The 274,383-nt window shown below is 37.8% G+C and overlaps 1 protein-coding gene across 4 annotated transcripts; it reads right to left on the minus strand.

Annotated features, from left to right (window-relative positions):
- Positions 1-21,750: 21,750 nt before the first annotated feature.
- SLC45A4 (solute carrier family 45 member 4) lies at positions 21,751-148,148 on the minus strand. 4 transcript variants are annotated; one of them, XM_074202768.1, is made up of 9 exons: positions 148,130-148,148; positions 86,908-87,014; positions 82,343-82,976; positions 42,431-42,619; positions 38,583-38,762; positions 35,729-36,801; positions 32,002-32,101; positions 29,649-29,860; positions 21,751-25,754 (listed from the first exon to the last, which is right to left on the minus strand). In XM_074202768.1, exons 3-9 carry the CDS (start codon positions 82,584-82,586, stop codon positions 25,395-25,397), a joined length of 2,358 nt encoding a protein of 785 aa, XP_074058869.1. In that variant the 5' UTR covers positions 82,587-82,976; positions 86,908-87,014; positions 148,130-148,148; the 3' UTR covers positions 21,751-25,394. The 4 variants fall into 4 exon arrangements, with proteins under 4 accessions (XP_074058869.1, XP_074058867.1, XP_074058870.1 ...); XM_074202766.1 differs by lacking the exon at positions 148,130-148,148 and adding an exon at positions 147,196-147,295; XM_074202769.1 differs by lacking the exons at positions 86,908-87,014; positions 148,130-148,148 and adding an exon at positions 147,196-147,280.
- Positions 148,149-274,383: the final 126,235 nt, after the last annotated feature.

Genomic DNA, 274,383 nt, shown 5'->3' on the forward strand with positions numbered 1-274,383 from the left:
AAGAACTCACTATTTGACAAAAATTGTTGAGAAAATTGTAAAATAATATCACAAAAACTAGGCATTAGATCCACATCTCACACCCTCTACCAAAATAAGGTCAAAATGGGTACCGGATTTAGACAAAGAGTGATACCTTAGATAAATTAATAGACCAAAAAATATTTTATCAGATCTATGGAAAAGGGATAAATTTATGACCAAACAAGAATTAGAACATATTATAAACTGCAAAATGAATGATTTTTGACTATATTAAGTTTAAAAGGTTTTGTACTAATAAAATCAATGCTGCCAAAATTAGAAGAAAAGCCGAAAGCTGGAAACAATCTTCACAACCAGGAGTTCTGATAAAGGTCTCATTTCTAAAATACATAGAGAATTGCATCAAATTTATAAGGTCACAAGTCATTACCCAGCTGATAAATGGTCAAAAGATATGAACAGTTTTCAAATGAAGAAATTAAAGCTAAATATAAGCATAGGAAAAAATGTTCCAAATCACTATTGATTAGAGAAATGCAAATTAAAACAACAATGAGGTATCATCTCACACCCATTAGATTACCCCAGATGAGAAAAAGGGATGATCAATGTTGGAGAGGTTGTGGGAGGACTGTGACATTGCTGGTGGAGTTGTGAATGGATCTAATCTTTCTGGAGAGCAATATGGAAAAGAGCAATAAAGCTGTGCTTCCCCTTTGACCCAGCAATTCCAATTCTAAGACTATATCCAGAAGAAATTGTAAAAAATATTCATAGCAGCCTTTTTTGAGATGGCAAAGAATTGGAAATTGAGGGGATGCCCATCAATTGGGGAATTGGCTAAACAAGTTATGATACACGAATACTCTGGAATATTATTATTCTATAAAACACCATAAATGGTGGGACTCTAGAGAAGCATGGAATGACTTATGGGATCTGATACTGAGTGAAGGGAGTAGAGCTAAGAGAACAATTTACACATCAACATTATGAGATGAACAACCTTTATGGACACAACCCCTCTCAGCAGTCCAGAGAGCTAGGACAACTGTATTTGACAGATTATGAATTATACTATCTCCAGCCAGAGAAAGAAAAACAAAACAAAACAAAACAAAATACACAGAAAAAAAACCACCCCTACTAATCTGATATCAGTTCTAAATCATTGGAAAAATGAACACTTACTAAAATTATCTCTTATATATCTCTTTCCCTTAATCCTAATTCCTCATGCCAAAAAGTACTAATTTGTAAATTTGTTTAACAAAATATGTATGTAAAATGCTAACCTGACCATTCCCAACTGAGAGGAGGGGAATGAGAAGGGAGGGTGGAGGGAAACTTTGTAACTTGGAAATGTACAAATGGGTGAAAATAAACTAAAAAAAAAGAAAAAAATGAGTATGTCTTTAAACTGTATAATATTATTTTCTGTGGTGGTAAGAGCCCTGACTTTGAGTAGGAAGATCTGGTTTTAAGTCTTTAGCTCTATCTCAGTTGCCTCATCTGTAAAATGAGGATAATAACAGCTCTTCACAGGACTGTGATGGGGATCAAATGAGACAACATAGCTAAATTCTTTGTAACTTGTGAAAAAGAAAGACGGGGAGAGGAGTGGGGGAGGGGAGAGAGGGAGAGTGAGGAGAGGAAGAGGGAGAGAAAAAAGAGGAAGAGAAAGGAGAGGGAGAGAAAAGAGGGGCAAGAAAATTGCAGGAGAGAAGGAAGAAGAGTAAGAGAGAAGAGAGACAGAGAGAAGAGGGGGGAAAGTAAAAGAGAAGGGAGAGAAGGAAGAAGGAAAAGAGGAGTGAAAGAGGAGAGAGGAAGAGAAGATAGAGGGAGAGAAGATGTGGGAGAGAAAGGAGGAGGAAAATGAGGAGAGGGAGAGAAAAAAGAAGGGAGAGAAAAGAGGAGAAAAGAGGAGAGGGAGAAGAGAGCAGGGGAGAAGGGAAAGAGGAGAGACAGAGAAGAGGGAGAGAGAAGGAAGAAGGGAGAGGGAGAGAAAGGATAAGGGAGGAAAAGAAGGGAGATAAAGAAGAGAGAGGGAGAGAAGAGGAAATCAGGAGGAAGAGAGGAAGGAGAGAGGAGAGGAGGGCAGGGAGAATATATGTGTGTACGTGTATATGTAGGAGTGTGACACACATATGTGTGTGTCATTTATTATTGCTGATAATACTGCCAAAATGCATTTTTCTGCCAATAACCCAGCTGCCTACCATATCTGCTTGGTGTCTCCATTTCCTACATAAACTTTCCTGGTCCACCAGTTGATAATGCCTCCCCACTCAATCCCCTTGTATGGAATTTGTATTTTATGCATACATACATACCTAGAGAGAGAATGTAAGCTCCTTTGAGGGTTCCATTTTTATCTTTGAACTCACAGTGTGTCATAGAAATATAGTAAATAGTAAAACAGAGAAATTAGTAAATGATACTGATGGATAAATTGGGTAGCAGCAAAGCAATGTGGGATAATGGCTAAGCATATCTAGAGGATGAAAGAGAAGGAATTCTGTTGGTCTCTAGAAATCCAAAGGAGGAAGTGGTATTTGGTGAATTAATTTTTTTCCCAAATGACAATTAATTTGAATATATTCAAATTATACAAAATATATTCAAATTGGGAGACTACTAAGTTGAACACTGGACTGGGAGTCAAGGAAGACCTGAGTCCAAATCTATCTTCAAATGCTAACTATATGTCTTTGGATTCTTACCCTCCCAGCTTCAATTTCCTTGTATGTAAGATGAGCACCTATCTCACAGAATTGTGAGGAAGAAATGAGAGAATATAGAGAGAACTTTGTGAACCATGGAGAGCTATAAAAATTCCAGCTATTATTACTATAGCTGTTATTATAGAGTGGAAATGTGACATACTTTGCAATAACAAAGCACTTTTATGACATCATTTTATTTGTCTCTCACTAGCAACCCTTTTTGAATCAGATAGCATAAAGAGTATATGGACTTTGCACATGGAGAAACTGAGTTACAGATCAGAAACTATTTGCCCAAAGCCACATAACTAGAGATGGAACTGAAATTTAAACCTCGACCCCAAGTCCTGGCCTCTTTTCTTATGGCCAGGCTTAGGCTTGTCACTAATTTATTACCCTCAGGTTCCAAGCAACATCCTTACTTCCTGTGTTTGGTTACGATCTTTGGTGTCTTATTTCACAGTGATTATATTTGAAACAGATGACACAGGAAGATGAGAGGCTTTTAGGAAAGCCATCATTTATACAAAGAAGAAAACTCTCAAGACTTTTGTTTGAGGGACTGAATGTTTGAGTTGAAAGGACCAAAACTGGCTGGTTCTGTATTTATTTTAACAGGATCCTTTGTGTTGCTTTGTTTCAACAGGACTCCTTTTGTCCCTGTTGGTTTTTCTCTTTCTGCACTTTGAAATGATTACATTATGAATTGTGTTGTCATGGAAGTGATCGAGATGAGTTTGAATTTATTGGGGGGGGGAGGCACTTCAGGGTCACAGGCTTCAAAAACCTGGACTCAATCAGGGTGAATATGTTTATCCTAAAGTAGAGAAGAACATGTTTGAATAGCAGGAATCTAGTTTTAGCCCCACAATGGGTAGTGAAAGGAGAAAACTTGCATTTGTTGGGTGGCTTTGGTGAGAAGCTTATGCTCAATGTTATTTAACTGCTGCAGAAGTTGGAAGGATAATTGTACAGGAATGGCTTTATTACCAGTCCTAGAAAATGTGCCTGACTCGGCTTTTTTAGCTGACTTAAGGTATTTAGTTGGACGTGATCATATTGTAGCTAAACTTTCAGGAGTTATGTTTGCATGTAAATTATTCATGAAGTGCCTTCCAGATGACTGGAATAACAGCACCTTGGAACATTTTTTCAGAATATCCAGCTACACCTTTCGGACCTGTATGTTTCTTACAGATATTTAAAGAACTATATGAGGCAGGAAGTCAGTGGAATACAGTATGAACAATGAAGATCTTTCATACACTGCATTGTTTGCCCCTCTCATTCTTGATCCCTTTCTTCCCCCTGATCACCACAATCAATTAGCTGCTAAGATTGTTGGTTCTACCTTTATATCATCACTCCTATCACCTCCTCTCTAACTCTGTGGTCATTTCCCCTTGCCCAGGTAAGTCCAGTCTTGATTGAACTATAACTGTCTGCTAACCTCTCCTAATCTCTCCCCCTCCAATCTATCTATGACACACATCTCTCAAAATATATTGTCTAAGGTTCTTCTAGGAGAGCTAGCTATCCTTTCAGTCTTATTTTCTATTACTTCTCTCCATTTACTCTGTGATAAAGCCAACCTGGACCACTGATCTTCAGTGAATTCAACATTCCATCTCCTATCTCCATTTGGATAAACTCTCTTCCATTCCTGAAAGGTACATTTTCCTCTCTGCCTGACTGAATACTTGCCTTGCTTTAAGGCCCAGCACAGGTATCTCAGCTTATGGGATGTCTTTTTTTTTGGGGGGGGGGGATGTCTTTCCTAAACCCCTGGGTGTGTGAGAGCTTTCTTCCTCTTCAAATTACCTCCTGTTTAGCTTCCATTTATGTAGAATTTAAGCTGCTAGAGTTATGTGTCCCTGGGGCTTAGCACAATATCTGGATAAAAAGCAGGCTTCCATCAGATTGTTGGATTGATTCTCTCACAACATTTAAAGCTTGCTAACTTGAATTAGTCATTTATGAACTTTTATCTCACTCCTGTTAGATTTAATCTGTCTCCTTTATAGTAACAAGCACAAAGTTGGCATTCAAGAAATATTCAGAAATGTTTCAAGCTAGCTCTTTTTTTCTTTTCTTTTTCTTTTATTTTTGCAAGGCAAATGGGGTTAAGTGGCTTGCCCAAGGCCACACAGCTAGGTAATTATTAAGTGCCTGAGGTCAGATTTGAACCTAGGTATTCCTGACTCCAGGGCCAGTGCTCTATCCACTGTGCCACCTAGATGCCCCAAGCTAGCTCTTTTTTAAAAGGTTTCTTAATTAGTATGAACTTAATCATCAACAAATACAGAACATTTCACTATTTGGTATTCAAAGAATAAAAAAGAGGATTGTATATTAAGTTATCAACTCATATGACATTTAAAAATATGTATTCAATTTAATATAGTAGCAGTAAAGTTTCCCTCTTTGCATCCTAGTCTATTTCCCCCCTGAATAATTCTGCTTTATTAGTATTCTTTCCTTTCCTTTTTTTTAATGTAACGAATTGTTACCCAATAATTCAGCCCTCCAAACAAAAACAAATATGCTGCCAAGCAATGGAAGTCAACTGCTAGTGTTTGAGATTTTATATCCCATTCTGTAACTCTAGTACATCCCCTTTCTGCTGATAAGAGACTGGTATGCTTCACCATCAGTCTTCTGAAATGTTCAAGTAGTCACTGCCTTGATCAGAATTCTATAGTCTTGTAAATTTTGAACCAGGTCTTCAAGGGAAGGAACAAGGTTTGGTGGAAAGAACCTGTGTGTAGGCAGAGGGGCATTTCAGTGGGAAGAGGCAAACAGAGTCACACTCTCCTTACTTCGCACCAGGTTTTGTCCAGAGGGTTGGGTCATAGACAAAGATGGGGGCAACAGCAATCATTTGGCTAAGACTTGGAAAGGAGTTCTTCTTCCCAATGCCCCATTTTGTATGGATGGTACCACCATCTTCTTGGTCTCCCATGTTCTGACTTGTCCAAAGTCATATAGATAGCAAGTACCAAAATAAAGATTTAATCTGACATCTTTTAAGTGTCTTTTGTGGGGAAAACATTAAAATTGAAGAAAGAAAAAAGAACTGTGGTGGTGTTTTGAAGTATTTTGGATTTGTGAAAAAGGCCAGAGATTGAATTTGGAGACAGAGAAGATTGGGGATGATTAAAAGACTCAAATTGAAGATACAGGAGAACTGAAGCTGAAAAAGAAGAAAAGCACATGCCCTGGAACTATTAGCATAGCCTCTAACTTGTTCCAGCAGGTCAAATCCCACAGAGCTCAAGTAGCTACTTATCCCTAGTATCTAGAGATAACCCTCAGAGGTTGGAATTTGTATTTTCTATTTCTAAAGTTCATGAACCCCCACCACTGCAGTTGCTTTTGATTATCAATTGATGTCAATTGGCCAGATTTAATCTACTATTAAAAAGGGAAATTTATAATAGGGTGGTATGGTAAGAACAGGTGGTATTTAACTTTATCCCAAAAGTCTGTAACATATCTTTCCACAAGTATACATAAAATATAAGATGTGAACAGCAGGTTAGAGAACACATGTAGCAAAGTGCCCCGCTGGTTTTCAGGTCATCCATGAAGAAGAAGTATTCTTCTTCTAAATTCTAAATTCTTCTAAATTCTAAAAAAATGAAAGGAGGAATTCATTTTGAAAAAAAAAAGAAGTTGAAGAAAAATGGAAGAACAGCTTGGAGACTCTCCTTGGAAAGAAAAAGACAAGATTTGATGTAGGCTAGAAACAATAAGAATATTATTATTTATATGCAAAGATTTTTCATAACAAACTTTTCATCATGAAAGGCAGCAATAGAAGGGATGGAAACAGAACTAGCAAACAATCAAGTATCCATTAAGTGCCTACTATGTACTAAATACTATGCTAGATATCAAGGCAACAAAGACAAATGAAAAAATTTTCTGTCTTCAAGGGAACTTAAACTCTAATGAGGAAAACAAAGATGGAAAAAGTAATCAACTTGAACCAGTGGAAGCCACACAATTGTAAAAACATTGAGAAATTGATTTACAAGATTTCTAAGGGGGGGGATATTACAGGTATGGAAAAAATCTTGGACCTTATTAATAATGAAGTAAAGTGGCTGAGAGAGCAAAACTTTGTGAACCCTATTCCTACTTTTCCATGTATACAAACTTTATGGATTTCTTCTACACAAACTCATCAAGGACATTCTTGATCAGTTTATGAGTAGTCAACAAATAGACTTTCACAGTTGATAGTCTACAATAGACTATGTAGTCATCATCAAGTGATAAACTGAAACATTTAGATAACAAAAATATTCCACAGTTTTTATCATTCATTGGTTAAGAAAAAATGTCTGATTCAGTATTCTGAAGGACTATCTTACAACACCCATTCCTTATCCATGCATGGAAATCATTCAGGATTCCTTGAAAGATAGAGCAGAAATAATCTTGTTTCTAAATCCACTAATTGTAAATAGTAGGCAAGACATAAAACAAGGAATGTGGGTTCACCAAATGTGTTTGCTACCATGAAGAAGATTCAGTGCAGGTCCAAATTGAAGAGGAATTCCCTATGGATGGTAAAGCCCTCTAGAAATTTCTATTGGTAAATGAATTAAAGTCCTGTAAATTTTCTTTGTCCTAAGTAGGATCCATAATCACTGAGAAGAATTTGTTTAAGTTTCCAATTTTTTGGCACTACAAAAAGAAGAGCTTTTTTTTAGTTTCTCTTGACTCCTATATTTTTCCTTTCAAAGTTTCTATGATTCTGGTCTTTTCACCAGGAATGCTTACAAGTCCTCTTTCTCTTAAGGCCTCATTTTTTTTTTGCCCTCATCCAAGAAAATTATACTAGTTTTGCTGGGTGCTTGATTCTTGATTGCAAATTTTTATTCTTTTCCACCTGTAATATTATATCCCTCTTCCCCTTTATAGTGGTGACTAATAAATTATATGTGATCCCAAACATGGCTTCTCTGGACTTGAATCCCTTTTTCTGACTGCTTGCAGTATTTTTTTATGTGACCTGAAAGCTCTGGATTTAAATTATAATGTTCCTGGGAGGTTTTTTTTTGTTTGTTTGTTTCCAGGAGGTGATTGATATATTCTATTTCTATTTTGCCCTCTGGTACTAAGAGGTATATACAGTTTTTTGATTTCTTGAAACATAGTTCTGTTTTGTTTTATTTTGGTTATGGCATTCAGCCATTTCTCCTGATCAATTTTCCAGTTTAGTTGATTGGTTATAAGATGTCTTGCATTTTCTCATTTTTTTTCAGACATTTGACTTTAATATTTCTTGTCTCATAACTTTAAGGAAGTTTGATGTTTGGGCAAGTTTTTATATTTTTTGTGCTAAAACTGTGAATCTCCTTTCCAATTCTTTCTTTTATAGTTTTAATTTCTTTCCCCATCATTTCCTCTTGTACTCTAATTCTATTTATGAAAACATTTTAAATTCTTTTTAAAACTCTTTTTTCCTCTCTTCCAGGAATTCTAGTTGAACTTGTTCCCAAATTGTGTTTTTCTCTGAGGCTTTACTTTTAGATGTCTTGGAGCCATTATCTTCCATGTTTATGGCTTGAGTATCCTTGTCACCAAAACTGATTTTTAGGGTGGGGTTCTTTTTTTGGTTTGCTCATTCTTCCAGCTTTCTGACTTGAAGTCAAATTCTACATACTTCTGGAGCGAAAGCCTGGGCTGATCTTAGTGCTACTTCTCATGATATTGAGAGTATTCTGTTATTCCAGGAGCTCAGGAATGGCTTCGGCCAGGGAACTATGAGCTCTCAGTGCTCACAAAATAGCCTGGGAAATCTGCCACTCTCTGGTCTGAACTTTCCAAGTTTAGGGTTTAGGTTTGAGCAACAGAACCATGGACTTCTCTCTGATGAATTTTCAATAGACTGCTGATGGATTCAGTCACAAGTCAGTGGGAAAGCTTTGTTAGTTCACAATTCCCTTTAGACTAGAATTCTGCCTCAGGAGTTATTCTTGTGCTTGCTTCTCAATAACTTCCATCCCTTGTTCCTGGTTTTGTTCTCTGGCACCAGGTCATGTTGGTCTAACTTCATTTAGTTTTTTTCATAGATCAGTTAACCTGGTTGAGCAGGAGAATGTTGTAGATATAATTTATCTAGATTAAGTATTTGACAAAAGCTTTCATGCAATTCTTTTGGGAAAGATGGGGAGATTTGGGTTAGATAATAAAATAATTAAATGGATTTTGATTTGGTTGAATGAATATGTCCCTACATTTTTTAATGGATTTATATCAACTTGGAAAGAGGCCTTCAGAGGCATGCCCCCAGGTAACTGTACCTGACCAGATCTTCAGTGCACCTCTGTAGGGAACTTATTTCTCATAATATTCTATTCTTTTGTCTTTATAACTAGATGAAGGAAAAAAAAAAACTAGATGAAGGGTACTGGGGCTTCTCTTCTGAATCTCTATTTGTTCCTTTCCCTTATTGATAATGGGGGAGTAAGAGAAGGTATGGTTAAAGTCTTTGACTTTCACCTAGCATCCCCCATTGGACTAAGACTGGGAAACCTCTTTGTGGGAGAGCTGGGAGCATTTCTCCCTTTCTTTAGCATGCAGCTGACTGGTCAGGAGCTTTGACTATTTTAAGGGGGAAAAGTCTGGTCTCAGATACCCTGGGCAAGTCACTTAATCTCTGCCTGTGAAATGGGGATCATAACTCCTTCTGTAAACATCTCCAAGTTTACAGAATGATGGAAGTTCAGTTGGAAGAGATGCTCAAGTGGCCTTACCCCCCAAAATATCTCTACTATGATAGCCTCAAGTGGTCATCTGGTCTTTGCTGGAAGACCTCCTTTTCAAGTTCAGCTCTGCTATTTCTTGAATGAAGGGTCTAACTAATAGAGGGGGAGCTCAATCCCCACTTCCATGATCCCTAGGGTCTTCTGATGACAGACCAAGTTGGAGAGCTGATGCTCTGGCCCTTTGTCAGATTGGACAGCAGGGGGTGCTATGGCCCCACTCAAAACTCACTCCAGTACTCCAGATTGCCACCAACTCACCTTCAGAAAGGTCATTCACAGACCTAGATCTGAACTCTCTTCTAGTTTGGCTGACTCAAGCTGTTGCTTTTCTCTCCATACACTCAACACTTTCTTTCTGAAATACCCCAGAATATAGGTTTCAGCAATCAAAAATAATAGTTTTTTATGTACCCACAATTATATAGTACTTTATATGTTTATAAGACACTTGATATACAATATGGTCATTTGCGCTGTCTAAAACACCTTTATGGGAAGGGATATAAGACATAGGATTATTGTTAACCCAGTTTCACAGTTGAGGAAACCTGAAGCAAAGAGGGTTGAAGTGATTTTGTCTAAGCTAGGCAGCAGAGAGAAGACTGAAATTTTCCAGACTTCAAGTCTAATCCACATTCTATTCACTATACCCTACTTAGCACTGGAGTTCTAGAAAGAGCATTGGACAGGTTTAAGACCTGGATCCAAGTTCCAGTTATGCTATTTGAATGCATGAATGAGTGGATGAGTGAAAAAGCACTATCTCTAGTAAATACCTAAGATATGAATATAAAAGCAACTGCCTTCAAGGAACTTATCTTCTAATAAGGAGGGACAATAGCTAGAGGAAAGGTGGTCAAAGTGAGTTATTTTGGTGTGGAAAATTACTAGGGTTATAAGTGGAGCCCCGGGGGAGTAGATTGGCATATCTTTCCAATAAGTAACGGCAGCAAGGACTAGACTACAGTTCTAGGCAGAGAGACCAGTTGGAAGGCTATTGAAACAGTCCAAGTAAAAGGAGACCTGAGGTAGAAATGGGTTTGTCCAAGAGATCTTGGTGATGGAAAGAATCATAAGGTGAATGACAGAAATAGAGAATGAGCCTGAAGTCTGGGATAGCTGGAAGGGAAAATAATGAGTTCTGTTTCGGATATGATCAGTTTGAGATGCCTATAAGGATACCTAGTTTGAGAAAACCAAGAGATGGATAGATAAGTGAACAAAGAGCAACCCTGACTGGTGAACAATTGGTTGATTGGTTGCTCTTGAAAAGGACCCACATGATATCACCATGGAGGAGTCAAGTTACAGTGTGTTGGATTGTGGTTGATTAGACCAATAAGGTTGGGTACAAATAGTCCATCTGAACGTTTGGGGTGGATTCTCTAAATTCATCATTTTTAGCTTTTTAGCTACTTCAATTTTGCTTTGCTCAAGAGTGCACAGCATATTATTTGATGAAGGTATGCCATGCTGGGCAATCTTTTGCCAATCTCCCTTGAAAGCCTTTAATTCCACAAAGAGAATGTAACTAGTTGAAACTCAGATGTCTCCAGCCATTTGACAAAGGCATCCATCCATCCATCTCCACCCTGGCCACTTAACTTGAATGTTGGGCTGGGATTCATTATCTTTAGTTTCTCTTTACCCTTTATTCAGAAATAATCTATCTCAGTTTGGTGGGGTCCTGCCCAAGGAAGAAGAATATACCTGGAGGATTAAGTCATTCTCATCAGTTCTATCCTTCTGAGACTGACTGACCTAGAAGGACTGGTCTTTCAATGAGGAAATAAAAAAAGAAAAAAAAAACTGGACCCTGATATTAATAATTGATTATTAATACATTCTCTCACCTATGATGGACTGGGCCTCATAATTATCCTAAAGATGATATATAGTAAATGTCATCAGGAGGTAGCAATTATTGCAGGAAAGATCATTTCCATAGTTTGAATACTGATAAATATTTTGAGAATGACCTTGAGAGAAGGGGATCAAAGTCTTTTACTGAAATTTATAGGAAAGAAAAAAATACACAGAATTTTTAGCAAGCAAACTTAACCAATTCCAAATGGTTAGACTTCAGAGAAAACTGAATCAATAGCAAGCAAAAAAGGGTCAACAATAGGTTCTACTCACCTGCCAAGGCAGACTCAGAAACCTTATAAGAACAACTATAAAACACTTTTCACACAAATAAAATCAGATTTAAATAATTGGACAAATATCAATTGCTCATGGGTTGGCCGAGCTAATATGATAAAAATGACAATTCAATCTAAATTAAATTACTTATTTAGTGCCATATCTATCAAATTTCCAAAAAAAAAGTACTTTAATGAGCTAGGAAAAATAGTAGCTAAATTCATATGGAGGAACAAAAGATCAAGACTATTAATTAATGAAAAAACATACAAAAGAAGGCAACATAGCCATACTAGATCTAAAATCATATTTTAATCAATCATCAAAACTGTCTGGTACTGGATAAGAAATAGAGTAGTGAATCAGTGGAACAGATTAGGAGAGAGCAGGAAATGATCATAGTAGTCTACTGCTTGATAAACCCAAAGAATCCAGCTTCTGGGTTAAGAACTCAGTCTTCAATAAAAACTGCTTGGAAAACTGAAAGATAGTATGGCAGAAACTAGAGAATCAGGGGAAAGATGAAGAGAATTGTGAAGGTAGAAACTGGGTGGGGTTGACTACCACCTACTCTTGAGATGTAAATTGACTTGAAGTAGAGAATTTTGATTGTAACAGAAACAATTGGAATCTCAAAGGCTGCTTGGATGAAGGACCCCCTCCCCCCCATTCTTGAGTACCATTGATTCATTGTTTAATGTAAAATTTGTATCCTGATCTCCTTAGGCTTTACCCTTTACCTTATTCCTGGTCTAGTAAGAGAAAGGGAGTTCACCTTTTGCCCTCTAAAGAATTGGAAATCAAGGTGATGCCCATCAATTGGTGAATGGCTGAACTAATTGTGGTAGATGCATGTGATGGAACACTATTGTTCAATTAGAAATCATGAGGGATGGGATTTCAGAGAAGCCTGGAAAGACTCACATGAACTGGTGTGGATTGAAATGAGCAGACACAGAAGAACATTGTACACCCTAATAACAACATGGGATGATGATCAACCTTGAAGGACATACTCTATCAGTGCAATAATCAGGGACAATTTTAGGGGATTTGTGATAGAGAATGACATCTGTATCTAGAGAAGGAACTGTGGAGTTTAAATGAAGACCAAAGATTGTTATCTTCAATTTATAAAAGTTGTCTTATGTATTATGTAATTTTGTTATCTCTAATGTTTTCATTTTGGATTTGATTTTTCTCTTCCAGTGTTCAATTTAGATTGATCCTTATCATAGATGCAAATGTAAAGCCTATCAGATAGCCATCTATTGGGGGGGGGAAGGATGGGAGGGAAAAAAATTTGTAAAACTCAAAACCTTGCCAAAAAAAATTACTGGTAGAAACCAGCTTTGTATGTAATTGGAAAAACAAAATATTTTTATAATAAAAACAGAAGGAAAACAATATGTTCTACTTAATACAAAAGTTTCTTTTACTTAGAGGAGGATTCTCCCACAAAGAATGCACTTACATGTTTGGGATGCACCAAGTACTACTGATGCAGGGAGTTATGGACATAGATGTGATTGGAAATACATTTTGTAATCTTTTACACTGTTAAAATTCTGTCTATACCGTGGGGTACTTCCTTTTGAAATTCAAACTGACCTTGGTCATGCTGTCCTTGATGAATCAATCATCTTAAGACCACCCTGGTCAGAAACAAACCCTCCAATACCTGACTCCAGAAGGCAAATTCTCTAATGCAGGACCTGAACAACTCCCAAAATTGTCTGAGTGGGAATATGTAAAAGGAGAAATATCATTCTGTAGAAGGAAAAATTAGTCTAGTTTCAAATGTTTTTTGTGCTTAGCAGAGGGCTCCCTCAGCTGCATAGACCCTAATCAAATGAAAATTGACTCCTCTAGTTCAATGTAACTCCACTGATAAATATAAATTCGTCAAGATAAAAGCACCCTCAGCTCACCCTCCCCTTACCTGACCTCAGTCACGTAGAGGGGGGAGGGATTTTCCCCTTTGCCCAAATTCTGCCCAAGAAGTGGCCAAGACTATAAAAGTATATCCTAAAGTCTCCTTGTGGTGCAGACTCACACAAATCTCGGGTCAGCCAACTTTCCTGGCTGCCTTCCTTTCTCTCTTTTCCCTCAGACCCCTCACCTAAGCTTATACTTGCAAGCTGATCATTCATCCCTGTCCTCAAGTGGTTTACTGTCTCTCCAGAAGGAAAGTTTTCATCTGTAAACTTGGCAGGCTTTTATAAGAAATCCTGGGCTTATTTAACTCTGGGCTAAATGTGAATTCATTCACTTTCACCAAACTCTCAATCTTATATAGCAATACCAATCTCTCCCGTAATAGTCCTGATAGAAATAATATCAAAAATTTTAATAGTAATTAGGTTTGCTTCTAGAATTGTCCTTCACTGTTATCTTTGCTCTTTGTCTCTCCTGAATAAATTTTTGTCTAGAACACCCAATACTCCAGGTGAGGTCTGACAGGTGTATAAATGTCCCCCAAAATGAGGAAGGCATGCCACTCTGTAGCCCAAGATTCCATAAGGATTTATGACTTTGAATGTCTTTGGCCTTTCTTTGCATCCTCAGTACTTAATATAGTATCTGGTCCATGGTGGGCAACGGATAAATGTTTACTAATGGCACACAACTTACATATTTGAATGACAATTCCCAGATCTCCTTCAGACAAATTGCAACTTAACCATCCCTAGATTCAGTTTGTCAAGATATTTTGGGGGGGATATTGTCATCTGGTATTAACTATACCTGTTAACTTTGTGTTGTTTCAAATTTAATTAGGAGTCAACCATACCTATCCAAGTCATCAATTCAAATGCACAAATCCCTATAGCATTCCACTGAAGGTCTTTTTTATTATTCTGTACCAGTTAATACAAACATTTCTAAATAAAAAGGAATTTCAGAAAAGGGACCTGAATATGAAAGTACAAATCTCCACACTTTCTTCTGTCCTTATCTTTTAACATGCTAGGTCACTGTCAACTCTCCAACCAAGTTATTCTTTTGAATTTAACAGAACGGTTTTCTAGATGAACTTTATTTTTTTCCTAGCTCTGTAAAGTAAAGCTTTGGTAATTTGGCATGGTTCTGCAAAAGTAAATAAGGTTAGGCAGCATGGTTATTTTTATTATGTTGGCATGGTCCAGTCATAATGAAAATTTCTCTAATTAATTTGGATTAATCAATTAATTTGTAAATATTTATTTCCTTTATCAATTTGGGGGGACATGTAATTGGGAAAAATAATTCCTTTTCTTTTTCATCTTCATTTGATTTTGTTTTTATGCTAATTTTCTTTTTAAAAATCATATTTGTTGCTTACTTCATTAGTTATTTTTTTCTTGCTAATATTGTAGCCCCTGATTTGTTTCTTGGGTTCAGTTCTGCTCCGCCATGAATTGTGACTCAGACTCGGGAGTGCAGGTTTTGGAAAGAAAATAAAGATTTATTAAAGTAAGTTACAACATATTAAGAAAGTAATAGAAAAGTTAAAAGGGTTTAAAGAGAAGATCACATGGATTGCTGATAGAATTGGCCAGTTCAGCTGACCAGGGTTTAGCAGGAGGCTGGAAGGTAAAAGAGAGTGAGCCCCTTCCTCAATCTCTTTAATTTCTCTCCCAGAGTCCATGGGAGGGGGTGGTGACCTGGGAGTGACCCAAGTCCTACATTGGAGATTTTGCTTTTTGGGAAGGGGTCTCTTTTGGGTGGTCTTGGATATTTCCAGGGCCTGTGCTCCCTGATTGCCCCACCAGAAGACAATGCAATCCAAATCAAGTTGAAGGTCAGGCCCTCAGGTGTGTCCTGAACCTTTACAATGCAAACAAAATATTTACAAAGTTTGTCTCCAATAGATTTCATCACTCTCAAGTCCAGGTTTCTCTGCATCCATATCCTTAGATTTCAGTGTTTTAATCCTTGTATTTAGATAAGGTTTTTGGGATCATTTTTTTCTTCTCTAATTTTTTAAATTTGCATGCTACCTATTTTTCTCTGATACAAATAGTAGAGAGATGAATTTTACACTAAGGACTTCTTTGACCATATCTATTAAGTTTTGGCCTGTTGTCACACACATTCTTTGATGAAATTATTCCCTTCAATTCAACAATTTTTTAAAGGATTATTAGTCTCCAATTTTCCAAAAGAAATTTATTACCTGTAAGTTTTATTGCAATTATGGTCAGTAAAGTATGTCTAAAAGTTGATTCTTTTTTTTTTTAGGTTTTTTTTGCAAGGCAAACGGGGTTAAGTGGCTTGCCCAAGGCCAGACAGCTAGGTAATTATTAAGTGACTGAGACCGGATTTGAACCCAGGTACTCCTGACTCCAAGGCTGGTGCTTTATCCACTGCACCACCTAGCCACCCCCTTTTTTTTTTTTAAGTTGATTCTTTTCTTCCAGGAATTCTAATGGGTCTTGTGATGAAACTGAATTTTTATTTGAGGAATAGGTAGTTTTTGAGGAATTATAGGCTTTGTGTCTTAGGTATTTCTGCATCCATATTTATTGTCAGTATTGTCTTTACTCACATTTCTGGCCTTATTTCTTGAATTCGATCTTTGTATCATCTCCAGTCTTTGTGTACTTCTGCAAAGATGGTGTGGCTCTGTTTGCTCCTGATCCATCCCATCTTGGATCCTGGCAAGGCTTTTCCTGGGTGTTGAGTGTGCTGTTCTTCAGGGTTTTCAGAGCCCTAACCAATGGAAGGCCTAACTGCTATCTTTCAGTTGGAGTTTTGAAGGATCCCAACTCCAGTCCAGGGTTAAAGTGACACAGCTATGGAGAGCTCCTTCTAGGCTGATAACAGACCACAAATGGCAATTTCTTAAATTTGATCATAAAAACAATTTTCAAATTGTGTGGTATCTGTATTTCTAACTTTTTCAGAATCACAGCTAACATTATAGTGTCTTATGTGCCAGGACAGCTATGTAGCAAGGTGGGTAAAGCACTGGGCTTGGAGCCAGGAGGAACTGAGTTTAAATCTGCCCTAAAGACAGGTGACCCTGCATAAATCATTTAATTGTATTTGACTTAGCTTCCTCATCTGTAAAATGAACTCGAGAAGGAAATGGCAAACCACTCTAGAATCTTTGCCAAGAAAGCCCCAAATGGGGGGGCTCATGGGGTACCTCATTTGATCCTCACAAAAGCCCCGGGAGACAGGTGCTATTCCCATTTTAAAGCTGAGGAAACTCAGGCAAAGTTTTAGGAACATGCAAAAACTCGTAAATGTCTGAGACTGGATTAGGTCTTCCTGACTCTAGGCTTGGTGCTGTACTAGCCACCCAGCTGTCCATTTAAGAATTTTAGCAAATGCTTTACTCAAAAATGAACTGTTTTGAATACATCTGGAGGATGTTATTTGGTGTTTCTAGATTTGAAAAGTTCATCAATCTGTCAAAAAAGGAAATATAGGTAGCCTGTTATGTTTTATGATGGTGCTACCAATAACTACCTCCTTAGTCAGGAAGACGTGGGTCAGAATACTGTGCCTGACAAAAGCAGGATGACCAGGGACAAGTCACTTCACCTAAGAAAATGAAATACAGTACCTACCTGAAAAAGCGACTATGAATGAGAAATGAATTTTAGTAAAGCACTTTGCAAAACCTTAAATAGGGACAATTAGGTGGTTCAGTGAATAGAAGGCCAGGTCTGGAGTCAGGAAGACAGGAGTTCAAATTCCTTCTCAGACACCATATCACTAGTATGACTCCAGCTAAGTCACTTAAGTTGCCTATCCCAGTGTTATTTGTAAAATGGGGATAATAGTACTTATTTCCCAGGGTTGTTGTGAAGATCAGATAATAGCAAAGCCCTTAAGAGAGGGGCATAGGAGATGCTACGGAAATGTTAGTTATTTTGACAGCAGACAATGGGTTTTTGTAATTAGTAAAGGGGATATTTTGTTCTGTTTGGCCATAGGGATTCATGAAAATTATTACAGTATGGAGCATTTACTGAAGTACTGAAGGTGGTTCAGGGTCCTGTCCTCAGAACTTGAGGAAGCAGACCTAAGCTAAGACTTTTGCTCTCAGCATAAAGCAGGAAATGGATGAGTCTTGAGTTGGAACTTTTCATCTAGTGCAATGGGAATACCCTTTAAGTAGATATTTTGCTTGCTTGCAGAAAGGAGGGGGAAGTCTTCCGTGGTGTTGGTTCTACCACTCTTCACAGATAGCATCTACAAAATTTAGCTCGACAAAATGGTCTACTAACTCAAGCAGCTAAACTGACTTTGAGTCATTAGTGGCTACTATCTGATCAGTTCTAAATCTACATAATTGCCCATCTGTGTGACCCACATGCATCCATTTTCACAACTGTGAAACTGTCTAATCTTTTATTGAACTTCTGGTAAAATATAGCACTTGTATTTCATTTATTTGTTTGTTTTTGCAAGGCAATGGGGTTAAGTGGCTTGCCCAAGGCCGCATGGCTAGGTAATTATTAACTGTCTGAGGCTGGATTTGAACTCCTGAACTCCTGACTCCAAGGCCAGTTCTCTATCCACTGCGCCCACCTAGCCACCCCAAATTCCATTTGATCCTATATTTTCTAGTGGGTTTTTTTGGTTGTTGTTTTTGGGTTTCCTGCAAGGCAATGGGGGTAAGTGGCTTGCCCAAGGCCACACAACTAAGTAATTATTAAGTGTCTGAGGCCCGATTTGAACTCCTGACTCCAGGGCCAGTGCTCTATCCACTGGCCACCTAGCTGCCCCTGTATTTTATTTAAAAATGAAATTATAACACTTCTGTAAGTCACCTTATTGGCCACTTTTTCAAAGAAGTCCTTAGTAGTGTCCACGCATACTAGGTGATTATTTTTTCTTGTTTCCCTTTCTCAAACTTCACAATCTTTTTAAAGATGTTTTAGGACTTGCCAAGCTTTCTGTCCTATAGCTTTCAAGATCCATAAAGCACTTCTCTTTTCCTCCCTATTTTTTCAAAGGTTACCAAGCAACAATTCGGCACCTTTAGGTCAATTACTGAATCTGGTAATCCCAATCTGGCAACTAATTCCCCAAATATATCTCTTGCCATGTTTACTGATCCCCTCCTGAGATAAACTGGAAGCCTGTGTTTTGATCAAATGATGATATCTGTGAATTTAGGTCCTGGAAGACAGGATTAAATGTGACAGAATTAGGTCAAGAATTTTATGAATGATATCTAGTTTGGTAGATTTAAACTTGTATCACCTTTGGCAATCAAATTGTTTTTAAATGCTTCAAATGTATGGCATAGTATTATGAAATACACATTTTTAAAAAAAGTTTCCAGACAGTAAGTTAAGAAACCTAAATTTGATTCTAATCTCTCATTTTAGATAAGGAAGTCCATAAAGTGAAGATTTGGAACCTAAATCTTCTAAAAAAGGTACCTGAATCCAATACAAACAGTCTAATTTGACAACAAAATGCTAGCTGAGAACTGAGAGGAAATGATTCTGGTTTGGTTGGAAGGGGGTATATTTTAGTTAGGAAGGCCTTCTCAGGGTCTTTAGACCCTGTTGGGTACCAAGGCAGGGGATAGCAGAAGCAGGGCAGTAAAACATGGACTAGGTGCTAGGGAAGGGAGATTGGGTATCAGGCTAGAAGGGATGGGTCAGCACTTCCTGAAAAGGTATTTCCCAATTTTATTTATAATGTTACTTATGAAGGTGGAAAGGACACACACCCAACTCATAAACTTACTGAAATGTTTATTAACTGTAGAATAACGGACTGGGACATATGTGGAGTGTTTGTCTAAACCCCCCCCCCCAATTTATAAATGAAATTAGATTATACAAACAGAAAGTGCAGAACAGTAAAAACAGTCAGTCATGCAAACAAATCTTTTACCTTAAAAAATAAATCCCCCAAAAGCTCAACAGCATAGAAATAAATGCAACATTGTGCCATTGATGTACTCAAAAAAAAAATCCATCATCTGTAACATTACTTTGCTTTAATCCCTTTTTCCTCATAAAACTTAACAACATTATGTGTTTAACACACACATATAACATTGCTAAACTCAGCAAGAGCTAGTATAGTGCCCCAACTTAATAAGTTGATAAGAAGAGTTGTCATTACCACCAGTTCACAACGGAACTAAATATTTCTGTTATGAGATGCCTTTTATGCAGCTTTTCCATTGAAATGAGGCATTTAAACAAGCTCCCAAGAGAACACCCATTTCCATGTTACATAAGGAAGAATGATTCTATTTGAAAACATTAGTGAGACCAAAGACCCTTGAGAAGGGTGATGGGTCCTATGCCCCAGGGAAGACAAAATAAAACAAAAATCTGTCATCAGTTGGAGAAGCTTCCCAAATATCATTTGGGAAATTCGGCTGGCACAAAGAAAACAGAGATGACATTCTCTTGGCTAGTAGCTCTCTCTGGCCACGTGAATGAGTCTTGAACTTTGAGTGCCTGAATAAGCCAATACAGCACTAACAACCTTATTCATAAGCCATAAATGAAGAATTCAATCTAAGTTTTAAGGCCAAGGAGAAAAATAGCAAGGACGGCTTCTTACTAGCTGTTTCTCTGATACATTGGAAAAATCTGACTTTTGCACTAAGCAAACATCAGAAGTAAAGAAAATTTAGGTAACAAAATGTATTTTTTTAACATATGATTTTGGACTGTCTACATTTGGGAGTACCAGGGACAATTAGCACTGCTAGTGCCCTAACACTAATGGAGTAAGAAAAGACTGTTTTTGAGGAAAGCTTCCCAATAACATTCTACCTCACCCCTTGCTAAAATATTGTACTTCATCAGAAGGAAGTACTATTGTCCCAATGTAACATGGAAATCACATATACTCTGGCCAGCTCACTTTCAGGAGGAGAACCCCTTAGCAGATATAATTTACAAACTTACAGTTTGGTGGATCAAATACAGACAGAAAATAGAGAGGGTATCTTTCAAAACTTAGTAATTTGGTATTTTTTTTCACAAATTCACACACACACATACACAAAACACACACACACACACACACACACACACACACAAAATCAATCAATTTCCAGGGATCTGTCTCATGCAACATTTGGTGCTTGAAATTTTCACCTGTTTGGTTGGCTACCAAGAAACCTGTCATCAAGAGACTTTCAAAGTTAAAGATTCTGTGAATTTGAAATTCCCTTTGCTGCCCTTTAATCTCTATATTTTGCACATAAAGAGACTAGTCCCTACTCAGCCTGAGGAAAAAAAGATGGAAAACAGTAAGATCTTTTTTTCATACGTGAGTAAATATGTGGAGAGAACTATTTGAGAATACTTGGTCCTAACAAGAGCCAAACCTTTTATCCTTTAAAAAGAAGGATCTGCTATAAACAACCAACCATATCTTAAAGCAAAAGAAATAGGTATAGAGGGGAAATGTCCTAATTAAATTGTATGTCATTTTTCCAATTAACAAGGACAACTGGGGCAAACTAAAACGAATTTTTATAAGAATACCTTTTAACTGTGCTACAAACAGAAGTAACTAAGCCTGATGTCAGGAGTGATTCAAACCAAGATGAAAACCTCTCAAGGCTGATATCAAGTATTTGTTAGCTGAACTGGTCATAAAATTGCACCTAAAAAGGCAAACACAAAATACTGCTGCAGAGCAAATTCAGAAGACTTTTTTCCCCCATTTCAGCTAAAATACTCCAGTCCTTCAGGTGGTCAGACTTTGAAAATGACTCTTTGGAAAGAAGATGACAAATCAAGAGCTAGCAAGGTCCAAAGACTTCAAACTTATGACTCTAAGGGATATTTCAATCCCTTTTTTTCTTATCTCTTTCCATTACCAGATAAGAAGCTTTCTAGGACAAATTTTGTAAAAAAAAAAAAATTCTTATCTGGAGCTCATCTATATAAGATAGGGTGAAGAAAAGGTCTTAATCCCTAAAATCTAACAAATGCTAACCTAGTATGGAAACGAGTACTTCTGATGGCCAAGCAATTGAAAGAAATAGGTCAGAGAAATTTCCAATCTATTGGCTAAAATCATTTTTTTTTTCTGGACACCCTGCTAAACTACTCCTAAATGGGTGTGTTCTTCAGCCACCAGAGTCTCCAGCCCTGAGTATACCTAGTGAGTCAATCTTTATATGTCTTCATAAAACATTAGGCCAGATGCTGGCTAAACCAAGTATTTTACCCAGTGAACAGTACAGAGGGCTTATGTTAAGCTACTCGAACCTTTCAAAAAGTATAGGAACAGTCAAATCAGATTTGCTGATACGGAAATAATATCTCTTCTTCTAAGTTAATAGTATACAAAGATATTTTTAAAGGAAGGAAAAATCACCCCTATCATGAAACCACTAATGCTCAAATCTACTACAGTACATAGTTTATCTTAAGTGTAATTTTAGGATATATATGTATATATGAAAAAATGCTAATCTCCTTCTTTTCATCTCTTTTTAAGACACAAGGTGACAACATTTTATAAAATTTAACAGTACAATCTTTTAAGTGATTTGACTAAGGGGCTTGAGAATAGAAGGGGAACCAAGGAAATGTTGGTTAATGTGTCTGTCTCCTGGAAGCTAAGCTGCAGAGTTTGAACAGTTAATCATAATCTTTTTGAGCTCAAACTGCAAGGCATTTCCCCCCCTTGTTTTTGATGTAGAAACTAGTTAGCCTACATAGTACTAAATACTTTGGTTGCAAAACATCTGAAAAAGTTTTAGCTTAAAAGTTCTACCAAAGTGTGCAGCAATTTCCTTCTGCCCATGCTACCAAAAAAAAAAAAAAAAAAAAAGAAAAAACTGAACATACTGACAGTGCCGAAGTGCCAAAAGGCACATTTTGAAAACTTTTTCATGACTATTCTTCTGTAAAAAGATGTTACTCAAAATACAAATTACTTTTACAAGACTTTAAAATTTGAACATGCCAGTTTTAGGTCTTTGTTCTATTTAAAAGACCACAGTCTAGGTGAAGGCTTGAATGCCAAAGGACAAGACATGGATAAAAGGTGGCCACCATCCTCTAGGAAACAGCCTTATGGATACTATCTGTTGGCAAGAAACAAAATTGAAAGGTAGAATTTCTGGAACCAGTCTCCCTGTTTGTGAACTAATAATGTCCATCCTTGGTATTTCTTAAAGTTACCTGCCACATCAAGCTTCATATTTATAACCAGCAACATGACAATCTACAGGCATCGGGGCTCTGGAAGGCAAAAGATTCATCTAATTTATTAAAGAAACCTGAAGATGTGCTAAAAATAGAGACACACACTATTTGTGTTCTCAGTCTAATCTCCCTCCTCTAGTTTCTGAATTTTTCAAAGGGCAACATCTGCAAGTAGATCAACACGCCTTTAGCCACCTGACCATGGTCCTCCAAACCAAGATTCCAAAGTCTCCATACAGTATTTTCAAGTTGTAAAGTGATATTCAGTGAGTTGTGAATCACAACTTGCCTATGGCATCAAGTCTAGTGAGGAAACCCCCATAGTCTCCCTGTCTACAGCACCTGTTCCAGTGAAAGGAAGGTGATAGAAAAATCTGCTCCTTGAAGAGAAGCAAGGGGACTTCAAACAAATTCCATGGTTTTAAACAAAGTTGTAAATGCCTTCAGTAGTATTGTTGGTTTTTTGTCTGAACAAAAAAAAATTCACATAATATACAGTTCTAAATAAAAAAAAAAATTTAGATAACAGTCAAGCAACGTTTGAGACTTGGAAAAAAGTCCTGTGCAATTTGGTGTCCTTGTGAGCTAGGAAATTCCAGCAACTTAACAAAGCACATTTGTTTCTGGTGGGAGTCTAACTTAAACAGACATTGACTAAGAAAGTGATTAGGAACAAAACAAACAGAAGAAACAACTTCCCATCAGCAACTTGTACAGACACTGGCAAGAATGTAGAGTAGATCAGTACATTAAAACATATTTATTCTCTTATATACACTGAAAATTCAAGTAATTTATTTTAAAAACTTCTTAGTTTTATAGTGAAATATATATTTGCTTTTGAATGATCATATTGCAGCATGATTCACATGCATCTTAAAAGTACTTTATTTTAAAAACAACCACTTTGAGGCAGCAGTACCACAATTGTCTCAATTGATCAATTTAACCTGCAGTAGCTCCCCGGCTCTCTTCTTCCCTGAAATCCATATGCTTGCTCATAGTTGCCACTGCTAGCAAGAAATAGCAGGAGCTTCTTGGTTGACAGAGAAACTGTGGTTGGAGATTAGTTCCCAAATAGCAGCTGCATTTTCTACTTTACTACCCCCCCCATCTGAGTTTTGCTTGTTTATGAAAACTGGAAATACTAAAAGTTCTTGTAAATGTAGAAAACAGAGCAGTCTTTCCTTTTGTTCTGGAGGGGAAAAAACCAAATCCATCAGTTTGCCTAAGGAAGTCCCAATTCCAGGAATCCAAAGCTGAGAGGTTGGCAGAGACTGCAGACCTGCAGCAGGTGTGCCCACCCACCCACCTAGCAGCAGGCAAGGCACACATGCTCACTGATCTCCATTTCTTCTTCTTTTCCCCCATAAAGGCCTAAGGCCACCTTAGACATGGATTCTGTTATCACCAGACAATTCCATGCAAATCAGAGGTAGGCCTTCATGCTGATGGTGCTAGGCCTTCAACCCAGCTTGCATGATTTCCCCAACAAAAGGTTCAAGATGATAAAAAGTGCAATTAAAAAAATAAAAATCCCCACCCTCCCTTCCCCAGAGGGCTGTCACCCTGTGAAGCTGGCTTATAATAGGAGAACACCTTCTGCCCCTTCATGGTTGCTTCAGAGATGATCAGCATCAGGTGCCACAAAAACGACAAATCCCTCACAACAAACACAAGAGCGCATACATCCAGACATAGACACACAATGCAGTACATTCGCCAGTTCAAATAAAGGGTCTTCTCTTAATGTCATATCACAGCATGTTCCGATGATGAATTAAAAAACAAACTGTCCTTGTCAAGTGGGCATTTCCAACACAAGATCACTTCTGGGCTGTGCCTCCCACCTTTGGTATGTTTCCCTACCCTATCTCCCACCCTCAACCCCCATCCCCTGGGCCTAGATCAGTCAGTCTTGAGGAAAATGTCCAATGAATTTTTTTAAAAAAAGAAAACCAAACTTTTGTGTTGGTTTTTTCCTAAAAAGTAATTGCAAAGAATAATAGTTGCACCAAAAATAATACGATGAAATTTGACCAAATAACTATAGCTGTCAGACTGATAGTTGTCTGTGGAAAAAATTTCTGATAAAAGTGTCTATTCAAGTTAAACTAGCATTATCTGAGGGATTCAGATGACATCTCATAAAAGTTGTCAAAATAGCTTTCTGTTTGAAATAACAATCTAAAAAAGGCAAAATATCTCTTAATTTTTCTAAATTGCTTATTGTCTATACAGCAACATGTTAAAAACATGCAGAGCAGTATACCTGCAGATTCTGAGTAATAGTTAGAATCAAAAGATCTTATTCTGAATTTTAAAAAACAGGTATTCATAAATGATGTGAAGTTTTTGTTTTTTCTTTCTATTTTTTTAAAATGGAGAAAGCAATCAGTTTTAAAACTTTTGCCTACTGGTTCAAACTTAACCTATGTCTAATGAATTTTGAGTACATTTTTGCACAAAATCTTATTTATGCCATAATTCAGGCAATAGCAATTACAGAACATTCAGAAACTTCTCCCTCCCCACCCCTCTCCCTATAAGACCATCTCCACACTCAGCCCAGTTCCTGTTTGGAATGTGTATGAATCAGAAGGGCAGATTCAGATGACTGACTCGCTCTCTCCTGACACATGGGACCCCTCTTTCCGAATGAGCTTTAGAACAGTTGGTTTCTCCTCAGTGTTGCCGCTCCCAGTGGTCTGCTGAGCAGACAGTCCCTTGTGCTCTTCCTTGGATTCTTCACAGACATCAGGGTAAATCACCAGGAATGTTGCCGACAAAAAGCCCAAGAATGATCCCACAGATGCCACCATAGGAATCACGCGGACTGTCCCCACTGCATCCACCACTCCACCAAGGGCAGAGGCTACAAGGATTTGGGAAATATAAACCTGGCAGGAAAGGATTGCACAGTCAATGCCAAAGCCACGCCGTGAGTTTCCAGGGCTGTGTTGTACATACTGCAAGAAGAAAAAGATGGGGATAGATGAGATTTGGAAGGACTTTCATCCATCAAGCAAACATTTATCAAGTATCTCTAATTAGACAAAGTCCAGTGCTAGAAATAGAACAGATAGGACACTTACCCTGCTGTAATGAAGCTCACACAGAAATAGCCATGCTACTACCCTGCTGTAATGAAGCTCACACAGAAATAGCCATGCTACAATGAAGGAGGAAATCATGGAGGAGAAGAGCTGTGAGAAATATGAGGATTAAGAGATCCCTTTTTATCCTAAAGGATGATGAACATAGCAACAGGCATAAAATGAAAAGAAAATTCAGTCCAGATGGAACAAAGTAAAAGGGAATATCTCAGGGCATATGAATTCTCTCTTTAAAGGTGCTCAGCTGAAAGTTGAACAAATCTTTGCTGGGTCTAAGTTAGAATATACAGCTTTTGAGATTGGGGGTGGGATCAACTAGTAGGCCAGAACTTTGCTTACAAAGGAAAACAGTCTACAATAGATAAGGGATCAGGAATTTGTATTGTATTTGGTAGGCAAAGGCTATTTGAATAGCTAAAGTAATGAGTCCAGAGTAATGTCTTAGAACTATTATTCAGGTAGTTGTGAAATGGATAGTAAAGAGAAAGTAAAGACTAGCAGAGGTAGGGAGATCAGTGAGGACATTATTAAAATGCATCAAGAAACCCATGTACTGGAGAGGGAAAGCATCATAAAGAGCATTTGGATCAACACCAATGGAAGGAGAAACAGAAGTAATTTTATAACTAGAGTATTCTCTAGTATTAGTATGTTCTAGAGTACAGAAACTCTGGTACTATACAGAGTACAGGAACCATGTAAATAGACAAGAAACAGGTCAGGAATCTGGGAAAAAAGGCAAGATAACAGTAGTTTTGGAGATGACTTCAATTACACAGATATCTAAGGAAGTCTCTTCTCTGGAAAGCAGAGCATTTAATAACCTGACTTGTCTTGATGATAATTTAAAAGGTGGCGGAACCAAAAGGGAAATTTTATTTTTGGATCCAAATATCATTTATATAATAAAGAATTCATTGCCAGGGAGAAAAGTCCTCATGACTACTAGGTGTGTGTGTGTGTGTGTGTGTGTGTGTGTGTGTGTATATATATATATATATATATATATATATTTTTTTTTTTTTAGGTTTTTGCAAGGCAATGGGGTTAAGTGTCTTGCCCAAGGCCACACAGCTAGGTAATTATTAAGTGTCTGAGACTGGATTTGAACCCAGGTACTCCTGACTCCAGGGCTGGTGCTTTATCCACTGCACCACCTAGCCATCCCAGACTGCTAAGTATTTATAAAAGAAAGTCAGGCATCATTGGATGTGCCCTCTTAGGTTTTAGAACAACAGATTTCAAAGAATTGAAAGGTAGAATATAAAGTGGATAGGGGAAGTCAGCTAAGAGGGATGGAAAACTCTCTGGAATGAACTTTTGAACATATAGAATGAAATAATTCCAGGGAGGCTGAAAATTGAGATTTGCCTGATGTGAATGCACAGAAACCTCTCCATCAATAAATTGTATCTTTAAAATTTATGTACAGAAATTCAAGCAAAAGAGGATAACAGAGGATGAATACACAAACATGGCAGGGATGTCAGGGCACAAAAGAAAAGCAAGGAAAACAAAAAGGGCCATTTCAGCAATATTGGGAGAAGCAGGGAAACACAAGAGAAAAAGATCCTGAACTCTGGGCAACCTAGAAGACTAGTGAGGAGAAGCAGAAGGCATAACACCTTAATTCTTTTTTTGTTACTTCTTTTTTTAAAACTCGAAACAAGATCAATCACCTCTGGTTAGGAAAGAACAGAATAAAAATGGCTAAAGGAAAGTTGTTATCTAAGATTCAAAGGCATAGTAAGAAAATCCTTAGCACTCCTTCAAAAGGTCAAGCCAGCTGGCCCAGAAGAGAACTACATGTTCAGGTGCTGAAACCATAGTCAAATGATATATGAAAGATCTTGGAGAATGGAGAGAGGAATCACAGAATTAAAAGCAAATGTTTAGAAGAATAAATGTACATAGGGGATCTAGAATTTAATTTTCTAAGTACAAAATGGGAAAAACATGATTAAACATAAGTCTGTCTGAAAAGTGACTAGATAAATTATCCACAATAAGGATTTGTTTAGAGAAATGGTTAGACCAGATGGTCATTGAGACCTCTTCCAACTCTAAAACTGTTATTTTGATTAGGTATGGAGAATGAAAGAACAAAAGAATGATTTCTAGGTAATGAACCCAAGTGTCAGGAAAAATTATACTGTCAGTCACAGAATTAAGACCATTTAAGGGAGACTGGCAAGTTCTGGAATGATATATTGTTTGATTGATTGTTCATGATTGCTAGATAATATTTTAGTAAGCAATTTGATATCGAGGACTGGGACTATAAGGAAAATTTGAGGGTAGAGAGATATAGATTTGGCAGTCATTTGCATGAGATACCTGAAGCACTGGGAATTGATAAGATCACCAATGAAGAAGAAGAGGGCCAAAGACAGAACTTTAGGGAATACTCTTGTGGAAGGGATAGGGAGAGGATAAAAAGTCAATAAAAGATAAGGAAAGGAGACATGTGGGAGGAGAAGTGAGAGAGAGGTCAGACAAGAGATCATCAACAAAGACAGTTCTATTCTGATCGGGTCTAGTGGCAAATACTGAAGAGAGTTAAGCCCAGCAAAACCACTACTAGGTCTGAATCTCAGAGAGATTAAATAATAAGGAAAGGGACCTTTATTGTACAAAAATATTTGTAGCATTTCTTTCTGTAGTGGAAAGGAAGTGGAAATTAAAGGGATGCCCATTAATTGCAGAATGATTGAGAAAACTGTGGTAAATGATTGTGTTGGATGTTCAACAGAAATGATGAACAGGATGGTTTCAGAAAACTGGGAATGCATATGAACTGATGCAAAGTGAAAAACCAGAAGAACACTGTACACAGTTAACAGAAATGTTGTAAATGATGATCAACTAGGAAAGATCACTCTAATCAATTCCAAGGGACTCCTGATAATAAATGCTATCTACATCCAAAGAGAAAAATGATGAACTCTGAGAACAGACTGAAGTATGCATTTTTCACTTACTTTACCTTGCATTGTCTTCATTCTTTCTGGTAACAAGGTTAATATGGAAATGTTTTGCATGACTTCACATGTGTAATTGCTATCGTATTGCTTCACATGTGTGAAGCAATTGAGAGACAGGAGGAAGAGAATTTAAAATGGGTAATAAGAAGTGGAGAAAATGAACAGAGAATCTGAGATCTAGAGAAAGTATAAAGTGAGACTATTGTTTGAAAGTTTAGAAGTCTTACATGAAATTGGAAAAAAAGATGCTATTAATGAAAAAAAAAAGTTTAGAAGCCAAAGGAAAGTTTGGAAAGACAGAGTGATGACTTGAGGGAATGGCTGAGTCAAGGAAAGGTTTGTAAGTATGCTCGTTTCAGGATAAAGGATAAGGGAAACCTGAGCATGTTTATAGGATGTGAAGAAGAAGCTGGGAGAGGGGGAATACTGAAGATAAAATGAGAAAGAAAATGATTGATGGAACAAATACATAAAGGAACGGAAACAAGATAAGTGTACACAAGGGGCTAGTTCTGGTAGCTGGTTTAAGTCTTTGCTATGCTACAATTACTGACATATTCCTGAGCAAGGAAAAAAACTGAACTAAACGATCCTTTTTCATCCCCAACATTAGAATTCCAAACTTATTTTAGAACTAAGACCAATGGAAACAATCTGTTTTCAGTTCAAAAAATCCTGGTAGTTATGGAAATCTATCTAGAGCACATGGTTCAAAAATAAAGACACGTACTATTTAATAATCTTGAGTAGTCTTTGCACGCACCTCTTTAATCTCATGATATTGTCCTAAGAGTACATAGGGACAGTAGGATATGCTCATTGAGACGATGCCCATAGTGCTGATCATTATCATAGCGATGTAGATGTTGGAGAAAATGGCCATCACTGCAGTACCAATCGAAAAACCCAGGGTTCCTAGGATGTAAATCACCCTTATACTAAGTTCATAGTTGTCCAAATACTTCTGTAACAGGGCTGAAAAGAATACAAAAAGCTACATTCAAAATTCCAGTGAACAAGACTGAATACCACATTCAATTACTGACTCTTTTGGTCCCCCTATTCTCAAGGATTTTTCTAATATAGCTAAAAAAACACTGATGAAAAGTTTTACAATGAGGCTACCTTTTTAAAGACAATTAGTTTTATCAAATATATTTGATACTACACTGGGAAAACTCTCACTCTCAAAGCTCCGGACCTCTGTTATGATGATTCTCCTCATTCTCAAGACCAGGCCGATAGGGACACACTAAAAGACACATTTCTGTCCAAATGCCTACTTGACATGAACAATGCCATCTCCTATTATCAGCTCAAGCTCCCTAGCCTTAAAGTTGAACCCACATCTAGAGTCAGCATTCATTACTGACTAAAAACCATTTCAGTCAGTGGGGCACCATGCTCAATCAAGCTTTAAATCCTGAATCATCTTGGACCTGGAGTGTTGACCTTGGAGTCAGGTGGACAAGAGTTCAAATCCACCTTCAAGACATTTACTATGTGACTTTGGCAAGTCACTTAACCCTGACTATCTCACATCCAGGAGCATCTCCAGTTGTCCTGATTTATATCTAGCCACTGGACCCAGATGACTCTGGAGAAGAAAGTGAGACTGGTGATTTAGCATATCATATCCAATTCATGTGCTTGTCATGGCATCACCTCCTTGACGTTGTGGTCTTCGAGGATGAAGAACAAACATGATCATCATTATGTTGTGAGGTCTATCCTACCCAGCCCTTTCCTCCCCCTTCCCATTGCCATTATCTGAATAAAAAGTGTTAATGCCTAAGGATTACTGCAGCAGTCTAACTGGTTTCTCTACTTTTATATAACCCCCCCTCCATACAAATGACAATGGAATAATATTGTTGACATACCATCATCATGTTTCAGAATATAATGCAAACTTTTAATTTTAGCCAAGCCTATCTACAAGTTTTCAATTCTCATCTTTTCCTACTCCCCTATGACTGACTGCTTCTGGTATACCTGTTTAGATATACCAGACAATTCACTAGTCCCAAATGTCTTTTTGCCTCCTCTCTACCTACAGACATACTGCTCACTCCACACCACAGTAAGTTATACTCTGTGGGTCCTTAGGTACTTATCTAATTAGCTTTCCTTCAAGGTCCAACCCTGGACCTGCCTCCTCCTTGATGTTCTCTTATCACTCTAGCCATAATAGTTACATATTGTCCTGGGAAACAACTTCTTTCTTTTTTTTTTCCTTTAACTTTTCAGTTTATCTCCCCAAGTACCATATATAGTAAACTCCTTTTTTTTTTCTTAAAAGGTTTTTGCAAGGCAAATGGGGTTAAGTGGCTTGCCCAAGGCCACACAGCTAGGTAATTATTAAGTGTCTGAGACCGGATTTGAACCCAGGTACTCCTGACTCCAAGGCTGGTGCTTTATCCACTGTCACCTAGCCGCCCCCACAATAGCAAACTCCTTGAAGAGAGGGACTAAGTCATTCTTTGTCTTATCTGTAGCACCTAGGACAACCTAGGCACTCATCAAAATAATGCTACTTTTCTGGAATTCAGTACTTAAACCACCTTAGTTCCATTTCTATGGTCTTTCCTAAAGTGATGCAGATCACAAGATCTCAGAGTAAGTAAATCTTCGTGCATTTGAGGTTGAGTGCCTCCTTTCTTTTCCTTCACTTCCTAAAATTATTTGGTGCTCAACCTAGTAATAAAGGTTTGCCCAACTTTAGTCACACTAGTCCATGGATGACATGACATCACTATGCCCATATTCTTGGTAGATCTGTCAGAACTTGAAATTTGTTGGTCTAACCATCAAAAAGTCCACTGTCTTTGTACCATGATAAAGGGATTGGAGGAGGGATTTTAGTGGGAGACTCAGTTAAGTATTTGGTGGAATAACAAAGACTAAATATAAAATACCCAATATACAGTTTTAAGAAGACATAAATGCTTACCAACAAGATTGAATTCTATTTGCTATTATAGATGTTCATAGTATTCTTAGGGGAGTGTGTTCTGCTTCCTGTTTCCAATTACCTGAGTGTTAAGTCAGTTAAGTCAATAAATGTATTTTGCTACATTGTGTCACATATGATCCACTGCAACTGCCACACTTACCTGAGCAAATAGCAGCAGTAGTCGCATAGATGACTAGTCCCCAACAACCCATCTTCACACCTGCATTATATGCATGCCAAGCAGTAGAATTTGAAGGTGCCTATTACAAAGATTTGTAGTTTAATAATGTGGAACTCCAGTATTATTTTGCTTTAAAGTACAGTCTAAGTTTTAACATTACATTTCAACACTAACATTACATTTGAAAAGAAATAGTGATGGTGATAATCTAATCACTAGTTAGCAAGGATTTTATAGTTTTCAAAGTATTTTAATATGCCCTATCTCAAATCATTTGAAGAATTTTCTTATGAAGCAGGCAAAAATAGGATTATTCTTTTCATTATGCAGTTGAGAAAATGGGCCAGACAGGCTGAGTTTTTTGTCTAAAATGATAAGACAAATCAGTGGCTCTAAGATTCAAATGTCTACATTTTAATGCTATATTTGCTGCTCAAGCATTCCTTGAGCTCAGTATTTTTTTTTTATGAATCTTAATAGTTGGGGAAAAATTCTAGAGATCATGCAGTTCAACTCTCTTACTTCACCCTTGAAGAAACAGAAACTCAAATCATGTAGTTGCATACTCACATTATTTATCTCCTAGTTTAATTCTCCCTGATTTCTCTCCAAAAAAATAAAGTTCTTGGGCAGCTAGGTGGTGCAGTAGATAAAGCACCAGCCCTGGAGTCAGGAGTACCTGGGTTCAAATCCGACCTCAGACACTTAATAATTACCTAGTTGTGTGGCCTTGGGCAAACCATTAACCCCATTTGCCTTACAAAAACGTAAAAAACAAAACAAAACAAAAAACAAAAAAACCAAAGTCCTGAAATTTGCTAAATCCAGAATGAAAAAATCAACAATCAAAAAAAAATTTTTTTCTAATCTTTTAAAAACCAAAAAGGTACTGACACACTTCCTTACTGTTCAGAACACCACAATTTTGGTTAGCAAGAAAGGTTAGAATTTTTTCAAGACTGTAGGAAAAGATCTTGTCAGGTAACCCAGACCAGCAGCCCTGTTGTTAAAACATCAGAACTATCAATCTGGGATCTACAGGTACCATTTTAAAAGACCTTCCCCCTCTAGAAGTATTAAAAAGGCTGAATGGTATTAAAAACAAATATAGTCCCTAACATTTCAGAAGTCTTGTTTGTACTAAAAGTCTCTTTTGGGGCAGCTAGGTGGCGCAGTGGATAAAGCACCGGCCATGGAGTCAGGAGTACCTAATTACCTAGCTGTGTGGCCTTGGGCAAGCCACTTATCCCATTTGCCTTGCAGAAACCTAAAAAAAAAAGTCTCTTTGATTTTTAGTGAATTCCTGGTATTTCTTTGTAAAGTTTTGTAATTATCACTGATGTTTGCTTTGAAGTGAGTTATGAAGGAGAAACAACATGAAATATATGAGGGAAGTATGAGAAAGGGATCTGGAAGCACAGAGAATTTTTAAAGTATGTACTATTAAAAATAGATGTTTACCCTCCTTTTTAAAACTAAGTTGCTGATAATTCTGATAACTATAAAGATAACTGCTCCCTACCCTAGAAGTAACTAGATAGCACTGTGTCACAGTGTAGAATGTTGGGCCTGGAGTCAGTTCAAATTCAGCCTTAAACATATACTAACTAGAGCAACCTTGGGCAAGTCATTTAACTTCTCAGTATCTTAAACTGTGAAACGGAGATAATGGTAGTACATGTGTCTCAAGATATTCTGAGGATCCAATGAGATATATTTAAAGTGCTTTACAAATGAAGGCTCTTATTGTAAGCAGTAAAACTTTCTGTGTGAGACAAAACCTCTAGAGACTTTAGATTGATTAGAACAGGTCATCTCACTGTGATCTAAAAGTGTTTGTTGCACAATCCATCAATTAAAAAAAATGTAATTACTAGGCCAAAGTTGGAGAGTTAATATGGGAAAACCTCCCACCTATTAGACCATGGTGTCTGGTTACCTTCTTGAGTAATGAGAACTTATAAATTGGCTAGAAGATTGTTTTTTTGACCTGTACATGGGAATAAGCAGAAGTGAAAAATTTTTTTTAGTCTATAACTTTCCAACTAAGACCTAATACAGGTACCTTCTACATCTCTTCTTTTTTTAGAATTTTGCAAGGCAAATGGGGTTAAGTGGCTTGCCCAAGGCCACACAGCTAGGTAACTATTAAAAGTGTTTGAGGCCACATTTGAACCCAGGTACTCCTGACTCCAGGGCTGGTGCTCTATCCACTGTGCCACCTAGCCACCCCCACATCCCTTATTAAGAGTAAATCACTCTTGCATCCTATTAACTGATAGCACTCAATGTGCCTAGACCACTTCTTAAGAATCTCGTTCTTCTATCCTCTCCTCAAAGCTGAGAAGACACTAGTTTCCTACAAAATTTCTGGGAAGTCTACAAAAGTAAAACAAGCAGCTTATGCCCTACCATCAGGACCTTTTTAAACACACGAAGTGATTTTTTCTAATTCAGAATGTTGTTCTTATGAAATATATCCTTGTGATCATTTCTTAATGATGAATGGATGCTTTCCTCGTAGGAGAGCAGATAAAAGTTGTCTACCCATAGTGAAGGAAGCACTTAGTTGACAGAACAAATTGTAAACGAATTGTTTGACTTGGCAGATTCAATAGCATCATAGTGCTCAAAACACCTTTAGTCCAAATGGACAGTAAAAAAAAATACAGGGCTTAAAATAACTAATTAAGTTAAATATGCTGTCTCTAACAATATCGTTTTGTGCTGCCAGACTTTCATAAGCTGTCTTTGTTCAGCTTTCAAGCCACCTTTCCCAGATTGCTTCAAGGGTCCACCCTAATTAAATTAAAAGGAAAGCTATTATTGGACCCCAGGAAAAAGAGACCCTATCAAATTATCCTGATTATGCAAATTATTGTGCCCTGGTATATGTGAGGCTGGGCTGCTGAAAAATTCAAATGAAAAATTTTGTCTCAAATCTCTCTTCTCCTGCTTAATGCCAATTCTCAGGACTGTGAATGTAGGGGGAATGTATCTTTGAAGTACTGTCTGACTCTTTATCAAAGCTGGTTATATTTCTAATCCCTGACATAGTTCCTTTATATCTCTATAATTATGACATAACAACAACCTCAGCCTTCTGATGAGTCTTTCTAAAGTTTGTCAAACTGGACTTTGAATGACAGAGCCAGGTCCATACATGAATTTTTTCCCTTAGAAGACCTGTCAAACCTTATGTTCCTAATAGAATTCAAGAACCTAAGTCATTCATGGAGGAAAAGACTATGGTTCTTTTTAAATATGGGATGTTCCAAAAATCTTAGCATAATTCAAACTTACCCAAGTTATTTTGACATCCATTTATTAGAAGATGATTATAAATATTTGAAAAATGCTCTATTTCAATATAATCTGTTTCACTTTATAAAAATCTAATGAATTTTATTATAATCCATTTAAAAAACATCAATCTGAGAAACAATTCTTAGACTTCACAAGACTTTTGTTTTTAAATTTTTGTAAGTCTACGGGGTTAAGTGGCTAAGTGTCTGAGGCCAGATTTGAACTCAGGTACTCCTGACTCCAGGGCCAGTGCTCTATCCACTGCACCACCTAGCCACCCCAGACTTCACAAGACTTCTAAAGGGGATCAGCACACAAAAAAACTTAAGAACTGTTGTAGCAGGTTAATAATTTGAAAAGTATCTCAGACTCAAATACATAAATGATTCTGTTACCTCACCTTAGGGTCACCTTCAAAGATAACTTGGCCCATAAAATCTGTATAAAACACTGCTTCAGCAATGATTGAAAACCAGGTCACAAGGTGACACAGGCAAAGCCTTTTTAGCTCCTTGGGCATTTTCAACATGGACAGCCATAGTAGTTTGACTGTGGTCTCAGTTTCCCCTTCTTCACTCTCTGAGTCACCACTAGAGTTGGTTGTACCACTCTGGTTCCTTTGTCTGCACCGCTGACGATGTCTCTTCTGTATATCATAGATATCATTCATGCTGCGGGATGACTTAATCAGCACAATGGCATTAGCTCGTCGGAAACGGTAACGGTGTGATCCTACTTTGCCATAATATGAAAAGGTGCAAGATGCCTGGCGATAGAACATGTGCCTTCTCCTCCGAATGGAGCCTGAAGTGTTTGATGTCTTCAAGACTATTTTAGAGTTTCCATTGTTGAGATCTTTTGGTGGGGAGCCATTGCCATTTGGGACTTTGGCTTCATTCAAGTGATTATCAAGCAACATATCATCTTCTTTTTCTTTTTCCCTGAGGAGAGTGGACAAACGGCTCCGTTTGCATTTCATAAACTCCTGGCTGGTGCTTCGGGGAGTGTTAGGGATTGAAGTGTCCTGAAAAATGGAGGGTTCAATGTCATGAAGGAAAAGTAGCTCTGGCTCAATTTCCAAAGTTGCATCAGGCATGTGAAGTACAGAGTCACTTTTACTTCTTACAATATCCACATCGAGATAGTCCAGACTGAGCTCATGCTCAGACTGTACTTCATCAGCAAACATAGAAACTCCATATGGCTCTCCCTCATTAATTACATTCAAGCGGCTGAGGCGGGGGAGGCTGCTACTGAATTTGCCACTGGAGAGGGTGTCTGCTTCTTCAATTCGCTCTTGCTGAGGGCAATATTGCTCTTCTTCTATGCTAAAAAGGTGAAGAGCTACAGACACTGTGAAAATGACAGCTGCAAAGAAGAAGAGGACTTGATACTGGGTTTTAAACCAGTCACCCAAGAAGGTCTGTGTCCAATCCAATCCTCCCAGCACATAGCCAGTTGCTCCTCCAAGACCTGAGGAAAAAAAAAAAAGAATGACATCAAGGTTGAAATTTCTATGAGCTTGAGAGGAGAATTCATGTGCAGGTCTCTGAAAATGTAAGGAAAATTCATGGACCTGAGTGGGGAAAAACTAAGTAAGAATCCCAAACATATCTTAAATACAGCCAGCAGGTTTTTATTTTCAGTTATGGTAAAACTTACATAATATAGTAGAAAGAACACTGGCTAATGAATGAGGAAGACCAGATTTGTGTTCTTATCATTTACTAGATTTATGACCATGGACAAATCTAAACTTAAGCTACATTTAATAATGTAAACCAGGGATAATATCTGGACACCATCTAGACTCAAAGAATTGTGGTTAAGAAAATGCTATGTTAAACACAAAGTGCTATAGAAATGGGAGATAGAATCATGATATTATTCCAATGATGATTAGATTGAAGCAAAGTCCTCACAACACCTCAAAACAAATTTGAAAGACAAATTATCTCTGATGGTAGGGAAAATAAACTTTTAATTTAGGTAAATAAGAAATTTCAATTTTTAGCAAATACCTTATCTACCAAACATTAACAAAAATTATAGGCCAATTGTCATGTTTTTTCCAAATCAATTTAGGCCCTAAAGCTTTTTAAAATACAAGTGATACTTAGAACAATGTCTGAAATTAGTTAATGGGATATTTTCAAACTTATGCAATATGTATCTCAAGCACTAAACATTGTGGTGATTCTGCATCAGATCTCTAGCTTGGAGGTCTTTAAGTCACAGGTGAGAAGAGAAATAAAAAAATACCTTCCCTCCCTTCTGTAACCGAATTTTGTTTTGGAAATATACTTAAATATGACCACTATGTGAGATATTCATATGAGCTGCCATATCACCAAATGCATTTTAGGATCTTGTGAGACCCTTAACATTTATTGGAAGTGATTTTTTTATGAGTATTTCATTATGCAGAAGAAATAATTTATTAATTAGCTCATCATTTAACTTAAACTCTTGCTTTAATAAACTCAATTATATGATTTTAGAATTCCCAGGCTATTAAAGGTAGAAGGAACCTTAAAGATTCTCTTTTTCAACCCACTACACATATATTTAATTTAATTGCTTTGTAGTTGTCTGATGTACTCAACAACCTTTTTCACTACATCCTAAAAACCTCATCTATGAGTAGGGACTTAAGTAACAACTTTTAGTTCTGATATATAATTATTCATATTATAAGGAAGGAAAATGACACCGTAACCAGCTTCCACTTTTCACCACTTCACAATGACTGCTTTGTGTAAAGCACTCCATCTTGTTTGGACCTCACAGATTGTAAAATGATTCTAATAACATAGAATTAATATTGTGAGTCCCAGGTAAGTACATGTATTATAACCTGACTTTCATAGGTGAGCAAAAAGGTCCAGGGAGTCAAGTAATAGGACTAATAAGTGGCAGATTCTGATCTTCTGAATACAAGTCCAAGATGCTTTCAATTATCCTAGACTGTTAGCAGTGTCTACAGATGTCGCTTTCTTTCTTTCTTTCTTTTTTTTTAGGACTATGTCTCTTGAATAGTTCTTGCTGGCTTTTGATTATTCATAAAGGCTGTCACCTAGTCATTTCCTTCATTCTTCATCCAAAAAAAGAAGAAGCCCGGAAATTGATTCTCTCTTGATTGATATTCAGTCAGGAGTATAGAAGTTATCCTGCCTCTTGGTCCCTTGCCTAACTCTAACATAATCCCTTCTCTTACAAAATGTGGAATGACAAGGAAGAAAAGTGCTTTCTACCAGCTGAAAAGGCATGGATGTTAAGTGCCATGTCTTGTTCTTCACTGTCCACAACATCCAATAAATAGGCACGAATTGGCCCTTCTGTTGCATCTGCACTGAAATCCAAAACCACAACACCAAGCACTGTGAGGACGATCCCAATCGGATGCTTATTCGGGCCATCACCAAGGGCCAGACCTAGGCAGACAAAAATGTGAAAATGAATCAAAACAATCTTCAAGGCTTTTTATCTCAAGAAATATGGTACTTAAAAAGTTAATCTCTAGGAGGAAGAGAGCCAAGAAAACACTCACTGGGATTATATCATTAACAGAGAACAAGGGAATCTGCATTCTTTGGCACAGTTTCTCAGGAGAGTAGAGAGTAGCTGAGACTGGATTTTCTTCTGGTAGCAAGGCTATGCTTACCCCCAGTAAGTTCACTCCTCCCCTGCAAAAAAATGTTCACTGTCCCTCAAAAATATTATAAATTTTCTTTTATCAAAAGAAGTTCCAATTAGGCCAACCATCAAGAAATGAGTTTTGTAGTTGTGCAATAATATATCAAGTAGGGAAAGTTTAGCACCAGTTTTCAAGACAGAGAGAAATGTAATATATTTTACTCTTTGTTAAATTTCTGAAGTGGATCTGCTCTGGGGTATGAATGAATAGGACAAAAAAAGGGAGATGGTTGCATTTTGATGACTTTTGCTTTCCCCAGTATAAATTCATTGATTTTTTTTTTTTGCTGTTTTGCAAGGAAATGGGGTTAAGTGACTTGCCCAAGGTCACATAGCTAGGTAATTATTAAGTATCTATGGTCCTCCTGACTCCAGGGCCAGTATTTTATCCACTGTACCACCTCACTGCCCCCCCCCATATAAATTCAATGCCTTAATTCTAATTTTAATATGATTAATTCTAGTTAAGAAAAATTCTAAATTCCTATAACCAATACTGCTTTCATAGAGTCAGAGAATTTTAGCACTTTGGAGATCAACTAATTCAAAGCTCTCAATTTATAGATGAGGAAACCAAGGCTTAGACAGGTGAAATGAATAGTGAGAAAGCCAGGACTAGAACTTAAAACTTTCATTTATGAACTCGTTTATCAGACACACTGGAGGGAATGATATGTAAAAGTACATTATCCATTCTTTCCGAAAATCTTAAAAATAATCCCTTGATGAGTTGATGAAGAACTTGGAAGTTCAGAGATGATGATGGTTATGTGGTTAGTAACTGATAGACCCAGCAATGAAGCATCCGGAGAGCCCAAGCTCAGGACCTTTCTCACAGGGAAGCAGAGAGGAGAGAGGATAAAAACAGATTAATTAAAACATGTCTGAGCTCAGCACCAAATGAATTGAGCATGGTAAGGGAGGTTTCAGGGACATTTTGGTTATAATAAAGGGAAGTTTAAAGAAGAGTTTATAAAATTAAAAAGCTGCTCAGGGTCAGGTAGATGATGATTAAGATCTCAGGGTCAAAGAACTAGAGTTGGAAGGGGACTCAAGAAGCCTTCTAGGTCAACAGCTCCTTTCCTCTTCCAGAAAAGGGCTCAGAGTCCCAGAAGAAGTGCCTAGGCAATTATTTGAACTCAGAAAACCTTCATTTCAATTCAACAAGATTTTTTTTTGTGAAAGATTTTATTTTGAATTTCACAATTTTTCCTCAATTCAACAAATCTTTTTTTTTTTTTTATCAAATATCTACTTTGTGTAAGACATTGTACAAAGAATGAGAGATACAGACAGAAGGAAAATGACACCTGTCCTTAAGAAGCTGACAATCTTCTGGGGTTGGTGAGGGTCATGAAGGAGGCAATATTCATACAAGTAAGAAAATTCAATTATATATCAAATAATTTGGAGAATGTGGGGGAGCACTAAAAACTAGGGGAAAAAGAAGTGGCACTTGGGCTAATATGATTTGAGATTATGAAGCACAAAGATGGAGTTGGAAGCATTCTCTGAATGGGGGGACATACTGCCTTGTGTGAAAGGAGGGAAGGAAAAGTTCTCTGTTATCAATTGGGAATATGAAATTATTCCATTTAGATGGAACACAGAGAACGTGAAAGGTTGTTAAAATAAATTAAATCTAGAAAAATAGGATGGAAGTGTTTTTAAAGTATTAAGTGCAAATAGCTTCTGTTCTGTATCTTAGAACCAAAAGGATATCCTTGGAGTTTTCTGAAAGCAGAGGTATATCATCACCTATGTACTTCAGGAAGACCATGAGTACAGCTATGTGGAAGATGAGTTTAAATGGGGAGAACCTGAAGGCAAGGAGATCAATTGTAAGAGACTATATATATCAGAGGTGACAAAGGTCTGTCCTGAGGTGTCAGCCACATGAGCAAAGGAGACAAGACAGGAAAGGTACAGTTGATGGTTTGGTATCCCTTTTCAGGAGAAGTGATAAAACCAGAAATTGGAAAGATAAAGATGTCCTAGAAAAGAGAAGGTTTTTGGCAAAGCTAATTTCCATTTTCAACTAGTTGAGTTTGAGATGCCTGGGCAATGTTCAAGTATGGACACCCAGAAGCTACTTGGTGATACAGGACTAGTGCTAAGGAGATGGTTGAATTTGAGTTATCTCCTTTTATGACTGAATCATATGACCAAGAACAATTAGAAACAAAGAAGCATTTCTAGGACAGAGCCTGAGATGCAGCCAAGTAGCAGAAGGGAAAGATGGGATCAAATGGTTCAGAAAGGGCACAAAGGGAAAGGACTGACCAAGACCAGAGATAAAGACTGAGCTACTCCCCTCTCATTTTGTATCTGCTAAGAAAAACAATATTTGGGCTAGAAAGAATAGAATATAACAGCAAAGAAAGGCTGATAGTGTAAGAAAAATAAACTGACATTTTAGAATTTATGCAATCCATCCCAAAAAGTTGTTTTTAGCTTCTAGTTACTGTTATTGAATTCAATCTGCCAAATGAGGGCTACTTCTAAGTCAATTTCTAATTGTTTAAGAAAATGTTTACTGTCTATCCCTAAATAGAATTAATGCACTAGTTGAAGAAAATTTAAACCTCTGTATTTTAAGAGAATCTCACTGAGTATAAAGTGTTTAGGATCATGATAGTAAAAAGGTGTTATCTCAAACAAGATTTTTATTTAAAAAAAAACTCTTTGATAAGAATTCCCAAAGAAAGAATCATCTTCCCAGAAACTTTAGATGAAAAACAAATATTAAGCTGGGTTCTGGAATTTTTCAATACAAAGCATTAAGAAAAGGAGAAGGAAAAAAAAGATAATTTTGAAATAATGCTGGAAACAGGATGTGTTGTTAGATATGTGTTAAAAAGAAAATGGATCACAACAGGAAACATTTCCCTGTGAACAGGTTCCTACAGTTTTCCCATGTGAGGGCTGGCTGAATGTATTGCAAACCATGCAAATATTATGCTAGTAACCATTGTATTAATAATATCTAAGAAGTAGCTGTTGCACAGAAATCTGTAATACATTCAAAGGAGTTACCTGCTTTCTGAAAAGAAAATAAGTCACTGACAATGTAAGAACTTTCACACACACCCTGATTTAGCCTGAATCATTTTGTAATAAGAATACTACTAGCTCAAAGCTTTAGACTTTGCACTTTAAAAAGTCCTTCACATAATAACAAGAGGTTATATTTTTAAAACATTTTACAGATGAAGAAAATGAAGGCTGATGGTGACATGATTTGACCAAGGTCATACAAGGAAGTCAGTTCTAAAACCTAGAGTTCTAGTTCAAGAAAAAGTTCAAGTCTTTGAGACACACTATGATGAATGAGAAAAGTACTAAAGCCCAGTAACTTTATCATGAGTCCATCTTTTAACAAAGAGAAAATTTGTATAATATTTACCTAAGGCAGGACCATTGAGGAAAAGTGCAACTCCAAAGAGAACTCCAATGCAGAGAGCAAGAATGAAAGGCCGCCGGCGGCCCCAGCTAAGCGTACATCGGTCACTAGCAGAACCTATCAATGGAGTGAAGAGGAGGCCCAGGATGGGGCTAAGGAACCAAGTAAGGCTATAGTACTGTTCTGGAAGACCTGTAAGGAAACAAACACAAGGATACATAAGAAAATCTCAATACAACATGCTTTTACTTTCCACCCCAGAAGGCTTTGTATTGCTAAGATAATTCATCTAAAAGCAAAAATTAATAGGCATTATCTGTAATAAAGAATGCTAAATTCTATTAAAAAAAAGTCATAGGATCTCTGAGGTCATTTAGTCTAATCCCTCCACAATAAAATAAGTGGGACATAGTCATATGGTACTTTTTACAATTTACAAAAATCACTTCACTTGATTCTCAAAACAATATTGAGGTCTGTAGTATAGTATCATTCTATAATCAGCAATGGCAGCTCATGTGGAAACTGTGTAACTCTTGTCATGGATATTATGCTCCTGGAACATTCACATTGAGATCCAAGTTGAACTGGATGTGCCTTCTGAGACTGATTCTACCTCTGACTATGTACAATGTGGATTAGATGAGCCTGATGGTCTCTTCTTGCCCTTACCAGTTTAAGCTTTCTATAATGAACAAAGTTATTCAAGAGAGAAGTTCCAACCCTTCAAGTTCAGTGCTTTCTCCACTATACCCAAAATCCCTTTCATAAAACCCCACTTGCTTTCCATCCTTTAATGAACAAATGGAAAAAGCTTGTTTCATTAAGTGTTGTAAATGTAAAGCACAACAGAAAAAATAATCCCTACTCTTAAGAAACTCACATTCTAAGAGGGGAGATATAACACATAACAGATATTCTCAATCTGTGGTTATGTTCTCTTTGCTGGAATATTTTTAATACCAAGAACTTACTATTTCTCTAGGCAAATTATTTTATCTTACCAAAGATCTAATTATAAGGAATTACTTATTTTTCCTTACACAGAACGAAATCAAAATGTCTCTTGCAATAAATTCTATGTACTAGTTCTAGCTATCCCCACTAGTTATACATATTAAGTATTAGCTCTAATAGAGGTGAATGACTTATTACTATTATAACAATGTGGCAACTTGCTGTTTTAGAGAACAATCATGTATACACCAGTCTGTTTTTATCTTCTTATTAGGAAAAAAAAGATTCTAAGTTTGAATATAACGTTTATTTTTATTTTTATTATTTCTCAAAGTTTGATCTGTCCGAGATGTAACAGGTATTACATAGATGTTCTTTATGACTGTGAACACATACACAATTCTGAGAGAATGTGACTACTACAGTACTGATATCTCTCTTCTGAATGCAAATGAAAAAACAGAAATATTGACTGGAGATTTTACCTGGATAGTAAAGTTTTAAATGAAATAATCTACCTTGTGGGGTAAGTCAGTTCCTTAAGTTTGATTTGGATGTTGATAGTACCTGACTTGTATTAAGATGTCTCAACATGAAGGGGAACACCTATCATTAGAATATACAATCCCCTGAACGCTTTAGGGTAACCTAGGCAGTTCAGTCTCCTCAGACTAAAACACTTAGATCTCAATCTTGTTTTTGCTATAAATTCTTCATAGATTGGACTCTTAGAAGAGCTTTGGTAGTTTCTCCCAATATGGACTTACAGATAGTGTGTATAGAATGATGGGGCACATCTGGTCAACAGTGAACAGGAAAAAAAGCTTTGGGAGGTTTAGTGAATAACAAAGTAGGTGATGCTGTGGATGGAGCCCAGGGTCTAGAGTCAGGAAGAATTGAGTTTAAATCTGACCTAAGAAATATGCGAACTGTGTGACACTGGGCAAGTCATTTCACCAGTTTGTCTCTTGTTTCCTCACCTAGAAAACAGTAATAAAAACCACATCCACCTCCTAGGGTTGTTTTTGAGATTAAGATAATAAATATGAAGTGCTTAGACAGTGTCTGACACAAAGTACGCACTACATTATTATAATTATTATTATTATTATTAAAACATGGCAGCTAATGTAGCCTCAAGTTCTGTTACAAGTCAGGATCATTAACACAGGAAATGGTAGTCCCACCACTACTCCGTCCAGGTCAGACCTTGTCTGGAATATCAAGTTCCATATTTCCCAGAGCCACTTTAAGAGGGAAATGTAGAAATGTAGAAAATGTCCAGAAGAGGATAAATGGGATGGTAAAGGGATTGGAGGAATTTTATATTTAAATCATTATGCTTTAATAAATGTTTATCAAGTCCTTACTATGGCACAGGAAATAAAAAGTCCCTGACCTCATCTTTGTAGGAAGCAGAATACATATGAAAATCCAAAAAAAAAATAGAATTTGGGGGAATGGAGAAACAATTTGGATATGTTTTGTGTGGGAGAGGGCCTGAGCTCAGCTAAGAATGGAGTTAAGGATTCCAACAATGAAAGTGAGAAGGAAAAAGACCCTAGGCCTAGCTGACAGAATACAAGGGAGTATTTATTTACAATATGCTGTAGGGTTTGCAAATCACTGTATCATCACAACAAATCTTGCAAAGTAGGTGCTATAATTATTTCCATTTTACAGATAAGGAAACCAAGGCAGAGTAGTTCAGTTTGCCACAGGTTGCACAACTAGTTAATCTTCTGTCTTCCTGGTTCCTAGTCCAGTCCTGTAGCCACTATCTGTCAGCTGCTACAAGGTAGAGCAAAGCTAAAGAATTTTAAAAGTTAGCTAGGGAATTGGTTTTTGCTTTTTTTTTTTTTATCCTGGAGGCAATGTGAAATTACTGAAGTTTTTTGAGCTGAAGAATTAGTAAATTTTGATGCTACATGGAAAATGAATTAGAGAGATGATGCATAAGGAAAAGAACAAGAAATGTGTGTAACTTGAGAGAGAAGACCGGGGAAAGTCATGATTTGTTATTGTTGATGAGTTTTTTAAGTTGTGTCCAACTCTTTTTAAAATTCTACTTAGATTGTTCTTGACTGAGGTACTAGAGTGGTTCTTCTTCAGTCCATTTGACTGATGAAGAAACTGAAGCAAACAGTTAAGTGACTTGCCCAAGGTCATATAGCTAGTAAGTGCCACTGTGCTCCCTAGTTGCTCCAGAGCTGTCATATTAAAGAGGGCATTAGATATTCTGTTCAGTTTTAAGAAGTTACAAAGGGAACAAATTCCTTACAATACTGGAAAGTGAGAAGTAAAGTCTCTAAACTTCAAGTGAAGGCCAGATGATAATTTGTGGGTGATGCTGTTGGAAGAGGTTCTGCTGAGGCAATGAGTAAACTCATGGCATCTCAGGTCCTTTCCAACTCTAAGAACATCTATGAGAAAGTAATTATACCCCCCCCACATCACACAGAACATAGAAGCACAAGCGAACAAACTGTTGTGCTCTGTACTCTGTCCTTTTATTTGACTACAAAGAAAGTCCCAACAGCAGAAATTTTTATTCAAACAGCAAGAAAAATATTACTCTTGTAGAAGATAAGAAAATCATTTATAAAAGAAAAAAGAGAATTGTCTTTTGAGATGATAAGCTAATGTGGTAAAGTATTTACAACAAACACAAGTTTGTCCTTTCTGATTTCATCTTGGAATTTAGGATGCTAGGTTTCGACATAAGATAACTCTAATTCTTGGCCAGAATGTTACATTCAATAGTTGTGGAAAGTTTCATGTCACTGCTATTTAAAGCACCATTGGGTCAGAGTATACAGACTTGTGTCTTGAAATATGAGAAGAATGTTTTTTAGAGGTATGATATAAAAAGTGTAATCCATTTCTTCAGTGTAAGAAAAAATGACTTTGAAAATGACAGAATTGTAATTCTTTAACCAAATTAAAGTGTGTACATGAGTATTCAGGAGCAGGCAGGTGATAAAGCACTGGGCAGAGAATCAGGAAGACTCAACTTCCTAAGTTCAAATCTGGCCTTAGACACTTAACCGGCTCTGCAACACTGGGCAAGTCACTTAATCCTGTTTGCCTCAGTTTCTCATCTGTAAATGAGCAGGAGAAGGAAATGGCAAAGCAGTCTAGTATGTTTATCAGGAAAACCCTAAATGGGGTCATGGAGTCAGACAACAACTGATATGACTCAACAACATCAAATTTATCTAGATAATCTATCTACATCTCTATCTGCCTTTCTATCCTTCTCCAGCTATAATAGTAATATTGTTTCCCATCTACATTTTCCAAGTCACTTTTTAAAATCTAATCCACATGTTAATCTCACCACCAGAAGTATAATTATAGAATAAAAGTACCTGTAGTAATTTGGTCCTGTCCTTGGAACTAGCCTGGCATAGTGACGGGAGCACTGGTTTAGGACTTTAGAGGACCTAGATTCAAAGTTTGCCTCTTACACTATCAATGTGGCTTCCCTTTGGTAAGTTATTTTATCTCCCTAGGTCAAAATTTCCTCATTTATAAAACGGTATTTTGGTTGTTTTTTTAATAATCTTTAGATCCTTCATTTAAAAAAAAAGGAAACCAGCTCTGACAGCTTAAGTGACTTAGCAAAGCAAATAAAAAGCAGATCCATTCATCTCGAATAGTTTAACCCTTTCAATTCTATTTGGTAAGTTTAATTCTTGGTTTGGTTATCTCATTGTTCACAGCAATCAGAATCATTTTCTTTATATTGTTTCCCACACCCACATTTTCCAATTCATCAAGTTCTTTTGTCAAACAGCTCCAAAAACCTCAACAAAGCCTTTCAAATGAATAAAATGAGCTGTCTTACTAAATTCACTTTTTATTTACATAAGTTTGTGGAGCACTATATATATAAAACATACTACCTGATACTTGTATATGCCTTTGATAATATAAATGTGCTTGAAACTGTAGATGTAGAAAAGATATAAAGAGAGGCCATAGATTCAGATTTGACTGCTTGGTTCCATACAGTCCAATATCTAGCAGAGTTCAAGGAAAATGATTACTATGTTTCTGAATTAATAAAACAATATAACTTTAGGCTAGATTTGTCATTAGCTAAACTAGTATTTTGGGTTGATAGCCTATACTGTACCATTCCCACACCCTTAACTAAGGTTTAGGTAAAGATAATTGACAGAAGTTAGGATTCAACCCAAATTCAATGGACAAAGATCTAATGTATATACAGAGTAATGGCAATTTGGCATGGTGGTATAATTTCAAGGATAATGCATTAAAAATCAAGAGATCTAGGGGATAGTCTCAGCTCTACTAACAAGCTATGTGACCTAAAACAAGTCATTTCCTTTCTCTGAGTTGTAGTCCTGGACAGAGTTTGAGTTCCAACTTGGCTACTAACTATCCATATGACCTAGGAGCAAAATAACATCTTTGGGCCTTGCTTTCCTTGTCTGTTTTGGGTTTGTTTTTTTTTTTTTAGGTTTTTTTGCAAGGCAATGGGATTAAGTGGTTTGCCCAAGGCCCACATAGTTAGGTAATTATTAAGTGTCTGAGGCCAGATTTGAACTCAGGTACTACTGACTCCAGGACTGGCTTTATCCACTGCGTTACCTAGCCACCCCTTATTTTTGTTTTTAAGAGTGTTAAAGTTAGATGAATTGAAAAGGATCTTTCTAGCTATAAAAATTCTATGATTCTAGACTAATTTTTTTTTAGGTTTTTTGTAAGGCAAACGGGGTTAAGTGGCTTGCCCAAGGCCACACAGCTAGGAAATTATTAAGTGTCTGAGACAGCATTTGAACCCAGGTACTCCTGACTCCAAGGCCAATGCTTTATCGACTACGCCACCTAGCCACCCTGACTAATTGTTTTAAAGTATTATAATCATATAATTCAGTTACAAATGGTTTTTTCAGTTGAGACAAACTGTTTCCATCCAAAAGCTTCTCAACCCTTATTATCTAATGTTGTTAATATTAAATTAAAACATTAAAACATTGCTCCTCCAAAGTTAAGGTTAAAAAAAATTCAATTAGATATTTTATTTATTAAGTACCTAAGTAAGGCATTTTGCTAGATCATACCCTAGATGTAAGGCTCCCCTGGTTCCAGTTCCTCAATATACAAAATAAGGAGACCAAGCTATGGAGAGATTAAGGCACTTGGACAAAGTCAAACAGGTAACTAAGTGGGAACTAAGACCTGAACCCTCCTCTTCCAAATCTAAACCCAGTGATTTCTCTTGCTGCATGATGTTCATGCTGCACAGGGAATGAGAGGGCAAGGAGGGCCTACACATTGGAGGAGTTGGGGAAAAATGGTTTAGCTGGCCTCAAAGTGGGCATGCTGTCATCACACAGTTCTGTGTTATCGCAGGAGTTTAAATGCTTTCAAGGAAGAAAGCAAAGAAGGGTGGAAGGAAGAAAGGAAAATAGGGAGGAAGAAAGGAAAAAAGGAAAAAAGGAAGAAGAGAGGTAGGAAAGGAGGTTTAAAAAATAAGGCTAATCAGCGTCTAGGCTATTAGAGTTAAGAGTTAGAGTACAAACTCTGGCAGACCTTATCAAAATGGAAAAGCTTTTGTGAAGGCAGCCATGTGTTTGTTATCCTAGAACCTGCCCAGGTAAGTGCAGAGAAATTTAAGAAATGGTCATCAGGTGATGTTTATTGACTTATTTTGCTTTTTTAAGGCATTCTTTTCCCTCATTGGTTTTTTGTATTCTTTTTCCATTTGTCCTAGTCTGATTTTTAATGTTATTTTCTTTAGTATTTTTGTGTCCCCTTTACCAAGCTGAAGACTTGTGTTCATGCTTTTCCCCACATCACTATCATTTCTCTTCCCACTTCCTTATGTGATTTTCAAAATCATTTTTGAGCTCTCCCATAACCTGAGACCAATTCATTTGTTTCTTGGAGATTTTGAATTAGAAGCTTTGATCTTTCTTATCACCTATCTATGATGTGAGGTTTTTTTCTTTCTGTTGTTTGCTCATTTTCCCAGATTATGCCTTGATAGTAACTCTTTGTTAAGGAAAAGTACTCAGGGTAAAGTGCTCTGTTCCAAATTTTTGGAGTTTTTTGTAGCTGTTTTCTGAGATACTTCTATGTTCTTGCAAGTTTTATGTTTTTTCCAAGGTGATATGCTCTAAGGAGAGCTTTTTGCTATTCTCCTGGACAGTGTTCTAGTCTTAGGATGACCACAGGCACTTCATTCTGTCCTGGAACTATGAGGAGAGTCAAGTTCTTTTGTGCTGCTGCTCATTTTCTTCCTGAGACTGCCACCCAGATTTGAGTGTGACAAATTAACAGAGGCCTGCCTTAGTAATAGTAAAGAGACCCCCTATAACCTTCTTCTGACCCCCCCCCCCTACGATCTATGGGTCAAGAGTTTTGGAAGCAGTTACTGCTGCCTCTGATTCAGTGACTCCCAAGAACTGCTCTAGGTCTGCTCGGGTCTAGTCCAAAGCTGTTCTTGGCAATCTCCGAGTTGAGAGGTCTGGAAACCACCACTGCTGCCAATAATTTAGTCATTCCACTGCCCATTACTAAATTGCTGTGCTGGTCTGGGCCCATGTACTGCTATCCTCTCTCTCACTCTGATACAACAGACTTTTCCTACCTATCTTCCAAGTTGTTTTGGCCTAGAAAATTGTTTCATTCTGTCTTATGGGTTCTGCCACTCTAATTTTTGTTTAGAGTCAGTATTTAAAGATATTTGAAGAGGGTTGGGGGAGAGCTTGAGTGAATCTCTGGTTTTAATCTACCATCTTGGTTCTGCACATCTGACTTTACTTTTTATCATAAATCTCTCATTATATAGAAATGCTTCAACTTACGAAGTGTTGGTCTATTTCCTGGTATATTTTTTTTTGGCAAGGCAATAGGATTAAGTGACTTGTCTATGGTCACAAAGCTAAGTGTCTAAGGTCAGATTTGAACTCAGATACTCCTGACTCCAGGGTTGGTGCTTTATCTACTGTGCCACCTAGTTGCTCCCCTTTTCTTGGTGTATTCTAAGAACTTTAAGAACTGAAGGTGCAGGGGAAGATATTATTCAATGAATGAAACACTTCCTATCACCAAAAGCTTAATATCTAATGAAGAAGGGGCAGCTAGGTGGCACAGTAAAAAAAATTACCTATCTGTGTTGACCATGGGCAAGTCACTGCCTTACAAAAAGTTTGCCTTACAAAAACAAAAACAAAAAATCTAATGAAGGAGCCAAGACAAATAAGCAAAGGGGAAATAGCATTAGAAAAGGAGTAAAAGACAGACTTAGATTTAAATTCAGCCCAGTCAAAATTAATTAAAATCTGAGGGTTACTAAGTTATCTATTTATAAAATGAGGGAGGTTGGACTAGATCATTTCTCATCATTTTTTTTTTGCAAGGCAAATTGGGTTAAGTGGCTTGCCCAAGGCCACACACAGCTAGATAATTATTGAGTGTCTGAGGCCTGATTTGAACTCAGGTACTCCTGACTCCAGGGCAGGTTCTCTACCCACTGTGCCACCTAGCCGCCCCCACATCTTCTAATCTTAATAAAATGTATAACATGAATATATACTTAGGACAAAATGTTCAGATGAGAGAAAGATAAATTTTAGCTGAAAGGATCAAGCAAGATTCACGGAAGTGGTAGAATTTCAACCATCTTGATATGCTAACAAAAAGATGTGGAAGAAGAGGTTGTGAGAAAGTATTACATAATTAAATATCAGTAAGAGCACAAGTGTGGAGGAAGAAAATATGGTATCTATGTGGGAGATCAGTGATAGTACAGCACTGGAGTATACTTTACACAAAGGACAAGAGTTAATTGGGTTACAGATTCAAAGTCCTTGAATTAGCACTCAATCCAATGAGAAGTCAAGTGAAAGTTTTTGAGCAGTGATTCTAGTTATAAATTAAGACATCTTTGCTTATATTTATGCTTTACATAAGATGTCTATAATTTAGCATCTTATATAAGATAGGCTAAAGTAAAACAGTCTGAAATTGAACAGAGCAGAACAGAGATTATCTAAAATATGCCCAAATGCTGATTCAACAAATAAATTTCACAGAAGCAAACAAAATCTCTATTCCTTAAACAAAGTGAAACTTTTGTCCAGAATTTACAACTTCAGCTGCAGCAATATATTTCAAGAATGTTAACTAGGCTACTGGCCCCTACTACTGGCACAAAAATTCACATTCAAGAAAAATTGTTGGGAAAATTAAAAACCAGTCTGGCAGAAACTTGGCAGAGCAACATCTCACACCTTATTATTCCAAGATAAACTCAAAATGAATACATGATTTAGACATAGGTATGATATCATAAGCAAATTACTGAATCACAGAAGAAATTACCCATAAGATCTTTGAACAGGGAAAGAATTGACAGATTATATGAAAATGGAAAATTTTGATGACATAAAATTAAAATTTTTTTGGGAAGGGGAGATCTTTGGAACATATTTCCCTGATGAAGGAGAAGAAATGATTCAAAGATATATATATACACACAAACTTATGAGGCTAAGAATCCTTTCTTTATGGAATTTTTCAGAGGAAAAGTACAAACTATCAAAAGCTTAAAGAAAAAATGTCCTAACTCACTTATAGAAAAATGCAAATTAAAACAAATGGGGAACCACCTCACACCCATCAGACTAGGTTGTTGTTCATCCTTTAGTTTAGAAAAGGACTACATCAGTAATGCCATTACATGCAAGTGAATTAATTTAAGATTGATTAGCAAGACAGAAAAGAAAAATGGTTAGAGCAGATGTAGAAAAACTGGGATGACTGGTAAAGTCATAAACTGGTCCAGCTATTCTGGAAACCAATTGAGAAATATGCCCTTAAATGGTGGCATAGCCTTTGACCCAGCAGTACTGCTACTAGGTCTATACCCCAAAGACAGCAAAAAAGAGAGGAACATACATACAAATATATTTATGTAGTAGCAAAGAACTGAAAACCTAGAGGTGCCTATCAATTGGGGAACAGCTAAACACATTATGGTATCTGAATATGGTGGATTGTGTTATAGGAAATGATGAAGGAAACAATTTAAAAAATCTTCACTATTTGTATAAATTGATGCAAAGTGAAATAAGAAGGAATAAAAATTATATAATTACACAGATATACAATAAAAATCATATATAATCAACATTAAAGACAAATCACAATTTCAGAGGACTTGCTTTCAACCTTGCAGAAAGAAAGCTGATGAATTAGTAACGGGTTTTGTTTTTCTGTGGGGTGAGTGGGAGGAGGGAAAAGAACTTGGAACTAAAAATTAAAACCAAACAAATGAGGATGGGGACTCAGATCTTTGGCTTTTGTCTCCAGGGCCAACTTACACCCTAGCACATAGTAAGTGCTTCCTTCCTTCTTTCCCAGAGTTCCCATGCCCACTGCATACACAGAAAATAAGACAACTTTCCCTGTACTCTAGAGCACTACTAAATGTTTGAGGCAAAAAAGAAAATGTAATAGCAAGCACCAAAGTGCTTGTATCCTGACTGATCACTTAATTCAAACTCAGCTACTGAAGGGCTAATATAACCATGTCATGGTCTTACTTTACAAAGGTGATTAAAGGATATTAGTTAAATAAATTTAACCACTAGGAGCACATAAGATAAATGTTGTATTCTTGCATGAGGCAACCAAGACAATGAGAAATACATACACATCAACACTGACCAGAGAGGTTTAGCTTGGATAAGAGAAGATTAGGGAGCCCATGACAACAGTCTTTAAGTATACAAAGGGTTATAATATGGAAGAAGAGTTAGACTCCTTCTATTTGACCATGAGGGCAGATTTAGAAGCAATCTGTATAAGTTGGAAAACTATCTATGGACAAAAACTTAGTAAGACTTAAGAGTATTCCAAAAAGTGAAGTGGGGCTCCTCAAGAGGAGATGATTTCCTATCATTAAAGATCTTCATGTAGAAACTGGGTATCAATTAGAGTTCAATTGAGCAATATTTCTTAATCTAAGAAGTGCTGTATTTGAAAATGAAGATAAAATGAAACAATGGTCTGAGAGGGTCAATTTATTAATCAGGCCAGGAGTAATCAATTCAATGGGTCAATGGTCTCTCTCAGTAAACTAAAGAAACCAAGGTTGACAGGGTCTTTTAAACTTAGGGATGTCTTCCTTCTGCTTGGCTTAAATTGGACCATTTGAACCTCCACAGTCAAAAGTAAAGTTGGTTTGTGGTTGAATAAACTTGAATTTGAGTTAAATGGGTAGAAAACCATTGATTTAGATCAGGAGTGGGAAACATTTGACCATTGGCCTTTTCATTTGGTCTGGCACTGTCAAGGCAACTAAGTGACACAGTGCATAGAACTCTGGTCTTGGAGTCAAGAGGATGAGAATTTGAATCCAGCCTCAGACACTTGACACTAGTTGCCACATTTTTTAAGTTTTTGTAGGGCAAATGGGGTTAAGTGGCTTGCACACCAGCTAGGTAATTATTAAGTGACTGAAGCCGGATTTGAACTCAGGTACTCCTGACTCCAGGGCCTGTGCACTTGACACTAGTTGGTATGACCTTGGACAAGTCACTTAAGCCTGATTCCTTCTCATCCAGTCACCTCCAGTTCTCCTGATTCATATCTGATGACTGGACCCAGGTGACTCTGGAGAAGAAAGCTATCCTTTCACTCTAATCCAATTCATGTGCTTATATCCTCCCTGATGTCAAGGGCCTTCTTCAAGAATGAAAGACAAGCATCAATGCCAAGGCAACTGCAGATGGGACTAGAAATTCAATACATTGAGGAATGGTTTAGGGGTGAATTATAATATTAAATGTTTGTCCAAATATAGCAGGTTAATTTTTAAGTTGATAAAATTTCACTCGAGGGCCATAAAAAATTAAATAGCCCTAGGTAGAATAAAGGATTCCCTACTCCTGATTTACATGATAGGAGCTGGAAATAAAGACAAAACTGGAAAGAGTCCCTACCCTTAAGTAAATTTACTAGGGTAGTTCCAGAACCCAAAACTCTGAGCCTGCTATACTTTATTTTTTTTTTTTGCAAGGCAAATGGGGTTAAGTGGCTTGCCCAAGGCCACACAGCTAGGTAATTATCAGGTGTCTGAGACCCGATTTGAACCCAGGTCTCCTGACTCCAGGGCCAGTGCTTTATCCACTATGCCACCTAGCTGCCCCAAAGCTTGCTATACTTTAAAACAAAAACTTATGGGAATAGAGCAAGACAGAACTGAACTAGTCTCTCAACTATTCTTTAAAGAAATTTAGAATATATTCTCAGAAGTACACAGAGTGATTTGTCCAATAGCAGAGAAAAGTTATGGGAGCCAGTCTTTTCAGCAGGTGGCCTCATAACCAATGATACCACTTGCTAAAACTGATCCTTCCCCTCTCACAACTCATAGTCCATCTTTTTTTTATTTTAATTTTTATTTATTTAAGGCAATGGGAGTTTGAGTGATTTGCCCAAGGTCACACAGCTAGGCAATTATTAAGTGTCCGAGGCTGGATCTGAACTCAAGTCCTCCTGACTCCAAGGATCACCTAGCTGCCCCTATACCCCTTATCTAGTCCTTTGGTATCAAAGAGAACCACACTAACCATCCTAGTGATTGGTAGTATGAGTTGTACAATTATGGTTATCATAGTGAGAGGTATACTATGCTATTCTCACTTGCCTTTTCCAGAATCTTCTACCCCATGACCTGCTTTATGGGAAACAAGACTATTGGAGATGGTCTGGCTGCTGGATTCTGTATAAGTGAGGAACTATGGGGCTTCATCAATGTCAGGCAAGCATCAGCATGTGATATCTGGCAATCAAATGCAATTATCAGGTACATCTATTGTCTCTCAATGGACTGTCAGTTTGGTCTTTTTTCTTAGACCTTCCACCTTTAACTTGTGAACTACTAGAAGTAGTAGTAGTTATACTCATCAACATAATATGATTGGCAAAATCTTTATCACTAGGACAATGTCAGTTTGTATTCAAAGGGCCATACTGCTCTGCTGTTAGTACACTCCCTAGAGCACAATCTCTAGAACCCAGGAGGGGAGGCAGTGGCAGCTTATCCAGTGAGGCTCTCAGCCTGGGTATGACAATGGGAATCTCATTCAAGCAACATCACTAATTAGAGGATGAGGCATTTGGCTACCTTAAGAGAGCTCTGGGAACTTGGTCTGATTAGCATCTAGCCTGGGTCATTGCTTATCTGCCTCCAAAAACGGGAGCTATTAAGTTCAATTCTTTATGTTCTTCCCTTTTAATATTTTTTTTAAATTTAGAGCAATGGGGTTAAGTGACTTGCCCAAGGTCACACAGTTAGGCAATTATTAAAAATCTGAGGCAGGGTTTGAACTCAGGTACTCCTGATTCCAGGGCTGGTGCTCTATCCACTGCGCCATCTAGTTGCTCCATGTTCTTCCCTAGCTGTGTGATCTTGGACAAGTCACTTAACTCCATTGCCTTAAATAAAAAAGGAATTGTGGGAGAGAAATAAAATATTTTAAGTAAGTACCAAAACCACATTTCTAAATTAAAATGAATTTAATCAGTTCAACTTCACATTTTAGAGAGGGAAAAACTGTGATTGAAAAAAGTAAATGGTATTTTATTTAGGCTCACACTATGAATAAGAACACTTGAAACCAGATGCAATGAAATGTCTTTACATTTATATTACCACATACCTTCCATACAAAATTACTAGTCGCATTGCTTCAATAGTCTAGAGCAAGTCACAGCTTTTTTGAGCTCAATCTCTTCACCTAGATTCACAAAGTGGAGTTAATAATCATTCCATTACCTAACCTGTCTCACAGGCTTTTTGTGAATCAGGTACCTTTTAAAATATAAAGCAGTAATAAACTGTGTCAATGCTAATGTCAATATTTTAAGGATTTGTGATTTTATAGGAGTACTACTACCTTTCTACTGACTGATTTCTTTATGCCTTAATAATGTTTGTCCTTCAGTCTTGAAGACCATGATATCAGACAGGTGATGCCAAGACAAGCACATGATTTGGATTTGAGTGAGGGGGTGCTGCGCTAAGTCACCAACTTTACTTTTTCCTCGAGAGTCATCCTGAGTCCAGTGACCAGATATGAATCAGGATGACTGGAGATGGCCCTGGAAGTGGGGCAGTCAGTTTTAAGTTACTTGTTCAAGGTCATACAGCTAGTAAGGGTCAAGTGTCTGAATCCACATTCAAACTCAGGTCCTCCTGACTCTTAAGGTCAGTGCTCTATCCATGGAGTCAATTATCTGCCTGTCTTTAATTTTAGGGAGATTATAATGAGTTTTTAAGACTGAAAAAATTCAAACCTCAGTGGCCAAGATTATAGTTAAGTCTATTTCTTGAATTAATTAGGCTGGTCTTCAAAGTTATACATTCTTCAAGTCTATTATGCTTGGAAGGACCTGTTTATGCTCTTGGGGCAAAGCCTTCAAGAATACAAGGAAAGTCACTTTAGTACTAAAAATTCATCAGAAAAGTATTAGTGGAGGAAGTTCTCTCCTTCATTAAATCACTCACCCTTTGTAATTTTTAAAGTTTGCTATCATCCAGCATCAAAAAAATACAACCATAACCAATTATATGCTTATTTTCTCTTCAATCCAACAGTTTGTAAAAGTCTCAATGTAAAGAAAAGGAATTTAAGATTTAAAGAGTTACATAAAATGTCACAAGATGAGAGTTCACTGCTAGATTCAGCAGGATGTCTTTTTGACAATTCAACTTGAAGCACAGAGTTAACATTTCTGTAGAAGCATCCAAATTATTCTATAAAGGCTTACAACTGCAGAAATAGTGTGATATAATGACAGGAACAATCAATTTGGAATCAGAAGACATTGGTCAGTATCCTCACATTTGCCCCTTATTAACTTTATGATCTTAGAGAAATGATTTAATTGAGCTATGAGTCATAGGATCACAGTATATTAGAGTTAGACATCTAGATCAACATCAGCCACATTTTTCAGAAGAGGAAACAAAGGCACAGACAAGTCAGAGACCAATCTAATCAGTAAATGTCAGAAACAGGACATGAGCCCAGGTCATGATTCTGGTTCTAGCATTCTTTCCACCACACTAGATTTACTTGTCAGGTCAAGGTGTTGGATGGGATCTTAAGAGATTTTTTTATTTAGTTCAACTCATTTTAAAGAATAGCATCAACAAAAATAATAAAATGGAAGCCAGAGAAAGATGAGAACTTAGTTAATAGTGGGTCAGGAAGAGAAATTAAGTCTGATGTCATATTCACCATGTCACACAATAGTTGTGTGACAGGTACTTTGAAATACAAACTATATGAATTACAGATATGATTGTTGTTTAAAAAAGTCAAGGGTAGAGAAAAATTTTTCTTTGGTAAACAGAGTACAGGATTGAAGAGTTCACCTTTTTATAGTTGGCTTGTTTGGTTGGTCAGTTGATGCTGTCCTTTCTCATAGAGGACCAAAATAACATTGCTATGTTGGAATGAAGATGGTTCACTATGGTTGATCAGACCAATATGAGCTGAGAATGCTCCACGAGATAGGACACAATTAGTCCAAATGAACATTCCAAGTAGAGATTTCTCTAAATTTGCTCATCTCGCACTTTTTTGGAACTACTGCAATTTTGTTTACAGTACCCAATGAGAAAGGGTAGAGTGTATTAGGTGCAATTTACAAAAGGAGGAACTGAAGCTCAGATAAATTGACTTGCCCAAAGTTACATATAGTCAGAATGGACTGAAGACCAAGAACCAAGGAGAAAATGAATGCTGCCTTCAATACTACAAAGGCTATCTATCATTTGGAAGAAGGATCAGACATTTTTGCTTGGTCCCCCAAAAAACAGAACTAAGCATAATGGAGGTAAAATAGAAAGTTAAGATCTGAGGGGAAAAGCTTCCTAATAATTAGAATTATTCTAAAGTTGAAAGGGTTGCCTAGGCAACTCTTTCTGTTCTTTATGGGCAACTTAAGGGACTTGGAGATAGGTTTTATCAAAACTTAACTCTATTTAGCTCTAGTCATTTCAAAAGGAAAGTTTCAAATACCTTTCTGTTGAAATGACCAAGAGTTGAACAGAATAAGATCTTTAAGTACAGGACTCAAGTGATGCATAGAAAGGGTGGACGGAAAGGATTCAATGATGTTGAACTGCTTGTATTCCTGCATGAGAAGATGATAGTGACAATTCATATGAACCTTCTTATTTATTAGAGCAGTTAGAAGGAGCATATATAGCTAAGGTACAAGAGAGAGCTGAATATGAAGCTATAATGTATTATAAAGGTGAAGTCAAAAAAGGAATGAACTGAGAGAAAGGGAAAGGAGAAAGTAGAATGGACCAAGATATTTCATTTAAGAGTCAAGAAAAAGCTTTTGTAATGGAGTAGAAGGTGGGGAGATGAGGGGGAATGAGTGAACTTTCATTCTCAATAGAAGTGGCTCAGAAAATAGAATACACTCTCATTAGGGTATAGAACTGTGTCTTACCATAGAGGAAAAAGGAAAGGAAGGGGATGAAAGGGGACAGGGAGTGGTATAGGTAATAGAAGAGGGGGAAGTAAGTGGGTGAGGGTAGTTGGATAATTTTGAGGAGGGACAGGGTGAAAAGAGAGAGAATAGAATAATAGAAGTGGGGAGGAATAGGATGGAGGGTAATTCAGGGTAATAATTATAAGATGTTATTGTGAATAATAGCAATTGTGGGGGAAAATATTGAAGCAACTTCTCTGATGGATTTATGATAAAGAATGTGATCAATCCCAGAGACAGAGCTGATAGTATCTGAATACAGACTGTAGTACACTTTTTTCTTTTTCTCTCACTTTATTTTTCTTAAGGATCCTCTATCTTAGTGAGGGGAGGGAGGATTATGTTTACCTTTACAAGACTATTATAGTAACAATAAATTTTTAAAAAACCAAAAATTAATCCTATGCCCTGCTCCCAAAATGTGACTTCCACTTATATGGGAAAATATATTAACCTTTAGATCTGCCAAGGAACAATGCTCTGAGTTAGGTAATATTGACTTGTCCTATTGAAGACTGACTGGGGATATTATAGAAGGGAAGAAAACAGGCTTCAAGTAACACTTGCATGAGATTATTGCTAAGGTCCCTTGAAGAATGAATGGACTATTTAGCTAAAACTAGGAACAAGGAATAAGCTTTATATGATACTTAAGAATGAATATAAGCACTTTCATATCTCATTTGATCTCCACAAAAGGCTTGTGAGAGAAACCAAGAAGGTATCATTCTACATTTTGCAGACAAGAATAGTGAAGGACAAAAAAAAGATTAAGAGACTTGGTTTAAGACTAGGAATAGAACACAGGTTTTTTGACTCTTACTCTTCCTATATTTTATGGTACCACTTTTCCCCTAGAAGGAAAGGAAACCTTAGAAAAGCAAGTGGCACACATTGCCCCCTCCTCCAAGTATTCAGCAAGACAGGGTGCAAGTAACTAACATCCGGCCTCCATTAGAAAACAATCCACTAGAAAACAATCTTTCTTTTACTTGCAAGTCACTGCCACTGGGACTCTTGGGACATGGCATTTCCCAGCAAAGTTATAAACAAACAGGACACTGGCTTATAGTAAATAATTTTTGTTTTTTTTCCAGGCAAAAGTTGAACAACAATAGTGGGACCAGCCAGACTCACGGTTCACAGGAAATACTGACTGTGTCACCACCAGTCAGAGGGGCTGTATGAGGTCACAAACTACTGGAGAGAAAAGCTTAAGTCATGTGCCACAGTTTCTATTCACAACATCTTTTTTGATAACCTTGTACTTTTTTTTGGGGGGGGGGGGGGTTGGGAAAGTGCAGGAAAGTAGCCTACCATATTTAACAAAAGATCTGAAATAAGAATAGGAACTTACATTTTTATCTTTCAATAGACAAAGCCTTCCATATCAAGATATGTTTGTATACTCAAACCAAAAATCAAGTTCACAATAAAATTAAATACATGAGAAACTGTGTTTGGGGTGGGGAGGGAGAAATATTTAAGTGACTTATGTTGAAAAAATAATTTAGTACAAATTAGAAGAGTGCAATTTTAATCTAACTTCATGAGACTGAATTATAATAAGTGTCTTAAGTTAATGATAATTCAAGAAAAATCATTATGAATAACCTTTCAAATATTTAACTTGAAAAATATTTTGGTGTCCAAGACCATTAAAAAGATTGTTACCTTGAGTCTTAAGCTGACACTTATTATAAATCCCAAATCTTATAATAATAGAATCTTAAAGGTGAAAGGAGCCTCAAAGATATTCTAATAGAATTACCCCCATTTCTGTTTCAACACTTTCCAGTGCTGGAGAAATTATTCAACCTTCAGAGATAGGCCATTCCATTATTAAGAGCACCTGTAATAGGTGCATCATAAAATGTTTGTTAAGATGCTCCCTCATCTCTTTTTGCCTGGATTGCCTCATTCAATTAAAAAAAAAAAACCCACACACACACACACACCTCTCTCTTGCTGGAAAGTATGTTAAAAAAAATAGACTAGACTCCAAGATGTACAAAGTGCCCTGCATGTCAAGATGCCTTATTGATGTCATGGTCTTCTGACAAACAACAACAGGCGCACAGTTCCATTGCTGGCAAGTTACCCCTTCTCCTCTCCCATCTTTCTTTTACATTTCCATATATTTATGAGTATTTTGCCCAAAGACCTAGTAAGAATTCTTGGGGTGTACAGGCCTCAAATCACTCTGGCTTTCCTTAATTGGCCAACAATGGGTCCCAGGCTAAGTCCACTTGGCCACTGTTTGGGCCCTGATTGGTTCATAGTGAATTCAAACATCAATTGCTTCTGTTTAAACCATAAACTTAAGATGAATTTTTTTTTGGACTAAGCTCTTTGCTTCTTTCTCATCTGCCTTAATCACTGAGATACTGAGGGTCTTACCTCCTAACAATTTTTTTCCTTCTTTTTTTTTGAAGTAGTCATTGACCTCTTTGCCTCAACTTTCTCTTACTGTGACCTGGAAAAGATATAGCTTTAAAAAGCCCAAGTCTCCCATTGCATACAGGACCATTTCCCAGTTGTCCTGATCCATATATGGCCATTAATCTCAGATGGTTTCAGAGAAGAAAGTGAAGCTGGTGACTTTGCACTCATTCAAACTCAACACATTTGCACACCAGGGCATCACTTCCCTGGTGCCATGATTTTTTTTCAGATTAAAGGACAAACAACAAATAGTAACCCAGGGAATGGCTGAACAAAGTGTGGTATGTGAATGTAATGGAATACTATGTTATAAGATGCTACTGTGAATAAGCTATAGCCAGAATGTGATGGTTTTAGGTGCACAGCAGAAATATTTGTGTTTTATTCTAAGGCAAGAGAGTTCAGGGTTCATTACCTTGAGGTTTATGGTATCCAAAGGGGTCTGTGAATTTGGAAAAAAAAAAATTACATTTTTATTTTTGCTCACTTCAAAGATATATTCTGAGATGGAGTCCATAGGCTTCATCAGAATGCACCAGAGGGGTGCTTATTCAAGAAGTGTGATCAAGTAGGATTTATACCAAGGAAGCAAAAATGGTTCAACATTAGGAAAACAATCAATATAATCACATAAATTATGTTATATAAATTAATCATATAGGAAAAATATATCCAAGTTTACAGACCCAAAACCTAAAAACATCCAAAAACACATGATTATCTCAATAGAAGTAGAAAAAGGTTTTGACAAAGTTCAACACTCTTATTATGCTAAGACCCCCAACCAAAAAAGGTAGAGGGACCTTTTTTTAACATTATAAAAAGCATCTATCTAAAACAAAAAGCAAGCATCATAATTCACTAAAACTTTTTCCAATAAATGAGATAAAGCAAAGATGCCCACTCTCCCCATTATCATTTGATATAAGAATAAGAAAAAGGAATTAAAGAAATAAAATAAAGACAGGTAAAGACAAGCTACAACTATCCCTATTTACTGAATAATTCAATGGCTTACTTGGAAAACTCTAAACAATTTACAGAGATACTGAGGTGTCAAAGTTCAGAGTTGCGATTTTGAGGGAATTAAAGGAGAAAAGATTTTGCTGATCTTAAGTAACATTGCCTTTCTTAAGAGAGCTTGGGAATAAGTCAAATGAGTAACATCTAAGCTGAAGTGCTTCTTTTTCTAATGGCAAAGAGTTGGAAATCGAGGGGATGCTCAACAATTGGGGAATATTACTGGATGGAGTACTACTGATCTATAAGAAACCATGATGGTTTAGAGAAGCATGGAAAAAATTACATTAACTGATGCTGAATGAAGGGAGCAGGACTAAGAGAATATTGTACAAATTAACAACAACTCTGGAAATTGATCAGCTATGATGGTTGGCGTTCCTTTCAGTAGAAAGAACAACAGGAGACCTGTTGTGGACAATGCCATCCACATCCAAAGGGGGAAAAACCTCACATTATCTGAATGTATACTATATTCACTTTTTTAGAACTCTTATATTTTTTGTTCCTATCTCATAATTTCTTTCCTTCCCCTTAGGCCTAATTCCTCTTACACAAAATAACTAATATGTAAAAATGTTAAAAACAAATTACATGTACAACCTTTACCACACTGTTTGTTGCCGATGAGAAGGGGAGTGAAGGGAATGGAAGAAAAATATGGAATTTATAAATTTGCAAATAAATGAATGCTGAAAAACTACCATAGTGCATTTAATTGGAAAAATAAGATGAAATATAAATTTTAAAAAATATGCTGAAGAGCTTGCAGTACCCTTCAGTAGATACTTTAGTCATTCATTTGCTGAAGGTGGAAAAAGAATGCAGCTGCTGCTAGAGGAAGTGAGATCTGGAGATCAATAAATGGAGTAGAGACACAACAGTCTCAGAGTCTTAATAATAACAGCCTGAACAATTCAATCTGGTATCAGAAGTCCAATGACTGGGCAAACTGCCCAGCCCAGTTTGGTAGCTGTGGAGCCTGGTGGGTGAGGAACACCACTGCTATCATTGCTACCAGGGAGAATATCAGTTGCACTGCCAAATCTTATATAAGTTTGTCCTCACTTTTCTTCCCCATTCTTCTTGGACTTTGGATGTATTTGTGGAAAAGTGCCCCTGGCATTTGTATCACTATTTGCCTTTGTAAAAGAACTGTGCCTACTGGTTGACTATTAAGGGAGGACACAGTTTAGAAAAATAATTACACACTGTGTTACTCATAGGATGCAGAAATCATTATTAATAGCAATGATAAATGCTAAGAAAAAACTTACTATCAATTAAGGTTGTTCAAGAATGTAAGTACAGTGAATTTTTTTTTGTCTTTACTTCAACTTCTAAGAGGAAATTAAAAGACAGAGATAATGCATGGGAATAAATGCTTTGTTCAAGAGTAGAGCCAGGTTAATGACCTCTTTCAGTTCTCAGATTCTATGATTCTTAGGGATCTGATGCTAAACTATTTGGTTTACAGTAATTTACCTCTCTAAGAGTCAGAGATGCCCATATCTGGAAGTTATCACAAAGATCATCTGATTCAGGCCTTCCCACATTTTTGGAGATGAGAAAACTACTGAGGAAAATGATGTGTATAAGATTACACAACAAGTTAAAGGTAGATTTGGGATAAGAATGCTAGTTCCTCTATGCCCAAAGAGCTATAAAACTGTGCATATCCTTTGTTACAGCAATACTATTACTAGGTCTGATTCTCAAAGAGATCATAAAAAAAAGGGGAAAGGACTTGCATGTACAAAAATATTTACAGCTGCTCTTTTTGTGGTGGCAAAGAATTGGAAATTAAGGGGATGCCCATTAATTGAGGTATATGAATATAATGGAATACTATTGAGCTATAAGAAATGATGAGCAGGCAGATCTCAGGAAAAACCTGGAAAGACTCACAAGAGTAAAGTAAATAGTACCAGATCTAGCTTGTACACAGTAATAGTAACATTGTATGATGATCAACTATGACTTAGTTCTTCTCAACAATACAATTCCAAAAGACTGGTGATAGAAAATGCCATTCACATCTAGAGAAAGACCTACTAAGTGTCAATGTAGCATACTATCTTCATTTTTTTCATCTTTGTTTTTTCTTTTTCTTTTTTTAAAATTCTTTTTTTATTTAAGGCAATAGGAGTTAAATGACTTGCCCAATGTCACACAGTTAGGCAATTATTAAGTATCTGAGGCCAGATTTGAACTCAGGTCCTCCTGACTCTAGGACCAGTGAGCTATCCATGGCACCACCTAGCTGTCCCAGTTTTTCTTTTTTAAGGCTTTTCTTTTTTGTTCTTTCTTTCACAACATGATGAATGTGGAATTATGTTTAACATGATTTCACATGTATAACCTATATCAGACTGCTTGCTGTCTTGGGGAAGGAAAAAAATAGGAACTCAAAATCTTATAAAAATCAATGTTTAAAAATTATAAACTGAACTGGATGAAGCAAGACTCTGCCCTTCATTCCCTGTTATGATTGTATTTTCTATCCTTTACCTCCCCGCCTCCAAAATTAAGTCAGGATGACTCTAGACCCCCCATCTTGAAAACTGTAGAACCTTTTTAAAAGGCTCTAGTCTAGGTGACTGGATGGCTCCTGATGTAAATTGGGGGGGGGGGGGAGACTAGATGAGATTTAAATTTGACTTACCTGGTTGCATGGGATTTTTGATAAGTCAGTGAGGGATTCAGGGTCAGTTTTTAGACCAGACTTTACTACCACTCTAGTCAATATTATTTTTACTACCTATACATAATAGGGTTAAATTGAGGATCAAATGAATAATGTAATTAAAGCACTCCACAAGTTGCCAGTTTGTACATGAATGTTAGCAGCAGTTATGGTACAGCAATCCTAATAGAAGATATTCGTGCTTCAGGTCAAAGAATGTTTTAGGTCAAGCTTCAGGCTGAACAAAATTTCCTCTCGAGTCCTTTCTGAATGATATTTTATTCAGCTTTTCCTAAGTCCTTAAGGTCAAATGAAGAAACACTTCACACTTTTCATAAACACAGTCTTAGCATACATTTTTTTTAAGTTGATTGTCCATCCCCAGTGTTTTTCAGTGAATCCTGGAAAACACAGTAAGGAAACCTCAAGAGACTAGATGTCACCACTTTCTAAGAAGGACTTCACAACTTTGGGGCCTGAAAAATTCTAGTTAGTAATACTTCTTTTTCCATTACAAAGACAGACAACTATTTAAACTGTAATGATGAACAAAACCCAGCCATAAAAAAGCTGGAAATTAATTTGTTTCTGTTTTTAGCTGTATACTTGCAGTCAATTGATACATTTGTTTAAAACTGCCTAGATAGCAGAGACACTGTCACAGGTGAACAGAATCATCACCTGGATCTTGTTTGGGATACCTGATCTACTTGGTGGATTCAGTGATAATTTGAAATCAGGACAACATTTGTTCAAATCCTGCTACTGATACTAAATGACCATGGCCAAATCACTTAATCCTTAATTTGCTGTTACAGAGGATTTGGGAATATGTTGCTGTTGTCTCTTTATATTTTTTATTTTATTTTATTTATTTACTTAAAATTTTTGAAGTAATGCTCATTAGGGATATTGGTCTGCTTTTTTTCCCCCTCTATCTGGCATCAAACTCATATTTCTATGATTGAAGGAATAAGATAGATCTTTTGCTAATTTAATTTGTATAATATTAGAATTGTTCTTTGAATATTTGATGGCATTTGCTCATTATTTTCCTTTGTGAGTTCACTCTTAGCTTGTTCTACTTAATTTTATCAGATGAAGTTTTAAATTTTTTCTCTAATTCTGTTAATCTGGGTATTAAGTATTTTTGTAAATATTTGTTTTAAGGTTCATTGGCATAAAGCTAGGAAGTTTCTAATAATGTCCTTTATTTCTTCCCTTTTTGTTGAATTAAAATTTTTTCATTTTTGAAATTGGTAATTTGGGGAACATTGAGTAGAACATACAAACACTGTCAAAGCTCAGAGGTGAGTTTTTTCTGTTACTTTGTTTTAAGGAATTGCTCTCTAGGGAGAAGAATATATTTATTACAGCTACTATTATTAATTACTATAATATTATTATTATTAGTAGTAAATTAGCATGATTTTTTACACGCTAAGGAAACACCACCATTTCTCACTTTCCATCAGGGAATACCAGCACACTGATATCTTTGGGGAATTCTGGCATAAAACAAAGTGGAAACAAATGACAGCTTGTCATCCTCTTTACATTATACGTTTGTTTACTGAAATAACAAAAGTGCGGGAATTATAAAATGTAGTATTTTATCAAAGGTATAATGAATTTTAAGAAATGAATAAATAAATATTACAAACATAGTTCCATTGACTTTTTTTTACCTATGGATGGAATGAATATTACTAACAGGCGCTTAGTAAACACTGTAGTACAGATGAATGTTAAATGAATAAGGAATGTAAATTTTTGATTTTTCAAACTGGGTATCTAACTTAGAAAGAACTCTAATTACAAGTGCCTTTTTATCAACCAGTTCACTGAACTCTACATAAACTTAAGTATCAGTTCTGCTAATCTAGCATGAATTGGCTGAATCCCACCATTGATTCCACCCCAAATCCCCTCCCTCAATTTTAAGACAAGTGACTGAATCCCACCATTGATTCCACCCCAAATCCCCTCCCTCAAAATTTTAAGACAAGTGACTGAATCCCACCATTGATTCCACCCCAAATCCCCTCCCTCAATTTTAAGACAAATGACTACGATAGTCATCTTAATTCTTTGCCAAACTTCACTTCTGATTTAGACTTTCTCTAACTACTCCCTATGCTTACATCACAGATCTCTTCTCAGTCAGTTAGTCCAGGCAGTAAAGCATTTATTAATCACCTACTATGTCCCAGTCATTGAGGTTACCAAATAATCCCCTCCCCCCCACTCACAAGTCTCTGCTCCCAAAGAATTTACAGTCTAAAGTTATGATCCTTCCTCCCCCCTCCCCAATTAACTGTATGTCAGGGCATCACCTCCCCTGATATTTCCAGAACAAAGGACAAACATCAATTTCATCAACAATTATATACAGTTTAATTTGGAAATAATCAATAGTAGGAAAGCACCAACATTAAGGGGAATTAGGAAACCTAGATAAAGTGGGATTTTAGTGGACACTTGAAGGATACTAGGGAAGTCAGGAGTCAGATGAAGAGGAAAAAGTTTTAGACACGGGAGGCAGCCAATGAAAATGAATAGAGCCGGGAGATGGGAGTGTCTAATTTGAGTAATAGCAAGCACGCCATTGTCACTAGAAAGAGAAGCAGCAGGGGCTGTGGGATGAAGACTGGTGTAAAAGTATAGGAAAAGACTAGAAAATGTAAGAAAGGAGCAAAGTTGAGATTAAATTTTATTGTGACATGGCTAAACCTGCACTTGAAGAGGATAACATGATACAAGTTGATGAACTGGAGTGGTAAAGACTTGAAGCAGGTAGAACCACCAGGAGATATTAATCAAGGCTTGAGGTTGTGAGGACCTATACTAGAAAGGTGACAGTGTCAGAGGAAAGAAGGAAGTCTATTCAAGGATGTAATGAAGAAATCAATAGGACCAAGCAATAGATTGCATTTAGGAGTAGTCCTCTCCCAAAATAGTTCTTTGCTAATAAATGAGGAACACATTTTTCTAATATTTTAAAGAATTACAGAATGTTTTCTTCACAACTACCCTGTGAGGAATGAGAATTATTTTCACTTTAAAAATGAGGAACCAAATAAGTGAAGCCAATAGAAGCTACTTGTCTGATTCTGTAACAGACAAGTGAGATTCAAACTAAGTGCAAAACACAGCATTACACCATTATTCTATGGAGATTGAGAGAGAAAGATCACTTTTTTAATATTCTTTTTTTAAAAAAGATTTATGCCCAATAGCAATGAACTATCTTAGAGAGTAGACTTGGGTACATGCCCTGTTTCTGTCATTTTTAAGCCTTGATTAGTCACTTCCATTCTCACAAGGTGACAGGAACCAGCAAATAAAATAACAAATTAAGCACTTTTCATTTGGGTAACAGTAAAAAAGAATGTTGGAGGTGTCTGAAGATATAGATTCTAATGTTTGTTCTATTATAAAATTTTTGTGACTCTTGGGCAAAGGCATTTCTCCCTTTTAAGATTCAAGAGTTTAAAAAACACAATAAATTAAATTTAAAAAAAAAGATTCAAGAGTTTAACCCCTCCCCCACCTCTTTACAATAAAGATTGAGGAAGGTGCTCCCTAAGGTCTCTTCCTTTTATTATTATTCACCTATTATTCTAATTAGTTCCAGCTACTTACTGTAATCAAGTGACATCATGGGATTGTATGGTGAACAGTAATGTCTGCTTTGAATCCTACTTGACAGAAGATAGTTGCTGGGTGTGCTTTTTCAAATCAGTAATCAGAAATAGATTTTTACAGCCCTCAAATCAAAGTCTTGTACTAGAAAATGGTTCAACATTCTTAGGGATGAATGAAATACCAACATATAAGATGAGCTTAACATAACCACCTTATAAATTTGCCTGGGATGACAGAAACTTACTGTTTGGCTATAATCGGAATAATGGACTTTTAATATAGCAGAGTTTTTTTTTAAATAATATCTTAACTTTTAAAAGTGTTTATAATCTTCACAGTAAGTTGCAAATTAAATTTTTCGACAAAGAAGCTGTCCTCTCATTGCATAATGCAGCAATTTCTTAGGTTATTCATGAGTGACGAATACCTGGCATTAAAGACTGTGGAAAGAGTAATAGGCTAAAGACTTTCACTTGAACATTGTATGAATATATATATCTCTCAATCAGAGTTTTAAAATTGTATTTGGCCCTAAGGGCATTTCCAAACAATAATAATTCTTGTAAATGGGAAAGAGTGGAGAAGAGTATTTATTAATCATAAACAATAGCCAACAATAATTGGCATTTACAGTTTGCCTGATATTATATGGAATTTGTTCCTCAAAGGGACCCTTAGGCGAGCAGATAACAGCTGGAGTAAAACTATAGCCCAGTAAATTAAGGGAATAAAATGGAATAAAAGAGGCAGGATTCAAACCCATGTTAATTATTGACTCCAGATAAATTGATTTTAATTATCTAGGATTCCTTTTAATAAGATCTTATGACCTGAACTGAGTATAGTGTCCAAGATCCTAATCTCTCCCATACAGAAACTTATTTTGGGGGGGGGGGCTGTTTTACTTGTTTTGTGTTAAACAGATATGATTAGAATTATTAAATATAAATGTCTAGGATGGGGCCTAGAGTTATCCACAATTTTCATATTTGGGAGAGGTCTCCATCCCTATTCGAGGAACAATTATATTTATGGCATAGTGCTTAACAAAGGATCAAATAAAATAAATGCTTACCAAATACACTCCAAATCCTCATTTGCAAAATTATCTAGTCCTACCTTCAGGAAGCTAATCAATCAGTTAGGAGGTGCTGGACTTGAATTTAAATCTGGCCTCAGACACTTGCTACTTGTATGACCCTGCTTCCCTTAGTTCCCCTTATGTGTAAAATGACCTTGAGTAGGAAATGGCAAACCACTACAGTATCTTTCCCAAGAAAACCCCAAATTGTGTCATGGAGTGTTGGTCACAATAGAAAGACTCAACAACTCTTCAAAAAGCTACAGCAATAAGGAAGCTTTAAAAGACTAGCTAGGCCTTTATTAAAATTAAGATTGCCAAATCTTATTCTTACAATCAAGTTCACGTAATTTTAAAATAGCTGTGGAAAATTTTATTTTCTCATAGGTACAAAGGAGGAGAAATGGGTTCTACCCCTCAGAGTGTAGGAGTTGTATTACCTAACTCAACATTCAATGTTTTAAAGTCCTTACCAACTCTGATATTCTTAAGAGTATTAACCACATCAATGAATGTGTCATACTCTAGTGATTTTCATCATGGAAAGAACATCCTACTAAACTATGTTTGAGAAGACTAAGAACCAAATTCCAGGTTGCAATTATTATTTGATTTCACTTCTGTTTTACAAACTGGATGATTACTTCTCTGATCTTTGCATTGCTTATAATATGGGGAATAATACCTATCTATCTCACAGCCAGAAAAGCAAGCATTATACAAACTATATAGTGCCATAGAAATGTGTGCAAAGTGTATTGTTCCATATCCTGGTAGAGAATATAAAAAAAAATTCACTCTGTGTGTGTGTTTCTGTGTGCGTGCATACAAGTACTATTAATATGTGTGTGAAAATGACGTAATATTTTCTACTCATCTTTTTCATATTTTTTAGGGAAATCAAGATGGGACAATCTAATTCATCAGAAAAATATCCATTTCAAAACTATTTTCCCCCTTTTATATAATTTTCTTTCCCTGTTGACTCCCTCTTAACACTAACTTTCCCTCCTCCAACACAAACATGCACAATTTCCTGAGTCCAAAATGAGAACAATAAAATGGGGAAAAACTTCCCCCTTCCCAAGGGAAAAATATTATCTGGAAAAAATCCCAGAAGGATTTACAAATCTGAGAATGACTGTTCTAATCATGTTGGATATGACTCACAGAAACTGAGTTTACTTAATATGTTTCTATTCAAAGAGGACTATTCCTTAGTCAGTGTTCCAGAGCACTTTTCCCAAAAAACTTGTCAAGTTTTAAGTTTGTTCTGGTCCAAATGATTATGCATTTGAGATTATTTATTGAATGAATAAAACTATTACACATAAGTGGCAAGAACAAGAAGACACCATCTCTTCTAGGAATTCTACAAAGATTACAATCAACTTATATTAAACAAACATTGATTATCTATACTGAGGCCGGACTTTGGAGAGGTTTCAGAGATGAACAAATCTCAGTTCAAGCCCTTATAGAAACCGAAATCAACAAGGAAGACATATACAGGAAATATCCAAAACAAATGACCTGACTATAGTTTTCATACCAAAATAATTAACATTTCTTGTCTGCAAAACTACATTGAGATAGATTATTGATTATTGATGATGACGATATTTGTCCTTCATCTTCAAAGAGGACAACATCATCAGGCACATGAGTTGGATTGGGGGGGGGGGGAGCTGTACTAAGTCACCAGCCTTACTTTCTCTTCTAGAGCCATCTGGAGCCAGTGGTTGGATATGAATTAAAAAGACTGGAGATGGCCCTGGATGTGAAGCAATCAGGGTTCAGTGACTTACCTAAGGTTACACAGCTAGTTAAATGTCAAGTATCTGAGACAATATTTGAACTTTTGTCCTCCTGACTCCAAGGTCAGTGTTCTATCCACCTCGTCACCTACAACTGAACAGTTTTTGAAGGATATCTGGAGCTAAGACATTAACTGATTTGATCATGTTTAAGGCTTCTGGCTCAATATCTGTGACTAATAAAATACAAAGTCAGTTAAATTCATTTTAACTCTTTGTCAAAGATCACAGAAAAAATTAGAAAAGATTTAAAAGACTATAATTTAATTTGGCTCTGAATAATCGTCCCTCTCAGTAACATATAATGACAAACAATCATCTAATCTAGAAAATTACATTGAGAGGGAACCTTTTAAGTATGTACATTCCACTTTGGGACAGCTCTAATGAGAAAATGTTTTCATTTACCAAGCTTAAATTCATCTTTGTGCAACTTTTTGCTCCTATTTTTTCTGGGTGGGATACCAAGCAGAAGGATAGGTTTTCTGCCACATATTCATGTACCTGAAGACAACTATCACTAACCTGTGAATAGGGTCTCTTCTCTAAGCTAAACATTTCCAGGTTCTTTTTGGTTAGTGTTCATAGGAAATAATCTCCAATCTAATCAATCTAAAAGGATCCTGGCTGCCATTGTTTTTATTTTCTCAAGCAATTATATATTTATTCTTAGTTGTGAGGGTCTGAAATTTGATATTAAAGGGGGGGTTTCATGGAAAGAAAAACTTGGATATTATTGTTCTAGATCATGGGATATGCCATAATTAGGTGGCTTAATTTGAACCTCAAAACTGTGACTCATTTCTTATCTCCAAATGTCCCTTCCACTTCTTGATATTCCTGTGTCTGTTGCTGAAGCTCCATCCTACTCTCCTTGTCCAAAAGGCACCAATGTTCAATGCACCTATTTTTAACCCTGCCTCTTAATCCCTACATCTTATCACCAAATCCTATTCATTCTATCTCTGCAATCTCTCTCCCATTTTCCCCATTTTTGCATTTCCACTGTAGCCTTCCTTTTCCAGGTTCTCATTAATGTTTTCCCAGAATATTTTGAGTCTTACCTAACTCCTCTCTTTGACTAACTGCCCACTCTTTAAGAATACAATTCTTGGGGTGGTTAGGTGGCACAGTGGATAGAGCACTAGCCCTGGAGTCAGGAGTACCTGAGTTCAAATTCCGCCTCAGACACTTAATAATTACCTAGCTGTGTGGCCTTTGGGCAAGCCACTTAACCTCATTTGCCTTACCTTAAAAAAAAAAAAAAAAAGGAAGATTCTTCACAGCACTATGGAATTTATCTTCCTAAAGACTAACTGATTCTATCACTCCCTAGCTGAAAAAATATAAGGAGTAAGAGTCAAGTCATCTGCCATTCAAAGGTTGTAAAGTTTCATTTGTCTTTATTATGCTATTGTTATAATTAGTAGCATTATTTATCTTTTAATCGAAGAAAAGGCAAGATTAATCTTGTTGAATAATGCTGTAGGAAAGATTTCCCGTGGGATTAGACTGAAGGTCTATTGAATTTAAGGTTGACACTTTAAAAAATTTAGAATAGCTGGGTCATGTGACCAACAAGAAGTCTTTTCTTTGATCCTCACCCCTCAAAAGATAAAACAATTTCTGTTATCTCTATGGTCTAGGACACTAGGAACCCTAAAGAAGGTTTAAACAACAACAAATCCCATTAACTAACACCCAACAAGCCATCACTCAAGGCTATGCTATCAGCATTGAGGCTACATTTGCAAATCTAACCCAGAGGTTTGTAACAAAAAGACAACCTCAATCCTAGTCCCCAACTCTTTTTCCAGGACTAAAGAGATTCAGGCTCCAATCTGCCGAATTCTGCTGGTGCTTCAAGAGTCAGCGCCACAACAATCTAATGCTTCAAAAGTTCTCTGTAAGAGCGGTAGAACATAAGAAAAGTGGTAGGACACATGTCAAAACTCAGATCAGTAGTCCTCTCAAACAGTTCCAGTGTGGCAGCACACTGAACTGCAAGGCCAGGGAACTGAGATAATAAGAGTGAATGGGACCAGACACTTCAGCGTCTGGGGGACTGTGCTGGATTCCACCAACCCTGAGGGAAAAGAGCATAGCATCCAGTTCAGATCTATTTTTCCAAAGTCATGTGAGGAATAATTAGAACCAGGCTGCAGAACCATAAACTGGCAGAATAGAAAACTATGAATCTGTGATGGCAAATCTCATCAAAGAAGCAAGAGGGAGATCAATTACAACTACCAAAAGTAACTACACAGAAGTGGTGAAGGACAAATCTAAGAAGGAGAGTAAAAAGCCTTAGCACTGAAACAGATTCTCTATTTAGGCAGACAAGTTACAGAGAAACAAGCTATGGATGATGTCTCCCAAAATAAAAGTCAAAACTGGAACATCATTAATTTAAGACATGATACAAAAAAAAAGCCCAGAAATGATGAACCCAAAAAATGACATATTAACTGAAAGACTGCATAGATTATCCCTAAAAAAACCCAAAACAACAACAACAACAAAAACTTCATCTAGCCCAACAACTTTATTAAGAGGAAAGTAGTCACATGGAGCAGTGAATAAACCACCAGGTCTGGAGTCAGAAAGACCCAACTTGAAATCTGACCTCATGGACATCCCTGGATAGTACACTACCAAAGTAAGGGAACTATTCATGGCATTCAAAATTTCTCCACTTGCTGTAACTGATGAGTCTATGTATAGATGGTCCGGTGCTGGCTGGTAGAGAACCTATGTTTTCTTGATGTTAATGGTTAGGTCAAAATTAGCACAGGAAGAAAGACAAATGCACACCTTGCTGCATCTCAGCCTCAGAGTCTGCATTTGAGTGCACAATCATCTGCAAACAAAAAAGCACCAACTCTTCTTCCACTTTATTCTTAGTTTGTAGCCTTTTGAAGTTAAATAATTTATTCAGTGACTGATCTTGATGCTATTTTTCCCCCTCTCATTGAAGGAATCTGATAACATTGCTGAAAACTTCATGCTAAAAGACATGGGAGCAAATGACTTGTAAAGGAGCCTGTAGCTACTAAGTGATATGGGAGGTAGCCGTAATGTAGTTTTCTGTTACACTTTAAGTCATCAGATTTTGTTGTACATCATTACATATTCACACACAATGACACAACAGCTATTAGTTATAACTCCCAAGTGGTCAGAAAATACCTTTTTCTATTTCCACTGGGGTCAGTTGAGACAAGGTCCAAAACCCTGATCTGGATTTCAAAGATGAAGTCATTAAAAAAGTGAGGAGAGTTTATACACTAGAATAACTCACAGGGAACACAAAAGCAGTAGCATTTGTTGCTCAAAGAGCTACAATTTGATTTCCCATTCCTCAGTCTGTTTTTTTTCCATCTGTAGTTTTAGGATAATAGACCAGATAATCTCTAGTTTTCTTAAGTGCAGAGCCCTGTTTTAAAATGATACAAAACTAAAAAAAGCAAGTCATAATTAGAGAAGCAACAAAAAAATGGGAAATGAAAAAGCAAGATCATTTAAAATTTTTGGTGAAAAGCTTATAAGAGAACTGGAAAACTATAGTTTTCAGACCCAGTGTGACAATTTATAAAAGAAATTTCTATTAATATCTATTTTAAGAGATAAAGAGTCTACACACAAAACATGTGCATGGCAAGAACCCAAGAACATCCAGCCTTTCCTGATCCCTCTTAGTTTAAATCTGACCTTAGAAACCCTAGGCAATTTACTTATTGTCTAATTCTCTTCTATAAAATGAGAAAAATAAATATAACTTCCTGGAGTGGCTATGAGGATTTGAGAATGTGATAATATTTATATCTAGCACTTAAAATTTTTAAATAAATGGTAGGGAAGATGGGAGGAAGAAAAAAGGAGTGCTACAAATACATATTGTCAACTTAGTCTTCACTACAGCAAGGCAATCATTCTTTTTCTCTCTGATTTGCTACCCTGCTTTCCAGTTGTCATAGACTTCCTCTCTCAAGCCAACTAAAGTAATCCCTTCCCTCCTTTCCTATCAGCTGAGGATCTTGCTTCATAATTTATCTTAAAAAATTGAAGACATTCCCAGATAATGCCTCTCTCATATTCTAAAATCTTTCCCCACTATCTCTCCTTCACTCATCTAAGATGACCAGGGGTACGGTAGTTGGTCAACAAGCATTTATTACGTGTATGCAATTGTGCTAGGGATACTAAGAAAAGGCAAAACCACAATTCTTACTGCTGAAGGGCTTATGTTCTATTATGAAAGACAGAATAAGAGTGTGGTGTTGGAAGAAAAAGGATGTTTCACAAATTGAAGATTATATGGAGGTAGAATAGAGGCCAAGCTATAAAGGACTTTAATATCTAAATGAGGTTTTTTTATTTTATCTTGTAAGTAAAAAGGAGCTAGTAAGGTTTACATAGTTGGGATAAAGGGAGGATGGACAGGAGCAAGAGGCCTGAGGAAGGGATAGAAACCCATAGTCTACTGAAGTATGCATGAAGAAATAAGAATCTGCATCAGGAAAGTGAGTTGAAAGAAGGGGATGTATCTGAGAGATGTTTGGATAGAAACAAGATTTAAGAACAGATGGCCATCAGAGATGACTTTGAATGAGGATTCAAGAATGATACAGCCTAGGTGCCTGGAAGAATGATTAGTGTCCTTCATTTTAAAGAGGAAAACACAGAAGCAGCCAAGATGCCTGGGTGGTAAAGAAGCCAACAAAACTAGAAAATACACAAGACCAAATCCTGACAGAGAAACCAAAAAAAAAGTGAGAGAGAATCCTATGTCTAAGCCCAGGTTAGTATAGGGTCACACACTGAGAAATGTCTGCTATTAGCTGGTAGACTTCAGCCCTTAGGAAGTAGATGTATATCTGGCTCCAGGAGGTTCCAGGTCCAAGTTGGGATAGCATGGAATGTGTACACACTCAGAAAATACAAAATCCAATAGGCCTGGAAAACAGCACTTGTTACAAGAGGACTCAACCCAAATAGCAGCCCTGAGTGAAAAACAAGGCTGGTAAATGAAGGTCAGCTTACTGAAGTTGGAGCTGGATACACATTTTTCTGCAGTGGCTACAAGTGAAGGGGGTGCTGTGAAACTGGGGTAGGCTTTACAATCAAAACTAGTCAGTAAGCTTGAATGCCTGCCAAAAGGAGTGAAGGACAGACTCATAACAATGAGATTGCCCCTTGAAGGAAAATGCCATGCTTTCATCATAAGTGTCTATGCTCCCACCATAACGAACCCTAATGAAGACAAAGAAAAATTTTATGAAGACCTGGAGATCCTTATCATCAAAGTACCAAAAGAGGGCAAGCTTGTTATATTCTGGGTGACTTTAATGTTAGAGTAGGCTCAGATTACCTGGCAGGGGACTCTTGGGAGGAATGGAATTAGAAAGTGACAGCAATGGTCACTAAAGAAAAAGACTTGCATATCTCATGGCTTTCTCAGCATAAACACTGTCTTCCATTTACCTAAACATAAAATTTCCTGGATGCACCTTCATAAAAAACAATGACATCTAATAAACTGTGATTGCAAAGGAAAGAGACAATGTGAGTGACAAAGGCAATATGTGTGGTGCAGAGTACTGGACTGATCACAGACTCATCTTCTTTAAGCTAAATATTCACATTCAACTCAAGCAGTGGCCAAAAGGCAAAATGAATACCAGAAGAATTAAAGTCAAGAGATTAGAGGGTCTATCTGAACAGGAACAGTCTGTTGCTAATTTTGAGGGAAAATTGAGGTAGCATACAGTTGGCAACAGTGGAGCAGAAAGAGTCAGCAGCTTTCAAAGATCTGGTGCATTTGTTCATCTGGGCCAGAACACTTACAAACATCAGGACTGGTTTGATGAAAATGGAGAAATACAAAAGCTGCTAAATGAAAAATAAAATCTCCACAAGGTTTATCAGCAGTACTCTTGACTCAATAAGAAGGCAGATGAAATTCAGAGTTATGCGATAATAATCTAAAGTGCTTTTATGATGCCCTGAAGGCTATTTATAGGCCAAAGATCTATGGCTCATCTCAATTATTTAGTGCTAATGGATCTAAATTGATTAACCATAGGGACATGATCCTAGAAAGTTGGGCTGAACACTTCCATAGTTCTTATCAAGCAATACAGAAGCCAATGACCTCAAGTTGAAGTCATTCAGTCCCTACTTGAACTTCCAACTGAAGAAGCAACTTCCTATGCCATTAGGTTCCTTTCAAAGGGCCAAGCACCTGGTGCTGATTCTATTCCAGCTGAGATCTACAAGGATGGAAGGGATGTCTTATTGCTCATTCAAAAGTTGACTGACAGGATGGCTAGGTAGTCCAGTGGATAGAGCACTGGCCCTGGAGTCAAGAGGACCTGAGTTCAAACCTGGCCTCAGACACTTAATAATGACCTAGCTGTGTGGCCTTGGGCAAGCCACTTAACCCCATTGCCTTGCAAAAAACCTTAAAAAAAAAAAAGTTGACAAATTTTCTAGGTAATATGGCATGAAGAAATTATCCTCCAAGAATTCAAGGGTGTCTGCACTGTCCATCTCCATAAAGATAAAAGGAATAAGATCGTCCTGTGACAAATCACAGGTTTCTCTTTTAGTTATTGCTGGTAAGATTCTTACCAGAGTCCTTCTCAAAAAGGTTGATCCTTCACCTGGAAGATGGTCACCTCCCAGGGGTGGCTAGGTGGCGCAGTGGATAAAGCACTAGCCCTGGCGTCAGGAGTACCTGGGTTCAAATCCGGTCTCAGACACTTAATAATTACCTAGCTGTGTGACCTTGGGCAAGCCACTTAACCCCATTAGCCTTGCAAAAAAACCTAAAAAAAAGGAAAAAAAAAGATGGTAACCTCCCTGAGAGCCAGCATGGTTTCAAAAAGGGTCAAGAAACATCTGATTCAGTGTTTGCTATCCAACAACTCTAGGAAAAATGCCAGGAACAGAACAGAAGTCTAAACACATTATTTGAAGATCTAACCAAGGCCTTTGATACTGTCAGTTGTAAGGGTTTATAGAAAATTATGTCAAAATTTGGTTGCCCAGAAAAGCTCATCAGTATTGTACGTCTATCTCATGATGGCCTGCATGCCTGGGTTCTGGATAGTGGACCATGCTCTTGAGATTTCCTAGTCACCAATGGAGTGAAACAAGGATGTGGCCTTGCTCCCATGCTTTTAGCACGATGTTTTCAGCAATGTTATCAAACATATCCACTGAGGATGAATTCTGCCTCAAGATCAGCTACCTCACTGATGGCAAATTCCTCAACTTGAAAAGATTACAAGCCAAGACCAAAGTGGAGAGTTTTGGTGCATGATCTTCTGTTTGCAGATGATAGTGTACTCAGTGCAGCCTTTGAAGCTGAGATGCAACAAGGTATGGATCAATTCTCTGCTGCTTGTGCTCGTTTTAGTGTCCCAACACCAAGAAAACTCAGGTGTTCTATCAACCAGCACCCACACCATCCATAAGTGGAACCATCAATTACAGCAAATGGAGAAGTTTTGAGTACTGTGGGCAAGATCACTTACCTTGGTAGTGTCCTTTCCAGGGAGGTATACAATGACAATGAGGTTGACACTGGGAGGCTCCGAAAGAAAGTGTGAGATAAAGAGGTATTGGACTGACTAACCAACTGAAGGTCTACAGAGCTGTTGTGTTTACTTCATTGCTCTAGGTATGTGAAACCTGGACAGTCTACCAGTGCCATGTTAGGAAACTGAATTGCTTCCATTTAAACTGACTTAGGGAGATTCTGAAGATCACCTGGCAGGAGAAGATACTAGACACTGAGGTCCTTCCTCGAACTAAACTGCAGAGCATTCCAACATGGAGTACAATTATAATGGGCTGGGCACATTGTTAGAATGCCAAAAATATTCTTGACAAAAGGTATCCTTTATGGAGAACTCACTGGGTGAGCACTCACAAGGAGGTCAGAAGAAGCAATATGGAGATACCCTGAAGACCTGTCTTAGGAACTTTAGAATTGATTGTACAGCATGGAAGACACCAGCACAGGACTGCCCAGTAGGGTGTGAGGGTGCTATACTCTTTGAGGAAGACAGAATTGAAGCAGTTTAAAAGGAAATGTGACATCCGTAAGTTTACAGTACCCACCCCAGGTGTTCATATGGACTACTGTGCCCAACCTGTGGTGGAGCATTCTGAGCTCATAATGGTCTGATCAGCCACAGCCAGACACACACTGTAATTTGATAATGACAAGAATCAACCAATTGCTAGACCTACTTCCTTTACAATTTTTTCTATTAGTTTCTTTGATATCCTTTTTGTTTTCCGGATGGATTTTATTCTTTTTCTTTATAATTCAGTAAAATAATTTTTTTGGTAATTGGGATGGCATTGAATAAACAAATCAGTTTAGATAAAAGTCATTTTTATTATATTTGTCCTGATCATCCATGAACAATTATAATATTTCTCCAGTTATTTAAATCTGATTTTATTTTTATAAAGTTTTTAAAGTTTATATAGATTAATAATTAACTCTTCAGTTCATTCTTTTAATTCCAAATTTATCATTATCACCACAGAATGTAGAATTATAAAAGATGTAAGAAATTATTTAGTACATTACCTTTATTTTACAAATAAGAAAATTAAAGACTTGGGAATTAATGAGTGAAATTAGTCACTCACTATAGCAATTAGAATAAAGCCTCTGAGTTCAAGTAGTTTTAAAATAAGATGATGACTTGGTCAATCTCTCCTACCCATTTCAATTGCTACATCTGGTGACAAATATCTCTCCAAGTGAATAGTTAATGCAATATCCACACAAGTGAGTGTGTGTGAATGTGAGTGTGTGTGTGTGTGTGTGTGTGTGTGTGTGTGTGTGTACCCAAAACTTACATATTCATAAGAGATTTATTAGAGAATTTTTTTTTTATACATAACTGCAGTGTGGGACTGTGGTTCTCCAAATCTGCATCCAGATGGGGGCACTGTCTTCAAAAATGCATTCTCACAACAGATGAGCAATTGTGGTAAATGAATGTAATGGAATATTATTATAAAATACGAAATTATTTCAGAGAATCCTGGGTAGTAAGTACTGACACAAATTGTAGGAAGGAGAACCAAAAAAACAATTAATGCAAGAACTTAAAAAGTAAGAACCCTGATCAATGAAATAATCAATTGTGTCTCCAAAAGACCTATAAAAAGTGATGGACATAAGGTGAAGAGGTATGCATATTGACTGACATGCATTTTGGGACTTGGTCTCTGTGAATTTCATTTTGCTTGATTATGCTTATTTGTTGCAAATCCTATCCTTTCACCCCCCCAAAAAATTCTTTCCTAAGTTTTTAATTAAAGTTGTGAACAATAATAATGCCAAGAAAAAAAGGAGGACCATTTTAACAGTTAAATAAAAAGAAAGAGCAGAAGCTAAAAAGTATAAACAAGATGGTTCTGAAAATAACAAGTAGAATTATCTACATTTTTGAAAAAGCAAATGATATAAAATGAAGATCTATAATTTCATATGGAATCCTTTCTGTACTTCTTTTTGCATGTGTTTTAAGCTCAGAATTTAAAAAATGTAAAGTTATCTCAGCTTACATTTGTGAACAGGAAAAGTCCTATTTCTGACCAAAGGCTGGATATGTTCTGTACTTTTGGGAACTTCTGGGATAGTGACTGATGAGGAGCAAATTGTGAACTCTTACCCCTGCTTCAGTAATTAATTCTGCTTGAATTTAAACCCAGATTCTTGTACTCCAAATCTGGTATTTTTATGGGGAATATTTTGTTTGCTGTAATAGATAGGAATATCTCACTGAGCTTCAGTAAGTGTCCTTAAAAAGGTCCACTTAAAAATTCAGACATTCTATTGGAAGTACTGAGATCCTGGAATTGTAGGGCCTTTCTTCTTACAAAACTTAAAAGGATCAAAAGGTGATTTGCTATTTAAGAAATCAGTCCATAATATCAGTCTTAGGTACGGGCAAGGGGAAAATTAAAATGGTAAACCAAATTCTTTCTGGAACTTAAGTCATTGTCTGCTAAGTGAATTAAGTAAAGTTAAGTGAATTACTATTTTTCCAACAACTAATCTTTCTGAGTATTGCTACTCTTTTTATCTACTAACTAGCCACTTCAGTCCTCTTACTACATATCACTTTCTATATATGTAAGATATGTAAAGAAGTTTAAGCATAGGCCACCACTGAACTTTGCAAACATTCCAGCTCTACAGGAATGACCAAATGGGTCTGTATATGGGTAGGCAAGTGCTCTGAAAGCTAATTTATGCTGGGAAACTATAAAGGATAATTTTACTAGCTAGAGCACTCAACATTCATATTTCTAAATTCAACAATACTATACCAGGGTTTAGGAAACATTCTGATCACCTGCCAGTCAATCACATTTAAATAATCATCTTAGTATGAAATTCGATGACTATGGCCTATCACTTTCCAATGAGTACAGGGTATAAGGGAATGGTTAGAGTAGAATATTTATTTAGCACAGAAAAACTTAGGGGATACAATGTAAGGAACATGATTTTTGGCACTGTAGCCAATGACAAAGTCTTTCACTACTTATTAAATGAGCAGAATATCTTAACAAGATTTGTTACTCACCTAGTAAAATCATTATTTAAATTCCATTTGCATCATGTTTATAATTATACACAGGGAACAGAAAACACTTACCAATTTGCAATAATATCGGTGTGACCCAAGCTGTTTCCATGGCATAACAGAATTCCCTGCCAAACATGACTGCCCCATGCATCACCCACAGGCGAACTGGTATGCGGTCTATGGATCCTTCACTAACTGTTTCATCGCGATTCTCACTCTCCTTATGTTCAGATTTCTGAAGATCTGGAGCTGATGCAGCGAGCTCTTGGACTTGCATAGACTCCGAGTCGGCATTCTGAGGAGCCATTTTCATTACCACCAAAATATATATATCTTTATTCTATCTATATAAATAATACTATCATATATCTTTAATGATAAATTAAGGTGTCTTCTCTTTCAGCTTCTGTTGCATTCCTCATGCAGGTTAACACATTCCTCTTCATACAAATGGATATCTCACAACTTCTCACCTATGTCTGAGACATGCAGCAAAACAGAACGGTATTTGGTAGGGCTTTAAACATATGGCTTGCTGGTTTACTGTGAATTAGAGTTAAAAATCCATAATTGCCATTCAGTTAATACCAGTTTCATCATTATTATTGAAGAGGTGCTGAAATTATTTTTCTTGCTACAGAGAGGTGGAAAGGTATCACAAAAAGGCGGTCCACTGTTAATCCCCATCGAGTGACTGATTAATCTGCAAAAAAAAAGGGGACAAAAATAACCAGAACGAGATAGTCAGTGAGAAAAGCAATAGCTAGCATGACCTATGTGGATCTTCAATGGACTCTGCTCTCAGGAAACCTCTCTTTTCTCCAGTTCCTAACTGGATAAATGCCCATAGAATTGATCTTTGGTTACTTAAAAAACTAGCTGGTAAAAATCCTCTGGCCTCAAGAACTCATTCAAAATCTATACAGAAAAATCTCTATAGAGAAAGACAATTATAAGTAGTACAATTTTTTTAAACAAAGATAGTATACAGCACAATGGCAAAAAAAAATATACTGCTTTAGGTTCTGGATTCAAATCCTCCTCTGCTACTTTCTAACTATGTGACCTGGGTTAAGTCTTTGGACCTCAGATTCCTTATGTGCAATATATGAAGGTTGAGTTAGGTCCCTGGATTCCTTTATTCCCCCATCTTAAATTCTGAGGCTTTACACTGAGAATAACTGATAAAGAAAAACGGAAAACAAAAAAGGATGGAAGAAGAGAAATAACATGCTGAGGGACAAAGGTTTCTTCAATCTCTTCCCCCCCATTCAAGTATTATATTGTTCAACATATTCATCTAATTTAAGTAGAAATCAGATCCTTTCAATGTCTTAACAACATTGGGGGGTGGGGGGAATTTTCTTTAGGTCTTCCCTGGAAGTATGGAACAAATAAAGCAAATAAATGAATGGCCTCTGAAATGCAATTAAAGTTCTCTGCTAGGCCAACCTCAAAGCTGCATAGCTGTAATTCCTTCTAAAGCGAATATACAAAAATGTCTCCTTAATGGCCCATCATTCTATACTTTGCAGAATTAAGTTTCATTACATAAAAAGATCTTCTAATAAGACATTAAACCTTGACTAAGTGAATGTCAACTAACTGGAACCCCCCCCCCCAATTTTAACTCCTCAACACTGCATTTAAGAGGAAGAAGCAACTGTCTTTTGTAACAAGATGACAATATATTCTTGCTATTGCCAAGATATACTAGCTTCCCTCTCCTTCCCATGTCACTGTATTTGCAGCCAGAAGACTTTGGTGTTCATCTCAGCTGTGCTACCTACTACCTGTGTGTCCTTAAGTCACTTACCATTCTTTCTATAACTCCTTTCAGTTCTGAACTTATGAAACCCTTAAAGGTTGTGTGTGTGTGTGTGTGTGTGTGTGTGTGTGTGGCCTGAAGTTAATTCAAACAGAACCAAATATATACAATTATAACCATACAGTTATGAAAACAACAGTCTTTAGTAATGCTAAGGCTAGGGATCAAAGAAAAATTAAATATTTACTACTACAAGTTTAGGAAGAGAAAAGTGTCAAAAGTTGTTTTTTCCCAGTAAAACAAAAGAGAATTTTTTCTAGTTAACTAAAATCTACATTCACATCCTTTCCAGAATACAGTACTATTCATAGAAATGAAGGGACCTCAAGATGTCATATATACCTCTAACTTCACAGGGCTTCTATAAAGAACTCTGTAAACATTTAAACATGTAAACAATTTCTTTTTCCTCAGTTATAGCTTCATTCAGTTAGGATTAAGTATACCATTAAGTTACAGAGACCCCAAATTCCATGAGAAGCCAAAAAAGTATTCAGAAGTATAATTTTATTACTCTAATTTAAAAATCACACAAAAAAAGGACATTTTATATCAGCATGAATTTTAAATTATTTATTTGGTTCAACCATTTCCATGATATCCTTGGTCCTATTACATCTCCCAAATTTTATACAAATTTATCACTTTTTCTATACTTCAAAATATCTATATGTATTTTTTAAGCCAGGCACCAAGTGACTTAAGTGGATAGAGGGCTGGACCTGGAGTCAGGAAGATTTCTTCCTAAATTCAAATCTGGCCTCAGATGCTTACTAGTTGTGTAACCCTGAACAAGTCAGTTAATCCTAGTCTGCCTCAATTACTTAAGAATGAGCCAGAGAAAGAAATGGCAAACCACTCCAGTAGCTTTGCCAAGAAAATCCTAAATGGGATAGGAAAGAGTTGGACAGGACTGAAAAAACAAAATGAATAACAAATTTTTTAAGCCAGACTTCTACTTGCATATCATAAATAAAACTCATGTCTATAATTTTTTAATCATTCATATCTTAAAATAAAATTTATGAATGTATTTTAAGTCATATTACCAAGTGAATCCAACATTAATTTGAAATTCACAAGGACATCCACCATTTAAATAAAATAACCCATTTGTAATACTAAACAGATCAACTATGGTCTTGGCTGAACTATCAATCAATCAATCAATCAATCAATCACTAGTTCTGTTTCAAAAAGGAGCTATCTATCTTCTTTCCCATCTACTGAAAACAGCCACTAAGTCACTACTAGGTCCCTACTACAAGCTTCATTTCTCTAAAAGATGAAAGGTAGGCAGTATGACTCGATTATAAATTTATTTGAATGACATTGGTTATGAAATCAGCAGGAATTAATGTTTTGTGTTTATTTTTTAAAGTTTCCTAGCCCTTGCCTGCTATACTTGGAATCAGGTGACAGATTATGAAAAGTCCTTATAGAAATGCTTTATTATTAAGAACTAGTTTGAATGTTATATTTTCAACAAAATTTCTTAATGAAATTTCCCCCACATGTGACAATTTATAATGCTTTATCATATTATGAACATTTGCTAATTCTGATGGAGAGCTGAAAAAGATGTACTAGTTTATTAAGTTCTCTATAAGAGAAGATTATCTGCACAAAGACTATGTTGATTTGACAAGAAACCTGAGTGCCACTTCTACTCAAGGACAACCTTTTACAGTCAATTACAGTCAATTGAGCTATTAAAAAAAAATCACTAACCTGTTTTAAAGAACTAAGAATTTTTAAGTTGTAAAAAGATTCATATGGTAACAACCAATCCCCCATTTAAGGTCTCTTCTGTCAACATCCTTAACACTTCATATTGCTGATGTACTAACATGTCTAAGTTTCCATTTCATGTCTGAGAAGTTTTCCCTAATACATGTGGAATTCAGAGGAATCAGAAATTATTTAAAAACACTTCATCACTTATTTATAAACATACCTTGTGTTTTGACATTTTATTACACACATTAACTTTTTTTTTTTTTTTTTAGGTTTTTGCAAGGCAAATGGGGTTAAAGTGGCTTGCCCAAGGCCACACAGCTAGGCAATTATTAAGTGTCTGAGACCGGATTTGAACCCAGGTACTCCTGACTTCAGTGCCGGTGCCTTATCCACTACACCACCTAGCTGCCCCTCACATTAACTTTTAGATATGAATTCAGTATTGTTAATGTAAGCAAAAAGGAACTGCTAACATCAAAGGGTTCAGAATTTTGAATAAAATGTTTAAATATATATTTACATTTTCATTCTGGCCTTAATTTACTCCCTTTTAACATCATTTTTCAGATTTCAAAGACTGATGTTTTCTTCAAAAAAATTAAATAGAAATTTAACATGCTACTACATGATCATCAAATACATTTATAAAGGAATACATAAAAATCTCACACTTTATTTTACAGCATTTATAATTTTACTGATCTTAGTCCTTCTAAGGCAAATAAATTTCAGAGAGAAAAAGGGGACAGAGATCCAATAATATTGGACATTAAACAACGTGTCCTTTATTAAAGAGGAGAGTATTGGTTCCCTGATAGTATAGTTCAGCTTTGAGGGACTGAGTCCCACAGGAAGAGAACAGGACTACTCCTGGAAGAATGCCCAGCTGGATAAGCAGGGTTAATTTGTACTGTAGATAAAAGGGTAAGTAGAAGTTAACTGGAATAAGCCAGAGGCAGTATCCTCTCTACCAAGGTGACCTTCCTTTGGAAATTATACCCAGGTCCCCCCAGAAATATTAATAGTCAAGTACTTATGAAATGGGATGAATTTGGTTTTTGTTTACCTGTCATTCAAGCAGTCTGGGCATTAAAACAGTTGACTTCCCTTCCTCAAGAAGTACAAACGTGGAGGCACAGAAAATAGTTTTTACACAGGTAACTTCAGTGTCATCTATATTGGTGAAAATGACAAACCTTGTTAGCATCTTCAGGTTAAAAATTAATAAATACATATACTAATTTATCAAAAACTTTACCACTAGAACATAAGCAGCTTAGCATGGTTTCTAAGGAGTTTAGGTAAAACTTTCTCAAAAAAGCTTAGGTGACTTTCCTAAACCATGACTTAATTACTTTCAATCCAGTTAAGCATTTTGCTGCTTACTTTTATGATCCCTTAATAATTTAGTTTATAATATCTAAAATAATCCTAACTATTAATTTATATGGGGTACCCACCCTTATACAGAGTCTAAGACCACTTTGCAAGTTATTGCTTCAATGTAAAAATGATTCTCAATTTCATTTCTATAAAGCCCTAGGGTTTTATAAGTAAATTGGTTAGCACACTGCAATTATCTTGTATTGACTCTACACATATTTTCAATTACTTATTTGTGTCTATGTTGTTTTACTCCATAGAATAAATTTCTGTGGGCAGGACAGTTTCCTTGTTTGTCTTTGCATTCTCTCCACTTATACCAGTGCCTGGCATGTAGCAGACATTTAACAAACGTTTGACTCAAAAATGAATGTTTCATAATGATCTCAAAGAAGTTTAATAACCTAGAGAAAAGCAACTCTCATACATCAATATCAGTAGAAAGTCGAGTATGGGGAAGGCAGTCAATATAGAAACACTAATAATCTCCAATTTGGTGTGGGTCTTCATAAGCATTTCAATAGAAATAATGTTGAAAAATGGGAAAGATTTTTTTTTTGCAGTCCACTAATAAGCATTTACAATGTACATAGGTTCAGTATTAGGTGTTCAATTGCAGAGACAAAAGTCTCAGTCCTCCAAAAGTCTACAATTTAAGAGTGAGACAGCCAGAGAAGTTTAAGGGTACAGAGGAGAGATTAAATAACGGTTTGAAAGATTTGAGGAGGAAATTTTTATAGCATGGAAATCAGGAAAGCTTTATATTAAAAGTGGAGAAACTTGAGTTAAACAGCAGACCAGGTTCAATCAAGATATGGGAATGGAGTGGTGGGAGGGGAGGGTAACACATCTGAAGGAACCAATGCAGGTGGACTGGAGAAAAATTAAATAATTCAGTTTTATGCTTATAAAATCAAGGCTAGAAATATAAATACTGACTAACAGGCTAAAGAGTTATCTCACTCAGCAGGGGCAGGTGTTTTCACCTTGAAATTCCTTCCCTTCTACTTCTCCACCTTCTTTCTACATTCTGCTTTCTCAGGACTAGCAACATAGCTTTTCACCCTTTCATATAAAAACTGATGTTTTAATCTGATCCTCTGGATACCAAGGTGGAAAATATATGCAGGAAAAATGGAGCTGGGGTAAGGACACAGGATTTCAAGGCATACCTAACTGAAAATCCCTCGAGAACAACAAAACTAGTCAATGGAGGCACTTTTAAAAAAGGTTGAATTTCTCAAGATTTTTCTTTAAAAAAAAATCAAAGGAGATCTTCATAGACACTGACTCCACTACCATAAATTCTTACTTCCTTAAGTGGTCCATATTCCAAATTATCTACTACTTTCTCAATAGAAGTTGTTTTAAAAAAACACTTTTGAGGAGAAAAAAAAGTAACTAATCCAAGATGTTAAACAGGAATTAGGATAGTTAACTCCACAAAACTCCTCCAAATAGATCTAGAAAATGCACTAGACTGAATTCTGATGGGGAAATCCAAGAAAAAGTAACAGTAATTTTTCCAGCCCAAATTGGCATAAGGAGATAGACTTCTCTGTACAGACAAAAGGAAAAGAGCCAGACCAGCAGTGGCCATGAGAAGCCTACCAATACTTTGATAGAGAATATGCACTAGGAGAGCAACCAGGTGGTGCAGTGGATAGAGCACAGGCTCTAGAGTCAAATTTGGTCTCAGACATTTAATACTTACTTAGCTTTGTAACCTTGGGCAAATCACTTAACCTCATAGCCTTGCAATCCTGCCCCCCCAAAAAATACATACATACATATAAATATAAATACACACACACACCAAGGCAAGAGGCAAAAGAAGATCCCAGACCAGAGTGTCCTTATATCCCTTCTTCTAACCTCCAACCTTTTGACCTTCCCTTGTGAGTTTTTCATAAAATAGGTTCTTTAGTGGAATATCACAATAAGAACAGGTGCCATTTGGCAGCTTGAGCACTTTACTGTGCCAGGTCACTTATTCAGGGAGGACTTGGAATGGAACAAGCACAATAATGGTCCTAGGCTTCATAAAGAGAGGGGAACAAGTTTTGAAGTAAACAGAAACTATGTGGCTTGGACACCAGGAGCAGAGTATGTTCTCAGATCCAGCTTGTAGCCTACACTGAAGCATACAGGACAGGAATTCCAAACCAAAAAGGTAGCCTACATTTCTGCTGTTCCTAAGAGTCCCAAATGTCTGACACTGGCTGAGTTCAGCAACAGTAATCTACTGTTGCTCAGACCCAGGAGATGGCAAGACTTTGCCGTGAATCCTGAATACTTTGAATGAGTTAAAAGACTGATGTTCCTTAACCTAAGCTTTCCCTGAGATCCTAGAATAGCATAATACATACCCTAAGAAAGTAGTAACAGGACCAGGATAGAATCTCCTTCTAGAAATGCAAGAGTCCAGCACTAAACATCAAGTCTAAGGTCACATAGCAGAAGAATTATAAAAATCTCATCATATGAAAAAGGGTAAAAATCACTTGTACAAAAATATTCACAGCAGCCCTGTTTGTGGTGGCAAAGAATTGGAAATCAAGTAAACGTCCTTCAATTGGGGAATGGTTTAGCAAACTGTGGTATATGTATGTCATGGAACACTACTGTTCTATTAGAAATGAGGGACGGGAATTCAGGGAAGTCTGGAGGGATTTGCATGAACTGATGCCGAGTGAGATGAGCAGAACCAGAAAAACACTGTACACCCTAACAGCAACACAGGGGTGATGTTCAACCTTGATGGACTTGTTCATTCCATCAGTGCAACAACCAGGGACAATTTCAGGCTGTCTGCAATGGAGAATACCATCTGTATCCAGATAAAGAGCTGTGGAGTTTGAACAAACTCTCATCATAAAACAAAATCTCATAAAATCTCATCATAAAAAAATTGTAAGAGTGAAAGAAATACTTTTTAATTTGGTTTTTCCTAGGCAATGGGGTTAAATGATTTGCTTGAGGACATGTATCTAGTAATTATCAAGAATCTGAGACAGGATTTGAACTCCTTCTGACTACAGCATTGGTTCTCTATCCACTGCACCAAGAAGCTACTCCAAAAGAGAGACTTAAGGCATAAACTCAGGAAGTTTCTACAGCAAAATCTCAAAAAAAAACAAAACCCCACCCCAAAACAAAAAATTTAAAAACACGACACATAAAAAATCAAGTAGAATTCTTAGAAGTGATGGTTTGTTGTTTTAATAAAGAGTCACAAAATAAATCTTAATTAATGAAAGTACGAGAGGAAAAAATATAAAAATAAGTATAGAAGAAATAATTTTAAAGAAAATGGCTTGGCACAAGAGATCAGGGAGAAAGTGGCAAGAATTGAGAAATGAAAGCCACTTCACAGAAAAAGGAAAATAAGACACATAGAAAGTAAGGGACTTGCTCACAAATGTAATAACTAATTGTTAACACATGAACTGGAAAACAGATCTGAACTGGCAAGGTACACACTCTTGAGTTTCAGTCTCCTCTATAAAATAAAGGAGTTGGTTAAAGTTACTTATATCTCCAAATCCTACTATGACTTCGAATCCAGTCATTACACCACTGGATTTTTTGAAAAGGCAAATAAGGGACAGCCTATATTTCAGTTCAGCACCAGGTAAAAGCACTGTACTTTAAAAGAACTGAGTATATTTTACAAAATTATTATACAAGAAAGAAACCATAACTCTTGTAGCTAATTGCTGTAAAGGGAAATACTATAACAAATTAGGCCATTAGTGTCAACTGACTGTTTAACAGATAATATTGCCTACACACACACACACACACCCCAATTTCCAGTCAGCTAAATTAAATCTTTAATAATGCTGAAAACATGAAAGATCAAGTTTCTCCTCCACAACTGTACCATTATTTTTGAAATCAGTTTTTCATATAAATTTAAGATTTTTTTTTTTAGATTTTTCAAGGCAATGGGGTTAAGTGGCTTGCCCAAGGCCAGACAGCTAGGTAATTATTAAGTGCCCGAGGTCGGATTTGAACCCAGGACCTCCTGACTCCAAGGCCGGTGCTCTATCCACTGCACCACCTAGCCGCCCAATTTAAGATTTCTTGTAGCAAGTTTATACTGTAACCAATTCTTTGATGTTCTATTTGAGATCAGCAAACTTGGAAATAGTGATTTTCCCCAAGTAAGGAAAAAAAGCAATCTAATTTTGGAGCTTGTTCCGATGATTGTTTGAACAGTGACAATAATTTTGTTATGATTCTCAGATGTACTCAGACAAGTGAAACTACAATTGTTCAAATCAACAACTTCCTCTATTGTCCTGTTTCTAATTTCAGGATAACTAATGCCAAAACATGTGACTTCCTTCAATTTGTTATGTGGAAAAGCTTGTTGAAAATTTTTTATGATTATTTTAAGTTATCTCAATATGAGATCCATTTTTTCCCCAGACAGATTCCATAAATGATCTTAATTTCTCTGGGATCCACTCATCATTTTTTTTTTTACTTTCTCCACCATACCACAGTAAACTTCTTATCCCAGAAGTAGCTTCTTCTAGTCAGTTGGTTCCTCCCAAAAACCTCTATTTAAGCAGAGTCCCAGTCTTAACTGGGAGAAAGTGTGATGGATTCATCTTTCCACCCACCCAATTAACTCATTCTATATACCCTTTGAGATCAGGACATAACCAAGCACTCTACTCTCACTTTGGAAACCACTGACACTTGAGTGGAACTCTGAAAGAAACTAGATTAACAGATAAGGAAAAAGTACATGCAACAAGGAAGGTAGGAAACAAAGATGGAATAGTATATGTGGAAAACAAATAATAGAGTAGGCTAACTGAAATAGAGTGGCATGAAGGGGAGTAACATTAAATAAGCCTGAAAAAATTAGAGTCAGATTGTAGAGGTCTTTAAATTCCAGGCTAAGGACTTTATATTTTATCTTACAGACAAAAAGTTACTAAAGATTTTTTAATACGATCAAATCTATTTTATGAATATCACAAAAATTTGTCAATTAATACTGAGAATTTTTCTTCATCTGTAAAAATTGAAGATATCAAATATTGTATACTTAGAATGTTCAAGAATTTGGTTCCCCTAAAAGGTAGAAAAATGAACCTCTCTACACTTCTTCATAGAAGTGGAAAGAATGGAAGTATGGAGCACTACATATACTGTTGACTTTACCTTCATCTTTGAGATTAAAAACCTTAGAGCTTTAAACAGTAACCATTTGGCTGTCTAGTGAAGTCTTCCCAGAATAATGCTTGTTGCCTGTATTTATTATTGCAAAAGAGGCTAGTGAAATTTAATTAGAGATTAGAAAAGATGTAATGTTTTCCCAAAGTCCAAAAATCTCTGAAATCTATACACATGTCTCTAGAGATCCGAGGTTAAGGATCCCAAGTCTATAATAACCTGGTCATTGTGTGTGTGTGTGTGTGTTGGGGGGGGGGGAGATGCACTGTGGTCATTTTGTGTGTGTGTGTGTGTGTGTGTGTGTGTGTGTGTGTTGCGGGGGGGGATGCACTGTGGTGGAAAATACTACATAAGATATAGGAAAGATAAAACTAGTCAGGGTTATTGGTAGGATGTAAACAAAATCAAGGAAGGTCAATTTTTGTACTTTAAATGAGAAAAGGAGGTCATTCTAAGCCTGAGAACCAATGTGAATAAATGCACAAATTCAAGAAAGTTCAGGGTTTATCAAAGTTTTATAAAAGCGTTATAAAGCTTTTTTTTTCTTTGAGCTTATAAAAGCTACGGGAGGTCTTTCCCACATTTAGCTGCTTGGTTTCTTGGTCTCAAAGAAGACTAAAATCTCATCACTATGTTGAAGTCAAGATACAATATAATGTTTCCAACTATGGCTGATCAGACAAAAAGGAATTCAGAAGGCTCTAGCACAGGTAGACACACAAATAATTCCACTTTAACATTTGGAGTGAAATCTCTCTAGATTTACACATCTCACATATCTTTTGAGCTACTGTAGTTCTGCTTTGCTGAGAGTACAGTCTTTCTGTGGTGTGGGTATTCTATACTGGGCATATGCCAATGTCTCTCAAGTTCTTCAGAGAGATCATGAGTGTCCTTATAGCCCTTCTTCTAACCTCCAACCTTTTGACTTTCCCTTCCCTTGTGAGTTTTTCATAAAATAGGTTCTTGGGAAAACCTATGCTTGACATTCGAACAAGATGGCCAGTCCATCTGAGTTGAACTGTCTGACAGAGTTTGAAAACTGGGCTATTCAGTTCAAGAAAGGACCTCAGTGATTGATGTCTTCTCCCTCCAGGTGATCTTCAGAATCTTTCTAAAATTCAAACAGAAGCAATTCAGTTTCCTGGATGGTATTGGTATATTTTCCAGGTTTCACAGGCATACAGCAATATGGTCAGCACAAAGGCTCTTGTTGTGAAGGCAGGTTAATAGCTCTCCTCTCCCACACTTTTCTTTAGAGATGCCCAACAATGTTCTAGCTATGGCAATGCACATGTCAACCTTATCTTCTATTGTACATCCTTGGAAAGTATACTGCCAAGGTAAATAAATTTATCCATAGTATTTAAAACTTTTCCACTTGCTGTATAAACAATGGTTCTACACATGGCTGGTGAAGAACCTGTTTTCTTGGTGTTAAGTCAAAATTAGTACAAGCACCAGAGAATCTGTTACACATCTTGGTCTTAAGAGGCTGCACATTTAGTTATTTGTGATCAGAATCATAGGATTTATTTTTCTTAATCTAATATTTTATTTTTCCCCTGTTAAAAACAATGTTTATCATTTAACATTCATTTTTAATGAGTTCCAAATTGTATTCCTTTCTCCCTCCCCACCCCCCCATTGAGAAAGCAAGCAATTTGATAAAGGTTATATACATGTATAGTAAAGCAAAATTAAAGAAAATATAGAATAAAAAACCTCAAGAAAAATAAAGAAAAGTGTACTTCAATCTGTTAGAATCATAGGATTTCGGTTGAAAGTAAAATATATATTTATATATAATCCAATACATTCCATTTAACAGGTGAGGAAACCAAAGCAGCTCTTAAAATACAGAACCAGAATTCAATTTCCAGTCCTTTAACTCCTAATGCTGTGCTCGTCTCATCCTTCTGGTCCATCCTTTTTTTTTCAAACTTATGCTTTCTAAATCTTTAGGCTTTGAACACTCACCCGGCCAACATATTTCAAACAAATGTCCACAATAATAAAATATTTTAAAGGGTTCTCATAGAAAGCAAATAATATTCTTCTACTATTCTTTTTAAGTATTTGTAGAGGTATTATTATAGTCAAGCTGATTGCAAAGCATTTTTATTTTCCCCATTAATTCCTTTATAAAATCAGATATATACCCTCAGGACATATTGGAATCATGTATTCCCACAATAAATTAACTCTAATATAGTATTCCAGGAGCTAAGCTCTGGAAATACAAAATAAGAAAAAAGTCCCTGCCCTAGAGAAGCTCCCAGGGTAAACAACAATCAAAAACATGCCTCCTTGTCCTAGTGATTGGAATGCCAATGTTGAGTTCATCCATCACTGCTCCCTTACTTCAGTCCCTACACTATCCCACTTTAAAGCTGGTCAACCCATCTGCTCCGTTCTCTGGAATACCAGCTCCACAGGTAACCAGTGAGCTTTCATCTTAAACCTTTTCCTGTCTTGTCCAGTTTGGCTTTCTGTTCTCACTGAGATCTGGCTGCCCACCTTTTCCCTCATATTCCCAAGGTGCAGTAGTTAAAATGTTCCTTGCTCCACTACCATTCCTTAACTCTCCTACTACTACTGAATCCATTAATCACCCAAGCAGAATTCTGGCAGCTTCCTCTACCAGGAGGTAGAGACATACCTCTTCTCTACCCTAAACCCTGTCCTCATATCAGGGACATTCTATTATCTGATCATCATATACTAGCATTCCCTCAATCCTCATAACTTCTGGCTTCCTCACCCTTGCTGCAACCTCCAATCCCTCCACACTTATCCATAATGCTTTTCCAGGCTATCACCATGCCCAAACACTCTTCCTTTCTTCAACTAAACCCCCTTGGTAACCTAGGATCACAGCATCTATGCCAATACTTCACTCTCTCCAATACTCCCCCTGCCCCCATTCAATCATTCCCTTGTCAAACCCTGAACATTTTACCTTTGTAAAAAGATTTTGAATTACAGTATCCCCACCCCACATCCCTATTCCCTCCTCTTTTCAGGCACTGCAATCAGTCTGTGGCAGACCTCACACCTGACTACTGAAACAGTCTACTCTTGGTTGGTCTACCACAAGTCTCTCTCCAGTCCAGGTTATCTCCCCTTCAAGGGTCAAAATAATCTTCCTATAATGCAGATGGTTACATGTCAGTCCTGTACCCAAACTCACATGGGCTTTCAGACCTTCTGGATTAAATATAAAATTCTTTTAAAGCCCTTCATAACCTGTCCTTCCCCCCCCCATTCCTCCTTCCTCCATGGACTCTGAAATTCAATGATCCTGGCCTCCTTGCAACTACTTATTACTCATGACATCACCTGCTGATTCCAGGTATTTCCAATGGTATCCCCCCCAATCATAGACCACTCTCTCCCTCCTCCTCTCTGCACTTGGCTTCCTTCGAGTCCCAGCTAAAATGTCCCCTTCTACAAGAAGCCTTTCCCAATTTCCCTAAATGCTCGGACCTCCTCTCCAGTGCCTGCGTGCCCTTGATTCCATGAATATCTTCATTGAACAGAGCTGAATATATGAACAAACACCATTAGACAGTACATTTCTGGAGAGTAGACTGGCTTTTTTACCATTTGTTGTATCAACAAGTTTAGCACAGTGCCATAGAGTCCATTGCTTGTTGACTAAAACTTCTTTTGCAAAAGTTAATCCAACGCAAACAATTAAAAAGAACTAGGTTGCTATCCCCTAAACTGGGTGAACATTAAGTGGAAGCTTCAGTGATGACAGAGGACTCCTCCCCAGTTCCCTCTCTGAAGTAGGTAAAATGCAAATAGGTCTATCCTTGAGAAATGGAAGCCAGAACAATCATGTTACATATAAAAGGAACAAGCTAAGATTAGATGATTTCTAAAATCCCTTACAGTTTGAGATTCTCTTAAGATGTAAGTACATCTTCACTTCCTGAGCAGAAGCTACAAAGTAGCCTGTAAGATAAATAAGTAGGTCAACAGCAATAGGATAAAGAAACAGAAGGTCCTGACTTAATCAAAGAACTGGCTGAATAACCTTGGGACAATCTGCATACTAGTAATTAAAATAATGGAATTCAGAAGTCTAAGATACCCTAAAGGTGCATAAAGTTCTTTTCTGGAAGGTTGCTTAGAAAGGGCTATTTTTCAAAGCAATTAGACAGGAAGAAGGACAGAATCTTAAGATTTGAAAGGGACCTCAAAGGTTTGGATTTCTATTCTAAAGAGTACTTGAATGAAAAATTCCTTCTCGTATATACCTTCAAGCCAAAGGAAACCCATTTATCTTTCAGTGAAAACCATTTCACTTCTGAACAATTTTAATTATTCTATATTATTTTCTTATATGGAACTGAGATTTCTATCTATTCCTTCTTACCCCCCCAAGACCAAGTAGAATAAGAAAGAGTATTCACTTTGCTGTGACAGCCATTCAAAAGAGGCAGCTATATTATTCCCCCACCTAAGTATGTCTTCTTAAGGCTGAATTCCCCAAGGACATTCCACTGATGCTTAAATAGTGCATGGCCTTGAGTCTTTTACCCATTCTAGTATCCTTGTTCTGGACATTCTCCAGCTTGCCTTTACTTTTAAAATATGACAACCAGAGATGAGCATAATATAGATGATGTAGTCTGACAAAAACAGAATAGTCCAGAGCTATTACCTTCCTTATTGAGGGCATTTTTCTTTTCTTAATGCAGCCCAGTTCAAATTCAAATTTAAAAAGCATTTAAGTAAGCACTTATTATGAACAAATCACTACCCTAAACCCAGGGAATAAAAAGAAAAAAAAAACCGAGGAGATTTTTGACTGCCATTTCAGCTGGTTCAAAGGATCACCTTGATTTTCCTCAGTATCATCTGGTCTAAACAATTCTCAAGTTCAGAGCCTGATGAAGAAAGGAGGAAAGGTGGAGTCATAATTAAGGTATAAAAATATTACCCTGAAGTTACAAAGTAAAAAAAAAATTAGCTAACATTTATTCTTACTGAAAATATATTCAATCATGCTGAATCAACCACCCATCATTCATTAAGCAGTTAATAATAACACAATAACAGGGCAATAAAATGAAAGGTAAAAACTCCCTATCTTCAACAACCTCACATTCTATACATAGAACATCTAAGTAATCTAAGTACATTTAAGAAATGGGGTCATGGAGTGGGAGGCAAGAAAAGTATTATGATGTACAATGGAAGTGTCCTGATCAAGAGCCTGTAAAGACAGAAATGATTCCAAGCATCTAATTCAAGAACTAGAATGCACTCAAAAGGCACTATAACTAACCAAAATATTGTTCCTCATTTTCTTCTCACTATCTTTAAGTTCCTAGCAGGCAAATAATAAGTCTTCAGTGGGTCAGAAGTCCCAGACTTCTCTCATGAAAAGGCCCACATGAGGGCGTAGTGCTGTTAGTACCTCTGTCTCTGTGTGCAATCTTTCCTGCTTTTAGGAGGAAACTGCAAATACTATGATCTGATGAGCTTCAAAAGATCAGGATACAAGAGTTATCATAATCACAAGTGCAGTAGTCCATATCAAAAGCCAGAACGCCAACAGATATGCCCACCCCCATCTGGTCTAGAAAAAAGACAGACTCTTTCTTTTATCCATGTCACAACTGGAAGCAAACTTGGTAGGGTGACTGCAATGAAGCTGTTCAAGTCTGAGACTCTGGAGAATGAGGTGGCAAAAGCCAGTTCACACTTCACACTTCACCAGGTGTTCAGTTTTCAGTATGAGCAGTCACACCTCAGAAATGAGCAAACACTTCAAATCCGGGCTTGATTTATTGCTTTGTTGATTGTCTAGACCAATTGTGTCAAACTTAAATAGAAATGAGAGCCCTGCTGGCCACATAATAATTTAGAAATTCATATTACCTATTTTAGTAATTTTGTTCAACATTTTCCAATTTTGGGAGGTTTTTTTGCAAGGCAATGGGGGTTAAGTGACTTGTCCAAGGTCACATTAGAACTCAGGTCCTCTTGACTCCAGAGCCACTGCTCTATTCAATGCACCACCTAACTGCCCCTTCCATTTTACTCTAATTTGGGCCAGAATGCTAAAGTTTGACAATTGTCACTTTGACTTTAAAAAGTGATGGAGAAAATATCAAAGTGTGCAGATAAAACTGTAAAGGTATGTCCTGCATATATTCCTCCATCTCCAGCCTAGTGTTGAACACTTATCAGCACACCTCTGGAGAGTATGCTTCCACTGATGTTCCAGCTATATATATTTATTCAGAAGTAATGACAAAAATCATATCAACTGCTTAAATGACACTGATAAATAACAGTAGCCTTGGACAAGTAACATCAGACAAAAGACATTACAGTGCTTAGCACAGGGACTACCACAGGATCTTAAACACACTGTTCAACCATTTTCAGTCTTGACTGACTTTTTATAACTGTATTTGGAATTTCCTTGGCTCCTTCTCCAGTTCATTTTTCAGATTACTGAGGCAAACAGGTTTAGTGACTAGTCCAATGTCATACTGCTAGTTTTAGTGCTTGAGGCTAGATTTGACTTCAGGAAGGTGAGTCTTCCTGTCTCCAGACCTGGTGCTCTGTGCACTCTGGCGCCACCTAGCTGTGCCCATATGTCCTCAGGATTGCCCCAATCCACCCTGAAAAGGAGATGGGAGTTAGCCTAGCTAGTACAGTTTTACTACTATAAATACAAACTCTCCAAATTACAAACAGCCTTTTACTAGTCCTGATTCTCAACTTGAGTTCACTTCTATTATTCACATAATTGACTATCACCTGTTTTTTTTTTAATTGTTCTACCTGCCTCATCTCATCACATTTCACCCTGCAAAGACCTGCCTGGATCTCACACACAGACAGATACACATACACACCCTGTTCCCCCTCCATTCCAGTTGCTGTTGATTCCCAGATAAAATATTAAGTCTTCTATTTGGTATTTAAAGTGCTTAATAATTTGCTACCTTCCTACCTGTCCAGTCTTCTGATACTTTATACTCACTCACCTCCATGAATTTCATTGACTCAACTACATTGGCTGCTTGCAGTTCAAACATTATACTCCATCTCCTACCTCTGAATGTTTATATTAGCTATCCTCTATGCCTAGAATGTTCTCTACCGTCTTTGAATCCCTACCTTCAAGATTCAGCTCAAACCCCATTTTCTACAGGAGGCTTTTGCTAGTTATCCAATAGCTAGTGCCTTCCTAGATAAGATGATTTCCATTTATTTGCATATATCTTGACCTAGTTATTTACAAGTCCTATCCTGGAGTCCTTGAAGGTAGGGACTATTTTTATTCTTTCTTTACATCCCCAGGACCCAGTGCAGGGTCTGACACACAAGTGTTTTTTGACTGAATGGTTGCACAAAGTGGCTCCATCAACTTTAAGCTTTTCTTGAATCACATTAATAGAAAAGATTTATAACCTTTTACTAATTGTGGATAAGCTTACACAAGTTTGCCCTTACATCCAAATATCAAATCTTGTTATTTTTGCTTCACAACATCTCTTCAATCTTTTCATTCCTCTTCACTCCCAGTTTCTCAATCTGGGCCTTTCTCACTAGATTCCTCCCCTTTTGCCTCCCATCCCATTCACCTTTCCTATTTCACTAGCATCCTAACTAGGCACTTTCTTTAAAGCCACTCTTTCTCTAAACTATTCTGAATACCAGTCAGGTTCATCTTTCTATTTGTTTTTTCCACCACATCATGCTTCTGGCCAAGAGCTTTCAACAGACTTCAACTTAACCAAGTCAAATGAGGAAAATAACACTAGCACTCTTTGTGCCAACAAGGTTGTGATAAGAAAAGTATTACTGAGCATCATGAAAAGAGATGGGGAAGCTGAAATATAGATATTCAAATGACTTTTTCAAGGCCTTTATAGATTATTAGAACTAGAAGTGATCTTAGAGACTATGTACTCCAAGGTAACAAGATTTATTACTAAGAGGCACAGTTTAGTCTTCTGACTTATAAGCTAATGCCATGAAGCTCCATTATGCCATTGTTACTATACAACAAAATTTTGACCATTTTTCTTTAAAGATTTTTTAAACCTTTCCATTTAAAGTTCAATATGAAAAACTTCTCAGAAAAAAATACTTCCTTGAGGAAAGCACTCCATTTGTAAATAAATCAAGAACAATTATTGTTCATGTTTGTGTTACTGTATGCCAGGATACATTTAGGAAATAAACTGAAATTTCTTTTCATTTCATACCTTACAAATATAAGATGAATGCCTCTCTCAAAGGGCCTGTGGTTCTCCAAGGTGGAATTTGTAATCAGCTTATATGTTTTCTGTGGCTAGTATACTAACAGCAAAAGATCAACTTTAACTAGGAAGGACAAATTGTGAGAAAATATTATACGGAAACTATTACCATATCTTTATAAGAAATATTTAAATTAAAGAATTAGGCTCCCTAAAGACTGTTTACTATGGTTCAAATTACCACAAGTAGGGATCTGATTTAGTCAGGAACATTAAGATCATCTAGTCAACACCACCCTTCTCATTTTAGAATGAGGAACTTTAGGGTATCGCTGTGAGTCATCTGTAGTTAAGTGAAACAGAATTATAGAATCCTAGAAATGAAACAAGCCTCACAGATATAGTTTACTCCTCTCTTATTTTATGGAGGTGGACACTGATGTGGTTATAACTCAACTCGAGTCCATTCTGTCGGACCCTCTGATATGTAAACCTTTGTCTCTTTCCATCACTTACCCCTGCCTCTGAGTCTTCAAAATTTTTAAAAACTCTAACTTTGCATAGGTACACTCCCTCCTGTCTACAAGATGGATTATGTCTCAGTGGCAATACCTTGCTATATTCTTTCTTCCTTTTAATGATCAATCTTTTAAGTAAAAATCACTGAATTGTGTAAAGTCTTAGAACACAAAATATTAAGAGCATGGGACATACTCTGGCTAACAGTAGATGTCCTCATTTTACAGTCAAAGTCACAGCTCTAACATAATTAATGCTATTGCTGGTCCTACATTTTAGGAACAAGTTGAAAAAAGGAAGGAGACCATGACAATAAGAATATGCTAAATAAGCAATTCTTTGGTTTTAGGGAAACAGAGCTTACTAATACTCATAGTTCATCACCTCCTGATTGGTCTCCTGCCTCAAATCTCACCATTCCACTCCATCACCAGTGATCTTTAAATACAGATTTTACCACATTGCTGCTCTTCTATTCCAGTATCTCCAACTGCTTTATTAGGATCCCTATTGTCTTAGTATTGGAAATAAATTCAACTTAGCTTGTCCCCACCCATCTTTGCAGTGTTAACTGAATATAACTTCCTGAACTCTATAATCCAGCCAAACTGGCTTTACTGTTCCTTACACCTTTCAGTAGCACAGTCTATAAAATGATGGGCCTGAAGTCAGGAAGGGTTGAGTTCAAATATGGATTCAGCACTTACAAAGTACTATGATCCTGGGAAAGTCATTTAAACTATAAAATGGTGACAAAAATCGCACTTGCCTCCCAGGATCAAAGTGAAGACTCACTTCCAGAATTCAGCTCTGGCCTCAGAAGCTAGTTGTGTGACCTTAGGCAAGTCACTTAACCCTATCTGCCTCATTCCCTCATCTAGGATTCACATATGCAGGGATTAAATGATCTAACAATTGTGAAGGGCTTACTTAGCACAGTGCTTAAGTTTCTAGCAGATTCTTAAAAACTGTTTCTTCCCATAAAAGGTTACTAACTAAATAAACATTTAGGTGCCTATTATGTGCATGGTACAATGTTAATCACTGAGGATACAAAGGGAAAAACCTGGTTCTTAAAAGTTCACTGTCTAATGGGGAGAAGACAACTTGCAAAATTATATGCAAACAAAAGAATATATGCAAACAAGACATAGAGTAAATAGAAGATTGGTTGGTTGTTGTCTTTTCTTCCTGAAGAGGACCAAAATGACATTACTATATTAATGCCAAGTTGCAGAGTGTCCAACTGTGGCTGATCAGCTCAGAATGTTCCACCATAGGTCAGTCATAATTGGGCCATGTGAACATTTGGGGTGGATTCTCTAAATGTACTCAATTCCTCTTTCCTTCAAGTTGCTTCCATTCTGCCTTACTCTCTCTGATGCAGGCATGCCACTATTGGTTGTCCTGTGCCAGTGTCTCCCTTGTTACACAAACAATTACAAAGTTCTTCAGAGACACCTTGAGATTGTAGTTCTCTCACAACAGCAGTTTGTCTTTCAGGTCTACTGGATTTTGTTTTGTCAATGTGTGTGTGTATATATTCCATGTACCAGTAGTGAGTAGATTCACCTTTGCAGAAGTTTTTGTACATTTTTCTGTGTTTTCACCCAGGGTGGAATCCCCACCTACCCCAGGAACCACACCAGGGTTGGGTAAGCAGAAGATACTTAAGGCATCCCCTTCCTCATACCAAAAGCAGAGCAATGTGATTCCTGATTTGTTTTGGGTTTTTGCAAGATAATGGGGTTAAGTGACTTGCCCAAGGTCACACAGTAAGGTAATTATTAAGTGTCTGAGGCAGGATTTGAACTCCTAACTCAAAGGGCCAGTGATCTAGCCACTGTACCACCTAGCTGCCCCTATTTTGGGCTTTTTTTTTGAGCAATATGAATCTCCCCCCCGAGAATTTTGATTTATTTATTCTTTAATTACTATTTTGTTTTCCAATTACACAGGATAGTAGTTCCTACCCATCATTTTCTATAAGGTTTTAAATTTTACAATCTTTCCTCCACCCTCCCTTCCCTCCCCATCCCCCACAGAAGGCAGTCTGGTAATTTTAACACTGTTTCCAGAGCAATATGAATTTTAAAAGGCTAATCAGACATCCCAGGGGATGCTGAATACCACTGCTGCTTCCAATGAGTTGACCCTGTATCATGGACCGTCCATGTGCAGGGGTGGTGACTACAGTTACTACTGAATGTGAACACACTGAAACTGAGCCAGAAAACAGAATACCCAGTGCAAAGATCACCTACAAGAGTTTTCACCACAAAACTCTCCATCCCTTCTATTTTAGTTCTTTACAGTCATAGTAGGTGACCTCATTAGCTTCCAAATGTTCAATTATTTCAATGCAAATGATACCCAGACCAATATATCCAGCCCTAGTCAATCCTGAGCCACCTTCAAACTGCCTCTAGGACATTTCAAGCTGGATGTATCACAGATACCTCAAACTCTCAATGTTCCAAACAGAACTCATCCTTCCCCTCTCCAAATCTTCTCTTTCCTCCTAACTTCAAGGGCACTACCAAGCTCCCAGTCACCCATCCTTAACTCCTCACTCTCACCCACATATTCAATTCTAATTTCTACCTTCACAATCCTGCAGTTTACTGACTTAAGTCAGACATCATGGAGAAGGATAAGGGGACAAGTCACTTAACCCTAACTGCCTTGCATCCAGAGCCATCTCCAGTCATCCTGATTCATATTTAGCCACTGGATCCAGATGGCTCTGGAGGTGAAAGTGAGGCTGGTGACTTAGTACAGCATCCCCTCACTCAAATTCAATTCATGTGCTTGTCATGGCATCACCTCCCTGATTTCATAGTCTTCTTCAAGAATGAAAGACAAATATTATTGAATGAAGGACAAACATTATTATTAATTGATGGAATTGCATCTTAGCTATTTGAAAAACTAAAAGATGATGCTGTTAAAGTGATGCATATCAACAGTGTTGAAAAAATTCATTAAAAAATCAGTTTATATACCAATCCTAAAGAAGGGCAAAGTCAAGGAATGTTCAAATTATTGAACAATTGCATTCATTTCACACATCAACAAAGTTATGCTTAAGATTCTGCGATCTGGGGGCAGCAACACGGAAATTGAGAATTACCAGAAAAGCAGGTTGATTTTTGAAGAGGCAGAGGAACTAAAGATCAAATTGATAACATTCCAAGGATATGGAGAAAGTAAGGGAGTTTCAGGGAAAATATCTTATCCTGTTTCTTGGACTACTCTAAAGCTTTAGACTATGTGTACTATTCAAACTATAGCAAATTGGGGCGGCTAGGTGGTGTAGTGGATAAAGCACCCGCCTTGGAGTCAGGAGTACCTGGGTTCAAATCCAGTCTCAGGCACTTAATAATTACCTAGCTGTGTGGCCTTGGGCAAGCCACTTAACCCCATCTGCCTTGCAAAAACCTAAAAAAACAAAACTGTAGCAAATCCTCAAAGTGATAGGAGTACCAAATCATCTTACTTGCTCAGAGGAACCTTGTGTATGGGTCAAGAAGCAGAAGTTACAACAAACTATCAAACACTCGACTGATTTAAGATTGGACAAGGAATAGACAAAGCTATATATTGTCATCACTGATGATGTTTGTGCTTCATTCTTAAAGAAGACCATGACATCAGGGAGGTGATACCATGACAAACATTTGAATTGGATTTGGGTGAAGGGGTACTGTGTTAAGATCACCAGTCTTACTTTCTCCCCTAGAGTCATCTGGGTTCAGTGGCCAGATATGGATCAGGACTACAAGATGGTTCTAAGATATGAGATAATCAGGGTTAAGTGACTTTCCAAAGGTCACATAGCTTTTAAGTGTCAAGTGTCTAGGTCACATTTGAACTTAGGTCCTCCTGACTCCAGGGTTAGGGCTTTGTGCACTCACTGCACAACCTAGCTGGCCCTATTGTCAACATATGAAATGTCAAGCTGGATGAATCAAAAGCTATAAATAAGGTTGCCAGGGAGAAATATCAACAATCTCAGATATGCAAATGATATCACTCTGATGGCAAAAAGTGAAGAACTAAGAAGCCACAAAACTAGAAACCACTTCACAAAACCTTACCAGAATTAAGAAGTGACTTCAAGGGTTTCAATGGCTAAACAGTTAAATTAAAGGCTACTAAACAATGAGGCAACACTTCAATCAGTAGATTAAGTCAAACTAAAACTACTTTCTAAATCTTGACCCCCTACACACTGGCAATTTGATGTTATAGGGCAGGGGTGAGGAACCTTTTCTGCCAAGGAACATTACTCTCAGGTTATATTTGGTCAACATTTTATTAATTTACCCCTAAAAAGCTCCTAAATTTATTGAATTTAGAGTGGCCCTGTGGTTGTCATGGCAGCACCAGACCACCAGGGCTATACTGCCTCAAAAGAGGAACTAGTAGTTGTCAAGAATGTGCAAAAAAAAATTCTGATTCTTTATCTACTAAAGGTTCAATCTAACTCAGATGAACAAGGAGAAGTTTTACTGGGAATATAAAGGGAAAAAAAATGAAACTGTTCTTATCTCCAAAAGTTTACATTTCACTGGGACAGAACTGATTATAATCAAAGATTATCCAACAGATGGCACTATCAAATATAGTAAAAATAGCATTAAGAATTAAGAGTCAGTAGATATGAGAAGAATTCTGGTTCTGGCTTTGCTATAGACTAGCTAGGAGATCTTCCACTAGTCAGTCCACTCAGTTTCTAGGCCTTCATAAGAAAAATAACAGTATGATAGAAAGAATCTAGATTTTTTCAAGCAGGGAATCTAAATTAGAAATATACTGTTTGACCTTACTCATCTGTAAAACAAAGAGGAAGATTGAAGCCCATAGATCAACACATTCACTTAGCCTCTGAAAAAAATCACAACAACACTGAAAACACCAGAGAGGGCTGGTCAAAGATGGCAACCAAAGCTGGAAACGTTCTGACCGACCTACAATTGCTTCTTCTTTTCTTCTTTTTTGATTTTTGCAAGGCAATGGGGTTAAGTGACTTGACCAAGATCGAACAGCTGGGTAATCATTAAGTGTCTGAGGCTGGATTTGAACTCAGGTTCTCCTGACTCCAGGGTCAGTACTTTATCCACCTGTGCCATCTACCTGCCCCTACAATTGCTTCTTTAGTTGGAGATCAACTGGATTTTTGAGCTAGAGAAGGTCATCTAGACCAATCCTCTCATTTTAAAGACGAAGACATGGAAGCTGAGAGGTTGACCTGTCACAGAAAGGTAAGCAGTGTTCTGTAAAAGAAGGACTTAAAAGTCAATTGGAATCCTTCTGATGCTACCTTGTGCCACCTAAAAACAACCAACCTCAAAAATGTTTTGCCTCTTAGGTTCATTTAAGGCGGGATCAAATAGCCCCAATTTACCTTAACAATATCTGAAGTAACCACTGTGGTAACTGAATCACAAAGAAAGGTTTTGACCATGTTCCATTTATTCTGATAAACAGAGAGGATTATATAATACATATTTAAAATACTTTCTTGGTGATTTCCTACTTAGCATGAGAAAGACTTCTCTCACTTAACTATAACTGGCAGAGCATTTTATTTGACAGTATTTTTATGCAATTAGGTAATATTATGTATTATTATTTATGTTTGCATCTCACCTTCCCTAGCACCAAATACTGTAACTCAATTAGGACAGGGAGCTTTTAGTTTAGCACAATGTTCCAGAAATCATCTAGTTTATCTTGTACAACATACCTGAAAAAACATTGTCTTCAATGAATTCAGTTCAGTAAGTATTTATTAAGTGCCCACGCTCATCAGGTAGGGGTAGCAAAGGCATTCTGATAGGAGACGGATAAGAGTATGTAAAAGAATGAGATCTTTCTCTGTCTTGCTGTCACTGTCTCATTCTGTCTGTTTTTCTCTTTCTCTATTTATATATTCTAAAGAGGTAGGCTAAAGTAAAGTTTTGAAGTGCTAAAAAAAAACAAACAAGAATTTATATTTAATCTTATAGGTAAGAGAGCATGAATCCCTGAAGTTTAACTAGTGGAGGAGTAATATGTTTAAGGCCTGCTCTTTTGGTATTTGGAGAAGATGGAAAGTGAAACAGACAAAAACAGAAGGCTACTGAAATAGTCCAAGTGAGAAATGATAAGAATCTAAAATAGTAGTAGTGGCTGTGAGTAGAAAAAAGGAATGGACACAAGAGACATACATGTAGAGGAGATGAACAAGATTTGGCAACTAACTAGACACGGGTACAAGGGAGAAAGAACTATTTCAAACATAATTCCCAATTTGCCAACCTAGGATCAGAAATATGGTGTTACCTTCAAAAGTTAAAAGTAACTGGGAACTTGAGGGGATTTTGGAGAGAAAATAAGATATTTTTTATACCAAGTTGAAAGTTTAATATGCCTATAGAACATTCAGTTCCTAATGTCCAACCAAATAGCAGTTTAAGAGAGTAGGATTGTAAAATTTGATATGGTAGTCATTTGAATAGAAATAATAGCTGAACCCAAAGGAGCTGATAATTTCACCATGCAAGAAAAAGTATGCTCAAAGTATATTCACAATTAGAAAAATTTGAATAATGATGCAACAAAGGAGACTAAAGAGTAGTTGTCAAACAGAAGAACTAAGAGAGTAAAGTGACATGAAATCCTATGGTAAGTATTAAGTTTATCCTCTAGGAAGAGATAAAATGTGTAGGTAACAAATTAAAATACATAGGAGTTTAAAATGTTATAAAATCAGATGAGGAAGAGATTACTTTCAGAAAGAAGCTAAGAAGAAAGAAGTGTCACACAAAATTTCATAGGGGGAAGCACTTCAATTAAATATTCTGATATCCACAGAAAATTATTAAATAAATTTTATTCCTAAGTTAATTAGCTTAAGTCAAACAACATTTCTTTATGGTTGCCTACCATCATGTAGAAAAAACTGCCTTTGAAAAATTTGTAAAATTGATATTTTTTAAACTTAAATCAAGTTTTCCTTTAGAGTGATTATATGTATTTTGCTTGGAGATGAGCTGTTATGATTAAATAAAACCATTAATCCCTCCCTCAAAAATGTATGTATATGGATTTTTTAGTTTTTTTTTTTTTGCAAGGCAATGGGATTAAGTGGGTTGCCCAAGGCCACACAGCTAGGTAATTATTAAATGTCTGAGGCCGGATTTGAACTCATGTACTCCTGACTCCAGGGCCAGTAGTGCTCTTTCCACTGCGCCACCTAGCTGCCCCTCTGTATGGTTTTATAGCAGGGATGAATCATTTGAATTCCATGTGTGTATAATATGGCTTATATCTTTATCCCAGATTAAATCTATACTGACTTTCCAAATGGCAAGAAATAGCCTGTTTAAATGCCTATATAGATAAAACTTCATCTGATGCTAAGGTTAATTATTTATATCTAATGGATGAGTCATATTTGTGCTATTTACAAGACAGTCATGGCACCATTTAAGAACATAAAAATTTAAAGTTCAGCTGTAATAATTTTAGTATTCAATAGCATTATACAATCAGTTACCAATTTATCTATCTAAAGTCCACCTTCACTATTTCTAAATTCTCTCATTTATTGTCTTGAATCATTTGACTTTCATAATAATAATTTACTTTTAAAGTATCACCAGTATGGAGATTCCACAAGTTAGCCAGACTCTTGCAACATCTCATAACGTGTATGTAAGTATATATTTATTTATATATGTATGTGTATACATATATATGTATATATTTACACACAGTTAATACAATTCACATGATTATGGTCTTGCCACAGGGGGTAAGTTAAGATGCATTTAAAACAAGCTCTTATGTGCTAAGTACTGGTATATAAGAAAAGGTTAAAAAAAATACCTGCTCTCAGGAAACTCTGTCTAAATATAGATAAGAAAATATACAAATAAGATGTGTACAGGATAAATTGAAAATATTGTTAGAGAGGTCACTAGCATTAAGGTTAATCAGAAAGACTCTGTATAAAAAGTGGGGTTTCAGTTGAGACTTAAAAAGGTTGTTATGATCAATTTGCTTTTGTATTTTTACCACAGACATCCAACTGAATTTACCTTTTATCATACATTCAGAGATGGCACTGTCCCTAAATCCAAGTACATCTTACCTGAATCAATTACACATCATAACAAAATGAGCAAGAAAATAAGGCTCCAGGGCAATGCCATAAAAATATTACAACAGAAAAGTAGTCTTGCCTGGAAAATGAAGCCACAATGTCTGAAGTCAGAAGCAAATCATGTGCAATCCCAGATGATGTCAAGGCAAAAAGAGAAGCGACTCATGGTAAGACTCTTAGTTAGACTGTACAAGAGCTACTATGCTGAAAACACAGAATCTGGAAAACAATTCTTCACACCAAGGCCACTCAAACTTATATGCATCAGCTAAGTATGTATTATAACTACACAATTCATGTTATGCAAACTTTCCCTATCTATATAATGTCATGAAACACAATAGAAGTCAATGAATATTAACTTCAATATTCCGGTGATGATTCAGCTCAAATAGTAATGCTTTTTTTGTGGCTAAACTACTGGAGAAGGTCATCTATAAGTGCTTCCACTTTTCCCTCACCCTTAACTCTCTACAATCTAGCTTCCAACCTAACCATTCAACTGAAATCATTCTCCTAAATTACTAAAAGATTATCAAGTCCAATAGCCTTTTCTCAATCCTCAATTTCTGACACTTTTCATCATGCTCTTCTTCTCCTTGATACTCTCCTCTTTGAAACACTACTCTTCCTGATTCTTCTCCTACCTGTCTGACTGGTCCTTTGCTGGATCTTCATTCAGATCATACCCTTTACTCACACAGAGCTTTGTCCTGGCCTCTTCTCCATCTACAGTTGGTGTGTTCATCAGCTGCCATAGATTCAATCATGATCTCTATGTAAATGATTCTCAAATTTACTTATCTAGACCAAAACTTTCTGCTAGCTTACAATCTCTTTCTTTCTCTCTATTAAAGACATCCCAAACTGGATGTCCCACACAAGTCTTGTAAATTCAACACATCCAAACTCAATTTGTTGTCTTTCTCCCCAAATCTAAATTTTACGTTAATTTTACAAGTTTAGAAATAAACTCAGATTAAGTTAAAGGGCTTACTCAATGCCATATAGTCCTTTCCGAATCACAATACAATGAATTCAGGAAACTGAACTTTTTGCACAGGTTTTAGAACTCACTGGAGAAGGCAAACCACTAGCAAACTTGCCAAAAAGAAAAACCATAAATAATATGGTCCACAGGGTTTCAAAGAGTTAGACACAACTGAACAAGACTAGTGTTTAACCAAGAACTAAAATTTGAGATTGTACAGGCAATACATTTGTGAGTAAGGGCAGGAGGTGGGCGGCAGGAAGATGGAAAACAGAGCCTAGAAGAGAGCTCAGTTTTTTAATCCAACACACTGCTCCACTATCACAAAATGGGGTAAGGGTGGAGGGTCATTTATTTAATAGATATTCTCATAAGCCAGAGCACACAAAGTGCTGACTAGGTATTTATCCTAGTTCATCAGCACAAGGCAGCAGCAGATAGTGTTAGGAGAAGGGGAGAAAGCTTCAGTTGACCAAATGAAAGAACTGGAGTATTTAAATATACACTCAGCACTTAAACAAGGGCTAGAAATATGGACCTGCCCACAGCCACGTTTATGAAAACTTATATTTAAATAACATTTTTAACATTTACAAAACATTTTCTTCACAATAAATTTGTGAATTAGGAGAGGTAGTATTCCAAAAGAGAAAATCAAGGTTCAATGAAGTTGACTTACTGGCTCATAAATGAACTAAAGTTATAATTTAAACCAAAGGCTTTTGACTTGACTTTTTAACCACAATTTCAGAATTTATATAATCTAACCTAGACATGAACAGGAATCTATTCTACAGTATTTTTGACAGTGTCACTCACTGTAGACCTTCAGTGATGGAAATCTTCCCGTCTCAGGGGAGTATACATTCTATATTTGAATAGTTCTTATAATTATGAAGTTTTTCTTTTAAATCTGCATTTCTGCAAGTCCCACCCTATATGTTCCATAGCTCTACACGACCAAGTAAAATAACTCTTCTGAAACCAGCTACTGAATTCTTCATTAGTTTCATTCTCACATTTATAGCTATCACACAGCACATTTAGTCTTCTCTTCCCTACCTAGAAGCTTTTATTAGTAAGACATCATCCAGGCCTGGTCCAAATCTGGTGCTTCTAGAACTATGCCATGTTTCCTCAAGATAAAAATTATTCTGTAATGAGAGAGAGAGATGGAAAGAACCTTAGAGAACATTTAATATGTTTTTAAAGACAAGAAAACTAAGGTTCATAGAATGGACCTGCTAAAATTACTTGCTCATAGCTACCAAGTCACAGTCAAGATCCTGGGGTTCCAAATCTAGTCTTCTTTCTGCTCTATCAGTGAAAAGGGGTACTACATTACTTCATTTAAAAATAATTATACATTTTAATTTAGCTTCCCACTGTGAGCCATGTTAAACCTGTTTATGTTTAAGAGCCATAAGCTTCTACAAAGTTTTTGAGTGGCTGTTTTATTGTTTCTAGGACAAAATACAAAACTCCTCTGCTTGGCTTTAAGTTATTCACAATTTTAACTCCAATCTACTTTTCCAGACTGCAACCTCATTACTCAATGTAATGGAATATGTATTTATGTAGAACCAAGAATGTTCTGGTTGAGCACTTTAAATAAATATCATATCATTCAATACTCACAATAACCCTTCAAGGTAGATGCTATTATTTTTATCCCGACTTTATAAGGCCCACAGATGTGACTTGCCCAGGGTTACATAGCTATTGTTAGAAGACAATGAATTTGAAATCAAGTCTTCCTGAATTGACTCTTAGGTCAATGCTTTTCTGCTGAACTGAACTGCTTCTTTCTCATCCATGATACATTATAGCCAAATTGGTCTACTTGCTGCTCCTTACAGATGATTCCCTCTACTTAAACAATTTTTCTTTTAGAAATATGCAATCTTCCCAAGAGAACACTGTTTCTTTCTCACTTCTATCTCTCAGGATGCTTAGCTCTGTTCTGTTTGAGTCAAGTTAAGTGTCTCTTCTTTCTAGAAACTTTCCAAAATCTCCTGCTTCCTCCCCAAATGACTTTGCATTCTATATAATATATATAGACATACATGCACATATAACTTATTTTATATTTACTCATCTGTAAAGATGCTCTATCCCTAATGACATATGTTGTCTGTCACAAATGGTACCTAATAAATGCCTATTGATTAACTGCCAAGGCGAGTTTGAGGGGCCAAATAAGAATATTTTCTAGTACAGGATACCAATGAAGGTAGGTTTGAATTTTTTTCAGGAATGTTCTTTAACATCATGTTAATGTTCCATAAACTATGTTATTTTATCAAAGTGGCAGCTTATTCTGCAGGCAGCATTAAAGAGTCAAAAGACTTGGGTTCAAGTTGGGGATTTCTAAACATATGAAATTAGGTAAAGTTACAACTCTCAGCCTAACCAAACCTATAGAAAGGTTAGCCCTAGCTGACAATTTATACCTTTAAATATTTGATTTTCTAAAACTTTGTTTTAGTTTCTAGATTTTCCTGAAGCACTTTCCTCTCACAGAATGACAGTTCTATAGCCAAAGTTTGTGGAAGATTAGACTTTGCAGACAAGGTACATTGGTCAATGTTAGTTTGGTGACTTGATTAAAGAGGCAGTGAAAGTTACTAAGCAACAGTTTAAGAAATGACACATGAACCAAGATATATGAATTTTGAATGCTGCTCTATCAACAAAAACACTTGGAATCAGTAAAGAGAGCATAGGGGAGTGAGTTTAAAAAAAAGAGTATGCAAACTAACTCCAACTATTCTGGAGTTTACCATTCAAGCAGAAGAATGAACAAAAATAAACCACTTGAGGAGACAGTTTAGGAGAATTTTTTTAGTGTGGCACAAAATTAAGGGAAATATATCAATTATTATAACTGCAATGCTAATTATACAAACATTTTACATACATGAACATAACATAGAGGCATGTCTAGAAAGTACAGCAACCTGATGATTTCACACAAGAACTGAACTATCAATGCACTACCTGCTTTGAACAAGTCAGTTTTTCCCTATGCAGTATTTTTCAAAAATTCAGACCATACTGTATTCTATTGTGCATTAATAAGGATATTTTTGTTTACCAACTCCCACAACTGAGGACAGATATTACAATAGCTAGCATTATATATTACTTTATGGTTTGCAAGGGTGACTCATTTTATCCTCATAAGAACCCTGACAGGTAATTGTTATTATTTCCATTTTACAGATGACAAAACTGAGCGAGAAAGTGATTAAATAACTTTTTCAGGGATACAGCTAGTTATTGTCTTCAGTAGGATTTGAACTCAGGTCTTATTGATTCCAGGTCTAGGACTCTATCCACTTTATCAATTAGTTATACATTCTTGAAATTCTCCTAAAAGAAATCTTTTCAAGAAACATTCAAAACAATCTTACAAATTTGGAATTGGAAGTATATTTTGCTACAAGATTTTCCACCCTGTCCCCCCTTGCCCCCCCAACTAGGGCTTTTCATTATGGGTTGTCATGGCTAAAACAAACAAATATATAAAAATAACCTCTTGTCTGAGAAGAATGAAATTTACAAATACCCAGAAAGCAATGAAAACCCCCATGGCAGACTTATTTAGATTGTGGAACACTACTGATGAATTACGTATAAGAAATAGCATGCAAGATTGCCAAGATTATCATTGTGCTCCTAAGATAAGAAAAAGAGATAACCAATCATGTAGCAAAAAAATATGACAAGAGATGGATAGACTATTTGGTAATCTAATAGTAGAAAGAATACTAATCTTAGCAAGGCTTTTATTCTATTTTTACTACTTTCCCTGTCAAGAGTCTTGGTTTATATATCTCTATAAAATGAAGATAATAATTCTTATATCTACCTAAAAGTCTATTATGAATAAAAAGCTGAAAAAACTATAAGGCCTACAATACATTAGAAAGAACCTACACAAGTTTATGGAAAACATTGATAAGATCCACAAAAGATAAAAAGGGTCTGTAAGATATTCATGCAAAGATACCAAAACATAAATAACCTCCATTTTGAGGAGGAAGTGCATTAATTAAATTTGAGTAATGATATTTAGAATTTCTTCATAATAAGGTTCTTTCCATTTGAAAACAGGGTGGTACAAGGGCTAGATGTGCTGTTAGAGGACCTAGATTCTGTCACTTAATTTATGGTCTAACACACTCTAAAGTCTCTCTAGGTCTCTTCGTTAGAACTCAGTTTCACACATAAAATGTGGAGGTTAGAAGAGATGATTCCTATTGTCTCTTCCATCACTACTTCTCTATCTTATGCCTTAATTGGTCAGTGTAATAGACAGACCCAAGCCTGGCCCAGTAGGGTAAGTTTCCTACTTTGTAAAGAGAGGATCAGACTTTGACCCTCTGAATGTCTCTAGGCTTGACTTTCTCTATTTCTAACAGGGAAGCATGGAGAGAAGAGTGAGAAATAAATGATTTAAGGTCCTTTAAGTCTAGTATGTATTCTATTATCAATAAGATGACTATCTTCAGGTAAATTCTCTGAGTTCTAACTTGAATGTAAAATTGCATTTCATATTCTCTTGTAGTCTTTTACATTGTATTCTTTGAATTTTTAATTAGTAAAATGGTTTTAAATTGAATTTTACGGTCCCTGATTGTTCATTACATATTAATCCTTGGACTTGCTCTTATGCTTATGTAATAGGAGTCATGGAAGTAATATATTAAGCTCATCTGAGGGAATCATGACCCATCCAATGGGTCACATAAGGACTCAATGCTGAAGGACTTTGTGCTCTAGGATAAAGAAGCAGTATTTCCTTTGTCTTCTGAAGGCAAGCATGGTATGCCTGGGAGGCTACTGGTTCAAAGAAGGACCTGCTCAGGAAACTCTAAACAGATGTACAATTTCTGCTCTTGTTCTCTTTTTCTCTCTCTAGGACATCTCATGCCTCTCCCTCATGGGAAATTACTTCTGAAAGGATTCAGGATCCAATTCCAATTCAGATACTCGCTGAGATTCATCTTGGGGAAGCAAACAGCTTGTCTTCAAGATGCTCACAATTTAAGGGAGGATGATGATGGGAAGGAATGAATAAAATGTAGACAATTAAGATGCAAAATAGAAAGTAATAATCCAAAGTACTCTAAGGAAATAATGACATAATAGTGGTCTTCAAGTATACAAAGGATTATGTCTATACAGCTGGAAAAATATTAATCACTCATGGGTAGGTCAAGACAATATAAAAAAAGTCACATTCTATTTAAATTCTATTTATTCTGTGCCTTACCAACTAAACTACAAAAAAAAAGCATTTTATAGAACTAGAAAAGTCAATAATATGAAGGGAAGGAAGATAGCCTAGCCATACTAGATCTCAAATTGTATTATAAAGCAGTAATCACCTGGCTAAGTAACAGAATGGTGCATCAGGAGTAGAATAGATTAGGTATACAATATACAATAGCCATAGCAATCTAGTGTTTGATAAACCCAAAGATCCAAGATTTTGAGACAAAAATTCACTAAATGAAAACTGGGAAAACAGTTTGGCAGAAATTAGATATAGATCAATATCTTACATCAAAATGGGAACATGACTGAGAAGAAAGAGTTATACCATGGAAAATTGGGGGAATATGGAAAAATTTACCTGTCATATCTATGGATGAGTGAAGAATTTATGACCAAACATGGGGGAAAAAAAGAGCATTGAGATATAAAAAATAATTTTGACTATATTAAATTTAAAAGTTGACAAATTCTTATTTTTTTTTTTGCAAGGCAAATGGGGTTAAGTGGCTTGCCCAAGGCCACACAGCTAGGTAATTATTAAGTGTCTGAGACCGGATTTGAACCCAGGTACTCCTGACTCCAAGGCCAGTGCTTTATCCACTATGCCACCTAGCCACCCCAACAAATTCTTAAGAGTGCAATGAGATTACTGTTAATAACAAATTGGAGTCAGGATGCTAATAATACCAGGCCAAGAAGTTTTTATTTTATCCTACAAAAAAATGGTGAGATATTACTCAGAAAGGTGACGTGCATGACCAGACCACCTATATGCCTTTGGAACAGTATTTTGGCAGATGAATAATAATTTGGAGAGGGGAGAGTAGGAATAGGTAGATATGGATGAAGGCTGTTAACAGTTGCTGAATAGAGGCCTGATGTTAAAGAATGCAAAGAATACAAAATAATGGAAATTCTGAGTTTATTAAATAAACATGATTAATAACTTCAAACTTAATGTGGACTAAGAATCACTCTAATGGGAAATTAGCTTTGCTCTTTGACACAACTCAGTATATTCTTCACTGTTCAGTACTACCTCTCATCTGCTGGAGATAACTATCACAATTAGTTCAACACAACTGTTTCAAAACCCTTTTTCATAAAGTAACATCATCCCTTCTGCTCAGTATTATTCTTGTAACCTATATTGCAAACACTTAATTTCTGCCTTAAACTTCTCCCATATTTAAAAAAAAAATGCCTTCTGGCTTAAACTTCTCCCATCTTAAAAAATGCCAGAGATAGCTTTTATCCATTTCCTTCAATCATATAATTACCCTTTGCCAAAACTTGTCACCTTATTAATCAGGTTCAAATGAAGGCCATCAGTTGATCTCAATTAGCTCTCCTCACCCCCCTTCAACCATTCATACTGATAGAACCATTTTCCTATCAACTAAGCTTAAAAATATAGTTGATTCTTCCCTCTCATCATTTATATAATCATTAAGTCTTAATAATTTATCTTTTGAATGAAAAAACATTTATCAAGTGATTTTCTATTTCCACTACCACCCCTGTAAGCCATGATTTCCCCCCCTCAAATCTGGATTCATTCAACAACATATTTCTTGCCCTCTGATTCTCAAAGTCCATAGCAGAAAGTGCAAAAGAACTAACAAACAAAAATCCAACTTCCTGATTCTGGCATTTAAAATCCTCTATATAAGAACTCCTACAATATTTATCTAATTTGATTTTTGCCTCAGAATTAAATAATCCAGAAATAAATTTCATTCACTCAGAAGTTTAATTTTTTTAAAATATAAAAATACCAAGGCCAACTTTTTACTTCCTATCTTACATGGCTTTGAAAAAAGTGCTTTCTAAGTCTACAATACACATTAATGTGAATAATCATCAGTTATACTTATTATCAAAAGACTGTGCATAATAGACTTACATATGGATTTATGTATATAATATGTGTGTATATATACATACAAACATTCAGTGGAAAATGCAAGGATTATAAGAATGCAAAGATTCGCCTAAAAAGTTAATTATCATTTGGAGTGCCTCTGACCACCTTATAGAATTACACTTCCATATTGTAATCAATCAGTTGGTGAAACTATTATGTATTCTACTCTACTTTAAAAATTTTTTTGCTGTTATAGTTGAAGTTCAGAACTTTCCCCCACCGTGTTTGTGTGTGTGTGTGTGTGTGTGTGTGTGTGTGTCTGTCTGTCTGTATCAGTTCTTTCTCTGTAGGTAGATAGCATCTTTCCTTCACTGGTCCTTTTTAGTTATTTTGAATATCTATAATACTCAGAATAGTTTAGTCATTTAATTATTCTTCAAACAATATTGCTGTTACTGTACACAATGTTCTCCTGATTCTGCTCATTTCACTGTTCATTATTTCTTGCAAGCTTTTTCCATGTTTTTCTAAAATAAACCAGCTCATTATCTCCTTCAGCAAATAGCATTCTGTGTTCACTTTAAAATCAGGTCTCTTTTAAATCTGAGGAGAAACAGAAAAGTGAGATCTTAAAAGCTTAAAGGTTTTTGTTTCGGGGTTTTTTTTGTTTTTTTTTTTTGCTAAGCTAAACCAAGTTTAGCTAGCTTGTTGCAGGTCAAATACCAACACAATGGCAAAAGAGAAAATCAAATCCAACTTCCTCCACAGAGCAATGATGTTCAGCAGCTAAAGATAAGTTCTAAAGATTTGAAGAAATAAATTTAAAGGGTTCTGAGATCCCAAGGCCTAAAGGGAAGACTAAATGTGGCAAGAAACCACAGGGGAGAGAGAAGTGAATGTAGCTGAAGAAGAGCCTGTGTGGGTTATTGCCTGTTGTATAGCTAGAGAAGGCAGTAGTTCCCAATTGAGCAATAATATTTGAAGACAAAGAATTCTTATCAGGCATTAAAGATCCTTATTAAAAAAAAATGAATTACTTCTCTTCTGTGGGAGCCAAAGACAGCAACTGTTTATAGCATGGATACCTTAACCAACAAACAACTGAGTAATCAAAAGACTCAGATTGAAATTCTTAAACTGAAACATTAAAAACATTCTTGAACTATATATTAGCCGAGTTGAATATTCAGCAGCTGCTGAACAATCTGAACCTGAACACATAAGTTGCTCAAAGGATTTGAAAACAATTTTTATATGCTGAGCATAAATTTGCTAATATAGTGTTAAACCAATCAAACTACCAAAAGTGTTGTTTTATGGAGAAAATTTTTTAAAAAGCCATCTGAAAGAACAAAACATGTGTGTATGTGTATAATCTAAAGGGAAATAATGAAAAAAGTGGAAAAGTACTAGATCAATACCAGACATAAACTAAAAAGCTGAAATCATCAAAACAATTTGTACTAAGAATAGAGAGGTTGTTGATCATTGGAACATATTAGATATACAAAACACAGCAAACAAACCACAATAATCTAGTGTTGGAAACTCAAAAGATCTACTGCTTAAGAATTTCAATACTGGGCAAAATCTGTTCAGAAAATAAGAAAATCAATCTAGCAGAAATTAGGCATAAAAAAATCAAAAGATACCTCACACCAAGAGAGATTTCAAATGAGTACATGACTTAGTCATAAAGAATGACATAAACAAATAAAAGGAGCAAGAAAGAAATTATCTGTCAGATCTATAGAAAGAAGGATTGAAACCAAACAAAATAGAATTGAAAGAAGATAAAACAGACAATCTTGATGAAATAAAATTTAAACTTTTACAATTGGGCATGTACGTGCATATACACAGATACACATACATAATTTTTTTTTAGGCCACTGCGCCACCTAGCCACCCCCTACACATGCACAATTAAAAGTGTGTGTGTGTCTAAATTAGAAGAGAAACAAGCAACTCTGGGATATAAAGGAGCTGATTCAAAATGTTTAAGAGTCATTTCCCAACTGATAAGGTTTGGAAGATAAGAACAGGTACTTTTTAAAAAATATGACATTTCTTTTTTTTATTTTTTATTTAAGGCAATGCAGTTAAGTGACTTGCCCAAGGTCACACAGCTAGGTAAAATTTGAACTCAAGTCCTCCTGACTGCAGGGCCAGTGCTCTATCCACTGTGCCACCTAGATGCCCCCTGAACAGGTATTTTTTAAAAGAAGAAATCCAGACTATCAACAACCATATGAATTCCAAATCACTAATATAGAAAAGTAAATTTAAACAACTGAAAGATTCCATCTCATACCCATCAGAGTGGCAAAGTTGGGGAAAAATGAAAAAAGATAATCATACACACACACACACACACACACACACACACACACAAATACACTGCTAACACAACTGTGAATTTGTTCAGCAATTCTGAAAAACAATTTGGAATAATGCAGCAAAGAAACTGGTAATGAGGGGCGGCTAGGTGGTACAGTGGATAGAGTACTGGCCCTGGAGTCAGGAGTACCTGAGTTAAATCTGGCCTCAGTCATTTAATAATTGCCTAGCTGTGTAGCCTTGGGCAAGCCACTTAACCGCATTTGCCTTGCAAAAAAAAAAACAAACTTAAAAAAAATAAGAAATTGGTTGTGAGTATAATACTATATTCTTTGGAGTCCCCAAAGAGATCAAAGAAAAGAATTCATATATGTACTAAAAGCTTACTATTGCTCTTTTTTTCCTGAGGTGGCAAGATACTGGAAACGGAGTATTCATCATATGAGGAATGACTGAACAAGTTATGGTATATGAATGTGATGAAACATTACTATGTTTTTAGAAATGATGACAGGAACTATTTCAAAAAACCTGATAAAATTCGTATAACTATTGTAGAATGAACTGAGCAGAACCAGGAAAACAATGTATGTAACAGCATTATTGTAAAGACAAACAAGAGCTTAGAACTCTGATTAATGCCAAGGCCAATCTAAATTCCAAAGGACTCAAAATGAATCATGCTAACATCCTCCTGATAGGTCGATGGATTCAGTACACTGAGACATTTTTTTGGACATGGGTCAATGAGAGAATTTGTTTTGCAAAATTAAACATGTTTGTGATAAATATTTTGTTTTTGTTTTTAGTGGAAGGGAAAAAGAGAACATTCAGTGGCTGAAAAAAGTAAAAAATTAATTTACATATATTCCATGTGTACATATGTATATATATTATTTCACAAAAAGGGAGGGCACATGAGAAAACACACATAGGATTTTTCAGTGGATAGTTTTGGGTTTAAGGTCCAGAAGTTCATATTTCTTTTTTTTTTAGGTTTTTTTCCCCTAAGCAGTGGGGTTAAGTAGCTTGCCCAAGGTCACACAGCTAGGTAACTATTAAGTGTCTGAGACTGGATTTGAACCCAGGTACTCCTGACTCCAGGGCTGGTGCTTTATCCACTGGGCCACCTAGCCGCCCCCTAGAGTTCATATTTCAAATGCCACCAGGGTTCACCTAAATCTCTTCTTGCCTCAAGCAGGAATTATCTAAAACAGACAGAAATAGAGTACCATATGGGAAGAAATTCTCAAATACATACATAATATAAAGCGTTCTCTTCATGTTCAAACACTTTATGGATTTATGTCTAAATATGCTATTATTCTGGCATAAGAAAAAAATTAATAAATTCAAAATAAATAACCCCTTACTCTTTTGCACAATGAAACTGATTGGGCACTGCAGGTAACATATCTCAATGTGCAAAAGAGAAGTACTCATGGAAGGGACTACTTGTTACCCGAGTTTAACTAGTACAGTTTTGTTAATTGACCTAGAGTACTTTGACTATATATTCAACCTATTCTGTTACATTTCAATATAATACTACTTGAAATTGTCTGATCCTTTAATTTCTGCTGTACATTGCCTACATGTTAGCAATTTTATTTATTTTTAATTTTTGTTACATTTTGGGTTCCAAATTGTCTCCCTCACTCCCTTCTTCCCTCCCAAACTCAACTAGAAGGCCAGCATTTGACTCAGATACATATGTGAAACTATTCAACATATACATGCATATATATCAGTTCTCTCTCTGAAAGTGACATTTCTTCATAATTCCTTTGAAATTAATTCATTTGAATGTTCATATTCTGCAGAAGAGTTTCACCAGTTATTCTTCAAACATTGCTGATGCTGTAGACAGTACTCCTCATTATGTCATACAAGTCATTCCATGCTTTTCTAAAACCAACTGTTCGTTTTATCTACAGCACAGTAAAATTTTCACCATAACCATGTATCACAACTTGTTCCCCAACTGATGGACATCTACCTCAATTTCCATTTCTTTGCCACCAACAAAAAGGAGCTGCTATAAATATTTTAGAACATATAAGTAGGTTCTGTTCCTTTTTCCCTGATCACCTTAGAAAAGAAATCTAATAGTAATATTGCTGGTTCAAAGTATACAGTTTTATAACTCTGGGCATAGTTCCAGATTGTTCACAAGTTCACAGATCAATTCACAGAGCATTAGCATGCCAATTTTTCTGTATACCCTCCAACATTTGCCATTTTCCCCTTCTAGCAATATGATAGATGTGAGACATTATCTAAAAGTTGTTTTAATTTGCATTTCCTTAATCAATAATGATTTTAGCATTTTATGAGTATATTATGTAGTTTTGATTTCCACAAAACGTCCATATCTTTTGACCATTTATCAATTGGGGAATGGTTCATACCATAAATTTGAAAAAATTCACTATATTTGAGATCTGAGACCTTTATCTAAGAAATGGTCTATATTTTTAATCAAAATTATCCATAATACAGCTCATATGGTTCTCTATCTCTTGTTTATTCACAAATTCTTCTTTTATCCATGGATCTGTGGGTAATATATTCTATGTTTTCCAAATTTACTCATGATTATTTTCCTTTATGTCTAGGTCAGTATTCATTTTGATCTTATCTTGTTAAATGTATAAGATAAGATATGGTCTATATCTAGTTTTTGCCAGATTGCTTTCCAGTTTGCCTAAAAATGTTTACCATACAGAGAATTCTTAATCCAAAAGTTTAAATCTTTACCATTTACCAAATACAAAATTATACTAATCATTTACTACTGTACACTTTCTATCTACTCTATTCTACTGATCCACCATTCTATTTCTTAGCCAGAACTAGATAGTTTTGATATTACCTTAACACAATTTAAGACTCAGTATTACTAGATATCTCCTTCCTTTACATTTTTAAAAATTCCTTTGGTATTCTTGACCTTCTGTTCTTCCAAAAGAATTTTATTTTTCTAGTTCAATAAAATAATTTTTTGGAAATTTATTTGGGATGGCACTCAATAAAGTAGATTAGTTTGGATAGAATTGTCCTCTTATATTGGTTCAATCTACCCAAATTTTCTTCCAATTAGTTAAATCTGATTTTATTTGTATAAAGTGCATTTTTTTAGGTTTTTTTTTTTTTTTGCAAGGCAAATGGGGTTAAGTGGCTTGCCCAAGGCCACACAGCTAGGTAATTATTCAGTGTCTGAGACCGGATTTGAACCCAGGTACTCCTGACTCCAAGGCCGGTGCTTTATCCACTACCCCACCTAGCTGCCCCTTAAAAGGTGTTTTATGATTAACTATGTTCATTTAATTACATTCTAATTTCATTGATTCCCATTCACAGGTCTAGATTAGATGATGATGATGACTTTGGCAACCTGAAGTGACTACTACAAGTAAACTTGCATAAAGGACAACTAAGCCCTACTTATCACTTATTTAAAGCAATAACTCACTATAAGATACTTTGGAGTCTTTTTCTAGGTTGCTATTAAATGACTTGGTATAAACAGTTGTTTACTTGTACTTTGCAATTTACAAGTTACATAATGGCAACTCATGTCAATATAAAATGCTTTTATTTCCAAAAAACAAACTGTATGAATAAAGTACTAATATTCTTCTCCCTCTTTTTGACATATGATAAAGTTCAAGAAGGCTGTCATTTTTTCCAAGATCACATAAGACAAGAATTGTAAATTAAAAGAATGCCCATCAGTTGAGGAATGACCAAAACAAGTTATGGAATAGAGTGAGAATATTAATCTAATGATGAGTAGGACAATTTCAGAAAAACCTGGGAAACATATGAACTGATACAAAGTGAAGTTAACAGAAGCATAAGAACACTGTACAAATGACAATACTGTAATGATGATCAACAGTGAAAGACTTAGCTACTCAACACAATGATATAAGACAATTCCAAAGGATCCATGGTGAAAAATGCTAATGACCTCCAGAAAGAGACCGGATCAACCCTTTAAGGGTAGAATAAAGCATACATTTTTAACTTCATTTTTTGGTTTGCAACATGGCTAATATGGAATATGCAAGACTTCACATGTATATCTGATATACTTCTTGCCTTCTGAAGGATGGAAGAGGGGTGAGAAGAAGGGAAAAATTTAGGATTCAAAATTTTTTAAATGTTAAAAATGGCTTTTTAGGGGCAGCTAGGTGGTGCAGTGGATAAAGCACCGGCCTTGGAGTCAGGAGTACCTGGGTTCAAATCCGGTCTCAGACACTTAATAATTACCTAGCTGTGTGGCCTTGGGCAAGCCACTTAACCCCATTTGCCTTGCAAAAAAAAAAATGACTTTTTAAAAAATATCACATAAGCCAGAACTCTCATGGCTCTAAATTCACTTTTTTTCCATTACATATTTATTCTACTACTCTACACACCTTGCTGATCACTTAATGGGAAAATCTGACACAAAATGTTTCCTGAGGTGAAGGACCATGACACTATTTATTACTATCATTTGAGTACAGAAACAAAGAATCTATAGGCAATTCAAATTTAAACCAATCTGCCTTTTATGAAACAAATGGAAGAAAACAAAAGACCTTTGAATCACCAAAAATGGAGTTAGAAGTCTCAGTAATAATAAAAGCTTATTCTCTCAAGAGACCCAACCCTTAAATTCTCTGAAGCTACTTACTCTTACTTCACATACAATTTTACTAAGTATTCCTGGAGTAGAACCCTCCAGTCATTTCATGCAGCACTTGGTACTGAAGGTATTTGAAATAAAAGATCAATCCTTTGTTGGGGGAGGGGGTGAAGGAGGCTTACAAGGATGAACTCTCAACCTTCCAAAAGAAAAAAAGTAGCCTAAACAATGTTTTATCGTAATTTTCCAAATGGAATCTATATTGCTATAAAGGGTGCTATATCTTGCACACACACCACATACATACACATACACACAAACATTTTCAACCCTGGGTAGTATGTAGCTCTCCTTTACAAGGTTTTTTGTACAAGAAAGTGTTGAGTTTATTAATATTTATTAAATGCATAATAACAAATAGGAAAACTTTAATAAAACATTCTTAAGAAAGGAAACCTCCTGCCCTGGCCCAAAAAAAAGACAGGGTTGTAAGTAGCACCACAGATAAGACTGCTAAGCCTGAAATCAGTAAGTTCAAATCTGACCTCAGATGTTTAATAGTTGTGTGACCCTGGGCAAGTCACTTAATCCTGTTGCCTCAGTTTCCTCATTTGTAAACTGTGCTGGAGAAGGAAGAGCAAACTACTCCAGCCTCTTTGCTGAGAAAACCCCAAAAGAGGTCATGAAAAGTCAGAAAGAACTAAAAAATGACTCAACAAAAGTAGGACCTACTGGTATTTTTGGTGTGAAGGGGATGGCTGGAAGAAACTGCTTCCAGGTTACTTTCTTTAGTCCCAGAAACCTCAATGAAGAACAACCTAATGTTTGCAACTACTGCTGGGATCTGATTCCTGACACACACTTACTGGGCTCCTAGTTGTACTTCCTTCATTTTGAAGAGGACCATTAACATCATAAGGTATTCTGTCTTGTGTGTGAATTGGATTTAAGTGAAGCTGAGTTGCACAAGTCATGAGTTTCTCCCTTACAAAGTCACTAAAGTCCAGTGGCAAGACAAAAGTCAAAGATGACTACTGATGGCCTAGGATACAGTGGATGGTCTTGGTGTCCTCAATGTCTGACCAAGCTCTAAGGACTCCACAGCTCCTGCTTCAGCAGCCTTCAGAATGACCATTGGAAAAAATACTGTTCTCATCTATCCATTCTGCCAGGGGAAGTCTTCACATGATACTCCCAACTCACTGACAGATATGAGGACTTTAGTTACTTTCAACCTGGTTTAGCCCTTTTGTCCAGACAGTTTTTACCACAGTATCACCACTGTTCGTGCTACAGCTTCTTGGAGATACAGGTGAGAGGTAGGTGGGACACAAAAGATGGATAAGCAGCCCTGAAAAGTAGCCCTCACACCAGAGGTGCTAGTCTTTCCTAAATAACTCATATACCACTGGACTCCTAGAACTTAAGGAACAGCTAAGAATGGCCTAAGATACATCAAAACATAGTAAAGTCTAAAAAATTAAAGGTTGAGTGAGAGGGAGAGAGAAAGCAGAGACACTTTTGTCAACAGCCTTTTCAAAGGAATTTAGCTACAAAGAGCAGAAAACATACAGAACAGTTAATGGGGATGGAAAGATCAAGTGAAGGTTTTTCCCCTGAGTCAGGGAGACATGTAGTAGGAAAAAGATGACCTGGTTAAGAGGGAAGGAAGGGGGGTGGGGGTGGCTAGGTGGCTCAGTGAATAAAGCACCGGCCCTGGAGTCAGGAGTACCTGGGTTCAAGTCCGGTCTCAGACACTTAATAATTACCTAGCTGTGTGGCCTTGGGAAAGCCACTTAACCCCATTGCCTTGCAAAAAAAAAAAAATTTTTTTTAAATAAAAGAGGGAAGGAATTAAAAAAAAATGGCTCACCCTCAAAGTAATTCTCTCTCAGGTGTTCTGGACTGCTGATGTAATATGAGAAGCAAAAAGGCCTTGCTGTGTTATACACTTGTTCAGGTATGTCTAATTCTTTCAATCATTATCATATTTAATGTTTACAACAACCAAAAGAGGCCAGTGCTATTTCACAACTGAGGAAACTGAGGTAAGTAGGTGTTATTTGATTTGCTCAGGATCATCAGGCTAGCCTAGGATCTGAACTAATTTCTTATAGTGGGCAAGTAGTACAGTGGTGGAATCAAATCTGACCTCAGATGCTCTGGCAAGTAACTTAATCCTGTTTGACTCAGTTTCCTCATTTGTAATATGAGCCAAAGAGGAAATGGCAAACCCCTCCAGTATCTTTGGCAAGAAAATCCCAAAAGGGATCATGACTGAAAATGAATAAACAACAACTTCCTATCATGCTACATTTTATTCCTTATGTATTCCATAACATACAATTATGAATGTAGAGTGCTCAAATGAATGAATAACCATATTCTTTTAATTAAGATGTGAGTTTTCTTCTAGACTTTCCCCCTCATGGGAAAAAAATACTTAAATTATTTCAACATTAAAAATACTAGGTTGCTGTGGAATGCTATATGGATTCATAAATCACTTAATGTATGTCACTTACAAGACAAGTCAATTTAACAAATATTTAGTACATTGCTCCACTGTTAACTCTGGGGGGAGAATAAAGAGGAAGACTAGTTACCAACCCTCAGGAAGTTTACAAACTACAAAGGTGATCTAACACAAATGAAAACTGCAATGAAACAAACACAAACATACAAAGTGATGAAAAATGTTAAAGCAAATTAAAATTAAAGGAGAAGAAGAAACAAGGGAGACTTGGCTTAGAGGTAGCTTTTGATCAGGGGTATGAACAAAGATTACTGAAAAAATGCACGTACACATGTCCAGTTCTGAAGATTATAGAAGCAACATGTTTAGAGTTTACTTGGGGAAAAAAAAGAGTAGCTGCCAAACAACCCTAAGAGCTAGAGAAAATAAGCAGTATTCTTTTGCTGTTTTTCCAAAAGTCCCTTACCTGGAATGAACACTAAATGCAAACATCACACCCAGAACCAGAGCCACTTCTTTTACATGAATAAACTATTAGAGGCCTACTTGTATTGGTCTGTGCTAAATTAGTAACACACACTTGTCTTTAAAGAATAAAGGTGGGGTAGCTAGGTTTCGAAATGGATAGAGTACCAGCCCTAGAGTCAGGACTTGAATTCAAATGGGACCTCAGACCCTTAATGCTGACTTAACTGTGTGACCTTGGGCAAGTCACTTAACCCCCAATTGCCTTGCAAAAACAAACAAAAAGAACAAGGGTATTCTATGGAGAAAGTAAAATGAATCTCTCCAAAAAGGCCAATATAAATGAGGAAGGGAAAACTAATTAATGGAGATCCTTTATTATTCATTTCAGTATCATAGTCATAAAACAAAAATTCAAATTTATTTGGCTTTTATTCTTTGCTACCATCCAATAATTAATCAAAAAACCATATCTGAACTTTACAATGGTAAACCGGCATCACCCACAAGACTCTTATCAGCATACAGCTGGACTACCACAAAAGTTGACCAAACTGTCAAGAATTAACCAAAAGCTGATGAACCAGTTTAGGAACAACTTTAAACAGATCCCCACCTAGAGAAAGCTGAATAAAGGACCTTTCTAAGGCAAAACACTTAACTCTTCTCTCATACTTTTGGAATGGTTAACTAACATTAATACAGCTGGTGGTCTCATTCCATTTCTTTATAAAATTTTAGAATTTCATTTAAACTTCGTAAAATCCTTTTTATCAAGAATGCCAAAATATTTCATAAAATGCAATGCCCAACATACTTCCTTATACTTTGTAGTTAGCATAGTTGAGAAGAAAACTTGAAAATTTCTAATTTTATAACATCATGAAAATGTATTCAAGTTAAAGGACAATAACAATCATGGACATTTACAGAATGCTTTAAGATTTAGAATTACTTCATTTTAACAAAATAATTCTCTAGGACAGATGATACAACTGTTCTCATAACTAATTTTATATGCAAAGAAACTGATGAGGGTTTAATTGATTTTAGTTACAAAGCCTTAAATAGAAGTTACAAAGCCAAGATGATTTCCTGGGCAAAATCTGACTTTAGCTTGCTTTGCACCACACACCAATTTTAGCAAATAGCAAACATTTAAAATTCACGTCAATAGGCATAATCAAGAAATCCCCCTAAGAAACTACATTCTTCTGCTGTAGAACAGAAAAAGTCTGCCAGCAGCCCAAAGACCATAGGAAAGGGTTCTAGCAGCATGCAAGGCTTTGCCTGGAGGCAGTACAAATAGCAACACCCATTAACTCCCCTACCCCCCACCTTGGTTGTAAATTCATAGGAGGGAGTTCATAGTCACTATGGCAAGCAGCATCTCTGACCTGGGCATCCCAGAGTTCTTAATATCACTAACACCATTTTTTGAGATGTCATGGAAAGTTCTGAAGATCCAACTTCAAAGGTTCAGGGAGGTGTAACTCCACACGGGGGAGGGAGAGCTCACTGAAGGTACAGGTCAGCCAAGAACCTGGGTCACCTAAAGCATGACCAAAGAGGGTCAATCATCCCATCCAAAACAGCACAGCAGGGGGTGGAGTCTGATCCTGGCACAAAGTCCTAATTCAGGAACTAAGAACAAGAAGAACAAATCAGTATAAGAATTCTTGTAGATATAAGCGATTCTTTAAAAAGACAGCTAGTAGGGGCAGCTAGGTGGCACAGTGAATAGAGCACTGGCCCTGGAGTCAGGAGTCCCTGAGTTCAAATCTGGCCTCAGACACTTAATAATTACCTGGCCTTGGGCAAGCCACTTAACCCCATTGCCTTGCAAAAACTAAAAAAAAAAAAAACCAAACACAAAAAACTAGTAACTCAGTGACTGCAAACTGAGTCAAATAAAAAAAATGAATTTTTCTAAAGGATTACCTAAACACCTAAAACAAATGAAATAAAAGATAAAAATCAAATAAGAGCTCTTGAAGAAAAAGAAAAACAGCTTAGAAGGGAATGCAATAAACTATAACCAAGTAATGTTAGCCCTGAAAGCTACTTCATAAGTCAAGGAATATTAGAACAAAAATAGAAGATTGAAAAAACTAGATTAACAATAGCATGTATTTGGCACTTTAGATTTGCAAAGCATTTGATAAATATCTTATTTTCATTTGACCCTCAGAACAATTCTGGGAGGTAGGTGATCTTATTATCACCATTTTATAGATGAGCAAACTGAAGGAGAGAGGTTAAAAGACCCAGCCACTAATGTCAGAGGCATTATTTGAAATTGAGATCTGGGCTAAAAACCAGTCAAGAAGAGATAATTATACTCTCTGAAAACCATGATTAAAAAAAAAAGTCTGGACACTATTTGACAAGATATAGTAAATGAAAATTGCCCAGGTCTATTACACCCAGAAGACAAAATAAAGATTTAAAGAAGTCAAACAACACATTAACAATGCCAAAAAGAAAAGTTCCAGAATATCAAAACCAAAATCCATGAAAGAAAAAATACTGTAAACATCCAGAAAGAAGCAGTTCAAGCACCAAGGAACTAGCTAGCTGGGTTCACATAAGACTTGGCTGTTTCTACTAAAAACCAGAGATCAGAAAGTATAATATTCCAAAAGAAAAAAAGGCAACTAAAAATAATGTATTTCATAAAACCAAATATAATTCTAAATGAGGGAAAATGGACTTTTAATGGAATAGAGGGGCTTTCAAATATTCTGATGAAAAAGCCAGAACTGCCTAAGAATAATGAATGATAAATCCAAGAGTCTAAGGAAACTTAGAAACTTATGTGAGCAATTAATAGAAGGGACCATATGATGAAATCATGCTATTATTTAATTAGGAAAGAAAAAAAAAATCAATGACCCCTCAGTACCTTATTTAATGTATTCAAAGAACATTAAAGAAGTTAAATAAGAAAAGCAGAAGTCCTGGGAATAGATTAAAACCAGAGAAAAAAGAAAAACAGTCAATATTAACCTCTTAACTAGGGACAGTAATAAACAGTAGGGAATACAAAAATCCTGACATTCTAGTAGGAAAGATGACATGTGAACAATTATAAACATGTAAGATATCTTCAAAGTAAATAGGAGGTAATCTTAGGGGAAGGGATGGGGTATACTGGGAAAGGTATCTTTCAGTAAAATTTGAGGGGAACACTAATTTGGAAAGGAGTGAGTAGAATATATTTCCACTAGTTAAGGAAAATCATAAGTCACAAGCAAAATAAAGGTCCTGATCCTAAAGGAGGACAAAAAAGAACAAAAAGGTAAAAATATAAATAAATAAAATCAAAGAACTATAATGGGTGGGTGGGTGGGGAACAGGGGAAAAGAAGGCTACCAACAGGGAATGGATGAATACACTTTTGAAATGGAATGCAATGAAATATTAAAGTAATGGAATATAAAAAAGATATGACTTCAGAAAATCCTGGATAGCTCAAACTATTTCACAATAAAATGATGTATGAATGTAATGGAATACTTCTGTGCATTAAGAAATGATGAGGGGCGGCTAGGTGGTGCAGTGGATAAAGCATCAGCCCTGGAGTCAGGAGTACCTGGGTTCAAATCTGGTCTCAGACACTTAATTACCTAGCTGTGTGGCCTTGGGCAAGCCACTTAACCCCATTTGCCCTGCAAAAAAACCTAAAAAAAAAAAAAAAAAGAAATGATGAACAGGCTGATTTCAGAAAAACCTGGAAAGACTTGTACAATTTGATGCAAAAGTGAAATGAGCAAAACCAAGAAAACAATGTATACAGTATACAGCTAGATTGTATGAATATTATTCATATAAAGAACTGATGGACTCTAAATGCAGATTTAATTATATTTTCTTCAATTACTTTCTTCTTTCTTGGGGTTATTTTCAAGTTTCGATCTGTTTCTTTTTCCACAACTGAGATTAATATGGAAATGTTATATATGACAGCACATGTAAAAACTGTATCCAACTACCTATCATTTTTAAGAAGAGGGGAAGGAAAGGAAGGAGACAAAAATCTAAAATTCAAAATCTTGTAAAAAATGCAAAAATTTGCACGCTATGTAATTGAGGAAAAATACTACTTTAAAAAAAAGTAAAGCTTTAAATTAACAGTATTTGAATGGAATTGCCTTTGTCCTTTGAAATCCCTGCATTGTTAATATATAGTGATTCCAAAAAAGAGATTAAAATAAACATTTTTAAAAGAAAAAACAATGAAATAAGCAAAACCCAGACTACAATCTATACAAGGACATTGTAAAGAAAATTTTGAAAGACTAAAGAACTCTCCCCATAGGACTAATAAAAACATGTTACATATTTTGACATAGATATAGTATGACTTCCTTTTGCTAGAGTATGATTTTTGCTTAAAAAAAGGGTTCTATTTTCCACTCAAATTTTTAATTGGAACACGAGAGGGTTAGCAATATTACTGTCCTAAGAACTATCCTAAGAACCATTTTAAATTATGTAGCAAGGAGTACAGATAAAGCAAGTTTTGAAAGTAATATGTTGCATATAAAGATTCTTAAAGGAATATTTCATGAAATGGAAATTTATAGCTTCTTTTCATATAACATTGTATTTACATTTTTAGTGTGTAAATTCATTTTTTTAGAATTTAAGAACTTCAAACCCATGTTCTGACTCTAAATCTAATGTGTACAGAATAAAGTGTAACTCAGGGATTTTTTAATCAAATGAAAAGTAATTATAAAAGCTAAAACAATTTCAATTATATTAGATAGCTTTCTGTGAAAATAAAATCAACTAGGATAAAAGGGAAAGCATTAGAATGGGGGGGGGATCTTTGCATCCATTACCTTGATAACAGTCTCATACATTTAAAACCAAATGCCATTTCCTAAAGAATAAGGATCAAAGATCAGAAAAAGCAAAAAAGGACACTCTCAAGGTATCTCTTAAAAACTTGGCATTGATTGGGAGACACTGGCACAGGACCAAAAAGCATGTAATGCCCTCGTCAGAGAGAGGATGAGCAAAGCAAAAAAGAAGTAACTCAAAGGAAATGTGATTTGTACAAGGTTGTACAGAATCCACTCCAGTCATTTACAATGTACAATAAGCTCAAGGACTAGTTGTTCATATATTCAAAAGTTCATAGACTATTTGTGTCTGATCTGTGGTAGAGCATTCTGAGCTCATATTGGTCTGATCAGCCACAGCAGAACGCAATGTAAGACTAACATAATAATGTTGCTTGGTCCTCTTTGAGAATAAAGGATAACAAACAAAAAAGAACAGCAAGCTATATTTCTCCAAAACACTGAGAAATGTGTACCAAAATATTTCTGGGATTTCACTTTCAAAGTCAGCAATTGGAGGTGATGGAGTTGTAGAAAGGTATACACACAGTGTCCTTGGAGCTGAGAACTGGTACAAGCATTCTAGAAAGCAATTTTGAATTATGCAAAGGAAGTGACTACCCTTTGAATTGAGCATATTCCCCAAGGAGCTCAATGATCAAAGGAAAGATCCTTAGACAGCAGAACTGGAAACCAAGTAAATATCCTTCAACTGGGGAAAAACTAAATAAACTGTGGTATATGAATTTAATGGAAGATACAAGAAGGTATGAACAAACTCACATGAACTGATGCAAAGTGAAGAATGCAAAACCAAGAAAATATGCAATGACTACAACAATATGAATGGAAATAATTACAAAAATAGAAACTGATAGCTATAAAGATATAATGACCATACTTGGCTCATGAGATATGAAAAGGCACTACTTCCTTATTTCTTAAGGAAATAGGGAAGGGACCAGCAAGATTGGAATACTGTATAGACTGTCAAGACTTTTATATGCTGATTAGTTCTTCTGAGCTGTTTATTCTGTTATATAAAAAAAGGTTCTCTAGGACGTGGAAGAAAGGGACATAGGGGAAATATAATTCACGTAAAAAAATTAACTGAAAAAGTTAAAAAAGTTATTTAACATAAGCAGTATATAATCAGTATAATTAAATACCCACTTCAAATCTTTTATGTTACAATGACTGTCATCTAAAGGTAATAAGAAATGACATTACCTTTGAATTGAACAATGTGAAGAGCATAACACATTCTCTGTAAGAAAAAAAGGTGTTATTTTCTTCCAAACTGAAATAATTATGGATAGTTCTGGGGCAGAAGTTAGTTCTACCTTTAATGCTCTTTCTCTTAAGTATACACAATTACAATGTTTTAAGTCTGAGATTGCTACAGATTGTAAATTGATAATAAGGTTGAACCCATGGTTATCCATAAAACAGGGGCACAAAAAAGGTAGAACAGCCACTCAGCTTCTAGCTCAACCTCTATATCTATAGTCCCTATTTATAAAATGAACTCAAAAGTAACTTCTAGACCAGCAGCATTCCTAAGTGATAATTCACCAGAAAAACCAATTTCATCCATGTGAAGATGGTAGTATGCATATCTATGTGTTTTAACCCTAACTTTATTGCTTTAAAAATTGAAACATTTTACATAAATTGTAACTAATCTCCTAAAGTATTATTAAAGTATTTTTACTTTAAAAAGGAAAGATGACTGGATTTGAATTTCCAGGGAAAAATCCAGGTTCAGTAGATTTTTACAAATAGGATCATTTTGTACAGCTCATCTTCTATTTGTCCTATGATACTTTTTGCCCCTGTTCTATGTTCTTTTGGCTATCAGGGTAATTTCTCAGGTTTAAAGAGGAAAGAACCTTATAAAAGCAGCACTGCATGGGGGAAAAAAAAGACAGTTTCAAGTCCCATATTTCATAATTGTTGGCATAATGAGTATCAGATAGTTATTAACTATTACCAAGTTAATGCCACTACACTAGGTTTATGGGAAATCAAAGATCAAAAAATTAACAAGCACTCACCCCCCCCAGCTGTCCTCCAAAAAAACAAAACCCTCAAAAATAGTCCCTGACCTAAAGCAGTTTACATTCTATTTTGCCAAACATCACCTCAGCATTAGTAAATACAAAGAACAAAGAAAATACAAGTCGGGGTAGCCAGGTGGTACAATGAATAGAGCATTGACCCTGGATTCAGGAGGACCTGAGTTCAAATCTGCCTTCAAACAATAATTACCTAGCAGTGGCACCTTGGGCAAGTCACTTAACCCCACTACCTTGCTAAAACAAAAGAAAAGAAAAGAAAAGAAAAGAAAAGAAAAGAAAAGAAAAGAAAATACAAGTTAATAGAAAGAGTGGAAGGGAGGGGAGGGGAGGGGATGGGAGTAGGGAAGGCAAAGAAGGAAAAGGGGAAGATCAGCAAAAAAGAGATGGTTTGGAGGAAGCTAGAAGTAAGTTAGAAAGGAGTAGTGAGGAGAAAGTGGAATCTAGGCATAGGGGAAGTTGAGAATAAAAGTTGAGAAATGACATGTCACCCATGAGTAATAGCAAGTAGGTTAGATTAGCTTGCTCTTGTTTGGGACTCTCCATGACATATGAAGTTTTCGTGGGAAAGATACTAGAGTAATTTGCTATTTCCTTCTTCAGATCATTTGACAGATGAGAAAATTGAGGCAAACGGGGCGGCTAGGTGGTGTAGTGGATAAAGCACCAGCCCGGGAGTCAGGAGCACCTGGGTTCAAATCAGGTCTCAGACACTTAATTACCTAGCTGTGTGGCCTTGGGCAAGCCACTTAACCCCATTTGCCTTGCAAAAGAAAAAAGAAAAAAAAGAAAATTGAGGTAAACTTAGTTAAGTGACTTGCCCAGGATCACACAGTTACTAAGATTCTATAGTCACTTGAACTACAGGAAGAGGAGTCTTCCTGATACCAGCTCCAGTGCTCTATCCACTGCACCACAAAGAGAGCAAATGAAGGGCAGAACTGTGTTAAAGTATGGAAAAGTAGGCTGATAACATGATTGTGGAGGATTTCAAATTATAAAAAGATTGTATTTTATCCTAGAGGCAAAAAGAAGTCAGAGCAACTATTTGAGCAGATCCAGTAACATGGTAAGAAGACCTGTGGTTTAAGAAAAGTAAGCATCCATTCCTCAACTAATAAATGATCAAAAGATATGAACAATTTTCATAAGATTATTAATGCTATCTATGGTCACTGATTGGAGAAATGCAAATTAGAACAATTCTGAGGTAAATTTTGTACTATTAAATTGGCTAATAGGAAAGAAAAGGAAAACGGCAAATGCTGGAGGGAATAAAGGGAAAATTAGACATTAATGCACTGCTGTAGGAGTTAGGAAATGATTCAATCATTTTGAAGAGCAATTTGGAACTATGCTTAAAGGACTATAAAACCATGCATCCCTTTGACTTAGCAATGCCATTACTAGGTCTGTATTCCAAAAGAGATGAAAAAAGGGGAGGAAAAAGACATATGTATAAAAACATTTATAGCTGCTCTTTTCTGGTGGCAAGGAACTAGAAATTAAGGGGATGCCATCAGTTGGGAAATAGCTAAACAAATTGTGGATTATGATTGCAGATGCAATGTGAAATATACTGTGTACAAAAGTAACAGTAAATTGTAAGATGACCAGCAGTGACTGACTTAGCTTTTCTCAGCAGTGTTGTGACCCAAGACAACTCTGAAGGACTTAATTAAGCTATCAACTTCTTCAAATCTCAATTTTCTTATCCATAATATGAGATAATATTAACACTGACTACAAAGCATAAATAAAAATTATATAATAGTAAATGCACTATATAAATGTAAACTATTATTTATATTTTTAAGAATCTGACAGTTTTATTTTTTTAGGTTTTTGCAAGGCAAATGGGGTTAAGTGGCTTGCCCAAGGCCACACAGCTAGGTAATTATTAAGTGTCTGAGACTGGATTTGAACCCAGGTACTCCTGACTCCAGGACCGGTGCTTTATCCACTGTGCCACCTAGCCGCCCCAATATGACAACTAAAAGAGTTAGAGGTTCAGTGGATAGAGCATGGGCCTAAAGTAAAGAAGACCTGAATTCAAAACCTTCCTCGGATACTTGCTAATTATGTGTTCCTGGGCAAGTCACTTAACTTCTAAATGCCAGAGAAAAGGATTCACTGGTTCCAATGCAGAAAGAAATGACAAATCACTACTCTAGTATCTTTGTAAAGAAAATCCCATGAACAGATATGGTCCACAGAGTCACTAAGAGTCAGACAGGACTACACAACAGCTCTGATCTACAGCACTGCACAGACTCTTAAAATAAAAGAATTTAAATGCTTGCTAAAACTAATTTCATCAGAAAATATGTAAATTTTTAACCTTTAGAGTTAAAATATAAAGGAGAGGCTTCTCTCTTTTTGGTCCATAACACCTTGTCAGGAACAGATCAACCTATATTTCAAATGGTGTTCTATATAAAGTAAGTTACGAAACAGTTCAGTAATCATCAAATAGGTTAAGTTTGAGCTTATTTTTAGAAATAATCACTTTTTAAAAATCCTAAATCGTGTAAATTTCTGTCTAAGTCTTTCCTACTACCTATTATATTCTCCCACAGTAAAAGCATGACTTGGTTAAACCTTTTTAAACTCTAGTCTAGACCATACACTAGATCAAGGACTCTGAACTATCCTGTCAGGGCAGTTTGGTGAAATCTATGAATCCCTTCTTTGCAAAATATTTTTAAAAACATAAAATACATAGTTACAAAGGGAACTTGTTATATTGAAACAATTATTTAAAAAAATTTATCTTTAAAATTCACAGACCCAACTTTAAGAACCTGCTTGAAAGGAACAAACATATGATTCGTTGGACACAATCTTGCTTAAAAACAATGATCTGGGGCAGCTAGGTGGCATAGTGAACAGAGCACTGGCCTTGGAGTCAGGAGTACCTGGGTTCAAATCCAACCTCAGACACTTGATAATTACCTAGCTGTGTGGCCTTGGGAAAGCCACTTAACCCCATTGCCTTGAAAAATCTAAAAAAAAAAAAGCAAACAAAAAACCCCCCAACAATGATCTTCTTTTACTCCTTTAAACAGAAAGAGAATATATATATATATTTACACACACACAAACACACTCACACAGTACTATGGTGTTTGCTATAGCATTACACTACAAGCAACTGACACTCCCAAAATATTCTCACAAAATTTGTATAAAAGGAACTTTTTTAGTCAACTCTGTATAGTTCAGTTCATGAAAAACAATGGAAAATATAACTATAGTAAAAGGATCATATAAATTTCAAGTATCCAATGTTATGGAAATACCTTCCTATCTGCAGTCATAAAAATGGATTGTGTTAGATTTTACTAAACTTTTGGAAACTCCATAATGTCATTAAATTTGTACATAATAACACAGTCTAGCATCATCCAAACCAACAAAGCCCAGTGAACATCATAGAGGTTTAATAAATGTTTGTCAAATTTAACTGTCCAAACTTTCTGGACTTTTAAGTCTGAATTTTTAAAAATTTAACTTAATATTAATTTCTTTTAAGTCTGATTTTTTTTATTAAAGATTTTGAGTTTAATAATTCCCCCCCAATCTTACTTCCCTCCCCCCACAGAAAGCAATTATCAGTCTTTACTTTGTTTCAAGTCTGTTATTTTTTTTTTTAGGTTTTTGCAAGGCAAATGGGGTTAAAGTGGCTTGCCCAAGGCCACACAGCTAGGTAATTATTAAGTGTCTGAGACCCTGAGACTGGATGAACCCAGGTCCTCCTGACTCCAAGGCTGGTGCTTTATCCACTACACCACCTAGCCGCCCCTCAATTCTGATTTTTTTTAAATTTAATTTAATATTAATTTCTATGGGACTTTCAACTAGAAATATTAGGAAGGAAAGACACAAGCATTTATTAAGCAGCTACTACATGCTCCGCCTTACAAATATCATATCTGAGCCTCACCACAACCCTGGGAGGCAGGTACTATTATTAGCCCCATTTTACAATTAAGGAAACTGAGGCACAGTGAAATTAAGTGATATTGTTCATGTATGTACTGAATGAACTCGATAACTCAGGTCTTCCTGAACTTTTGTGTATTACAGGGAAAACTTTTTCAAAACAGAGATTAAAGCAATTACTAGAGACTAGATGACTAAAGAATAATTAATTTCTTTAGCATTGCAAACATTAGTACAGCTAATCAAGCTGTCAAATGCCCTTTCCTCCCTAATCTTATCAATATATTACCACTGCAATCCCCTTTCTTTGGTCTTGATTATCTTCTTCTAACTGGTCTCTTTGCCTCCATTCTCTCTCCTAATTCACCATTCTCACTGCCACCAGTCATTTTTTTCTAATATACAGAACTGATTTTCATCATTTCTCCACCTCAAAGTTTTCACTGACACAACTCCCCTACCCCCTCCCATTACCTAACCAAATAAAACATTTGAATCAATTATCATTGGATGACACTACAGTTTAGGATATTTGGAACAGGTTAAATAAATTATCAATGGGTCTACTCTACCTAGGAAGGGTGAATAGTTTTTAAATGCCAAGAACTGCTCTATTTTGGGTTCCACATTGTTCAACATTTGTATCAGTTATTGAAAACACAAATGGCATGCTTGTCAAATTGATAGATGACATGAAGCTTAGAGGGCCAGCTAATGTGCTGGATACAATAGTCCAAATCTAAAAAAAAAAAAAATCTCAATCTTGAACAAGATAATAAGAATCCCTTTAAAATTGCAAATTCTACACATGAGGTCCAAAAAATTAACTTCACAAATGCAGGATGGGAGAGGCTAAACTGGAAGAGTTATATGAAAAAGATTTTGGAGTTTTATTAGACCACCAAGCTCAATGAATCATTAGTGTGATATGACAACCAGAAGAGCCAATACTAGACTATAATGAAACAAAATGTATAGCCTTGTCTTGGGTTGCTCCAGATCTTTGACAAACTGTGATACAATTATGTGATTAACTTGTTACTAAATTATAAGAAATGAAGACTATGAAGCATAAAGAGAAACATAGAAAAACAAACTCATGCAAGGTGAAATAATCAAAACCAGAAAAACAATATATACTATAACAATGTTAGTAAAAAGAACTGAAAAATGGAAACTATTTGCTAATGTGATTTCAATGACCAAGTTCCATCTTTCCCTCCTCATTGGAAGGCTGTATACTAATAATGCTGATTGATATATTGCTTAATTTTAATGAACTCCTTTTTTTATTCTTTAATACAAGGTTTGACTTGCATTGGTAGGGTATGTTGAGAAGTGAGAATAGTTTAAAAACAATCAATAGAAATTTTAAAAAACAAGAAGAAAGAATGGAAGAGTAGGCAAATTATTTCATCACACACAGTGAGTTCCAGGATTAAAACTTAACCCTTTTTGATTACTCTCGTTTTCCCCTTATCAGTTAAAATTATTTTTAGTCTATTAATTTATTATCAGTATATGATTCTTTGTAAAGAACAGAACTGAGTCTATATTAAGTACTCAATAAGGACCTTGTGACTGATTCAGTTCACTCCTGTAAACTTTCTTAAACAACATATGCAAATACTGGTATAGTTAGCCTTAGTAAGGACTATATTACAAAATGATGGGACTTAGAAGTTGGAATGGAACTTGAAGATCAATCATCTATGCCAAAGCACACACTTCACATTAAGAAACAGAGCCAGAAAATTAAAATGACCTGCTCAAATTTGCCCAGCTTTGAAATAGCAGAACAAAGTCCTAAACCCAAGAATCTCTGGTTTCCCCCATCAGGTACTCTTTTTCTTCCCCTGAATGAAGACTGAAACTGGAAGGGCAGCTAGGTGGCACAGTGGATAGCGCACTGCCCTGGAGTCAGGAATACCTGAGTTCAAATCCGACCTCAGATGCTTAATTACCTAGCTGTGTAGTCTTGCACAAGCCACTTAACCCCATTGCCTTGCAAAAAAACCAAACAAACCCTGAACCTTAGATGCTCCATGTCAAATGATACTTCAGGATTCACTGAGATCTTAATCAAGTCCATATAAACTAGGCAATGGATGCTCTTATTTTCCCATTATATAAAATAATCAATCTACCACCTTCCAGGGATTGACAAATTTTTACAATGGTATATTATCAATACTTTTTTTTTGGGGGGGGGGTCTATTCCTGAGGCTATAAACCTGAGTCTATAAACATTTAAAATTATTTAAAAAGCCATTTACCAACAAGGTTACTATTTAATAGAGTAAAGACTAAGCATTAAGAAAAGTCCTGGGGCAGCTAGGTGGTGCAGTGGATAGAGCACTGGCCCTGTAATCAGGAGTACCTGAGTTCAAATCCGGCCTCAGACACTTAATTACCTAAGATGTGTGGCCTTGGGCAAGCCACTTAACTCCATTGGCCAGCAAAACAAACAAACAAAAAACTTAAAAAAATAAAAAGTCCAAAAAAAATTTCTCTTTCAAAAAACATTTTGAAACTGTCAAATTCTAAAAGATATTGTCCCACAAATTTTAGTGCAGTAATTAAACAAATCTAGATTATGGACACCTTGCTTTCTGCCACGGGGGAGGGAAGGAGTGATTTTTGATTATGTATTTAGTCACTGCAAGAGATTAGAACATTTACACTCCAGTCTCCTTCCTTTCCTTTTACATCACTCCTCTTGTCAGAGTTTCATTATGGAAAACTCCTCATGAAAAGCTTAAAACTAGTAAGGAGAACAAGAGAAATAGGATTATAAGGAAATCAACAAGCATTTAGCAAGCACTGAAGATATGAAAATTACCAAAAAATTATTCCTGCCTTAAGGAGTCTATAAGGGACATGTTATGAAAATAGATCAGAGAAAGGAGAGAATACTAATCAAAGGGATCAGAAAAAACTTCCCCAAAGGAACTATTTGTACAAAAATATTTACAGTAGCTGTTTGTAGTAGCAAAGAATTGCAAATTCTGAGGAATGGCTGAACAAATAGTGGTATATATGATTATGATGAAAATGAAAATGAAATTCTATTGTCCTATTACGAAATGATGAACAAGATTAAAAACCTGGGAAAACTTATGTGAACTGATGCAAAGTGAAGTGAACAGTAGCAGCAATAATGTTCAATGATCAACTGTGAATGACTTAGCTATTCTCAGCAATACAATGGTCTAAGGCAACCCAAAGGATTAATGATGAAAAATGCTATCCACCTTTAGAGAAAGAACTGATGGGAGTCTGAAAGCAGATCAAAGCATATCATTTTTCACTATTTTTTTCACAGTTTCTTTTTTTTGGGGGGGAGGTCTGTTTTATAATATGACTAATATGGAAATGTTTTGCATGAATGCACATGTATGACCTATATCAAATTGCTTATTGATTCAAAGGATGGAGAGAAGTTGGAACTCAGTATTTTAAAAAATGAATGTTAAAAATTGCTTTTACCTACCTTTGGGGAAAACAAATTTAAGGGCAGGGGAGAAAACTCCACAGGAATTGGTACATAAGGGTTTCTTGAAAAAAGTTGGGTATTTTAGAAAGCAGAGATGAAAAGGGTATGTATTCCAGGTATGGGGAACAAATAATGGAGCAGAAGATGTAATGTCAATGTGAAGAAACTCCAAATAAACTAATTTGACTGGAATAAAGAAAATGTAATAGGAAATAAACATGGAAAGGTAGATTGGAGTCAAATTGTAAAGGTTTTTAAGTGACTAACAATTTGTATTTTCTTTACCCTGATGGTAGGAGGGAACCTCTCAAAGTTCTTCAACAGGGAGTATTATAACACATTCAAATTCATGCTTTAGGATTAAAATTGTCAGCTTTGGAAGATATAGTAGAGAAAGTCTGAAAATTAGGCATTCAATTAAAAGGTTGCTGCAATGACCAATAGGTGAAGAGGGCCTAAATTATAGTGGTGGTCCCTGCATGGAGAAAAATGGACAATATGCAAGAAGCACCTTCAAAAGAATACCATTTGCTAATTGGTTGAATACAAGGAAAGACTGTATGATCCAGTAAAAGATAACTTTAGGGTTTTTTACCTAGAGATAACCAATGGCAGAGCTCTCAACAGAAAAAAAATCCATAGGGTTCAGGAGGTTTCATTTCCCAACTTTTCACAGTTTAAGATGTCAGGCAATTAATGATGAAGAATGATACTTAATAACATGTAAATATAATACAATATAAAGTGTCAAAATACATAGGAGAGGGACAAAGTACTATGAGAAAAGGCTTTGAACTAGCCTTTGAATCTTGAAGCAAGCCTTCAAAACACATTTATTTCTCATGCTCCCTAGGACAGCAATTGTCAAATAGTACTTCAGTTAACATTCACAAATCAAACGAACACACACACACACACACACACACACACACACACACACACAGAGCTTTTGAAAGTGGGATTCTTATGATAACCATTAGCCATTATACATGTTGTTTACAATCACCCCAGTCCTAACCAATTCACCTCACTCAACCATGTCAGGCTAACAAGACACCAGAAAGGAATTTGTAAAAAATCACTAGGCCTAGCCCCTCTTTTTATGAAGGAGACACCAAAGCCCAAAGTTTAAGTGACTTACACAAGGTCATAATGTTAAATGGTATTCTCATAACCTGTTCTTGCACAACATAGAAAATAAGTTTTTGGACTATATATATGATAGAATGAAGAGAGTATATAGGACAAAAGGTTGGTGGTTACAGCAAAAAGCTAATCTATCTAACCTAAAAAAAAACCAAATTAATCCTTTCCTTACCAATATTCTGCTTGATAATAAATCAATTACACATACTATTTCAAAATCAGGAAACCAAAGTATAAGATTCAATGCCCTATTTTCCATACATTCTCCATTTATAAATGCATGCTAGCCTTCAATTACTCAGCACTATCCCTTCCCTATAGACCTGTACAGATCAATATTGCTTAATTCCTCACCTAAAAGAGTGTCTCCCCCTCCACCCCATAACTTTCCTGCTCTGTTCCTTATGCTTGACAAATAAACATTTCCTGACCCATTCTCCAGTTCTAGAAAATAATTATGTCAAATGGGGAGATGGTTCAAAACCTGCAGCACTAACTTTCCACCAATTATAATCTACCCTTTGTAGGGCATACAAATACACATGGTGGGTAGTTGACTGAATACTAACATACAAGAAATGGGATCACAGATCCAATCATAAATCCTCACTCCTCTTCCTCACATAGTATATTATACTCCATATCTCCCTTCTGTCTTTGCAATGCTTATATGACTCTAGAGTAAGATGCTCTCAACTCCTTACCTCTGTCCTCTGGGAACCTAGGATTTCTTTCAAGACTCAGTTCAAGCTCCTTCTGTATGAGGCCTTTCCTGGTTTCTGCCATCTGCTATCCTGTCTTTCCCCTAAGGTTACCTTTTATCTGCATGCTATGTTTTGTATATCCTATATCTACATATGTGCATGTTATCTCCCCCATTTAATGTAAGCTCCTTGAAGGGGAGAACATTTCACTTTTGTCTTTGTATTCTCAATACCTGGCACAATGTCTGCCAAACAAATAAACATGCACTTAAAATATTTTGTTGATTGATTGGATTCATATACCTAGAGCAGGAAAAGACTTCACTTATCTCCCTCATTTTATGAATGAGGAAATTTGAACCTAAGATTAAGTAATCTGGTGATAGGCAGAATTTGAACCCAGACCCTTGGATTTCAGAGCCAGTTTAATTGATAGGCGATTCATTTAGCAAGAATAAGGGCAAATATGGCCTTGGTACCCACAGAATGATCAAAGTTTCCTAAATGTTAGGTTTCCTCCTATGGAGGATCCATGGGAGGACACAGTTAAAAATCAAACAGGCTAAGATAGGGATGAATTGTGATTTGCACCAAAGAAATGCAATCACAGATCCATTTAAGGATGTCACCCCAGTACCTGCCACATTACAATACACATAAGAATTTTAGAGATCAAGTCCAACCTTCATTGCAAAAGGGAAAAAGAGGGATAAGAAAAGAAGTTAAAACTGCAACATTAAAATTAATGCAAAGTGACTTCATATTTGTAATAGGTTTTGCATTTCTTGCATTTTCAAAGGACGAGAGAAATGCAAGGAAGGGAGAGTATATTTAGAACCAAAAACAAAATAAGTTCCTTTGATTCTACCCAAGAGACAACAACCCAAGAGATCCAAGGTTGTGTTTCCTTATCCCTGGATTCTTTGAATTCATTTCATAGTCTGTAGCTAATATTCTCATATTCTCTCTCTCTCTCTCTCTCTCTCCTTTCAGTAACCAAAGGAAGAGTTAGACTCTAAATCCTTACTTACATCAAGAGACTTCAATCCTTCACATCAACCAGGAACCTGCCCCACCTTCCTAACACTTCCCTTCCTTGACCCCCTTTCCTATCTTTGTCTATAATTTTTTTGGTATGCACAAAAACCCCTATCACCCATAGCCTATTTCTAGATTCTCCTATCTTGTCACCTCTAAATCTTACTGCTTTCTTAGAATTTTTCTTCTTTTATAATTAATACTTGTTAAATACCCTTTATTGGTTAAATTACCTTATTTAACCCATAGAACCTTAATATTTCTTAGTGGTTTTTATTAATTTCATCAAATAAGAACCTATAGTTTGTCCGTTTGCAATTTCCCATACTATGCATCTTTTCTGGCCTGGGGCATCAGAGAGAGGTAGAACAGAGTCACTGAGGAGCTGAATATATAGGCAAAAACACTTGGATTATGGAACAGCAGGAATGTCCTAAGGTTTCACTTGTTTGAGTGTTAGAAAATTCAGGATTGAATCTTCTGAACAGCATTGAGAATAAGTCAGATATTTTCCTTCATATTAACTGTCTTAGTTTCAGCAGCATCTCTTGTTTAAGTATGAAAATATTGTCACCAAGTAATGGTGGTAGAGAAAAATAAGCACCTATTTTTGTCTATAATTTGAGAAATTTGGACAAATAAATGTATTTGAAATAAATTTGAGTTTTAACAATGTAGTGACCCTATTTCAACTTGAATTATAATCTTTTTTTCAGTTTTTAAAGGTTGATATTCTTTTAGACTTAGATGTTATATGCTAGAAATTTGAACCAACATTTATTCAGCCTTTTAATGATTATAGATAGTTGCATTCAAAGGAACTGGAAAAATGTGTAGAACACAGGACTTACCCTGGCTAGGATATAATGGGGGAAGGAGATGGGACTTGGATTTGCTTACTTAAGGGCAAGTTAACTTATCCTAGTCTGCAGTATGTTAGTATGCCAGTCTTTAAGGGGAAAAAAGGCTCTTGCTGGGGAAGATCCCGTCAGACAACTGGAAATAATGTGAACTAGCCCCCTTTGCAGGTCACTGAAGTAAAAGATGAGGGGGGGACAGGCAATGCAAGGCTGTTTCAGAGGTAGAAGTGGAGAAAGCAGCTGTTGGAGGGGGGAATAGAGAAGAAAGTCTCCTAGCAGGGCCAGAGGAAGAGGTGGCAAGTAGTTAAGAAAAATGTTTTGGAGAGGGGACACAATAGGGCAGGCAGTAGTGAAGACTGGAGGCACTGAAGGCAGTGGAGAAGGGGGAGTCAGGAAAATGGTGGGGAAGGTTCCATACTGCGGGGTTTTGGAAGAGGGAAGAAGGCAGAAAACTACACACTTTAAGGACTGGGGGGGGGGGGGAGACAACAGGCAGTGGAGACTGGAGGGCTGTCTATGAGGCTTTACAGTGCAAGGGGTGGGGAGAGCAGGCAGTGGAGACGGCTCTGCATCTGGGGAAGGGGAAACTAGGCGGGCAGTGAGTGGAGCAACTGGGCTATAGTGGAGGAAGGCTCCACTGCAGGGGTGGGGAGCGCAGTGAGCAAGAAGGGGGGCAGGAGGGCAGGTTCCCCTGCAGCAGCGCGGGAGGTGGGGCTTTAGAGAAGGCTCTGCGGCAGTGGCTGGGAGGGGGGCCAGTGGAGAAGGGGGTGCGTGGAGAAGACTCCACTGCAGGGGTAAGTGGGGGCAGTGAAGAAATCCCCGTTTGGAGGGTCTGGAAGGAGCAGGGATGGGGGGGCATGGAGGAGGCTCCACTGTGGGGGGCATGGAGGGGGCTCCACTGGGGGGCACGGAGGAGGCTCCACTGTGGGGGGCACAGAGGAGGCTCCACGGGGGGGCAAAGAGGAGGCTCCACGGGGGGGCAAAGAGGAGGCTCCACTGTGAGGGGCATAGAGGAGGCTCCACGGGGGGGGCACAGAGGAGGCTCCACTGTGGGGGGCACAGAGGAGGCTCCACTGTGGGGGGCACAGAGGAGGCTCCACTGTAGGGGGCATAGAGGAGGCTCCACGGGGGGGGCACAGAGGAGACTCCACTGTAGGGGGCACAGAGGAGGCTCCACGGGGGGGGCATAGAGGAGGCTCCACAGGGGACACGGAGGAGGCTCCACTGGGGGGTCATGGAGGGGGCTCCACTGGGGGGCACGGAGGAGGCTCCACGGGGGGCACGGAGGAGGCTCCACGGGGGGCACAGAGGAGGCTCCATGGGGGCACAGAGGAGGCTCCACGGGGGGCACAGAGGAGGCTCCACGGGGGGCACAGAGGAGGCTCCACGGGGGGCACAGAGGAGGCTCCATGGGGGCACGGAGGAGGCTCCACGGGGGGCACGGAGGAGGCTCCCCGCGGGGCCTCGGAGAAGACGCACCTTCACCTGCGGGGGCTGCGCCGCGGGGGGCGCGGGGCCGCGGGGCCGCGGGGGGCGCGGGGCCGCATCCACGCGCGCAGGGACGCGCTCACACACGCGCGCTCACACAGGCGCGCACCCCCGGCCGGGGGCGAGGCCCGGCCGGACCGAAGGACGGCCGGCCGGCCGGGGGCAGGGCGGGCCGCGGCGGCCGCTTACCTGTCTCCTGCGGCCGCGCTGGGTCACAGCCGAGGCGGGCGGCGGGCAGAGGCGGCTCCGCGGACACCCGGCCGCGGGCCGAGGCCGGCAGGGCAGCCCCGGGGCGGCGGCGGCGGCGGCGGCGGCGGCGGGACGGCGGGGGCTGCGCGGGGCTCGGCCGCTCGCTCGGGCCGTCGGCGGTCGGTGAGAGCGCGCGCCCGGCGCCGGGGGGAGGAGCGGCGGGGGCGGGGAGGAGCGGCGGCGGCGGCGGCGGCGGAGGCGGCGGCGCGGCTCCCGAGGCTGCGGCCGGCGCGCGGGGACAACGCCGCTTTATCGGGTCGGAAACAGCCGCTCCGCGCCGCTTCCGCTGACGCAGCGCCAGCCCCTGCGCCTCCTCATGACTATGCAGCAGCCGCCGCGGGCCGCGCGGGGGAGGGGGCGCGAAGACGGGGCGGGGCCTCGGCCCGCGGGCCCCGCCCCCGCCCCCGGCCCCGCCCCGCCCCCGGCTCGGCCTCGTCCATTGGCCCCGCCGTGCGGGCGGCCCCGCCCCCGCGCCCCCGCCCCGGCCTCGGAGCCCCCCCCGCAACCCCCAAACGCTTCACCTGCGGGGGAGCGAGCCCCGCCCCCGGCGTGTTCCTTCACACACACGCGCGCGCGCACACGCCCATTTCACACACGCACACGCACACGCGCAGGCGGGCGGCCTCCCTGCCTGAAGGCATCCTGCCCGCAGCACCCACGGCCCTCCTTAGACTAGCCCCGCCCCGCGGCCCCCTCCCGGGCCGGGCTCCGGCCGCCGCTCACAAAGCCCCTCTTGCAGCGCAGGCCGGGCCCGCTCCCCAGGCCCCCCGCCGCCCTTATCTGCTGCCCCGCGGAGGCTGGCTCCGGCCCCTCCGGGAGCACCCACGGCCCCTCCTCCCGCACGCTTCTTGGGGCCAAGGGCGCCCGGACAGACCGCTGGGAGACGAAGTGGGATGTACTTGGGGCGATCCAAATAAGCGCTCCGGTCGTGCTGCAAACTGGCTGGACTCGGAGTCAAGGTGACCTGGGGTTGATAAGTAACTCGCCTGCTGTGGATCTGGGGCAAATCGCTCAGTCCCTTGGGGGACTTAGTTTCCTGACCGGTGAAACCGGGACAATAGCAGTCTGTCCTGCCAACTTCAGAGTGCGGGACTCAGACCATCTTATGGATTCGATAGTGCCTTGAAAAGTTCTATTTTGTTTTTAAATGTAAAGTATCAGAAAAAACAAAGCACCACAGGTGTCTCATTAGGTCACCTCCAACGTGCCTTATATAGTATTTAATGTATAAAATTAATGTCCTAGTTCATCATTCGTAGGTTTAGGCTGAAATAAATCGGGTCTAACCTTCAAATCTTGCATACGGAGAAACTGAGGTGTTCAGAGTGTGATGACTTCAGGTCACATAGCTAATAAGCAGAAACGAATAGGAAGCCAGTCTTCTGGCCCCAACTACAATTCTCTTTGTACTACAGATAATTGCCTTATTTGTATCATCTAATTATACCTAGGAGCCTGCAACATGCACATTTGGTGTCACAAAAGTCTTAGTGCAGTTTTCAGCTTCCCGAAGGCAGATGAGAGAACCTGGTCTTGTGCATAGCCACTCACAGAAGCAAGCACACATATACTCCCCTACACAATAAACTCCGGTGACTCCCTGTCACCTCCAGAATCAAATATAAAATGTTCAGGCATGCAAAAGCCTTCATAACCTTCTCTCTCCCCCATATCCCCCACCTTTTCTGTACACCTTCCTCTCCCTTCTCCATAACAGTACTTTGAGATCCACTGACACCTGCCTCCTCGTGTTCTTCAAAAACACTTTGTTTCTTAGAAATGTATTTTCTCAGACTGTCCCTCATCCCTAGAATCTTCTCCCCTCTCAACACTACTTCCTGGCTTCCCTGGGTTCTTTCAACAACCAGATAAAATCCTATTCTTCCACAGGAAGGCTCCCCCATCCCTCTTAATTCTAGTGTTCCGTTTTTCTTTCAGTTTGTCTTGAATATAGCTTACAGTTGTATATTCTTATTTGCACTGTCTCCCCCATTAGATTGTGAGCTCTTTGGGGACAGGGACTATCTTTTGCCTTTTTTTTTTAATATCCCAGAGGCTTAGCCTGGGGTGCCTGACATATAGTAGGCACTTATTGACTAACTTTTGGAACCCCATGTGTATATGAATTCAGATAACTTCCCATTTTATTTGAAATTGCATGAATTTGTTATAATGTGTACATTCACCCACCTAATACTAAAATTCTCCAAAGCCTCTTGTGACCCCCAAGTTCTCTTAGGCTGCATCCCAAGATAGTGGAGGCAGGCTCTAACAGGTCCTATCATGCTGATAGACCCATGACTAAATATGTTTCTATCATCGAACGATGACCAGTTAAGTGCAAAGATGAGCATGATCAGATGGTTGACCACAAGAAGAGTAATTTTTTGGATCCCAAAAACTCCTGAAAATGACCTCTTAAAGTATGAAACACCAGGCATCTGATTCAATGGAAGGAACATCTGCATGAGGGAAGTAAACATTTAAAGTTTTGTCTGCACAAAAATATGTGGCCCACAGACTGGGAACCTTTCTATTAGCCCACCCTGCCTTTCTTCAGAAAGGTGACAGTATGGTTGAACTGGTAGACTTGCAGTCTTAGAAGACCTGAACTCAAATCCTCCCTCAAACACATCAACATCGTCATCATCATCATCATTCCCATCAATATGATCCTGTCTATAAGTGCTTTACAAACATCATCTCATTTTGTTTTCGAGACAATTCTAGGAATAAAGTACAACTATTATTTCTATTTTAATGCTACCAATAACAATAGCTAACATTTCTATGATGCCTATTAAGTGACCAAGCTAAGAACTTTACAAATATTATCTCATTTGATCTTTATATGACCCTGGAAAGTAGATATTATTAATATCTCCATTTTACAGATGAGGAAACTAAGTCAAATAGCCAGTCACATGACTTGCCCAGGGAGACAGAACTAATAAGTGTATGAGGCTTGATTTGAATTCAGATCTTCCTGACTCCAGGCTGGGTATTCTAACCACCTTAACATAAGGTGCTTAAGCCATAGAATGCAGTGTAAATCAATTCATCTCTGTCCTCCTCAATTTCCTCATCTACAAATGGGGACATATGTAAAATGTGTTGTAAATCTTAAAGTGCTAAATATAAGCTCTTATTTTTATGGAACTATTGATCTTGTGGAAATAGATAGTTTGTAAAATAGTTTACAGATCTATTTATTCTATTGAATGTAGATTGTCTCTTTGAGCCTAAATTACTCTGTGGGGGTAAGGATTTACAGTTATTATTACTATTATTATTATTATTATTATTATTATTATAAATGGTAAAACTGAGGCTCAGGTAGGTTATCATGTGCCATAATCACACATCTAGCAAGTGTCAGAGGAAGGACTCCAGCAAAATGTTTTTAAGTCCAGTCTTCTCTCCAGCATGTCAAAGATGGTGATGGAAAACAAATATATTATGATGTGATAGCAATAGTCTCATTAATGAAATGAGTTTGGACTAGATGACCTCAGAGATCCAAAACAGCTCTAGATTTATGATCTTTTGTGCCTGTTGTTTAAAAAAAAAGTTTCAAGAAGGACAAAGAAGCAATGATCAAAGAGGTTGCCTGCAGAAGAAAAATTGTTGCATGGGGAAGTAGAGAAAGTATTTACCTAATAACCAGGAGACAAAAGTTATATATAGCTCCAGTCCTACCATTAGTTAGCTGTATGACCTTGGGAAAATCAGTAAGTTATTTCCTTTCTTTGGGGCCCCATTTGTAAAATGAGGGAGGTTGCACTAGATGACCTCTTAAGTACATTAAAGCCCTTTGAATCTATGAAAGCTTTGGTGACTTTGCAGAGAGTAATTTTAGCTGGATGGTACAGATCATTGTTGTTCATTCTTCTTTCTCAAAGAGAACCAGTGGCATCAAGAGGACAGATGTCTTGACTTACAGGTGATTTGGATGTAAGTGAGGCAAAGCTGAAAGAAACCAGGTTGTAGGGACCTGAGGAGAAAGAAGTGTGTGAAGAGACAATAGGTTACAAAACACTCATTTCTGGAGTTTGACTGAAAATACAACAGCTACAGCATGGAGATAAAGAGCAGCAGAGGGCAGTGGGGATCAGGGAAAGAATCTTCATAGGGGTATCAGTGCATGTTTGCAGGCACAAGGGAAGGAGAAAGTAGAGAGGGAAACATTGAAACCACTCTAAAGGAAAGAGAGAATTGTGGGATCTCTTTCTGAAATCAGAAAGGGATGAGATCTAGGCACTGATGGAAGTGTGAGCCTTCAAAAGAATGAGAGCCTCCTCTCCTCTGAACAAAAGGGAAGTAGGACTGTGTATGGTAGAAAGGTAGGGTGTCAGGCTTGAAGTCAGGAGACCTGCTTTTCATCCCAACACTATCCATCAATAAACATTAAGTTCCTATATGTGCCAAGCAACATGATATGCTCTGAGGTTTCAAAAAGAGGTAAAAACAGCTCTTGCCCTCAAGGAGCTCTCAATCTAATGTATACTGAAACTTGACTAGCTGTGTGACTCTGGGTAAGTCACTTACCTCCCAAATGTTTCTGCTTTGTTCTCTGTACAATGGGGTCATAAGAGTTGTATTTTCCACTTCCTGGGGTTCTTGTAAGGAAGTTATAGTTTCAATCTTAAAATGCTAGGGAGATCCAGAATTTCTCATAGTTTTAAAAACTGAGAAGGGAGGAAATTGAGTTAGGAAGGAAATGAGAAGTCAAGGAAGATGGTAAGTTTGGAGGCTGGAAAAGAAAGGAAAATATTCCCCTGCCTCAGTGCCCTTGTACAAGTGAATCCTCAGTCTTAGAGTACCCTCCTTGGTAGAATTTTTTTCTTTTCATCAGAGCATATCTTCTACTCAAGGCTTTTCCTGATCCTCTCAGTTTTTAAAGTTCAATCCCTCTTGGAATAATTTTGATTTACTTATTTTTGAACATGGCATGTCCACCCTCCTTAGACTGTGAATTCACTGAGGGCAGAGTTTCCTTTTTTTTTTTTGTCTCTGTAACCCGATCATCACTAACAACACCTTTCACCTTTAATAAATGTTTACTGAATTCAATTGGACTGAATGTCTGACATGGCAATGATGAGTTAACATATAATCACAAGATCTATCATTTTACAAAGGAGGAAAGTGACACCCAAAGCAGTAATTTGCACAACGGCGTATGGTTACTAAGTAATAGAGTCCAAGGACTGGTCAGTCTTGATTGGGTCAGAATTTGACCCTTTCCCAGGTAATTCCCACACAGTGAATGACTTATGGCAGAATAATATAATCATCATTTGTATTACTCTAAATAATAGTGTGTTAATTATCTTTGCTTTGCTCTCCAGGCAATCCATCTGCTATTATTAATAGCAGCAGCAGCAGCAGCAGCAGCAGCAATCAGGGACAATAACAACAATAATAAACAACAGTGACTGAGTAAGGACCAGGTGTGAGGCTAAGCCCACTGAAAAAAGTAGCTAAAGGATTGACAAAGTAGTGAACCTGACCAGTGATGGACAGATGAGTCCTTCTTCCCCATGAATTCATGCTCTACCCTCCATCAACAATGCCTTCTTCCTTCCCTGGCCTTCAGTTTCCTCATCTATAAAAAAGGAATAATAAAACTATTTGCCAACTCCACCTACTTTACAGGGATGTAATAATGATTCAATGAGTTAATATAGAATATAAACTTGGGAGCTCCATAAACTTTGAGAATTAAATATGAAGGGTTATAATTATTATCTTTATTATTAATTTATCTATAATTGAGAGGTAGTGGTATATTATAGAAGAACATTAGATTTGGTTTGCTGGATTTGAATTCTGCCATTGACACTTATTAACCAGGTAACCATGGATAATTCTCATAATTTCTTTGATCATCAATTTTTTCCACTGTAAAATGGGCATAAAATTAATATCAGTTTCCTAGGATTGTTGTAAGTATCCAAACAAGTTAGCCTATGCCAAGCACTCTTTTATTTGTAATCTTTTCTGTTTTTTTCCAAATTGTATTGAAGAAGCCTCCTTTCACTTTCCAATTCTGTGTGCCACATATGAAGAAGGATGTTCACAAGCAGGAATAGGAGCAGGAGAGGATAACCAGAATGGTGAGAATTCTGAAATCCAAGCCATATGAGAATTATTGAGCCTAAAGAATAAGGGGGAGAGGAAACATAAATTACTTCCAAGAATTTGAAGAACTGTCATAGAGATAGAAAAAGGTTTCTGCTCAGAACAAAGAACATATAGGGGGCTTTCTCATCTCCCCCCATATACAAACATACACTTTCTCTCTCTCTCTCTCTCTTTCTCTCTCTCCCTATCCTTCTTATCCTTCTGACTGTCTCTTTCTCTACCTTCTGCCTCTGTCATCTGTCAGTCTCTCATATTATTTCTGTTTTCATACTTTCCATTTTAATCAAATTGGCTGGCTAGTTGTTTCTTATACAGGTCACTGCTTCTATGCCTTGTAGAAGTCAAGTCAAGAAACTTTTATTCCTTTTCAGGACGGTTTAATAATAACAACTGCTGGGTTAGGCATGGTGGTAAGCCCTAGAGTTAAGAAGAAAGGCAAAATTAGTCCTTGCCCTCAAAAAGTTTACAATCTAATGAGAGGAAACAATATGAAAACAACTATGTACAAAGTATATTCAGGATAAATTGGAGGCGATCTCAGCGGGATTGAACTAAGACTAAAGGGGACCAGGAAAGGTCTCTTGTAGATAGTGAGATTTTAACTGAAGGAAACCAGGAGGCAAGACAAGGAGGGAAAAAAAATTCAGACACAGAGGACAGCCAGGGCAAACGCACTTAGGAGTTGAAGTGCATGTGTCTATAATTCAGAATTCCTTCCTCACTTCAGCTAGGAATTCTTAATTTTCTTTAAAACACCATTTGAGGGGGCGGCTAGGTGGTGCAGTGGATAGAGCACTGGCCCTGGAGTCAGGAGTCCCTGGGTTCAAATCTAATCTCGGACTCTTAATAATTACCTAGCTGTGTGGCCTTAGGCAAGCCACTAAACCCGTTTGCTTTACAAAAAAAAAAAACCTAAAAAAAAAACCCCACCATTCAGGTTCCGTCTCTAATCAGAAGACTTTTTTTTTAAGGTCATGATTTTTTATTGAAATTTTATTTAATTTTTCCAATTATATGCAAAGATAGTTTTCAACATTCACCCATTTGCAAGTTTAAGAATTCTACTTTTTTCTACCTTTCTTCCTACCCTCTGCCCCATTGCAGCAAACAATCTTAACTGGAAGTCTTGATGCTCACTACCACTTAGCTCCCTAACACTCAATCTCTCCTGAAATTCATTTCATTTACTTTGTGCTTTGTTTTTACTTAACTTGTGTACAATTAGAAGGCAAGTTCATTGAAGTTTGGTACTGAATTATTCTATTGAATAGGGTGATTTCATAGAGGGAATATGGTAAAAAAAAAAAAACCAAGATAAAGTGAATATAGCAATGCAGAAAGGCAGATTTGTCTTCAACACATATCCCTGAGTCTTGGTGGGGTGGATCCTATGACTGAAATATTCTGAAAGATTATATAGTAGCTTATTCAAAAGGAACAAGAAAGGTAAAAGGAGGTGGGAAGCTCAGAAGACAAGTAGTATTTTATATCAAGAAGATATATCATACATAGCTATATCTATACAAAAAACCAGAACATTTTATAATTTCTCAACTTGTATTTAATGACCATTTTGACTTTCCAAAAGCAAAGGGTAGGGTTGGAAGGGACCTCTCCATCTTAGAGTCTGTGAGAAGGAAGGAAAGGAAAACCAGGAATAAACTGATTGCACTCTATAACTTGAGAGATCAGATTTCAAATTATTAGAGCAAGAATAGCTAAGAACCTGTGACCTAAAAATTCTACAAGGTAAATTAACCCAGTAAGACTTGAAAGTTCTCTAGAATGACATTCTGAAAAGACAAAGTGAATTAATTTTAATAAGGAGAAAAATGGGAGTTATCTAAAAAGACCAGTGTGAATGTACAACTAATTTTTCTATTTAATTAATGTATAAGAAAGTTAAATAAACTGATGTAGAGTGAAGTGAGCAGAACAGGAAAACATTGTACACAATAACAATAATGATCTCTTGTGAATGACTTAGCTATTCTCAGCAATATAATGATCAAAGACAATTCTGAAGGACTTATGATGAAAAATACTACCTACTTCCAGAGAAAGAACTGATAGTCTAAATAAATGCAAATCAAAGCATACTATTTTTTGCTTTTTGCTTTTTTCTTTTTCTGTTTTCTTTCTTTTTCCTTCCTTTCTTCTTTCTTTATATGGTTCAAGTTTTCTTCTACAAAATGATTAATATGAAAATATGTTTTATATGATTGCACATGTATAATCTCTCTCAGATTACTTACTGTCTCAGGAAGGGGGAAAGGGAGGAGAAAATTTGTAACTCAAATTTTTTTAAAAGAATGTTAAAAATTGTTTTTACATGTAATTGGGTAAATAAAGTATTTTTAAATATATATGTACATATATGCAGAAGATGGAAGCAAGAACTGGTAACATAGGATGAATACAAAACTGGCATACTACTGTAAAAATAGTGACAACCAATGCTAATGTTCACAATGTGCTGAGGCTGGTGCGAAAGGCTGACAATAAAACGGTCATTGTTTTTTTAAATCAATCACTAAATGTTAAGTACCTTCAATGTGCCAGGCCCTGTACTAAGCATAGTGGCAAAAGCCATCCCTGCAGTACTAGTGGCCTTAAGGTGAATGGGATGGTGATAACAGATGACAGAGAGAAGGCAGAGCTATTTGATTCACTTTGCTTTTGTTTTGTGTGTCAGAGAAAATAATCTTTGGACTGGAAGACTTGGAACAAAAATGGGCAACTGGGTGTTGGTTGTAGGGAGATAGTAAGAAAGAAACTAGCTTCCCTGTTTGCAATGAAGTCATAAAGCCCAGATGAATGACATCCCAGGATACTGAAAGGACTGGCAGATATGTATGCTGGTATCATGTTACTGAATGTGATGTGATTGTCAGAAGCCTTTGAACTCTTGCAGAGAAGAGGAAGTCTATCATAGCGCTAGAGAAAGGCAAACTCTGATTTTAAGACATAGATAGTTCACCCACATTCTAGCCAAACATTTGGCAAAATTACTCCTATTATTCTTGTAGAAAAGATGGAGAAATGTGGGCTAGTTCAATTGATTCAGAACTTTTTGAATGACTGCTTCAAAGAGTCGTCATTAATAGCTTGAAACTGACTTTGAAGAAAAGCTATAAGAACCTCAGGCATAGAGATGTCCTAGTAAATGTTTGACAAGTGGCTTTCTGAAAAATACTTTTTCTCCATCATTTTTTCTTAAGTCCAGGCAATCCACAAAACAATAAATCAAGCCCTGATTTATAGTATTTGCCAATGTCCAATTTCCAGTATGAGGGTGCAAGTGGAGAGTGCATAGAGCCTGGAGTCAGGAAAATCTGAGTTCAAATCTTACCTTAGGCACTATGGATCAGTTCATCATCCATAAAATGGGGATATACTGGAAAAAACAATAGCAAACAATTCCAGTATACTCATTCATATAGAGTCCAACACAACTGAACAGCAACATAGGTATAAATGATTATTCTGATAATTTAACAATTGGCACTATCTCCCTAGTATGTTTTAGAGGGCTAAAACAGCATTACCTTTTTCAGGGATCACATTGATCATGATCAGGAGCAGTTCTCCTTGTACCTCAAAGCAAGTTCTTGTACCTTGCCCACACCTTCTCTCCTTTAAGCTGGTAGGTACTGTGCCTCCCAAACAAATCATCAAGTCCCATAACTCTAATGACTCAATAGGGACAATGGATTTCTTCCCTTACTCACAATTGGCTTTTGGGGACTCTTTGATCCCTCTAGGGGTAACTGGAACTCTCAGACATCAGGGATTGTCTTATTTCATTCTGCACATTTTTTTTCTGGGGTGTCCCAAACCTTGTATGTCCTGAAGAAGGGGTCAGGTCAGCTCAAGTCATACCACCCAACCCAGCCAGTCAACCAGCTTGCCAACAGGGAGAGGTTGAATGCTTGGCCAGGCGGGGTGCTTCTGGAATGGGAGATTAACACAGGTGATGATAAGTGGGGATGACCCACCCTTTGGCCCCGGGGGCTGGTGCAATACAGTCTCCCACAAAGGGGAGAAAGACTGACACTCAACCAGGTCAAGGCTGGAGTCACCAAGCTCAGTTTTGACCTCAAATGTCTATGCTCTCAATCAGTTCCTAAATTTCAATGTCAGTTCATTTCCCTATCACTTTAACTTTATATAGCCTGTGGCCTAGAACCCCAAACTCTGAGATACTCTCGCACCTCCTTTGTTCTTTTTTCCAATCAATCAAAAATCAGTTATGTGTTAGGTTTTATACTAAATGCTAGGACAGAAAGAAAAAGAAGAAACAGCCTTAGACACAAGGGGCATAATTCTCTTAAAATATACAGACTTTTGCATAGATAGATAGATACAAGATGATTTTTGGAGGAGAGAAGCAGTATTACCTGGTAAGATGACTAAAAGTCTCATAAAGAAGGTGGTGCTTGAAGGAAACTAGGGATTCAATGAGGTAGAGGTGAGATGACAATATCTTCCAGGTATGAGGGGTAGTCTAAGGCTTAGATATGGATATGAAATACCATGTATGAAAAACATAGGAAGACTAGGATGGCTGGACCAAAGAGTTTATTAAAGGAAGTAATGTTGAAAAAGGAAATTGGGGCCAGGCTGTAAAGAATTTTGATGGCTTCTCAACCAGAATCTGTACTGGGTTAAAACTGATATTGGAGAAGCTAGTTGGAATAGTGGAGAATCAGAAAGATTTGAGTCCCAATTTGGTCTCAAATATTTCCTACCTATATGATCTTGGGCAAGTCACTTGATTTCTATTTGCCTCAGTTTTGCCATCTGTAAAATTGGAATAATAATAGTGCCTTACTCCCAGGATTATTATGAGGATGAAATGAGATATAATAGATATTAGCAGTTACAGTGAGGATAAAATGGAATATTTGTAAATGTTTTATAAACATTAAAGTACTATATAAATGCTAGTTATTTAAATGTTAGTGTATTGTTTTAGTCACCACATTTTGGGAACAACATTGGCAACCCTGAGGGCCACTGAGAATACTGAGAATCAGGAGTACTAAGTGAAAGAACTGAGAATCTTAACCTACAAATGAAAAATTTTAGGGCAAAATCTAATATCTTTATTCAGATATATCTCAAAAGAAATGTGAGACAAACAAATTTATCAAATCTACCCCAAATGTTCATATGCCCTATTAGTGCCCAACCTGTGGTAGAGTATTTTGAGCTCAGATTGGTTTGATCAACCACAGTCAGGCATATTGTAACTTGACTATAACACTGGGATGTCATTTTAGTCTTCTTGGAGAATGAAGGATAACTCCCCATTCAAATATTTTAAAAACTACCATTAGAAAAAAATGGAGCACACAGCTTCTCTTTGCTGAGGACTTTGATTCATATTTCATCAAAAACTAATTGAGGCCATTCACAAAAGGAATAACTTCTTCCCTCCTATCTCACATCCTTCTGACAGCCCATCTCCTCCATCACTAAAAAAGAAACAACAAAAACAACCCTTCCTAAATCCTGACATATCCACCAGCTATTGTTCTAATTTTCAACTCCTCCTTGAAGTTAATCTTGAAAAAACTGTCTATACTCTGTCTCTTCACTTCCTTTTCTTCCTCCTTTTATTTAATCATCTGCAATCTGGCTTCCAACCTCATCATTCAACTGAAACTTCTCTCTCTAAAATTAACAAATGATCTCTTAATTACTAAATTAAGAGATTATGTTCTCCATTCTCATCCTCCTTGACCTCTATAGCATTTGAGCATTTCATTACGTTCTCCTCCTGGACTTTCTCTCTTCTCTGAGTTTTTGTGTTTTCTCTGGTTCTCCTCCCACCTCTGTGATTGTTCCTTTTCAGTTTCTTTTCATGAATTTTCCATCAAAGCATGCTCATTAATTTGAATAGCCTGTGAGGCTCTCTACTGGAGCTTCTTCTCTTTTCTCTCCTCAGAAAACTCCAGTTCCCTTTATATATATAAATATATATCTCACCCTTTCTAGTTATTTTGAATCAACTCTGTATTTATCTTTTATTTTCCATTTTATATATATTGTCTCCTCTATCAGAATATAAACTCCTTGAGGGCAGGGGCTGTTTTGACCTTTCCTTTATATCACCATGCCTATTTTTAGGGAATTATTAGGAAATTATTATTAATAATAATTATTAAAAGGAATTATTAGGAAAATCTGCAGCCTACAAAAGAGTGGACTGCCTCATGAAATTATGTATTCTCAATTATGGAAGATGTCCAAACAGAGCTGGATGTGATTCCCTTTTAGGGATTTTGTAGATCCGAGGAGGCTCTGTGGTACAGTGGATAGAGCACCCACCCTGGAGTCAGGAGCACCTGAGTTCAAATGCAGATATTTAATAATTACCTAAAGGTGCTTTGCAAAAACCTTTAAAAAAAAAGGAATTGTAGATGTAATTGGTGGGTGCTATGATGCTAGACTCAGAATCAAACAGTTCCTCAAAGTCTTTCATTAATATGGCCATATCTTATTAACATCATAGAATATAGACCTAGGAGGAATTTCAGAGGGTATCTGACCTGATGCCTAACTAAAACACAAAACACATTTACTGCATTCATATGAAATGTAGTCAATTAGTCTGCTTGAGTACCTTTGGTGATAGGAAGCTCACCACTTTATGTCCTTTTAGAGAAAGCAAACCAAAATCACATGACCTCCTACACCTCATTTTTTTCATCCCTAAAAAGGGGACTACTATAGGATTTTTTGGAGAAAGTATTTTGTAAACTACTTATTGCTTCATTTTGCATCTTGTTCCTTTGTGGGGCAACTCTCATTTTCCCCATGAGCATTATCTTCTTTTTAAAGATGAAAAAAAAGGAAAAGAGAAAAGTGATTTTTCTGAAAGCTTTAACCTCAAACACATACTAGCTGTGTGACCCTTGACAAATCATGGAGCCTTGTTTGCCTTAGTTTCCTCATCTATAAAATGAGCTGGAGCAGAAAATGGCAAACCACTTCAGTATCTTTGCCAAGAAAATTCCCAAATGGGGTCATATAGAGACACAATTGAAACAACTGAACAACAGCAATGATGTAAATGATATAACTGAGATTCAGCCCCAGGACTTATGCTATAAATCCAAGGGTCTCTTGACTATACACACTATTTCCCAAGAACTCTGGGAGAAAGATGGTGCAACTTGGATTAACTCAGCTTCACGGACAATAAGATTAACGGTCAGGGAGATTGTCAGGAAGTAGTATCGCCCAGACTTGAGGAAACATCATGACATAATGGCAAGAAGACTGGCCTTGGAATCAAATGTGTCTTGGTGTTCCTAAGTCTGTCATATATTAGCTATTAGACTATATATAACAACAACAGTATTGGTAGTAGCTAGCATTGATTGAAGGGAACAGAACCAAGAGAACATCGTACACATTCGTAACAACATTGTGAACTAATCAACTGCAATAGATGCAGCTCCTTTCAGCAGTTCAGATATCTAGGACAACCCTGGGAGACCGGTTATGGACAATGTCATTCTCATCCAGAGGGAAAAAACAAAACAACAAAACTACAGAATCTGAATAAATTCTATGTTCACTTTTTTAAAAACTTATGTTTTATGTGTATGTCATGGAACACTATTATTCTATTAGAAACCAGGAGGGAAGGGAATTCAGGGAACCCTGTAAGGATTTGCATGAACTGATGCTGAGTGAGATGAGCAGAACCAGAAAAACACTGTATACCCTAACAGCAACACGGGGGTGATGATCAACCTAGATAGACTTGCTTATTCCATCAGTGCAACAGTCAGGGAGAATTTGGGGTTGTCTTCAATGGAGAATACCATCTGTGTCCAGAGAAACAACTGTGGAGTTTGAACAAAGACCAGGGACTATTACCTTAATTTTAGGGAAGGAAAAAAACCTGATATCTTATTGTCTGATCTTGCTATCTCTTATACTTTGTTTTTTCCTTAAGAATATGATTTCTCTCACATCACACTCAATTTGGATCAATGTATACCATGGAAACAATGTAAAGACTGGCAAATTGCCTTCTGTGTGGGGTGGAGGGAGGGAAGTAAGATTAGGGGAAAAACTGTAAAACTCAAAATAAATAAAATCTTTAAAAAAAAACACCTTATGTTTTTCCTTCCTATCCTGTGATTTTCTTTCTTTTCCCTTAGTCCTGATTACTCACATACAAAATGACTAATATGTGTGCATGTTGAACATAGATAAACATGTACAACTTTTACCAGATTGTTTGCTTCTGAAGGGGGTGGGGATGGAAAGGGAGGGTGGTGGAAAATGTGTAACATGAATATGCAGGTGGATGAATGTTGAAATGTTTGTAGTTGGAGATGAATGTAGTTGGAAAAATAAAAATAAAATATGAAAAATAATAGTTTATCATTTATGTAGTTTTTTAAGTTTTACAAAGTGCTTTAATATCACATCTGGAAAGTAAGCAAGGCAGACAAAGGTGAAGTGAGTTGTCACACAACTAATTAGTGTCTGAGGTTTGAATTTAGGTCTTCCTGACACCAGGTGCTGACTCTACAAGTACTCCCCTGGTCTTCATTCCTTTCCCACCTTCCAACCTCAACTAGTAGTGCCATCAGTCTGTCTAAAGTTACTTTTCTCTTGAGGAAAGATACAGTTTGAGCTTCTGAGCTTCAGTTTCCCCAGCTCTAAAATGGGCGTTTCCCAATGTTGGTCCCTAATCCAGGAGAACAAGTTACCTTCCCTACTTCCTCTTATCTCCAGTTTATTTTATCTGTCTTGAAGGAACACTGTTGATTTTCATGTGGATTCACCCATTAGACTGTGAGGTTGTGGAGAACAAGGACTCTTGCTTTGCTTTGTATCCCTAATATTTAGCAAAATGCTTGGAACATAGTAGATGTTTAATGAATGCCTTGACTTCCAGTTGACAAGTCTTCAGAAATGTCTGCAAGCCACATCTCCAGTCCAACCATACCTGGCCACACTTGTCCCATCATGTTCTGGCTTGTCAACATCCTTCCGGAGATGTAGCATATAGAAATGATGTTCCAGGCGGGAACTTTCCTTCCTCTCAACTCCCTCACTCTGGATACCAGATTTCTGTTATCATTCTCATCTTATCCCAGGCTCTCAGCCTGTCCTTTTCCCAGGAGGGAATCTTTTCTTTCAGTCAAAGTGATGATGCTCTGTGTGCTGTGGAAAGAACAATGGCCAAGGAATCAAAGCTTTGAGATTTCTAGTCTCCTGACTCTGCCGCTGATTTACTTTGTGACTTTAGGCTTCTCTCTCTCTCTCTCTCTCTCTCTCTCTCTCTCTCTCTCTCTCTTCCCTTCTGGGCTCCAATTTCTTCATCTTCCCAGTTTCTTTTGAAACTATCCATTTCCTCATTTCTAACCACAACAATATTCCATCACATTCATATACCACAATTTGTTTAGCTTTTCCCCAAATAGCAGAACATTCTCTTAGTTTCCAAATTTGGAAAAAGAAGAGGTGCTAGAAATATTTTTGTCCATATAGGACCTTTGTTTTTTACTTTGTTCTCTTTAGCCCTGGGATCCTCTGATGTTGGGGCTCTCTAGCTTCATGGCCACCAGCTCTTTTCTGGCTTCTTGAGAGGCTGGAGACAGTGGAGGTATCAGCAAGGACTTCAGAATATGGCTGCTGCCTCCTTCTTTGGGTTGGACACTCCCTAGGGCTTCCCTGAGCCCCAGTACAACTTAGAACAATCAACCAGCTGACAGCCTTCTCCCTTCACACCACCTGCTCCCTTTGAAGGAGCTCTGATACCCACCACCAGGAAACCTGTACTCCATCCCCTCCCTGCCCCTAGAGAGAATGGAGGAGGTAAGAGATTGAGATAATTTACATTTGAGGATGGAGAAACTGAGGCCTGAGACCTGAGGAACTAGGAACAAACAACCCAGGCAAGTCCAGCCCTTCTGTAATTGACTGTCCCAATATGGACTCTGAGCTTTGGCCCCAGCAACACCATAGATTGCACTGATTGATCCACACTCTTCCTGCCCATTCCCTTTTAATGACCAGTCTGTAGCTGGGATTAGGGTCCTGTATAGTGGCAGCCTTGGAATCAATCAACCAACTAATCAATCAATAAGCCTTTAAGTGTCTAAGATGTGCAGGCACCACTGAAGATATAAAAAGAAGCAAAAGCTAGTCCTTGCCCTTTAGGAAACTCCCCATTCAAAGAAGAAACTTTGTCCTTCATTCTGGGGTCTGGGGTCAGTCTGGGACTGAGGTTCATGCTATCCAATCTCCTAACTTTACAGAAGAGGTAGAAAATGATTTGTCTAAGGCTAGTAAGTGGCAAAATCACAACTCAAATCCAGGTCTTTTGAATCCAAGCCCAGTTTTTTCAACTATACTGCATTGCATCTCTAATTGTGTGGCCTTAAGCCTCTTCTGTAAAATGGAGATAACAACTAACCTTTAGATTGTTACTAATCCTTTACAATTGTTAGCACATTTAATCCTTACAACAACCCTGTGAATCAACTGCTATTATTATTCCCATTTTACAACTGGGAAAACTGAGGCATACAGCATGCCTTGACACAGCTATAACTTTCTGGGTCTTCATGACTCCAGGCCCAGCACTCTATTCACTGGGCCACCTTTATTCATTGTCTGTCTCACAGAGTTTCCATAAACCTTAATGTATTATAGCATGAGAAGCTATTTTTATTACTGGGGATTGGAACCAATTTGAATTATTGCCTACCTTTGTAACATTCTGCTCCACTCAATTCCCCAAACATTTCTGAAGCATCTAGGATATGTCAGTGCTGATACCAGGATACAAAGATGAGATGAGACATGACCCTCGTCTTCAAAGACTGCACAGTTCACCAGGGCAAAACAAGTAATCAAATGCCAATTAGACAATAATGATGTTGGCGATTAAAATAGTTTCCATATCCATGGAGGCTTAAGGCTTACAGAGTGGTCTTCTAATAAGGAATCTGTGAAGTGGATGGTATAAATATTATCTCCATTTTATAGATGAGGATAATTGAGGATCAGAGAGGTCCAATCAAGTCAACAGACATTTATTAAACATTTACTATTTGCCAAGCATTGTACTGGGGTGCTAAGAAAAGAAAAACAACAGTCCCTGTCCTCAAACAACTCAAGGTCTGGGGCAGCTAGGTGGTCCAGAGCACCTGCCCTGGAGTCAGGCCTACCTTAGTTCAAATCCGGCTTCAAACACTTAATAATTACTTATGTGGCCTTTGGCAAGCCACTTAACCCCATTACCTTGCAAAAACCTTAAAACAAAAACAAATCAAGATCTAATGAAGGATACAACATGCAAATAACTATCAGTCTTTCTCTGTCTCTGATCCTCTTTCTCCCTCTCTCTACTTTTCTCTCTTCCTCTTACCTTTCTCCCTCTTCCTTCTTTCTCTCTCTCTCTCATACCTCTTTCCTCTGTCTCTCTCTTTCTCTCTCATCTCTCTTTCTGTCTCAAATCTCTCCTCTCTCATATCTCTCCTTCTGTCTCTGTCTCTCTCATCTCTTTCTCCCTCTGTCTCTCTGACTCTCTAGCTCTGGCTCTCTCTTTCTCTCTGTCGCTCTACACACATACACACTTGATATATACAGGGTAAAACTGGAGAGGTGCTCCAAGGAGCAAAGGTACAGGGGTGAGAGAGGGCAGGACAAAAGGAAAGGAAAATGAAGAGCCCAGTTTGGCTGGGATATAAAGGGATTATAGGGAATACAGTAAGAGAAAATTGGAAAGATAAAATGGGAGCAGACTGTCTAGGAGAGGTGTCAAACTTAAATAGAAATTGGTAGCCCTATGGGCATCATGTTGACTTAACCTTGATTTTTTTTTGAAGCAATCAGGTTTAAATGACTTGCCCAGGGTAACACAGTTAGTATGTGTCAAGTGTCTAAGGTTGGATTTTTGAACTCAAGTCCTCCTGACATCAAGACTGGTGCTCTATCTACTGTGCATTTAGCTGCCCTTGCATATTGACTTAGAAAATAAAAAATTAACATTATCTATGTTGTATTATGTTTTTATTTGTTTTGTTAAATGTTTCTCAATTACATTTTAAGACTGCTAGGGGGAGTCTTTGGGGCTTTGATATATACAGATCTATTTTGGTTGTCATAACAGAAAGTTCTTTAATTATCAACCTTTTGATGTTGTTTGTCCTTCCTTCTCAAAGAAGAGCATAGGGGTGGCTAGGTGGCACAGTGGATAAAGCACTGGCCCTGGAGTCAGGAGTACCTGGGTTCAAATCTGGTCTTACACACTTAATAATTACCTAGCCATGTGGCCTTGGGCAAGCCACTTAACCCCATTGCCTTGCAAAAACCTAAAAAAAAAAAAGACCATGACATCAGGGAGGTGATGCCATGACATACACTTGAAATGGATTTGAGTTAGAGGGGTGCTCTGCTAAGTCACTAGTCTGGAGCTATCTGGGTCCAGTGACCCAATATGGATTGGGATGTGAATCAATCAAGGTTAAATGACTTGCCCAAGCTCACACAGCTATTAAACATCATATGCTTGAGGTTGGATTTGAACTTAGATCCTCCTGACTCTAGGGTTGGTGAACCACCAGCTGCCCCAATTTATTAACTCCTCAACAAGTACAAAACTTAAAATTGATGCCATTACCTCAAGATCCACTCCTTATGGTACATGGGGCTTACTTGGGACTTGCCAATAAATGTGGTTACTTAACATCAATCTACTGGCATCAAAAATTTCCTCCTCTGCATAGGAGGGAGTAATAATTCTTGGCTAGATAGTATCCACATTGATAGGCAAATATAGGCAAATTTGAAAACAGAGCAGAGGAAAAGAAGAGGAAGGAAAAGAAGTACTCAGTGCCAGAATATCATAGAAAGATCCAGAACAGCATACAGCAGTGTAGCTGGTGGGAAATTGGGAGTCAGGGACCTGGATTTCATTAAAAACTCTATGGGCTAAAAGAAGATTCAGCAAAAGTGAATTTGGTATCAGAGGACCTGGAATTAGATCCTGTAATTTTACTTAATCTGTGATCTTATTTTTTTTTAGGGTTTTTTTTTTTTGCAAGGCAAACGGGGTTAAGTGGCCTGCCCAAGGCCACACGGCTAGGTAATTATTAAGTGTCTGAGACCCGATTTGAACCCAGGTACTCCTGACTCCAGGGCCGGTGCTTTATCCACTATGTCACCTAACTGCCCTTAATCTGTAATCTTGACCAATAATAATTATAATAGCAGCAACACTTAATCAGGGGTTTTAAGGTTTGCAAAATGTTTTGCATATGTTATCTCATTTGATTCTCACCCTGGGAGATAGGTGCTGTTATTTTTCCCATTTTATAGATGAGAAAATTGAGGGTGAGAGTGGTAAAGTAACTTACTCAGGGTCACCCTGCTAATGGATATGTGATTCAGGATTTGAACTCAGATCCAAGTTCATCACTCTCATTACCACCTTGTCACTCTTTGCTTCACAAATCACTTTTCCTCTTTGGGACAAAGTATTTTATCTGTCAAGTAGGGATTGGACTAGATGAGCTCTAAATTGCCAATCCCAGCTCTAAATTCAATGATCCTGGGGGTTTGCTTCATTTCTAATTTCTTCTGGCATGTTGGAGGGAAAGCTGGCCAGTTTTTCTTAGGAGAAGATTTGGTGGGATTCAGGAGATAGGCAATGCTTCTTAAGTGTCTACATGTGTGAGAGGAAAGATGGTCTGGAAAATCAACATGGGCCATTTCTTGATAAGGTCAAATCCTGAGCTAGCACCAAGGAGGAAAAAGTTGCAGTTAATCCCAGTGTAAATCCATGAGTTTATATATTCCATGGTTATTTCTGGATCATTAGGAATGGGATTAAATTTATTCTGAATGACTTCAAAGGGTAGAACTATAGGCAAAAGAGAATTTTAGTTCAATATTAGGCAGCCTTTTTTAAACAATTGAAAGTTTTCTGGGGCGGCTAGGTGGCGTAGTGGAGAAAGCACCGGCCCTGGAGTCAGGAGTACCTGGGTTCAAATCCGGTCTCAGACACTTAATAATTACCTAGCCCTGTGGCCTTGGGCAAGCCACTTAACCCCGTTTGCCTTACAAAAAAGAAAAAAAAACTTAAAAAAAAACAATTAAAAGTTTTCAATAATAGAATGGGCTGCTTCAGGATCTAGTGAGTTTCCCATAACTATAGGAATTCAAGCATGGCGAGAATGTTTATTCATCAGGAATGCCATAGAATTCATGCTTCAAGAAGAAGATTGGGTTCAAGTCCCTTCTGGTTCTAGGATTTCATGAGTCCTTGGCTCTTAATCTTGGTCCAGTGGTCTTGCTTGACCTTTCACATGAGATGGAATGAGACGAAGATAAAGCTACATAAACTACTTAAAGTACATACGACATACACCAAATAGTCTTTAAAGACCTTTACAGCCCTTAAATCCTATGATTCTGTGACTTTCTTTGAGACGTCAGTAGGCTGTGGTGAAATATCTATACTAGGGAAGAGCCAATACCCAGGGTGAGGCAAACAGGGAGGCTCTTGAGAATTCAAGTTAAGACACTAGCCTTGTTCCTGTAAAAGGTGACAGAGTTCATTAAGGTTCAAGGGAGGGGCTGCGTTAACCACTGGGAGCTTTAGAGATGGACAGGAAAGTAGAACCCAGGCTATTGGAGGAGAAATAGAAGAGAATGTAGTGTAACTGTAGGAGCCAGTAAGAATGAAGTCAAATGCAAAATATGGTGGAAGAGACAAAAGAAGTGGTCAAGAACCTTGAGGAGGATTACTTAAAGAGTCTGGGTGGAGTTGAGAGTGAAGATGTAGGGTGGTAGATGCAGGGTGTTCCGGCCCCTGTGAAAGCTAGATGGAGAAATCAAACCCTTACCAAGAGAAGAGGTCAAATGCATGGTAAAGGCAGACTTGAGTAATATTCACTCTTTATAAGAGAGTTTCAGAATGTTTATTTTTTAATCTTTATTATTCTATTTTATCTAAGTATTTTATATATTATATCAGTTACTATACTATTTATATGGTAGCTAAATTATATGGTTGATAAATATGGTAGAAAATCAGTATAATTATATTAGTATAATAATATATTATATAATATATAATAATATATTAGTATAATAATATAGTATATATTATATAAATTAGCATGGATTATATAAATTATATATTGATGTTAATTATTATGTTACAGTATAAATTATATTTTATGCTATTATGTTATATTTTATTTTGTGTGTGTGTGTATATATATATATATATATATATTTTTTTTTTTTTAATCCTTATATGACCAGAAATCTACTCAATCATCTCCCCAACAAATGGACCCCCAGCCTTCACTTGAAGACCTCCTGTGATGGGAAACTCATTTCTATACAGCATTCTAAACTTCTGAATAACTCTAAGTGTTAGAAAGTTGGTTTTTCCACCCATATATTGATCCAATTCAATAAGTATTTAATTGATCTAGTACTTTGTAATTATTTGAAATTGGCATCCCTCTAATTTTCTTTAACTCAAAATTTGAATTTGAATTTTTATTTGAAATTGGCATCCCTCTAAATTTCACCCATTAGTCCTAATTATAAAAACATTAGCTAATATTTATATATTAATTACTTTTTTATAAGCATTGTGCTAAATACAATTATTATCTCATTTGATCCTCACAACAATCTTGGGAGATAGGGACTATTATCCCTGTTTTATAGATGAGGAAATTGAGGCAGACAGCAGATAAATGACTTGCTATGGGGCACATAGCCAGTAAGTATCTGAAGCAGGATTTTTGAAATCATGTTGTCCTGACTCTAGGTCCAGAACTAACTTAATTTTAGAAGTATTTCAAAATAAAATCCCTAAAAAATGTTTTTTTCCCCTAGTGGAGAAGGAATTCATAATTTGAGGTAGGAAACAACAAATTGTTGGTAGGATATCAGGAAAGACTTCCCAGCGGGAGAGGTTCCTAAGAATTCTAAGAGTCAGAGGTGAGAGGGCAGTGTATTTGAGGATGGTAGCGGGGTATAGTGAAGTGGGGATGCAGGTTGCGCAAATACTGGGACTCAGGAGATAGAAATGTGAAATGTAAGTCCAGGAATAGCAATAGGCTAATTTGGCTGGAATGCAGGTGTGTGAAAGGGAGTCAGGTGTAATGAGAGTGTTAGGGAGCAGAACTAGAAATTATATAACATTTCATGATGTGTGCTTTCTTGGAACAATAGTGAAGGGAAATGGGGGTAGGGCCCATGTATTGCCCTGGTACCCATGAAATATCTAGAAACCTAGAGAAAGCCCTCTAGAGCATTGGGTGGATCTTGTGTGGAGGGATTTATAGGATGACAAGGAAGTCACACAGAAGCGGCTGACATGGATTGATGATGGACTGTAGGCTGCACCATTGGAGGGAGTACCTAAATTAATGAGATCATAGATCCATTGAGGCATTTATGATTTTTAAATCACTTTCCCCACAGCAACCCTATAAGGAAGGTAGGGTGAATAACCATTAGCCTCATTTTACAGAAGAGGATATGATTTTCAGTGACCTGTACAAGACCACATGGCTAAATAATCTGAGAGAAGGGATTCAAGTTGTATTGCCTCTCTGGGGCCTGTCAAAACAAGCCAAACCCTTCTTCCACATGGCAACCCTTTGACCTCCTCCCTATCCACCCACAGTCCCTTTGACATGATAGCTACTTCCCCTCACCATCTGTTTGCCCTCCTTGGGACAGGTACCTGCTTGTGAGTGTGACACCTCAAGGATCATGGATGATCATGGTGGGAAGGAACCTTTGAGGTCTTCTAGTCCAATCCCCTCCTTCATTTTACAGAAGAGAGAAGAGACCTGGGGAAGTGATATGACTTATCTAAGATCACACAGGGAGTAAGTAGAAGAACTGAGATGAAATGGGAGTGATTGAAGAGAAAGGCCAGTGAAAAGAAGACTTATGGGATAGGCAGGTAGAAGGGAGTAGAGGGTCAAGAGACTGTCTACAATGAGAATGGGAATGTTGGGAGGAGAGGAGGAGGAGAAGCGAGAAAAGGAAAAATAAATTGGGAGGAGATTTCTTGATATTATTAAAAATACCTTTTATATCAAGTACAAGGTGTGATGTGGTTGAAAAAGCTCTGACCTTGAATTTGGAAAACTAGGATAGGAAAACTAACTGTACCACTGACTCCTTGTGTGGCACTGAGCAAATTCCTTAGTTTCCTCATCTATAAATTGGAGACAATACTGACACAATTTAACTTAACAGCAATTGTTTTCTTCCCTCATTTTATTTTTTCTTAATTAATGTAAAGTTTTTTTTAAAAATTCTCTGCCTTTCTATCTTCTTGAGAAGGCAAGCAATTTGATTTAGATTATATGTGTGTAGTCATACAAAACACATTTCCACATTAGCTATGCTGTGAAAGAAAAGACTGACCAAAAATGAAAAAACAACCAAGAAAAATAAGGAAAGTTAAAAAATGATGTTTCCATCTGCATTCAGATTCTATTTTTCTCTGGAGGTAGATAGCATTTTTCATGCTTGCCTTTTATGGTAAGAACTTTCTTTTCAGTAGTTAAATTGCCAAAGAAAGGGACACCTTTAGAACTGGTGGCCAGGCTACGATCTTTAAAGCCATTCTCTGAAAGGCTTCAAGGGGCTAGGTTTAAGCAGGGTCAATAAGCCAATGGTTGTTGAGTCATTTCGGCTGTATCTGACTCTTCAAGACCACATTTGGAATTTTCTTGGCAAGGGTATTTTACCAACCCATTTTACAGATGAGGAACTGCAGTGAACAGGGTTGACTGGTTTGCCCTGAGTCACACAGCTTTTTTTTTTTTTTCTGAAACAGGATTTGAACTCATGAAGATGAGTCTTTTTGAATCCAAGTCCAGTGTTCTATCCATTGCCCTACTTAACTACTCCCAGTCTGGAGACCATTACTATTACTGGAGTTCTCAGGTTTAGGGTTCCATGCCTAAGAGAAGTGCTAGTTGAGATGGTATCAATGGATTGACTTGCCTACTATGTCTCCTTTAGGGTCCTTAATGTTTCCTAAGAGGCTGGTTTGTCTGCCTGTAGGGGGCAATTGGTGGGGGTAAGTACCCTAGCAACTTGCAAAGGGCTAAGTGAAGCCAGAGAAGGAAAAAGTCATTAGTGACTAAGAAATCAGGGAAAACTTCCTGGAAAAAATGGCATATGAGCTGCATTTTAAATGGTAGGTAGGAATTTGGTAGGCAACAGAGACATTGTATTCTCTCTTGAGGAGGTAGGGACTTTGCCTCTGGGTGCTGATATGAGGGGTGGATTTCTTCCTTCAAGGTCATTTGCAGATTCTCTAAACATTTGGCACAACTATCCCTCAGCTGATGGCCAACCCTGCCCCCAGTGTAATATTGTCAGTAACAAGACACACTAGACTCCTCAGCATTCATCTCAGAGTCTCCATCTCTCTTTCCAGTCCTAACTAAATTTGCCCAAGGTATTAAAATTTCCAGACATAGTTTAATTAGTGAATAAAATATTTAATGGCAAAGCAGAGCTTGTAAATGAAGTAGGCTGCGGGAAGATGTGGAGGGCCTTGAATGCCAGACTGAAAAAAATTAAGCTTTAAACTGAGGCCAATGGGGTTATGAGCCAGGAAGGATGTGCTTAAGCCTGGGATCTGTCTATTGGTTCCCTTTTAGTTTTGGGAATTTAACCTACTCCCCTTCCCAAAACAATGTTCTCTCCATTAGGTCACTCCATTGAGCTCTATAAGTTATACCTAGTGTGAAGAATAAAGTATCCTTTTCTTTCCTATTTTCTAAATGTATCTGCTCAAACTTAGAAAGCAACACTTTGAACCTTATTGACACCAAGTCCATTTCCCCAGGTACTAGCTTCTGTTCTTGCTCCTCCTGACTCTGGTTCAAGGAACATAACCTTATATTCCACAACTTTTGCCTTCTACATCTTTCTATAGTTTACTGGTGCCTGAACCCCAATTCCAGGAAAAACCCTGATCAGAAACCATCTGTCCTGATCCCTAATTACCTATTGTCCTCATCTGCCTACCTATCACCTCAGTCACCCCCCCCCCCACTATGATATTCTAGTTCCAGATAAATGATCACTGATTGCCCAGTTCGGTGGTCCATGCCTATAGGATGAAGATGCCAAATTGTTTGAGTTTGGAAGTTGTAAGCTACAATGAGCAGATAAAAGACAATGGGTGTCCACAGTAAGTCTGGCACCAGTACAATGGACCCCTGAGATGAGGGTCCACCAGAGGGGGCCTAGGAAATTCACTTGGGAAGGAAATGGAACAATCAAGCATCTGTGCTAATCAAAAGCTTTTCTCAACCCTGGCTTACTGTTCTAGATTCTGTAAGTTCCTCTCAGCTCTAATAGCAGGATGAAGCCAGTAAATGGCTGTTACATGGTCAACCTAAGGCAAGATAAGGAGACCTACTTAAAAAAAAAAAAGACAATAGGATTTAAAAATCTGGAATCTCTTTGTCTAAAGTCTTCTTCTGAATTGGGAAGGCAAGAGAAAGTAATTAACTTGCTTCACTTCATCTAGCAGTAAATAGCAAAACTTCATTAGGAACCCAGGCCATAGAAGTATAGAATTTTTAGAGCTGAGAGGTATGGTAAGGTTTTCTAGTCTAATTTTCTTATTTTATGGATGACAAGTTGGAGGCCCAGAGAGATAAAGTCCTGCTCATCATGCAGTACTGGGCTCCAATCTTCTCTTACAACAGGAAAGCAGAAAAAAAGGTAAAAAGGAAATTGATGTTGGTTAGAGTATTTGAAGGCTTCCTGGCTTGAAGCCAGATGAGGCTTAAAGCCAGCTTTGAAAGACAGGTAGTTTTTGGAAATGTGGAACAGTTTTTTTGGGTGAGTCTTTGGAAGTTGAATGAGGTCATGCAGTATGCAGAATAAAAATATCTAGGGAAGGGAGAATTCCCCAGGCTATAAACTCACTTTTTTTTTTAGGAGGTATTAGGAGTTTGAAGAGGAAGAGACCTTTGAGATAGAAGGGAATATTTCCAAAAAACCTGAGTACTCTAGTCAGACTGAAAAAGTAGTTAGAAAGGGATTGAAGCAGACCAGCAGACCAGCAGGGTGGGAATCGTAGGGCTAGGGAACCCACCTCTGAACACAGGAAAAAAGGCTCAACTTTGAAAGGTGAAGGCCTCATTAGGCCAAGACAAGCAGGTTCAATGACATTCCTTTCTGGGAAAAAGGAGCGGCTAGGCCTAGGGTTCATTTGTAAGAGGGTGGAAAATTAGTATAGTATTCAAAACATGTTGATTAAAATTAAAATCACATTGTATTGGGCTCATATGATGCAACCAGGCCATATTTCAGTTGGACTACTCCCTGATCTAGGTGGGAGTCCTATCAGCAAAGTCACGAAAACCACTCTCCAAACACCAGTGACCTGGTTGGCCTAGATACTAGGGATGTCCCCAAGATGTTTAATCCTAGCCCCCCTCTGTATCACATGATCCACCCCCTAATATACATGGTTTCCCCATTTAATGTATTTGTATTTCACATTTAACTGAAAACTTGCCAAAAGCAAAGTGGGTACCTGGGTAGCAAGTGTGCTTCTCTGACATCCATACTGCAGGTTTTAACAAAAGTTTGAAGCATCTTTTTTTTTCCAGAGAGGATTCTTGTTCTGGTATAGATAGATAACTCTGAAATTCTCAGACTTGGAATCAGAGATTCTATGGCTGTGAAATTCTAACACCCAGGAGACCTTGGTTCTTTTCCTAACTGTCCCTCACTTGATGTGTAACAATTGGCCAACTCCTTACCCCTCTTGGAGGCTGTTTCTTCCTTTGTTGTGAGACAGGTATTTCATAAATCTCAAAGAACAATTCATATGAGTAATGTCAATGATGATGACCTAGGCCCCATATAGCATTGAGAAAAATCAAAGACACCTAAAGTGACTATTTTTGCTTTTTGACTTTGACTCTCTAGGGCTTGGAAAGAAAGAAAGAAAGAAAGAAAGAAAGAAAGAAAGAAAGAAAGAAAGAAAAAAGAGAGAGAGAAAAGAAAGGAAGGAAAGAAAGAGGGAAGGAAGGAAGAAAAGAAGGCAGATAGGAAGGAAGGAAGGCAAGAAGGAAGGAAGGATGGAAGAAAGAGAGATAGAGAAAGAAAAAGAAGGAAATAAAGAAGAAAAAAGGGAGGGGAAAAAAGAGAAGGGAGGGAGAAAGGGAAGACAAGAAGAAAGGGAAGGAGGAAGGAAGGAAAGAAAAAGGAAAGAAAAAAGAGGAAGGGAAGGGGGAAAGAGGGTAGGAGACTTCCATTCCCATGAACCATTATCTTCTTGGTCCTGCTTCTCCTGGGATTTACCTTTAATTTTTACCGAGTTTGAAAATGTTGTCTTTCCTTATACTCTTCAAAGACTCAGACTAGAATCAACAGATTTAGGATCCAAGCCTGGCTCTACCAGTGATTCATTATGCATTTGGGCCATCCATTTAATCTCCCTGGGTCTTAGTTTTCCCAACCTGTAAAATGAGAGAGTTGACCTTGATGACCAATTGCCTTCCAGTGCTAACATTTTGTATTCTCAGATCTCTTTTTAACTCTGACATTTCAAATGCTGAGATCTTTCCCAACTCTTTCTTTCTCTTATAGGCTCTAAAAGTTCCTTCAATTCTAACATTTCATATTCAGATATTCATTCCAGCTCTGATGTAATATGATTCTATGATTCATTCATTCAGCAAACCCCTCTTTGCATACTTAAAGCCAAAAGCAACCAGTCCAAATGATCCCCAATTCCTAACTAATGGGATTAGCATTAATAAGGATTTACTTTACTTCAGAAAAGTAAAAGAAAAGAAGTGTAGTTGGACTCTTTTAAAAGCTTGTAATCCATTTCCAGGAAGCAGTGGTTCTCCTCCCTCTCCCCCCACCCCACCTCTCTATAATAATAGCTTATATTTTTAGAGTGCAAGGTTTGCAAAACAATGTATCTCACTTGATCCTTATATAACCCTGGGATAATAATACAAGTATTATTAACATAGATTTGCAAATGAGGAAACTGAGGTTCAGAGACTTGCCTATGGTTGCAGAGGAAGGATTTGAACTAGGGCCTTTTTGATTCTTAGATCATTATACTTTCCACAACAACAGCATATATAGGTAGCATTTGTATTATGGTTTAAAGTTGACAAAGTTTTTTTTAACATGGTCTATCTCATTTTATCCCTATAACAACCCTAGAAGACAAGTGCCATTACTATTACCATTTTACCGATGAGAAAATTGAGGCAAACCAAGGTTAAGTGACTTGCCCAGGGATACATAGCTTAGTTAGGTCTCTGAGGCTGGATTTGAACTGATTCCAGGCCTAGTGCTTTATCTACTTTATCATCTCAATGCTTAGTAAATAGTTGTTGATTGATTAGACTATATCAAATAAAAAGGCTGCATAGAACATTCCTCCCAGTTAATACAATATGGCTCATTCCAACCAGATGGAAAAGAGAAGAAAGAAACTTACTTTGGACCAGGTTCAGGGTGAGAATAAATCTGGTTTTGTTGAGGCCAGCCTCTGGGTTGACCCTGATTCAGCAACATAAGCTAATGACAAAGGAACCAAGATTTGGATTCAGTCACAAAGAAGTGTGGTGAAGGCAGAGAAGTGGTGGAGGGCACCCAACTGGTATTCTGTAGTTGTTTTGTTTTAAGATTCATGGTCCCTCAGGGTTTTAGTGGATTCTGGTTTCCTTTAAGTAGCTTAAACCAGGCATAAAAAGTCCTAAAGCAGCTCAAAAAGAAACAAACACCTCCAACCAGGTGTCTTTCTTTGTGGTGTTGTTAAAGAAAAAACAAAGACAAGATTGGTTCCAAATCTCAGATTTGCCTGAAGGATTCATATGTGGGAATCTGTGGCACTTGGAGTGGGGGTGGGGGGGTGTAATCTATGGGAAGATTTATTTGTATGCGCATGGGAGTATTTGTATCTGTGTATGGAAATGTGGATCTGAATGTGTTTAAAGGTATGTGAGTATGTATAGATATGAGTGAGAGAACACAGATGACTCCCAGAACTATATCTTCAACTCTCATTTCTCTCTTAAACTACAATACAGATGACTGGTTTGCCTGTTCCTGGACATCTCATAGGCATCTCAAATAGAGCTAGATTTAACATAGAATGCATTCTGTCCCCCCCCCTCCAAGTTCAACCCTCTTTTAAGCTTTCCTGTCATTTAAATCCAATTCACTTACAAGTCAAAACATCACCTTGGTGATGTCAGTGATCCCCTTCAAAAATGAAGGAGGAACCACAACATTTCTGTTGAGGGAACCTTCAATCTTCCAGTCATCCAAATTCACAAACTTGGAGTTATCCTGGACTTTTTCTTATACCATATTCCCCAGAATTCAATTCAATTCAACAAGTATATACCAAGTACCTACCATGTGTCAGACACTCTGCTGCGGCTATAAATAAAAAAGATACAAACAAACAGTCTTTTCTGCCAAGAAGCTTATGTTCTCCTGGGAGCAAACAACAAGTACACAGATAAATATAAACAAAACTCGAACAAATTAATTCTGAGTGGGGGAGAAGTAGCAATAAACGGGAGGATCAGGAATGGCAAGAGGGGGTGAAGGAAGTTAGGGATTCTGGGGGGGAGAGAAGTGATAGTATTAATCTAGGCAAAGAAAACCTATGGTAAGAAGATATAGTGATGGGAGATGGAGCATCTGGTAAGGCAGATAGTAGGTCAGTTTGGCTAAAACACAGAGTGTTTGAGGAGATTGAAGACAGATTGCATACCAGACAGAGGAGTTTATATTTTTATCCTTGAGACAATAGGGAGCCACTCAAAATCATTGAGCAGAGGGGTGGTAAGGTCAGACCTATAATTTAAGAATATCGGTTTTGCAGTCTCATGCAAGATAGGTTTTAGAGGGGTAAAACTGGCATGGGGAGAAGAGACCAATTAGAAGGCTAAGGAAAATAGCTATGTGAGGGAAGAGAAGAGAAGATGACAGTTTTTTTGTGGGATTAAGATAGACAGACTTTGGAAATTGATTAAATATTGCAAGTGGGGAGGGAGACTTGAGAGAGTTTGAAGGATATAGATTGAGTATTAGGTTGCAAACCTAGAGTAATGAGGTTTGTCTTTCATTCTTCAAAAAGACGTATCAGGGAGGTGGTGCCATGACAAGCAAACGAATTAAATTTGAGTGAGGGGATGCTGAGTAAAGTCACCAGCCTCACTTTCCCCTTTTGGATCTATCTGGATCCAGTGGCCAGATATGAATCAGGAGGACTGGAGATGCCTTGGATGTGAGACAAGCTGGGTTAAGTGATTTGCCTAAATTAGCATCAATTGTCTGAGATTGGATTCCACTTTCCATCCTCCTGATTCCAAGACCAGTGTTCCATCCATTTCCCCACCAAGCTGCCCTCTAAGGGGTAGTGCTCTCAACAGAATCAGAAATACCTAGAACAGTGGTTTAGAAGGAAGATAATGAGCTCTGTTTCTGATATGCTATGTTTGAGATGCCTGAAAATGTTCAACATATTTTGGATAGAGATATGGATTGCAATCAGGAAGGCCTGAGTTCAAGTCTTGCCTTAGATATTTAGCAGACATATAACTCTGGGCAAGTCATTTAACTTGTTTATGTCTCAGTTCCCTTTTCTATAAAATGAGAAGTCTGGACTCAGTGGCCTATAAGATCTCTTCCAGTCTAAATTTGTAATCCTAAATTATGAGCTCAGAGTGGAGAGAGATTAGGGCTGGGCATGTAGATTTGGGAGTTACCCACATAGAAATGGTAATTTAACCCAAGGAAACTGTCAACATCACAGAGAGTGAATGGAAAGAGACTGAGACTGAGAAAGAGAGAAATGAGCTCAGGACAGAGCCCTGGGGCACACCCACTCAAAGGGGTAGGACAGAGATGATGATCAAGCAAAGACAACCAAGGAGTGGGCAAATAGGTAGGAAAGGAACCCAGATAGGCAGCCAGCTGTGTCACAAAAACCCAGAGAGAAGAGTTTTTACGAGACCTGAGCAATCGACAATGTCAAAAACTAAAAGTTGGTCAAGCATGATAGTAACTGGAAAAAGGTTTTTCGAAAAGGAAGTTAGGAGATGTTGGGTAACCATGGAGAGAATTGAATGATGGGGTGGGAAAGCCAAGTTTGAGAAGTAAGTGGGAGGTAAGAGATAGGAGACATGGGTAAACTTTTTCTGGGAGATTGGGTGTGAAAGGGAGGAGAGATATAGGAAAATATCTTGAGGGGACGTCAGGGTCAAATGTAGGGTTTTTTTTTAATTGGATAGGAAGATATGAGCCTGTCTATAGGGAGTAAGGAAGAAGTCAGAGAGTAAAAAGATAAATTGAAGATCATAAGGAAAAAGATGATCGTCAATGGGGACAAGTTTCCTGAAAAGACTAAGAAATGATGGAATCAAAGACAAATGACCTTGGCAAAGAGAAGGATCACTTCTCCGGAAACTGGAGCAAAAGGGGGAAAAAGTGAGAGATGGGGAACAGGAGATTTGAGGTATAAAAATGAGGAAAAGCAGAGTGTCCACCTGAGGTGACCTTCATTTTTCTGGTACAGTAGGAAGTGGGATCTTCTATTGATAGGAAGAGGGGAGGGAGTAGTATGCATAACTTGAAGAGAGGGACTGTCTTTCAAATGTCCCAAATTCTTACTTCTTTGCCTGGTTCAATTCCTCATCTCCTCTTGATGCAGGGAAATGATGTAGAGAATTATGAAACAGAATCTGTGATCTTAGATGCTGTTAAATCTTGTTAAATGAGTATAAACTGACCCACTGTTGATTGTATCCTGCCTTTCTCGTCCCCGTTTTCCCCCTTTCATTTAACCATGCCCTGGACTTTGGCAGGAAATGACATGTTGAACTTGGAGATCGAGCACCTTGAGACAGGTAGGCTTGTCATTTGGGGGGTACCTGGCTTCAAGGTATAGGGTGCTCCAAGCACCACCCCACAGTCCCTTTGACTTTCTTGCTTCTTCAAGTCTATTCAGAAGGATGGGGGTTTCTCTGACTCTTCCTTAATCCATGTGGAGCACCATGAGCCTCACCACATGGTCTGGTTAAACCAAGCCCTATGAATGCCTGCCCTTCTCTCTCTCTGTCTCTCTCTCTCTCTGTCTCTCTCTCTCTTTGTCTCTCTCTCTGTTTCTCTCTCTCTCTCTTTCTCTATGCCTCAGACTTCTCGTGGACTGTCCTCAGGGTGCTTACTGCTTTTCTTACTAATTTTGGCCTATATACTTTGTAACAATATTTTGCCATAATAAAATCCTGAGCAGTTTTAACATCCCAGAGAGCTGCGAATTCCTTTGCTTTTTCAGTGGCCTTAAATCTTGTCTTCAATCTCTAAATCTCTAAAAATTAGCATCACTCTTAATTGTAACTTATTATCACACCTTGCTTTATTACACTCCCTATTATATTCCCAACTTCCATTTTCTTCCTTCTCTAATCCATTTTCCTAAAAGCTGTCTAAACAAAATCTAACTTGATCATTCCACTACCAAATAATCTCCTTTGCTTTCTTTTTGCCTCTGAGATAACTGATAATCATAGAGTGTTTTAAAGTTTAAAAAATCATTTTTAGGGGCAGCTGGCTGACACAGTGGGTAGAGCACTGGCCCTGGAGTCAGGAGGACTTGAGTTCAAATGTGACTTCAGACACCTAATAATTACCTAGCTGTGTACCCTTGGGAAAGTCACTCAACTCTTATTGCCTTGCAAAAAGCAAAACAAAACAAAAAAACAAAATAAAAAGTCATTTTTACACACAATATCTCCTTTTAGCTTCCCAGCCACCGCACTGAGATGGAGATATTGCTACTATATTTGCCAGACAGGAAAAATTCAGTTAGGATAAGTGATTTGCCCAATGTCACACAGCTAATAAGCTTCTGAATGGTATTTGAACCTAAATCAACCAGATCCCAAGTCCAACTTTCTATTCACTACATATTCCTAGACTTCTAAAAGAGATATTTTTCATCTTTTCATCTAAAAGATTATCATGAGTAGCATATTAAATTACTCTGGGGGTTTATAGCACATTTTTGTTGTTATCATTGTTGAAAGGCATTCAAAACCCAACGAGAATACACACACACACACACACACACACACACACACACAGAGAGAGAGAGAGAGAGAGAGAGAGAGAGAGAGAGAGAGAGAGAGATACAAGGGGAACCAGAGGATTAGATTGCTAACATCCTAGTCTGTCTATTGTCACATTTCCTTTGGAAGTCTTTAGCCTGTCATCATCACCATTACCTTTTTTAGGCTTCCTGCTCCTCCTCTTTGAGGTGGGAGAATTATTTGTCTCTAGAAATGAGGCACAGAACACTGCATGTTGAGGGAAAGGGGATGGCAGGAAGTTTCACCCGGGCTCAGACCTTGCCCCACTCAAACTCACCTGACCTGTTATGCCATCTTGGACTTGGCAGTGACTCCCTCCCTGGGGAATCAATTTTACTACTGAAACTTTTTCCAAGCCCTTGTGACCTCTTCTCGTCCTCGATTTAGGACTAGCTTGCTTTATCTTTTATCTCTGGAAACTGCCAGAAATTCCATAACTTCAGTCTCTTTATTACCTGAAAACAACTGTGGGCAGTGAGTTTGTCCTTTCTCCTTGCTCCCCTCTGATGCCCTCCACCCTTTGGCCACTACCCTGACAGCCTATATAATAAGACTGGGGGTGCACAGGGGAGCCAGGTCATTCATCAAGAGAGTCAAAGGAGTTCAGAATACCAAAACTTCAGTACAGGGAAATAGAAATCTCACAAAACAGTTTAAAGCAGGCCAATTTGACTAAAGGGAGACATTCATAGAATGAGGAGAAAGTGAGAGGTGACTTAGCACAGCCTCTCCTCATTCAAATTGAATTGATGTGCTTGTCATGATATCTTCTTTCTGCTATCATGGTCTTCAAAAATGAAGGACAAACATTATTAGTATGTGCCAAACACTATGGTGTTGCTCAGTCATTTCAGTAGTGTCTGATTCTTTGTGACTCCACTTGGGGTTTTATTGGTAAAGATACTAGAATGGTTTGCCATTTCCTTCTCCAGCTCATTCTACAGATGAGGAAACTAGGGAAAATAGTGTTAAGTGACTTGCCCAGGGTCACACAGTTAGTAAATGTCTGAGGCCAAATTTGAACTCATGAATTTGAGTCTTCCTGACTGGAAGACTTCCTGCCAGGCCTGGCACTCTATCCACTGTACCACCAGTAAGCACTTTTACAAATATGATCTTATCTGATCCTTGTCATCTCCATTCTACAGTTGAGGAAACTGAGGAAACAGAAGTTAGGTGACTTATCCAAGGACACCCAGCTAGTAAAGTATCTGAGGCCAAATTTGAATTCGTTTTCCTGATTCTAGACCCAGGACTGTACAACCATCAGTCCCTAACAGGATAAGGAGACTACCTGAAGTCAGTTCAGTCATCAACTGTATAAGTTATAGGAGACAGTCTATTTAAAAAGAGAAGAAGGAGGGTCCAAAAAGCAGGTAAGAAAATCTGGTGAGGTGGGAGTGGGGTCCGGACAGGATTTGAGTCTTTGATTGGTTTCTGCTCAGTGTTTATCTCTACTTCTTTCTGTCTTTTTTCAGTCCCTCTATTTCTAAGTTTCTTTCCTTTCCTCTTTTTTCATTCCATCTGTTCAACTTTGGATATTTTCACCTCCTTTATCTCTGTCTTCCTCATTGGAACATAGAATTTAGAAGTGAAAGATATTTTAGAGATCATGTAATCCAATCCCTTCATCTTCAAGATTAGGAAACTAAAGCCCAGAATGAACTTGGACTTCTGGAACTCTAGCAGATGGTGCTGGACTTAGTATGGAGATGATGATGAGAATAATAATCATTATTATTATAGCTAGCATATAGCAAAACACTATAAGTATATTTTATCATTGGATTTTTTCCAACAAATCTGGGAGGTAAGTTCTATTATAATCATCATTTTACAGATGTAGGAGCTGAGATTTAGGAAGATTTAGGGACCAATTCTCTCTATCCATGCTCCCCTGAAATTCCAGACAGGCGGTTTTGTGCACATAAGGTGAAGTCTTCCATTGAGTAATCTGACATTTTATTCATGATGGATGGTGAACATTCAAAAGAGAAAGAACCCTGGATTTCAACTCAGATCGTTAAATTTGGAATCCTGATGTCACTTATTAGCTGTATGACTTTAGGGAAGTCCTTCCTCAGTGATCAGTCACTATCTTTATGATGCTTTGAGCTGAAAAATTAGAATCCATAAGAGACTTGTCTAGAAGCTCATAAGTAACAAAGCTGGAATTGGCACCATACATCCACTCATTCAAATGTTATTTTCAATGCACTAAAAGTTCTTCCCCTTATTTCTTTTTTTATTTCTCTTGTTCTATCCTCTCCTCTCTTGTTCTCTCTCTTGTCCTCTCCTCTCCTCTCCCTTCTCTTTATATGAGTCCCTTCCTCTATTTTTCTGTGCTCTTTTGGTCTCCTACCCTTTTTTTCTTCCTGTATCTTGACAATCTCTTCCACCTTCTCTCCTATTTTCTCTACTTCTCTCGTTCTTTCTCTTTCTCTCTTTCCTAATGTCTTATTCTCTCTCCTGTTCTGGCTTTGTCTCTTGTCCTCTCCTTATCTTTCCCTGGCCTCTCTTGTTCTTTCTCCTCTGTCTCTGTCTCTCCTCTTCCCTCCTCCTCTGTCAATTTCTCAAATTTTCTAGAACTCTCTTGCCTTTTTTTTTGTCTTGGAATTGTCTTTTTTTTGCTCATTTTTCTCAATCTCTGTGTCTCTGCCTCTTCCTCTGCATCTCTCTTATTTACCTCCAGCTCTGTGTCTTCTATTAGCTCTCTCTCAGCTAGTCTTCTGACTCATTATTATAAGGGGCCTCTCACCCCAAAATCACCATTCCCTCTTCCCACTTTGTGAGGGCCCTCTCTAATCCTAGCTCCAAACCCCTGGAAGACCAGAAGACATACTCTGAAATAGGAAGAGTTGGTCTTTTGCACCTCCTGCCCTTGCCCACACCTTCTCTTTGTATATTTTTCAGTCTAACTACTCTGACTCCAAAGTCTGCACCCCTTTGTGTCCCCACTCCCACCTCAAAACACTCCAGGACTTAGAGGGATATTTCTCCATTCTTCCTCCAATCCCTCTGGGATCACAAGTTTCCTACCTTATTAGCACCATCCCCTCCAATACCTCCATCCTACACACTAGTCCCTCAGGACCAGTCTCTTGGTGTTTACCAGGGTGACAACTTCCTGAGGTTTGTTTTTTTTTTTTTGAAATGGTTAGAAGTTTCTCTCTTCCTTCCTAAGAAACATATGCAAATATCTTCTAACCCATCTACCACAAGTGCACACATAGACACATCCTTAACGATGAAAATCAACATTTAAGTGCCTCTATAGGGCAGCAACTGTGTTAGGTGCCTCCAAAGAGTTGTTTTCCACTCATGGCAAGCTTTCAAGAAGAGCCTGAATAGCCAGTTGTTCTAAATGGTCATAGTGATGCAGGGAAAAGATGAGAGAACTGTGAATTAGCAGAAACAAAATCTTTCAAATGTTTGGGGGGTCCCTGATCTTGAGATTCTGCCTCCCTTGGACACTGTTGTTTGTATCTTATCCTCCATTTCCACCTTGACTTAACTTTGGCCTGGACACTGGCCGGCAGGAAATGACATGTTACAATTGGACATCAAGTACCTTGAGACAGGAAGGAACAGACTGTAGATTGCCATTGGAAGTTACCTGGCTCCAAGGTGAAAGAACACATACCCCAAGCACTACCTATACCCACCTACAATGGAGGGGCATTTAATAGGGAGCCCTTCAAGCTCTTGTTTCTTCTTCTTCAAGGATGGACCTTCCTCGGGCTCTTCCTTAAACCACATGGAGCTACATGGACTTCACCATGTAGCCTGGTTAACCCAAGCCTTATGGCTACCTGCCCTCTCTCTTCCTTTCCAAACTTCAGCTGAACCTGCCAGCTGACCTGCCAGTTGAATCAAAAACCCATGTGGTCTTCTTTTTAAACTCTTCTTAACTTTTCTATCACTTTCTTAGGTTTTGTAACTTCTTTTAATAAATCTTTATTTTCTTTCCACACCTGCATTCCTGGGTCTGAATGGTGATTCCTCACAGGCAATATGGAACTCAAATTGGCAACAATAGGGTGTGGAGCTAGAAGGTGAATTAGAAATCATCTAGACTGAATTCCCATTTAATGTGATAAAATGGAGACCTTACCCAAGGTCACATAGATAATAAGCAGAAGAACTAGGATTTGAACCTGGGTCTTTTGAGAATATGACCCAAATCAAGTCAGTAAGCATTTATAAAGGGTTTATATGTGCCCCCAAATAAACAAACAAATGAATAAATGAATTAAAAAACAGTCCTTGCTCTCGAGGGGCTTATAGTCTAATGGATAAAGATAACATATACAAGAGAACTGGGAGGGAAGGAGAGAGAAAAGAACATATATAGGCAGGAGCATGGTGAAGAAAGAAATCAGAGTCAAGAGCAGAGTCCAGAGAGAAATGAAGGCATAAATGAAGGAATAACTGTGGGGCAAGTTGGACTTTTTTTTTTTTGAAAACCTATAATTTTTAATAGAAAGAATTATACAAACTGATGCTGAGCTAATGGAGCAGAACCAAGAGAACATTGTACACATTAACAAGAACATCCAACTATGATGGATGCAGCTACTCTCAGAAGTTCAGAGATCCAGGACAATCCTAGGAGACCTGTTATGTACAATGCCATCCATATCTAGAGGTAAAAACAAAACAAAAAAAAAAATAACCACAAAAGCTGAGTGAATACTATGTTCACTTTTAAAAAATTTTTTCTTGTTTTCCCTTCCTGTCTCATGGTTTTCTTTTCTTTCCCTTGCTCCTAATTCCTCAAACACAAAATGATTAATATGGGGGCATGTTGAACATAGGCGTACATGTATAATTTTTACCATACTGTTTGCTGCTGTGGGGGAATATTGGTAGAGAAATGTGTAACTTATGAATATGCAGGTGGATGATTGTTGAAAGGCTTTCATGACATGCAGTAGGAAAAATAAAAAGAAAATAGAAAAAAAGGAAAAAAAAGAAAATCTATACTTTTGTAAAAGGTATGGTTGCTCAAATGTGAGAGTGCAATGGAGCAAACCCTAGATAACTAACTGAATTTGAGTTCCAGATTAACCATATGACTATGACCCCTGAGTCTCAGTTTTCACATTTGAAAAATGGGGCTAATGACTCCTTTTCCCAAGGCTATTATTGAAAGGATGATATAGAATGGATGTGGTAGTGATTTGTAGCTATAAAATCCTATATAATTTGGTATTTTGGTATTATGGGATTATTCTTTGAAGCCGCTCCAAGATATTTTCTCTGTTCCAAATCTTATGATCCTAGTTTTTATAGCTTCTAGTCAGAAGGAAATTGCTAGGCAGGCCTAGTCACCTTTGGCCTGCTCCACCCAAGCCGGGCTGCCTGGCTCCTCCTGGGGTTTCCTCCTGCCCATCCTTCAGGAGAGTGACTCTCTTGTCTCCTGAAAATTGAGTGGAGCCCAATTGTTCACAGCTTCCTTTCCTTCGGTTGGCAGGAGGCCTCGGAGGTCTTTTCCTGACCCTCTCTGCCCCAAGGATGATACAGGAAGCCTTGAAAGCTTCCTCTCCTCTCACTTTTAAACGTGGTCTGCCTGGGAGTTCCCCTCCTAGCTGGCTGGGATTGTTCTCTGGGACTTTTGGGTGGGAGCTGAGGCCTCCGGTTTATCTGGATAGACCCAGCCCATCCCATTGGGACAGGAAGCCCGGAAGCACTTCACACCCTAAGCAATGCTTCCCTCAGGGCTATTTAGGAGGAAGAAAAACAGTATTCTAGAATTCTGAATTCTAGAACTATACAGTGCTATGGTTTGAATAGACCTCAGATTATTTTTGGAGCTAGGGTAGCAGCTCAGAACATAGAATATTAGAATAAAGACTAGTAAAGTAGCATGGGACAATGTATTCTAGGTCCTAGAAGGTAGAATTATTTAATGTTTTGTCTTTTTTATCTCCAGAGTTTAGCCTGAGCTCCTTATAGGCATTTCATAAATGTTTGTCAAATTCAAAGAAACTGTGTCTAAAAATGAACTTAACCTTTTTTTTTTTCTTCCAAATCTCCCCTCCCCTCTGATTTCACTACTTTTGTTCATATTAACACCAGGTAGTCAGACTCCAAACCTTAGATTCATCTTTGACTCTTTCTTCTCCTTCTCCCCCAACATCTAATCATGTCAAATTCTGCTGAAGATCCTATTCTCACTCTGATTTAGGCCCTTGTTACCTTTTCTCTCAACTGTCATGATGGTTACCGAGGTGAGAAATATCTGCTTCCCTCTAGCTACTAGTCTCAAAATTTTCCTCTTCCCAAACAATTCTGTGCACCTTTGTCCAAGGAATTTTATTTCAAGGTTCTGTCTTTAATCAAATATCTTGTCTTCTAATAAGAATAAAGTCAATATTCTCTGTTCTAACATCCAGTGTCCTTTAGAACCTCACTCCTACTTACTTTTATAGATTTGTTTCACATTACTTCCCTGCATGTACTTCCCAAATATGTTTGTCCTTCATTTTTTGAAGAAGACCATGATGACACACACTTGAATTGGATCTGAGTGAGGAGATGCTGTGCTAAATCACCAGCTTCACTTACTCTTCCAGAGCCATCTGGGTCCAATGACCAGATATGAATCAGGATGCCTGGAGCTGGCCTTGGATGTGAGGCAATCAGGGTTAAATGATTTGTCCAAGGTCACACAGCTAGTAAGTGTCTGAAGTTGGATTCCCATTCCAAAAGAAACACACATTCTAAAACAGAATACTATTATTCTCTTCTCTACCTAGATTGGACATCTACTAGTGCCCTCTACTAGAAAGTTTTATCCTTAAAATTGATTGCTTCCTTCAAGACCCAAATCATGTATCCTTACAAAACCATCCCCTGAGCCCTACAACAAAAAGTGATCTCTTCTTTCTCATATTTCTTATAGAGTTTTGCCTGGACCTTTTTCTTTATTCTTATCATATTTGAGCTTCCTAGTTATTTATGGTTAGTCCATATAAATTCTGGGAATCCTAATCTCAACTCCTACTCCCACTGATAAATTAGGTCTCCCAGAGCAAGACTATTTGCTTCCCCTCCTCCAGCTTCTGGGATACCCCTAAGAAGCAATGGGTTTTTTTTCTAGTGCCATCAGTTCAAGCCTCTATTCTAGGGAATTCTCTCAGTTACCTATTTATAGCTAGTATCTCCTCTGCATCATTGATACCATCCAGTGAATAGTGCCCCAATTTCATTTGATCAATTAACATTGATTAGTTTTTATAAATACAGTGAGAACAAAAGTACAAGCCATTCCCCCTCACACACATCTCCAAGATTTGGATATAAACACTCTCCATATGATCTTGGTCCCTGGGGAGAATGGGCTCAAACTCAAAGGATTTGCTGCAAAGATTTGTCCTACCAAATTAACTTCTGAATGTGGCACAACTGATTGAGGGGTCATGTTGCTTCTTTCTTCTTCTCCACTTCTATCCTGAGTCAAACAGATAATTCAGGAATCTGAGCTTCCTCTGCTTTGTCTGGTCTGGCCTCTAGCTCCTATCCCTTTGCAATTTGCTCTCTTGACCTTTTGAGGATCATAAGATCAAAGTCTCATCTAAAACAGCTTCACCTAAGAACCGGAAAGAAGACAGAATAGAAAAAGAAAATAGTCTTACCTCATGATACATATCAGTGGCACAGAGTGTGTGTGTGTGTGTGTGGGGGGGGAGATAAAGGCCCAGAGTCCCTTTCCCAGAGGCTTTCAGCACTCTTCCTTTAAATATAGCCAAGAAACAAAGATAATCTGAATCCTCATTTTATTAGCATCTATTGTAAGCATTCTCAATTCTGACTCATCAGTCAATGGAACTTCTCTAAGACAAGCAGATCTAAATTAATATCTGTCTAGCTTTGAAGTCCAAGGTCTGGATGGATCCTCATTGCCAATCTCAGATTACCATTCCATATACATATTTCTAATTCTATTAAACTGTAAACCTCCTGAGATCAAGGTCTGTCTTCTTTGTAGAGGAAAAGGGAAGGGAATAAGCTTTTATTATGCTTAAGAGCTTTACAAATAATCTCACTTGGTTGTCATAACAGCTGTGAGGTAGGTAATATGAAATACCCTCATATTACTGTTGAGGAAACTGAGGCAAATAAAGGTTACATGACTAACCCAGGGTTATACAACTAGTGTCAAAGGATGGACTCCAGGCCCACTGAACACACCTCACTACAGAGCACAGAACCAATGTAGGGAACAATAGACGTTTATTGAATTTTTTTTTGTTTTTTTGGGGGGGAGGGGGATTAGTGAGCCACATTTTTTTCTTTTTATTTATTTATTTTTTCCAATTAAATGCAAAAATAGTTTTCAACATTCATCTTTTTTGCAAACTTTTGAGTTCCACATTTTTCTAACACGTTTTCTTCTCCTCATGGCATGCTTGTTGAATTGAATATGGACTTGAAAGGAAGTTTAAAACTTATCTAGTACAAGCCATTCACTTTACACGGAAGGAAACTGAGGCCCTTGAGAGGGAAGTGACTTATGTAGGGTCCAATAGGTTTCTTGTTTCATTGTTCAATGCTGAAATGGAGACTTAAAGTACTGATCACACTTGATGATTCTGGACAAGAAGAATGAGTCTCATTTCTGAATTCACCATCCATTTTTCCAACTCTAATTCATTCCAGACCTATATGCAATTTTTGACAACTTCCTAAGTCAAGGATAGACCTCAAATATTCCAAGTAAGCTAACTAACATATTAGACAGCTATCATTATGTTAGATAGTTCTCTTATTGCTCCCATTCTGAAATCTTTGCTCCCTGAACTACATACAACAATATGATATAACAAACTTTTGTTAAGTAACTAGCTAGAGAGCTTTGTGTTAGGCATTGAGGGAGACCCAAAGATGAGTTAAGATACTCTCTTTGCCCTCTAGGAGTTTACAAACTAGTAGGGATAGAGTTTGGAACTATGATTTTATTGGCATAGGGAACTCCAGGGTGAGAAAAGTCTCTCTATTAATACATATTGGCACCTGTTTTGTGACTTTGTCTTAAGAGAGTTGACTAGTGTTGACTTGTCCAGGGTCACACAGTCAATAAGGGTCAGAAATGGTACTTGAAGTCAGGATGCCCTGTTTCTGAGCCCAACTGTTTCCAAAACACTAGACTGTGTTCTCAGAGACTGGTAGACTCAGAGGGGCACCTTTTCTTACGTTTGAAGAACATGAGAGAGGTACATAATGAAGTATTATGCAAACCAAAAAGAAAAGTCATTATTAGTTAGAAAGATCAGAGAAGTTTGTCATTAGAGTTGTGTTTTAAAGGATAGGTAGGAATTTTCAAAGGGTAGGAGGAAGGCATCTCAGGAATAGAGAGCAGTATGAGCAAAAGAATGGAGGTAAAAGAGTATAGTGTATAGTGTGTGTTCAAGGTCAGAGAGTTGTCCAAGTTGGCTGAATCAAAGTAAAGAACATGTTGTTTCTTAGACCAATCACTTCCCCTCTCTGAAGTTCCTTCCAGATCCAAATCTATGATCCTGAATCAGGCTGACTTGCTAGGGTTTATACCTCATGGGCATAGTTTTTGAGACCCTCTGGTTACTGCCATACCTACATGAAGTCTTAGGGAAAGATATTAGAGTAGAATAATTCACATTATTAATAACAAAAAGCAATAATCAATAAAAAAAAATATCCTGCTTGAGCAGAAGTAGAAAGTGGGGTCTGGAAATCAGATCTGAATAAGGAGAGCGGAAATGAGTACTCATTAAAAAGTCTTGAACCATAGGGTCACTAGTAATCCCCATAACAATGGCTCATAGCAGATATCCTCTCATTAATTTACTTCCTCCCAGGAGGCCTCTAAGTCTTCTAGAAGATAAGGAGGAACTCTGGGTCTAACTGCAAGTAAAATTAGTTGTTTATATAACATGTGTTATATGTTAGAAAGAACCTTGGATTTTAAGTCAGAGGTTTTAGGTCCAAGTTCTGAGATTCTTGGTCTCTTGATTTTTCTGGGCCTTTCTAACCAATCACAGGATGATGCCATCCTCTCCTCAGATCACTAAAGGGAAACAAAGACTTCTGAGAAGTTGACATGTAGATCGTTGATCATTTCCTTATTCTCAGCTTCCTACACTGGAGACCATAGTTCATTTTCCCTTGGAGCTCTTTATCATGGTTGAACTGAATCACCTTACTCCCAATTAGAGATTTCCTTCAATCTTCATTTTCTGGCATATATTCTCATATGTATTCTTTCTTTGCTTTCTATTTTTCTTTTGGTTTGAATGAATGGGTTTCTTTCTACTTAAGTGTGTTCATTGTGTCATTTGGTAGTGTGATGTTAAAAGAGATAGTTTCTGAGTAATTAGTTATTTTATTAATAATACTAACCTGTTCTTTTTTTTAGGTTTTTTTTTTTTTTGGTAAGGCAACCAGGGTTAAGTGGCTTACCCAAGGCCACACAGCTAGGTAATTATTAATAACCTGTTCTTAATAGAAGAGGTCAGTAGCACTCTTGAATGCCAATGATCTCTCATGATATTAGGCTCACAGTTTATATGTTCTTGGAAGAGTGAATATTCCTGAGGGTGTCAATCAACTCTGATTGGTTAACAATTAAGGAAAAATGAATAATATAATGAGATATGGGGTCCTCCTAATGAGGATCTTAGGGGTTAAACTGACTTGGATCTCTCAAGTCTTAGTCAAAGACATCAATTTCTATATCACTTGTTTGTCAGAAAGGAGAATTCACATTTTCTAGATAGGTTTTAGTAAACAAAATGAATAAGAATCTATACATTAGCCTAAACTCTGAATTTATTTTACTGTCTTTGATTTGATCGTAATCAATGTAAGTCTTTGTCCAAGATTTGTTACATTGCTTGATTTCTGGATGAGGAAGTAGAAAAGGGGCATAATCTTGGTCCTAATTCACTATTTAGTTATTAATATAAGAGAGAAATAATGATTTCTCTTAGAAGGATGAAAGTAAAATCTTGGACTTGGGGTTCCTCCCTCCATTAAAAAAATAGCAATCAGGTGTTTAGCAATGGATAAAGCACTAGCCCTGAAGACAGGAGAACCTGAGTTCAAATTTGCCTTCAGATACTTACTAGTAGTGTCTGGGCAAAACACTTTACCCTGATTGGCTCAAAAAAACAAAAAGAGCACATGTTGGGGAGTCAGTGCATTTTTTATTATTTATTTTTTCAATTACATGTGAATATAACTTTAGTCATTCATCCATTTGCAAGTTTATGGTTTCTACTTTTTTCTACCAACTCCCCTCTTGGGAAGAAAGCTATAAAGAAAACTGGAAAGGTAGGAGGGGACTAGGTTATGAAAGTCTTTGAGCACTACAGGGAGCATTTTGTATTTGCTCCTAGAGGTAACAGGAAGCCACTGAAGTTTACTGAGTAGGGGATGACATGATCAGACTTGTGTTTTAGGATAATTACTTTAATGACTGAATAAAGATGGATTGGAGTGGGGAAAGACTTGAGGCAAGCAGATCCACCAGGAGGCTATTACAAGTATGAAATGATAAAGCCCTGTACTACAGCCATGGCAGTCAGAGAAGAGAAGGGGTCAATTTAAGAGAATTTGCAAAGGTGAAATTAATAGATCTCAGCAATAGCTTGATTATGCAGGGTGGGGGTTGGGGGGTGTGAGAGAGTGAGAAATTCAGGATAACACCTGTAAGCTTGAAAAACTGGGAGGAGGATGTTGTCCACATCAGTACAGGGAAGATATGAGTGGAGGAGGGCTCAGAGAAAGATCATGAATTCTATTTTGGACATATTGACATATTTTGGATGTTTAAGATGTTTGCTAGATCAGTCTGAGATGTCTGAAAAGCAGTAGGAGATGGGGGACTGGAGTTCAGCAGAGAAAATGGGGCAAAGAAGATATATTTGAGAATCATTAGCATAGGAATAGTAATTAAACCCATAAGAGGTGATGATATCACAAAATGAAGTATTAAAAGAGGAAGAAGAGAAAAGGACACAGGACAGAATCCTGATTTAACTGCAGTTAGAGAACATGATCTGGAGGAGGATCCAACAAAGGAAGCAAAGAAGAAACTGTCAGGATTAAAACTTAGAAAAAAAAGAGTATCAGCTATGGCTAGGTGGTGCAGCAGATAGAGCATCTGCCCTGGAGTCAGGAGTACCTGAGTTCAAATCCAACCTCAGACACTTAATAATTACCTAGCTGTGTGGCCTTGGGCAAATAACTTAACCCTATTTGTCTTGCAAAAAAAAAAAAAACCTAAAAAGAAAAAAGAAAAAAGAGTATTGAGGAAGAAAGAATGATCAACTCTTTCAAAATCAAAGGTTGCAAGAAGAAAGTGGTCAACAGTGTCAATTGCCACCAAAAAAAAATCAAAAGTTCAAAAATAGTTGGATTTAGCATCTAGGTGATCATTGGTAATCTTTGAAAGAGCAATTTTAGTTGGCTGGTGGGGATGGAAGACCAATTGTAAGGGTTTGAAGAGTAATGATCATAAGCAACCTTCAATAGGAGTTTGGCAGTGAAGGGGAAGAAACAGTGATAGCCTGAGCAACATCAGAGTAATGAGAGATTTTTTAAAAATTTTTTTTCTTTTAGGATAGCTAGAAATGGAACATGTTGAGAAAGAAGCTTTTAAAGAAGGAGAGATTGAAAATGAGAGACTGAGATAGAAACAAAAAGAAATAGAGATATAGAAAATGAGACAGAGAGAAAGACAGGAAAACTAAGTGGAGCAAACTTGTGGTTGTTGTTGTATGTCCTGTGTTCTCAAAGAAGACCATGACAGCAGGGAGATAATGCTATGACAAGCACATGAATAGGATTTAAGTGAGGGAGGATTGTGCTAAGTCATCGCCTCCCTTTCTCCTCCAGAGTTATCTGGATCCAGTGACCAGATATGAATCAAGAGGACTGGAGATGGTCCTGGATGAAAGGCAACCAGGGTTAAGTGACTTGCCCATGGTCAATGTCTGAAGCTAGATTCAAACTCATATCCTCTCGACTCCAAGGCCAGTGCTCTATCCACTACACCACCTAATTACCCTACAGTCTTATGGAGGAGCCTGGAGAAGGTAAGATCAAGAATATGGGAGGAAATAGGAGCCTTGGAGAGGCAGCGCTGAAAAGAGGATCTTGAATTTATATTCATGTTTTTGCTGAGGATTGGTCCTGTTTAGGGAATTTGGTATATATCTGGTGAGAGAAAATACTGTTGTTGTTCCTTCCTTTGTTTTCTAAGAGAATCAATGACATCAAGAGGATCGTGTCTTGACTTGTGTGAGAAATGGATTTGATTGAAGCAAAGCTGCAAAAGTCATCAGTCTCACTCTTTTCTCCAGTCATTAAAGTCTGATGGCCAGACAAAAGTCAAAACAACTTAGGCCCAGGATGAGAGGATGACCTAGACCTTTCTAAATTAAAGTCTTTCCCAGACCTTAATCTGTCTGAGGCAAAGTTCATTCAATGACTAAGGACTAAAATAGAAAGACACATAAACACATTCAATTTAAGCACAATTCAACATTTCCTAAACATTTGTTATGTATTTAATACTGTGCTCAAACTGAGTTCAATAACAAGAAAAATTCTCCCTCCTTAAAGGCATTTAAGTTGTGCTGGAAGGATTAGTATGTATATATGTAAGTATAATACAAAATAGAACAAGTAGGGAGTAAAGTAGAAATTTATTCAAAATATCCTAGAGAAATTTGAGGAGGGAGAGGACACTTTTGACTAAGAGTTTTGAGGAAGGCTTTCTGGAAGACTTGGCACCTGACTTGAACTTGGAAGGAAGAAGAGACTTGTGACATTATAGATGAGGAGGGAAGGAATTACAGATTGCAATTTTCATTGCAACTTATTGGGAGCACTCATATCAGTGACATCTTAAATTCAACATGTCCAAAGTTGAGAGCTTTATCTTTTTCCTCAAGCTTCCTCTTTTCCTGGGGAGACATCATCATCTTTCCAGTCTTCCAGGTCACACTCTAGATGATATCCTGAACTCTACTCTTTTTCTCCCACCCTCACATCTAATCTGTTACTAACTTCTGTTGTTTGACCTTCATATCATCTTTGCCATGCTTATCTTTCTCTCTTCTGATGCTGCCATGACTCTGGTCTCATGCCCAGACTACTGAAGGAGATTTCTTATTGGACTATCTGTCTCAGGTCTCTCCCTGACTCCAGTCCATCTTCCACTCAGCTGCCAAAGTGATCTTCCTAAAGTATCAACTTGATCATGTCACTTCCCTACTCAATAAACCCCAATGCACCCCTATCACTTCCAGGATAAGATAATTTTTATAAATTTTATAAATCCTCTGACATTCAAAGTCTATCATAACCTGACCTCCTTCTACCTTTTCAGTCTTATATCTAATGATTGATTGACTAAGAAACAAAACAAAACAAAAAACCAGAGTGCTTCAGACTGTTCTAAGGTGATGAAAGAGCCCTGAATCAGTGCTCAGAAGCTTAATCCCCTTATTTGATCCTATTCTGCTCTTACCCTCAAGCAAATCAACTCTAATCTTTCTTTCTTTTTTTTTTTAGATTTATTTATTTTCCCATCTACATGTAAAGATTATTTTAAACATTTTTTTGGTATTTTTTTTTAACTCCACATTTTTCTTCCTTACTTCCTTCCCTTCCACCCTCTTCCTACCTAGTCAGAGAGAAATTTAATATAGATTTTACATTTATAACTGTTAAACATATTTCCTTATTAATCAAATTGTGAAAGGAAGTCTTATCTTTTTTTTTTTTTTACATGAGAGCCCTTTAAATGTCTGAAGACAGGGTTTGTGTCTTTTCTTTTCCAGGTTAGATTTTTTTTTTAACCTGGCCATGGTTTCCAGTCTTCTTACCATCCTGGTATCCCTTCCCTGGAGACTTTCTGAGTTATAATAATTATAACTCATAGGGGCAGCTAGGTGGTGCAGTGGATAGAGCACCCTCCCTGGAGTCAGGAATACCTGAGTTCAAATCTGACCTCAGACACTTAATAATTACCTAGCTGTGTGGCCTTGGGCAAGCCACTTAACCCCATTGCCTTGCAAAAAAAACTAAAAAAAACCCCCCAAAATAATTATAACTCATATTTATAGATGCATGAGATGCTCTAAAGTTTGCAAAACACTTTCCTTGCCCCAATCATTCTCTCTCTTGTCTCATTTTTAATAGGTCTATTTTCTGTGAATAGCAGCTTTCCTTTTTTTGAGCCCTCTCAGACTTCCTTTAGTTGATATTGCTGATAACTAATAGCATCTATACATCTCTTTGCAAAATTTTATTCTGGGTATGATTCTCTCCAATCAGGAGCTGGTTTAATGGTAAAGATGGTGAGATCTTTATTTGGGGAATGGGGATAATACAACCACTCTATTATCTTAGAATTTGTGATACTGTCATATTAGTGTGACACACACACTATGATATTATCTCATTTATCCTCACAACAGCTTTGGAAGATAGGTTCTATTCTGAATCCTAGGTTACACATGAAGAAACTGAAGAAGACAAAGATTTTGCTTAGGGTCACAGTTTAGCATTTGATTTTGCATTTGAACTCACATCTTTTTAATTCATTCTTTACAAAGACTTCTTTAGCTCTACCCATCTGACAGGGACTTCCCTATTGATGATCATGTCAATACTAGACTCTGGGATAAGTCCAGCTATCAAGAAGGGAAAGGATATCAAGATCATTTGCTATTTGGATCATGTGAATGAACTGGAGACATTTTGCCTGGAGAAGAAAAACTCAGGAAAGATATACTAGAAGAATCTAAGAATTTAAAGGGGGTCACATGTTCTGTCTGTTAATGAAGGACAGAGCTGAGATCAATGTAGGTTACTGGCTGCAGTGGAGAATGCTGAGAGCCAGCCCAGTGAGAGGCCCTGGGTTTCAATACTGGCCCTTTCATCTGGAGCTAATCACCTCAATTAAATATTCTGGGTCTCAATTTTCCCATTTGTCAAATAAAAGGGTTGACCTAGTCAGTAGTGTCAAATTCAAATAGAAATACCTTCATATATGATTTAGAAAACCACAAAGAAACATTATCTATGTTGTACTGTATTTTTATTTATTTTATTAAACATTTCCCAATTACTTTTTTTTAAGTTTTTTTGCAAGGCAATGGGGCTAAGTGGCTTGCTCAAGACGTACAGCTATATAATTATTAAGTGTCTGAGGTCAGATTTGAACTCAGGTACTCCTGACTCCAGGGCCAGTGCTCTATCCATTGCACCACCTAGCCACCCCTCCCGATTACTTTTTAACCTGATTTTGATCCTCTTGAGAGTTTTTAGGAAGTCTAATGACTCTGTCTTGTACTGTCTATGACATGAACCGGATAGATAGATGGGTAGATAGAAATTGGGCAGCTAGGTGGTAGAGTGGATAGAGCATCAGTCCTGGAGACAGGAAGACCTGAGTTCAAATGTGGTCTCAGGCACTTGACCCTTACTAGCTGTGTGACCTTGGGCAAGTCACTTGACACAGATTGTCTCCCATCCAGGGCCATCTCCAATTGTCCTGATTCATATCTGGTCACTGGACCCAGATGGCTTCAAAAGAGAAAGTGAGACTGGTGACTGAGCACAGCATCTCACTCAAATCCAATTCAAGTTCTTGGCATGTCATGGTCTTCTTTGAGAATGAAGGACAACATCAAGATAGATAACCTCTAAGTCCCTTATTCTAGTGGTGTGATCTCTTGATAATTTCCAGAGGTAAATTTAGGCTTGGCGTAAGAAAAGACATAACAATTTAGATTGCATAATTTCCAAAGAGGTAAATTCAAGCTTGGTATAAGAAAAGACTTCCTAAGAATTTAGATTGATCCAAAACAGGCTGCCTCAACAAGTTGTGGTCTGTCCTTCTTCAGAGGTCAGCAAGCTGAGGTAGTGTAACCAATAAACAGGTGTGTCGGAGAGGGTTTCTTGATGGAACTATCCATTAGATATGATGACCTCTGGAATCCTTTCAAACTGAGATTTCTGGGACTTACACACACACACACACACACACACACACACACACACACACACACACACACACCCCATGAAAGCTCCCATTCCCACTGGCAGGAATTAGCAAGCAATTCGATCCAGGGAGCCATTATTTTGAGTCCTTTAAAGATCTCTGGCTTAGGTTAATAGATAGAATTCCAACCCCTCCCAAGCTGTAAACAGGAGAACAGAAGAACCATCAAAGATCCAGTTAGCAGATGCTTCCTTCACCAGAGATTTCTCCAACCATCTGACTGGGTCTAGATTTTTCTCTGCCTCCTTCCCTCCTTCACTTTCTTCTTCTCTCACCCTTCACCATATTTACGATCCTTGTCTCTGACATTCTTGATCTTTTTTCCATGCCTAATTCTTTTTTACTGTTTGTCTTACTGTGCCTAACTCTTTTTCTTCTGTCTCTGTCTCTCTCTTCTTCCCACCCCTCCTCCACCCCACTCTCCTTTCTGGCCTTTGATTTCCAGATAGTAAAAGCACCTTGATTGGGAGAGTACTTTCACTGAGATTCTGATCCTGCCTTTTTCTGGGACAGCTTCTTTTCCCACTCAACCGAACCTGCCAACCTGTCAGGCATCACTTGGGAGACAGTCTGCCGTAGTGACTCATGAACAGAAAGAGGATGGGACATCTGTGTATATAGAACATAAGAACAATCTCCCACCAGTCCTTCAGAGTTGTGTCTCTCAGAGTAGCAGGAAAGCATTTACATAAGGGTAGGATATGGGTGTGGAGAAAGGGCTCTAGTCACTTGTGCATAAAATGGAGATAACTGGTCCTGGGTCCAGTCTGTATTCAGAGATAGGTCACAGGCATTAACTGAGACTAGGACTTATTCTATCATTAGGACTAGCACTCATGGTCTTGGACCAGTCTAGAAAGAGATTAAGCCATGACCTTGTTATCAGAATAACTAAAATTTACAACTAATCTCCAAGTCTTGTATTTACTTTTAATTCCTGCTACTGAGTGAACCAAGGGGAGGGATCTGAACTCATCTATAGATGAAGATAACATTCTATGGAAAGATTATTCCTGTTTCATCCTCCCTTTATTCACAGTCATCTTCTATCTCAGTAGAGATTCTCCTTAGATCTCTACCAAGAGTCTTCTATTTTTTTGTTCCCCCATCTAATTCTGAATCTACTTCCAGTATAACACACTTTTCTGACTTTTTTGCCTTAGTTGCCTTCAGTAATAACTCATCTTTTTTTTCTTAAAGTGCCTTTTCTACTTGATTCTGTTCTAACTTGTCTCCTATTTGGCCTACCCACTCCTCATATCTTGACAATAGCAACTACTTGAACTTTAAATGATCAGTCCTAAAGAAGTGACTTTTTCTCCAGCTCTGACTTCCCTCCTGATCTCAAGACCTAAAACTGCAATTTCCTGAATTACTATCTCAACCTGGATGCTGGAAGTTCTGGTAATCTTCAGAGCTTCCTATCATACATACAGTTTCCATTCTAACCAAATTCACCTATTTACAAATTCCCACTTAAAGCTGATGTTTATGTCCAGTGGCCCAAAGCAGTAGCACCATATGATTAGAGGCTCATTCAAAAGAACCAAGATTGCCTGGCATCCAGGGCTGTTTTCAGTTGTCCTGATTCAGATCTGGCCCCAGAGGTGAGGGTGGTGACTTAGCATAGCACCCCCTCACTCAAATCTTATTCTTACGCTTGTCATGATATCACCTCCTTGAGAATGAAGGCAAACAATCACAATTTAAGGCTGATATACTTCTCTATTCCTGTGTCTAGAATATATTCCTCTCCTTCTTCACCCATTGAATTGCTATGTTAGCAAATCCAGAAAAATGTTATTATCTATTATTTGCCAGATAAACATTGCGAATACAAAGAAGAGTAAAAGACAGTTCCCTGCTCTCAAGGAGCTTACAGTCTAATGGGGGAAATAATATAAAAACAACTATGTAGAAATTTTACATATTTTCATACATATTTATATAAATATTTATATGCATATAAACAGAGAAACAGACATGGAGAAGGATGGAGGAGGAGGAAGAGGGAGGGAGAGAAGGGAGAGAGGAAAAGAGAGAGAGGAAAAGAGAAAGAGGGGAGAAAAAAATTGAAGATAGTTTACAGAGGGATTAAGAAAGATTTCTTGAAGAATATGAGAAGGAAGCAGAGATGAAGAGGGAGGTCATTCCAGGCATCAGGGACTAGAGTGTTTTGCTCAAGGAGCATTACAGAAATTGGTCCTTGGTTGGCAGAGTTTGTTAGAATAAGAAGACTGGAGAGTAGGGGTAGGTTATGAAGGGTTTTGAATACCAAACCAGAGAATTTTTATATCTGATTCCCTGATGAAGAGAAGTCACTGCAGTTTATTTATTGATCACTGCTTAACATTTAAAATCTAATATGAATGCTTCCTTTCCCAGAAAGATTTCTCATTTCCCTCCTGCCCTCATTCCAAGACAGTCTTTCTCTTCAGACATCATACAGCATTTTGCCTTGGTGTGGATCCATTTCTTGTGTATTAGAGTGCATTATAGTAGTGAATTATAGTGAATAATGTAGATGGTACTCAGAGCTAAGAGAACTTTGTTAATTGGGGGCAAATTCTTTGTACTAAACTTGCTAGGAAGTTGTATGTGATTCTGTTGTGTAATGATATCACCTGGCCTGCACTTAGGGTGAAAAATGTTCCTGTACTATAAGAGGATGGAACTCTGGGCCTGGAGTCAAGAAATTGTTGTTGAGTCATTTTTTAGTCATATCTGATTCTTCATGACCCCGTATGGGGTTTTCTTGGCAAAGATACCAGTGTAGTTTGCCATTTCCTTCTTCAGCTCATTTTACAGATGAAGAAATTGAGACAAAGAAGGTTAAGTGACTTGCCCAGAGACATAAAACTAGTAAGTACCTGAAGCTGGATTTGCACTCAGGTCTTGTTTCAAGGCTCTTTCCACTGAGCCACCCAGTTGCCTTTGAATACATACATTTACAATTCCCTAACTAAAATTCTTGTCTGGAACCTTAGCATATATTGCCTTATATGCCTGTATAACTCTTGTCCGGGAAGCAGAGTTCTTGTGGTGAGGGGTCCTGCCATTCACTTTTGTATTTCCCCTAGTTGTCCATGCAGCTATGATCTAAAGGGATGGGGGATCCCAGGAAGCCCCAGTTCTGAGGGGAGACAGCTCTAACCTAGTTCAGAGGACTTGATCCGGCAGAAGATAGAGCCCCTGCCCCCAGGAGACTTGAGTACATAGTACAGGATGTCCCCAAAGTCTTCCTGCAGTTATTTTGAATAATAACTCTTGTTTAATTGAATTAAATCTCTAAAGCATCCTTGTTCATTGTCTGACTCTGTGATTTCCATTTAGTGTTTTCTTGTCAGAGATACTGATTTGCCAATTCCTTCTTATGCAAATGAGAAAATTGAGTCAAACAGGGTTAAGTGACTTGCCCAGGGTCACACAGTTAGCACGTATCTGAGGCTGCATTTGAACTCAGGTCTTCTTGACACCAGGCCAGTCATTCAGTCACCTTGCTACCCTTGTAGCATCCTATGATTATAAGAAAGAAGCAGGAGAATCTGGACTTTAAAGCAGGAAAGCACTGAGTTGGAACCCTGTCTCTGATGCTGTGGTTCTCAGTTTTTGGAGGTGGAGTTTTCTCATCTGTAAAGAGCAGCTAAAACTATAGTAGCAATGACAATAGCTAACATTTATATAATATCTACTGTGTATAGTATCACCCCCGACCCTCACTACAATATTGAGAAGCAAGTGAGATTATTGTCCCATTTTGCAGATGAGGAAACTGAGGCAAATGGCAGTCAAATGACTTGTCCAGGGTTTCATAGAATAATATTGCTTCACTGAGTTGGCTTGAGAGGGTCAAATAAATTATCATGAATAAAAGCCAATTTTCTTGACTATTATTATCATTGTCATGACCCTGAGGCTCCTGCCCCGTTTTCCTGAGGCCCATCTGCGCTCTGGGGTCCCTCCATCCCCAGGCCAGTGAGCCACGGGTGACCCTCTGGGTTCTGATTTGGGTGTCACCGCTCGGTTCTGGACTTTCCATGCCCAACTACGTCTGGCCAGCTTGGAACAGAGTAGGGCAGGGCCGGACAGGGCAAGGCAGGCAGGGCCAGGCCAGGCCAGGCCAGGCCAGGCCAGGCCCGAAGCTGGGCAGCTGGAGGGGAGGAGCCTGGGGAATGTTGCTGGGGATGTTTCTCCCTCCCCTCCTCCCCCTTCCTTTAGGGGTGTAAGCAGAGCCAAGGCCCCGAGCGCCTGGCTCGCTCACACGGGGAGCCAAACAAACAGCCGCCCACGCGGACACAACCGCAGTGTGTTTGGCAGTGGTTAGACTGGGAGGGACTCGGGTTCTTGGCTCTTCAGTCGGCTGTAATTGAGTCTTAGCTCTGTCTGTAAGAAAGCAGGATTCTGGGCAAAGGTGTTATTGGGAGCTCCCTGCCCTCCAGAGCCCTAATTATTGTGGGTCTGACACTTTGTAGAGGCTTTCCTCAGGGGACCCCTCACCCCTCAACTTTTCGCGGCTACCCATCAAGTTCAGATGTCTTGATCCGACATTCAAGACCTCCCATAATCTGACTCAACCATATTTCTTCAAACTTCTACCACATCACCCTCCTTCATGTACCTACTTTTCAGCCAAACTCCTCAATCTCATTCTACTTTTCTCTCAACCTATACTTTTGTCCACTAGCTATCAATGACTAGAATTCCCTTGCCCCTTGCCCCTCTTTCAGTCCCATAATGGCTAAAGTCAAATTTTATATGTCTATAACATTTCAAGGTTTGCAAAGTGCTTCTCCACAACACCATTAGGATGTAAGGAATGTGGTGGTTATTATTCTCATTTTATATAGAAGAAACCTGAGACCCAGAGAGGGGAAATGATTGTAGTGGAAAGTACTGTATTTGGAGTCAGACATTATTTATGTGACCCTAGCCAAATCAAACCCCGTCTTCTCTGGGTTTTAGGTTTCTCCTCTGAAAATGAGGTGGTTGTGGAACAGTATTGGAACTGAATCAGGGAAGCCTGAGTTCAAATCTCACCTCAAACTAGTTGGGTGATCCTGGGAAAGTCACTTAACCTTCATCACCTCAATTCCCTCATCTTTAAAATGGGATAATAATAATAATAGGATTTAGCTCTCCCACGGGTGTTGTGAGATGAAATTTGTTAAATTCTTTGCAAACCTGTAAGTTTAGCTATTATTATTATGATTGTTGTTAATAACTATTAGTTAAGACATCATTCTAGCTTTAAATTTCATCTAATCTTTTAGCGTACAAAGTTGCTTTGGGGAGAAAATGGAATAATGTTTTTAAAAGTGCTGTTCAAACTTTCGAGGCCTCCCAAATATTAGTAGCAGCAGCATCCTCTTTTTCCATTCATTTGAATTCAACAATCATTCAGGAAGCATTTATTATGTGCCAAAGAAAGGAGAAAATGACAGTCTGTGTAGAGATATGTAAAAATAAAATAATTTGGGGGATAAGGTGGTTTGGAAGCCCTAACAATTGGGGAGGGGTGATCTGGAAAGGCTTCTTGTAGGAGGTAATACTTTGAACTGAACTTTGAAGGGACATGAGAATTCTAAGATGCAGATGGGAAAGGAGAATCATTCCAGGGGATCAGAAGTTTCTGTACAATGATAGAGAGATGGGAGATGAAGTCACCTTATGAGTCTATTACTTAGTCACTCAACTGATGTTGAGGAAGAGGACCAATGACTTTAGGAGAGTGATGTGTTAACTTGAAAATGAATTGGATTTAAATAAGGCAAACCTATGCAAAGTCATCAGCCTCATTCTTCCTTCAGAGTCATTCTGAGTCCAATAGCAAGACATAGGTCAAGTTGATGGGTGAGAGCCTCTGATGCAGTAGGAGACCCTTGCTTTTTTAAGTTAAGGTCTTTCCCAAAAATCAGTTTGTCTGAGACAAACTCCCATTTGGTAGTTAAAGGTTAGGTAAGAATGGAGGCAAAAGATGGTCTAGTTTGCATTCACAGAAGAATCATTTTGAGTTTCTGGTCAAATCAGAAACAATTGCTATATACACTCACTCTGAGACATTTTACAGAGAAGGAAATTAAGTCCAAGAGAAGGAAAACAATTTGCCCAAACCTATTTAGAATCAATCCATTTGATCCCCAACCATTAGATAATTCTAAGGGAAATTCCCATTCTTGGTCAGGTAATAGCTAAGAAATAATTAAATAGAGAGGACAGAATCTGGGGATGGTTGAAAAGGGTGAGATTTGTTGCTCTTGTGTTTTTAAATCTCCTTTTGATCCCATTTGCTCAGTTTCATCATTTGTAAAATGAGCTGGAGAAGGAAATAGCAAACCACTCCAGTATCTGCCAAGAAAACTCCAGATGGGATCAGAAATGACTGAACAACAATATGCAAGCTTTGAGGAGTATACACTAATTTATATTAAATATCATTTTTTAAAGAATGATTTTATTTATTTTTGAGTTTTACAATTTTCCCCTATTCTTGCTTCCCTCCCCCACATGTGCCAATTAAATATCAAATATAAGGAACAAGACATTAAGTATAAAATGCTATAATAGTTCAGAGGAGAGAGAACTCTCTTCCTGACAGGAGAATCTGAAAGGGACTTCAAAGAAGTCTTGCTTAGGGTCAGAGAGCTAGTATTGATGCCAGATCTTGAATTAAGGTCTTCTAATTCCAGTTACATCACTTTCCCCACCTTCATTCAAACCTCATGCCCAATATCTCTGATTCTATTGTCTTAAATGGAGAGAGCTCCCTGCTTTCTAGCCATGTGACCTTGGTAAATCATCTCATTTTTTCAGAGATGCTTGTCACAGACCAAGGGTGATTCTCATAGACCTTAAGGTGTCATAAAAAGGTGAGCCATTGTAATTCCATCATGGATGCTAGAAAAATGTTTTATAGTGGACTAGCCTAGGGTTCAAAATTGTGAATAAATTCACTCAAAAGATCAACTTTAGGGATAAAAAAAATTATTTATGCATTATTATGGATATTAAAGAAACAAGGAAATTGAGCAGTAACACTGGCTAGAATTCTTAAAGAAATTTTAGCAAAATTTAGCAAAATAGAGTCAGTAAAGGCTTGCAAGACTATTGCTTTTGAGATGATCCCCTGAGGGGAAAAGCAGCAGTTAAGGAAACTTAGTAAAAATAAAGAGAGAAAGAACAGTTGTAAGAGTGTAATACTTGGGTTGATCAGCCTCAGTCATCTGAGATAAGCCACAAAAAGAAAGGACAATTACAAGAGTATTACAACTAGGCTAAGCCTCAGCAGCCCACAGGGGAAAAAAACCAAGATTTATATAGAGAAGCAGGACATAGTATATGTGTTGGAAAAGGGGTAAGGGAGAAATTAGGGCTGTCCTAGGGAGGGGTTTGGGAGAAGGTAGTTTGGTTTCTGTTATTCTATATGCCTCATCATCACCCCTTGGAGGGGAACAGCCTCTGGGGCTGCCAGTAATATATACCAGGTGTAAATCCCCAGCTTCCTTCTTAGGTAAGATTACTTTGAACAATGGGATAGGAGTATAGGCAAACTTCAGGAAGTTTTTGTGAGATAGTTTTGAACAATGGGATGAGAGGTCAGTATTAGTGTAAGACCAACTCAGAAAGAAAAGGATTAAATAGTTTAATTATTTGACATAGTCAGCACAGAGAGAGAGAAGTTTAATTATTTATTAGCATAACATTTTTCTCTGTCTACTATTTTTTCTGCTACACCATGATTCCTATAGTTGAAGTGAGAGATAATGAAGTCTGAATTCTATTGGTGACTGAGTAGGGGGAAGGGAACCAGGACAGATGAGAAATTTAAAGGATTTATTATTCAATCTGTAGCAGAATGGAGACAATTCATTCCCTTTTTGTTATGTCTGCAGAAGAATAGAGAGTAATTCAGTCAAAGTACATTTCAATAAAAAGTGTCTCCCCCCCTTCACAATTATCTCCTTTGATACTTCCTCACAAGCATCATCAAATCTGGATTTTCAGTGTCTCTCTTCATAACACAGTAAGGCGGTTGTTTGTATAACAAAATAGAAAACTAGACTTAATGATACTTAATGGTGATGATGGAAAAACAAAAAATGTGAATAACAGCTCATAAACAAAATCCAGAACATTTTTCTAAGTTTAAGCAGCATGCATCAATCTGTAAGAAATCAAAGAAAGAATGATGGAAGCAGAGAACACAAATCCTCTTAGCAAGAAGGGACAGTTTTTATGATGATAATAATTTTAAATATTGCTCTTTACCCTCACAATTTCTGAAGCTATTACTGTGAACAGCAGTAACTGTTTGACACAAGAATCTACACTTAAAAGTTAGGTGGGGCTTGAATCTCAAGAGTAATAAGTTTGTGCTACTAGTTACAGACAGATATAATCAAGAATTTTAGAAGGAACTGGAACCAGAAATTGTATGAAAACTTCATTTTTTGTCTTGAATCTGGCACCTAGGCACTCTTAAAAGTATGAAGTCATAGTAAGAGACAATGGATAATAAACATAACTATATAATAAGGCAAGAGGGCAACTAGATGTTGCAGTGGATAGTGTGATTGGCCTGGAGTAAGGAAGATTCCTCTTCATGAGTTGGAATCTGATCTCAGATATTTACTAGCTATATAATCTTGGGCAAATCACTTCATCCTGTTTGCCTCAGTTTTCTCATCTGTAAAATGAGTTGGAGAGGAAATGGCAAACCACTCCAGCTTCTTTATGAAGAAAACCCCATGAAGAGTCAGACAAGACTGAAAATAATTAAAAGGTAATAAAGAAAAAATGATAGACACAATTAAAATAGAACCAACAGGAACAAGGAATGCAGATTAATATCCATCCATTTAAACAGCAGAAATCTTGTTCCTTCTTCTTGATTTTGGCTATCTATTGCATCAAGTCTTTTGCTTCTGGGAAACATGTTTCCCTGGTCACTAAGTCAAAGGGTTATCTGGGTCATGGTTTACCAATTGTCTAACTTAGCTTGCTTACACCAAGAAACATGTATCTATAAACCAATATCTTAGAGTTTTTAACTGCAGAGTCAGTTGCTCTTGGGATGAGCCTGTGAACATTCACATCTAGGGAATTGGCAAATACAGTAAGTCAGGGCTTGATTTAATGTTTTGGTGATCATCTAGACCTAAAAAAATGATGGGAAAATGTTATTAACACAGATTAAATTTAAACATGTGCTCTGGATAAGTTACTCACCTCCACCTCCCACCCCATCCCCATTTCCCAGCTGATTGTTGAACAACAACCAGCAGGCCACACCCCTGGATGGACCTTTCCATCTTGTTTCTGGAGCAGATTTGTGGGTGTTTCTTCCAGAAAATCCACTTGGTGGGTGCAAATTCCTGTAACTTCTCTTTTGGTGGTTCCCTAGATTTTCAGTCATTTTCAGTTATGTCTGAATCTTTGTGACCCCATTTAGACTTTTCTTCACAAAAACACTAGAATGATTTGCCATTTTCTTCTCCAGTTCATTTTATAGATGAGTAAACTGAGGCAAACAAGGTTTGATTTACCCAGGGTCACACAGCTAGGAAGTATCTGAGGTCATAGCTAGTCTGAGACCAGATTTGAACTCAGGAAGAAGAGTCTTCCTGATTTCAGACCCAGTACTCTATCCACTTTGCTACCCACCTACCTAGATTCCCTAGATAATATTGTTTAAACCTGCTAGTGATAATTATATTGATCTTCCAGTCATTTCATGTGGTAAAAAGTTATGCAAACCTAATGATATGGACCATCAAGGTTATGGGAAGTACATCAGGCCAAGGTAACTGAAACTCATCTGAAAATTTGAAGAATTTTAATTTTCACATACCATTTATTCTGTCTACCCTATCCAAACCCTGAAGGCAATATGGACAATTGCAGTTTGAGGAAGAATCTTAAATAGGATTCTTCATTAAAATACCTGTAAAATTTAACCTTCTGTTATTTGTAATTATCTAAGAGTCTCCAAATAAGAAAAAAAAAGATGATGATTTGAAAGACTTTTTTTGACAACTATGAAAACAATTCTACATTCTTGACATTTTTGAAAACATACTTTCACTGACACAACAGAGCAGAAATTCCAAGGTTCCTCATATAACTGTCACTATCATGAATCCTTTAAGTATATTCTTTCCCCATTAGGAAACATTTGGAAGCCAACCACAACTATCTTGGTCCCCAAGGAAAAGAGGACGATCATGTTGCCTTTCTCAAGGAAAGGATTACTATTCCATTAAGAATTAGAACTTTTGCATCTTTTATCAATTCCCCCTTTTAAAAAGATACATTTTGTCCTTCTGTAAGTATTAAACCAATGAGTAAGGAGATGGAAATTCTAAGAACTACCCTATCCTAATTGCCAGCTTGCCAGCATCAGATTTCCCATAATATGGTCAGACTCTAAGGTAAGGTCACCTTGAAGCTTTCTCACAGGCCCAGCCTCAGCTTTCATCAGTGATTTTTCTCTTCTTCCTTCTTCCTTGAGTTGAATCTCTTTTTTCCTATAACTTCCTTCATATTTTATCATGAAATCCCAAGTTGTCAGAGGTGGAAGGAAACTTAGAAAAGAGAATGTCAGAATTGGAAGAGATGTTAAAATAGTCAGAATTATGTCAGACTACTACTATGGTCAGAAAGGTCCTAAGAACATGGAATGCTTGAGGTTTGAGACCTCAGTATTAAGAGTTGTAAGGAAACTTACAACACAGAGCAAATGTTCATAACTTGGGGTTCAAGGAGTCTGTGACCAGATCTCAGGGAGCCAGTAAAAGTGGACAGGGAAAAATATTTTTTTACTCACTTCTAACTAAAATTTAGTATTTCCTTTTATTATGAATGTAGGCAACAAAGACTTGAGTCTGTGTTCCCCAAAATATTAAGAATCCCTGACATAGAATGTCAAAGCTGGAAGGAACCTTAGAACCTAAAATTTTAGTGCAAGAAGGAACATTAGAAACAATTAGTTAAAAGAGACATTTGAGATTATCTTGTCCAGTCCTTTGATTTTACAGAGAATGAAACAGAACCAGATTTTTGAGGAAGTGAATTGCCCAAGGTCACATGGTCATTTAATGGCAGAACTGGGCCTTCCAGCCTGATTCTTTTTTTACTTTTACTTCTACCTTTTCTAGGTTTCTTCCTTTTTCTGAAATAGCAGCCTTCTCTGTAACTAAACAATGTTACTTTTTACTTATATGTGGCCCTCAAATAATCATCCCCCCCCTCTAAGTGGCTTATTAGAGAAAATAGATTTCCTACTTTAATTTCAAAGAATGCATATTTCTAATGATGAATTTTTCAGGAATCAAGAACAGAATTTGTGCGTGTATATGGGAGGAGGGGAGAGGGAAAAGGAAAAGAAAACATTTGGGAAAGTCTTTCTAAACTGACAACCATATCATGTAGACACTTGCCCTTTCTTTTCTTCCCTCCTCTTTTCCCCCCTTTGTGGATGCAATTGAGGACAGAGCCTGGGATTTATACTCCAGTCCTTGGTTAGACTCCTGCCTCACATCTTTAACTAGATATATGATTGTGAGCACATTTCTTGTTTATGAAAATTAAGTGTACTTGATTATGAGTAAAAATATCATTGCATCTCCACTCTCTCACTGTACAAACTCCAGTGGCTCCAGGTTACTTCCAGAATCTAAGATAAAATCCTGTGTTTGGCATTCAAAATCCTTAATAACCCACTCCCTTACCTTTCCAGTCATCTTACACCTCACATTTCTCCCTTCCCCTCCATCCCCTACCCCATGTACTCTGCCATCTAGGGATATTGGTCTTCTTCCTTTCTTTTGAATAAGATGTTCCATCTTCACAGACACATAGAATCCTCTGTCCCTCCTCCCCTCCGCCTCTTGACTTCCCTGGCTTCCTTCCAATCTGATCTTCTACAGGAAACTTTTCCCTGACCCTATTTAATGCTAGTGCCTTCCCTCTTTCAATAACTTGCAATTTATTTATCCTGCATATAGGACTGGGGCTCCACACATTGCTGTTTACACATATTCTCCCCCAATAGAGTGTGAGTTGCTCCAGAGCATGGACTGTTTTTTACATTTCCTTTTCTCCATGGTGCTTAGCATTGCCTGGAACATAGTAAGTGCTTAAAAAATGTTTATTGACTCATTATAAAAAAATGAGAAAACTATTCAGGATATCCTAAAAGTGTTTTCTAGCTTAAAATTTAATAAATTTAAACAACACTAAAACTTTGTGGATATAACTTGTGTTTGTATTATCCAATTCATAGAAATGTATATTTAATAAATATGTTTTTATTACAATTATTATGCTGATGATGTATATGAACAAAGTTGTTTTTAGAATCTGAGATAGTAAAATTTTAGAATTTCAGAATTGAAAAGATCTATGAGGTCAAGTCCAATCAAAACTTGCAATACTCACCTGTAAAATAAAGGCACTGGAGGAAGATGGTTAACTTCTAAAGTTCTTTCAAGTTCCAAATTTATAATCCTATGATTCTTGATAAGTGGTTGTCCAGTTTTTAGTTTTAACTGTACTAAGACTTTTGAACATTACATTTTATCTCTTGGTAATGCAATGGTCTTGGAGTTGGGAAGCCTTTTTATTTTCCTGAGTTCAAATCTAGCCTTAGATACCTGCTAACTGTGCTCCTGGGTAAGTCAATCTTGTTTCTTATGTGTCAAATGAACTGGAAAAGGAAATGGGAAACTACTTTGATATCTCTACCAAAAAAATCTAAATAAGCTTATGAAGAGTAGGACAATGACTGAAAAAGTGACTAAATAACAATATAGTCTATCTTTTTTTTTTTTAGGTTTTTGCAAGGCAAATGGGGTTAAATGGCTTGCCCAAGGCCACACAGCTGGGTAATTATTAAGTGTCTGAGACCAGATTTGAACCCAGGTACTCCTGACTCCAGGGCGGGTGCTTTATCCACTGCTTCACCTAGCCGCCCTAATATATTCTATCTTGTTTTATAATAATCAAAGTTATTCAACAATAGAATAGACTTTCTTACAATAATGAGTTGCCTGTCAATAAGTTATTCAAGAACAGATTGGATAGTCACTTATCAGGAATCATAGGATAACATGTCTAGAACTAGAAAAAACCATATAGATCATCCATCTTGTTCACTACCTGGTTCAACCATTCTGGAGCACAATTTGAAACCTTGCCCAATGGGCTGTAAACTGTGCATACTCTCTGATCCAGTAATACCACTCCTAGGTCTATATCCCAAAGACATCATAAAAAAGAGGAAAGGACACACATATATAAAAATTTTTAGAGCTGCTCTTTTTTATGGTGACAAAGATGTGGAAATTGGGAGGGATGCCTATCAATTAATGAATAAGTTGTGGTATATGAATGTAATGGAATGCCATTGTGTTGTAAGAAATCATGATTAGGTAGATTTCTGAAAAATATGGAAAGATTTACTTGAACTAATGATTAGTGAACTGGGCAGAACCAGAACATTGTACTGAGTAAAAGTAACAGTGTAATGATCCACTGTGATGGACTTAGTTCCTCTCATCAATATAGGTATCAAAGACAATTCCAAAAGACTCATGATGGAAAATGCTAACCCACATTCAAATAAAGAACTATGGGGGCAGCTAGGTGGTGTAGTGGATAAAGCACCAGCCCTGGAGTCAGGAGTACCTGGGTTCAAATCTGGTCTCAGACACTTAATAATTATCTAGCTGTGTGGCCTTGGGCAAGCCACTTAACCCAATTTGACTTGCAAAAAACCTAAAAAAAAAAAGAACTATGGCATCTGTATGCAGATTGAAGCATACTATTTTCACTTAAAATTTTTGTTGCTTTTTCTTTCTTGCGGTTTTCCCCTTTTGTTCTGATTCTTCTTTCCCAATATGACTAATGTAGAAATATGATTGATATGATTATATATGCATAACCTGCATAAGATTATTTGCTGCTTGGGGCCAGGAGAGGGATGTAAGAGAGAAAAATTTGGAACTTAGAATCTTATGAATGTGGATGTTGAAAACTATTTTTACATACAATGGGGAAGAAAGAAAAGAGCAAACCACAAATCAGGATTTGAGTTATTATATAGTTGATTGTGGAGACTCAAGTGATAAAGAAAATGCTGGTGATGCAGATTCAATTTGTATTTTATATATATTCTATGTCAAATCATGTCATCAAACATTTACAGCACAAAAAACACATACATACATACACACATATATAGAGAGAAAACAAAACAAGATTTTCAAGTAAGGATAGTATCAGATAGTGGAGATCTATGAATAATAGGCTAAAGAGACTAATTTGAAAGAGTAGTTAATAGGAAACCACTATAGTCAATTCTTCTAGGACAAGTAAAGAAGAAGCATGACTTTGAGTAGGTGTTCTTAATCTTTTTTTGTATTATGGACCCCATTAGTAGACAAGTAAAGTCTCTGGACCTCTTCTTAGAATTCTGTTTTTAAATGCATAAAATAAAACAGTATTACAAAGGAAATCAATTATATTGAAATAAATTTATTAAAATATTTTTAAAACAAGCTCATGTGTCCCAAGTTAAGAACCCTGTATTTAGCACTGAATTTAGAGTAGAATGATTTGGGTTCAAATTGAATCGCTGCTCCTTATTGTGGGACCTTATACAATTGATTTAATGTCTCTGGCCTTCAGTTTCTTCTATAATAAAGTGAGGGGATTGAATTAGAAGGTCTTTAAGATCCCTTCTAGGATCATTGAGGTCAACCCTCTTGAAAAGTTAACTCCAAAGTTCCTATTGGGTGCCAATCTGCTGAGGGCACCCCTCCACAGGTTCCAATCAAATTACATGGGTTAATTAAAAGAGGATTAAGGTTAGACAAAAGGCAAGGAGCCAAGAGATTGACAGGCAAATTGAGGGGGAGGGGGAGGGGGAGTCTGTTGCCAAAGCAAAGGGTCGTTTTTGCAACATGACTCCACCCTTCTTCCCCACTCCAATTAGTGCTAATTGATGGCACCTGTGCCCTTGGGCCAAGGTGGAGGGAAGGAAGGGAAGGGTCCTTCCTCTCCCCCCTCCCCTTTTTTTTAACCACCAGTCTTAAGCACTAATAAACCGGGCACTGGACTCATTAAATGCTGAAGTCTAGAGAGGAAGCAAGTCATTTAGGAAGGATTGGCCTCCTTGAGCTGTCCTCTCCAAAACACTCGACTTTTTCACAATTCTGAGTTTATGCCCCTGCCTGGAATGAGCTCCCCCTTCCCCTCTCTCCATCTACCATCTGGCTGGCCTTTCAGGGCCATCTTGTCTCTTCCAGGAATCTTCTAGCCTGGCATACATCTAGAATAGGAGTGTTTTGATAACTGTTTAACCATGTTTTGGGGGTCAGGGATCAGGAGATGTCCAAAGGATACACTTTTAAGTTTAATTTGCATTATTAACACTTTCTTAAGTCTAGATAATAAATCAAGCCCTGATTTGTAGCTTTTTCTGATTTCCGAGGTGTCAGTGATTGAACTGAAATCTTACCAGTTCTCTATTCTATCTTCTTCCCTCCCCCAGTCTCTTCCTCTCCCCTCCCTCTCTCCCCCCTCATCCCTCTGTCTCTGTCTCTGTCTGTCGCTCTGGCAAATAATTTCACTGCTCTAGGCTTTAGTTTCCTCACTTGCAAAATGAGGGTTTTTGACAAGATGCTGCCCTAAATTCTTTTTTTTGTTTGTTTGTTTTTTTGCAAGGCAAACAGGGTTAAGTGGCTTGCCCAAGGCCACAAGGGTAGGTAATTATTAAGTGTCTGGAGACCAGATTTGAACCCAGGTACTCCTGACTCCAGGGCGGGTGCTTTATCCACTGTGCCACCTAGCTGCCCTTGCCCTAAATTCTTATGATCCTGCCTTGGCTAGCCTAGTTCTCACCAGAATCTCTCTTAGCTGAACTCCTTGAGTGCTTCTAGACTATTCTCCTTGTCTGATGACTACTCATGTAGTGACTAGAACTGTCTCTCATTTCATAGTTGTCCGAGTTCTTAGGAGAGGATTGGAAGAGTAGGATGAGCTTGACTTTCAATTCTAGCAAAACCCTACAATTCATTAAGGATACCTAGTATACACCTAGAAATGGAATCTACAATCATTAAAATCTATCTTTCTTTCTTTCTTTCTTTCTCTTTTTCTTTCTTTCTTTCTCTTTCTTTCTTTTTCTCTTTCTTTCTCTCTCTCTTTCTTTCTCTCTTTCCTTCTTTTCATCTATCTTTCATCAACACATTTTTACAGCCTGACGCCTTGTCTTGATCTTTTAATTACTAGAGTACTGAAGAGTAGTGGTTATGTGGATGGAGATAAAAGCCTGTGTCCCAGAGATGTTGTGAAGGCAGAAACAATTTAAGAATTCAAACTTAACAGGTTAGAGTGATTGGAAGGATGGTGGTATCATTGCAAACAGGACAGTTCAGAAGAAGAGAAAGCTTGGAGGACAGACAATAACTTCTGTTTTAGGCCTGCAGAATTTTAGATGTTATCAGACCTACCAGTTTGAGATATTCAAAATGCATTTGATGATGCAGGTATCTCAGCCGAGAGACTAAGCCTTGTTATATGGATCTGCAGAGAGAATAATTGAACCCATGGAGTTACTGAGATCACCAAGTGGGATGGTTTAGAGGGGAAAAGAGAAGGCTGAGTACAGATTCTTGAGGTATAGCCACTGTTTGTGGTTTCAACATGGATGAAGAACCAACAAAGGAGATGGAGAAAGAGCAGTCAGACAAGTAGGAGAAGAATCAGAGAACAGCAGGATCATGAACATCTGGAAGGAAGAAGGAAACAGCCATTTATTAAGTACCCACTATGTGCTAAGTAATTTACAAATATTATTTCATAAGAAGGGGAGAGTATCCAGGTAAGTTTTTTTAAATTAAATTTTATTTTCCTCCATAAAGAAAAATCTATTTTTCACTTTCTCAAACTGCATGCTTGCCACCCTGAACATTAAAAAAGAAAAACCAAACCTTGTAACAAACATGCATTATCAAGCAAAACAAATGTCTACATTGGCTATGTCTCTCTGTTTCAGTATATTTGTCTATCTCTATGTATATCTTGTCTTCAACTCTATGTATATTGTGTATGCATGTATATGTCTTTACACATGTGTATGCATTTACATACATGAGTACACACACTGTATACATATCCGTGAGTATGTATTATATGTGTGTATGTATTTATATATATACAATACAAATAATTACATGTTAAATATTTGTGTATATTGTATATATTTGTTTAAATCCACACACACTCATACATCCTGAGTCCATCATCTTTGTCAGGAGGTTGGAAGCATGTGTCACCATCAGTCCTCTGGAATCATGAGTGGTCATTGAATGATCAGAGTTCTTAAATCTTTCAAAGTTATTTGTTTTTATAGTATTGCTGTTACTCTATAAATTTTTCTCTATGAAGAGAAGGTTGTCAGCAATGTCAAATGCTTCAGAGAGATCAAGAAGATGAAGACTGAGGGAAAAAAACCCCATTAGCTTTGGCAACAGATCATTGGTCTATCTAGAGAGGGTAGCTTAAACTGAATGGGGAAGCTGGAAACTGACTTGCCAAAGATTTAGAAGGGAATGAGAGGAGTAAATGGGGCATCAGAGGTGACTTTGTGTAGCAATTTAGACATAAAGGGGAGGAAAGATGTAGGATAATAGCTCTCAGGGATGGTTGGATCAAATAAAGAGGTTTTTTGAAGAATGGAAGAGACATGAACATGTGTGTAGGCAGCAAGGAGGATCTAGAAGAGTAGGAGAGATTAATTTTTTATTTCAATAATAATAATCTGACTTCCATATCCATATTCAAAAGTCAACAATGATTTCTAAATTGAAATTTTCAATTGACTTTTCTTGTCCTACTCTTTGGACCTCTAAAGCTTTTGACATGGCTGATTACCCACGCTTCCTGGATACTTTCTACTTTTAACTTCTGGGATACTGCTCTCTTCAGATTCTCCTGCCTGTCTGACTATCTTTTTTTTATCTACTCCCCCTGAGTCTGGTTCTCCCACAAGGTTCTGTTCTAGGTCATTTTTTACTTTCCTTTTTTATTCTCTCTCTCTCTCTCCCTGCTCATCATTTCTTTTTTTTTTTAGGGTTGTTTTTTTTTGCAAGGCAATGGGGTTAAGTGACTTGCCCAAAGTCACATAGCTAGGTAATTAGTAAGTGTCTGAGTCTGGATTTGAACTCAGATCCTCTTGACTCCAAGGCCAGTGCTCTATTCACTGTGCCACCTGGCTGCCCCACTGATCATCATTTCTTATAAAACAATAGTATTCCATCATATTCATATACCACAACTTGTTCAGCCATTCCCTAATTGTTGGGCACCCTCTCAATTTCCAATTTTTTGCCAGCACAAAAAGAACTGCTATAAATATTTTTGTACATGTTGGCTCTTCGTTCTTTTTCCTTTTTTATGATCCTTTTAGGACACAGACCTGAATCAAAGGGGTACGTACAGTTTATTGCCCTTTGGGCATAGTTCCAAATAATTCTCCAGAATTGTTGGATCAGTTTACAACTCTACCAACAGTGCATTGGTGTTCCAGTTTTCTCACATTCTTTCCAACATTGATCATTTTCCTTTTTTTGTCAAATATATCACTTGGGAAAATACAGGTTTGAAATATATGGCTATATAGCAGTGAAAACAATCTGGGGGTTTTATCTGTTTTAAGATCAATGTGAATCATCAATGAGGAAAGAACACTGGACTTGGAGACAAGAGAGACCTATATTCAAATCACATTTCAGGAACCCCTGACTTCAGCAAATCACTTAATCATCTCAAAACAAACCCACTGTGAGTTCAACTATGTGTCCAAAATTTTGTCAGTGAGGTAGCCAAAGGGAAAGAGTGCTGGGTCTGGAATTGGGAAGGGAAAGGAAGAGAGAATAAATATTTATTAAGGTTTTGCACCATGCTTAATACTGCAGAGCTCCTTACAAATATTATCTCATTCGATCCTTACAATAGTCCTGTAAGGTAGGTGCTATTATTAATCTCATTTTTCACATGAAGAAAGTAAGACAGAGGATCCCCTGTATGCTCTACATTCCATCCAGTCTGGATTACTAACTACCCTTCAAAAATGTCTCTGAGCTCTCACGCCTATTGTGTCTTTGCTTATACCATTTCTGACTTCAGGTACTTGCTTCCTGCCCCTCCCCCCTAAATTCCTACCTACATTTTAAAGTTCCAGTGCTGCCCAAATGCTACCTTCTCCTCTTATTACCATTTACTAATAAGATTCTTTCCTGTTCTTGTCCTTAACTTCCAAGAGTCCTTTCCTTGCATCTCTCTCTAATGCACTAGCCAAATAATATTGTGTGTTATTGTTTGTTCTTCCACAAAATCATAAGTCATATGATTTAGAGGTGAAAAGAACCTTAAGGATTCTTTAGTCCACCCCACCCCACACACACACATACATCCACATACTTTATTTAACAGTATAGCAAACTACTACCATATGACTGGGAACCATAGAACACCATAATCACAAAGGAATCATAGTTGTGGGTGACCAAAAGGGTCATGAAAAACCTCATGGTGGTTACAAGCATATTATCAATGATAACTTGTGTGTGAGTAGTGGCATAAAATATACCATTAAGGATGTGTAAGACCAGGAAAAGAAACAAGTCATTCATATATTACAGATAGCTCAGATGCTACAATGATATTCACAATAGATAAAACTAAATGGTACGTTGTTTGCACCTCTATGGACAGAGACAAAACTAAGTAGGGCAATTGGGACTTTGTTCCAGCTTTATTTAGTCTTATATTTTCTTTAATTTTATTTTGGAAATAGTATTTTTCCAATTAAATGTAAAGGTATATCTTTAAAATAAAATTTTGAGTTCTAATTTTTTTTCTTATTTCCCTCCCTAAGATGGCAAGAAATCTGTTAAAGATTATACCTGTGAAATCATGTGAAAGAAGAGACAGAAAAAAAAGTGAAAAGTCATGAAAAACAAACAAAAAAAAGCAAAAAAAGGGAAAATAGTCTGTTATGATCTACATTCAGACTCCATAGTTCTTCCTCTGAACATGGATAGCATTTTCCATCATGAGTCTTTTGGCATTGTCTTGGATCATTCTGAGAAGAGCTAAATCAAGCATATTTCACCACCACACAATGTTGCTGTTAATATATACAATTTTCTCCTGGTTCTACTCACTTCGCTCAGCATCAGTTCATATAAGTCCTTCCAGGTTTTTCTGAAATATGCCTACTCCTCATTTCTTATAGTACAATAGTATTCCATTGCATTTCATATACTACAACTTATTCAGTTGTTCCCCAATTGATGGGCATTCAGGTTGGGCAATTTAAAGGGCATTGATAGCACGATGGGGTTATTTCTTCTCCTGCCTGCCCTGCCCCATGGCAGCATTACAGATGGCCTAGAATGTTTCTTCTTTGTGCCTGGCCCTACCCACACTAGGGCACCACACCCCAGGTAATCCTGTCACCATCTCCACCCCCACAGCTTGCCCCAGGTGCAGAAATTGCTAGCTATGGTTTTATTTATAAAGAAGTTCTGGAGGGGCATGGGTTAGACTTGCACAAGACAGGAAGGCATGGATGAGTCTGCCATCTTGATCAGTGAAGTGAGTGTTTACATAAGTGAAATAACATATGGTGGTTATATGATTCTCCTTATGCTCACCATAATACTTTCGTGAATAGTCCATGTTGGAGTTATTGTGGAAAGACTCACTAAGAAACTGTGTTGCTGGAGCTGTGAATTGGTCCAACCTTTAAGCAATTTGGAATTATGCTAAGAAAGTAACTAAAATGTCTATGTCCTTTGATTCAGAGATCATTAATAATCAAAGGCATATACCCACAATGAGATCAAAGACAAGAAAGGTCCACTATAAACCACAAGATTTGTAGGGCTTTTTGTAATAGCAAAGAATTAGAAACAAAATAGATGCCCTTTAATTGGGAAAGAGCCAAACCAACTGTGGTATGTGAATGTAATAAAATATTACTTCATTGTAAGAAACAATGAATATGAAGAATATAAGGAAGTATTGGAATATTTGTTTGAAGTCATCAGAACCAGAAAAACAACATATATAATGACCAAAAGAGAGTAAATGGAAAGAGCAACAATAAGAACAATTAAAATGTCATACCATGTTGTTATATTGATCAAGTTTGGCCTCAAGGAAGAGACCTGAGAAAATACTTCTCATCTTCCCTCTCCCTCTCCCATTCCACTTCTTTGTAGAGGTGAAGGCCTGTGGGCATAGGACATTGTATTTAGCATCATATTTTTTGGAATGTTGCTTAGTTTTGATGAACTTTTTCTTTCCTTTTAAATATCTTAGTTATGAGGGATGGCTCTAGAAGGAATTGGGGAGGAAGGATACAGGGACAAAGATATATAATGTAAAAAATAAAAGCAATAACACCAACCCTTCCTTGATGCCACTCAAGGCAAAGAGGTGACCCTGGGTTCTCAAAGATTATCTGCTAAGGTATAGGAGGATTGCCAGCCTTAGAGAGATCAGTTATGTCAAGGAGATCCAAATTGTACCTCCTTATGGTAACCCAAGATATTTTATATAATCACAGAATCTAAGAGTTGGAAGAATACCACACAGCTGTCTAATCCAATTCATAAGGCAAAGGATTTCCCACTGTAACATATTAGATTTATCACCCAACCTCTTCTTAAGGACTTCCAAGAAAGTAGAATTTGTACCATTCCCCTTGTTGCTGTTTTTTTTTTTTTTGGTCATTTTCAGTTGTGTCTGAAGGTCCCTTCCAGACCTATTACAGCCATTTTTTTTTAATTAAGACCCAGCTTAGGTGTTATTTCTTCCCTGAAATCTTTTCTGATTTCCTTCAGTTAAAAAAGGACTCCTTCCTTATGGAATCACTCAGCTATTTTGCTTAATCTACTAGACTCTTCATCATTTTCTAACTTGTACTACATTTGGATAAATAAAAAAATTATCATTCCTGTTATAATAATAGACTTTATATACCATATAGAGAAGGAAATAGCAAACCACTCTGGAATCTTTGCCAAGAAAATACCAAATGGAGTCACGAAGAATCAGAAACAACTGAAGTGACTGAACAACAATGACAAGGCACTTTCCATATATCATCTCATTTTATCTATAATCCTAAATAGCTAGCATTATATAATGCCTTAAGATTTGCAAAGCACTTTACAAAAACTACCTCATTGGACCCTCACAACTTGGCAGGTAGGTACTGTGTGAGAAAACTGTGTGCCAAGAGTCAAATATAACTTTCAAAGGGACTTAACAGCTACCTTCCCCTTTGGGTCTTACTTTCCTCATCTATAAAGTGGTCGTGTTGATCTTTGCTTGGTCAGACTCCCAGTTGTAGGTCTCCGGGAGGTGAACATAGGTCATCTAGTCAAGTGTATATATGACTTATATAAGTGCTTGACTATTAAAGCTCCTTAGGGTGTACCCTGTGGCATTTTTATCTTTATATTTCCCATGACCAACATACTGGATATAGTAGTTGCCCAGTAATTCTGTATAACTTAGTTGGTCCTTTAGTAAATTAATATTGCACTGAATTTAAATGAACTGACTAGAGTTGTGTCTCTAGGTTGAGAGCTCTCCAAGGGAAGAGGAAAGCTCCCTCTCCTATTCCTGGCCTGAATTTGAATAGATAGATATTTATTTAACAATTAATTACTTATTGAACAAAATTGCTGTGTAAACTTGGACTTTCTTGAGCCTCAGTTTCTGCCTTTGTGAATTTGGACAGTTCAGTTAACTTCAATCAAAATTTATTAAAAACCTATTATATGGGGGCAGCTATGTGGCACAGTGGAAAGAACATTGGTCCTGGAGTCAGGAGGACCTGAGTTCAAATCTGGTCTCAGATATTTAATAATTACCTAGCTGTGTGACCTTGGGCAAGTCATTTAACCTCATTGCCTTACCAAAAAAAGCCTCCAACCCTATTATATATGCAAGACAGCTAAAGAAGCAGGGAACTAGTACAGTGATTAGAGCGCCAGACCTGGACTCATCTCCTTGAACTCTAACCTCAGACATTTATTGATTGTGTGAGTGGGCAAGTCACTTCCTCTTCTGGAAAATGAGCTGGAGAAGATAATGGCAAACCACTTCAGCCAAGAAGACCCCAAATGGACTCATGAAGAGTAGGACACAACTGATATAATTCGATAACAACAATGTGGAAGACACTGTACCAGAAAAAAACAATCCCACCCCTCCAGAAATTTATGTTCTATGGATGGGAGATGAGGGAAAAGCACTACAGGTAAAATATCTATATCAAGTATTTTTAAGTATTTTTAAGAAGAGAGAACTTGGGATTAGGGAAGGTATCAGCAAAGGCCTCTTGGAGGCTCCTCTGCTGTTCTTTTAAGGCAGCCTAGAAGTCTGTCAAGTCAACAAGCATTTATTTATTAACAAGTATAAAAATAGTCCCTGCTCTAAAGGAGTTCACTATCTAATGAAAAAAGACAACATGCAAACAATGTCCAAATTAAATAGACAAAGAGGATAAAATGGAGATAATCAACAGAGTATGGATAGGTTTATTAAGGGGAATCAAGAAAAGAGAAGATGAATTTTAGATAAAACTTGAAGGATGCTAGGAGGTAGAGTTGAAGGAGGAAAGAATTCCAGGCATGGGAAACAGTGAAAATGCACAGTGTCCATATTGTCCATCATTTTTTTTTAAAGATTTTATTTATTTTGAGTTTTATAATTTTTCCCCTAATCTTACTCCCCCCCCCACAGAAAGCAATTTGTTAGTCTTTACATTGTTTCCATATTGTACATTAATTCAAATTGAGTGTGATGAGAGAGAAATCATATCTTTAAGGAAGTAACATAAAATATAAGAGATAGTAAGATCAGACAATAAGATATCAGGGTTGTTTTTTTTTTCTAAATTTAAGGTAATAGTCCTTGGTCTTTGTTCAAACTCCACAGTTCTTTCTCTGTTTACAGATGGTATTCTCCATTGCAGACAGCCCCAAATTGTCCCTGACTGTTGCACTGATGGAATGAGTGAGTCCATCAAGGCTGAACATCACTCCCATGTTGCTGTTAGGATGTACTGTGTTTTTCTGATTCTGCTCATCTCACTCAGCATCAGTTCATGCAAATCCCTCCAGGCTTCCCTGAATTCCAATCCCTCCTGGTTTCTAATAGAGCAATAGTGTTCCATTTGTCCATCATTCTTGAAAAAGACCATGACATCAGGAAGGTGATATCATGACATGCAAGTGATTTGGAGTTAAGGGGGTGGAGGTGGGAATGCTTAGCAAAGTCACCAGCGTTACTTTCTTCTTCTCCTTTGGAGCCATCTGAGTCCAGTAGTCAGATATGGGCCCGGTTGAATGGAAATGACCCTGGATAGAATGGGAGATCTTGGCGATGGGAGATCTTTTAAGTAGAGAACATTATGGAATTAGAGGATCTTTTGGGCTGATGGGAAGGTATGAGAATACTGGAAAGATAAGAAAGGGACAGGTTATGAAGGATATTTTATTTTTTTATCCTATTGAATGGATTATAACATGAGCAGACCTGTACTTTAGGAAGTTTGATTTGACAGAAGAGTTAAGGATAGATTGGAGTCCATTCTTGCCATCCTTTTCTGAGACCAAGGAGTAGTAGTTTATTCAAATCAGGTGTGAGCAGATGAAGCCCTGCACCAGGGAGGTAGCAGTGTCAGAGAAGAGAATAGCATGAAAGTAAAATCAGTGACCTTTGGCAATTGATTGGAAGTGGGGGATGAAAGAGAGAGAGAGAGAGAGAGAGAGAGAGAGAGAGAGAGAGAGAGAGAGAGAGAGAGAAGAGTTGAGGATGACACTTAACCTTGCCTCATTTCCATATCCTTCCCCTCCTCTCATATGAAAAGGACCACTTTTCATATTGGGGGGAAGACATGATAGTTTTGGGAGGAATGTTAGTGATGTGAGATGAGAAGAGAAAAAGGAGTTCTTCTTGACTGGTTTAGATTTTTCTGTAAAATATGAGGCAAGGTTAGGAAAGGAAGGGGAGGCATGGGAGTTCTGAGGAACGATTCCAAAAAGCATCTTTAGAGAGTCGAATAGTGAATTAATTAGGGAGGCACAAAAGGATTGACTTGCTTCAGTCAGGGCTCAGTGGAGATTCTGTATATAAACTTGTAATGGACCCAGTTGGGTCCATCTTTTCTTAGTGGCACATGAATGGAAGTAAAAAACAGGAGATAGATAGTGAGAATACTCCAAGGTGAAGCAATAAACATTTATTAAATGCCTGCTATGTGTCAGGACTGTGATAAGCACTGGTGAAAAAGAAAAAGAACTTTTCTTCAAAGAGCTTACATTATAATAGGGGAAGATGATACACAAAGGGAAGCTGAAAAGTGGGGTGGGAAAGTCAGGTACCCACAAGGATCATGCTGTTGAAACCCTTCAAATCATTAGAGTCAGGAAGAAAATGAAAGTTGATCAATCTGGGCCCCTCCCCAAAATGGAGCACCTGCAAGGAACTTTCTTGACCTAGCAAGATTGGCAACAGGCTAAGGGCTAAGGGACTGAGAGAAGAGGACAAAGAGATATTGAACTGATTCACCAAGAGGTCAAGCTGGGGAAGGGAGGAAAGTATAGCTAGTGTAAGAGAGATGTCTTGGGAGAGAAATGCAGGTTGGAGGGACTGGAAATCATAGTGAAGCTGAAAAAGGCAGAGGGTGAGGTGGAATGAAAACAAATTATGATTAGATAAGCGAATTTCTAAGTTCTAAGAGTTGGAAACTTGGAGGGTGACCCGTGTAAAATTATAGGGACAGGGGGCAACTTACTGTGGGTGAGGAACAGGGAGCTAGCCAATTTATTTGACAGGAATGGAGAATGTATAAAGTGAGATAATGTTAAATCAAATTAGTAATCTCTATGGAAATCATATTATGGAGGGTTCTAATTATCAACCTAAAGCATTTTTATTTTATCCTAAAGAAAACAGGGAGCCACTGTTGGAAAGCATGGAGTAGATCTCTGCTTTAGGAATATCACTTTGGCAGCTATATAGAGGATGGATTGGAGACAAGGAAAAAGGGGAAGCAGAGAAAATAATTTGGAGACTAATACAATAATCTGAGAAAGAGACAATGGAAACCTGAAGTAAAGTGGAAGAGATGTGAGAGGCAAGGAGATAGATTAAAAAGATACTGTGGAAATAAGATTGACAAGAATTTATAACTAATAGGATATGATGGGTGAAGGGATGGAGAATGTTGGAGAAGGAAGGAGAAGGGTGATCGTAAGGTCCCAAATCTGGATTCCTGGAAGGATTATGGTGCTCTCAACATGAAGAGGAATAGAAGTTTAGAGGAGGGAATGCTTTTGGGAGAGAATATAATGAGTTCTGTCTTGGATATAGTGAATTTGAGATAGAGCTCAGGATGGAAATTAGATGGATACATTTGGGAGTCATCTTCATAGAGATGAATCCATGAATATTGATAAAACTACCAGAAGAGAGGAGAAAAAGGAGAGAACTTTTTGGGGTGGCCATATGTAGTAGGTAGGTAATGATTAATAGAGCATACGATAGGATAAAGCAAAGCTATGGAAACTAAAGTGAGAGAGTATCTAGGAAGAAGTAGTCAATAGCATCATAAGATTTAGTGAGGTCAAATGGCAATGAATCTGGAGGAAAATTTTCTTTAATTAGGCAGTTTAAAAATTAATGGTAATCTTAGGGAGAAGGTGATGGACTAGATGGTACCTAAATTCCTTTCAGTCAGTCAATAAATATTTGTCAAGCTCTTTCTATATTATAAGCAGTGTACTAAGCACTGGGCATACAAGAGACAAAAGACAGTTCCTTCTGTCCAGGAGCTTGTGATCTAATGAAGGGGGGGGGGGGAAGCTAACCAGTATGAATAAACACTATATATATAAAAATAATATATAAATGTTATATATAAATAAATGCTATATAAAAATAAATAAGAAATAAATAATAGAGAAGGGACTAGAATTAAGAAGTATTGGGGATGGGGCAGCTAGGTGGACCCGCCCTGGAGTCAGGAGTACCTGAGTTCAAATCCGATCTCAAACACTTAATAATTACCTAGCTGTGTGGCCTTGGGCAAGCCATTTAACCCTATTTGCCTTGCAAAAAGAAAAAAGTGTTGGGGAAAGGCTTTCTGTAGAAGATATTTAAATTGGGACTTAAAGGATACCTGGAAAAGCTAAGAAGTGGAGATGAGAAGGGAGAAAATTCCAGACATGGGGAACATCCAGAGAAAATGCCCAGAACTGAGAGATGGAGCATCAGGCTCTGGTAAAACATTCCCTTTCTTTGGATCTCAGGTTCCCCATCTATAAAATCCTGTGATTGGACTAGATGATATCTACTCCCATTCCAGCATAAACAAGCTATTTTCTATGTTAGCTCATTCTGTGTTCTAATGTCCCTTCCAACTCTGACATTATGGGATTCTCCTTGGCTTGCCAACCCTCTGAGCAATGAATTTTTTAAAAGTTTTTCATAAACCAGACACCTCCTCCCTGAGTCTGGTTCTCTGTCTTGAATTCTCTTAGGCCAGCTCCTTTGGGGAAGAAATTCTTCAGAATTGGCTCCTCTTCCTCCTTTTAGCCTGTGGCTCTCCCAGGGGAACAAAGAACAAGATAACTTGCCTTTGACTCTTATACATCCTCTCTAAATTTCCCATACAAGTCAATATAACTGAGGTGGGATATTATTATCGGTCATTACTATGCTTTATAATTTGCTTCACAGCTCCATCATTTATAAATCAGGCATAATAATTCTAGTTTTGTGTATTGTAATGGAAGGGGAACTGGATTTTCAGTCTAAAGACCTCAATTTGAATTCCAAATCTGTTACTTACTAGTACCTGAATGTGACCTTGGACAAGTTCCTTCTTTTGGCACTCAGGTTCCTCCTCTGTAAAATGAGAGAGCTGGACTAACTGACCTCTAAGTTTATTTTCAGCTATTGCTATTTCCCTGGTTTGTTGTATGGATCAGAGAGGAAGCAATTAATCCAGTCACAATGGAAGTAAGTGGCAAAGGCAAGGTTTGAACCTAATTCTCCTTCCTCCCCAATCAAGTCTCTTTTCATTATACCTCCTTGCCTCCTAGGACACACCCCTCCAGAATCATCCCTTGGGTATGGGGCCAGACTTTCTGGAGATAGCAGATGGACTCTCAAGTGTGGAGTGCCATGGTGATGATGATGTTTGTCTTTTGTTCTTGATGAATTTTGAGACATCTGGGAGGTGATGCTATGACATACAAGTGAATTAAATTTGAATGAGGGGATGTTATGCTGAGTCACTAGCCTCACTTTCTTCTCCGAAGCCATCTTGTTCTAGTGACCAGAGATGAAACAAGGCAACTGGAGATGGCCTTGGATGCCTGGCAAGGTCACACAGCTAGTAAGTGACTGAGGCCAGATTTGAACTCAGTCCTCCTGACTCCAGGGCTGGTACACTATCCAATGCATTACCTACCTAACTCTCCAATCTAAGGCAAACAATTAACTGACTACCATGGTCTCATAACAAGTAAGTGTCTAAGGCCGAATTTGAACTCAGGTTTTCCTGACTCTAGGGCCATTACTTTAATTCACTGTACCAACTAGCCCTTCTGGGATAGAGGGAGCTATAAGAGAGGAGCCCATGTGAGCCAACAGGCTCTGAAACCCTCAGAAGTCAGGTTGGCAGAGGCTGGCCAACCACCAATCCCTTGTCACCACATTCCAACAAACAAGTCCCTGTAATGACCCTCATTACAGGCCCTGAAATTACACCCTTGGGCAATATTACTGAGGGAGGTCACCTCCATGGCCTTCTTGTTTGTCAGAAGATTGTGCAATAAATTGTGTCCCTTAACCAGGTGTTCCTAGGACCTTTGTTCATCAGGTCTTATTTTCTTCTGCAGGCTTTCACTGTTGCATTCCAGAGGCTCCACCTCCACCCCCTCCAGGAAGCCTTCCTGGAATATCTCAACCATTACTGAACTCTACCTTCTCTGTTCTATGGAGCCTTGACATCTGCCTCATTTATTCTGTAGAATTATGAAACATTACAACTGAGAAGAAACTTTGAGCCATAGAATTTCAGAGCTGGAAGAACTATTAACACATAGAATACAGAGAATATAAATGTAGAGAATGTAGAGTCTCAATACTGGAAGAGACCCTAGAACATAGAATATAATATGTGAGAGCCAGAAGGCACTTCAGAAGCAATCCAAAACAATTCTCTCATTTTACAGATGAGGAATCTAAGGTTCAGGCAGAGGAAGGGACCTACTTAAGGTCATATAGGTAGGAAAAAGTGGAGCTGGGATTTGAATATAATGGATAGAGGGCTAGGTCTAGAGTCAGGAAGACCTGAGTTTAAATCCAGTCTCAGACACTTACTTGCTGTCTGACCCTGGGGAAGTCACTGTTTGTCTCACTTTTCCTCATTTGTTAGATGAGTTGAAGAAGAAAATGGTAAACCACTCTTGTCTTTATCAAGAAAATCCCAAATGGGGTCATGAGCAGTCAGGTAAGACTGAAATGACTCAATTTCCAATTCTAGTCCATTGATTGACATATAAGTGCTCATTAGAGACATTCTGATGGACTTAGAATTTACTGTTAAACCCACCTCCCCTCTCCTGCCAGGGTTTCAATCCATCAGAAATATATTGTTTATATAGAATTAGCCATCTCCTAATATTTCTTAAAGGCATTTACCTCCAAGGCAATACTTAAGGTTCTATTGAGGAAGGGCATGTGGGGGGTAGTGAAAATGATAATAATAATGCCATACTGTGGATATGATTTATAGTTTTCAGGGAACTTTCCATGGGGTTACCTATAAAAATGACATACCTCTGTACATACCAGAAGTATTGATAGGTAATATAAACAAAAAGAAGAAAGAAACTCTTCAATGCTTTCTTTCCACATTTGTCACTGGCTTACTGAACTGTCAATCATCATCACACTGGACAATTCCCTAAGGCAAATTCTCTTTCTGTTACTCCAAAGCTAGTAGTCAACAGATGGGTTTCATTTCTGTGTTACCTTGAACAAATCAGTGAATTGGTTTATTTAGACAAGAGAACAAGTTTCTTGAGGATTGCTGTTGTTGCTGTTCAGTCATTAAGTACATGCCTGAATCTGTGTAACCCCCTGGACAAACTGCTTGGTAAAGACACTGAAGTAGTTTGCTATTTCCTTCTTCAGAGTATCCCCGTTTTTATTAGATGAGAAGCTAAGGGATTAAATGCCTTGCCCAGGCCAGCTAGTGTCTAAGGCTGGATTTGAACTTAGATCCTTCCAGGTCCTTTCCTCTGTCCACTGTACCACCTTGCTCCTCCTTGAGGATAAGGACTATTGTATTGGTAATTCTCCTTTTCCCCTGATATCATTAATAATTACTAAATTTAATTGGAAGCTACTTAATCCTCTGGGCTTCACTTTCCTCACCTGTCATCTATGGGCAATAACTCTTCTTTCATCCATTCAACAAATACTTATAGGGAGCTACTATGTACAGAACACTAAGCTAGGTATTTAGGAGGATGTAATCAAAAGTCTATTTGAAGCAGAGTCTTTGCTTTTGTGGATTTAATAGTCTAGAAAAGAGATAATATACAGAGATAACTATCACATTAAATATTACTTTATAAGTTCAAAAGATATTTAAAATGAAATATTAGATGAGATATTCCAGAAGAAAGTGGTTACTGCCAAGGAGGATGAGGGAAGGCTTAAGGAGAGAAGTGTCATTTTAGTTGATCTTTCAAGATGGGTTAAGAATTTAGCAGATGTCAGAGAAGTGGGCAAAAGTTCAAAGGCAAGAGATTACAGTGTGTGTGTGTGCTCAGGAATCAGAATGGTTTGATTTGGCTAAGGTGTAGTATATAAGACAAGGTTGTTTTAGTACCATATTGTTACATTCAGAACCTGTTTGGGCCCATCATCTATTTAAAATTGCTATTCATGATCCGGGAATACCACTGTCATTATACAATTGTGACCAACTCTCCATGAAATCCCTGGGGTTTTCTTGTCAAAGATACTAGAGTAGCTTGCCATTTCCTTCTCCAGTTCATTTTACACATGAAGAAACTGAGTTAAACTGGGTAAAGTGACTTGCCCAGGGTCACACAGCTAGTAAGTGTCTGAGGTCACATTTGAACTCAAGAAGATGAGCATTCCTGATTCCAAGGTCCATGCTCTATCCACTGTGCCACCTAGTTGCCTAATGCTACTAGACCTCTAATGCAAAGATATTCATAGCACTTCTTTATTATGATGTCAAAGAACTGGAAACTAATTCCATTATTTAAGGAATGAATGAACAAAAGAGGGCTTATGAAGTAATAGAATACTATTGTGCTATAAGAAATGGTGGAAGGGATGTTTTCAGAGAAACCTGGGGAGACTTAAATAAACTGATTCAGAGTGAAGTGAGTATAGACAGGGAAAGTAGTTTATAAAATAATGAAGCTGTAAAGAAAAAAGATAAATCTGACCATTGAAATAATCAATTGTGATTCTAGAAGACCAATAACCAAGCATTCTACTTAGCTCCTGATAGAGGTAGACTTGAGGTGAAGAATGAGACATCTTTTTTGGACTTGGCCAATGTAGAAATTTGTGAGGAGTGGGGAGGGAAGAGGAAAGAGTTAGGAGGTAGGGAAAATAGATTTTTCTTCATTTAAAAAACAACTGCTCACAAGCCTTCTGACCATAGAAAGACAAAAGGACATTGACTTAAATCAGAATGCAAGGTAAATAAGATCTTAAAATAAGCAACAGGCACTCTATGGCTCATTTCCTCAAAATATCTCCAACCACACCTCCAGTTCAGGATATTATGTCCACTAGTCTCTGAAGCTCCAAGGTGCAAACTAGAAGACAGAAAAGAATGTTAATGTCTTGCTCAATAGACAAATGTCAAGTTTCAGTGCCTGGAACAGGATCATCTCTTGACCCGAAAACATTGAGAGCTACATCATGGATATGATGCAGTGTTAATGCAAAAATAGTGTGGCTGCTTTAATATTTGAAAGGGCATGATTATGTGGAGAAAGTCAAGTGCTAACCCAAGAAGAGTAAGACTCAGCCCCAGGAAAGCCCTCTGGCTCTCTGTCTATGTTTCTCAAACTCTGTCTCTTGCTATCTGGCTCTGTCTTTTTATACTTTTCCCTGGCTTGGAGCCTCTGTGGCTCCAAACTTTCCCAGCTCTCATCTTTCAACAATCCTCCATCCAACTTTCCTTGGGTGCCCTACAAATACCCTAAACCAAACAGAGTCCTCACCACAAGGTTGATGCAATCCTCATATCCAGGCGCCAGGTATTCCCAGATCTGGGGGCTAATCAAAGCTATGCTGGAAGCATCTGTTACTGGGAGGAGCAGTTTTCATTACACTGGAATGGTAGAATGATGCCAGGTTGTGGACAACTTTGAATGTCAGCCAAATCTTTCTTTTTAAAAAAATTTATATTTTATTTTCCCTCAATTATATGTAAAAAAAATTTAACATTCATTTAAAAAGACTTTGGATTCCAACTTTTCTCCTCTTCCTTTTTGCTTTTCTTCTCCCCATCTTGAACAGGAAATCAATTCAATATCGGTTTATACATGTGCAATCATGCAAAACAAATTTCCCTGTTAATCTTGTTGTGAAAGAAAACACAAACAAAAACCCCAAGAAAAATATAGTCAAGCAAATCTGCAAACTCCACCAGTTATCTCTGAAGATATATCTCGAAGATATACAACACTTTTCTTCACAAATCCTTCAGAATTGTCTTGGATCACTGTATTGCTGAAATAGCAAAGTTATTCACTGTAGATCATCATACATTATTGCTGTTATTGTGTACAATTGTCCTGGTTCTGCCCACTTCACTTTGTATCAGTTCATGTAAATTTTAAAGAAAAAACTTGAGAGGATAAATTGTGGCAAGACTTTGAAAAAACTGAAAGTAGTCTTAGAATTACAGAATACCAGAAATGGAAATGATCTCAAGGTGCATCTAGTCTAACTCATACCAGAGTTTACAATGTAGCTCACAAGCTGTGGTTATAGATGTAATCAAGGTTTTTAAGCCTGGACATTCATGTAAGATATTTTTGGTTAAAAGAGTGATGACTCACCACTGCTTGCCTATGTTGATGATGAAGTTTTTGGAGCTACTATTATTTATTGGTTTGAGCTTTTTAAATTTTTTCCCCTTTTTCTCTTTTTTTAAAAAAAACCTGTAAGAACTAGTTCTGTATGCTAAATAACTAACACTGAACACTGAATATCTCTTCTATTGGTCAATTGTCTTCTCTTCTCACTGCAGTGCTAAACATTTTTAATAACCAAAAGCATTGTGTGTGCTGACAGTGGAGGCTAGAAATTGGAACTGTGCTCAGCAATCTTCATTCCTATTTCTAGAAGAGGACACATCAGGTTCCAGACTCTCTGGGGAGAGACTCATGGAAAGAGAGAACAGATGTTGGAAAGCAGACATGTAGCGGAAATAAAATGTCCTTCATTTTCAGCTTAACTTCCCTGAAGACTTTAGGGAATTTTGCATTGGGTAACTTTGAAGCATCTCTTTCTGGGTGAAGCTAAGCCATCTTGCTCCCTAGTGTATGACTTCATTCATCCTATTTATTTTTTGACGTAAACTGTATAATTTCTTTTATTTCTGTTTCCTATCTGCTTGTATAAATGGATTTACTAGCTATTCAGTCTTTAAAATTCAGAGAATTGGGTGGTGAGTGAATAGAGTGCTAGGCCAGAAGTCAGGAAGATCTGAATTCAAATCCAGACTCAGACACTTACTTGCTCTATGACCTTGAGCAAGTCACTTAACCCTATTTGTCTCAGTTCCCTCATCTGTAAAATGAGCTGAAGAAGTAAATGATAAACCACTCTAGTATCTCTTCCAAGAAAATGAAGTCACAGAGAGATCTTACTAAAATGACTGGAAAACAAAAAGAACATTTATAATGGTCTTTTGTATACCTAGCAGTTATTGGGAAGTGGTTAAATTTGTGGTGGCCTATATGAATTGTTACAGAATGAAATGAACTGAAGTAGGAGAACAATTTGTACAGTAATTAAAACATTAGAAAGAAAAAAAAACTTTAAAAGACTTAAAAACACTGATTAGTACAATGGACAATCATTGCCTGATGATGAAGCAAGCTTGCTGTTCATTCATTGCAATTGTGTCTGACTTTGTGACTGAATGAGGGATTTTCTTGACAAAAATCCTGGAGTGCCATATCCTTTGCCATTTCCTTCTCTACCCCATTTTATAGATGAAGAAACTGAGGCAAGTAGGGTTAAGTGACTTGCTCAAGGTCACATAATTTATAAGAGTCTGAGGTCAGATTTGAACTCAAAATTAATAGTATTCCTGACTCCCAGTTTGGCACTCTATCCATTATGCCACCTCGCAACCCCCAGTGGAGTAAACTACTCTCCTGCTAATAGAGAAAAGACTAATGAAAGATGTAGAATGAGATATGCATTTTTATATCTCATTATGAAAGATCTAGAATGAGTGAACTTGTTTTACTTTAGAATGCTTATTTGACAGAAGGGAATTTTAAAAAACGATTGAGTTTGTCTTATGAATTTTATGTAACCAAAATTGTCCATTTTATCTTCTCTGATCTTCTGTATCCCTTGTTCAAGATTCTTGAGATGTGATGTTTAAACTTTTTCTTTGATCATGATTTTCACAGTCCAATCATTTTTAAAGTATCTTTCCTCAATTTATCTTCCATGTCAATTATTTTTCCAATGAGATATTTCATATTTTGTTCTATTTTTTCCATTCTTTTGACTTTGTATTATTGTTTCTTGTAGTCATAGTCCTTAGCTTCCAGCCTAATTATAGTTTTTAAGGCTAAATTTTTTTCAGTGAACTTTTGTACAACTTGTATCATTTGCCCAATTTGTGTTGTTTTCTTCAGTATTTTTGTGCCTCTTTTTATCAAGCCACTAATTTTCATAATTTTCTTGCATTGTTCTATTCTTTACCCTTCCCTCTAACACTCTTGATTTTTCAATTTATTTATTTTTTTGCTCTTTCTTTAGCTCTTCCAGGAACTCTTTTTTTTTGGGGGGGGGGCTTGTATCCAATCTGTGTTTGACTCTGTGGCTTTGCATGTAGCTGATTATCTTCTTCTGCGTTGTGTCTTTGTTATCACCATAGTAGCTTTTTGTGATCAGGTTTTTTTTTTTCATTTTCCATTCTATTTCTTGACTTTGAACTTAAATTAAAGTTGGACTCTGTTCACCTAAGGTTGGGGAGCTACTGTCCTAAGCTTTAGACATTTTTACTTCTGTTTTTCCAGTTAGTTCTAGAGGTTTGCAAGTTTTCAGTGCTTCCAAGATCGTGTCATCTGGTGAGATGGTGGTGACTACTCTGATCTGTACTTATCCAGGATGGGCTCCTGCTCTCTTGTCCTGTAAGCACTATTCCTTCTTAGGACCCTGGTTTCTTTACAATTAATTGCAATTGTTAGCACTTCTGTCTATCTTGGAACTGCAACTCAGAAGTGGATATGGACCCAATCCTCTATCCACTTCTAGTTCAAAGATCCCCTATAATTGCTTTCTGATAAGTTATTCAATCCCCTTACCATCTTTGGACTGAGACTTCATGAAGCCGCAGCTATTGTGCAATTGTAGTCTGCTACTGTATACTCTCCAGGTCAGCCCCAATCTTGGTAACACAGATCTTTTCTGTTGATCTTCTAAATTGTCTTAGGCTGGAAAAATGTCTTACCCTAACCTTTTTTGGCTCTGCTGCTTCTGAATTCTATATGAGGCATAATTTTTAAGTCATTTGGAGGGGAATGTTGGGAGAGCTAGTCTGTAGCACTTCCTCTATTCCTCCATCTTGGCTCTGCTAAAATTGATTGACTTTTTCATTTTTTCATTTTTATAATTTATTTTTAAGTATTTCCATACTTTAGTATAATTAAAAAGATGATTGTAGATGAAATTGCATATCTATTATATACAACTTGCTATTCCTTTTAAACATATGAAATTATCATGTAAATTTCTTTTTTCCTTTTTAAAAAAAATTAACCTTTTAAAAAATCTTTAATTATTTAGACAATACCATTTAGTCAATATATATTAACCAATGATATTAATTCATTGTCTGTGGTGCCTATAAACATAATGTAGATTCCATGTTTATCTTCTTTAGTCATGTCTGTTTTTATTATCTTTATTGCTACTCTTGCTTTTTTCACTTCATCTAAAGCATAACGTATTTTGCTCCAGTCCCTTATTTAATTCTGGATGAATCTATCTTTCAAATATGATTCTGTAAACAGTATGCTGTGACAAGAATCTTTTATTTTCCTTTTATTATATTTTATTATTCCATTTCTCGTTTCTCATAACTGACTGTTTCCTGTTAATATTAATTTCAGTTGGCTAAAACCTGACTCACAGAAGAATAGAATTAAGGGAAGACTTTTGGACATTCCTCAGATAAGAAGCCAAAGGGTGGAGTTTGAGTTATTTGTGGAAGGATTACCCTGACATTGAGTCTGTAGGCATGTAAATTTGCCCTCTCAAATAGTTCATTTTGAACCTTCTAAATGTAGTTTAATATGTAACCTGACTTAATTTACCTATAGAGTCTGTTTAATTAGATTTATTTCTTTAGGAGATATATGAGACTATGATTCTGTTTATGTTTGTTCAACTTTTATGGCCTAAGAGAATGTATGAGATTGCAATCTATAAAATAATTGTTTCTCTGATGTAATTTTCTCCATAAAGTCTTGTCAGAAACTCCAATCCAGGTTAAGGGTTATTTTTTTCCTACCTCCTGAATCTGTGTGGAAGCATAATTTTTTTTTTTAGGTTTTTGCAAGGCAAGTGGGGTTAAGTGACTTGCCCAAGGCCACACAGCTAGGTAATTATTAAGTGTCTGAGATCAGATTTGAACCCAGGTATTCCTGACTCCAGGGCCGGTGCTTTGTCCACTGAGCCACCTAGCCACCCCTTGGCAGCATAATTAAACCTACATTTCTACCTTTCTAATCTTTGCGTTGTGATAGATTTTATTTGACAGCAGTAACCTACCACTGAATTCAAAAAGGAGATATTTATCTCAAAACAATACTGTTGCATTCTGCTTTCTTTTCTCTTCATTGAATCCCTTTATATATATTTTTCCTTCCCTCCCCACCCCATCTCCTTTTTTACAAAGAAAAAGCAAGTATAAGAGAAGAAGAGGTTAGGTGACACACATTGAATAAAGTGCTGGTTCTGGAGTCTGGCTTCAGACACTTACTAGCTGTGTGAGCCTGGGCAAGTCACTTAACCATGTTTGCTTCAGTTTCTTTATCTATAAAATGAGATAGAGAAGTAATGGCAAACTACTCCAGTAATTCTGCCAGGAAAATCCCAAATGTTCAGACATGAATGATCAACAACATAAAAGAAAGGAAGTGTCCTCAGCACTTATGATTTATGATTGATGTACTCTGTTTTTACTCTAAAGATCCTCTTTTCATTGTCTTATTTAATTTTTCATCTTCCTCTATATTTATGTATTGGGGGACCAATGGAGGAGTCAATTCTTAATGCTGAGTGCTCCTGATACCATACACAGACTTTCTTGTAAACTCTTCACCTTGATTCTTTTCTCTATTTTTTTTTTTAAGTTTTTGCAAGGCAATGGGATTAAGCGGCTTGCCCAAGGCCACACAGCTAGGTAATTATTAAGTGTCTGAGGCCGGATTTGAACTCAGGTACTCATGACTCCAAGGCCAGTGCTCTATCCATTGTGCCACCTAGCTGCCCCTCTTTTCTCTACTTCTTTCTCCTACCTGACTGACCACTCCTTCTCTGCTTCCTTTGTTGGATCTTCCTCCAGGTTTAAATGTAGGGGTCCCTCAGGATTTTCTCTCCTGTGCCCTCTTCTTTTCTCCCTCTAAAATTATTTTGTTTGGTGAACTATCAGTTCCCATGGATTTAATTACTATCTCAATGCCCATGTTTCTCAAATCTACTCCAGTCTCTTTTGGCTTCCAACCATCTTTCTGACATTTCAAATTAGATGTCCAGTAGCCATCCTACACTTAAAATGTCCCAAATTGAGCTCATTATCTTTCCACCCTCTCTTAATGTTCCTTTTGTAGAAGGAAACATTATCCTCTCAGCCTTCTCAGTACCTCAGGCTCAAAACTTGAGTGTCATCCTTGACTCCCCACTGTCCCTCACTGCCTATGTCTATTATTGGTCAAGGAGTGTTGATTTCTCTTTTGCAATGTCTCTCAAATAATCCCTTCTCTCTTTTCACACTGCCCCCAGCCTGGCACAGGTCCTCATTATTTCACGCCTGTAAATTGCAATAGCTGATGAATCTGCCTATCTCATATCTCTCTCAATGTCAATCCCTTCTCCATTGAGCCACCATTATTTAAAAGCAGCAGGTTCAACTGTGCCAGGCCCTTATATAATAATCTCCAGTGGCTCCCTTTTACGTTCAGGAAGCCTTATATAATTTGTTCCTCTCCTTCCTTTACATTCTTTTTACCTCTTATTGCCCTATGTGTACTCTTTGATCCAGTGACACTGGCCTCCTGTTTGTTCCACAAACAAGATTGTACACCTCTTGACTGAGCATTTTCTCCAACCATCCCCTGTGCCTGGACCCCTCTCCCTCCTTCCCTGTGACTACTGGTTTACTTTAAATCCCAACTAAAAATTCTATTCTCTAGAACAGGGGTGGGGAACTTTTGTTCTGCCAAGGGTCATTTGGATCTTTATAACATCATTCATGAGATATATTTGCTCAAAAAATTAATTAATTTGTCCCTAAAACCACCTAGTTTTATTGAATTTTGAGTCCCCCACTGAGGTTGCCTTGACAAGACCAGACCAGTATGGTGGGGTAGAGGTTCTCTGCTCCTGTTTTAAACAGAGACCTTTCCCAAGTTCTCTTAATTCTAGAGCATTTCTTCATTTAATTCTTTCCTATGGATCCTGTCTCTGAGTCTGATTTCAAATTGAGGTCCCCAGACTCCAGGTCCGGTGATCTATCCAATGAGCCACCTAACTGGACCAAATTCAACCTCAGTCATTTGACACTAGCTATGTGACTTGGGCATCCAAGATCACGTGCAGATGTTCTGATTCATATCTGGCTACTGGCCCCAGATGGCTCTGGAGGAGGAAGTGAGGCTGGTGACTTAGCACAGCACCCCCTCACTCAAATCCAGTTCATGTGCTTGTTTATGGTATCACCTCCCTGATGTCTTAGTCTTCTTCCAGAATATCATGTAGCCTGTATATAGCTTATTTAGACATATTTGTTTGCCTGTTGTATTCCCCTTTTGTATCTCTAGCTTTAGCAGTCTCTGGCTTCTGGTCTGGCAAAGAGCAACCTCTTTGTGACTAAGTAGCCAGAACTAGAGAAGGGGGTCCATTCAAAAGGCACTAGAAGAGTAATGCACTTTACACCTAAAGTCTCCCAGGTGAATAGTGTTTGAAGACAGACAACACTGTAAGATAAGAGAACTTGTACCTCAGCACAAAGTGCCTATTTCTCCAAGTAATTTAGAGAATGTCAAGATCTTCAGATCTGGGAGGTTTAAGTCCACTGAGCACAAAATTTTAGATTCCTCAAGTCAAGCTTACTGATCTTTGTCCTTTCTTAAGGAGCCTGGCTCCCTGACCCAAGTCCAGGTCCTGAGTCTGGCATTTGTTTGCTTCTTTGAGGTTTCCACAATTGAATGCTCTAATCTTCCAGCCTTTACCCTAGGGAGTGGGAGAAGGGCAGGAAAACAGAATATTGAATATGATTGAGATAGAAAACTATCATGCTCTAAGAAATGAAGAGGTGGTTTTCAAGGGAAACCTCAGGGGGAAGCTAGGTGGCTCAGTGAATAAAGCACCAACCCTGAAGTCAGGAGGACCTGAGTTCAAATTTGACCCAGACATTCAATGATAACCTTGCTGTGTGACCTTGGGTAAATCACTTAAGCAAAAAAAAAAGAAACCCTAGAAGACATGTATGTACTAATGCAAAGTGAAATAATTTTTCTCATAATATCATTGTGAAACTGAATAATTTGGGAAAATTTAAAAACTCTGCTCATTGATGATTCTGTAGGACTAATAATGAAGACTGTTTCTACTTCCAGAGAAGTGATTACCTAAATATGCTGAACAAGACTCACATTTTGGGGCATGGCCAACACGTAAATCTATTTTGCTTGACTATGCTTATTTGTTAGGAGGGTTTTTTTCCTTTTCTTTTTCAGTGTACATGCTGGGTGGTACATGGGGAGGGAGACAAGAAAAAATACTTGAAAATTGGAAAAAGTTATTAAAGAGAATTGGAAGAAAAAACTGCTTCATGTGTGATTACATTCTGTGATTATTCTAACTGAGCTGTGGAGGTAGAGGATCACCACATTCCTCCCTTACATTTTTAAATCTATCTAGATCTTTTTTTGATGATACAAGCTTTACATGTTATGCATAAAATACATTAACCCCTAGTTGGCCTATATTTGGAACATTCACTATTGTTCTCATTTTGAGTTGATAGATAAGTATTACATTCTGTGAAAAAAAGGTGGGATCAGACTTTTAATGAGAAGAATCTAAAGTACTTTGTTGGTAATTCCTATAGTACTGTGAAGGGTTTTTTGAAGAGGTTTTTTTTTTTGGATTTTGCAAGGCAAATGGGGTTTAAGTGACTTGCCCAAGGCCACACAGCTAGGTAATTATTAAGTGACTGAAGTCGGATTTGAATTCAGGTACTCCTGACTCCAGGGCTGGTGCTCTATCTACTGCACCACCTAGCCACCCCAGTTTGAAGAGTTTTTATGGATTTTATCTAGTTCTTCTTTTCTCTAACTTTGAATATATTAGCTAGAACTTTTCATGTCCCTTGATGTAAATGGCCTGTTATTCATTACATAGTTCTTCCCCAAGTTTAACCCCACTCACACTCATACATGTAGAGAACATCCATATAAAGTAATCTGTACACCAGTCCTTCTAGACCTTATGGATGAGTTTCCAGCAGTATAGTTGCCTTGAATTGTTAGCCAGAAGGTGCAATTAAACTCAAAGCAAATGACTCAAGAGATTTTCCCCAGAGACCTGAGACCCATTTTCCTTCAACTATACACAGTGAGAAAAGTGGGCAGACACATAGATCATAGAGAGACAGACATAAGGAGGATAGATGGTATAGCAGATAGAGAGCTGACCCTGAAGGAGTTTAGTTCAAATTTGACCTCAGACACTTATGAGCTGAGTGACCTTGGGCATTTCACTTAATCCTGACTGCCTGGCATCTCCAGGCATCCTGATTCATATTTGGCCATTGGACCCAGATAGCTCTGGAGAAGAAAGTGAGGTTGGTTACTTAGCATAGCACCCCCCACTCAAATCCATTTTACATGTTAAAATGGCATCATCTCCCTAATGTCATGGTTTTCTTCAGATATGAAGGACAAACCATCATCATCATCATCATCATCATCATCATTATAATAGAGAAACACTGCTATGGAGAGTACCTATCTCTATCATTACATGATGTCTTTTATCTTCACACTGTTTCCCTAGCCCAGGGCATCTCCACAGTTCAATACTTGATGGCTAGGTTTAACTAGACCATGACTTCTTAAGCTCTTCTCCATAGTCATGCCTTGACTGGCTGGGCTTGTTCCCAGATTGGTGCAGTGTTTCCTATTGGGGCAGTAGCGCTTTGGAAAGATACCAGGATCAATGTGGGGAGGGTTAGATAGAAAAATTCCTTTCCCATGCTGAGAGGTACAGAATTATTTCCTTTCTATTCTTTTTTCTTAATTCATAACACTCACAATCCTCAGGACTGAATCCTGCCTTGCCTCATTCCATAAAAAGGGGAGATGCCTGAGCCTTTGGTCAGTCAATGTCTAACTGCTCTCCTGTGTTTTTCAAATGTTGTGTAGAAATTCTTCAAACTCAGTAAAATGCTAACAAAGCATAAACATATCTTCAAAATTCATCTAATGCTTTGATGCTTTGTTGTCTGTTACCTGCCCCTTTATTCTTGCTTTTCAGTTGTATCTGACTCTTTGTAACCACATTTGGGATCTTCTTGGCAAAGATACTGGAGTAGTTTGCCTTGTTCTTTTCTCATTTTACAGATGAGGAAACTGAGGCAAATAGGATTAATTGAGTTGCCCAGGGTCACCCAGCTAGTACGTGCCTGTGGCAGGATTTGAACTCAGGATAATGAGTCTTCCTGACCCCAGGCCTGGCTCTCTATCTACTTTACCACCTAGCTACCCTTACTGACCTTTACTTTCTGTAATTTCATCAGTTGAAGTAGAGGGAGGGGAGGTAAGTAACCAATTAATCATGATCTCTCTCTCTCTCTCTCTCTCTCTTTTTTTTAAGGTTTTTGTAAGGCAAACGGGGTTAAGTGGCTTGCCCAAGGCCACACAGCTAGGTAATTATTAAGTGTCTGAGACTGGATTTGAACCCAGGTACTCCTGACTCCAGGGTGGGTGCTGTATCCACTACGCCACCTAGCCACCGCTAATTATGATCTCTTAATAAACTTCCCTCATAATTATATTTATGATGCAAAAGTAAATGAGGGCTTTTTAAGATTGAGTTAAAGAGACATGGATAAAAATTGAGGGAAGGGACAAGATCAGGGTCACATAGTTTTTGGCAGAGTTAACAGGATGGAAGAATAGAAAGAACACTAGATTTGGGATGAGAAGCTCTGAGCTCCAGCCCTGGCTCTGCTCCTTACTTCTAGGTTCAACTCTCGGTTCTTTTGTTTATTTTATATATGCCTTGGACAAATCATTTCATCTAGGCTTTTTTATTTGTAAATTGAGGGGCTTATCCTAGAGAATTTCAAAAGTTGCTTCTCCTGTTCCCCCAGCTCTAAATTGTTAGTCCTATGATCTCAAAGTTCTCTTAGAGAAATGAGCCTCTAATTTTGACTTTGCTACTTATTAACTCAACTTCCCTCCTAAACATACCCCTCCTTGTCCATATATCTGTTAAAAACATTTAGATTCCCAGGTTCGAGATTTAGAAGGCATATTCAACTCTTTAGTCTCCTTCTGCACCACTCTCAATAATCTGTTGCTAAATGTTGATTCTACCTCTACAACTCTCCAATGTATCTCCTTTTCTCCATTCATACCACAGGCACCATGTTTAAAGAACTTGTTATTTCTTGCTTGAACTATTGTATAAGCTTCCCATTTGGTTTTCCTGCATCCTCCCTCTTTTGTCTTTAACCCATTCTTCACATAATTGCCAAGTTTATATTCCTAAATTAAAAGTTTGACCATGTCACTCTTCTGCTCAAGAAGCTTCAATGATATCCTATTGTTCCACAAACAAACCACAAATGACTCTTTTTGGTATTTTAAACCCTTTAAAATCTTGCTTCAGTTTATCTTTTTGTTTTTTAGCTTGTCTTTGTAAATTATTTTTTAGTTTATTTAGATTTAATCTTTTCCTCAATAAAATTAAACATTAAGGTACCAAAAACTAAGCCTCCCTTGATCCATTTATATATTCTTCATGAACCTTAGGTATAAGAAATAGTAAGCTTTTTTTCCCTTTCATTCATTCTATGCAAGTATATTCATTTGTTTGTAAGAACATTTTTATCTAAAGTTTTAAATTCCAATTTCTGCTCCTGTCTCATTTCCTTCCTCCCTCCCTGAGAGAGTAAAAATCAGATATAGGTTATACAGGTGCAATTATGTAAAATATTTCCATAGAAGCCATTTTGTCTTAGCTTATCTTCCCAGACTGAATCCACATGACAATACCCCACGCCCACTAAATTCTAATCTGATCGGCCTATTTACTGGTCACGATACATAACATCCACCTTTCACCTTTGCATTTGTACAGGCTATCCCCATGACTCTAATACTTTCCTTCCCCTTTATATCTTGGGATCTAGATTCCTTCGATAATCAACTTGGTTGATTTAATATAATCAACAATAACTCAATGTCAACTGAGTCTCTCAATTTTTAAGACCCCCCTCCCCCTCCAACCTCCAATCACTTTGCATTGGTTTCGAATATATCATACCTCTGCTTATCCATGAATGTACTGTATCCTGCAAAGGAATACAAATTCCTTGGTGGTAGGGTAAGACTTGCTTTTGTATTTACTTCTACAGAATTTAGCAATGTTGTTGGCGCATTGGGTTGTTATTGTTCAGTTGTATCCAACTTTATATGATTTCATTTGAGGTTTGCTTGGCAAAGATACTGGAATGGTTTGCCATTTCCTTCTTCATTCATTTTACAGATGAGGAAACAGGCAAACAAAACTACACAGCTAGTAAGTGTCTGAGGCTAGATTTGAACTCAGGAAGATAATTCTTCCTAACATCATTGTTCTATCCCCTGTGCTACTTAGCTGCTTAGGCCCATTTTAGGCACTCACTAAATGTTTCTTGTAGTTTAATAATTTTTCATCAGATTTTAGGCAGGTCCCTTCTAGACCTTTTGTCTCCATATTTAGAAAATCTAGGAGTTGAATGTGAAAATATCTAAGGTCCCTTTTCAGCTCTATAAGTTTATGGACCTAATATGTCCTGAATTCCAGGCCAGGGCTCTTTCTAGTTTAGAGAAGGAGCCATGATTTTTCTGTTTCTGTCTTTCTTGGGCTATATGCTACCAGTTTGGAGCCCATGCTCCCCCCCACCCTTTTTTTCCTCTCAGAGAGGAATGTCCTTCCCTTGGGCTGTGGATAAATGTCTCCTTCCCTTCAAGGATCTAAGCCTTAAGAGTTTTGAGTCAAGTCCCAGAGTGGGGATGGCCTCTGTCCTTCAGTACCTCTTCTGTGGGAATGGACATACTCTTCTGACTAGAAATAGCCATGTCCCTTCAAAAATAGATTTGTCCTGGAAAAAGGAAGGGGTGGGGAGGCGGAAGGAGATAAACTGCTTAACTGCAAGCAATTTTAAGAAACTGTATGAAGGAGGAAGAAAAGTCATGATTTGATCATTCAGAAGATGGACTTCCAAAACGTTCCTTTATCACTGTCCTTCAATAACCTTTCCTTGCTTAAAGTCCCTGCCAGCCTCAACTACACATAGTCAACATTTCTTTCTTGAATACTTACTCTGCCCTAGGGGCATGGCCCCTGCCTTTAAGGAGTCTGTATTCTTATCCTTGCTTAACCAACCATAGAATATTGGGATTGGGAAGGGTCATAGGCAGCATCCAGTCTAACCTATATCTGAACACAAATCCTCTCTAAAGTAGCTGGCATAATGGAGAGGATACTGTGCTTGGAATCTGAAAGATTCAACTTGAGTTCAAATCTGATCTTAACCACTTTGTAGCGGTATGATCCTGGCCAAAGCATTTAACCCTATTTATCTCAGTTTCCTCACCTGTAAAATGAATGTCAGAAGGAAATGGCAAATTACTAGTATCTCTGCCAAGAAAATGCCAAAGTGGGTCCCAAAGAATCAAATGTGACTAAACAAAAGCTTTGCTTAGAGATCTCCAATGAGGAAGGACCTCACTCCCTAATGAGGCAGCCTATTCCATTTTTGGGGGGTACACAGATCTTTCCTTACTCCTTGGTGCCTAAATATCCCCACCCTTTTTTCTCACCTTTGTCAACGTTTTTAGCATTTATGTATGCTCCCTCATAGAGTCTCTTCTGATTGATCCCTATTCTTTTTCAATTCATCCTCTGCCTTCATCCTTAGGACCTAGATGTTGCAATGGATAGAATGCTGAACCTGCATTCCTTTTTCTGACTTCATTCTTACTATTTATGGCAGTATCATTGATCCAATCTTCCTTATTTGGAGCCCTGTTATTATCTTTGACTCTTCCTTTCCCAATGGTAATTGAACTTAGATGTGAACCCAAGTTTTCTCATCCAAATCCAGAGTACTTTTCACTATACTACACTATCTCTCCCATAATAGGTCTTAGTCATCGTAGTCATTTAGTAAATTCTTTTGAAAGTTTTAAGAACTTCCACTCCTCACTTCCTCCTCAGTTCACCCAGCAAGTTTCTTGGGGTCACAGATCCTGGTGGAAATATTTATATAACTCCAGGACTTTCACTCCATATTTTGGTTTTTTATTTTTTATTTTTTGGTTTTATTACAAGGCAATGGGGTTAAGTGGCTTGCTCAAGGTCACATAGCTAAGGTAATTATTAAGTGTCTGAGGCCGAATTTGAACTCAGATCCTCCTGACTCCATGGCCGGTGCTCTATCCACTATGCCACCCAGCTGCCCCACTTTTACTCCATATTAAAGGTGTTTACTACCTGCCTTAGTCTTCTCCACTCTAACTTTGTCCTCCCATTTGGGGATGTTAGTTTATTCAGTCTTCTCAACTTCCCTGACCTCATAACTTTTATTGTTTGATTATTTCAGTTGTGTATAACTCTTCATGATACCATTTGTGGTTTTCTTGGCAGAGATACTGCAATGGTTTGCCATTTCCTTCTCTAGCTCATTTTTACAGATAAGGAAACTGAGGGAAATAGAATAAAGTGACTTGCCCAGAGTCTCAGAGGTAATAAACGTCATATTTGAACTATGAAGAGGAGTCTTCCTGACTCTAGTTCTAGCACTCTATCTACTGTGTCACCTAGCTGCTCTCACAGCTAGACATTGATCTCAAAATTACCTACTATCTTCTATCTTCTCAATATAAAAGTATGAAATTCCTCTAAATGAGGCCTTGATTCTCTACCCTTGATTCCTTTTTCTGCCTTTTTTGGGAGTTTACCCCTTCATCTTCCATTTTCAAACTCCACTGATTCCTTCTCTGCTATTTTTAAATATCTCATAATTTCCACTTTTGAAAAAAAAACTCAAAAAAATCTTCCCTTGACCTTGTCATTCCTTCAAACTACTTTCCTAAATTGCTCCTCAATTTTATATTCAAACTACTAGGAAATAAATTGTTTACACTCATTGTCTTCAGTTCCTCACATTACAATCTCTTTTCATTCCTTGGCAATATGACTTCTGCCCCCATTTAACTGAAACTGTTCTCTCCAAAGTTATCAGGGATCATTTAATTGCTAAATTCTATGACCTCTTCTTGACATTCTGAAGCTTTTAACATTTTTGATAATCTTCTCTCTGGACATTTTCCTCTCCATTTTTGTGGTACTGCTTTCTTCTGATTATCCTGTCTGATTTTTCCTTTCTCAGTATTCTTTGCTAGATTATTAACCATTTCCCACCTCCTATTCAAGGACTCAGTCCTCAAATAAATCCTTTATATCTCTCTATTTGGGTGATCCCATCAGCTTTCATACATCAGTTAGCAGATCCATACAGAGTGAATTCTTGAATTAATTTATTCAAAAAACATTACTAACCCTTTTCTCTTGAACTCCAGTCTTATTCACCAGCTACCTACTGGATGTTTACTTGGACATCACCTAGAAATGTTGCCAGTGTTCCCCAAAAGAAACACATTATCTTCCCCCCTCTTCCTCCCCTTCCCTTCCCCACCCTTCTTGCTAACTTCCCTTTTACCATAGATTGCATCAGCCATTCTTTGAATCCAAGAGATTCCTAATCTTGTAGTCATCCTCAATTCTTCACCCTCATATTTTGATGTGATTTGTAGTTCTTAGACCTCTCTGACCTTTCCAAGTTCTCAAGAAGTCCTTAAGAATTGGAACTGTCTTTTTGCCTTTTTTTACATATCCAGTGTTTAGCTTAGTGCCTGAGGTTTAAAAAATATTTATTGACTGAGACAAGGTCATAACTATCTCTATTTTTTCTTCACCTAATAACTGGAATGAACAAAAGAGGTAAAGAGCAGAGGTGCCATGATCAACGTAAGATAGATGCATTTGGTTAATTGATGTCCACTGTAGGCTTAGCGGCTATCCATAAGGTCCTTTCTTTACAAGTAAACAGACAGGAAATAGTTATAGAATACCCCCCCCCCCAAATTAGTTGCCAAATCTCGTTTAATCTACTTTTACAACATTCTTGAATTTTCTCACTTTTCTCCCCCGAAAGAGCTACTGCCCTCTTTATGCCCTTATCACCTCTTAGGAGATAGCACAGTGGAAAAAGTGCTAAATTCAGAGACAGAAAAACATGAGTTTGAATTCTTCCTCAGACATATAAAACCATGGGTTAATCATTGAATCTCTTTGTACCTCAGTTCCTGCATATATATAATGAGAAGATTGAACTTAATGGCCTCTAAGATCCCTTCACATTAATATAACAACTTTAAAATAGTTTGAGGTTCAAAGTCATTTATTAGCTGCCCCTCCTCTAACCTTTCCAGTCTTCTTACACTTTTGTTGTTGTTTAGATGTTTTCAGTCCTGGTGGACTTGGTTAACTTCATTTTGAGTTTTCTAGGCACAAGATAACTGAAGTGATTTGCCATTTCCTTTTCCAGAGGAAACTGAGATTTACAGGATTAAGTGATTTACCCAGGGTCACACATTAAGCGTTTGAGGCTTGATTAGAACTCAGAATGGGGGTGGCTAGGTGGCGCAGTGGATAGAGCACTGGCCTTGGAGTCAGGAGTACCTGAGTTCAAATCTGACCTCAGACGCTTAATAATTACCTAGCATGTGGCTTTGGGTAAGCCACTTAACCCGGTTTTCCTTGAAAAAAACAAACCTGAAAAAAACAAACTCAGAATGATGAGTCTTCCTGAATCTAAGCATTATAGCATCATGAGGTTGACACATTCATTGCTAGAGCAATTTGGACCCATAAGGTCCATTTTTTGGTGGTAAGCTGACAGGAAATAGTTACAGAATACCAGGACATACATATCTGAAAGAAAGTGTGGGACAGAAGAGGAATCGCTTCCATTTAAAATGTCTTAGGAAGATTCTGAAGATCACCTGGCAAGAGAAGATACCAGACACCAGAAGATACCAGAGGACCAGGACAAAGGTCTTTCTAGGCCTAAAGTGCCAAGCATTCCAACATTACTACAGAGGGTTGTTAGGATGCCAGACATACACTTGCCAAAAAAATCCCATTTTATGGAAAACTCACAAGGGGCAAGCACTCACAAGGAGGTCAGAAGAAGTGATACTGAGACACACTGAAGATCTTTTTTTTTTTTTTAGGTTTTTTGCAAGGCAAAAGGGGTTACGTGACTTGCCCAAAGCCACATAGCTAGGAATTATTAAGTGTCTGAGGCTGGATTTGAACTCAGGAACTCCAACTCTAGGCCGGTGCTCTATCCACTGTGCCACTTAGCCACCCCATCCTGAAGATCTCTCAAGAACTTTAGAATTGATTGTGCAGTCTGGGAGACCCTGGCACAGGACTACCCAGCACGGTGTGCCCTCATCAGTGAGGGTGCTGAGCTCTATGAGGAAGGCAGAATTGAAGCAGCTCAAAGGAAATGTAATAATTGCAAGTTTAGAGTACCCACCCCTGGTGTTCTATGGGTCTGTTTTTCACTTTTCTTTGGGTCCTCAGTGATTAGCACAATGTTGGATTTGTGCTGGTAGGTGCTTACATTGTCATTAACTGTCTGGGAGTAAAGGCATGTGGTCTATTTCTAGTGGTCTTTAATGACTTGGAATGGCAGAACCTAGTTCTCCCCTAAATCACCTTGTTCTGGGAAGAAAATTAGGCTCAATCCAAAAACTAGAAATCATTCTGCTAGTCTACTTCACTTCCAAATGTGGCATAGATGGATGACATCACTCCCTTGTTTGCAGAAAATGTCATCTTAGCTGCTCTATAGATGCATTGCTGGCATGGATCCTACAGGATTCCATTCCATTCCTCCCTAGGATCAGTTGTCTTTTGTCTTTTTTCATACTTCCTTAGTGCTCGGCACAGCAGTGTTTGGCACATAGTAGACACTTTAGAAATGCTTGTTGACTGACACACAGTCATAGCCAGTTCCCTTATTCCTTCACCTAAGAACAGGAAAGGATCAAAGATGGACTGCCTTGAATCAGACCCATTTGGTCAGTTGATGCCCATTGTAGACTTAGCAACTGCCCATAAGGTCCATTTTTCGTGGTAAGCTGACAGGGGATAGTTACAGACTACCAGCATATACATCTCTGAAATTAGGAGCTAGCATGCTCCACTCCACATCCCCAGTTACCTCTAGAAGGGAGGTTACTAAATAAGTGTGATTCATTGGCCAGATTCATACTCTGAATCACTTGGATCCCCCATCCCTTTCACTTTGCAATTGAATTAGGCTCCTAATTGACCTCTTAGCTTCTAGTCTCTCTTCTTTTGTTTTTTTTTCTTTTTACAAGACAATGGGGTTAAGTGACTTGCCCAAGGTCACATAACTAGGTAATTATTAAGTGTCTGAAGTTGGATTTGAACTCATGTCCTCCTGACTCCAGGGCCTGTGCTCTATCCATTGTGCTACCTAGCTACCCCCTAACCTCTCTTCTTCCCAAACTATACAATACACAACAGTCAAAGTCAGTTTACTAAAACTCAGGACCAAATATGACATTTCTCTTCTCCAAAAGCTTGAATGGGGCCTTATTGTCTCTAAAAATAAATATAAATTTTTCAGTCTAGCATTTAAAAACCCTTCATAATCTGGCTCAAATCTATCTTTCTAGACTGTGTTCTCAACAGTCTTCCCCATTCATTCTCTAGTCCAGATAAACCTGCTTTGCCTATAAGGTTCTGCTAAAGTGCTACTTCCAAGATCCCTCCTATCATTCCTGCTTTCCCCACCTTCTCATCCTTTGCATTTATTTATTTAGCACATACCAGGCACTTAATACATGTTTATTGGCAGATTGATTTGATATATGCTGTGTACATATATATTTATATTCTTGTCATTTCTCCTTAGTAGAATATAAGCTTCTTAGGACCAGGGCTAGTTTCCTCTTTGGTTTCACATCATCAACCTCTAGCTAGTGTCTGGTGCATGGAGTTTAGTAAATCCTCTTTGATTTGAACTGAGAATCTGTTTTTTTTTTTATTGTTTTGTTTTTATAACCCTAGCCTTCGGCAAGGTGTCCAGCCTTTAGCATTCCTTAATAAATAATTGGGTTACTGATTAGGAGGAGATTTAGCATATCTAGCCATAGACTTGAAGTCAGGTGACCTTGCTTTTCAAATCCCAGTTCTGCAGTTCACTAGCTCTGTGACCTTGGACAAATAACTTATCCTCTATTTAACTTACTTTTCTCTGTAAAATGGGGAGGCTTGACTACATGGCCTCCAGGTCCCTTCCAGCTCCAAGTCTGGGAATCAGTGATACAAATTCACTAGGTTCAATCTGTCACAATCCAGAAAGCTTCCCATGACCCCAGACTGGACTTGGTAGGCTCTGGAATTCTTTACTTATTGCTCAAGGAAATTCTTTTAAAAATATTTAAAAACTACATTTCAGTACAATTGGTTTCCTTATGTATTTTCATTTAAAAACATTATACTAAGTAGGAGTCCATAAGCTTTGCCAACCTTCCAGAGGGTCCGTGACACAGAAAGAAGGTTAAGAACCTCCAGTCTATGAAATCAGAAAGTGATGGTCAACTCTCTTGACCCCTCATGGAGTCATCTGTACTCTGCGATGTCTCTTTCAGGTGTCCAATATCCTTGATTTGAAATCTCTCTTCTTTTCTCCAATTCAAGTTAGTTCTCTACTGTTGTTTAGGGTGATTGTAAGTCTTTCCTTTTTTACCTCTTACTAGTCTTTAGCTAACACATTCTCTTCCATCCAATGTTCCATGAACAGGATATAGTTATCTTTTCCATCATAGCAATTTCAATATAATGTGGATTGACATAAAGAATTAGATGGGAATTTGGGGGAGTTTTATGGAACTTTAGATGACATACAAAGACTAGTAGAAGCCACAGAAAAAGTTTAGAAACTCAGAAATGCATTATATATACATACATATATATATAATATATGTATATATATATATATATAAAGTATTGGATAATATCAACATATTTTATCTTTTAATACCATAAACATACCCACACTTTACATTTAAGGTACTGTAAACACTCTTTAAAAGAAAAAGTAAAAATTTAAACTTTTACTCTAGCATGAAGGGAGAGTCAAACATTTTATTAAGAATTACCAGCTGATTTTTTTGGGGGGTGGTATTGTACCTAACCTCATGATATGGAAGGGATAACTGTTCTCTCTTTCTTAGTCTCCAAACCTGGGATGCTCTCCATCTTCATCTCCACCTCTTGTTTTCTGTGTTTTCCCTCTAAGTCCCAGATAAAATCTCACCTTCTAAATTTCTAAAGGATGCTTTTCCCAATCCCTCAAGTTTAGCACCTACCCTTTACAGTAGTTGTGCTCTGTCTATTTTGGTTTCTTCATCTGTTAAATGGGGATAATAATACCATCAAGAACATAGGGTTGCTTTGAGAATTAAATAGAATAATATTTATAAAGTGCTTAGCACATTGCCCTGAAGCAGCTCCCAAGAGTGGGTCCCCAGAGAGATGACATCTTTCTTAGCTCCTTGGGAGGCTCAAGCCTTATCCCAAGGGAATCCTGGGGTGACTACAGGAGGCAAATCTTGACTCTAAAAATAGTCTGGTCACAAAGGATGACCCCTCCTAGTCCCCATTTGATTTGAGCTGTCTCCTTAGCCAGTTCTGTCCTGGGAACTCAGGCCATTCCCAAACTTAAAATCGTGGGGCTATTGTAGAGATAGCCATAAAAGCCTAAAAACTGGAACTGTATAAAGGGAGCAAAAACAGGGGGACAGATCCTGCTCAGCAAGGGACCTCACAGCTTGAACAACTGAGGTCCCTAAATTTGAACGTTTCTTCCAGAAGCACCCTGCCCCCATCCCTCTCCTAAACCTAGACTGGAAAAAATGAGTCACAGAACTTCAGATCTTTAAAAGACCTTAGAAGTCATCTAGTCTATCCATTTCATTTGACATTTAGGGATATTAAGGCTCAGTGGAAAAGAGACCTGTCTAACTTCAAAATGACTAGCTAGGTCCTCAGTCTCCTGATTTACAAAGCTGGGTAATCTGGCTAGTTTATGAACCACTCTTCATTTAATCTCAATAATAGCTCTTTCCCCAGCCTCCTCTTCTCCAAGGAAAATAGTCCTGGGGCCTTGAATCTTCTCTTTAGACTTTATAAATCAGCAACATTCATTAACTGTACCTTCTCCACATTTTCCCATGCCAGTTGATTCATGAATTCCCTTCCAAACACGTTCTAAATCAAAGACTTTGTTAGGATTACAGATGCACCCTTCTTAGAGTTCTTAGAGGCATCCTACAATGCCTCTTGTGCCTCACCAATTTCAAGGAAGAATATCAAGACCCACCTCCCCTCTCTCCCTCCCCATCTCTGTTGCATTGGGTAACCGACCCCCATCTCACTCCCCAGTCCAGGAATATCCTTAGCCTTTTGTTACTATCTTCAGAGCACTATTGTTATTCAGTTGTGTCTGACTTCCTAATTCACATTTGAGGTTTTCTTTGTAAAAGAAAACTGGAATGTTTTGCCATTTCCTTCTTCAGTTCATTTTACAAGTGAGGAAATTGAGGGTGGATTTGAATTCAGGTTCATAGGACCATAGGGCTGGAGCTGGAAAGGATATCATAGACCTTTTAGTTCATACCCTCTTCTTATAGTTAAGGAAACAGAAGTCCAGGGGAAGTTAAGTGACTTACCCAAGGCCACATAAAAGTAGTAAGTTTTCAAAGCTGAGACTGGAACCTCGAACTGATGTTTTCCATTGTACTAACTGTCTAAAATCACACATGAGTAAATGGTGGAACCAGTATTTGAACCCAGGACAATGTGTTGTAGTGAGCAAAGTTAGGATTAGTCTCAAAGTCCAGTATGAGGTGTATTGATTGCAATGGTGGCCTGTGACATCTGATCTAATTTCTTTTTTCCTTTTGCCATGCTGGAGCCTGTATGCAGAAAGGTGGTTTATTAATATTTGTCTAGTTTAGTTTTAGTACATTTTGTAGAATTGTCTTGAGAATGACTCTTTAAAGCTTGTTCAAGTTGGTTCTTTTTAAAGGATAAGGGAAGCAGAGACTCAGGGTCTCCTTCCTTTGTCTCCCCAATAACCTTGTCCAAGCCCAAAGAGATAAAACAGATATTTAATCAGTAGTTTCAAATTTAATCCCTATAGGTTGCAGATTGATTTAGAAAACCACAGGTTAACATTATCTGCATTATATTGTATTTTTAATTATTTTGCTAAACATTTCCCAATTACATTTTTTTTTTGGTTGTTGTTGTTTTTAGGTTTTTGCAAGGCAAATGGGGTTAAGTGGCTTGCCGGAGACCCACAGCTAGGTAATTATTAAGTGTCTGAGACCGGATTTTAACCAAGGTACTCCTGACTCCAAGGCCGGTGCTTTATCCACTAGGCCACCTAGCTGCCCCTCCCAATTACATTTTAAGCCAGTTCAGGCAAGCATGGGAGTTTTACTGAATTTGCTACTTCTAGAAGAAGCCTTGAACTCCTAGATATCTTGAACTGGATGTACCATCAGCATCTTAAACTGAATACACTCAGAAAACTGAATTCATTATCATTTTCCCACAAATCCTTCCCTCTTTCAAATTTCTCTTTAGTGGATAGAATTTTGAGCCTGGAGTCAGAAAAACCTATGTTCAAATGCAGCTTCAGACACTTGTGACTCTGGGAAAGTCATTTTATCCTTTTTGCCTCGGTGTCTTCATCTGTAAAATGGTGATTATAATAACACCTACCTCTCAAGGTTGTAGTGAGTATAATGAAAATAATTTTTAAGAGCTTAGGACTATTCTTAGTACACAGTAAATGCTACATAAATATTAACTATTATTATTATTAAAGTCATAAAATGATATATTTTACTTGAGGAGCAAGGTACTGAAACCCTTCAAAAAGGCCATTTTAATATCTATAGATGGATTTCATACAAATGCCTAAATCCAAGTGTTTTGCCTTTATTTCCATAATTGTCTACAAATTACTAGGTTGGATGGAGACTCTCAATATAAAATTACTTTAATAGTTGCAAGGGAGTTTTTAAGTCGTGGTTTCCCTGTTTAGAAACTCTCAAACAATATGAAGTGATAGATAGACTCATTTTACACCCAAAATTCTTAGGAAGAGTGTTCCTTTAACCCATAAATGGTATTGTCTATTTCCCCTACAAGATCTAGTAAGTAGAAAGAATAAATAGTAGGAGGAAAATGAACTCCCCAAACTTTTAGATAAGTTTCAGATACACTGACTTGATGTTCTTTCTATACCTTGGAAAATTATAAGATCAGCACCAGAAGGCTTGCATCATAGACTTTCTCTATATGAAATAATTAATGGAACACCAATGGGATTAGGTTTTGTCAGACCCTATTAAATTACTGTTATTCAGTCATTTCAGTCATGTCTGACTCTTTGTGATACCACTTGGGCTTTTCTTGGCAAAGATGCTAGAGTGATTTGTCATTTCCTTCTCCAACTCATTTTCCAGATGAGGAAACTGAGGCAAATAGGGTAGAGTGATTTACCCAGGCTCATCTAAGTTATCTGAGGTCGAATTTGAACTCAGGTCCTCCTGACTCCAGACATAGTTGTTCCCTATTAAATGATGCAGTAGCAGTTGTGAGCTACAGTATCTACAGAGAAGTGGTTTCCCCATGATCACACAGTTAGTAAGTGGTATAGAGAAGATGTGAACTCACATCTACTGACTTCAGATCTTTTCTAGGTCCATATTAGGTCTCTGAATTGGGAGGGATATTTTAAAGTTGTTCTTTTTTTTTTAAATTTAAATGTAATGAAATTCAGCTCACTTTCCAGCCTTCTTCTTGAGAACAGACTAAGTGCTCCTTGAGGACAAAGGTTGAGTCTCTTCAAATCACCCTGCCTAGACTGTTCTCTTTCCTCCTCCACAGCCCCTTGCCCCCAAAGGTTGCTGCATCCTGTGGTTAATGGGCTGACAGCTGGATCTCCAGGGTTAATGGTCTGACAGCTGGAGAGATGATCCAAGCTTGGCCCTTGATTCTCTGCAATATCCCCTGGTCTGGTCTGGTCGGCGCCAGCTGTGACCTGCCCCAGGGGAGGAAAAGTTGACAGGCTGGAAAGCTTACTTGTTCCTTGGGCTTGGGGAGTCAAAGCATTAGGGATTGGCTCAGGTAAACACCAGTGGAGAGACCCAGGAGCCTTCCCTAGCTGGCCCCATCACCTGCAACTACTGCCTGCACCGCCTGCCCTCCTCCACTCACAAGAGCAGAATTAATTAGGAATCTCATTCCTGAATTCCTTAGGGAAAGAGTATGGTGGACCAGCTTCATTCTGAAGCTTCTCTAGGGAGGGCCTTGGCTTTCTCCTTGCTCCTGGGAGTCCTTACCAACCTCACAGTTTCATTAAGTGTTAGAACTAGAGAAAACTTTTGAGTCCATCTAGTTCAAGGTATTATTCTTTTTTTTTTTTGCCACAGAGTAAGTTGAGGCACAACAAAGGAGTGACTTGCCCAAGGTCCCAAAGTCAGGCAGTATTGGTGCTAGGATTCAAACCTAGATTTTCTGAATTCTTAAACCTAGAGCTTTTCTCACTCTGTGGTGCTACCCCTGATCTCATTCCCTCTCCAAACCAGTTTAGACTTTGTGCTCTCCATTTTTTAATCAAACTCTCTTGTTACTCCAGGAGCCACCTTTTTCAGAGATTCTTGTCTTCAGTGGTGTTTTTATGCCACATCCTATCTTCTCTAGGCTATTCTTGCCACCGTCCCCTTCTAGGTCACCCACAGTTTTGCTTTTTTTTTTCCTGAGCTTATGGCTGTCATTGCTTTGCTGCCAAGTCACAAGGAAGATGGAATCCAGTTTGGTGCAGTGGGAACTGTTCAACCTGGATTCTAGCATCTGAGTTTGAATTCCAGCTAGGGAATCACTACCTCTGTGACTTGTCAGATCCCTCAGTTTCCTGCTGTATAAAAAAGAGGAAAGTGAACTAGAGATCACCACTAAAAGTCCTCCCAGCTCTAAACCTACCGTCCTATTATAGGGCAATTTCCAAAATACAGTTCAGTCCCAACTGAATTATGTTAAATTCCAGTTAAATATGAAAATGAATTTACTCTCCAAATGGTTGTTTGATGGTGTTGGTTTGCGGAAAGGGGGGAGTACATATGAGAATGTTTTCTGTATCTTCTGAAATAGGAGAAAATAGGTCAAGGATTAGATAGGGAAACAGAGAAGCCTTTGGGAGGGTAGGGCAAGTGTAGGGGGACAGAGAAAACTAGAAGACAATGGGGAGTTTGTGATTCCTTCGGCCGTGGGCAGAGAGGGCAGGCAGTTCTGGCTCCAGAGGGCACTCTTGAAGGCCACTCACAGGCTCGCAGGGCCCTGCAATTGTGTCTGGGGTATTAGGAATCTAACTCTTTGTTGGAGGGAAGGAGGGATCATCCTGTCAGAAGGATGAAGGGTACTTTGACCCCCTGAGTGTGGAAAAACTGAGGCCCTAGGAAGTAAAACCTTTGAAAGTGTGTCATGTTAAGGAGGTTTAGGAAGGTTCTGCTTTGGACCCAGAGGGCAGAACTTGGGAGTCATGACTTGATTCCTGTGATGACCTCCATGCTTATCCATAATCTATTTTGTTTTTATGTAATTGTTTGCATGTTGTCTCCTTTATGAGTCTCTGAGCTCCTAAAAGGTAGGGACTGTCTCTTTGCCTTTCTTTGTATCTAAAATTCTTAGCATGATGGCTGGCACTTTATAAATGTTTATTGACTGACTGACTTATTGGATGGAAATTTCAGAGAGAGAGATTTCAGCTTCACTTAAGGAAGACTTTCCTAATAATCAGAGATGTCCAGAGGTAGAATGTGCTGCCCAGAGAGGATGTGAGTTTATCAGAGATTGGATGACTATTAGTCATAGATGTTGTAGAGGCAAATTTCTCCCTGAACTCTGCGATCCTTTCAGACTTCCTAAGTCTGTAATTTCTGCAAGGGAAAACCTCACACTTGAAAAAAAAAACAGATATCAATAGTTGCACAACTCTCAAAGCATAGGAAGGGCTCCAATAATAATTAAAGCATTCTTGGAATCCTCTGCCTTTCCTGTACTCTGCCATTTCTCATCCCAAAGAAAAGCCAAGCTCCAATATGGAAGAAAGGCAATTCTTTTTCAACTTAACTGTCTTCTAGCTAACTCTGTAGTTCCTATGCTTGTTCCTTGATAAAAAGGCATAGTGACCTATTGAAAGAGCTTTGGATTTGGAATCAAAGAATTAGGGGATTGCACATTTAGAGCAGGATGGGACCCTAGATGCCATTAAACCTAACCTTTCTCTTTGACAGGTGAAGAAACAGAGACACAGAGATATGAAATGACTTTCCCAGGAACACAAACCTAGGATGTGGGCTGAAATCTTGGATCTGATATTTATGTAATTTTGGATTTTACATAAATTACCTAAAGTGGAGGCTCCCTGCTTCTGAGAGAAGACATCTTGCTTTCATATCCTGCATGGGAGTAACTTCCTTCAGTTGATTGTACAGCCAGAACAGCCTTCATCTATAAAACTACCAGACAATCTCATTCTCTTTCCTGTTCACTTACTCTATCCTACCTATCTTCCTTCCTTTCTTCTTCCCTTTTAGGTCCTGGGAATCGAAGAAATGGACCTGAACTTTCTGTTTATTTTATTCCATTTTCCTTTTTCAGTTTGAGGTGCAGGAGGTAGAATTCACACCTGACATAAAATCAAGCAATGGTGACCATGGAAGCAGAATTTCAGGTCAGATGTACAGCCAGCCAACCCTACAGGGAAGCTCAGAGAAGCCAAGGTTCTTTGGACTTAAACCCAATTGGTATTTGTTCTTGCAAATTGTGATTGTGCTATCTAGGAACTGAACTAAACTGTGACTCTAATCCCCCTTCCTTCTCCAGAGACAGAGGTAGTGCAAGGGGCAGGGATTATACCATGTTTTGGGAGGTATGATAGCATATTTGTTATTAAACCTTTGAAAGAAATATTTCTTCTTTAAGTGGTTAAAAGGAACTGGAGTTCAGGGGACCTCTTTTAATCAAGGGATCCTCCATCAGTGGGGGATGAAGTCAATGTGGGGAGCCTAGTCACCCCAATCCCCATTAAGGGTACCAGAGAACCCTTGGATAAGGGGTGAAATGTAACAAATCTGTTCTCTGGGAAATGGAAGCCAGACTAATCAATCACATTTATGTAACTTCACTTCCTATTTGCATGAGGGGAAGGATGCTCTTCTTTCAGAGAGTCCAAAAGACTCCCTTAATGCTGAACATACCTGGCAGAAGGGATTTACTTTAGGTGCTTCCAGACAAACCTGTCAGGAGAGACACACATGGAGAGAGGAGCTACAAAGAACCAGTGGAGATAGACTTTGGAATGGTGGATATGCATGGGAAGCCAGCCAGACCCATCATGTTCTAGTCTTGCTTGAAATTCTAGAGACTGCTGAAAATGAGCCTTCTCTGAGTGAGATTGTTCCCTATCTCCTTAGTTGGGTTAGGATTTCATCTCACTCTCAGCTGAAACTTCAGTATTACTTGAGACATTCTAACTTGATCACGTCTCCAATGTCTGTTTCTGTTTTTCTTGGATAAATGGATTTACTTCTTATTCACTATTTGTGATAGTCTTTTTTTTTTTCTTGGATGCACTATTATTTATTTCTCTTTAAGATGGGTTCTTTTTTTAATTTTTTTTTTAGGTTTTTGCAAGGCAAACAGGGTTAAGTGGCTTACCCAAGGCCACACAGCTAGGTAATTATTAGGTGTCTGAGAATGGATTTGAACCCAGGTACTCCTGACTCCAAGGCCAGTGCTTTATCCACTGCGCCACCTAGCTGCCCCTAATTTATTTTTTTTAAAGATGTTATTTGAGTTTTACAATCCCCGCCCCCAATCTTATTCCCCCCTCCCCCCCACGGAAAGCAATCTGTCAGTCTTTGCTTTATTTTCATGTTGTACCTTGATCCGAATTGGATGTGATGAGAGAGAAATCATATCCTTAAAGAAGAGAGAAGTCTAAGAGGTAACAAGATAACAAGATCAGACAATAAGATATCTGTTTTTTCCTAAATTAAAGGGAATAGTCCTTGAACTTTGTTCAAACTCCACAGCTCCTTATCTGGATACAGATGGCACTCTCCTTTGCAGAAAGCCCACAATTGTTCCCTATTGTTGCACTGATGGAATGAGCAAGTCCTTCAAGGTTGGTCATCACTCCCATGTTTCTGTTAGCGTGTACAGTGTTTTTCTGGTTCTGCTCATCTCACTCAGGATAGTTTTTTATCTAATCAATATTTGGTTAGAAGGGAACTAAGTTATTGAGCATAAAGTAGAGGCCAAGGATGTCCCAGAGTCAACCAGCACCTGGCTCTTGAGGGCAGATTGTTAAATTTTCAAGTGAGCATTTTTGCCTCAGAAACTGACAAGCTACAGATGAGGCTTAATTTATTGTTTTGTTGATTATCTAGATATCAGAAAGTGATGGAGCTTGAAGCTGAATATGGATAACATGTACATTTTCCCCCCCTCGGGGAAGTTTATTGCTAAACATTTACTAGCCTACTACTGCTAATGGCTCTCAAGAGTAATTAGGCCTTTTTCTTCATCCCTAGTCTACCAATGTTGGAGGAAAAACCCTGGCTTCGAAACTGGAAGAGAGATTGCCCATTTTTTGCTGTCCTGGACTTGTCTATGCTTCCTAATTCCATACCCTCAAAAATCTATACAAGCCCTCTAGGTAACAAATACAAATCAAGAAGAGAAAATAGCCTCTATTTCACTAGCACAGAAAATGAAAAAATTGCAAAGGGCTTACAAGAACCTATTAATAGATCCTCTATGTTTCTCTTCTATAAATAGAAAGCACTCACAGTAGCCCATAAGCTCCCCTTTGAAGGGAATTGAATTCAGGGTTGTCAGTGAAGCAGTACTCTGATCCAGTCTTACATTTCCAAATTGTGCTCCCCACCCCAGAAGACAAACACACTTCTGACTTCTGGCCAGACAACCCCTTTCTCATCAGTCTTGCACCATCTAAATAATTCATGTTAATATTAGGGCCCAAAGAGCCACCAAGGACAGGGGAAAAGGGGGAACAATGGTATGTTGACCTGGGGTGACCTTTAAGTCACTTCCCCTTTGCTCCTAAGGGGGGTTCTGAGTTTTACTGTCTTGTGTTTATGGAAGTATATCGTAGTTCTTCCCCTCCACCCTCTCACTGATTTTGAAGACCTTTTGGCTTATTCCCTGTCCACTGACTTTCAGAGAATTCATCTTTTCAGGTCATAGAATCAAAGGATAAAGAAAAAGAGAATCATGGGACCAAAGAGTCAGAAGCTAAAAGGGAACTCCTTGGGGCTTCCTGTCCATCTCCTTCATTTTGTAAATAAGGAAAGGAAGACAAAGCAAAAGTAAGTGATCTATCCAAAGTCATGCAATTATCATGAGAGGTGAGATCCTGATTTCAGAGCTAGTATTCTTCCCACTCTGCTAATTTTTTCTTCTGGAATCATTTGAGGATATAGTGGAAACTGAGGCAAATTGGTTTAAATGACTTGCCCAAGGTCACACAGCTAGTAAGTGTTGGAGGTCAGATTTGAACTCAGGAAAATGAATCTTCCTGACACCAGACACAGTTCTCTATGCTCTATGGCATCACTTAACAGCTTCCAATAGATCTAGATAGATGCAACTTTCACATAAAATATGGAAAAAACCGATCATTTATTAAATGTCTACTATATATTTCCTAATAACCCTAAGAGGAAGATGTTATTATGACTCCCATTTTACACATGTCTAGGATTGCACAGCAAATAAGTATTTGAGACTGGATTTGAACTCAGATCTTTCTGACTCCAGATCCAGTGTTCTAACTACTGCACAAGCTGCTGCCTCTATATATAATTTGGGGGCAGATAGGGGGCTCAGTGGACAGAGTGCCAGACTTGCAGATGGGAGGATCCTAGTTCAAATATGACTTCAGATACTTCTGTGTGACCCTGGACAAGTCACTTAACCCCGTTGGCCTCAGTTTCCTCCTCTATAAAATGAACTGGTAAAGGAAATGGCAAACTACTCCAGCATCATTGCCAGGAAAAAATTCCAACTGGGGTCACAAAGAGGCAGACATGACTAATTGACAAAAGGAGAAAAAAAAAAGGTATTGTTTTGTCTCAGAGAAAGGAGCAGAGGTGATAATTACTGAAATCATAGTTATACTCACTACTACTATCAAAAGTACTTTATAAACTTTAAAAAATAATGGAAATGTGAATTATTATTATTATTATTATGAACACCACCTTCATTTCCAGCCCCATCCCTGTCAGTTAGTGGTGAGAATTTGGAGGTCAGTCTGTGGTTAGGGAACTTCCTCAGGACAATAGGCTCACATGATATTCAGCATCAAGACAATCTGCCTCCTTGCAGTTTCCACTACTTGTTCCTCATTCTGCCCTCTGGGCCAAAGAACAACAAGTCTAATCATTCTGCTGCTACAACAACCCTTCAAATACTTGAAGGCAACTATCATTAGCTCTTCAAAAACTTGATGGCACCTATAATTCCTCCACCTAAAGCCTTTCCTTCTCTATGCTAAACATATCTACTTTCTGCAACCTCTATTAGCACTGTGCTTCAACCACTTAACTAACCAAACTTAACTTACTTAACTAACAGAAAATGTTCCAAACCTGTTCCCTGAGGTACAAATTTATACAGTGGGGAGAAAGCCATTCCTGAGACTTTGTCATAGATATCCAGAAGGGATGGATTGCAGGCTTGGCATCTCCCATCCTCTGCCTGTCCTTTCTTCCCATGGTTAGATGACCAAGGAGAGGGGGGAATGAAACTGGATGAGACAGTAATTGGCCCTTTGACTGAATTGTCTGCAAAAATCATTGCAGTCTGTAAGACTTGGGCTGTTCCCCAGGTGCTGGTTAAGCAAGCCCAACTAGAGGCTTTCGTACCAACCAGGGGACTTTCCAGAGATCTGCTCCTCTGCCCACCTGGCTCCTCCCCAAGGCACAGGTGGCTCCATCAACAAACAGGCCCTACTTAGGGCAGGTACCCAAATCCAGGGTTAGACAGATGGATAAATCGGCAGACGGAAAGCATGTGTTATCTTGGGAATGCTTCCAATGCCACTTCCTTGGAAATGAAAGACAGATTCAGTTTGTGGGGTTGACAAAGGGTTTCCATGAATTTTCTCATTTCCGTAACTGGATGAGTCGCCTCTCCATCCACCCTTAACTCTATGTACTACATGTGTGAACCTTTTGTTAACATTCATTACATAAGATGGTACAAGTTTCTATATACACACAAATCATGCTACACATATTAAACATATCATTAATATGCACATCATAAACATAGAAAATGTTATACTCTGTGTAGTTTATATGTGCTATATACACACAAACTCATACACAAACACCATATACAAATAACAGGTTTCATGAAAACACAACTCCACAAATATGCCACAAATACTTAAAATGAACACACAAAAATAAAAACATTGAATTTACATGTCAACCATATATTGCATTACATAAATACATACTATGACATACCTACATTACATATATACACAACTACAACTGCATGTTAACAACACTACAACATTGTACACTTGCCACAGGTATAAATATTTTGTTGTTCTTGAGTCATTTCAATTGTGTTCAGTCTTTGATCCCATTTGGGCAGACAGGGTTAAGAGACTTGCCTAGGGTCATACAGCTGGTAAGCATCTGAGCCCAGGCTTGAATTCAGCAACTCCTGATTCCAAGGCAGGTGATCCAAGTATTATTTTATGAATCATAATTTTTTTTTTTTAGGTTTTTGCAAGGCAACTGGGGTTAAGTGGCTTGCCCAAGGCCACACAGCTAGGTAATTATTAAGTGTCTGAGAACAGATTTGAACCCAGGTACTTCTGACTCCAGGGCCGGTGCTTTATCCACTATGCTACCTAGCCGCCCCTTGTGAATCATAATTCTTTATGATTCCATATGTAAAAGGACATAGCTCTACAGAAAAACCAGCAGCAAGACAAGTCAATAAGCTCTAATGAACAACCACTATAGAAGTTAGGTGATGAAGTGGGTAGAATTCTTAACTCTGTTTATTTCATTTTCTTTTCCAAGAAAAACCCAAATGGGGTCACAAAGAGTTGCTTGCCTTAGTTTTCTAATCCGTAAAATGAGCTGAGAAGAAAATGGCAAACCACACCTGTATCTCTGCCAAGAATATCCCAAATGGGATTACAAAGACTGAAATGACTGAATAATAACAGCATTTGATTGACAGGTTTCATCCTTTGTTTATAGTTCTGGGACTAATGATGTTGTTGATGTCCCTGCTGCTGCTCTAAAGTAGCCCAGTATGGGGGTGGTGGTGGTAATAGAGCAGTGGGTCTGGAATTAGGAAAATCTGAGTTCAAATCCTGCCTCAAATATGTAATACCTATGTGACCCTTAGCAAATCACTTAACTTCAGCCTGCCTCAATTTCCTCAACTGCAAAATAAAAATCACTATAGTATCTACCTCTCAGGATTATTGTGAAGATCATGAGATAATATTTGTCCAAGTGCTTAGCGAAGTGCCTGATACTATATTTCCCCCCTTCTTTCATAATGATGATGTAAGAAGCAAAGTAACTTAAGGTTTTCAAAGTAATTTATACATATTTTCTAATTTTTATGTCCACAACAACTGGAGGAAGTAGGCGGCTGGTCTTGTTGTTCAAATGCCAAATGTGCATTTGCCAAAAGGACTATTTTATGAAGAACTCACAAAGGGCAAGCACTCACATGATGGTGAGGAAAAAAGTGATCTAAGGACACTCTCAAGGACTCTCTTGAGAACTTTGGAATTTACTGATCAGTTGGGAGAAACTGGCACAGGACAGTATGACCCAGCATAGTGTGCCATCATTAGAGAAGGTGCCATGGTCTGTGTGCCAAGCAGAATTGAAATAGCTCAGAAAAATGCAAGATGTGCAAATTTAGAGTATCCACCCCAAATGTTCACATGGCCTATTTGTGCCTGACCTTGGTAGAGCATTCCAAGCTTGTATTGGTTTGATCAGCCACAGTTGGACGCACTACAACTTGACTCTTGCATAGTGATGTCATTTTGTTTCAAGAACAAAGGGCAACACCCAAACAAGGAAGAAATGATTTACCTACACAGCCGGTAAATATTTGAGGTTGAATTGAAAATCACATCTTCCTGACTTCAGATCCAAAGCCTTTATCTATTTTGCCACCTAGACTGATCCTTCTTCCATATGATACCCCTTCAACTGCTCAAAGACAGCTATCATAACCACTGTTAAGTTTTCCCTAGACTAAATAAGTCCTTTTATGGCATGAACTTAAAAGCCTTGCATTTTCCTGGTTGTCCTCTTTGCAGTTTATAAAAGTCCTTTCTAAAATATGGTAACTAGAACTGAATACTGCTCCTGATGTGGTGTGCCCCAAGCAGAGCACTGGGGACTTACCACTTCCCTATTGCTAGGGACTTTGCCTCTCAAGGTAGCCTATGGCTGAATTTAATTTAGTGCCTGCTCTATCTTGAGTTTACAATTCACTGAAATTCTCAGGTATTTCCCAGGTGAACTGTGATCTAGCCATCTCTCTCTGATGGATTTATGAAATTACATTCTAATTTGCAGATAGGACTTGGACCCTTCAAATTCTGGAATTATGTGAGTAAATTAATAAATTAGAATTCTATTTATGTTTCTAGTCTATTATTCTATTTAAGCCCAAATGTTTTGCCTATATAAAAGCTATCTTCATATCTGGGAGGATTTGGTGATCCCTTGAAGGACAATCCTGTAATGTTATGTACTGCATATGTGATTTCTGTGTGTGTATGTGTGTGTGTGTGTGTGTGTGTGTGTGTGAGAGAGAGAGAGAGAGAGAGAGAGAGAGAGAGAGAGAGAGAGAGAGGAGATTAAAGAGAAATAAAGAGAGGAAAGAAGAAAGAAAGAAAAGAGAGGGAGGGGGAGGGGGAGATAAAGAGGAGAGAGGAAGCAGAGAGAGAGAGGAGAGAGAGAAAGAGAGAAGAAACAGAAAAATAGAGAAGAAAGAGAAAGAGCAGGGGAAGATAAAGAAGATTCATACCTTGAATGGTGAACAGAAGTTTCCTAGAGCCCTAGGCATATGGGAAAAGCCAAATGTCCCTTCATTCCCAGGTTTGGCCCCTTCCAGGGATTGCTAAAACTGGATCACTAGAGCAAATTCATTATCTTCTGGTTGAGCTGAGATTTCTCCTCACTTCTAAACTGATGAGTTCTCTTTACTTTTGTACTCTACTGTTCTTTAAACTAGTCTTTTATGAGTTCCCCATTATATTCATGTTTGTCTTTTGTGTTTTAAGCATGTGGTAGGGAATGGAAGCTAAATTGGTTGAGGTTAAGCTAATTGCTACTCTTCAAGTCTGGGCCAGACTACTTCCAATCCATCTACCAATCTCTATAAGTGATAAATCAGATCATGTCACTTTCCCATCAATAATCAATAAATTCCAATGGCTTCCCTATTGTCCTTAAGATCACCAAAGAAAGTGACTTTTATCTTGACCCAAAGAATCATATCCCTAGATTATAAGCGTCTAATAGGAGACAGATATATTCCAAGGTCCATCTGAAGATACTGAGAAAGTGATTGCTTAGTCACAACTATACTCCTAATGCTAACAAAGGTGGAATTCCAATCTCCCCCCAAATTAATGGGATATTGCAAATTTATTAATAACTGTTACATGATGGCTTCTCAGCATTATATGGTGCAATGCTATATTAGTCATGTGATATAAAGAAAAAAGCACACTCTAAGGAGTAGGAGACTCAGTTGTAGTTGGAGATATGTTGGTAAGTATTTAACAGCTAGCTCTTTAAAAGAATACCTACAACACACTTTCCTGAATAATCTACATCATTATCATTTTCCTTCATCACTCTCAATTCTAGACTAGCAGTTGAAAAATTATGATGCACCCCATTTCTCCATGGCCCCAAGCTAAAATGGTTTTTACACTATTAAATAAAAAAATTATTTTAAAAAAAGTATTGCTTAAAATATTTTTTATATTTTAAAATTTTAAAAATGTATTAAAAATGCAAAGACTTTTATTAGCCCTGTGATGGTACAAAAACAGGTGGTGGCTGGATTTGGCCCTCAGGCAGTCAACAAAACAATATCTCATGACCTGATTTGTTGCTTTGCCTATTTCCAAGGTAATTTAATAATGCCCTCTGAGAGTTGGTTCATCTTGGCTCCAACACACTTCTGGTTCTAGTCCCAACTCTACTATTAAAATGTATTTGTGTTCCTGCATTAAACAGTTTCTGGTGAATAGTAGGTGTTTAATACATAGCTGTTGATCAATGGTTTAACTTGCTCTGTGACTTTAGCCAAATTTAGCCTTCCTCAATTCAGTTTTCTTATAATATAAAGTTCAAGAGATTGGTTGATGTTTCTTTCATTCCTTCCAAGGATTTCATTCTATGATTCTAAAGCCCAGGAATAAATAAATATGCATTTGAAGTATTCCATTTCAAAGAAAGAGCCCAGCATCAGCCATTCACAGAGCCCTAAAACAGAGGTGCAGAATGTCTTTTATGCTAACAAATGTTTTGTTATAAAAAGACAAAGTGATTTCTGATTCATTAATTTATTAAGATGCTCTTTCCTGAGCTGGTATCCCAACTTTAGTCATAACACAGATAAATAAACATTCTCCACCCCCTCCACACACACCCCACCTGCCATCAAGTACTTAGCTAATATCCTCTGAGTAGGTTAGCTATAAATTCATGAATTATGTTTCTGTTGAGTTCATAAAACCCTGGGGTTAATTGTTTGTTTAAGTAAAGTTTTCTACCAGGTGATCAAAGCAGCTAACACTTAGGAGCCTGAAGCCTTAGTAATAAAAACAATAAAAATAATACCCACCCACTCTGCCAGCTGTATGGAATCTTCCTTCATGGTTGCCCTAATCCCTACAGTAGGGGATAAAATCCTTTCCACCAAAGTGCTTGGGACTAAATAAGGGACTTCTAATTTAAAAAAAATTTTTTTTGAAGAACCTAGAGAGAGAACAGAGCAGAATTCACTAGAAAGAAGTACTGATGGAATTCTTTGAGGTTAGTGAGGAAGAAATTTTCAGATAGGGAAGGTCTTCCCATGAAGCTGTCTCTTACTTGGGCTTCGCAAAAAGTTGACTTCAATCATGGGGAAATTATCTGAATAACTCCAATAGAATATATAGTCATTTTTCCTTAAAAGGTTTGAGAGATTCTAGTTGGTTTTTCCCCCCTTTTACCATTTATCCTTGCCCTTTTTTGGGTCAGGGGAAGGTATCTATATTCATAAGATTATGTAGCACATGTGGCAACTTGTTTTTAACCTTACAGTCTTAGAAAGTAGCATGGGGCCAAAGCTATAACTAGTGCTTTTGGCCCCCAATGCAAAGTAAAACAAAAATGCACCCTCAAATCAATTTTTGTAGTTTATGATGTGAAAATAATATGAGAAATAATTAAGACAAAAATCAGTTGAGCCAGAAAAGGGAATTAATTATAATTGTAATCCAGGTGCTTCCTATTTGAACTAATTATTCTTACTAATTAGATGTGTCATAAGAGAGTTTTCATATTGTTGCCATTTGAGACAGCAAGGCATCTCTAACTGGAAGAATTTTGCTGAGACATCTATCTTTAGTCCTGATGCTATCTGGTTGGTTCCTATTCTCACAGTTTGCAAATTTCAACTTTAGATATTAGCCTTAGCTCTTTGTTTGCTAATCAATTCTGCCATCAGTTATTTGATGGGATCCATTGATTTTGCATGCCATGAGACTGTACTTTGAGCATATACACAGGTCATTAAAATGTCTCACTATGTTGATAAATATAATTGTTAGCAGTACCTATCAACAAACCCCTTGAAGATATTTGTCTGTATAGTGCTAAGCCCATTTGTTTCTGCACACTCAAATCCATCTACTATTCAGTAACTAACTACAGTGATTTTCCTAAAGGGTAAGATCATGTTACTATTCCCTCAATAGTCAATAAATTCCAGTGGCTTCCTGTTGTCTCTATGATCAAAACCAAAATACTTTGGCGTTCAAAGGCCTTCATAACCTAGTTCTCTCCAACCCTTCCAGTCTTCTTGGACCTTACTTCCTGAGAAGGATTCCTTGTTCTAGTGACACTAGTCTCCTGGCCATTCCATGAACAAGACCCTCCATCACTTTGGGCATTTTCCCTGGCTGTCCCTCATTTCTAGAATACTCTCTTCATTCAGTCTGCTATCCTCCTTGACATCAAGACCCAACTAAAATCTCACCTTCTTTAGGAAGCCTCCCCCAATCTGATTTTATTCTAGTGCCTTGCCTCTATTAATTACTTCATATTTAACTTGCTTTGTAAATATTTGTTTGCCTGTTGCTTTCTATTCAATTGTAATCTCCCTGAGGTTAGGAAATATATTTGCCACTTTTTTGTTCCTTCAGCACCTAGCAGATGGTAGACTTTTCCTTCTCTGCTCCAACTACTGACCTCCCTGATTTCTTTAAGTCCCAACTAATATTCCATCTTCTACAGGAAAACTTTCTCAACCCCTCTTAATCTAGTGCTTTCTCTCTGTGAATTATTTCTGTTTATTCTGTTTATAACTTCCTTGCACTTATTTATTTTCATATTGTTTCCCCTTTAAATTGTTAGCTCCTTGAGAGTAGGAAATATTTTTTACCTCTTTTTGTATCCCCTGTGCTTAGCAGAATGCCTGTTGAATAGTAGATGTTTAATTGATTTATTGTATAAGTTCCTGTGATAAATATTTGTACCCTAAAATTTTAATTTGTCCTGAGAAAAAGTCCTTAGATACCTTGTCTTAATTATATCTAATCTTGACCACTGAGAACTCAGATGATTTGCCTAGGGTCAAATAGCAAGTATGAGGGGCAGCTAGGTGGCACAGTGGATAAAGCACTGGCCCTAGAGTCAGGAGTACCTGGGTTCAAATCAGGTCTCAGACACTTAATAATTACCTAGCTGTGTGGCCTTGGGCAAGCCACTTAACCCCATTTGCCTTGCAAAAACCTCAAAAAAAAAGGCAAGTATGATTCACAGGAAGGACTTGAACCCTAGATTCTTGACTTGAAGATCTGCTCTCTGTTCACTACATTATGCATTCTCTCATTACATTATTATTATTATTATTAATATAAATTTTAAAAATTAATTACTTCCACAAGCCTTCCTTTATGATTTCATTTTGAATTAATACTATTATATCCTCCTGCTTCCTTCTGTTGTAAATTAACAAAACCTGATTCAACTACCTCTATCCTGCTTAGATATTGTCCACTAATGTCCCATTCTTTGCCCATTTGGGATTCTATTGGCAAAGATACTGGAGTAGTTTGCCATTTCCTTCTCCAGCTCATTTTACAGATAAGGAAACAGAGGCAAGCAGGGTTAAGTGACCTGCTCAGAGTCACACAGCTTAGTAAGTTTCTGAGACTGACCGGAACTCAGGTCTTCCTGACTCTAGCTAGGAACTAGCTGCCTTTTCCAGGCATAGACAGTACAAGAACCTAGACTGGAGGCACAGGACTGGTATCCTATGAGAGGAATAGTAAAGGGAACAGATCACAGAGGAAAGTAAGATATCAGAAGACTAGAAAATAGGGAGAGGATGAATTGTGAAGGACTTTAAATGTCAGACTTTATATTTGATCCTAGAAATAATAGGAAGTCAGTGCAGTTTATCGAGGTAGAACAGTAGGGAGAACGATTTAAGTAAACCTGAGCTTTAGAGAAATCTCTTTGACAGCTATCTGGGGGTTAGATTGAGTGGGGAGAGAGTTGAGAAAGAGAGATCAATTAGAAGGCTATGGTAGTAGTCCAGGCAAGAAATAATGTAAGTCTGACTCATAGCCTATACATCCCAGGATTCTGAACTTCTGTGGGTCATCTACAAAGCCCATCCATTCCTCATCACCCAATATCTGATTCCCATCCCTCTCAATCCTACCCCTTACAACTCCCAAGCAAACTGCTCCATATGCTTTCATCTTAAATTTTTTCTTTAAAAAAACTTTCTTGGGGGTGGCTAGGTGGCGCAGTGGATAGAGCACTGGCCTTGGAGTCAGGAGTACCTGAGTTCAAATCCGGTCTCAGACACTAGGTTCAGGATACTAGACATCAAATTACTGTATTCACATGCCATTAATTCAATATCAACCAACATTAATTTATTGAATGACTGCTCTGCACACAACTGGTTAGATATCATGTGGTATAAAAAAGGACTATCAGAAATAGTCTTTTCCCTTCAGATAAAACATAGAATCATACAAACAATGGTCTAAAAACTTCACCTCCTCTTGCTTAAAGACTTCTAGTAATGGTGGATCCATTAACTCCTGAGGGATATTTAAGGAGTACTAGCACCACTGGTGTGAGGACTTGACCAACCATTTATAACTCTGTTCATCCACCTTTGGTGTCCACCTGCCACTCAACTCTCACCTATGGCTCCAGGAAGCTATAGCCTGCACAGCAGCTACATCCCAGGAAACCATCTCAACAGATGATCTAAATGAGCCTGAGGGTAACCAATAGGTCTCAAACCCATTGGAGAGTCAGGGAGATATTTACCTTGAAGACCTTCCCTGGTGGAATGGGCAGATGAGAACGATCTGCTTGAAAAGCCTAGAAGACAGTTGAAGCAGGTGCTGTAAAATGCTTAGATGTTGATCTGACAAAGAAGACAACAAAGCCTGCAACCTTGTCATCCAGTCATCCTGACTTTTGTCTTATCATTGGATTTGGGTGACTCTAAGAGTGTAAGGCTGACAATTTTATGTAACTCTGTCTCATGTAAAAATCAAGTTATTACCCCAAGATATCATTGATCATCTTCAAAAATGAAGAACTAGGGGCGGCTAGGTGGCGCAGTGGATAAAGCACCAGCCTTGGAGTCAGGAGTACCTGGGTTCAAATCAGGTCTCAGACACTTAATAATTACCTAGCTGTGTGGCCTTGGGCAAGCCACTTAACCCCATTGCCTTGCAAAACTTAAAAAAAACCCTTTCTTTCATCTTAAATCTTCTCCTTTCTCACTCCTAACTTCTGGTAATTATCAAGAACTGGTTCCTCCATGACTTCTCTAGTCACCCTTTCCCTGGCTATACCTTCATTCATCCCCCTCAGCTCAACAGTTGAGACAAAGAAACTAGAATATTCTTTACCCCTTATTGCCACTTCCAGGTTCTCCCCCAACCTCCAACACTCAGTAGCTTGTCCTTTGAGATCCATACAATTCTCATCTTCTACTCAAGCATAGCAATTGTCTACAAACCACCAGAACACTCCCCTCCCTTTCTAAGGAAGTTCAGTACCTGATTCTGCCCTTGTACTAGGGATGCCAACAAACATATTGACTCTCCTTCAAACACCTTCATGGCTCATTTCCTCAATTTACTCACTGTCTATGACCTACCCCCATCACCATGAGATTGTCCAGAGTTTAAATAAGTAAGTAAATATATATATATATATATATATATATATATATATATATATATATATATATATAGTGCTTTTAAACCTTAAAATGCTTTGTAAGTATCTATTACTATAATGCCTATTTTAACCAGTACCTTTGGGCTTCCATATCCATTTTTTCATTTGATCCTCATTTGCCCACCTATCATGGAATCTAATGAAGGGAGAGGAGAAGAAGGAAATGTTTGGGAGGAGAAATGATAGGTGTCTGAAGGTGGAATGAACTTCCTTATAAGTCGAGAAGTCAATAGGCATTTATTAACTGCCTACCATATGCCAGACATTAGGGATACAAAGAAAGGCAAAGGAAAGTCCCTGTTTTTTGTTTTTTGTAAGGCAAATGGGGTTAAGTGGCTTGCCCAAGGCCACACAGCTAGGTAATTATTAAGTGTCTGAGACCTGATCTGAACCCAGGTACTCCTGACTCCATGGCCGGTGCTTTATCCACTGTGCCACCTAGCTGGCCCGAAAGTCCCTGTTTTTAATGAGCTCATATAGGAGCAGACTATAAAAAATCAAGATATATACAGGCGAAATTGAAGGTAATCAATAGAGGAAAGGCATCAGCTATAAGGAGAATAGGGAAAGGCTACTTGTAGAAGGTAAGGCTTTAGCTGAGATCTAAAGAAAACCAGGAAAGCCAATACGTAGAGATGAGAAAGAAAAATATTTCAGACATAGAGGACAACCAGTGAAAATTCATGAAATGGGAAAATGGAGGGCCACGTTTGAGGAAAAACAAGGAGGCCAATGTCTTTAGCTCCTACAATATGGAGAAGGTGTAAGGTGGTAAGAAGATTAGAAAGGTAGGAAAGTAGGAAGAGGTCATGTTATGAAAACTTTTAAAAGTTAAAAAGAGAATTTTAGATTTGATCCTTGATGCAATAGGGAGCTAGGGAAGTTGAATGAATTGTGAGGTAGTGGACTCTCCATTTCTGGAAGGGTTTAAGCATTGAGTAGATGGACACTAGTCAAGGATGCTGTAAAGGAGATTTCTATTGAGTTACTGGTTGGACTAAAATGTTCTTTGAAGTCCTTAGTTCTGGGAGCAGGAATTATTCCCATTTTACTGAAGCCTAGAGAAGGGAATTTATATAACCATAGTTCTACAATATAAATCCATCATGGTACTAATAGGCAAACCAAGATCAAGATAGAGGTAATTAAAAAAAAATTTTAAAAAAAGATGGAGGCAGTTTTAGAGTCAAAAATTAAAAATAGGGCTTTGACTTGCAACCTAGGTCCCTTCACCCAGTTTTGAACTGAATCACTTTTCTTCCTTTCGTGCAAAAGCCACCTTAGAGATAACTTTTGAGCCTGAGGGCCTTTGAGAAGTTTCCACCAAACTGAGCAAATCTGGGCAGACAGTCAGATTCACCTGATCTCACCCTTTGCCACACCCAACATTCCTGCCCAAGGCTCAGGCACCAACAGTAGATAGTTGCCAAATACTTTTCCTCATAGCAGCCCCCAGAGCACCATGACCCCAGGCATAGCTTCCAAATCGGAGCCCTCTACTTGAGGCCTCAACCTAGGGCAATAGACTATGGGCACTGTGGGCTTCCTAGACCATAGGAAAGAAACAGTTTGATGTCCTGAGTCCATTGTGAGAGAAAGTCAAAAGAAAGACCTGATTTCCAATGTGGCTTTGCTTCTGACTCACCCTCTGACCTTGGGCGAGTCACTTTTTCATCTAGAGCATAGATGACCAACCTTTTAGCTCTTCTGGATTGTATCATCCAACAAAAGCTTGTCAAAGAATGCACATAGAATTTAATTTTTATTTATGACTACAATGTAGCCCATATTACCAATGAGTATAATAATAATAATAACATATAATAATGTCACATGAATGAACTTTGAGAGTCACATGTGACCTGTACGTTTTGGGTTAGACCTGACTTAATTGTAAAATAGGGAAGGTCTTTGCCTTGATTAGAATCATAGAATGTCTGAGTTGGAAAGGTCTTGAGTTTGTAAAACTTCATCCTTAAAAGGGAACTGAAAATGGAAATTGTTGGAACTTAAAAAATCAAAGGTTGAGAGGGCTCTAGAACAGGATTGTAGAAATGGTCATAAGACTGATTTTTGCAGAGCTGGAAAGATCACAGAGGGCATCCAATCTAACCTTTCTTTCTACAGATAAGGAAACTGAGGTCTTAGAACCTGGAAGGGAATTGCTCAAAATCACATGATTAATAATTATGTGCCAATAGGACCCAGGTCTTCTAGTCCCATTTTTATTTTCTCTACCTTACACAAACCCAGGCTTCCCTTCCTCTCATTCCTTGGCTGATGAAAATGAGTGTGCAGAGGGGATGCCCATCAATTGGGAATGGCTGAACAAATTGTGGTTTATAAATATGGTAGAATATTATTGTTCTATAAGAAATCATGAGGGATAGGACTTCAGAAAACCTTGCAAAGATTTTGCATGAGCTGATACTGAGTAAAAGTGAGCAGAACTAGAAGAACATTGTACACACTAACAGCAACATTGGATAATTATCAATTATGATAGACTTGTTCATTTCAGTGGCACAATAATCAAAGAATATTCTAAAGCACTTGTGATAAAATGCAGCCCAAAGCTTGCTATCTTCAATTTTTTAAAAAAAATTTTTGGGGGGGGTTTGCAAGGCAATGGGATTAAGTGATTTGCCCAAGGTCACACAGCTAGGTAGTTATTTGAACTGGTTTTGAACTCAGGTCCTTCTGACTCCAGGGCTCTATCCACTGTACCACCTAGCCACCCCTATATTCAATTTTTTAAAGCTGTCTTATGTATTTTTTTCTCTTTAATGTTTTTTTCCCTGTTTTGATTTGATTCTTCATTCATAACATGATTAATTTGGATATGTCTTACATAGTTATACATTATGACCTATATTAGATTGCTTTTTGTCAGGGAAGGAAAGGAGGGAGAAAAATGTGAAATTCAGAACCTTACAGAAAAATGATTATTTAAAGCTATCTTCGCATATAACTGGAAAAATAAAGTATTTTTAAAAAGAAAAGAAAATGAATGTGTGTTTGCTTTTGTTTATGTGTATATGTGATTGTGTTTGGAAGGGATGGAGAAAGAGAGAGAGAGAGAGAGAGAGAGAGAGAGATTAAGAGAGGTTCCAGATAGAACTGGTGATACATTTGGAAGGGACTTTTCTTCTCTTGGTTTGACTTTTTTTTAGTTTGATAGAATTGTGTTGAGAGAAAATGCTGTAAAGGGAGGGGGTTTTGAGCAAGGAGTGTGCTGGTAAATGTTTAGTAATTGTCTCACTGAAAAAAAAATATATGCATGTCAGACTTTAAAGTTTACCAGGTTAACATTTTCTCCATCAATTTCTCAAACCTAGGCAATTAATAAAATAATCAATCAAACTCAGATTTGAGACTTCCCAATTATCATGGTATAAAAATTCACATGGAAAATTTAACAATCAACTCCAACATAGGCTTAGACTGAACCCTTCCCATGGTTATCATGTCACCCTTGAATATGGGCCTACTTTGGCTTGGTGATTGTTCTTCGGTTTGGGGTGAAAGAGGTTGGAATGATTAGAGCCTAGTGACCTTCGAAAGAACATCAGGTCCAGAAATCCAGGCCTTATCAGGTTTGCAGTCAACCAATTTAAATTAGAGGCCCCCAGGAGCTAGGGGCAGCTGAGGCAATGTGTGTGTGTGTGTGTGTGTGTGTGTGTGTGTATACACATACATATATATGTGTGTATATATATATATATAAAACTCTCCATATATATGGAGAGAGAGTTATATATTTATAGATAGATATATTTATATCTATCTATATGGAGAGAAAGAGAGGAAGAGAGAGAGAGATATGACAAATTTGGCATCTAGGTGGCAAAGTGGATAGAGCACCGGCCATGAAGTCAGAAACAACTGAATTCTAATCTGACCTCAGACACTTGACTCTTAATAGCTTTGTGACTTTGGACAAGTCACTTAACCCTGATTGCCTCATATTCAGGGTCATCTCCAATCATCCTGCTTCCTATCTGGCCACTGGACTCAGATGGTTCTTGAGGAG

This window comes from Macrotis lagotis, chromosome X (genome assembly GCF_037893015.1).
Source record: "Macrotis lagotis isolate mMagLag1 chromosome X, bilby.v1.9.chrom.fasta, whole genome shotgun sequence".
Classification (NCBI taxonomy): Eukaryota; Metazoa; Chordata; class Mammalia; order Peramelemorphia; family Peramelidae; genus Macrotis; species Macrotis lagotis.

What these genes read in the sequence shown, in the direction of transcription:
- SLC45A4 (XM_074202768.1), bottom strand. Translation starts at nt 82,586, where the DNA reads ATGAAAATGGCTCCTCAGAATGCCGACTCGGAGTCTATGCAAGTCCAA. An exon ending in CCTCAATGGTCCTGCCTTAG is followed by an intron (nt 38,763 to 42,430) that starts GTAAATATTATA and finishes TTGTCTGCCTAG; the next exon opens with GTCTGGCCCTTGGTGATGGC. An exon ending in TACTGCTGCTATTTGCTCAG is followed by an intron (nt 29,861 to 32,001) that starts GTAAGTGTGGCA and finishes TATTCTTTTCAG; the next exon opens with CCCTGTTACAGAAGTATTTG.